The sequence below is a fragment of the Oncorhynchus mykiss genome, chromosome 17, assembly GCF_057628025.1.
Source record: "Oncorhynchus mykiss isolate SJ-2025 chromosome 17, ASM5762802v1, whole genome shotgun sequence".
Classification (NCBI taxonomy): domain Eukaryota; kingdom Metazoa; phylum Chordata; class Actinopteri; order Salmoniformes; family Salmonidae; genus Oncorhynchus; species Oncorhynchus mykiss.
Genome location: NC_143038.1, coordinates 5,948,492 through 6,236,849, shown reverse-complemented (window position 1 = coordinate 6,236,849; position 288,358 = coordinate 5,948,492). Strand labels below are relative to the sequence as shown.

Below are 288,358 nucleotides of genomic sequence, written 5' to 3'. Positions count from 1 at the left end.
TGAGCGTACATGAGGGCGCACACTTCGTTATTTATCTCCGGGAATAAACATACTATTCTCCGTCTTAAATTTGATTGTTTATTTACATATTAGGGTACCTGAAGATTGATTAGAAACGTTCTTTTACTTGTTTGGACGAAGTTTATTGGTAACTTTTGGGATCACTTTGTATGCATTTTAAATGAAGGAAACCGGTGGATTAGTGAATCAAGTGTGCCAACTAAACTGACTTTTTTGGGATATAAAGAAGGACTTTATCGAACAAAACGACCATGTGTTATGTAGCTGGGACACTTGGGATTGCCAACAGAGGAAGATCTTCAAAGGTAAGTGATTTATTTTATCGCTATTTCTGACTTTCATGTTGCCTCTGCTTGTTTGGAAAATGTTTGTAATGCTTTTGTACGCGGGGCACTGTCCTCAGATAATCGCATGGTATGCTTTCGCCGTAAAGCCTTTATGAAATCTGACAAAGCAGCTGGATTAACAAGAAGTGAACATTTTGATACTACCCATCCCGCATGCGTAACGTAGCCTCAAACTAATTAGCATAACGCAGCGGACATAAATCTTCCTAGAAAATGTTCCTATTCATGAAAATCACAAATGAAATATATTGAGACACAGTTTAGCCTTTGTTAATCACACTGTCATCACAGATGTTTTAAATATGCTTTACAGCCAACGCTAGACAAGCATTTGTGTTAGTTTATCATGGCATAATGCTAGGGCTAGGCTCTGCTAGCATCAGGCAACATTTTCACGAAATAAGAAAAGCAATCAAATGAAATAATTTACCTTTAAAGAACTTCGGATGTTTTCACTCAGGAGACTAGTTAGATAGCAAATCTTCCTTTTTTCCAAAAATATTATTTTTGTAGGCGAAATAGCTCCCGTGTGCTCTTCACGTTTGGCTGAGAAATCGACCGGAAAATAGGGTCACTACAACGCCTAACTTTTTTTCCAAATTAGCTCTATAATATCGACAGAAACATGGCAAACTTTGTTTAGAATCAATCCTCAAGGTGTTTTTCACATATCTATTCGATAATATATCCGTCGGGACAATTGGTTTCTCATTAGAAGCGATTGGAATAATGGCTACCTCAGTACTTTACTCAAGATCTTCTGCGGGAGCCATCATGTGACTACTTGTTCAATGTGGTCCCTTACGGCTATTCTTCAACATAACTGCGTAAAAAGACGTCACAATGCTGTAGACACCTTGGGGAATACGTAGAAAACATAAGCTAATTCGTAGCTCATTCACAGCCATATAAGGAGTCATTGGCATGTGGCGGTTTCAAGGAATGCGTCACTTCCTGATTGGATTTTTAACTGGGTTTCGCCTGTAACATCAGTTCTGTTACACTCACAGACAATATCTTTGCAGCTTTGGAAACATCAGAGTGTTTTCTATCCAAAGCTGTCAATTATATGGTCTCTTATGGTCAATCTTCCAATGATATGCCTACAAATACGTCACAATGCTGCAGACACCTTGGGGAAACGACAGAAAGTGTAGGCTCATTCCTGGCGCATTCACAGCCATATAAGGAGACATTGGAACACAGCGCGTTCAAAAGCTGGGGCATTTCCTGTTTGAAATGTCATCTTGGTTTCGCCTGTAGCATCAGTTCTGTGGCACTCACAGATAATATCTTTGCAGTTTTGGAAACGTCAGAGTGTTTTCTTTCCAAAGCTGTCAATTATATGCATAGTCGAGCATCTTTTCGTGACAAAATATCTTGTTTAAAACGGGAACGTTTTTTTATCCAAAAATTAAAAGAGCGCCCCCTATATCGAAGAAGTTAACGTATAGACTTAAAGCTCAGGATTCTGTAAAAGCATACCCCAATGAGGATATATGTTTACTTTTAGCTTCCTGTGCCAACCTTGAAGTGCCATAATTGGTGTCATAGGGGCTGTTTTGAAGGGTTAAAAAGTTAGATCTTTCCAAAACTTCATATGTGCGATTAGGCAACTCTTATGAACTGTAAGTCAGTCATTTCTACCAAAACATTTCCAAGAAAAACTCACACACACACAGCTTGGACGGAGGGACACAGTGTGGTGCATAGAGACAGACAGAGCCTGCAATAGTTACCTTTGTTCGAACTAAAAAGAACTGTCAGACCTAGAGTTCTGAAACTTTAGAAACCTGTTCTGGAGATCAGGTCGATAGTGCGTGGTGAGTTATGTGGCTCTAGAAGGTTCTCGGGCCAAGAAACAGTCTCGTACATTTGCAATGACTTCAATTCATTTTGACCATTACGAAAATGACGACATTTAGAAAAGTCCCAGAGTTGCAAGACTATGTGCATTGAAACCGGCTCGGCCCATAGAGATGGACCCCAACATTTCTGTCCGATAGCTCATTCAAGGACCCCGTAGCAAGGCATGGAAAAAGTGGATTTTCAGCTCCAATTAAGGTCTTGCTCGGGCTCCAAATGACCTATCGAGCTGAAACTTGGGATTCAGGGTCGCCTCAGCTAGGCCTACACATAACGCCAGAACTGGACCCGCAGCTAGAACGTAACTATGTGTTATATGTTTTTATTATGGTTTGAACAGAAGGCGCTGTGAATTTTGGGCAAGCTCTGAAATATGTGATAGTTGGCTTCTAAACGAGTTGGAAAAAGTGGGTGTGGTGTCAGTTTGTATCAGATTGGTGTCAAAATGATATCTAATTGACTGATGGACGGTGACTTGCTGGCTGACTTTTGTACATTCGCAATATGTTTAAACAGTGAGGTACCATCACCAAATGGACATGATGAAATCAACACAACGAGCGTTGGAGAGGAACCACTATCACTGCCCGGCCATCCCGAGTTCATTAGGCCAGTCAATTTTGCATTTCTGCAGGATTTTTGCACATGACAAATTTGTGATGGTAAATGCCCATCGAAACCGAAACATATTGCAAATGCACAGCCGTGCACCTGGTGATTGGAACGGGTTACCAGGACAACATTTAAAAAAAATATATATTTTAAATAGTTTTTAATGCCATTACGGGATAGCAAGGGGTCCACGGTTGGGGAGGGAGCACCCCCCACCCGTGCCCATCCATTCATTTTTTGACGTTTTTCTCCCTCATCATACATGACAAATATACCATCTAGGTTGATTCATGGCTTAACATAGTGCTTAATGACTCCAACCTAAGTGTATGTAAACTTCCGACTTCAACTGTACATTAACAGGGACGCAGGGTAGCCTAGTGGTTAGAGCGTTGGACTAGTAACCGGAAGGTTGCAAGTTCAGGCTGACAAGGTACAAATCTGTCGTTCTGCCCCTGAACAGGCAGTTAACCCACTGTTCCTAGGCCGTCATTGAAAATAAGAATTTGTTCTTAACTGACTTGCCTAGTTAAATAAAGGTTAAAAATATATATATATATATATATATATATATATATATATATATATATATATATATATATATATATATATATATATATATATATATATATATATAAAAATATATATATATATTTTTTAATTAGGCAAAACAAACTGCACCCAGAAACAACAAAATACAGATTGAAATAACCCATCACAAACCTGTTAGACATGCACATAAACTATAAAACAAACAATTCCACACACAGACATGGGGGGAACAGAGGGTTATATACACGTCATGTAATGAGGGAATGTAAACCAGGTGTGTGGGAAAACAAGACAAAACAAATGGAAAATGAAAGGTCGATGGTTAGAAGACCGGTGACGTCGACCGCCGAACACCGCCCGAACAAGGAGAGGAACCAACTTCGGCGGAAGTCGTTACATTAGTTCAGTTCAATTCAGTTCAGTTCATTTAATTTCAGTTCATAATAAATAAAGTTCAGTTTCTTTTAAGGGAAAGAATCTATTTGAACCAGGAAATTCATTTGTTCAGGTTGAGAAGCCACGTGCATGAGATTATTGAAGAAATAAAATGTCTTCAATTATGGTCTATCAAGTACATTTAGTAGACTCATACATTACTGTAGCCTTACAAAGTTGGCCTCTTATTCCACTTTGTGTGTGTGTGCGCACACGGGCGTGTGTGTGCTTGTGTGGGTGCGCGCGCGCGCGCGTGTGTGTGTGTGTGTGTGTGTGTGTTTGCCTATTATCTCTCTGAAAGAGATGTAGGTATTTCAAAAGACCAGCTCACTACATTGATAACCTGCCTGATATATAATGAACTCTCTCTGTGACGTCCCTCACATTAAAGACCACTCACAGAGTCTCACTCTGCATCTTATGCAAATACATATTTAGATGTTCCCCACTGGATGTATGAAGAACAAAGAGAAAAAAATACACCAAGAGAAAATAATTGACATTGATCACACCAAGGCTGGCAGATTTTCATGCAATATTGTTGATATGTAGATATTCACTACCAGCGAAGTGCATTACTGAAAGCATCAACTTAAAAAGCGAGTTGATGGATGAAATAAAGGTTGAAAATCACTTAGGAACGTGGCTTTTATGATAATAACGATCAGCATGAGGCACAATCATGGCGGCCATTTTGGATCCACACTGGCAGGAAGAAGGAACCTTGCCATTAAATTCATAAACACCACTGAGAATGAGAGACTCAACACTCAGCCCATCTCTCTCCCCATAGGGAGCCTAGGCAGGACTAGTATCCACCCAGGGCTCAGGTACACAGACAGACAGACAAAGAAGAGACCACATTAGCCTTGCCTTCATGCCTCAGAGGACACGACCTGCCTTGGGGAACGTAACACCACTACTACGCAGGTGATCCTAGGGGGAATAGTGGTAAAACACAGCTCGGGCAGCACAAGCACAGCAGGGCATTCTGGGAAAAGTAGGGAATAGAAGAGAAAAGGAGTGAAAAGCAATGATGGCAAAACGACAAGTGAGTGAATGCATCTGTGAGGCCAGAGTAGACTCAGTCTCCCGTTCAGCCACACACACACACACACACACACACACACACACACACACACACGCACACACACACCAGCCCCAACTGCTGTGGTTAAGTTAGAGTTAGATCACTTCAGGCTCCATCAGGCCATCCTTGAGGGCTTAATTCATCACCCATACAATCAGGATCTAAAGCCCAATGAAGATAAAGTAGACCAGTACTAGTGTCTGAGAGCTGGAGAAAACATGCTTGAGTAGGCAGTCAATTCCTCTCACCTGGCAATAAGAAAACATCTCAAAATGGATGCCAGTTTCCGTCTTTAAGATCATTTTTCAAGATTTACAGCTAAGGGGCAACGGAGGCCGGGTGGTAGACTGAGATAGACAGTAAAAAAACAAGTTCATGCAGCATGTCATAATTTCAGAAAAGATTATTTAAACTGCTGGATTCGCTTTTTTCCTCCTTCATCCAAATGAAATCAAGCAAAAAGAGGCAGCCACAACAACAAATTAACATGTAAGAATGATAACAGGGTCCAGTGGCTTTACATGGTTGTGGAAATGACTTTTAGTAATTTTGCCTCATTACTCTATTTTTAAACGAAGCCCTCTATCCCATTTTGGGAGATGAAATAATTTCAGTATCATTTCAGTATTCTGAATAAAATTGGGATGGAATGATCTGGCTGCTACATGAAAATGATCTGTGTCATAACAGCCATTCATGTATTAGTAGCCTGAAGTATTAGCCAGAACAAGGACATGTCTTATCATTAACATGACCTACACGTCACATTGTGACCTAAGTTAAAGTACAAGCTGTCTTCACTCACAGAGGATTAGACAGGTTGTATTGCATCACCAATGAATACCCTTTTGTAGACGGACAGACTTTGGTGTCAGAACAGTTACGGACCAAAATCAAATATGACCTAACAATGCTTCCGTTTGAATGTGTAAGCACACTACTACAGACTTATAGCCTGCAAATCCACTTAATTGCACTCTTGACCATCAGATATCGATCATTTAGGCCTATGAAAGCATAGGTACAACAGTGTTATAAGTGCTGTTGATGTTTTGCTAATCAAGTTAAGACTGGATACTTCACTAGATGATTTCATTGCCTCTGATTCCATTAGAGACCATTGTCTCAGGCCCTGTATCCCTACAATAATACACCATGGCAGATGCTGCATTAAGGAAACCGAATGACACTCTCATACAAAGTCCACATTATTCATTGGCATTGAATCGAATAATTCAATTAGGCCTAATCTAAGGCTTTTGTAAAGGAATTGTGAGGTAAAAGTGGAAAGAACTAGCCAGAAATTCAGATGACCATATAGGCTTTCCTTCTCAATTAAATGTCATTACAAGTAAAGCGTTCGAAGAATTTATAGCCCCGACAAAATAAATGTACAACTCTGCCCAGTCAATTAAATTGGATGAATGGTTTCGGGTAGGAAGCGAGGTATACTTGATGTAGTCTATTGCCAAAAATATATATTGCTAAACATAAGACAAGTTAATTATGAACATTTATTGCAGTCGTTTTCATCAAATATAAATACACTGAAACTAATATTGGAATTCACCTGTCAGAGTAGACTAGCCTACGCGCAATGCTGCTATCGGTATGGCATGGACACGGAGTCTGCAGCAAGCAAGCATCTCTTCGTGCGCAATAGCAATGTCAGTCCAACGTAGTCCCGATTGCTTTATTCTGGAGGTGGTGAAACCCAGTATTTGGGGTATGTGCCCTGCTGTGCCCAACTGAACAAATGTACCTGTTACAGTGGACGAAGAACTAGCTAAAACAGGCGAGATTTCTGTGCGTAACACATCAGGATATGATAAGCCTTTACATTGCTTCACGAAACGTAGTGCTTTAGTCATCATATAAAACCACACAAACTTGGTGAATAATCATCACTTACGCTGCTGTTTTGTCCCAAACAGCAAACTACTGCATGGTTGTGTCCCCTGTCAAGGCGAAATTAGTGCTGGTTAGTTTGGGATCATCTCCTCTGCTGGCTGAGGCTTCTCCTCTGGAAGTCCCTCTCCTCTCTTCCGTGTTCCACTTGAATTCGGATCAGCCCAATCTTTTCATCCAGTAACGGACCAGGACTCCTTCTCTCATCCGAGGTCTCTCTTTCCAAATCGTGGCCACCGGTCCTCAGACTCGCTAAACGTCGGAACCTCGGTTCATCCTCGTAAACACCTACATGTTGGGTGTCGCTTAGTACTTCAGTATTTGGTTAGTACTCCAGCCGGACGTGTTCCAGAGCTTTGGCCGCCTGGCTCGGACACAGCTGCGCGCGTACCGGTATCCAGTTGCAATTCCTCCAGGTGTAGCTGGACTGGTGACGGACACAATGCGCAAATTATCTGGGTATGAGCGGAGATCGGAAGCCAGGTATACAGAGTTAAGTGCAAGCAGGGGCGTCAGTTGGCCATGCCAATCTCAGATCAAGACCAACATTGTAAAAGTAATCTACAAAAAGTAATAATTTACTTTCATTTCAATCTCTAATAAAATACCACCCCTGTTTAGGGTTTAATTCCTTCTACTTTGTGCATGACACAAGTCATTTTTCCAACAATTGTTTACAGAGAGATTATTTCACTTAAAACTCACTGTATCACAATTCCAGTGGGTCAGAAGTTAACATACACTAAATTGACTGTGCCTTTAAACAGCATGAAAAATTCCAGAAAATGATGTAATGGCTTTAGAAGCTTCTGATAGGCTAATTAACATAATTTTAGTCAATTGGAGGTGTACCTGTGGATGCATTTCAAGGCCTACCTTCAAACCCAGCGCCTCTTGCTTGACATCATGGGAAAATCAAAATAAACCAGCCAAGACTTCAGAAAAAAAATTGCAGACCTTCACAAGTTCTTGGGAGCAATTTCTAAACGCCTGAAGGTACCACGTTCAACTGTACAAACAATAGTACGCAAGTATAAACACCATGGGACCACGCAGCCGTGATACTGCTCAGGAAGGAGACGAGTTCTGTCTCCTAAAGATGAACGTACTTTGGTGTGAAAAGTGAACATCAATCCCAGAACAACAGCAAAGCACCTTGTGAAGACGCTGGAGGAAACAGGTACAAAAGTATCAATATCCACAGTAAAACGAATCCTGTATCGACATAACCTGAAAGGCCGCTCAGCAAGGAAGAAGCCACTGCTCCAAAACCGCCATAAAAAAAGCCAGACTATGGTTTGCAACTGCACATGGGGACAAATATCGTACTTTTTGGAGAAATGTCCTCTGGTCTGACAAAACACAAATATAGCTGATTGCCCATAATCACCATCGTTATATTTGGAGGAGAAAGGGGGAGGCTTGCAAGCTGAAGAACACCATCCCAACCGTGAAGCAAGGGGGTGGCAGTATCATGTTGTGAGGGTGCTTTGCTGCAGGAGGGACTGGTGTACTTCACTAAATAGATGGCATCATGAGGAGGAAAATTCCGTGGATATATTGAAGCAACATCTCAAGACATCACTCAGGAAGTTGAAGCTTGGTCGCAAATGGGTCTTCCACATGGACAATGACCACAAGCATACTTCCGATGTTGTGGAAATGTGGAAAAATTGCTTAAAGACAACAAAATCAAGGTATTGGAGTGGCCATCAAAAAGCCCTGACCTCAATCCCATAGAAAAGTTGTGGGCAGAACTGAAAAAGAGTGTGCGAGCAAGGAGGCCTACAACCTGAATCAGTTACACCAGCTCTGTCAGGAGGAATGGGCCAAAATTCACCACATTTATTGTGGGAAGGTTGTGGAAGGCTACCGAAACATTAATTGTGGGTATGTAAACTTCTGACCCACTGGGAATGTGATGAAAGAAATAAAAGCTGAAATAAATAATTCTCTCTACTATTATTCTGACATTTCACATTCTTAAAATAAATAACTGACCTAAGACAGGGAATTTTTACTAGGATTAAATGTCAGGAATTGTGAAAACTGAGTTTAAATGTATTTGGCTAAGCTGTACGTAAACTTCCGACTTCGAATTGTAATTACTGGTGCCTTTACAGAAATAAATTAAATCCTTCAAAATACTACACCAGAGAGCATGATTTGGCCACAGAGGATCATTAGGTTTTTAAAAATTAGTTGTGGATTGTTTTATGAGTGCAATTTGAGCAGCATGCCTGACAAATAGCCTACCAAATAGCTGATTGTTAAGTCATAGCTCTCAGTTAATTAAATAGCCCCAGGCCTATTGCAATATTTCAAAATACGATCATAGGAAAAACATAGTTTAGAAAGCAAAGAAAATACAAAGAAATACCTCTAATCTGTCTCTAAACTTAGGGAACAGTAGCCTATTTTATTGGCACCTACACCCATATCCCTGGTGAGTGCCAGCAGGCCATATTCCTGGTAAATGCTTGCAGGCCATATCTCTTTTGAGTGCGCACATAATCACAGTCCTTATCATTAGACCAGTACCACTGGAAAACTTTTTGAATGACAATAATGTCCTCTTCCTGTCTAGATGGTGATCATATAGCACATTTTGTGTCTCCCCTTCTCGAGGACTAGATTAAATGGTTGCTTTCAAGACAAGGTCGCTTTTACTTTTACTGATCTGTTTGTCAGTATCAGCATAGTAGGCTACTAATTTGTATCTTCTGAAAAAATATACAGTTTTTTTTCCCAGTCACACAAAATGTAGTAGAATTGCATGAAATGTATTTCTAAAATGCCACATTTTTCCTGTGCAAAGAAAGGAGAAGATATTGCTCTAATCAGACCCATTGACTTTTCCCACATTTTGTTACGTTACAGCCTTATTCTAAAATGGATGAAATAAAACAAGTTCATTATCAATCTACACACAATACCACATATTGTGTGTAGACTGAATTGTTTTGCAAATGTATAAAAAAAATCAAAAACAGAAATACCTTATTTACATAAGTATTCAGACCCTTTGCTATGAGACTTGAAATTGAGCTCAGGTGCATAATGTTTCCATTGATCATCATTGAGATGTTTCTACAACTTGATTGGAGTCCACCTGTGGTAAATTCAATTGATTGGACGTGATTTGGAAAGGCACACACCTGTCTATCGAAGGTCCAACAGTTAACAGTTCATGTCAGAGCAAAAACCAAGTCATGAGGTCGAAGGAATTGTGTCGAGGCACAGATTTGGGGAAGGGTACAAAAAAATGTCTGCAGTATTGAAGGTCCCCAATAACACAGTGGCCTCCATCATTCTTAAATGGAAGAAGTTTGGAACCACCAAGACTCTTCCTAGCGCTGTCTGACCGGCCAAAGTGAGCAATCGGGGGAGAAGGGCCTTGGTCAGGGAGGTGACCAATAACCCGACGGTCACTCTGACAGAGCTCCAGAGTTCCTCTGTGGAGATGGGAGAACTTTCCAGAAGGACAACCATCTCTGCAGCACTCCATGAATCAGGCCTTTATGGTAGAGTGGCCAGACAAAAGCCACTCCTCAGCAAAAGGCACATGACAGCCCACTTGGAGTTTGCCAAAAGACACCTAAAGGACTTTCAGGCCATGAGAAACAAGATTCTCTGGTCTGATGAAACCAGGATGAACCTTTTTGGCCTGAATGCTAAGCGTCATGCCTGGAGGAAACCTGGCACCATCCCTACGGTGAAGCATGGTGGTGGCAGCATCTTGCTCTGGGGATGTTTTTCAGTGGCAGGGACTGGGAGACTAGTCAGGATCGAGGGAAAGAGGAGCTTGCAGTGACATACCCAAGAAGACTCGAGGCTGTAATTGCTGCCAAAGAGCATTGAATAAAGTATTGAGTAAAGGGTCTGAATACTTATGTAAATGTGATATTTCATTTTTTTTTATATAAATTTGCAAAATAATAAAACAAAAATGTTTTATGCTTTGTCATTGTGGGGTATTGTGTGTAGAATGTTGAGGGGAAAAAAACAATTACATTTTTTTTAGAATAAGGCTGAAACGTAATAAAATATGAAAAAAGTCAAGAGGTTTGAATACTTTCCAATGCACTGTATGTGACTACATGCTCAGGCATTCATTGTTCAGAATGGTCTGTATTGCTAACAGTGATGCAGTTATATTATTAGAGTCAAATATGACTACGCAATCCAGTCATTACATTGGGATTAGTAGCCCATCTTACATTAGCCTGCAAATGAGATGATAGATGCATGCAATCCTTTTTTATCAAGTTACAATTTGGTGGTGAAAAAATAGGTTCCCAAACTTAGAACTCATGCTATGCCTATGGATGTCCAGCCAGGTCACCCATGATACAAGTCAGTGTTAGATGTCTATCCATGTCCGAGGACTTCGGAAAATGATGTAGAAACTGGCCACTACGGGCAATAGTGAACATTGTTACCTTCAAGTTGGTTTCTGTTTCTGGTGCTAAAGGTCTGCCTCTGGTGCTAAAGGTTGCATGTTTGAATCCAGCGATCGAAAGTTGTCTTTATAATTTTTGTTTATGGCCTGTCCCAAACCTTAACCCTTACCTTAACCATTCGGGAGTTAATGCCTTACGTTAAGATATCGGAATTAGTGCATGACCTTAACCCTAACCTTATCCTTAAAAATATTACATTTGATATTTGAGAAACATAGATGAAAGTCTAATTCTGACTTGAGACTGTGAGCACGTTCAGTGGCGGCATTTCAAATTGGTCTTGTGACTTGATAGTGTTTATTATGCATCTATTTCCCATTGCACTGATTGCATGCCCTGTTCCACAAGTAAATTAGTCAATTGATGATAAGGTTGAGTAGTGGTTGTCATTGCACACACTGTTTGTTCCACAGACAAAAGAGCTTCTGGATATCAGTACAGCGATCACTCACCTCAGATTAGATACATTTTTTCTTCAACAAGCAGGACACAGAGAAACATACTTCAAACACCTGAAAAGGCCTACATCCCAGTTATTTGCAAGAGGAAGAGACGCAGGTACAGAGGACACAGAGCGGGGTGCCTCGTGAGGATCCGCAGAAGGCGAGTGGGAAAGCTGCCATTACCGTCAATATTACTCACCAACGTGCAATCATTGGACAATAAATTAGATAAGGTACGATCACGAATATCCTACCAACGGGACATCAAAAACTGTAACATCTTATGTTTCACAGAATCGTGAAGGCATTGAGGAGTACACCACATCAGTCACTGGCTTTATCAATAAGTGCATCTAGGACGTCGTCCCCACAATGACTGTATGTACATACCTCAACCAGAAGCCATGGATTACAGGAAATATTCACACTGAACTAAAGGGCAGACCTGCTGCTTTTAAGGTGCAGGACTCTAACCCGGAAGCTTCTAAGAAATCATGCTATGCCCTCCAACAAACCATCAAACAGGCAAAGCGTCAATACAGGGCTAAGATCGAATCGTACTACACCGGCTCCGATGCTCGTCTTATGTGGCAGGGCTTGCAAACTATTACAGACTACAAAGGGAAGCACAGCCGTGAGCTGCCCAGTGACTCAAGCCTACCAGATGAGCTAAATCACTTCTATGCTCACTTCGATGCAAGCAACACTGAGGCATACATGAGAGCATCAGCTATTCCGGACGACTGTGTGATCACGCTCTCCGTATCCGACGTGAGTAAGACCTTTAAACAGGTCAACATTCACAAGGCTGCAGATTACCAGGAATTGTGCTCCGGGCATGTGCTGACCAACTGGCAGGTGTCTTTACTGACATTTTGAACATGTCCATGATTGAGTCTGTAATAGCAAATGTTTCAGCAGGCCACCATAGTCCCTGTGCCCAAGAACACGAAGGCAAACTGTCTAAATTACTACAGACCCGTAGCACTCACATCCGTAGCCATGAAGTGATTTGAAAGGCTGGTAATGGCTCACATCAACACAAACAGATCCACAGATGACACAATCTCTATTGCACTCCACACTGCCCTTTCTCACCTGGACAAAAGGAACACCTATGTGAGAATGCTATTCATTGTCTACAGCTCAGCGTTCAACACCATAGTTCCATCACAGCTCATCACTAAGCTAAGGATCCTGGACCAAACACCTCCCTCTGCAACTGGATCCTGGGCCCCCAGGTGGTGAGGGTAGGTAGCAACACATCTGCCATGCTGATGCTCAACACTGGAGCCCCACAGGGATGCATGCTCAGTCCCTTCCTGTACTCCCTTTTCACCCATGACTGGCTGCCCAGGCACAACTCCAACACCATCATTAAGTTTGCAGATGACACAACAGTGGTAGGACTGATCACAGACAACGATGAGACAGCCTATAGGGAGGAGGTCAGAGACCTGGCCGGGTAGTGCCAGAATAACAGCCTAACCAAGACTAAGGAGATGATTTTGGACTACTGAAAAATAAGGACTGAGCATGCCCCCATTCGTATTGACGTGGCTGTAGTGGAGCACGTTGCGAGCTTCAAGTTCCTTGGTGTCCACATCATCAACAAACTAGAATCGTCCAAACACAACAAGGCAGTTGTGAAGAGGGCAAGATAAAGCCTATTCCCCCTCAGGAAACTAAAAAGATTTGTGCATGGGTCCTAAGATCCTTAAAAGGATACAACTGCAACACCGAGGTTGCATCACTGCCTGGTACAGCTACTGCTCGGCCTCCAACCACAAGGCACTACAGAGGGTAGTGCGTATGGCCCAGTACATCACTAGGGCTAAGCTGCCCGCCATCCAGGACCTCTATAGAGGAAGGCCATACATATTGTCAAAGACCCCAACCACCCCAGTAATAAACTGTTCTTTCTACTACCGCATAGCAAGCGTTATCGGAGTGCCAAGTCTAGGACCAAAAGACTTCTGAACAGGTAATCAAATGGCTACCCGAACTATTTGCAATGTGTGCTCCCCTCAACGCTGCTGCTACTCTCTGTTTATCAGATATGCAATGTCACTTTAACTATACATTCATGAACATAATACCTCAATTAGCCCGACTAACCGATGCCCTCTCACATTGACTACCCACAATATCTGCATTGTGTCCCGCCACCCACCACCCGCCAACTCCTCTCTTTCTCTAGTGCTACTCTGTTTATCATACAGTGGGGCAAAAAAGTATTTAGTCAGACAGGCCTGTAATTTTCATCATAGGTAAACTTCAACTATGACAGACAAAATTAGATTTTTTTGCAAATGATGGTGGAAAATAAGTATTTGGTCAATATGTACATACTACCTCAATCAGGCCGACTAACCAGTTCCTGTATATAGCCTCTCTACTGTTATTTTTCACGGTCTTTTTTACTGCTGTTTTTATTTCTATATTTATCTAATGTTCACCATTATACCTTTTTTTTTACTTAAAAATTGCACTGTTGGTCAGAGCCTGAATTTCACTGTAAGGTCTACCTACACCTGTTGAATTCAGCGCACGTGACAAATAAACCTAATATTGCGGTGATAATTAATTTACAGGCAGCTATAACGCTGAGGAAGATGAAGACGAACCATATTCATGACATTACCCTGAAGAAGGCACAGTGATGCCGAAACGTTGGAGGTATACCCAATAAATTATTGGTAGATTGTATATACAGTGCCTTGCGAAAGTATTCGGCCCCTTTGAACTTTGCGACCTTTTGCCACATTTCAGGCTTCAAACATAAAGATATAAAACTGTATTTTTTTGTGAAGAATCAACAACAAGTGGGACACACTCATTAAGTGGAATGACATTTATTGGATATTTCAAACTTTTTTAACAAATCAAAAACTGAAAAATTGGGCGTGCAAAATTATTCAGCCCCTTTACTTTCAGTGCAGCAAACTCTCTCCAGAAGTTCAGTGAGGATCTCTGAATGATCCAATGTTGACCTAAATGACTAATGAGGATAAATACAATCCACCTGTGTGTAATCAAGTCTCCATATAAATGCACCTGCACTGTGATAGTCTCAGAGGTCCGTTAAAAGCGCAGAGAGCATCATGAAGAACAAGGAACACACCAGGCAGGTCCGAGATACTGTTGTGAAGAAGTTTAAAGCCGGATTTGGATACAAAAATATTTCCCAAGCTTTAAACATCCCAATGAGCACTGTGCAAGCGATAATATTGAAATGGAAGGAGAATCAGACCACTGCAAATCTACCAAGACCTGGCCGTCCCTCTAAACTTTCAGCTCATACAAGGAGAAGACTGATCAGAGAGGCAGCCAAGAGGCCCATGATCACTCTGGATGAACTGCAGAGATCTACAGCTGAGGTGGGAGACTCTGTCCATAGGACAACAATCAGTCGTATATTGCACAAATCTGGCCTTTATGGAAGAGTGGCAAGAAGAAAGCCATTTCTTAAAGATATCCATAAAAAGTGTCGTTTAAAGTTTGCCACAAGCCACCTGGGAGACACACCAAACATGTGGAAGAAGGTGCTCTGGTCAGATGAAACCAAAATTGAACTTTTTGGCAACAATGCAAAATGTTATGTTTGGCGTAAAAGCAACACTGCTGAACACACCATCCCCACTGTCAAAAATGGTGGTGGCAGCATCATGGTTTGGGCCTGCTTTTCTTCAGCAGGGACAGGGAAGATGGTTAAAATTGATGGGAAGATGGATGGAGCCAAATACAGGACCATTCTGGAAGAAAACCTGATGGAGTCTGCAAAAGACCTGAGACTGGGACGGAGATTTGTCTTCCAACAAGACATTGATCCAAAACATAAAGCAAAATCTACAATGGAATGGTTCAAAAATAAACATATCCAGGTGTTAGAATGGCCAAGTCAAAGTCCAGACCTGAATCCAATCGAGAATCTGTGGAAAGAACTGAAAACTGCTGTTCACAAATGCTCTCCATCCAACCTCACTGAGCTCGAGCTGTTTTGCAAGGAGGAATGGGAAAAAATGTCAGTCTCTCGATGTGCAAAACTGATAGAGACATACCCCAAGCGACTTACAATTCAATACCCTGCTTGTGAATTTTGATCAAAGATTGAGTTGTAACGAGTACATTTAGCATTTAGCGTAGCGCATTTGCATTTCCAGGGGCATACTTGAGACGTCTGCGTCTCAAGTATGGTCAAGAAGTTAACTTCTTCGAGATAGCTCTTTTAATTTTTGGATAAAAAACATTCCCGTTTTAAACAAGATATTTTGTCACGAAAAGATGCTCGACTATGCATGTAATTGACAGCTTTGGAAAGAAAAAACTCTGACGTTTCCAAAACTGCACAAAACTGCCCCAGAACTAATGCTACAGGCGAAACCAAGATGAAGTTTCATACAGGAAATGCCCCAGATTTTGAAGGCGCTGTGTTCCAATGTCTCCTTATATGGCTGTGAATGCGCCAGGAATGAGCCTGCCTTTTCTGTCGTTTCTCCAAGGTGTCTGCAGCATTGTGACGTATTTGTAGGCATATCATTGGAAGATTGACCATAAGAGACTACATTTACCAGGTGTCCGCCCGGTGTCCTGTGTCGAAATTATTGCGGAATCTCTAGGTCCATGCGCGTTCCATTTCTTCAGAAGAGAAAGTCAACTGCCATGAAGGATTTATCATCGATAGATATGTGAAAAACACATTGAGGAATGATTTTAAACATCGTTTGCCATGTTTCTGTCGATATTATGGAGTTAATTTGGAAAAAAGTTTGCGTTTTAATGAATTAATTTTTTATTATTATTTTTTTAATTTATTTTTTTCTTACCCAAACGTGATGAAGAAAACGGAGCGATTTGTCAACACAAATCATCTTTTTGTAAAAACTGAACATTTGCTATCTAACAGAGTCTCCTCATTGAAAACATCTGAAGTTCTTCAAAGGTAAATTATTTTATTTGAATGCTTTTCTGGTTGTTGTGAAAATATTGCATGCTGAATGCCAGGGATAATCCTATGCTAGGCTATCAATACTGTCACATAAATGCTTGTTTAGCTATGGTTGAGAAGCATATTTTGAAAATCTGAGATGACAGTGTTGTTAACAAAAGGCTAAGCTTGAGAGCTAGCATATTGATTTCATTTCATTTGCGATTTTCATGAATAGTTAACGTTGCGTTATGGTAATGAGCTTGAGGCTGTAGTCACGATCCCGGATCCGGGATGGCTGGACGCAAGAAGTTAACCTAACTGCACTGTCCAATTTACAGTAGCTATTACAGTGAAAGAACACCATGCTATTGTTTGAGGAGAGTGCACAGTTATGAACTTGAAAATGTATTAATAAACCAATTAGGCACATTTGAGCAATCTTGACACAAAAGTTTGAACAGAAATGGAATGGTTCATTGGATCAGTCTAAAACTTTGCACATACACTGTTGCCATCTAGTGGCCAAAATATAAATTGGGCCTGGGCTGGAATAATGCACTATTGCCTTTCTCTTGCATTTCAAAACGGATGGTACAAAAAATTAATTTCACATTTCCACAAACTTCAAAGTGTTTCATTTCAAATGGTATCAATAATATGCATATCCTTGCTTCAGGTCCTGAGCTACAGGCAGTTAGATTTGGGTATGTCATTTTAGGTGAAAATTGAAGAAAGGGGCGGATCCTAAATTAACAGTGAATTTGTATTCGATTATGACAACCCCATTGAAGTTACATAGTACAGTCTGGTAGCAGTGAAAGCTTTCAAATAGTATTTGAACCCAGATCTGACAGTCAGGAGATTAGCTAGGCCGAATCCATAAGCTTGAATCAGGACAAACGTCAACAGGGACAGTATCATGTGTTCAGATAATTTCGAGACGCAAAGGGAATCCCAGATCTCTCTCGCTCGCTCTCTCTCGTGTGGTCCTAGTCTAGGGTGTTGTCATTGGCCCAATGCTGCTCCAGACTGTCAGATCTGGGTTCAAATACTATTTGAAAACTTTCAATTACATATATTGTTTATTTTAGCCTACCAGCAGTGCAAGATGGGTGGGATTTACACCTTTGCAATTACTTTAATAGTTCCACTGCAACAGACAAGCTCAATTAAGCCCAGCTATTTGATTTCAAATTGTATTTAAACCCAGGTTTGCTGACTATCTATGAAGAAAATATTTCACTAGAGCCCCTCAGAATGGATGCAATACAGTACAGTATGTTTTCTGACCTATACTTTGATAAGGCTAATACAGATGTGGGATCTTAATTTGATCACCCTGTCACAGGAGAACTTTCCTGTAATGCAGGAAATGTAAAACTTGTAGTTTATTTGAGTTTAGAAATTTAGAAATATGATGCATCAACCCCTACAAAAATGTCCATGAATTATAATCTAAATAATACGATTATATTTCTGCTGCGGAAAACTGGCTCAAATTAAGATCCTACATCTGTACTTTAATATGGGTTTTGCCCATAAACAGACAGCAGGGTAGAAAATCATGTGCTAACCAAACTAGGGCAATCAATTACAAAATGACTCCCATCAAAAGTTCAGAGAACATGTCAAATTCATTCCACACATAGACACACAGCTAAATGTTGACTCAGTAATAGCTTCAACTCAGGGTTTTTCTGTCCCAATTAGATAGCATTTTAATGTGTACATCTACACATTAGTACACACACAACATAGCCTGGAAACATGAAGGGTTGTTTTTGGAAATGCAGATAAAGGCACCCACAGGAAGCACTTGTAATGACTATTCATTATTATGAACAAGGCTGATTAGGGGATGAAAAAAGCTTCTCCCTTTAACACTATTAGTCCTGAGACTCCAGCAAAATCAGGTTTTCATTTATCTGACTTATGTGTAGCCTTACAATGTTAGGGGTTTTACCATTCTTTTCAGGACAAGTACAATACAAAACAATTTCACACAAATGGTAGCATTCATAAGTACTATTGACAAATGTCAATAAAAAAACATGATCAGCCAAAGAATTTCTATGAATGCTGTAAGTACAGAAATTGTTTGCTCAGTATGAAATTAATATCCAACTAGTCAGTGACAACTGTGTAGTGTTTGCAGTTTGTGACAGCAACTATGTGAGGGTGTTTTACATTGTAGTGTATACCAAGAGTTGTCTCTCTCTCTCTCTTTCTCTCTCTCTCTCTCTCTCTCAAGCTATTCTACCGGTGTCTTCTGTGATTACGTATTAGCTATTTGATCTTACTCTGAGAAGCGGTGATAACTTCAAACGTCTCCTTATTTGCATTAGCGAGGCTACGATGACAGTAGCAAGGTGAAATGCTGCCACAGGAGAGGCGACTAACAGGCTATTTGCACATGTCCTTGCACCGTGCAGTCTAGAGTAATTATCTCTCTCACCGGGAGTCAAACTCTGAGCACTATAATGGCAACATTCTTCTACAAATGTGACCATCTTTTAGATATGTATCATTATTCTTCCCTTTTCCCTCATCTGTCTTTAAGGTTATTGATGGTTGATGGTACAGGGTCCATCACAGACATCAGAGACTGAGCTAAATAAAGGCTTTGTACGCCTTTACCACCCGGCACCAAAGCATGTCATTATGACTTCAGCATGTAACCATTAGTTTCAATGTCTTTTGTGTCACAGGCAGCAGTACTGAAAAATATAATAATTTCAGAAAACAATATTGCTAGTTTTCTTTATTTTTATTTAATTATTCAGAGAAAACCCAAGGAGACCATGGTCTCATTCCCAAGGGTGCCTTAGTCACAACAATAAAACAACCAATACAATGTAAAACAAAACCGCAATTAATACAAAACACACCATTTATGAAAAATAGTTACAGTCCTCAGCTACAAGGTCCTCAATTAACACCCTCACATTCAGAATACAGAACCATGTCTAGCATTAACCTGAACATATCGTCCCAGTAGCTGGCACTAGATCATTATAACATACTGTACACCCCAAATATATGAGGACAGAAACTACTATACATGATTGACATCTAATCTAATGAAAGATGTGAATTCGAGGTGTCATCTCTTTTACCAGTGTGGAGAGAAATAATGGACCAAGCGTTTTCTCCCATTGCCAAATTCCAAGTAAGGCAGGTGAAGGGAGATGGAGATACGTTAATTGGCACAGAGGACAGAAGGTCAGAGAGAAGAACGAGGGAGCCTAATTGGCTGAAGTTCCCATGTAGCCTATCACGTCCCAAATCAAACTCGCTTTGGTGGGGAGTCTTTTGTTCTGTGTAAAACCCGGCATCATTACATATACATGTCAAATGAAAGCGCAGGCTAAGATAGGTTATATTATCCACCTCTGTACCACCATTAAAGACTCACTGCCTCATGATCTTTTAGCTGCATGGACTTTCCCTTTGAACATGGAAACTGACCACGAGTGGGATACCGTGTTTCCTCCTTTTGAATGGTACACATTGTAAGACTAAAGGAGGGAAGTAATGAGTGTAGCTAGCTATCCACCTTCCTTGCACTCCCTTTGCCACAAGACAAAAGGGTTTCCTTTAGAAATGTTCAATGGTACACATTTTCTTACACTCTATGAAGTAATTGTTGTAGTTAGAGTTAGTCACCTTTACACATGAATTTGGCAATGGTGTGTACAAAGAGGGTTGGCCAGCTAATCTGCAGTCATTTTGGCTTCCCCATTTATTAAAAGGAAATCCTAATTGGTGTAGCAGTAGACCAAATTGCCTACAGTGCTTTGGATTAGATAATTACTATTAGATAATTACTATCAATAAAAATGCACCATCGTGAGTTTCACTTTGAGCATACATCCCCAAGTAGGGTGAAGTCAATTTGGTGGGCTGCCGGGAAGCAAAGGTTAGAGAAAAGTTATTAATCTTGTTTTGACACCCAGAGAAGAAAATGTCAGAATATTCTATACAAGCGGTCAAAACTCAGACTGAAAGTGGCTAAAGTCAACAGGTCTTGGATTGCACAGCTCGAAAAACGAACGTGCTTCTGTCATATTCCATCATAGAACAGCTTTCTTAAAGATAATTTAAAATCATACCTTAAATTATTTTTAAGCATTATTCAATTAATTTAATGCAAATAATAAAAAAAAAATACCTGTCATCTAACGTATTGTTTTGATCCTTGCCATATGAGCCAAGTTAGAATTCACACCAATTGGGGTGATGTGCAGAGTGTTTGCCTTTCACGCTAGCGACCCAAGTGTATTGTTTTGTTGTCACTGTGAAACGACGTGAACCACGCAATGAAGTCAGCTTTCATGTTTAGTTCATATTTTTTGACTAATTCCCAACCCTACCAACATCTTCATACCATTCAACTCCTTCTAGTTTTATCCCACAGCTGATTCATATCAATAACTGACATCCACAGAAGCCAAGACAATATTGTCTGCACTGACACAGGTCTTTGCATGTTCATTGTATCACATGTATGTGTTTTTCTGTTCCCTCCGTTGCTACCGAGGTGGCCGCTAGCCCTCTCCACGTCTACACAGTCATCAGACAGATGCATTATCGCCCTGTGTCTGGGGTTAACTCAATCTGTATCACATTGGCAGCGCTAACAGATAATCATTAGCCGTGTCATCCAACTCTGTAATTAAAAGGCCTAACTTAATTTTACTATGGAGTTCACACTAGTTGTCATTGAACTAGAGCAGCTATGCACCAATACTCTTAAATAGCTGCATCTCATTCTATTTCCCTTATTAGCTTTTCCTAAGTCAGTCCCTCCAGGATTCCGCGATCGAATAATTCAATGCAAAATCAACAAATCAGCGCATATTATGCGAGAGCTTGCAATTTTGACCAATCCCCACACTTTTAGTGCATAAAAGGATCCAATCAAAAGTTGGTTCGTAATTATGAACAATTACTGCACTGTTATCGTGGAAAATGGCCCAATCCAACCACACGTGAACTACTTATTCACATGCGAAGATGATGGGGGATTGTTGATGGCTGACAGGTAGTACAATGAACAGAAATCAATCTCATTTGCCAACAAAAATAACAGCTAAAGACTGCAAAACAATATCAAAATGTTTTTGGAAACAAGACAAAGTCAACAATCAACAGTCACTTAGAATCAGCAAAGCATATGGGAATGTCAGAACAGTTCACACAGCAGCGGCAGATCACCGTGACTGAAGTGGTAGCAGAGAAGACTGTGGCAAGCGCTGAAAGAATCAAGGTAAGTGGCGTTTTATTCAAACTTTTACTCTGCTAATCTTGGCTTCAGCAGGGTGGTCGGCCCTCTGCTCTCCCCAGTCTGTCTATGGAGAGCACTACTCAAAGCACCGAGTGCAATTTGTTAGCTTTGCTGTTTTAAACTCTCTGTAAAGCTTAATACGGATCACGAAAACACAATCATTCTGGATTTTTTTAGAAATGGTAATATTGTTTTAAAAGTGCATATCAACCCCAATACTCTCTTTTTGTTTGCTGTTATTTATCTCCCGTACGACCCTTTCAGAAAAAATCACAATCTCAAGTATTTTGAAGACAATTTATGCGAAAGGAATATCAGTCCTCAAATTGAAAGCGATTGATCAGCTTTGAATCTATTTGTTTTTTGAGAGACAGAGTGTGAGTGGGAATGGGAGGTGCATCTCATGTTGATAACACGCCCCAAGCCTGATGGAGAGGAGAGGTGAGTGTGTGTGAATGTGTGAGTGGATTAGGACAGAGCTGTTTGTTCAGGAAAATAAACAAAATTGAGTACTTTAGTCGTTTCAATTTTTTTTAAATTATGTATTCTGCTTAAAATCGTCCTAAAACGGAGTACATGTGACTGTTTATTGCTTTATAAGAAATCAATGTCAATTTGTTTTCTCAGAATGTATCGCAGAATTTCAGAAAAGCTGACGCAATATCAAGCATTTTTGGCCGCAGAAATCACCAAAGAATGTTGTGAAATCCTGGAGGGACTGCTACGGTAAGTGGACAGATCTGAGGTAGTGGAAACAGGGGGTAAAAAACATTTTAAATCCACCTTGACACACAATGGACAGTCACTCTTAAAACATGTTGGGGATAGGGGGCAGTATTTTCACTTTGGATGAATTGCGTGCCCATAGTGAACTGCATCCTACTCTGTCCTAGATTGCTAATATATGCATATTATTACTAATACGGGATAGAAAACACTCTGAAGTTTCTAAAACTGTTTGAATTATGTCTGTGAGCATAACAGAACTCATAGGGCAGGCAATCTTCCAAACAGGAAGTGAAATTCTGAATGCGTGTCTAATTTCAAGTCATCGCATATTCACTTCCAAATAAGATATGGATCTGGTAGCACTTCCTACGCCTTCCACTAGATGTCCTCATTCAGTAGAACGTGGAATGGAGCCTCTGGTGTGAACTTTGGCCGAATGGGAGGGGAAATAGTCATTGTCCTGGCAGAATGCAATTTCCTTGTGGGGCATTTGTCTGTGGATGTCACCATCGTTCCATTTGGCTGCAGATGAAAACGTTTGCTCCGGTTGGAATGTTATTGGATATATATGAAAATAACATCCTGAAGATTGATTCTCTACTTAGTTTGAGCAGTTTATTCGACCTGGAATATATCTTTTTTAAGTTTTCGCCCGAGTTCTCCTTGGGCATGTGAGCTGAAAGTGCTAGCAAATGCAGCTAATTGGACACTAGTATTGGACATTATGGAACAAAACAACGATTTATTGTGGAACTAGGACTCCTTGCACTGCATTCTGATGAAAGATCATCAAAGGTAAGGGAATATTTATGATGTAAATTCGTATTTCTGTTGACTCCAACATGGCGGAGAAATATATTTACGTCTGTCTCAGATTATTGCATGGTAGGCTTTTTTCGTAACGTTTAAAAAAAATCTGACACAGCGGTTGCATTAAGAACCAGTGTATCTTTAATTATATGTAGAACATGTATCTTTCGTCAAAGTTTATGATGAGTATTTCTGTTACTGGCGAAGCTCTTTGTAATTCCTCCGGATATTTTGGAGGCATTTCTTTACATGGCGTCAATGTAAACCGAGATTTGTGGATATAAATATGCATATTATCGAACAAAACAGAAATGTATTGTGTAACATGTCATATGAGTGTCATCTGATGAAGATTATCAAAAGGTTAGTCATTCATTTTATCTCTAATTCTGCTCTTTGGCTGGGAAAAATGGCTGTGTTTTTTTTGTTGATTTTGTGGTGTACTAACATAAATATACGTTGTGTTTTCGCTGTAAAACATTTTAAAAAATGGGACATGGTGGGTAGATTAACAATATGTTTATCTTTCATTTGCTGTATTGGACTTGTTAATGTGTGAAAGTTAAATATTCCAAAATAATATTTTTGAAATCCCCGCGCAACCTTTTCAGCTGAATGGGGGGGGGGGGGGGGCTACATAAGTAGCTGTATCTCTCTCGTTTTAGCCATTCCCAAATCACCATATCTGAAAGGAGTGGAATCGTGAAGTAAACATTGAATGTTTTAAATCCTCATTGACCTCAATTGAACAGTCAGGATGAGTTTTCACCAACTTTGATTCACCAGTCTAAACTAAAGTCAGTATAGAAAACAGAAGAGATGATCAAAGGAGATCAGATTTATGTTAATTACTAATACATGAAGACTGCAGTATTTTGGCTACAAGAAATCCAGATTACCTGTTGGAATAATAAACAGACTGGATTAAGTTATTTTTTTATGGGAATTAATGATTGTAACACCCTGTTTCTTTGTTCTCAAAAAAATATGATCAATGCGGCGCCCTGGGGTTTATGCCAAATAGGAATGATAGTGCGTCAGTCAAGCATTTGAGTGAGTGACACTGAGCTGGTAGGGGGTCTTTTTGAACAGAATCCATCACTATGGTTATTCTATTCTCAGAAATTGGTGGCAGATGGCATTCGAAACTTAACACAATTAAAATTACACCATGGATGGTTGTATGGAACAGTTTAACAGTTTCATGTGGAATACAACACAACTTTATTGTCCATATGTTACAGCGAACAACGGAAATCGTCTGCTCCGTTCTCAACCCTCCATCCCCAGTCAGAACACATACAGTTGAGACGAGCACAGTGTCAAGCTGCACTGCCCCTGAATGAGAGCATATTGTGGGGTTAAGCGCCTCTTTCAAGGTTCCCAACAGTAGGGTAATGTCTTGAGGATGTGATCCCAGCAGAACTCCAGTTGCCAGATCAATTCCAGCCTTTTTCCAGCACTCAGCCCGGGAATCGAACCGGCCACCTTTTGACGAAAGGTCACTGGGCTAACTACCTCCCTATTGGTCTGTATATGCAGCCTGATCTTGTAGACTAGACGTAACATAGTAAACCTATATCTCCAGAACGCTCAAATGAGAATAATAGGTTAAATTCGGTATGGTTACATAAAACAGAAGGAGGGTGGTGGGTTAGGGTGTATGGGTAGACATATAATGTAAATGTCTAGTAACCCAAAGGTTGCATGTTCAAATCTCATCACAGACATTTAGTCTAATTAGCAAATTCACAACTACATACTCTATTTTATCTAGTTTTCAACTACTTAGCATGTTTGCTAACCCTTCTCCTAACCCTAACCTTAACCCGAACTCCTAACCCCTAGCCTAACTTAATGTTAGCCACCTAGCCATCTAGCTAACATTTGCAACAGCAAATTGTAATTCATAATATATCATACATATTGTAATTCGTAACATATTATACAAAGTGTATGATGGACATCTACAAATGAATACATACCATACATATCAAACAAAATGGAGAGAGACAGATTTAGATTTACTATGTTACGTCTATCGCTGAGTCCAGGTTAATATATACTGAACTGCCAATCCACACAATTGAATAACTTCAGCAATATCACGACTTGGTATGATTTGATTCTGCAACTGTTATTAATCATTTGTAAACACTTGTATTATACCTATTACAAAGTGTGTATAATGTGACAAGTGTATCCCTGCATTCCTCTGTCAGCCCAAAAAAATACTACTACAGCAGATACATTAATTCTACATAATTCATACCATAAATAATATGACAGCACATGATTCATTGACGGTGATTTATACACTGCCTCTGCAGGACAACAACAGTATGTTAACCAACAAGCCCGACTCGATCAAATCAACAAAAGCATCAACAAGCGTTTTTGTGACTACCTCACAAAGCTCTGGCACATAACGCCACTCCGACTTTGTTCATGTCACAGAGGAAAGAGGAAGGGAGTGGAAAAAATAAATGAAATATTTTGAATCCCATCCTCCTACATTGCTGGTGATGAATGGGAGCGAGGAAGCTAAAGCTGAAGTCATCAATCATAGACTAGACAATTAATACATTTTGTATGAGGTAAGCCAGCAAAGACCTGTTCCACATCAGCAGAAAAAAGGAAAGCTATTCCAAACCCAACCTTATTTTAGCTATCGCAGTAACACTACTCGTCTCCATAGTATTTCACACATTAATAATCACTACATTCTCCCTCATGGATTTTGTAAACATCCATCACTCCCTCCAACCAGGAGTCAACATTGGGTCAGACATCAAGAGAGCAAATTATCAGCCGCCATCATCTTTCCCCAGGCATTATAAATATGGTATTTATCGTGAAGCTGAACCTCCATGGATGGTCCACATCTAATATGTTCTTCATCTGACAGAATGATGAATCTCTCCTTGGACCATTTATGATGAGGTACCAGATGAGGAACTTAAAGATGCAAAAGAAGAGTAAAGACTCATGTTTTATGCATGAGATGACAAAAACGGTGCACCAAATACTGAGCTTTATTTACTGCCACAGAGGTGCTACCCATTTCATTGATGGGATGGCAAGATCGATGGGTGAGTGATTCAAAGATGGGTTTTCAAATGTTAAGATGATATGTCATTCACAATTACCTTCTTCATGTGCTACGTAATGTTGTACAAATATATCTCTTGCAATTAAGAATATGCAAGTTGAACTTTACTACCCACATTAGTGGAGTAAGGCAGATGTGAGGATTGTACAATAGACAGTGACAGATGTAGGTCCTTGCATTGGAATTGTTCTAAAAATGTTATTTCTTTCCAATTGGTCAGAGTACCCAGAACTGACCAATTCTAGATCATTTGCCTTGGACCCGGCAACCACAACAAATGAGAGAGTACATCTGGACAATCCCCTCAATCAAAGTGTACAAGTGGACGTTTTTTCAAAAGTACAGTGGTGGAAAAAGTACCCAATTGCCATACTTGAGTAGACGTATAGATACCTTAATTAAGAAAATTACTCAAGTAAAAGTGAAAGTCACCCAGTAAAATCCTACTTGAGTAAAAGTAAAAAAGTATTTGGTTTTAAATATACTTTAGTATCAAAAGTAAATGTAATTGCTAAAATATACTTAATTAATTAAACTACTACTTTTTTGGACTATCTGTACTTTACTATTTATATTTTTGACGACTTTTACTTTTACTTCACTACATTCCAGAAGAAAATATTTTTTTACTCTATACATTTTCCCTGACACCCAAAAGTACTCGTTACACTTTGATTGCTTAGCAGGAAATGAAAATGGTTGAATTCACGCACTTAAAGAGAAAATCCCTGGTCATCCTTAATGCATCTGATCTGGCAGACTCAACTGAACTGCTTGTAAACCAGATGGCACAATGTTCTTCTTTTTTAAATGTACGGATAGCCACACTCAGACATAATAATTATGGCTATCTGTAAATTTTAAAAACAAGAAGATCATGCCATCTGGTTTTCTTAATAAAAGGAAATTTAAGTGATTTATACTTTTACTTTTGATATTTAAGGAATGGCTTTTTTCTGGCCAGTCTTCTGTAAAGCCCAGCTCTGTGGAGTGTACTGCTTAAAGTGGTCCTATGGACAGATACTCTAATCTCTGCTGTGGAGCTTTGCAGCTCCTTCAGGGTTATCTTGGTCTCTTTGTTGCCTCTCTGATTAATACCTTCCTTGTCTGGTCCATGAGATTTGGTTTGCGGCCCTCTCTTGGCAGGTTTGTTGTGGTGCCATATTCTTTGTATTTTTTAATGATGGATTTAATCGTGCTCCGTGGGATGTTCAAAGTTTCTGATATTTTCTTATAACTCAACCCTGATCTGTACTTCTCCACAACTTTGTCCCTGACCTGTTTGGAGAGCTCCTTGGTCTTCATGGTGCCGTGTGCTTGGTAGTGTCCCTTGCTTAGTGGTGTTGCAGATTCTTGGGCCTTTCAGAACAGGTGTAAATATACTGAGGTCATGTGACACTTAGATTGCACACAGGTGGACTTTATTTAATTAATGATGTGACTTCTGAAGGTAATTGGTTGCACCAGATCTTATGTAGGGCCTTCATAGCAAAGGGGGTGAAGACAAATGCACGCACCACTTTTCAATTTATTTATTTTTTCAATTTTTTGAAACAAGTTATTTTTTTCATTTCACTTCACCAATTTGGACTATTTTGTGTATGTCCATTACATGAAATCCAAATAAAAATCCATTTAAATGACATGTTGTAATGCAACAAAATAGGTAAAATACCAAGGTGGGTGAATACTTATACAAGGCACTGTATATAAAAAAGCTTGTTGTTGTGTGACCTGTATGACTGCTTGTGGTGACTGCTTTTTACTTTGTAACTATGTTACAGCACTGTTTCATTTGCATCATGAGACCAACTATTCCCTTGTAAATAATGCAATTACTCCCGATATTTGCTGTGTAGCTAATAGCCATGCTCTCCAATATGCAGCAAGGGGTTGAGAATCAAAGAGAGAACTTAACAAGGTCATCTCAAGGTAAAGCCATTCTCACAACAACAGCACACCCCAGACTCCCTTTTATGTTGTATTACCACATAATTACCATTCATCATTTGTTAGATTTCACAGACTTGAACAGAAAACAATAGTATCAAGCTATAAGGGGATTTTCATAAGGCCTTTTGTTTTAATTCTTTTTTTCCTTCACCTTGAGCTCTGTGATCAGAGTCCGTGGCCCAACCCAGGGGAAATCATGGATTCAGTGTCTCAGTTTTAAAAATGGTTCTAATGGTTCTAAAGCCACATTAATTACTCTGATTTAATCTTTGTAGACACAAACCGTCCTACTCCTCTTAATCACAATCACATTGCCGTGGAGGTTGTTGCCCTTTACACTTGCATTAACTGAATAGAGACGCATGATGTTGATGTATGGAAAGGCACAGAAAAAAGGAAATCCGCATGAGATGTTATTTACATTGAAACATGAAATGTGGATATGTTTGTAGACCATAACAGCTGGAGGTGGTGGAAGACAATGCGTTATTGTCACCAGGAACGAGCTGTGACTTCTTATAGTCATTTACGTTGTGTCCCAGTTGTCTATTTTAAAGGTTGCATCCTGTCCTTTCTTAGAATCATTGTGGAAATGGGGCTGAATTAGACTATTGTTTCATGCGTGTCAATGGAAATAAACCAAGTCATGTCTAATATTGTAGCATTGTTTTATCTCCAATGATTAATGCGGTTAGGAGCTTTTGACTAGTTACTCAGTGTGAAATGTGTAATGTGTGATCATGTATATCTAAAATGTGGATGGAAAACAATGTCTCAAGTATCAGCCTTGATACTCCACACTCACCAGCTAAAAATGGCCTCGGTATAGCTACCCGATTGCATGAATTACAGAAATAGGTACAATGGCTGTGAGAAGACGCATTGTCTCAGGAGCCAATTTACTATAATTGTGGAGAGTAATTTATCATGTACAGGCTATAGGAAGAGAAGTATTAACACTATGTAGTGTTAATATTATTATTACTGAGAGGTTATAAACTGACCATATTCTCAGATCATGGGCCATTGCGAAATGGTAGCTGTAGGAATCACGGGGAATCATGTATGATTACAGTATGTACTGTTCATGCTCAGCATCAACATCCATAAAGTGAAATGGAGCTCAATAGGATGACCTAAAAGATCTTGTTGGAAACCTCAGTCTAATTACAGGATAGATGCTGCATGACATGTTGCTCTTAGACATCTCACCATGTTTCCTCTTCAAAATAGATTATTTTTGTAACACATCATTTAATTAACTTGTTAGATTTAATGCGATTTTTGAAGTAAATATTAAACATCATTCATTTAGTTAGATTTGCATTTAAAGATAATTCAATTGTTTATTTGCAGTATAAAACAGCTTTGTAAAAGGTATTAAAAAATCTTGAAAGAAAGAGAATAGAAAGGAAGTCTGCTGCCACGACAAAATAACTTATTCTGCCCTCTCACCTGTTTTCCTTTGTCTCTCTTTTACACCCATGGTGGTCAGCACACCATGCTTGTTGTGTTTGTTGACAGCATTGGGCTATGTTCCCTGACCTCACCCTTTCCTCAGTTTCACACCCATGCCCAGAAGGTGTGAACAGGGAAGAGGACTAGGGCAGAGTGGGCCATAGTGTTGAGATGAATCATGGACATGGAGGTTGCAGACTGAGAACAACACACTATGGGTGGGTTTGCTGCCACATATAGGGGGTTACAGCTTGATCCCTTATTAAGTTCATCCTAACAGGAATGAGTCCATACCCCCTGGTCTATCGATCTATATGGATGGGAAGCTGACTTGAATAAACATCTTAGAATTCTGATTTCTGAGTCTGACTTGTACAGTACCTCTAGCTTTGCTGGTATGTCAACTTACCTGGTAAAGTAAGGGTTTAATACCTTTATGGTACTTTGTCACCGGGTAGTTCAGCCTGAGTACCATACGTATGGGATGCCAAGGTCTTATCTGTGAGCGCACACTGTGCTCCACCTCTTATGTCAGAACATCCCTTGTCAACAACCTGATAAATACAGTCATTCATGACATTGTAAACCAAAACACACATTTGGCTGCATCCAAATAATACTCTCTCTGAAATAAACAAGACAAAGCTGGAGTTGAAGGTCATAAATGGTAGAAGTGAAAACCTAATAACACTTTTGTACCAACAAATTTTGTACCACACTTGAACGAAAGCATCAGTTGTTTCTCTATTCAAACGGCTTCCAAGCTGGAAACCAGTGTTCCAGTGACACTGCCAACTGTCACACTCCACAACTGCATTGTCGAAGCCCCACAGGGGGCGGCCATGTCTGGCCCACCTTGTGAAATCACATCCATAGAAATGTGATTACTAGAAGTCAATGTTCTGTGATAGATTGGCCGACAGCCGTATTGAGTGTACCCATGCCAGTAATTATATTTCTATGTTCAGATGTGGTTGAAGCCAAAAAAACTGCACGTTTTCTGTGCCCTTTTCTCTCAGCTAATTATGTTTATCTCTCCAATTTATGCTGGACATACACTAGTGTAAGTTTTGTCATGTCATCATAGTTGTATTAATGTTTTTGTTGTAAATGGTATCCTTTTAGGTATTGTGCAGTTTTTCTCTTCTTCGCAAGGACACAACCCAGAGTCATTGGAGGAGATTGCAGTGTCCCGAACGTCGAGTCATAGTGCATTTTTAAGCGTGCCGTTCAGACTCATTTCTGAACGGCAATCTGGAAATCTGCTGTCTACTCGTTAGAAGTTGATTATTTACTCAATAAACCATTATTCAGTCAGCAGTGCAGAGCAGAGGGCAAGACAAGATTATCAAGATTTGTGAATGTTGCAAAAATATGGAAATAGTGTGGTTTTGATGTTGCACAATGTATACAAAGTTGCTGACAATATGTCTGACAAATTCTTTTAACAAGGAACGGCAAGGGTGTGGCGCAAATTCTTACATCCCCAGTTATCCAGGAGGATACCCCTGTGAATATAGTAAGTAAGTAGGATGCCATTGAATGCTATTCCCTCTTCCCACAAATGTTACAGGTTGCAAACATACATACCAAACATATGTGGTATAGTTCTATCTGACAAACCTCTCAGAGCACCAGTGAGAAGACCCTACCGCTCACTGCAAACATGTTGCCTCTCATTTTCCCTCTCACACATTTAAAATATCCATAGACGTTTTATGTTTATCTTCCCTGCATGGTAATTTAAGTCTCCTGACTCTTTTTGATGTCGGTACTTACCTTTAGAAGGCTCGGTCGCTCGTTCTCCATCTTAATGAATGAAATTTGGGAGGCACACTATTGACAAGATGGAAATTGGAATGCTGACCCAGCAAGCATCAATCACCTCTGAGAATAATTACCAATGTGAGCCCCCATGTCCCCCTTATCAGTCTTTCCTTGATTATATAATGAATTTAAATTAAAATACTTTTTAAACACAGAGAATTATTACTGATGACAGTTTTTCTTTTCTTTTTCTCACAAATGAAGTTTATTGGAGATGTGGTTGAGGGGAAAAATAACTTAATCTTCAAAACAATGTGCTGTGAAGTAGATGGTGATGTGCTTTACAACTTTTAATCTTAGGGATAGACAAGACACTTATATGTACCGACATTTGTTGTTTCTCTAAAAATCTGTGATCATGACACAAGGCGCTGCGTGATTTACAAGTGTCCCGTTGACAGGACGCCTATCCCTAAGAGGTTTGGACGGAGTTATAACACCACGCATCTAAATGACGAAATACCTTCAAAAGATGAAGATATTTATAGGATGAATATATTTATCAAGACATCATGCAGCAGTGGGATATTTTATATTATATATGAAAAGGATTGATACAGTGCCTTCAGAAAGTATTCACAACGCTTGACTTCTTCCAAGTATTGTTGTGTTGCAAAGATTGAATTAACTGTAATTGTTTGTCAATGATCTACACAAAATACTTGAAGTGTCAAAGTGAAAGAAAAATGCTAAAATGTTTAAAAAATAAAGTGAAAAATAAAACACTAATATGTCTTGATTAGATAAGTATTCAACCCCCTGAGCATGTCACACCTTTGGCAGTGATTGCAGCTGATCAACTCTCTTTCTGGGTAAGTGATCAAAGAGTGCTCAACGAGCACTCCACAGCTGAATTGTGAAACATTTGCTTACTATTCTTTTCAACATTTTTCAAGCTCTGTCAAATTGCTTGTTGATCATTGCTTGAAAACCATTTTCAGGTCTTGCCATAGATTGTCAAGAAGATTTAAGTCAAAACTGTAGCTCGGCCGCTCAGGAACATTCACTGTCTTCTTGGTAAGCAACTCCAGTGTATATTTGGCCTTGTGCTTTGGGTTATTGTCCTTCTGAAATGTGAGTTCATCTCCCAGAGTCTGGTAGAAAGCAGACTGAACCAGGTTGTCCTTTGCCTGTGATTAGCTCCATTCCTTTTATTTTTTTATCCTGAAAAACTCACCAGTTAAAAGCATACCCATAACATGATGCACCCACCACTATGCTTGAAAGTATGGAGAGTAGTACTCAGTAATATATTTGAGTGAATTTACCTGAAACATAACACTTAGTATTCTGGAAGAAAAGTAATATTTTTGCAGTATTACTTTAGTGCCTTGTTGCAAAAAGGATTCATGTTTTGGAATATTTTTATTCAGTACAGGCTTCCTTCTTTTCACTCTCTCAATTAGGCTAGTATTGTGGAGTAACTACAATGTTGTTGATCCATCCTCAGTTTTCTCCTACCACAACCATTATACTGTGTCAAAGTCTCCATTGGCCTCATGGTGAAATTCCTGAGCGGTTTCCTTCCTCTCCAGCAACTGAGTTAGGCAGGACACCTGTATTTTTTAGTGACTGGGTGTATTGATAGACCATACAAAGCGTAATGAATAACTTCACCATGCTCAAAGGGATATTCAAGGTCTGCTTTTTTATTTTTTACCCATCTACCTGTCACGGTTTTCTAGGTGTGAAGGAGAGTCAGACCAAAATGCGGCGTGGCTATTGCGATCCATGTTTAATAGGACAAAGTAAACACGATCCAATACAAAAACTACAAAACGTAACGAAAACCGAAACAGCCTAATACTGGTGCACATACACACGACAGAAAAAGGACATAAGGACAATCACCCACCAAAACCCAACACCAAACAGGCTACCTAAATATGGTTCCCAATCAGAGACAATGACGAACACCTGCCTCTGATTGAGAACCATATCAGGCCAAACATAGAACTAGACAAACTAGACATGTAACATAGAATGCCCACCCAGCTCACACCCTGACCAACCAAAACATAGAAACACACAAAGCAAACTATGGTCAGGGTGTGACACTACCAATAGGTGCCCTTCTTTGCGAGGCATTTGAAAACCTCTCCTGTCATAATTGTTGAATCTGTGTTTGAAATTCATTATGGACCTTACATGTGTATATGTGCGGTACAGAGATGAGGTAGTCATTAAAAAATCATGTTAAATACTATTATTCCATGCACATTTTAATGTGACTTGTTAAGCTATTTTGTACTCCTGAACTTGCCATAACAAAGGGGTTGAATACTTATTGACTCAAGACATTTCAGCTTTTCATTAGTAATTAGTAATTCATTTGGAGTTTTGGTGGGGAGGGGAAAACAATTACATTTTGACATTATGGTTGTATTTTGTGTAGGCACATTTGTTTTAGGCTGTAACGCAACCAAATGTGGAAAAAGTCAAGGGGTGTGAATAATTTCTGAATACATTGGTCTAGTAATTCAACAAGATATGATAATATTGAAAACATTTGTTTGATAGTGGTTCAATAAAATCAATACTGACTTCAGGAATTTGATAGAGGTTACTAAACTCTCAAATGTCTACAAATATGTCCAACTGTATGACTCCGCAAATTACGGTGTTCCTTTCACAAGGCTATTGACAGAAATACCTGACAGCTGATAACGATGGCACGATGTAGAAGGGAAAAAACAGTACTTCTCGGCGGAGTTATTATTCATACACAGAAGACAAGCAGAAGCAAATGAGCTGTGAAGAGGGCAGCTGTCCCTGCTGTTGCATGGAGAACTCTGGACTTGGAGGATACAAGAGGTAGTATTAGTACACAGACAAATGCTAATGCTAAACTATTAAATACTTCTCATTGGAGGATTGTGTGTCGAGGTAGGTGAGGGTGAAGTGGCAGTGAGAAGGACTCATTATTTTTTCTCAGATTTGACAGTTGCTGTATCGGAAATAGCTCCTCTCGTCTAGCTAAGAGGGACATTCTAGAGAAATAGAAAATGCCATGGTTTGTGGAGTATCCATTCCAGAGATTCTGATTGAGCCTGACAAAATTTGAGGAGTGAAGATAGATTTGTTTTTATAGCTATTCATATGATTGCAAATAATAGAGGGCCCTACAATACTGTAGTGACTAAACAAACAGTATGGAACAGAGCACCCTCTCATTTGATCCTATATAATGATGTAGTTATTTCAGGCTATACATGTTCAGGCACTTCCACAGAAACTCTGAAAATGGAACTGTGAGACTATGGCCAATGAAATATTAAACTCCTTTCCTATATTTCTGTAAAATATGTAATGCATTCCCAGTGGGTTTGGCGACAAATATGTAGCGAGGACCAGTCAACAACGAGAGCATTCAGGTCGCAGTGGTGAGTGGTATATGGGGCTTTGGTGAAAAAACGGATGGCAATGTGATAGACTGCATCCAATTTGCTGAGTAGAGTGTTGGGGGATATTTTGTAAATGACATCGAAGTCAAGGATCGGTAGGATAGTCAGTTTTACGAGGGTATGTTTGGCAGCATGACTGAAGGAGGCTTTGATGCAAAATAGGAAGCCGATTCTAGATTTAATTTTGGATTGGAGATGCTTAATATGAGTCTGGAAGGAGAGTTTACAGTCTAGCCAGACACCTAGGTATTTGTAGTTGTCCCTATGGTCAGAACCGTCCAGAGTAGTGATGCTAGTCGGGCAGGAGGGTGCGGGCAGCGATCGGTTGAAGAGCATGCATTTAGTTTTACTAGCATTTAAGAGCAGTTGGAGGCCACAGAATGAGTGTTGTATTGCATTGAAGCTCGTTTGGATGTTTGTTAACACAGTGTCCAAAGAAAGGCCAGAGTATACAGAATGGTGTCGTCTGCATAGAGGTGGATCAAAGAATCACCCGCAGAAAGAGCTTCATCATTGATATATACAGAGAAAAGAGTCAGCCCGAGAATTTAACCCTGTAGCACCCCCATAGAGACGGTCCGGACAACAGGCCCTCCGATTTGACATACTGAACTCATTCTGAGAAGTAGTTAGGGAACCAGGCGAGGCAGTCATTAGAATAACCAAGGCTGTTGAGTCTGCCAATAAGTACCCCCAACAGAACCCTGGACAAGCACACCTGATTCCACTTGTCAACTAATCATAAAGCCCTCAATGAGGTGTGTTTATCAAGAGCTACAACAAAACTGTGTACTGTTGGGGGTACTTGAGGATCAGGGTTGGTAAGCACTGCCATACTCAATAGAACTGTTTAATAAGTAAATATCCCAAACCCCAAACCCCAGTGTCAGTGTGGACATTGGGGTTTGCCATTGAAGAAATTGACCATTTACATTACTCATGAATACCTCTGCATTTACTTTCATTCCAGTTATCGCCATTCTGAGGTGAAATATTAAATTAATAAAACCAACCTCCAGGCTTCTGAAAAATAATAATAATCACTGTCTCAAATCAATTGTTTGTCCAAATATTTTAATTTGCCAAATACAGTAGTATTTTATCCAATGAACTCCAAAGTGCCCCTTTAAGTGGCCAGAGTTTTATAGTCCGTTTCCGGTCAATCCCAAGAACAGTTCCATCTGTGAACCCTTTTTTGTAATTAATTCAACCGCCCGGCAAGCTCCCGCGACACATCATTTTGTGACGAGTCAGAGAGGAAATCAAAGTTAATTCACCTTTAAACAGATATTTGAACCTTGTGGGTTAAGCTGTCCTTGCCTTGTCCTGTTGTTTTGTGTCAATTTACTTACAGGCATAAATAAGGGAAGAAGGTTGAAATAACTGTCCACCCTCTCAACACACACATTCATGTGCTTGCGCACACACTATTAAACACAGTTATACCTGCATTAAAGGCAATGTTCCCACTGTTGCGGGGGCTGCATTCACGGTAGACCTAAACGCTGCATATGTCCTTGACATTCTTACGCAGATCTTCCGCGATACTTCAGCAATACGAATTGAATCCAGCCCAATGACTCGCCTTAAGGTATATTTACCAACAAAGTCAAAGCTCGCATATGTTTTTGGAAGCCTGACTCTAGGATTATCCACTGTTTTTAACAGTGGATGGGTCTACAACAGTGGATGGATCTATAATAGTGGATGGTTCTATAACAGTGGATGGTTCTATAACAGTTGATGGTTCTATAATAGTGGATGGTTCTATAACAGTGGATGGGTCTACAACAGTAGATGGTTCTATAATAGTGGATGGTTGTATAACAGGTCTGTAACCTGTCATTATGTTGTATCTCTGTCTCAGGAGTGGAGACAATTTTAGTGGTGGAATATATGTGAAATACATTATAAACCCATCCACCTGTGCCGTTGAAGATAGACAACCAAAGACTCGTCTTAAAGTTTAGTTACCAACAAAGTTGAAGCTTAGCTGTGTCAACAAAAATACATCCAGAGAAAAAATGGAGTATAGTTTTTGTTTTTAAGAACTGGCTATCCCCTTCCCCAAAAGCAATAGATCCATGAAAGTGAGTGGGTATTGTGTGGCACGATACACATTTAGTAAGAAAGGAGCCCTGTTGAATGGGATGAGCCAGTTGGCATAACAATGAGTGTGGCTTTTTCAAGTCTCACTTCCTGAGTCCCTTAGCATTTTAAGTCACCTGTCAAGCACAGTTCACCTGTGTACTTGAGGCGCTGAGTAGAGTCTCTCAACTGAACGTCACTTGGTCTCAAGATGTTGTCATCTTGATGTGGTTTTGATCTTTACGAACAAACAAGCTTTTAAACATATTACTTTTCCATCAACAATGGATGGGGAAAGAGGACTATGATCTCATTTATGAAATGAAAAAAAAGACCAAAGATGCTGGAATTGTAATTCATGTCCCTGATCCCTGATGTTTGATGTGAATGACTTTCGCATAATTTTAAATAAATAAACACTTTTTATTATGACATCTTGAAATCCACAGATAATGTAAAATAATCAACAGGCCAGCAGGCCATGTTTGAAACGTGAATCATTAACAATAGAATAAAAGAATACATTCTGAGTATGTTCAGATGTATATCAAAGGGTATTAAAAGTGTTGCACCCACAGAAGTTGTTTTGTCATTTCAAACCAAAAACAGAGATGTGCAATAAATAAGCATCCGCCTGGCGTTGTACTCAGTCAATGGAAAATGAACGCCAATTCTTCACATTTCACATCTCAGCTGTGAATTGTAACCAACTCCAGATGATTGGGCCAACGTTACATCAATGTTATACAGTACCTTTCCGCTCATGATTTCAGCAATGGCTGGAAGATTCTGAAATCTACTACTTTTTCAAAGCCTGTTTATGTGATTTTTGAGGAAAATCGATTTCCATAAAATACAAACAGTGCAACCTGAGTGGAGTGCAGATGCCGAGCGCTACAGAATAACATGAAAGTATAATCATGAAAGACATCAAGTCCTAACGAAGCATCTGGAATCATCAAATAAGAAGACAACCTGGTCTATTCCTTCCTTCCTTCCCTCCCTCTCTCCCTCCCTGGTGGAATGGATGCTTGTCCTTGATGCTTAGTGCCTTGTCAAAAAACATCAACAAAAAAAACAAGGTGGATGCCGTGGGAGAGTTACCAATAGGGGTAAGGGGGTTGAAAACTCATAAAACTCATACTTTTCTATACGTTTGTCTGAAACGTTTCTTAAATGTTTGAAGTAGGCGATGAGATTGAATACAATAGAAGCTCGACGGGCTAGGTTGACCCTGCGCATTGGAAAGTGACCGTTTAAGACGTACTTTGCATTTCACAGAGTTGTGTGTCAATTGGGGAGATGTGATGGCATTTGTGGCATCACATCAATTATAGACACCAGCACACAGGGGGATCTTTAATTGTCAATCGTCCTTTAAAGAGTATCTTCAGCACTACAGGTTGAATAGAGCCCTTTGAGTGTATGTCTTCAGCAGCACAGGTGGATGGGTTCAGGTGTGGTACCTGACTTAATGAAGCAATTGCTGGGCATGCCACTATTTTGGCTACCATGGCTATGCCCCCAAAGGATGACATTGCCCACATCCACAGGACATACGTGGTCACTGAATTGTTTGAGGTGCACAACACCAATGTAAACCATATGCCGTCTCAGTCACCAGATCTCAGTCTAATTGAACACCTGTGGCAGATTCTGGAGCGGCGGTTGAAATAGAGTTTTCTACCATCAATAAAATACCAAATGACGGAATTTCTTGTGAAAGAATGGTAAAGCATCCCTCCAATACATTTTCAGACACTTGTAGGATCTATGCCAAGGTGCATTGAAGCTGTTCTAGTTCGTGGTGACCCAACGCCCTATTAAGACACTCCATGTTGGTGTTTCCCTTATTTTGGCAGTTACCTGTATTTTCCTCCACTAAAATTGCCTCCACCCCTGAGACTCACAGATACAAAACAGAAACAAAAGCTGAAGTGATATTCATTTGTATTTATGAGCCTCGCTGAATTGGTTATGTGTCTGGCGCCCCAAGAAGGTGCCATGCTAAAACTCAGAGGTGAAACCTGGCGGCATTGTGTAAGAAGATCGATGATCTGAATACACAATAGCTTCAGATACAATAGCTTTAGACACATTCAGTATGGTCCTTTGGTGGCGGCGAAATTGAAAATGAAAGCACAGATGCTGTCTTAGTATGTTCGGGGATCACTCTTCCTCAAATACTTTAAAAAGTGTCACGAAATACCAAACCATTGTGTGTATGTTGTTCAGTGCAGGCGAGGGCTGACAACCCCACTTACATAAGGTATCAGTTATGTTTTCTCTCTAAGGTGAGTCAATTCATATCATCGGGGGAAAGCAATTGAAAACAGGTTATGTTATCTTGTCTCCACAGTCCAATGTTAGAGTGTATTGTGCAGCATTAGTGTGTGCTGGTTCTTTCACACAAATGTACAGGGATTTGTCCTTGAACTAGCAATGAACCAACTATCTAGTTGGCCCAACAATGAAAAGTAGCTATTACATGTTAAATTATAGAGGGTGTAGGGGTTAACTAGACCCTCAGATAGCCACCTCAACCAAACCAGTAAGGCTGCCGGACTCAGTGCGAAGTGCTATCCCAGCACACAATGCCATGTTTGAAGTTTGCGCAATATCATACAAATATTGATTTCGAGACTTGACATGTAACAGATGAAATTCTTCCCAAATGAAATATTAAACGACAGGGGGGGATTTGTTCGTTAGAATTTCATGCTAGTTGTATTATTTAAAAGTGGAACAGGAATTCCATTATTCAAGTCAGGAGTGTGTCCCGAAGTTGATGGGTTTATTGATCCCATTGCCAATCTTTCGAAATCACCCTCAGAGTTTTGTCCACAACACGTGACAACGGAGGGCCCCCGAGAGAGTTGGTTGTCTCTCTCTCACTCTCTCACTCTCTCTCTCTCTCTCTCTCTCTCTTTCTCTCTCTCTCTCTCTCGCTCTCTCTCTCGCTCTCGCTCTCTCTCTCTCAAAGACATACATGACAGAATATTACAAACAAAAGTTTATGCATGTGCCTTGCATACCCTTATCTTTTAATGGTTATTGCTAATCCAAATATCTACAGTATGATCAATATAATGACATTGACAATAAGCTCATTATCTACCTAACGGATTCTCCATATCTACCTTATTTATCTATTTTCTAAATCTCTGCAGTGAAGCTGGACCTTCTGCTCACCCATGCTCCTCCATGACCCTGTTATCATGAGGTCATAGAGTTGCTATCAGGCTTAGCCAATTATATTGGCAGATGATTTTTCATACTAAAGTTGACCTAGATATGGGTACGATGATACATTTTCAGCCTTTGAATTACAGCAAATAGCCTCCGGGTTTGTTGTGCTAACTGATAAAAAAACGCCTGCATATCTGACAGCTCCCTTTTGACGAGAGGTAGATAATGCATAGTTTTTGTATAATCTGCTGAGCGTGTGAAATCATCAATAAGAAAAATGAGTTATTCCCTTGTTTTAAAAAAAAGATTATACAATTAATGTTTCATTACTCATCTTACGTGATTTTGTGAATTTATTTATGCTAAACCCTGAGAGATATTGTTCAAATATTGTGGACAGCAGTACGTCTCCTCAGATTCTTCAGTCCGTAGTAGGACCCTAGAAGGAATACTAAATACAGTATGTTGTTGTTATGGGCTAACACTCATATTACATTTTTCATTAATATAATCCCTAATGTTAAATGTACAAGCTTACTCCCACTTGAAGAGTCAAAAGGTTTCTGAGCTAATTTAAGGGGATTTGATATCAAACCGATTCTCTTATGATAGTCTACAGAGGTTGATGTCTATTCTCTTGAGCTTTTCATCTAGCTAAGTGCCTCTGTTTATGTAATAGGCTTCAGGCAGGCTATGAGGGGTGGTAGATTTAATAAATGGATTATTGTTATTACAATATGCATAAGCCACCCCTGTAATGGCTTCCTGTCCTCTTCCGGTCCCTATGGGATGTAAGACAATGGAAAGCTGTCCTCTAGCCTGCGTGTTGTTAGCAGAGGAAAATAACCCGAAGTAAGAGGCAATAGATGCTTATGGAGGTTGTTTTCCTCTACGTTATGCTCAATGGGAGACACAAGATGATGATATTGCAGATTTCAAGCAAGACCACACCATTGCACATCACATCACTGCAATACCATAGTGGGCCTATATTGATACGTATTTGGATTAATCAAATCAAATCAAAGTTTATTTGTCATGTGCACCGACTACAACAGCTGTAGACCTTACAGCAAAATGCTTACTTACAGGCTCTAACCAATAGTGCAAAAAAAGTATTAGGTGAACAATAGGTAAGTAAAGAAAACACTAGCGAGGTTATATACAGTAGCGAGGCTATAGAAGTAGCGAGGCAACATACAGACACCGGTTAGTCAGGCTGATTGAGGTAATATGTACCTGTAGATATGGATAAAGTGACTATGCATGTATGATGAATAGAGAGTAGCAGTAGCATAAAGAGGTGATGGTGGGTGGTGGGGCACAATGCAGATAGTCCGGTTAGCCAATGTGCGGGAGCACTGGTTGGTCGGGCCAATTGAGGTAGTATGTACATATGTACATGAATGTATAGTGAAAGTGACTGTGCACACATGATAACAGAGAGTAGCAGCAGCGTAAAAGAGGGGTTGGGGGGTGGAGGGGGCTCACAATGCAAATAGTCCGGGTAGCCATTTGATTACCTGTTCAGGAATCTTATGGCTTGGGGGTAAAAACTGTTGAGAAGCCTTTTTGTCCTAGACTTGGCACTCCGGTACCGCTTGCCATGCAGTAGTAGATAGAACAGTCTATGACTGGGGTGGCTGGGATCTTTGACAATTTTTAGGGCTTTCCTCTGAACCCACCTGGTGTAGAGGTCCTGGATGGCAGACAGCTTAGCCCCAGTGATGTACTGGGCCGTACGCACTACCCTCTGTAGTGCCTTGCGTTCAGAGGCCGAGCAATTGTTGTACCAGGCAGTGATGCAAAGAGTCAGGATGCTCTCAGCTGTAGAACCTTTTGAGGATCTCAGGACCCATGCTCAAATCCTTTTAGTTTCTTTAGGGGGAATTGGCTTTGTCGTGCCCTCTTCATGACAGTCTTAGTCTGGTTGGACCATGCTAGTTTGTTGGTGGAAACCAAGGAACTTGAAGCTCTCAACATGCTCCACTACAGCCCTTTCGATGACAATGGGGGCTTACGCGGTCCTCCTTTGCCTGCAGTCCACAATCATCTCCTTAGTCTTGGTTACGTTGAGGGAGAGGTTGTTATTCTGGCACCAGGTATCTGACCTCCCTATAGGCTGTCTCGTCATTGTCGGTGATCAGGCCTACCACTGTTGTGTCGTCTGCAAACTTAATGATGGTTTGGGAACCATGCCTGGTTACGCAGTCGTGGGTGAACAGGGAGTACAGGAAGGGACTGAGCACGCACCCCTGGGGGGCTCCGGTGTTGAGGATCAGCGTGGCAGATGTGTTGTTACCTACCCTCACCACCTGGGGGCGGCCCGTCAGGAAGTACAGGATCCAGTTGTAGAGGGAGGTGTTTAGTCCCAGGATCCTTAGCTTAGTGATGAGCTTTGAGGGTACTATGGCGTTGAACGCTGAGCTGTAGTCAATGAATAGCATTCTCACATAAGTGTTCCTTTTGTCCAGTTGGGGAAGGGCAGTGTGGAGTGCAATAGAGATTGCATCATCTGTGGATCTGTTTGGGCGTTATGCAAATTGGAGTGGGTCTAGGGTTTCTGGGATAATGGTGTTGATGTGAGCCATTACCAGCCTTTCAAAGCACGACATGACTATGGACGTGACTGCTACGGGTCTGTAGTCATTTAGGCAGGTTGCCTTTGTATTCTTGGGCAGAGGGACTATGGGGGTCTGCTTGAAACATGTTGGTATTACAGACTCAATCAGGGACATGTTGAAAATGTCAGTGAAGACACCTGCCAGTTGGTCAGCACATGCCCGAAGCACATCAAATCAAATCAAATTAAATGTATTTATATAGCCCTTCTTACATCAGCTGATATCTCAAAGTGCTGTACAGAAACCCAGCCTAAAACCCCAAACAGCAAGCAATGCAGGTGTAGAAGCACAGTGGCTAGGAAAAACTCCTTAGAAAGGCCAAAACCTGGGACGAAACCTAGAGAGGAACCAGGCTATGAGGGGTGGCCAGTCCTCTTCTGGCTGTGCCGGGTGGAGATTATAACAGAACATGGCCAAGATGTTCAAATGTTCATAAATGACCAGCATGGTCAAATAATAATAATCACAGTAGTTGTCGAGGCTGCAGCAAGTAGCCTCTCTAGAGAGTTGAAAACAGCATGTCTGGGACAGGTAGCACGTCCGGTGAACAGGTCAGGGTTCCATAGCCGTAGGCAGAACAGTTGATACTGGAGCAGCAGCACGGCCAGGTGGACTGGGGACAGCAAGGAGTCATCATGCCAGGTAGTCCTGAGGCATGGTCCTAGGACTCAGGTCCCCTGAGAGAGAGAAAGAGAGAATTAGAGAGTATACTTAAATTCACACAGGACTCTGGATAAGGGGTCAGGAGACACTGTGGCCCCACCGAGGATACCCCCGGACACAGCCAAACAGGCAGGATATAACCCCATCCACTTTGCCAAAGCACAGCCCCCACACCTGTAGAGGGATATCTTCAACCACCAACTTACCATCCTGAGACAAGGCCGAGTATAGCCCACAAAGATCTCCGCCATGGCACAACCCAAGGGGGCACCAACCCAGACAGGACGATCACGTCAGTGACTCAACCCACTCAAGTGACGCACCCCTCCTAGTGACGGCATGGAAGAGCACCAATAAGCCAGTGACTCAGCCCCTGTAATAGGGTTAGTGGCAGAGAGTCCTCGTGGAGAGAGGGCAACCGGCCAGGCAGACACAACATGGGCGGTTCGTTGCTCCAGAGCCTTTCTGTTCACCTTCACACTCCTGGCTACACTCAATCATAGGACCCACTGAGGAGATGAGTCTTTAGTAAAGACTTAAAGGTTGAGACAGAGTCTGCGTCTCTCACATGGGTAGCCAGACCATTCCATAAAAATGGAGCTCCACAGGAGAAAGCCCTGCCTCCAGCTGTTTGCTTAGAAATTCTAGGGACAATAGGAGGCCTGCGTCTTGTGACCGTAGCGTACGTATAGGTATGTACGGCAGGACCAAATCAGAAAGATAGGTAGGAGCAAGCTTATGTAATGCTTTGTAGGTTAGCAGTAAAACCTTGAAATCAGACCTTGCCTTAACAGGAAGCCAGTGTAGGGAGGCTAGCACTGGAGTAATATGATACATTTTTTGGGTTCTAGTCAGGATTCTAGTAGCTGTATTTAGCTGAACTGATGTTCATTTAGTGCTTTATCTGGGTAGCCGGAAAGTAGAGCATTGCAGTAGTCTATCCAAGAAGTAACAAAAGCATGCATACATTTTTCTGCATCATTTTTGGACAGAGAGTTTCAGATTTTTGCAATGTTACGTAGATGGAAAAAGCTGTTCTTGAAACAGTCTTGATATGTTCGTCTAAAGAGAGATCAGGGTCCAGAGTAACGCCGAGGTCCTTCACAGTTTTATTTGAGACAACTGTACAACCATCGAGATTAATTATCAGATTCAACGGAAGATCTCTTTGTTTCTTGGGACCTAGAATAAGCCTCTCTGCTATGTCCGAGTTTAAAAGTAGAAAGTTGGCAGCCATCCACTTCCTTATGTCTGAAACACAGGCTTCTAGCAAGGGCAATTTTGGGGTTTCACCATGTTTCATTGAAATGTACAGCTGTGTGTCATCCGCATAGCAGTGAAAGTTAACATTATGCCGATAGTTTTTTTTATAATTTCTGGGTCAAGGTTTGGCTTTTTCAAGAGAGGCTTTATTACTGCCACTTTTAGTGAAATTGGTACACATCCGCTGGATAGAGAGCCGTTTATTATGTTCAACATAGGAGGGCCAACCACAGGAAGCAGCTCCAGCTCTTTCAGTAGTTTAGTTGGAAAATGGTCCAGTATGCAGCTTGAAGGTTTAGAGGGCTTGAATATTTTCATCATTGTGCCAAGAGATATAGTACTAAAATACTTGAGTGTCTCTCTTGATCCTGGCAGAGTTGAGCAGACTCAGGACAACTGAGCTTTGGAGGAATACACAGATTTAAAGAGGAGTCCGTAATTTGCTTTCTAATGATTATGATCTTTTCCTTAAAGAAGTTCATGAATTTATTACTGCTGAAGTGAAAGCCATTCTCTCTTTCGGAATGCTGCTTTTTAGTTAGCTTTGCGACAGTGTCAAAAATAAATTTCGGATTGTTCTTATTTTCCTCAATCAAGTTGGAAAAATAGGATAATCGAGCAGCAGTGAAGGCTCTTCGATACTGCATAGAACTGTCTTTCCAAACTAGTCGGGCGACTTCCAGTTTGGTGTGGCGCCATTTCCGTTCCAGTTTTCTGGAAGCTTGCTTCAGAGCTTGGGTATTTTCTGTATACCAGGGAGCTAGTTTCTTATGACCAATGTTTTTAGTTTTTAGGGGCGCAACAGTATCTAGGGTATTACGCAAGGTCAAATTGAGTTCCTCAGTTAGGGCGTTAACTGATTTTTGTCCTCTGATGTCCTTGGGTAGGCAGACAGAGTCTGGAAGGGCATCAAGGAATCTTTGGGTTGTCTGAGAATGTATAGCACGACTTTTGATGCCCCTTGGTTGGGGTCTGAGTAGATTATTTGTTGCCATTACAAACGTAATAAAATGGTGGTCCGATAGTCCAGGATTATGAGGAAAAACATTAAGATCCACAACATTTATTCCATGGGACAAAACTAGGTCCAGAGCATGACTGTGACAGTGATTACATCCAGAGACATGTTGGACAAAACCCACTGAGTCGATGATGGCTCCCAAAGCCTTTTGGAGTGGGTCTATGGACTTTTCTATGTGAATATTAGAAGCACCAAAAATTTGAATATTATCTGCTATGACTACAAGGTCCGATAAGAATTCAGGGAACTCAGTGAGGAACGCTGTGTATGGCCCAGGAGGCCTGTAAACAGTAGCTATAAAAAGTAATTGAGTAGGCTGCATAGATTTCATGACTAGAAGCTCAAAAGACGAAAACATTTTTTTTATTTTGTAAATTGAAATTTGCTATCGTAAATGTTAGCAACACCTCCGCCTTTGCGGGATGACGGGGGATATGGTCACTAGTGTATCCAGGTGAGGCCTCATTTAACACAGTAAATTCATCAGGCTTAAGCCATGTTTCAGTCAGACCAATCACATCAAGATTATGATCAGTGATTAGTTCATTGACTATAACTGTCTTTGAAGTGAGGGATCTAAAATTAAGTAGCCCTATTTTGAAATGTGAGGTATCACGATCTATTTCAACAATGGCAGGAATGGAGGAGGTCTTTATCCTAGTGAGATTGCTAAGGCGAACACCGCCATGTTTAGTTTTGCCCAACCTAGGTCGCGGCACAGACACTGTCTCAATTTTTATTTTTTTATTTTTTTATTTTACCTTTATTTAACCAGGCAAGTCAGTTAAGAACACATTCTTATTTTCAATGACGGCCTAGGAACAGTGGGTTAACTGCCTGTTCAGGGGCAGAACGACAGATTTGTACCTTGTCAGCTCGGGGGTTTGAACTTGCAACCTTTCGGTTACTAGTCCAACGCTCTAACCACTAGGCTACCCTGCCGCTCGGGGGATAGCTTAGCTGAGCTGTCCTGTTTGTGGGCGAGTCCCAGAAAGTGGGCCAATTATCTACAAATTCTATCTTTTGGGAGGGGCAGAAAACAGTTTTCAATCAGCGATTGAGTTGCGAGACTCTGCTGTAGAGCTCATCACTCCCCTTAACTGGGAGGGGGCCAGAGACAATTACTCGATCCCGACACGTCTTTCTAGCTGATTTACACGCTGAAGCTATGTTGCGCTTGGTGACCTCTGACTGTTCCATCCTTGGTGCCAACGTGAATAACAATATCTCTATACTCTCTACACTTGCCAGATTTAGCTTTAGCCAGCACCATCTTCAGATTAGCCTTAATAACGTCAGTAGCCCTGCGCCCTGGTAAACAGTGTATGATCGCTGGATGATTTGTTTTAAGTCTGCGGGTAATGCTGCAGGTAATGGAGTCACCAATGATTAGGGTTTTCAATTTGTCAGATCTAATGGTGGGAAGCTTCGGCGCCTCAGACCCCGTAACGGGAGGAGGAGAGACAAGAGAAGGCTCTGCCTCAGACTCCGACTCGCTGCTTAATGGGGAAAACCGGTTGAAAGTTTCTGTCGGCTGAATGAGCGACACTGGTTTAGCATTCCTACAGCATTTCCATCCAGAAGCCATGAGAAAGTTGTCTGGCTGCGGGGCCCGTGCGAGGGAATTTATACTAATATTACTATCTGTACTTACTGGTGGCACAGATGCTGTTTCATCCTTTCCTACACTGAAATTACCCTTGCCTAACGATTGCGTCTGAAGCTGGGCTTGCAGCACAGCTATCCTCGCCGTAAGGCGATTGTTCTCCTGTGTATTATGAGTACAGCGACTGCAATTAGAAGGCATGATCTTAATGTTACTATTTAGCTTCGGCCGTTGGAGGTCCTGACGAACTATGTCCAGATAAAGCGTCCGGAGAGAAAAAGTTGAAAGAATAAAAAGTTAAGTGAGGGAAAAACTAAAAATATCAATGGTAGTTAAAAAGTAAAAACCGTAAAGTTGTCAGGTAGCAAAGTAAGGTTGGCAACAAAATGCACAGCAACACGTAAACAAGTCTGCAAGTTGTGACTGGAAATGAGGGAAATCCACTTCATTGCTGCTTGAGCATGTTGTTGGTAATCATGTCCTTGTAATCCGTCTGGTCCCGCAGCCTTGTGTATGTTGACCTGTTTAAAGGTCTTACTCACATCGGCTACGGAGAGCGTGATCACAGATTCTTCCGAAACAGCTGGTGCTCTCATGCATGCCTCAGTGTTGCTTGCCTCGAAGCGAGCATAGAAGTGATTTAGCTCGTCTGGTAGGCTCGTGTCACTGGGCAGCTCATGGCTGTGCTTCCCTTTGTAGTCTGTAATAGTTTGCAAGCCCTGCCACATAACACGAGTGTCGGAGCCGGTGTAATATGATTCAATCTTAGCCCTGTATTGAAGCTTTGCCTATTTGATGGTTCATCGCAGGGCATAACAGGATTTCTTGTAAGCTTCCGGGTTAGAGTCCTGCTAGGCAGAATACTGCCCCCTTTGGAGGAATTGCGTGCCCATAGTAAACTGAAAAAAAATCTGTCCAAAATTGCTAATATATGCATATAATATTATATAATATAATAATATTATTAATTATTATTGGATAGAAAACACTCTAAAGCTTCTAAAACCGTTGGAATTATGTCTGTAAGTATAGCAGAACTCACAGGGCAGGCATTCTTCCAAACAAGTTTTGGGATCATGAAAGTTGGGGCAACTTTGACGTGATCGCCCCACCCTTCCCAACCAGCTATGGATCTGGAGACACTTTCTATGTCTTCCACTAGATGTCCTCATTCAGTAGAGCGTTTAATCGTTCAAATCCCGCGAGTTTTGGCCCATTGGGAGTGAATTGAGTGCGTATCGCAAGAAAATACCTGTGCGTTAGGGTGCGAATTGGTCCCATCCATTCTTTTGTTCCAGCACTCCGGAGGAGAACTAACAATGACCGGTTGAATTGAAAATTGTTTTGTACGTTTAGAACATCCTAAAGCTTGATTCTGCACTTAGTTTGACCTGTTTAGTCAACATATAATATGTAATTTTGAAGTTTTGATGCGCAACTTTTCGGGACCAGAGGAAATTTTGGGTGCATTTCAGCTGATATTGTTAGCAGATGCTAATACAAAGACACAAGACTTGAAACCAAACGATGTTTTGGGTAAGTATGAACCCTTCCAGTACATTCTGAATGAAGACCATCAAAGGTAAGGGAATATTTATGCTGAAATTGTGTGTTTCTGTTGACTCCAACATAGCGGAGAAATATTGCTTATGTCTAAGCGCCGTCTCAGAATATTGAATAGTGAGCGATTTCTGTAACGTTAAAAAGAAATGTAACAAAGCGATTGCATTAAGAAGCAGTGTATCTTTCTAACTATATGTAGAACATGTATATTTAGTCAAAGTTTATGATGTCTATTTACGTTATCTTGCGGCGCTATCTATATTTTCTGCTGACATTTTTCAGTATTTTCTGAACATGAATTCAATGTAAATGGACATTTATGGATATAAATGGCATATTATTGAAAAAAAAAATGTACTGTGTAACATGTCCTATTACTGTCATCTGCTGAAGATTTTCAAAAGGTTAGTGAATGATTTATTTTTTAATCCTGCTTTTATAATTTTATATTTTCTGGGACAAAATGGCTGCCTCTTGTCTTCGTTTCGGTGGTGGTCTAATATAAATATGTGGTGTGTTTTCGCCGTAAAACATTTACAAAATCTGAAATGCTGGGTAGATGAACAAGGTGTTTATCTTTCATTTGAGGTATTGGACTTGTTAATGTGTGGAGGTTAAATATTTCTAAGAATATTTTTGCGTTCCAAGCGCCACGTTCCAGCTGAACGTGGGAGGGGTCGTTCCCAAAAGGGAACCCTCACCCGTCATCAGGTTAAAAGCGGCAGCTCTGCCCTTTAGTTCAGTGCAAATGTTGCCTGTAATCCATGGCTTCTGGTTGAGGTATGTACGTACAGTCATTGTGGTGACGACGTCCTCAATGCACTTATTGATAAAGCCAGTGACTGATGTGGTGTACTCCTCAATGCCATTGGAAGAATCCCGGAACATGTTCCAGTCTGTGATAGCAAAACAGTCCTGTACTTTAACATCTGCTTCATCTAACCACTTTTTTATAGACCGAGTCACTGGTGCTTCCTGACTTAATTTTTGCTTGTAAGCAGTAGTCAGGAGGATAGTGTTGTGGTCGGATTTACCAAATGGAGGGCGAGGTAGAGCTTTGTATGCATCTTTGTGTGTGTAGTACAGGGGATCTAGAATTTTTTTCTCCCTCTGGTTGCACATTTAACAATTTGATAGATATTTGGTAGAACTGATTTTAGTTTTCCTGCATTAAAGTCTCCGGCCACTAGGAGCACCGCCTCTGGGGTGAGTGGTTTCCTGTTTGCTTATTTCCTTATATTGCTGACTGAGTGCAGTCTTAGTGCCAGCTTCTGTCTGTGGTGGTACGTAAACTACCACAAAAAAGAATAGCTGAAAACTCTCCAGGCAAGTAGTGTGGCCTGCAATTTATCACAATATACTCTACTTCAGGTCAGCAAAATCTAGAGACTTCCTCTGATTTCGTGCACAGGCTGTTGTTTACAAATATGCACAGACCCCCTCCCCTCGTCTTACCGGAGTGTGCTGTTCTATTTTGCCGGTGCAGAGTAAATCCCGCTAGCTGAATATGCATGTCGTCATTCAGCCACTATTGCGTGAAAGATAGGATATTACAGTTTTGATGTCCCGTTGGTAGGATATTCGTGATCGTACCTCGTTCAATAATTGCACGTTGGTGAGTAAAATATAACGGCAGCTTTCCCACTCGCCTTCTGCGGGTCCACCCGAGGCATCCCACTCTGTGACCCCTGTACCTGCGTTTCTTCCTCTTGCATATAAGAGGGATGTTGGCCCTGTCGGGTGCTTGGAGAATGTCCTGTGCGTCTTGCTAGTTGAAGAAAAAAATCTATCTACTCTGAGGTGAGTGATCCCTGTCCTGATATCCAGAAGCTCTTTTTTTGCCGTAAGATACAGTGGCAGAAACGTTATGTATAAAATAAGTTACAAACAACGGAACAAAAATTATAATTGCAAAATTGGTTGGGCGCCGTTAAAACTGCTGCCATTTCTTCTGGCACCACTTTCTCTGATGTCAATGTTTGAGTGATTACACGGAAACGCAAGTAATTTTTTTTGTGGGAGAAATGGAGTAATCATTTATTACAGAAAAACTAGCTGTTGAAAATATAACTATGTTTACTCACAATCATCTATCCTAAGCACCATAAAACACAGTCTCGGGACATGGGCGGTCTTGACAAAATGTACATCTTTATGATCAAACCACCTCTTCACAGGAGTGCCATCCTAACCAATAGCAGTGTTATCCTATGTGTGGGAGGTTTGCACATGCATGGGAGCCCAGCTCACATTAAAACAATGCGTAAATACACTTTAGACTAGAACCAAGCTTCTATTACCCAACCCACAGATCTATCAGCAACCCTCGCCAATCGTTCGAGTATGTGTTTGGGGTTCTAAGGCTGTGTTTACACAGGCAGCCCAATTCTGATCTTTTGTCCACTTATTGGTCTTTTGATCAATCACATCTGATCTTTTTTAGATCTGATCTGATTGGTCAAAAGACCAATTACTGGGAAAAATACCAGATTTGGACTGCCTGTGTAAACACAGACTAGATACCTGTAAGACATTGTGATGGGTCCCAAAGGCCCCACTATTAATCTAACCCTAGGTATAATGAGGCTGCTTTGAAGGCTTTCAAAGGGACAAGGGACAAGGGACAAATGGCTTTGCCATCCAGCGGTAACCATTTCATGTCCAATTCTGTCCATCTGCTAACTACGACAGAAAACTGCGAAAGTGAAATAAACTGTAATCGAAGGAGAGTCTTTATTCGCCATTAAGTGACAGAGTACTTTTATTGTCTGGTGAAGGCCCAATCCCTTGACGGGACGATGGCTTCGCAGATGGCAATGCTGCCATCTTTCTTGACAAGGGTATTTTATCAAGTGCAAATATTCTGCCTCCAATCAATTCTTCACCGCTTCGTCCGCTCTTACCGGCTACAGGCGGGTCGAGGATAATGAAAAAAAAAACGTGGCCTCTTAAATGACGCTCATTGCTGATGTTCGAGTGGTAGCGGGTGTCACATGGCACCGACGCCAAATTAAAAACGATTTACCTGTCAGTGTCAAAAGAATGGCGGTAGAACAGATCAGAAAGGGAGGTGGCATCCCATAACACCGTGAAGTCATCCTGACGCCGTGGTGATAATTGAATCAATGCCTCTTAAGAATACCTCTCACCTGTTTGGGTTCAGGAAGGAGACACTCAGTGACCTCGCTACCATAGAGGAAATTGGAAAAATATTCCAAAGAAATATATATTTTCTAAAATAACAAGACACAGTATAGTATCTATAACAACAACATAGTGTAGTATCGACAAAAACAGGATACAGTATAGTATCTACAATAATGAGATACAGTATAGTATCTACAGTAACAAGATACAGTAGCTTTAACAGTGACTTACTGTAAAACTTGACTGCAGTATCGTAAGATTAACTTGTAATACACAAAACTGCTTTTATAATTTCTGAACAAGTGTCGTTGACAGCAATTCACAAACTATCACATTAATCTAATTGACAATATTTATGCCCGACCTTTGTCTTGCAGCCTTTGCATTTACCATAAGTATTTTACATACACTGTTGTAGCTGCTATTTGTTAATGACATGCCCATCACTAGAGACACACATACATATCCACCTAATAGCTTTAGATAATGCATTTTCCACACAGTAACACCGTGACAGACAGGAATACAGCAGTATATTGTCTAAATGCCTGCAGCAGTGAAAGTAAGTGATGGCTGATTCTGATCTGCAGTGTTGGTGCTAGGGAGAGCAGTGTATACACTTTAGCTCCTGGCTATAGCTTCTGTAGCTGGCTGAAGCAAGTGTAATGTATCAAGGTTTTGTCAGACAGTGTACAGTGATGCGGTTTGCTGGCTCCTTAACGACTTCAGTGCTGATGAACTAGGAGAAACTGGAGTTGTTAGACTTTGAGTTAAGGTTTGTGCTGAAGTTTGGCTTTTTAAACACTTTTTCCACAACACGGTTGACAATGTTTTTTTCAACACTGGTTTTCCCAAAACTGTATTTTTCTCTACACTGTTTTAGCACTGTAACACTTGGACAACTGTAATGAAGAAGGAATGACCTGCAAAACATCATTTTAACATGCATCAATCAATCACATTTATTTGTTAAAGCCCTTTTTACATCAGCTGTTGTCACTATGTGCTTATACAGATAGCCAGCCTAAAACCCCAAAGAGCAAACAATGCAGATGTGGAAGCACAGTGACTATGAAAAACTCCATACAAAGGCAGGAACCTAGAGAGGAACTAGGCTCTAAGGGGTGGCTCCTCCTCTGGCTATGCCGGTTGGAGATTATAAGAGTACATGGCCACAAAGGCTAGATCATTCTTCAAGCTGTTCAAATGTTCATAGATGACCAGCAGGGTCAAATAATATAAACAGTGGTTATAGAGGGTGCAACCGCTCAGCACCTTAGGAGTAAATGTCAGTTGGCTTTTCATAGCCGAACGTTCAGAGGTCGAGACAGCAAGTGCGTGAAAGACAGACAGAGAGAGTGAGAGAAACAGAGGATCGAAACACACATGCACACACACACACTAACACACACAGTAACGTGTGGGATATAGCAATAAGAAAGTCAGTTGATTGTGCAGTGCAGATCACCTCCTATTACCCTTCTCAGAGTTTTAAGAATTCCATGACACAGAGAGAAATGCTTTAATGTAGAAAAATACATTTATTTGAAACAATTTCAAAATGACAGTTTCTTAACAGTAGAAATATTGAAATAAAGATGAAACGGAACAGTACTGATGATGCATGCATTTGTGCAATGAAGAGTATTACAATGGTCTGCCCTTAGAATCATAATGCATGTGGTAAAGAGGTCAATGGAATGTAGACCGTGGGGATTAGCGCACATTCAGCAAATCTGAGCTAACAAAGTAGATAGTCAAACCTGCCATGATTGATATACTGTAACAGGCCCACTAAGTGGTTACTAAAGTGTGATTTGCGTATGTTTGGCTGCATAACATTTAGATGTTTTCCCTTTTCAGGTTTGAAGAAGTGACTGCTAAATGCTAACTCCAGTTCGTATAAGCTGGTAGCATAGCTAGCATACAGAAATTGGTGGTGGTAGTCAGTCGTTTTTAACTGTTATGCATTTGATGGGTCACGATGACATCCATACAAGCATTATACTCCGATTTCAACATAGTGTGAAATACACATACAAACAATAACCTAAATGTAGACAAATTCCACTGACCTCATTAATGCATCTATGTACACTAAGATTTCTTCATTTCCCTTTCCCACAATCTTGTTTCCCTTTCAAATTTCATAGATCATCTTATTCAACATTTGCAGCAAAAAAATAATCAAACCAGCTCAATAGAATTGTATGTAAAGCAACGAACACAAGAGGAAACTATTCAAACGAATGTTGCAGAATAAAATATCTACACCAATAAATAACCACACGAACTGTAACAAAACCCTATTACTTTCCCTACAAACCTGCAGCAGTACCTACAAATATATTTTCAAAACAGGTCTTGCCTCTGAAGGATGTCTGAAGAACAGCACTGTTGAATGATCGAAAACCAAGGCAAAAAATGTCAACGCATGTTTCCCGCTCATAGGGCAAAAGGAGCTTCGAGGCTCATGGGATGAATGGTTGTAATCCACTGCTATAATGGCCTTGCATGTCGAAGGAATGTCTTCTGAAGAAATTCAGGAGAAATAAAAGGAATTATTCATGTGGAGGATCTCTGAGTGACCTTTTTAGCTCAGCTAGTTCAGCTTTGTCTGCCAGTGGAGACATTGCAGGAGTTGCCGTAGGAACTGGAGGTGGCGGAGATGACACAAAGAAAAAACACTTTAAAGTTCCCGCTATCTGTCACTACGTTAACCTTTCTTTTTAATAAGTATTTGAACAAAGCCAGCGTGACATTGAGAACATTAAAATGAGTTGTCAACAACAAACACAACAGGGACAGTCAGATGTGTGAGGATGATGCAATTATCGTACGTACCACAAAACAATGTGTTGCTCTGTTATGTCCTGTCAGGAAGAATGCCTCTGCAGATGGAGTTTGATAAATCATAACAATGTTAGCATGTCGCTACAGCAACAGTTTGCTATGACAACTGCTATAACACTCTTATTAGAATGTAACACCACTCTTGTTACAATGTAACAAGGGACTATAGATAGAGTAGCTCATGCTCTTTCCTTTACTACTGAACACACTTATGTACACGATCATGGGAATCACTTTGCTTGTGCAACATTCTCTAAACATTCCCGCCCTTCTCTCGTCTCACTCTCCTGTGTGTCATCACGTGCTGACTCCAGGCACGGCAGTGTGGGATAGCTCTGTGGGATAGCTCGGCATGGTGAATTCGGTGCTTAATCATCCACCCATCTCCGCTTACTGCCAGACTGGCTACACCTGCTGCCAGGGACCTGTGCGTGACTGGATCTATCTGCTACTCCTGCTAGTGACAGCTTTCAGAGGACTGCATTGCACAGCAGTGGAGTGGAGGGAACTAGGTACTAGATAGCATGCACACTATTGTGTGTACAGTATTTCATTACAGTAGGGAATTCAAGTGGTGGAACTTTATTCAACAGTTGGTTTCTAACTTCTAAATTGAAGCTGATGAAATGTGTTGATAGTGGGATGATTTGATAAGACTCATATGGATGGGATGGTGGTTTAAAATCATTGTCTTGTGTAGTTTTTACTCTAGACACCTCATCAGATGAGTGGAAAGTCATCACAACGTTGTTTTGTTCCCTTCTTGTATGGAAATATTGTTTGAGAGATAATGTTTGAGAGATAATGTTTGAGGAGATTACCATGAAACTCTATGAGAGTTGATATGCTTTACAGAGACAGAACACTCTATGAATAGATTCCAGCAAAGGACATGATCAAATACATCACTGCAAAATACCCCGAAACTACTTGTCCTTGTCACGCTGATGGGCCTTATACAATATACTCATCAGTAATAACAACTGACATGTACAACAATGTGGGATCATCTTGATGTGTCAGACACAAATTATATCCATGGATCATAAATGGTCGATTCCACTTTTCTCGTTACATTCAAAGGGCAAACATTAGAAATAATCCCATAATGTTTATGGCAAGTGTTGTCTGTTACAAAGAGTTTAACTGTTGAGATGCAGGTAAAAATTACCACCAATTGTGTGTTTTATTTCATTTCAAGCAGGGGTGGTGTTGTGTAAACCTGGTTTGATATTTATAAAATTATGCCCATCTTAACAGTTAAACCCTTTGTACAAGACAGATAAATTATATAGCCATAAATTAACTAAATTAATAATATGCAAGTCTTTATATATACTGTATTTAAAAATGGCTGAGCTCTTTTAATTAATAGAAAATAACTATTTACAACACTTGCTTATCTACAACACATACATCTCGTACTTAATAATAACATGCACAAGTCAAGGACCTCATTAAAAACAAAGTTGGACTCATTCTATAAGTAACATCTTTCTTTTTAACAAACTTTTAAGAACTGATAACAGGCCATGACTAGATCTCCTGTGTTCGGCATTGTACTTTTACTACAAGCGTGTGAAAAGTAAATATACATATATTATATACAGAGCGATAACAGATATCTAAAGATAATATGGTACAATTTCAATAATATTCCCTGTTAGATCGGAGACCTAGACCTAATGGCCCATACAGACAAAAACTCTTATACCTCATGAAAACTAAAATGTTAAGAAATGTACATAACTCTCTTCATAGGTTTTGATAAAGGCTTTGAGAAAAGTCAATGAAATAAGACAATTACCGACTGAAAATTAAACCTTTCTTCATAATCCAAATTGTGTTACAGTAGGCCTATGTAGCTTATACTTGTTATTAAAACGTGTCTTATTTAGTGGTGTGAGTTCCAATTTGCCGCATAGATGCTATCAGACAAGACACCCATGCACTTCAGTATAAATGAGGTCCTTAGAAAACTATTAACATTGGGGTTGTGTTTGAGAAATTACAAAAGAAACCAGAAAAGAGTGAACCCTCAAAATGGCAAAACTTTAAGTCTGTACACATTTGTTGCATTCCTTCCCTGGCTTTACACGCTAGTACAGTTAGGAATCTCCCTTGTGCTCTCGCAGGCATTTCCAATTCGCCCTGGGGTAGAGAGAAAAAAACACAACATAAGAACAACACAGGTTAGTCCACTGGTAGTAGAGGCTTTGATGTCTGTGAAACAAATACCTACCTTGACACTGATACTGCCTGTTAATTACTGGGGTTTCATTACGATGTCTTATCAAAAGCTCTTAAGCTGTTGTTTCATGGGGCGGCAGGGTAGCCTAGTGTTGGACTAGTAACCGGAAGGTTGCAAGTTCAAATCCCCGAGCTGACAAGGTACAAATCTGTCGTTCTGCCCCTGAACAGGCAGTTAACCCACTGTTCCTAGGCCGTCATTGAAAATAAGAATTTGTTCTTAACTGACTTGCCTAGTTAAATAAAGATAAAATAAAAAAAAAGGTGTGACATTAGTGGCTGACCCATTGGTTTGTTTGTTTCCTTGTTTTCTTCTGAAGATTCTGAAGATTCTACTCCTCCTTTTTCCTAACAGTTAATTCCATGTGAAGAAACAATGTAGACTTTATAACACAATGTAGTGTATACACTGCAGGTCAAAAGTAAACATTTTATATATGGTTTATACATGGTGTTTTATTCCAATAAAATACATTTGGACAACGTATGTGAAATATTGTTGGAAGTTCATAGTCACCAAATGAGCAATTTGCTATTCAAAAATGATTTATCAGACTATGTATGTATCTTACGTTTAACCCTGGCGTCCATCTCCTTCTCCATGACTTCTTTGGGCGTAGAGAACTCACTGAGGGTGGTCTTAGGCGTGCTGTCACTCTGGCTGACCGAACCGATCATCTCCTGCTCTTTCTCCTGGTTCACCTCCGCGTATATGTTCATCCAGGGGATTTTTCTACAGATTGGTAAATGTAGACAGACAACAGCCATGTTACAATAGGGAATGACTAACTATTCAATGATGGTCCATCCCATTGGCAGCATGTATATTACACTTTTTGTTCAGCGTTGGTATGTTGACAAAACTACACTGCTCAAAAAAATAAAGGGAACACTAAAATAACACATCCTAGATCCGAATGAATGAAATATTATTATTAACTACTTTTTTCTTTACATAGTTGAATGTGCTGACAACAAAATCACACAAAAATTATCAATGGAAATCAAATTTATCAACCCATGGAGGTCTGGATTTGGAGTCACACTCAAAATTAAAGTGGAAAACCACACTACAGGCTGATCCAACTTTGATGTAATGTCCTTAAAACAAGTAAAAATGAGGCTCAGTAGTGTGTTGTCTCCACGTGCCTGTATGACCTCCCTACAACGCCTGGGCATGATCCTGATGAGGTGGAGGATGGTCTCCGAGGGATCTCCTCCCAGACCTGGACTAAAGCATCCGCCAACTCCTGGACAGTCTGTGGTGCAACGTGGCGTTGGTGGATGGAGCGAGACATGTCCCAGATGTGCTCAATTGGATTCAGGTCTGGGGAATGGGCGGGCCAGTCCATAGCATCAATGCCTTCCTCTTGCAGAAACTGCTGACACACTCCAGCCACATGAGGTCTAGCATTGTCTTTCATTAGGAGGAACCCAGGGCCAACCGCACCAGCATATGGTCTCACAAGAGGTCTGAGGATCTCATCTCGGTACCTAATGGCAGTCAGGCTACCTCTGGCGAGCACATGGAGGGCTGTGCGGCCCCCCAAAGAAATGCCACCCCACACCATGACTGACCCACCGCCAAACCGGTCATGCTGGAAGATGTTGCAGGCAGCAGAACGTTCTCCACGGCGTCTCCAAACTGTCACGTCTGTCACATGTGCTCAGTGTGAACCTGCTTTCATCTGTGAAGAGCAGGGCGCCAGTGGCAAATTTGTCAATCTTGGTGTTCTCTGGCAAATGCCAAACGTCCTGCACGGTTTTGGGCTGTGAGCACAACCCCCACCTGTGGACGTCGGGCCCTCATACCACCCTCATGGAGTCTGTTTCTGACCGTTCGAGCAGACACATGCACATTTGTGGCCTGCTGGAGGTCATTTTGCAGGGCTCTGGCAGTGCTCCTCCTGCTTCTCCTTGCACAAAGGCAGAGGTAGCGGTCCTGCTGCTGGGTTGTTGCCCTCATATGGCATGCTCTGGACACTACGCTGACAGACACAGCAAACCTTCTTGCCACAGCTCGCATTGATGTGTCATCCTGGATGAGCTGCACTACCTGAGCCACTTGTGTGGGTTGTAGACTCTGTCTCATGCTACCACTAGAGTGAAAGCACCACCAGCATTCAAAAGTGACCAAAACATCAGTCAGGAAGCATAGGAACTGAGAAGTGGTCTGTGGTCACCACCTGCAGAACCACTCCTTTATTGGGGGTGTCTTGCTAATTGCCTATAATTTCCACCTGTTGTCTATTCCATTTGCACAACAGCATGTGACATTTATTGTCAATCAGTGTTGCTTCCTAAGTAGACCATTTGATTTCACAGAAGTGTGATTGACTTAAATTTACATTGTGTTGTTTAAGTGTTCCCTTAATTTTTTGGAGCAGTGCATATTAATCCCCCTATTATCATGAAGCCACTAGAAATCTAACTAAGAAAATCTTAATCTTTACATCATTAAATCCCCATTTGACATCAATGTAGTGATATAAGACTGTAACCCTGATGCATATACATTTTGCCTAATCTCAGAAAAATATTTCCCCATTTATATTTATGAATAGAAATTTGTTTCATCCACTCGTACTTCAATTTCTTTCCAGTTACAAGTCATTTTGTTACTTAATTGTTTTGCTTTGTCGTGTGTGACATTTTAATAAATCAGTTTTTTCTTTAGATTAATGCGGGAATTTCCATATCCATAATTGATGCGTTTTCAGCAGACTTCTCCATGAGAATCATTTTAATAATTTAGCTACTAATAGCCAAAGTATGGCAACAGCATATTAAGTAATTGAATGATAGTTTTCTTAACATAACATCACTGATTCACACACGTGCCTCATGCATCCAAATCACTCTAAATCTGTTTATCTACAGTATAAAGGAAATTTGAAAAGTTACTTCAAAGAAACGTCATTAGTTAATTGTTGGTTGATGCAGGCCCTAACAATCTGTGCATTATTAATGATGATAGCAGGTTATTCAAGCAGTGCTGCGATACAGTGTTCAAAGATATAATCATAAAGTACTGTACATACGTACCTCTTGAATTTGTAGATGAGAAACACTGCTAAACCAAGGAATACAACTGACAGGAGCATCAGCATGGCTGAACTGCTGTGTCTCGGGCTGGAATCCACCAATGGTGCTGTAACAAAGGGTAGAGGAAGATGAACGTTAAACATAACAAGAACAGACCAACACAATAAAGGCTAATCTGGGAATGCCTCGGAGATTTACTTGCTTCATTGCCAATATTGATCCTATACCGTATAATATTGTATCACTAATAACACCCATGGAGTACAGTTGAGATATATATTTGGCTTCAAAATATTCTGCTACAGTAGGGCTACATACAGTCAATGAATATGCTTTACTTGAATCAATTTGTTGATTCAAATAAATGAATCCGGCTATGTATTATGGGTCGATCCAAGGCAATGATAGTGCATTTTTAATATCTCAAATTTAAAAGGCTGTGATTGCATGTAATTACCTTTTCTCCAACTAAAAGACATTGGCTTTAAACAAGCACAGCAGCATTTATATTCAGATGTAAATGCTAAGTTGTGGTTAAAACAAGCCTTTTACAACTGTCACAAATGAAGTGCAACACAGCAACACTTACTGTGGAATAAACTGGAAGTATGTGGTGCTGATTATACAATTTAACACCTCTCTCTGTGGTATTACACACCCTTGACACACAAACACACACACACACACACACACACACTTTACGGTCCAGCACCCGCAGACCTGCTTGTGTATACCTAGTCCTTTAAGCCACAGACTGCCAGCTCAAGGCTATGTGTTCTCACTGGGATTATGTGGCTAATAGAACCGTCAGAATATGTACTATTAGACCTGTCAAACCTGGCAAATCCTCTCTCCAACCTCCACCTCCACAATCATGTGGACTTTCCTTAAGGGCACTTCCAACTTTAACCCTCAACTCTTCCATGTGGACCCAGTTGCTGTCGTAAGTGTGGTGTTGTATGAGTATATACTGTAGTAGAAGGCTGGACCACTGCTCTGTATCCATTCAATACTCTCAACTGAGAATATTTTTCCATTGTGAAAGAGGATTTGTTGTATTGTTTTTGGGTGGACGCTGGTAAAGCATTTTAATTGCAGCCAAGAGTACACCAAACTGGTGTAATTTTGTTGATTATTTTTAGGCGATTCTGATTTTTGCATGCATTGTGAAACAAACTTATCTTTTTTTGTCATTTTCTCAAGGACTAAATAATCAACAAAATTATACTCAGTGCAACACTCATTTTGTGGTTGGATGGTTGTTCAAGACAGTGAACAGATGTTGGGCGACTTGATGGTAGATATAAAATATCAATTGTCTCAAGGAGTTCCACTTAAAATAAAATCCATTCTCTCTTTCCTCCCATGTCCTCCTCCAATCTTTGTACATCCAAGATTGTGACAAACATATAAGGCATTCTAAATACAGAACAAAAAATGTGTTTGGTTTATGCTATACAAATATGAAGACGTTAGCTCCAGTAAATGACATTGCAATTATGACATCACAAAAAGAAACAAACACAGCAGAAAAACAGGAGAATATGTAGAGAAAATAATGATTTATCATGCAAGGACATACAGTTAATATATTTAATTATCTTGATACTAACTTCTTTCCTTACCCAAAGTTAGCTGCGTGATGTAAACGATTACTCTTGCTCCTGGCTTTAGCTCAAACTCCACCAGATTCTGGTTCAGAGCGCTGGCAAGTATCTCAGAGATCTGTTGAAGGAGATGAAAGAAGCATCATTTAGTCAAACAATTCTCACACTTTTCAGCTCTTTCAATTCACACACAATGCATAATTAAATAACATTTGCTGTTTCGTCATGACACCCACCACATTGGTTCAGTTGTATCAATTGTCGGACTAGGAGTATAAAATTAATGTCTGCATGTGTGTGTCATTTCAGCCATGACAATGCATTTATCCTATTGTGTGAATTGGCGTGAAGGATTGGAAACAATTTGTCATACATGCCATGACAGAATTACAATGACACTCAAAATGTCATTGTCCAATCTAACTATCCCATACCTGCTCTAGCTCCTCCTCGCTTTTTTTCCGGCCCTCTGATTGGTTCTTGTGTGGTAACAGGAAGAGCTCAGCGGCCGTTGGCACACCTGGAAACACTTCAACCAATAGCTGATCCTCTGGAAAGTCTGACACCTGTTGACAATGGACAATACTGTTGCAATATGTTCATACTTGTATGGTATTCTTAGTCTACAGTTAAAAAAAACTGCCCTTAGATCATATACATATTTAACATATTTTGAAATCAAAGGAGAGGGAGGTGACAATGAAAAAGATTTGGGCTTGACCAAGATGTGTTAATAACCAATGCTACAATATGTCACCAAACCAATAGATGACAAGTCAACATTAATACAAGTTTATTTTTTTGGTAACACTTTATTTGACACCTTGCATCATAACACGTTATGACGCGGTTTTAACCATATGTCATAATAGTTGACATAGCATTGTCACTGTTATGACACGTATATTTAGACAAGTTGTGACATACAGTGCTAGTCAAATGTTTGGACACACCTACTCATTCAAGGGTTTTCCATTGTAGAACAGTGGTGAATACATCAAAGCTATGAAATAACACATATGGAATCATGTAGTAACCAAAAAAAGTGTTAAACAAATCAAAATATATTTACATTTTAGATGCTTCAAAGTAGCCACCATTCGCATTGATGACAGCTTTGCACATTTTTGGTATTTTCTCAACCAGCGTCATGAGGTAGTCACATGGAATGCATTTCAATTAACAGGTGTGCCTTGTTTAAAGTTAATTTGTGGAATTTCTTTCCTTCCTAATGCGTTCGAGTCAATACGTTGTGTTGTGCCAAGGGAGGGGTGGTGTACAGAAGATAGCCCTGTCATCAATGCAAAGGGTGGCTACTTTGAAGCATCTAAAATGTAAATATGTTTTTGATTTGTTTAACACTTTTTTGGTCACTACATGATTCCATATGTGCTATTTCATAGTTTGATGTCTTCACTATTATTCTACAATGTAGAAAATAGTACAAATAAAGAAAACCTGTGTCCAAATGTTTGACTGGTATTGTATATTACAATATTTTATGGCTGATTATGACATCTATGTAAGAGTGTTAAAGAGCACACAAAAAAACTACCACACAAGGCAGACCAATCCATTCTACTTGTAAATAGTATGTTATATAACATTTCTTAAATTGTCCATTTTATTAATTGTGCACACATTGATGCCAAACATGTGCCTAGCCCAATGCTCTGTCACTGATGACTGGGATGAAAACAGGAGAAGGACAAAACACCCTCTTTGGAACTTATGACTGGCGGTAAAAGCCTATCTGGCTTATATTATTACCCTTACAACAACAGAAATGTTCCAGATTTTGGAATCAAACTTAGTTTCTTCACAACATTATATATGTATATGTCGCGGTACCACTAGGGGGAGACATTCAAACTGTTAACTGCAGTGCGAGCCTCATACGTTGGAAGAAGAGAAGCAGGAAGGGAAGCCCAGTGGAAACATGGAGAAAGGAAAAAGGAAGCTTCTTGGCAGGGAAAAAATAAAAACAAATAATACAATATAGAGATACAGTGGGGCAAAAAAGTATTTAGTCAGCCACCAATTGTGCAAGTTCTCCCACTTAAAAAGATTAGAGAGGCCTGCAATTTTCATAATCGGTACACTTCAACTATGACAGACAAAATGAGAAAAAATATCCAGAAAATCACATTGTAGGATTTTTAATGAATTTATTTGCAAATTATGGTGGAAAATAAGTATTTGGTCAATAACAAAAGTTTATCTCAATACTTTGTTATATACCCTTTGTTGGCAATGACAGAAGTCAAACGTTTTCTGTAAGTCTTCACAAGGTTTTCACACACTGTGGCTGGTATTTTGGCCCATTCCTCCATGCAGATCCCCTCTAGAGCAGTGATGTTTTGGGGCTGTTGCTGGGCAACACAGACTTTCCAAAGATTTTCTATGGGGTTGAGATCTGGAGACTGGCTAGGCCACTCCAGGACCTTGAAATGCTTCTTATGAAGCCACTCCTTCATTGCCCGGGCGGTGTGTTTAGGATCATTGTCATGCTGAAAGACTCAGCCACGTTTCATCTTCAATGCCCTTGCTGATGGAAGGTTTTCACTCAAAATCTCACGATACATGGCCTCATTCATTCTTTCCTTTACACGGATCAGTCGTCTTGGTCCCTTTGCAGAAAAACAGCCCCAAAGCATGATGTTTCCACCCCCATGCTTCACAGTAGGTATGGTGTTCTTTGGATGCAACCCAGCATTCTTTGTCCTCCAAACACGACGAGTTGAGTTTTTACCAAAAAGTTATATTTTGGTTTCATCTGACCATATGACATTCTCCCAATCTTCTTCTGGATCATCCAAATGCTCTCTAGCAAACTTCAGACGGGCCTGGACATGTACTGGCTTTAAACATGGGGACAAGTCTGGCACTGCAGGATTTGAGTCCCTGGCGGCGTAGTGTGTTACTGATGGTAGGCTTTGTTACTTTGGTCCCAGCTCTCTGCAGGTAATTCACTAGGTCCCCCTGTGTTCTTCTGGGATTGTTGCTCACCGTTCTTGTGATCATTTTGACCCCACGGGGTGTGATCTTGCATGGAGCCCCAGATCCAGGGAGATTATCAGTGGTCTTGTATGTCTTCCATTTCCTAATAATTGCTCCCACAGTTGATTTCTTCAAACCAAGCTGCTTACCTATTGCAGATTCAGTCTTCCCAGCCTGGTGCAGGTCTACAATTTTGTTTCTGGTGTCCTTTGACAGCTCTTTGGTCTTGGCCATAGTGGAGTTTGGAGTGTGACTGTTTGAGGTTGTGGACAGGTGTCTTTTATACAGAGAACAAGTTCAAACAGGTGCCATTAATACAGGTAACGAGTGGAGGACAGAGGAGCCTCTTAAAGAAGAAGTTACAGGTCCGTGAGAGCCAGAAATCTTGCTTGTTTGTAGGTGACCAAATACTTATTTTCCACCATAATTTGCAAATAAATTCATAAAAATTCCTACAATGTTATTTTCTGGATTTTTTCTTCTCATTTTGTCTGTCATAGTTGAAGTGTGCCTATGATGCAAATTACAGGCCTCTCTCATCTTTTTAAGTGGGAGAACTTGCACAATTGGTTGCTGACTAAATACTTTTTTGCCCCACTGTAAATCCTTTGATGTTGTTGTTGTACTGAATTCTTTACAATCATGTATTTTTTCCTCATATAACTTATGGAAAATACCCATTATACATCCTGTGTTACTCTACTTGGACTAAGAAAATGTACTTTGACACTCAAGAAGCATTATGACCATCATAATGATATAAGCCAGATAGGTCTATCATGTACATGCCCTTATGTCAGTCATCAGTCACAAAGAGGGTGTCTTGGCCTACTTCTGAAATCTGCTCCTGCATTCATCCCAGTCCAGAGCAACAGTGCATTGGGTAGGTACATGTCTGACATCAATGTGTGGGCAATTTTAGAAAATGCAATATAACATAAATATACTGTTTACAAGTAGGCTACGGTGTGATAGAATGGTTTGCTTTGTGTGGTGGGTTTTGACACTCTAATGTAGATGTCATAACCAGCCTTAAAATAACACAATGTCACAACAGTTTAAGACAAGTTGTTTTAGCTTTAATGACAAACAATGACTATGACTGTGACATAACATGATATGACCCTAGGTGTTAAATAAAATGTTGAACTTTTTTCAATCCAAATTCAACCTCCATGTTTTTGCAAAAGTGTATTTCTTTCTTGATGAGAAGAGTATGTCTTGCAAAACAACTGTTTTTCCATGACTTCAAAATAGCTACTACTAAATATTTTTCTTCAAAATGTCCTATATCCACTTTAGATTACCAGCTAGGCACAGGGTTCCAACCAGAAATCAGTGTCCATTTAAAAAGCCACTCGTGTTTTTTATGGGTTATCTATTTGGCTACTGGCGGACAATGGAGTGGCGTAGTCGGCGAGTCACATACACTTGATGCACATCAATTATCAAGCCTTAAAATCACTATTTGAGTAGAAAAGTACTCAAGTAGTGGACAATTATAGAGCAAAGGAATGACATGCAATGAGGGGAAAGAGGTATGGAATGGGAGAGGGAACGGGAGATGGAAGGGGACAGGATACAATAGCACCTGTAAAAATCAATACACTCAGCACAAATGTTCTTTTTGCGATCACTCATTACTCTAAAAAGCCTTCGGGCTCTGTGTGCTTAGGTAGCACTGGCATTTTGTGCCCCCAAAACTCATTTTCTGGAGTGAAAAATCTGATCTGGGTTAAGGGAGGAGAGTGGGTGAGTCAGACTGAGTCAGATGAGAGTGTTTTGGAGGGAACTTTGTCCATGCCCAAATTTGGCTGAAAAACCACCTTTTCAAGACTGTATCTTGTTGCTTTAATATTTTAACAGCAAACACTTTTGGATCGGCTTCCTCACAATCTTACTGTATGCAAAGCTAAATAAATAAGATGAAACAGTGGTTTATTACTAATTACTATTGTAAACACACCAAGACGTGGATTCTGCTTCTCATTCGTCATGAACTTGACAATATTGGGTTATACTATTTTCATAACCGCTACCATAGTGCATTATTTCCAACAATGTTGTTATAAATATGTAATGATGATTCACCTATATCTCTGATTTTATTCTGTGAAGTCAAGTACAGTCGTTACGGGGGGTGCCCTCTCTTAGGGAAAAAAAAAGAGGACGTGTTAAACTCTTTCACCACACTGATAGATGCATTAACAGCTGGTGGTGAAACCAGGGGTGGCTTCCGCGAAACATAGAAAATTATATGAATTTGCCGACAGCCACTGTCTGGAACTTGAGAGTGAGCCTTCGGCATCTTCCATGTTCCGCAGGGGGAGGAAAGAAGAAGCCAGAGAAAGCGGAGATGGAATGATTCTGGAAAATAACTTGAAATAGCCTCTTACTGAACTCCCCATTCAAACCTCTATTAGGCATTGGGTTGGAATCAGCTGAGGAGGAACAGTGCATCCCTGCCTGCCTCTCACTATTGTCAACCGTAGAGCTGTACTGTAGTACGGCAATACTGCAGTTTAATAGACTTTAATTGCAATTTTGCTGAACCTTCTCCTTTTCCTCATTGTGGGGAGTTGTTTACCTTGACACAACAGAATGTTTCATTTTGAGGGTGAACTGAACGTGAACCGCGGAAAATTCTAAAATAAAAATGAAGGTAAAAATTCTAATAACACTTTGTATGACGATTTTTGCACAATATCTAGGCTATGAAACCTATGTCAACGCTAGCAGTACATGGACGAATAGGCCTTAATATGATTTTCTTTTAGAGAAAGGGTGAAAGAGATGAAATGAGGATTAAACGGAATATGGAGGAGCACATGACACATGGACTAGTTAGTGTTCATAAACTCAATAGATACCGTATAATGTATGTTGGTCCTAAAAGGTTGTATAACAAAACCTTCTGTATGAAAAGTGGTGCTGTAACCCCCTATTGCTGTAAATCCCTATTGAGGCTAGCAATTAATAGCCCAAGCTAGATATATAACCTTAATTGAGTGTGCCCCTCTGTTTAACACAAATCAATTTGTTGGTGCTATACTATACTGCCATGAACATAGTATGTGGCTCCCAGAATGCCAGGTGCACTTTATCCCTCACAGAGCTTCACCCTGTCCTCCATCACAGTAGCTCCCTCCACTGGCTCTCAGACTAACTCGCCTGAGGCGCCTCTCATGTCAAATCAACTGTGGGAGTTGGTGAAAACACATAGAGACCACAATTCTCACACTAAAGGCCTAAACCAACACACAAAGTGGAAGAAAAACAAACTTAAATATGACATATCAGTGCTAGCTCTCCTCCACAGATACTACGCACATCCAATGTCACGGTAATGCCTAGATCTCCTTCATTCCAGGCTAATTGCCAAAGAATGCATTTCTTTGCTCCAACTTCTGTTAGTGCTAATATAGCTGCCTCGAGGGAGGAAGAAGAAGCCGAGACTCTCGCACCTGTGTGATAACGAATCATAGGACAGCCCGAGGGTGAATGCCAAAGCGTCTGAGAGGATAGGAAGAAACAAGAGAGAGAGAGAAAAATAGAGATGGAAGAAATTCACACTTACTTGGAGCAGAGCCTTCTTAATGACTCTCCCCACATCCTGTCTCCACTCGGGGACGTCAGGGTTGTACTCGTCCAGATTAGGGGAGAAAGATAAAAGCAGAGATTTGAAGAACTCTGTCAGAGAGAGAGAGAGACCCAGGGGAGAAACAGAAACAGACCGTTAGTTCAACTCCTGATCTCGGTGCATTATTCTCAAGGTATCCTGTCCATTCCCCACTGTCCTTCATTCTGGTTGTGTCCCTCTAACTGTCTTCTGACGGGTGGGAAAGCTGACAGAGATGTTGGTGTGTGTGCGTACAGTATGCATGTGCTCATGGTTTGACAAGAGGAGTTGATTGCTTGCACGAGTGATTTCTTAGACAATTGGGGAAATGTCCCCCTTCGCATATCCTGACATATTCAAATGAAAAGTACCCTCAAACATTGCCTGCTAGATGTGCAAATTGGCATTGCATCAAGCAGAATAATTTGATTAGGGTGATCCGAGAGAGAGAGAGAGAGAGAGACAGAGAGAGAGAGAACTGATCCTTACCTTGGACTGCTATTGTCTTAGTGTCTTGCAGTATGGCGTTGGCTGAAGACACTTGGACCGTAACAGTGTTCATTCCCTCGCTGGTGAAGGTGTACGAGATGCTCCCATCTAAGCTGATCACCGGCTAGAAGAAGAAGGCACAAGGACAAAATGGATGATCACACTTTGATCAGGTAATATAATCCCTTCACCTAAAACATTTACCTAAATCCCCGGAACATGAAACAAACCCATTTCAGATGATAACAACTTCTCCTTGAACTTCTCACTAAGAGTAGTTGGAGCTTCTGACTTGAGTAAAACCCTACAAAAACATCCTCCACATAAGACCTAGAACCAATGCAGCTAAGGTAATAACTCATGACAAACTAATGAGATCAGAGACTGCTATCACTGTCGTCTTCCACAATAGAAGAGGTCAATGTATGTAATACCATAGACATCATGTATAACCCATATATACATCAGTGGAGGCTACTGAAGGGAGGACAGCTCATAATAATGGCTGAAGTGGAATGGAACTGGAATGGAAACCATGTCTTTGAAGTGTTCGATGCTGTTCCATTTATTCTGTTCCAGCCATTACAATAAGCCTGTCCTCTGATTTAGTTACAGTTACACCAGCCACCACTGCAGTACATGTACACTATATGGCATTATAGGGTAAGACCCCTTTTGAATAGTGTCAGTTTACCTCTACTAATGTTGTAGAGCAGGTAACCCACATATACTGAATACCATTCACAACACTGGAGTCCCACAGGGCTCAGGTTATAGGCCCTCTTCCCTGTAGACCAAGTGTTTTAAGTCTAGTTTACCTCAGTGCTGTTCCCCAGCCACCAGAAGTAGGTGAGGGTCCTTGAGTGGATGGGCCAGACCACTGCTGTTAGGTTTACTTCCTTGTTCTTGATGGCCACAAATGGAGCCAGCAACTGGACATGTTCCACAGGACCTGATACAAACACAGAGGATGATTCATATTCAGTATTGGATGATTCAGACTCAGTACTGGATAATACAGAGTCAGTATTGGATAATACAGACTCAGTATTGGATGATTCAGACTCCATATATGATTGTAATTACATGGACATTGCAATTGTATTGTCATATTGTACACAATATGAAAATCACTTGCACATCAAAATATTATTTTTAGATCATTTTTTGTTTAAATATGAAAAGCACTGGCACATCCGAAGATCATTTTTTACAGCTGTGTGGGAAAAAAAGAAATAGAAACCTTCTGAAATAAAGAATTAGAGAAAATAAGATCTCCCACACTGCTCTTTCCAGTATCACTTATCATTATCACTGGGGTAGTGTGTGGGATCTTCTTTTCAATAAGACTACTTTAGCTGAAAAGGGAAGGTGAATGAAATCTTCCTCAACAAATGTCATTAACTATCATAATGTTCCATAGTTTTGATGGAATTTAGTTGAAGAACAAGATTTATTCTCGACTTAAAACACGTTGACGTTATCATGTTTTTGACGTGATACCTTGTGAGTAATAGTGTTATCTGACATGCTGAGACCGTAATGGGAGTTGACGTGGGTGTACGTGGCATTATCGTGATCTAAGTGGTGAAGGTTCCTGTAGGAGAGAGATATAACAAGGTATTTTAACAGTAAAACTCCGGCTGACAGTGGTGTGACTTGGCGTTCTGGTGTGTACTGTACGTCTCCGCCTGGGCTTCTGTTAACACTTATCCTCTTTAACTGAGACTAATCTTTATCCTAGCTTTCAAACGTGTATGCAGTGTATGTATGTGTGTGTGTTAGTGTCTGTGTATGTTTGTGTGTGTGTGTGTGTGTGTGATGTGTGTGACAGAGATAGAAAGTGTGCGTATCTTTGTGTCTCCCCCTTTTAAATTTGTGTCTATGCGGATGTGCGTGTGTGTGTGTGTTGTGTGTGTGTGATGTGAGTAATTTAGTCAGGCTCCCTAAACTGTGTCTAGTGTTAAAAATATTCCAATTTGAAATATGTGGTGGCATTGTGATTGGCACATTGCTAAAAGCATTATCTGCACACTCTCTTCCCTGTAAATTCCCTCAAAATGTGCCAAACAGCCTCCCGAGTGGCGCAATGGTCTAAGGTACTGCATCGCAGTGCTTGATGCGTCACTACAGACCCGGATTCGATCCAGACTTTATCACAGCCGGCCGGGTCAGGGAGACCATGAGGTGCCGCACAATTGGCACAGAGTTGTTCGGGTTAGGGGAAGGTTTGGCTGACAAGGATATCCTTGTCCCATCGGGCTCTAGAGACTCCTTGTGGCAGACCGGGTGTCTGCAATCTGACTGCAATCGACAGGTGTTTTGTTTCCTCCGACACATTGGTGCGGTTGGCTTCCAGGTTAAGTGAGAAGTGTGTCAAGAAGCAGTGCGGCTTGGCAGGGTCATATTTCGAAGAACGCATGGCTCACCACCTTCACCTCTCCCGAGTCCGTATGGGAGTTGCAGCGATGAGACAAGACTGTAACTACCAATTCGATATCATGAAATTGGGGAGAAATAAGGGTAAAAGTACAAAATAAAGTATAATAATTTGTACCAAACCAGGAAAAAACACCAGCAGAATCAATGACATCAATCATATCAAAGTACACTCACTAAAAGTGACGTGGCGACCAGAGACAACATTTAAATGGCACCTTCACTAATTGACGAAAGCCTCACTTTTCAAATTAAGAGACAAGGGGGCAATTCAAACACTGCACCTCAAAGAGCTGGATAATTCTTGAAGCCTTTTAGACATAAGCATGTTATATTTGTCACTATTATTTACTTGACATTTGGCTGGCTTGTTCACTACAAGATGAAAATAGAGAGGACATCAAAGTGCTGTACTATGTTGAAAGCATTCTGGTACTTTGCCTTTAACTGGCTCCATTGTACACTGCTGTATATTTAGTAAGGTGGTAATTTACAGAGAAATATGAGGCAGAGATATTCAATTATGATCCTTGAGAACCACGGCACTGTTGTTTTCTATGCTTTCCCTCCAATCAGGGACTGATTCAGACCAGGGTCACCAGGTGAGCGACCACTTTGGCCAATCAATGGCTGACGTCACAGTAACTGACCAATTATCTACCAGGTACAGTACAAACTAAAACCAGAAGTACTTCATTCCTAGATGGCGGGAATTGAATATTCCTGACAAAATGAATGATGAATGTATAGAGGTGACGTACACGTAACATGAAGGTACAACGTGGTAGTATCAAATCCCAGGGTGTTTTCCGCCAAGGCTGAGACACGGAATATCCCAGCCGTCTTGTAAACATGCCTGATCCCCTCTTCGATCCAGCTCAGGTTGGAGTAGGAGACTGCCGTGCCATCCCCGAAATCCAGTTGGATGTTGGTTCTCATTGAGTCACCCTGGAAAACAAGTAATGTCTCAAGTGAGGACGACAGATGAAGAAAGACAGAAAAAATAAATAATAATAATAATATGAAGATATAGTTCATCATTATAAAAAATATATATGTAACAATTCCATTGTATTTCAGAGCCCAGCTAGATGCTTGTGCTTTTGTTTATTCTAGACATAAATACATGTCATTGTTTTGTGGCGGCAGGTAGCCTAGTTGTTAGAGTGTTGGGCCAGTAACCAAAAGTTTGCTGGATCGAATCCCGAGCTGACAAAGTAAAATTATGTCATTCTGGCCCTGAATAAGGCAGTTAAACCACTGTTCCCTGGTAGGCAGTCATTATAAATAAGAATATTTTCTTTACTGACTTGCCTAGTTAAATAAATGTTTTAAAAAATTGGGTTCAATACAATGCCTCAAATCCACAGTACCATTCAGTAAGCATGCATGGGCCCAGGCAGGACATCGTTGTCTGTTTCTGTCAGAAGTCCAACAGATTGTGCTGTGACACCTCTACATCAGTGTGCATCCTGAGTCTGAAATGAGTCCCTGTGGTGAGTGTGTGTGTGATGGAGAGAGAACCACAGGGAGGTCGAAGCAGTGTAGTAATCAAGAGACAGTAGGGTGGCAGGTACACTAGTCAACAGACTGCTGGACTACATTCGCAGTCAGCACAAGCCCAACATTGGGGTTGCATCATATTCTGCCCCACTGTGAGAGCAGTTTGTTTGCCTGTTACCTAAAATGAGGTGTGTGTGTCTCTCTCTACTTATCCACAATCCGTTTTATTTATTTTCAAGCACAGCAGAGTATGAAAACAGGAGAAGGCTTCTCGGGGTATATTTCACGCCATTGTACACTGAAAATGATAAACTATGGATAAGCCAAATAAAGAAAGGCAGAATAGAATGGAAGAAAAGGGATAACAGTGGCAGATATTGTGTGGAACTGTAGTGGCGCTGATGTCATTCAGGATTCTGTTGGTGTCCTCTGTTCACTTTCTCTGGACACTTCTAGTTCTCTATCGAGGTGTCCTGGGATCGCTAGCAAATCTGCATGAGACTGATGCTGGCCTACTGGCTAAATGTCAAGCTTTGTGTCCGTGGCTCCATGTGTGACTCAGAGGGCCTCCAAATCCAAAATGCATAATAGGGTAAGCGTCATGGTCTGGACAGCAGTGCTGGTTGACAATAATGGGTTTTGTTAGTTCAGGTCCAAACACAGCAGGACTGTGTAAAGGAGTCTTGTTCAGGTGAATGTCAACACACAAATGATGGTATAAACGGTGTGAAGTCAGTGCTGTCATGCTGATGGTGTGTCATACCTAGGTTCAAATAGTTTTTTCTTTCTTTCAAATGCTTTGAGCGTTTGATTGAGCCTGTCTGGAGAGCTAGATGGACGGATTTGTTCCTTTGGGACTATTCCATTGGTTCTGGTTGGTGTACACATCACATGCTATAATGTAGCTAATGTTGGGTAAATCTGGATGGTGTAAACATGACATGCTAGAAGGTAGCTAATGTCGGGTAAATATGTTTGGTGTAAACATGACATGCTAATGTTGAGTAAATCTGGACGGTGTACACATCACATACTATAAGGTAGCTAATGTACAGTAAATCTGGTTGGTGTACACATGACATGCTATAAGGTAACTTTGTGATAATGAAACCTTGACGTGTGACACTACAGATCTCATCCCTCTCTCAAAACATCAAACTTTCTTCCACCTCCCTCCTTAATTTTTATTTTTCTGAAGCGCCATGTTTACTACCCAGCAGTACCACAAATTAAATATTTAGGCCCATTTGCTCTCCCCAAGAAATTCTACCATCTTGGGCTTCATGAAAATATATTAAAGTCTGAATTCAACAGGAGCGAAGGATTTTCCTAATGCATAAGACTCTTCACCTCCATTAGTCTCCTGTGATAGTTGTTTTTAATTATTTTGGGACTGACATTTTTATAAAATACATTTCATAAACTTTTTGACCACATGGCATATGTCTCTCTTATCAGAGGAGGACTCTCTTTGTCACGCCCTGACCTTAGAGAGCCGTTTTATTTCTCTATTTGGTTAGGTCAGGGTGTGATGTGGGGTGGGCATTCTATGTTCTATTTTCTATGTTTTGTATTTCTTTGTTTTGGTCGGGTATGGTTCTCAATCAGGGACTGCTGTCTATCGTTGTCTCTGATTTGGAACCATACTTAGGCAGCTCCTTTTCCCACCTGTCTTTGTGGGTAGTTATCTTTGTTAGGGGCTCTAAAGCCCTGTTAAGCTTTACGGTCGTTTCTTTATTTCTTGTTTTGTTGGCGTCATTATATAAAATAAAAAGATATGTACGCTAACAATGCTGCACCTTGGTAATTTCCTAACGACGGCCGTGACACTCTTAATTAAATAAATCAATTATAATTTCCTCAACTTATCACACTGTAATATGACTGCTGGGCCCGGGAGTAACGTTGTGGGAGAGACACTTACTTCTTAGCTGCAGGGCAGGGGGAAAGCACCGCCGCACCGAGCAGAGCACTACCACACTTATTCCACCTGAATTTAATGTGAGGTGGTTGAACAGTGTCTAGGGAGTGAGGGGAGCGAGGCAAGGCCCTGGCCCTAGAAGGAGGCTACTCTGAGTTTATCACTCTATAAAGTGGTCTCCAGGGGTGCATCTCTCTCTAAGATCTTTAGCTCTTACTCTGTCTCTCAGCTCTGGGCTTGGGGTCTGTAGCTGTGTGTGGGTGATGTTGTGTTGCAAGTTACTATTAAACTTTCAGCAGTTGGTGTGTATGGGATAATATAACAGGGAAATCATTGTAGGCATATGTCTGGAGAAACATCCATGTTGAACATATGGGAAACATCCATATTTCACTCAGTAACAGGCCTAGAGTGAGTGAGTTGTGCACCACATGCTAGGACTACTTTTACAACCATGCATAGCAATACAAAACACAGATTTTTCATTTCATGGCTTAAAGTGAAAATCAATGCAACTCATAAGAGTGATGCATACAAAGGCATCCATTTGGGCTCCTACAGGCCCATAAGAATGAAATACAAAAAGGAGGCCATTTTGGCGGTTGGCCCAGTCCTACCTCATCCAGATGCACCAGGAAGGTGACGTTGGTGTGCAGGTCGGCAGTAAGCTTGCCCTCTCTGGTGGAGAGAGAAAGGCCTTTTGGAGCCCTGTTGGGACACATCTGCTTCCTGGGTGTGTACATGTCCTTGACTCCCTTGATGCAGTTGTTGGACACCACTTTTCGGTACCTTAAGAAGATACCATTTGAATGATTTAGTACATGTTTATTATGGTTTACTGAGGTTATGGCTTCATGACACTACTAGTTAACAAGGCTAAGGTATTGGTCATGTTCATCAATGAGGCTTGACAAGAAATTGCAAAAAAATTATTTTTAACCTCAAAGTGATTGCGGAAGTGACCGAGCTAGTAAACAAGACTTGCTATTCTTTGACTAATCTTTAAAATGCTTAGTGATCCCTAATTAAAAGATTAATTTCACACTGACAAAACTTGAACATGCTTACTAACTCCGAGACAAAACTTGACTTTTAACCTTGGGGAAGCGAATGCATGAATGAAGGATGTACCGTTCTCATCAGACCTTAGCCATCCTGAGACGTCCTAATCTGTGTCCTAGGATTCCTGAAAGTGCTTTGTAGCTCTCAGAAGTGCACCATCTCACGCAGTATAGATCTACTGTCTGGTGAATGACTCAGGTCTAAATAGCCAATATCACTATTCACACCAGGAGCCGTGCCAGAGGGTGTGACACCCTGACAGTGTTTCATTACAGTGGGAAGATGGGAAGATGATAAGCATTGGCCAACCTATACAGAGAGATACTGTAGCCACTGTAAGCTTTAATGTGTTTTTGCACCTCTCTTTTGATATGTGAGACACCTATTCAGGCTTTTTAACATGGACCATATTATGACCATCATAATGTTTTACAAAATGAAATGGAAAACATTAAAGACAAATATTTTACCTTCACTGAGCAGAAATATACAGCAGGGTTTCCTTCACTTAGAATAGACAACATAGAAACGCTACAAAATAGTGTCCTTATGTGCAACTCACCCTGTGCTGTTGAGGTAGTTCTGTCCTTGGCTGCAGCTCCTTGATACAACAGCTGGGTTGAACCAGAACGCTGGTAGACAGTTCCCTTCTCTACGCCGTTCATAGCCATAATCACTATAACAAATCACATACAGAATGTGATCAACATCAACACGGTACCTCTACCTACTGTATATCAATCAAATACATTTATAAAGCCCTTTTTACATCAGCTGATGTCATAATGTGCTGTACAGAAACCCATCCTAAAATCCCAAACAGTAAGCAATGCAGGTGCAGAAGCACGTTGGCTAGGAAAAACTGCCTAGAAAGGCTGAAACCTAGGAAGAAACCTAGAGAGGAACCAGGCTATGAGGGTTGGCCAGTTTTTATTTGTTGGAAAGGGCCCGTAAAGTAAGCATTTCACTGTTAGTCTACACCTGCTGTTTACACAGCAAGTGATAAACACAATTTGATTTGATTTTGATCCAAAGGACATACGGTATTATTGTGTTATGTTACAGCTAATTTTTCCTATCCCCTCAGCACGATACATATAATAGATATTTTTTGCATTGCAACCCATAATTATTATATATTGATTGGGCTGCGGTTGACAAAAGCTCCAGATCAGCAGAGGTAGGAAGACTGAGCCCTGGGGGACTCCATGTCAACACAGCCAGCCAGGTCAGGGTTGGCTGACTCCCAACGGCTGATGTTAGCTACCTCCCAATCACAAAGTGATTTACATCGGGCAAAGCAGGTTAGGCAAGTGCCCATTCTAATAATGACGCTGTCATTGATTTATCAAATAATTACCTAGCCAGAACTAATAGGATGCAACAAAGCCTGAGGTCCGTCTAGGACTCCCTATGACCTGTTTTGGCCTCAATGTGATTAGGAACCTCCCCCACTTTATTGACAGGCTGTCAAGTGAAGTTATGGTGTTATGGTTGGTCGGGATAATAGTCATAAGGGACTAAGTGAGTCCAATGAAGGTACAGTGTCCAGTTAAGGACATTAAAGCACCACTGAATCACAGTCTTGGCAATGCAAAGATCAAATTTCTTTCCAGTAAGTCACAGAAAAGTATGGTGTCCAGTTTGGTACATAATAGTTGTGGAGACTCTCAGCGTATTTTGGTTACACATTAATACTAATCTCTCCTCACTTATTTTTAATATAACATATCAAGTGTTATATCTCTGTATCTACCCTGAACAAAATACAAACACAACACATTAAGTGTAGGTCCAATGTTTCATGAGCTGAAATAAAGGATCCCCAGAAATGTCCCATAGGTACAACAATACTATTTCGCTGTTAGTGAGAATTTCTCCTGCCAAGATAATCCATCCACCTGACAAGTGTGGCATATCAAGAAACTGATTAAACAGCATGATAATTACACAGGTGCACCTTGTGATGTAGACAATAAAAGGACACTCTAAAATGTGCAGTTTTGTCACACAACACAATACCACAGATGTCTCAAGTTTTGAGATGTTGTGCAATTGGCATGCTGACTGCAGGAAAGTCCACCAGATCTTTTGTCAGAGAATTTAATATTTGTTGCTCTAGCATAAGCCACCTCCAACGTAGTTTTCAAGTCAGACCTTGACTTTTGTGTACACTTCAAAGTCAATAAAAAGTGTTTTTGTTGTTCACTCTGAACGTTGACGTTTCTTAAAGAGATTGTTTTTTAATTTTTGCATTTCACTGTCCCTGTCACCAGCTAGAGAGAGAGAGAGAGAGAGAGAGAGAGAGAGAGAGAGAGAGAGAGACGCCACATGGTCAGGACGTTTGTGAACTGTATCATATAATAATTGCATTCCCAAAATAATTAAAAACAACTATCCCTGGAGATGAATGGATTCTAATTAAAACTCATACAGTTTTACCTGACACCACTGGCATTTATATACAAATGTATCTTTGCTTTTCTCTTCCCTGCCTTTAGAAGACAAAAAACAACAGCAACCTACAGTCCTATAAACACCCTTCATCTTCTCTACTTTATTATAAACATAGCAAGACGAGCTCAGCCAGAGAGACAGACGTTAGGAGCAAATTATTCCCCAAAATATCTCATAATTGGAGCACTGACACGGAAAATGAACCAAATTAATGGGATCCTGAAATAGTGTAATAAATCCAAAAATGACTTAAATGGGACAACATACACAAAGCATCATACAACATGTCTCTCTCTTTTATGGACAATGAAACCTCTGTTGATCTACTCATGTGTAGATTTGAGATAAAAGTACATGTTTTCATGTCTTCTATTTTACTGCAATTGTGAGTTATTATACTAGTATACTATAATTACCATTCAAAGTCGTGGGCCCGACAGATACACGACTCAGCAGAGAGGACTTTGGCGTAGTCTTTTCCCAGCATGCAATAGTTTCCTGGTCTGCGTTTCATATAGATCTGTTTCTGGCCCATCACACACGGCTCGCCCTGTGAAACACATACAGGATATTAATCCATATAGTGAACGCACATGGGATTACAGTATGTCATTTTCAAATGTCAAATTCACATAGAACAGCAAGTCAAACCATTATTATGTTAACTTATTGAGCTTATTGGAACTACCCAAACACTGTATCTCCCTTGTAAAAACATTGGTACCTGTAGGAAAATGGGTGAGGGTCATGGGGAGGGTCATTTTTTAATATCAGTCAGGGGGAGGGTTTCTTATGTTTTTTTATTTTGGCCAGGGGAGGGTCAGGTAATTTGTAATTGATTAAATGTCAAATTGCTCAAGTTTTGAGAATTAGTTGCTTATTATACTATCTCGATGTGTGCCCAATGATGACCCTCATCCCTGATTCTCTGCTAGGCACGCAATATCAAGTGCCACTACTGTGGTCTCAATAAAATTATCCACAGACTAGACTATACTATATGCTATAAGCCTAGGCTATATGAAGAGTATGCTAGGAGAAGCACAGGGCAAAGTTATATTTCTTAGAAAATGTACTTCCCTCCTGAGTTTTTGAGCTGCTGGGATGGTGTATAAAAAACTAGGTTAGACTGCATTACACACTGCAATGGGTAGGCGTTCCCAATCATGAGCCCGGGCTAGCCCTGCTCTTGCTGATGTAAACACTTTTGTGCTGCCTAACAAATGACTGTGCTGTGTAAGGTGGCACTTCAGGAGGCGAGTCAAAGACTTATTCCATATTTTTTATTTTATTTGTCCAAAAGAGTATATATATGTGCGTGCAGACTAGGTCTACTGATGCCCTGTTCAGTTTGAGAGGGAGAGAATGAAGATGAAAAGGAAGACCCGAGGTGAACTTGCTACTGATAGATTTGATTTTAATAAAAAAAAACATGTTTTGTTGCCCATAATGAAGCTATTTATCAGAGTTTTTGACCTCACAATTAGCCATATTCAAGTAATTTACGTAACTTACATTACTATGAAGTAGCAGCAGTTTAATTTGACTTTAGGCTTCTAACAACAAGAGGGCTTTGTGTTGGAGTCTATTTCTTCTTGTTCAAGAAATAAGAAGTAGGCCTACCTGTTTGACAGATGAAATTATAGTCTACATTCCATAGACTTTGTCAGCCATTTCCTTCAGTCACCATACACTCCTTAAACATCTCAGTGTCAGTGGAGAGCTTGGTATGTTAAGTTAAATCCAGGGCTCGAATTCAGGGGGTATTTGAGGGTATTGTGGCGTTTGTTAATTAAATAAAAAGTCTAAAAGCATAGGCCTACCCCCTTGTTAGCTTGTTACTGTGGAAATAAAAGTGTATGGACCTGATTATATAAATGATATTGTAAGGACACTTTAATCCACAATTCTTTATGCTAGAAACAAGCTGTAAAATGCTGGGGAAAGAAGAGACTGATGCATATGCGATTTCTTTGGTTTGTCTCTATGACATGTAGAGCCTGCTACCTTCTACAACCGTGGAGACAAAAAAATGTACTTTCTTTGGGAAGTAATGTGTGATTCTGTCTATCAATTGACGTTCTACATTCCAACAGGCTAGCAGCAGTCAGCAGCAAGCCAGGCAGCCTAAGAAGGAACAATAATGTATTATTGTTAAATTATTATTATTTCCAGGCTTTAGCCTGCCATTTAGGGGGTGCTATTAAAATTTTGGGATGAATAACGTCCCCGTTTTAAACAAGATATTTTGTCACGAAAAGATGCTTGACTATGCATATAATTGACAGCTTTGGAAGGAAGACACTCTGACGTTTCCAAAACTGCAAAGACATTGTCTGTGAGTGCCACAGAACTGATGTTACAGACGAAACCCAGATATAACCAGGAAGTGCCACATTTTTTGAAACCGCCTCATGCCAATGACTCCTTATATGGCTGTGAATGAGCTACGAATGAGCTTACGTTTTCCATGTATTCCCCAAGGTGTCTATAGCATTGTCTATAGCATTACGCATTTCCATTGAAGAATAGCCGTAAGGGAGCATATTTAGCAAGTGTACACATGGTGTCTCCCGCAGAAAATCTTGCGTAAAATACTGAGGTAGCCATTTTTCCAATCGCTTCTAATGAGAAACCAACTGCTTCGACGGATATATTATTGAATATATTTGTTAAAAACACCTTGAGGATGGATCCTAAACAACGTTTGCCGTGTTTCTGTCGATATTATGGAGTTCATTTTGAAAAAAGTTTGGCGTTGTAATGGTAGCATTTTCCGGTCGATTTCTCAGCCAAGCATCATGAACAACCGGGAGCTATTCCGCCTACAAAAATAATATTTTTGGAAAAAAGGAACATTTTCTATCTAACTGGGAGTCTCCTGAGTGAAAGCATCCGAAGTTCTTCAAAGGTAAATAATTTAATTTGGTTGCTTTTCTTATTTTTGTGAAAATGTTGCCTGCTGCCAGCAGAGCCTAGCATAGCATTATGCCATGATAAACTTACACAAATGCTTGTCTAGCGTTGGCTGTAACGCATATTTTGAAAATCTGAGATGACAGTGTTGTTAACAAAAGGCTAAGCTTGTGTTTGAATATATTTATTTCATTTGCGATTTTCATGAATAGGAAAAGTTACTGGGGGAATTTATGTCCGCTGCGTTGTGCTAATTCGTTTGAGGCTATGATTACGATCCCGGATCCGGGATTGCTTGTCGCAATAAATTAATTGAGAAACATTTGTGACACGCTACAGGCTGGCAGGTGCACAGCATTTTAACAACACATCAACAACAGCACTTCACCAACATGCCTATATAGTACATTTTGATTTAGGCTGTATAAAATGAAATAAAATAAATTATTTTGATTTAAATAGAAACACGAGTTTGACTAGTCTGTGGTTTGAGGATCATGAGGTGAGCTACAGTATGCATGCCTAGTTTGTTAATTTAGCCCAGCAGATGCTCTTATACTCCCATGCCCTAATCACAGTCTACACAAATATATTTTGCAGCAACAATATCTGTCACTCCCTGATCTGTTTAACCTGTCCTTGTGCTTGTCTACACCCCCTCCAAGTGTCGCCCACCTTCCCCAGTTATCCTCTGCGTATTTATACCTGTGTTTTCTGTCTGTCTATCTGTGCAACCAACATTTTGTCTCAGCTCCTGTTATTCCCTAGTCTCTCTTTTTCTCATCCTCCTGGTTTTTGACCCTTGTCTGTCCTGACCCTGTACCCGCCCGCCTGACCACTGCCTGTCTCTGACCCTGAGCCTGCCTGCCGTCCTGTACCTTGGCCTCTACTCTGGATGATCGACCCCTGCCTGCCTTGACCTGTCGTCTGCCTGCCCCTGTTGTTACAATTAACATTACTACTTCACACAGTCTGCACTTGGGTCTTACCAAGATTCCTGATAATATCATGGAATGAAATAGAAAATGATTGTTTCCCAAAATATATATATATTTTTTTGCTGTGTTAAACAACTAACGGCTTTTTCTCAAATGAATTGATGATCATGTACTTCAGTTGTAACTGGTTCTGTTGTGCTCACTTTTTACAGTTGACAGACAACTTTAGCACTGTTGCAGACATAGACTATCCTCTATTTTTAACAATAGCCTGTAGAGAAATCAAAACATCTCTGGTGCTGCAGCATGCGCTCATTCGCTGTCATGCTCTCTTTTACTATTTAAAAAGACCTTAGTCATCTCCAGTCATGTAAAATTATGTAGAATTGCATGAAATGTGTTAATAAAAAGGCTTTTTTGGGGGAAAGCAAATAAGTTGATAGATTCATTCAGTGCTTTTGTTAATTTAATTGATATATTTCCACCACTACTCTTGTCCGCGGTGGTCTTTGAACCCACAACTTTCTAGCATTTTTGCCTTCTAATAAAACGAAGAACGGTTTCTAAAACTGCAATACTCTGTTCTGTCCTATGAGTGATGGTAAATGGTTGTCATGTTCTCTGCTGTCCACTATGTTTTTATTATTATTTGGGGTATAGGGGAGGGCCACGTTTTTTTATTTTTACCATTAAGGGAGGGTCGGGTAAAAATATATTTTACTGAAGGAAGGGCCATCCATTTTCATTTCAGAGAGGTCCGATTTTCTCCAGGTATCGTCATTATAAATAATGTACAGTCCCTAACTACCATGTACATTCATTGTTATTTGTTAACAAGGTCACATATTGATAAGTTGGAGCGACTTCCTGTTTAAGAGCTCTTACCTTGTTGTGAAGGTGCCACGTCTGATAGTCTCCTTCTGTACATTTCCTGTTGAAGATGGACTTGTAGTCTATCTTGATAAGCTGCCACTCAGACCTATGGCTGAAATGTCCAAAAAACCTTGAGAAACCAAAGGATGGATACATAAGTTAATATAACTCGACAAGGGTTGTCAGCGCTACAAGTTTTCTCCAATTACGTTAAGTCTATGAGTAATTACATTTTCCTAGTTAAATATGTAAATCAAATGGGGAAATCAGTCCTAAGCTAACAAACTGACTACCCTTATGAATCAAATATTTTCTCCCATTTAAACGTCTGTTAATAAAGACGAGACATCAGCATTCGTTGAATTAAAATTCCTCCCCATCCCCTCATATCTTCCCTCCAAGAGGAACAGGGTTCCCAAGAGAACGAGAAGGAGACAAATTCATCTCATCCATCTCATCCCCTTCCCTTTCACCAAAAGGAACAGAGTCCCAAAGCAATGGAAGACAGAAAAATTAAATCCCTCCTTTTCTCCATCTCTCTAAGACTTCCTACGGAGGGCAAAAGAATGCCATCCCCCGACTATAGATCATTCATCACTGCGCGTCTTCCCTCGATTACTCTATTGTCCCGACTCACGTCATGATCTGGTTCTCTGTCCCGGCCTCCACCAGCATCCCGTCCACAAACAGAGGCACCAAGGAGAAGCTGTGTCTGGTCCACTGCCGCCCCTCATCAAAACTGATCCTGTAACAGAGTCACAACACAATAACACATTGAATGAATCCCAAATGGCACCCAGGGCCTATAGGGCTCTGGTCTAAAGTACAGAAGCCTACTAGGAAAAAGGGTGTCATTTGTGATGCAACCATTCACATCTCAGACTGGCAGTAACAACAAGGCCCATATTCGTAATTCTGACTTGGAGTGCTGATCTAGGATCAATTTGACCTTTTAGATCATAAGGAATGAGATTATACAGACCGGTGGGATCTGATCCTGGATCAGCATTGCTACTCTGAATACGAGCCCTGATGCTCTCAATTACAGTGTGTCAACTGGATTCATGGAAGATCATTGGAGTGAGTCGTCTCCACAGACAGTCAGCTGCTGAACCTCAGGTTGTATCTAATTGACTACAGTTAACAAACGTTCTGTTGAATAGAAGAAGAATAAAACAACAGAACTGTGTTCGACTATCAAAGCGTGGAGGCATAACAACTTGAAGAGAAAACAACAACGTCATAGGTCTTGAGTTTACTTACGGTCTAGAGTGAAGTGATGTAGAAGAAAAAAACACAACACACAAAACAAACCAGAATACAACTGTTTCATGTTCTAACGACTACAAAACAGGGGCGGAGAGGTATGGGGAGACAAATAAAAATAAACAAAAAGAGATTGGGCAACTTTCATCCTCCAGGCCTGTTCTCTATTGATTCTGACATCTCATCAACATCACTTCAGATGTGAGAACACTGGAGTACTGTGTGTGACAAGGTTGGGAACAACACTCAACAATGCACAGTCTTGCTCTAGGATGCAAGAAGCAGCAGCCCCCTTGTTGCAGCTTCCATCTAAATCTCCGTCAGTCAGCATGCCTTCATCTGGCTATAAACTCAGACAACAGACAAAGCATTTATAGGCATCTATTAGGAGGATACAAGGGTCAGGAAATGTTACACTAGCTGGGAGGAGAGCGAGAGGAGAGAGAGAGAGAGAGAGAGAGAGAGAGAGAGAGAGAGAGAGAGAGAGAGAGAGAGACGCCACATGGTCAGGACGTTTGTGAACTGTATCATATAAGGATTGGTTTGGTTGGAGGGTTGGTTCCTACAGCGCTTGCCTGGGTTCAAATAGCATTTGCCATCTTTCAAATACTTTAGCTGCCCGTTACCTGGCCTAATGGATCCAATGAAATTGGCCCAAAAGTGCAAACCCCATCCGTCTGCCACTCTAGACAATTAAATGTCTCAATTAAATGCTGAAAGAAAACAATACTATTTGAAACCTGGTTTGATATGAGGGCTTCTACTGTGTTCCTTAAATCATCTAGGAGACACAACCAGGAAGGAAGGAATCCTCCACACCTTGGTGCTAAAAGTACCTTCTAAATGTTTTTCTAAAGTGATATAAGAATAGAGATGTGGTTTCAGTTGTGTTGGTCTTAACTGAGGCAAAACGTGGGTGATCCAATTTACAATAGAATGGTCAGTGTTAAAAGTACTAAAAGGGGGACTTGGTGAAGAAAAACACTTTCCCCCAATTGACAATATATTTGTATCTTTATTGCATATGTTTGTGCTTTGCAAGTTGTTCAAACCTTGAATACTGCCTTTAATCATATATAAAGTAACATTAAAAAAAGTTTTCTTGACATCAATAGAAGTACTAACCAGTTTACAGAGATACAAAGACGGAATTAGATATAAACCTACTGTAAATGCCTAGTGGGGACGGTTGGTTGTTTCACAGCGACAAGGGCCCCTCCTTTATCCAGAAACCAGACGTTGTGTTCCTCCTCGAATATCTGAAACAGGACACACAGCCCATTCAATATAATATATGATTTACATACAGTTACCTTGTACACATCTAGCTGAATACTGAGTCTCAAAACACCTCATGATCAAAAGGTAGAGACAGCAGTCCAAAATACTTATTCTCCAAACTACAATATTCAAATATATTATTAGAATGCCTTAGAAGAGAATGCCTTAGCTTTTACCCCCAAATTCAGCTTAAACTCACCTGTCTCCAGTTGTTACCAGCATCAGATGAGATGAACATTCCAACGTTATTGTACGACAGATCAGACCCAATATTCCCTGTGATAAAAAAATGCAACAAAGCATTAGTTAAATATTCAAATGATGCTGAAAATGTGAAGATGGTGTCAATTACAATGAAGAATAGATGCAGAGCAGAGAAGAACAACCATTCATGCTTGGATGGATGTTGCTCAGTTTTTCTTAAGCAATGATGTAACATGTTAATCTCTGAGCATATCTCTCCACTTTGTTGATGCCTTGTGATATCTCCCATCCACTGTTCAGTGTCAGGCGTGAGTTTTGAGCTGCATCGTGTTTGTCAGGGTCACCAAACATAATATGTTGTGTCCTCAGTCTGCACTGGCCCACTTAAATAAACCGGGTGACTTTGTATCACCAAAATGTCAGTAAGGACAACATCAAAAGTGCTATAGTGTGTCTCTGGACAGATTCAGTACAATTATACAGGCTCCCAGTGGTTTAGGGATCTCACAGATCCAGTAAGAGATTAGAGTTTTGTGGTGGGGACAAACTATTGTTTTGGTGACAGAGATGAAGAAAGCAGATTCATGGATGTAGGCCATTTTTGTTGTTTTTGCTAAGATACAATATTTTCCCACACAGTTGAAGATGAGTTGTTTATAGCAGGGCTTGCATATCCCTATCAGTAATGTTAGGGATTGGATAGCCATCATAATATTCTCAATCAAATGCTATTTCAGAACTGACCTGGAAAGGATAGACAGCTATTCTCCTTTTGTACCATTACCTAAATTGAACAGATGTCTCTCTATTCAGCCAAATACATTTTCACATAAGTGGACAATAAGGTCATCTAATCTAATGTTATCTATCAAATGTTCATTCTGTATTCTCTCACCTGTGGCCACTATGATTCCCGGTGCTGAGGCCTTGGTTGATATGCTGCCTGACAGGTAGGGGTTTTCAGACGTCTGCAGTTGGAGATGGAGCGAACAGAAGGGCTGAGAAATGACAGACAGTCCATTATATTTGACGGAGCCATTATACACTGGTCAATCAAATCCCCAGTGTTACATAGAACACTACAGGGTTGATCTTTAAAGGTGCACAAAGCATATGCTTTTTATTTCAAGAGAAGGTCCTTTAGATAAGGAAAAGAAAAGCTGCCATGCGGTCTTTATTAAGCTTTCATCTCAGAAAGCCTGAAGATAGAGCCTAATAGAATCTTTTGAATTCTGAAGTCTTCCAGTGAGTTACATTTACACCAAATTCTAATGACAATGCTAACATAGGCAGTCAACAATACAAAAAACTATATTTGGTTAACAAAACAAAACATGAATCAAACTAAACACAAGTAAGACAATTTCCACAGCCTCACTCTAAAAAAAAACGTACTGCCTCTCCATAGTTCATCTTAATTGTCATTATCAGTCATTAATACAGGGAGGGACTTTACATACAATCATTAAGTCAAAGGAGAGAGGGAGAGAGAGGGAGACGGCTGCATGTGAGCGCTCACATTTGTCAACATGTTTTTTTTTTACAAAAAGATCAATTTGGAATTAGACAAACTTTGATTATTTCTCAGGGACCTATACAGGATGCTACCCTCCACAGCATAACCTTCACTCTAGATTCAAAACTCTAAACCTACAACCTAATTTTGGACAACATTTCCTGGAAGGATTATTACTACCAATGATTCATCTTTCGAAGCTATACAGAGAGTGCCCTGGCAAACAAACAGCAGAGACCATCTGCCCTGGGACTGAGACAGACCAGAAACAACTTCAATGAGCACTGAGGTGTGAAGTGAGAGGTGTCAAAGCCTTTAAGCCCAACAAATGTCAGGAGTCTCACAGGTTACCGCACCTAAATCCAGATGCCTTTGAAGCCCCCTCCCGCTCTTCAGAGATCATCCACTGGTATTTTCTACAAGAAATCTGCCTCCAGAAATGAAGGCTTCTCCCAAGTGGGTGTGACACCTACTCCCACTACCTGCTGCACTGCTGCCTGGATTCTACCTGGCGATCTGTTCACCGTCTGCCCTGGCCTGTCTCCCCTGTCTGGTACAGGTACCCCAACCTCACACGTACTGTTGGGGCAAATGACTCTGAACTTACAATGGCTAGCCCCAAGTTGTTATATTTTTTTCTTGTGCATTTTGCTATTTTTCAATTTGCCTCATGACTCCTGCATGGTTTGTTGACTGTGAACTTTCTTTTTCTTCTTTTTGCCCAACCGTGGGACAGACTATGTTTGTTCCCACACTCGGGACTCTGACTCTCTATTGGTTACACAGACTTTTGGCCTCCCGTCCTCTTCTGACCACCTCTCGCCGGCTTTCTATTCATGTTACCTGATTGAAATTGTTGTACAATATGTTCTTAGAATCAAGGGCATATACACTTGCTAAAAAAATGCAATGAGCAAGCCTTACTACATGACCTGGCCTCTGTAAATTGGAATAGAATCAGCTTGATCGCCTCTGTTGAAGACACTTGGACCTTCATTTTTGATATTTTCAGTGGTATTGTTAACAAACACGCCCCCATAAAGAAAATGAGAATTAAAAACAGGTTCAGCCCATGGTTCGACCGTGATCTTGCAGAGATACTCCACCTCAAGAATTGCATTTGGCGAAAGGCTCGGCACCCGCATACTCAGGCTGACTGGCTCTTGTTCAGGTAAATGAGAAATAAGTGCACTAAGGCTATCTGGAAGGCCAAAGTTAATTATTTTAAGGAGCAGTTCTCTCTCTGTGGGTCTGAACCCAAGAAGTTATCGGAAACAGTTCAGGACCTGCAGAATAAACCCTCCTCCTCACAGCTGCCTTGTCCCTTATTGTTGATGATGTGGTTGTTACTGACAAGAAGCACATGGCTCTTTAATCACCACTTCATTAAGTCAGGATTCCGATTTGACTCAGCCATGCCTCCTTGCCCGTCCAACATTTCCACATCTCCCACCCCAACTAATGTGACTAGCCCCGATACTCCTCCCTCTTTCTCCCCCACCCCACTACAAAGTTTCTCCCTGCAGGCAGTCACTGAGTCCAAGGTGCTAAAGGAGCTCCTTTAAACTTGACCCCAAAAACACATCCGAGTCAGATGGTTTAGACGCTTTCTATTTTTATTGTTCTACCCTATAATCGCCAAGCCCATCTCTGACCTTTTTAACCTGTCTCTCCTCTCGGGGGAGGTTCCCATCGCTTGGAAGGCAGCCAGCCATTATTTAAAGGGGGTGATCAAGCTGATCCTAACTGTTTTATAGTTATTTCTATTTTGCCCTGTTTATCAAAAGTGTTGGAAAAACTTGACAATAATCAACTGACTGGCTTTCTTGATGTCTATAGTATTCTCTCGGGTATGCAATCTGGTTTCCACTCAGGTTATGGATGTGTCACTTGCAACCTTAAAGTTCCTCAATGATGTCACTATTGCCCTTGATTCTAAGCAATGCTGTGCTGCTATTTTTATTGACTTGGACAAAGCTTTTGATACGGTAGACTATTCCATTCTTGTGGGCCGGCTAAGGAGTCATGGTGTCTCTGAAGGTCTTTGGCCTGGTTTGCTAACTACCTCTCTCCAGGAGTGCAGTGTATAAAGTTAGCTGTCTCAGCCACTGCCTGTCACCAAGGGAGCACCCCAATGCTCGATCCTAGGCCCCACGCTCTTCTCAATTTACAATAACAACATGGCTCAGGCAGTAGGATGCTATCACAGCCATTTATATGCAGATGATACAGTCTTATACTCACCTGCCCCCTCACCGGATTTTGTGTGAAACACTCGACAACAAAGCTTTCGTAGTGTCCAACAAGCTTTCTCTAACCTTAATCTTGTTCTGAACACCTCCAAAACTAAGGTCATGTGTTTTTGTTAGAAGGATGCCCCTCTCCCCACAGGTGTGATTACTACCTCTGAGGGTTTAGAGTTTGAGGTAGTCACCTCATACAAGTACTTGAGAGAATATCTCGGCACATATCAAAGCTGCAGGCTAAAGTTAAATCTAGACTTGGTTTCCTCTATCATAATTGCTCCTCTTTCAATCCAGCTGCAAAATAACCCTGATTCATATGACCATCCTACCTTTGCTAGATAGACGGAGACATAATTTATAGATCGGCAGGTAAGGGTGCTCTCATCAGATTTGCCACCAATGCTCCTTATAGAACACATCACTGCACTCTATACTCCTCTGTAAACTGGTCATCTCTGTATACCCGTCACAAGACCTACTGGTTGATGCTTATTTATAAAACCCTCTTAGGCCTTACTCCCCCCATCTGAGATATTTACTGCAGCCCTCATCCTCCACATACAACACCCGTTCCGCCAGTCACATCCTGTTAAAGGTCCCCAAAGCACACATATCCCTGGGTCACTTGTCTCTTCAGTTCACTGCAGCTAGCGACTGGAACGAGCTGCAACAAACACGCAAACTGGACAATTGTATCTCAATCTCTTCATTCAAAGAATCAGTCATGGACACTCTTACTGACAGTTGTCGCTGCTTTGTGTGATGTATTGATGTCTCTACCTTCCTGCCCTTTATGCTGTTGTCTATGCCCAATAATGTTTGTAACAAGTTTTGTGCTGCATCCATGTAGTGCTGCTGCCATGTTGTGTTGCTACCATGTTGTTGTCATGTTGTGTTGCTACCATCCTGTGTTGTCATGTGTTGCTGCCATGCTATATTGTTGTCTTAGGTCTCTCTTTCTGTAGTGTTGTGGTGTCTCTCTTGTCGTGATGTGTGTTTTGTCCTATATATATATTTTTTTTTAAATGTACCCAACCCCCGTCATTGTAAATAAGAATTTGTTCTTAACTGACTTTCCTAGTTAAAAAAAGGTTAAATAAAAAAGAAAGTAATGAAACAAGTCTCAGGGGCGAGCCGACAACAAAAGTCAATTATATCTGTTCACAGAGCCCCCCCGAAAAAAATGTGCTCTTTCATCTTTGCCAATTCATAGTATAACATTGCTGTAAGGACACCAAGGGCAATGGGATTTAACAGGGTAATCAAATAGAATCTGTAATTAAAATATCATATAAATGCACAATCGTATTCAACCTGTAGCCCACTCAGCGCACGGCGTGCAGCCCCCACAATTGCCTCCCTTGGCTTTTAAACAGTACGAACACTTACTGCTAATGTCTCACAGTTATTTTTCTACATAGTCATCCTTTACGTGAGATGAAAGGAGAGTTAGGGCACCTAAAATAATAAGAACTGTAAATGACAAGGAGTGTGTACACAGTTCATCTTGATATCATAGCTTAAATGTGATTATGTAAAGTAATTCCCTTTCAGTTAAGATGAGTAAGCAAACTCCCTTGAGTGTGTGATGTAACACAACTTGAAGGGAACTGAACACATATTCCTGGATTAAAATAAACTGTCATTGGAGATCTATTGGGTATGTTTTTTTTATCTCCTGGACTAGGCTTAATCTGGGTGTAGGAAAGCACATCAAAGAGTTCAGGCAGTCTTAGATCATGTATGATCACCACAACGATGAGCCTTCCCTGTTAGCTTCAGTATAACTCACTAGTATACAGTGGATGTCGTTGCCAGCCAGGTCTGTCGCCGGGGCCTGTAGTAACCGCCAATCACGACCCTTGTTGTAGGTGATGTAGGTCTTCACCTGGTTGTCTAGCCTCCTGTTTGCGATCAGCATGCCTTTGATACCTGCTACCTAGGGAGAAATAGAGAACAAATTCGAAAACAGACACTAAAACTAGCCAAATCCAACCACCAAAACAGATTACATGATTTTCTTAAATGTATTTTTCAAGCATTAAACAGTACCCAAAATGCCCCCTGACAGACATAGCTACGGGAAGTAGGGTGTTGAGGGTGCCGCAACAAACCAGAAAAAAATATATATATACTACTACAAATATATATACTACCCGTCAAAAGATTTAGAACATATACTCATTCAAGGGTTTTTCTTTATTTTTACTATTTTCTACATTGTAGAATAATAGTGACGACATCAAAACTATGAAATAACACATATTGAATCACGTAGTAAGAAAAAAAGTGTTAAACAAATAAAATATATTATTCAAATAGCCACCATTTGCCTTGATGACAGCTTTGCACAATCTTGGTATTCTCTCAACCAGCTTCACCTGGAATTATTTTCCAACAGTCTTGAAGGAGTTCCCACATATGCTGAGCACTTGTTGGCTGCTTTTCCTTAACTCTGCAGTCCGACTCATCCCAAACCATCTCAATTTGGTTGAAGTTGGGGGATTGTGGAAGCCAGGTCATTTGATGCAGCACTCCATCACACTCCTTCTTGGTAAAATAACTCTTACTCAGCCTGGAGGTGTGTTGGGTCACTGTCCTGTTGAAAAACAAATGATAGTCCCACTAAGCCCAAACCAGATAGGATGGTGTATTGCTGCATGCAATACTGTGGTAGCCATGCTGGTTAAGTGAGCATTGAATTCTAAATAAATCACAGTGTCACCAGCGAAGCACCCCCACACCATAACAACCTCATCCTCCATGCTGTATGGTGGGAAATAGATCATCCGTTCACACACACCGCGTCTCACAAAGACACGGCGGTTGGAACCAAAAATCACCAATTTGGACTCCAGGCCAAAGGACAAATTTTCACCAGTTTAATGTCCATTGCTCATTTTACTTGGCCCAAGCAAGTCTTTTCTTCTTATTGGTGTCCTTTAGTAGTGGTTTCTTTGCAGCAATTCAACCATGATGGCCTGATTCACACAGTCTCCTCTGAACAGTTGATGTTGAGATGTGTCTGTTACTTGAACTCTGTGCATTTAATATTAGCATTTATTTCTGCTGCAATTTCTGAGGCTGGTATCTCAAATCAAATTATCTCCTGCATTCCATATGTGCTATTTCATATTTTTGATGTCTTCACTATTATTCTATAATGTAGAAAATAGTAAAAATAAAGAAAAACCCTTGACTGAGTAGATGTTCTAAAACTTTTGACCGGTAGTGTATATATACTGTATATATATATAAAATTAGATTTTTCCACAAAAGTAGTGCACTGAGCCTTTAGTAGTCCTGTATTAGCGGACTGATATAGCTGTCTATAGCGCAGGCAAATTATAATTATATATATTGTTTTTTATTCTCACAAAAGTAGTGCACTGGGCCTTTAATAGTACTGTATTAGCTGGCTGCTATAGCTGTCTGTAGCGCAGGCAAAAATAATCCCCGCAACCCCACAGTCGACAAAAAATTCTCAGCACCCCCAAACCCCAAATATCTTGCCACGGCTATACTGACAGACGTCAGACTGGTCACAAACCAGTCTCCTTTTCCTTGAATTATCTCCCTTTAATTGCGTCCCGATCAACTGCCCACCACTGTTGTGACTGCATTACAACGCTGGACGTTAAAACTGATAAACTGTCACATCCACGAGACACCCACTCACAAAGTGAGAGAGAGCGAGAGAGAGAGAGAGAGAGAAAGTGTCATGGCTCCTTGCCTCCTTAGTCAAACTGTCTTCCTGCGATAACCCATCCAGGATGGAAGTGTGATGGGGGTAAACCTGACGACTGTGCTTTAAATAAGACCCATACTGCAGCCGACAATGAGGGCCCTCAGTTGTATCACCTTACCAGTATAAGTGGCACTAATAGGCGCCACGTTTGACATCGTCATAGAAAAATGTCCACCCGGGATGGACACGGCTAGTGAGGCAGGACGGGGCCCCTCCCTCCCCTGACCAGACTTGTCAATCACAGCGGTAATTATTTATCGTCCCCCACAGTAATATTAAATATAGACTGATGAATGCATGTGGATCCATCTACAAAGACAAAACAAACAACACAACAACTTTCAGCACAGTAGAGACTAGTATGATAAACGACCACTGAGATACCAGACTTCCCCCATTACATGCACTCGGTCTCCCTGCAGAAAGCCTTTTACAATCTCTCAATATGCATCAATGAAGCTTTCCGCAATATATTAGAAATATGGATCCACTGCTGAATCAGGGAATCAGAGGCTCCGAATAGGGGGAAATGGAGGGAGGGGTTAAGAGAGTTGTCAGAGAGCTAATACACACACTCACACAATGCTAGGCTAACAGAAAGGAGCATCATCATCATGACCATTACATTACCTAAATCATCTAGCTAACCTTCCCTCCCTCCAGCCCTCTGTCTCTTCTTCTCTCCCTCCTACTGTACCAGTCACTCATTCAAAAGCTACAGATACAGTGCCTTGCGAAAGTATTCGGCCCCCTTGAACTTTGCGACCTTTTGTCACATTTCAGGCTTCAAACATAAAGATATAAAACTGTATTTTTTTGTGAAGAATCAACAACAAGTGGGACACAATCATAAAGTGGAACGGCATTTATTGGATATTTCAAACTGTTTTAACAAATCAAAAACTGAAAAATTGGGCGTGCAAAATTATTCAGCCCCTTTACTTTCAGTGCAGCAAACTCTCTCCAGAAGTTCAGTGAGGATCTCTGAATGATCCAATGTTGACCTAAATGACTAATGATGATAAATACAATCCACTTGTGTGTAATCAAGTCTCCGTATAAATGCACCTGCACTGTGATAGTCTCAGAGGTCCGTTAAAAGCGCAGAGAGCATCATGAAGAACAAGGAACACACCAGGCAGGTCCGAGATACTGTTGTGAAGAAGTTTAATGCCGGATTTGGATACAAAAAGATTTCCCAAGCTTTAAACATCCCAAGGAGCACTGTGCAAGCGATAATATTGAAATGGAAGGAGTATCAGACCACTGCAAATCTACCAAGACCTGGCCGTCCCTCTAAACGTTCAGCTCATTCAAGGAGAAGACTGATCAGAGATGCAGCCAAGAGGCCCATGATCACTCTGGATGAACTGCAGAGATCTACAGCTGAGGTGGGAGACTCTGTCCATAGGACAACAATCAGTCGTATATTGCACAAATCTGGCCTTTATGGAAGAGTGGCAAGAAGAAAGCCATTTCTTAAAGATATCCATGAAAAGTGTTGTTTAAAGTTTGCCACAAGCCACCTGGGAGACACACCAAACATGTGGAAGAAGGTGCTCTGGTCAGATGAAACCAAAATTTAACTTTTTGGCAACAATGCAAAACGTTATGTTTGGCGTAAAAGCAACACAGCTGAACGCACCATCCCCACTGTCAAACATGGTGGTGGCAGCATCATGGTTTGGGCCTGCTTTTCTTCAGCAGGGCCAGGGAAGATGGTTAAAATTGATGGGAAGATGGATGGAGCCAAATACAGGACCATTCTGGAAGAAAACCTGATGGAGTCTGCAAAAGACCTGAGACTGGGACGGAGATTTGTCTTCCAACAAGACAATGATCCAAAACATAAAGCAAAATCTACAATGGAATGGTTCAATAATAAACATATCCAAGTGTTAGAATGGCCAAGTCAAAGTCCAGACCTGAATCCAATCGAGAATCTGTGGAAAGAACTGAAAACTGCTGTTCACAAATGCTCTCCATCCAACCTCACTGAGCTCGAGCTGTTTTGCAAGGAGGAATGGGAAAAAAATGTCAGTCTCTCGATGTGCAAAACTGATAGAGACATACCCCAAGCGACTTACAGCTGTAATCGCAGCAAAAGGTGGCGCTACAAAGTATTAACTTAAGGGGGCTGAATAATTTTGCACGCCCACTTTTTCAGTTTTTGATTTGTTAAAAAAGTTTGAAATATCCAATAAATGCCGTTCCACTTCATGATTGTGTCCCACTTGTTGTTGATTCTTCACAAAAAAATACAGTTTTATATCTTTATGTTTGAAGCCTGAAATGTGGCAAAAGGTCGCAAAGTTCAAGGGGGCCGAATACTTTCGCAAGGCACTGTATGTATAGCTCTGAGTAAGGTGGGAATCAGGTAGTTCATAATTGGGCTGTTGTTGATTTGTAGGCCTACCACTCTTAGTATTAATTGTGTTAGGCAAGTTAGGATATTCTGTAATATTCAATGTGGAAGTTCATACCTCCGGGAGATGGATTGAATCAAAAAACCTAACACTAAATGGCTGATTAACTCGACTGGGAGTTAGAGAAAAACTTTTTGATTGAGGTTGAAGATTGTCCAGATTGAATCCAACTGACACTCAAGTTACTCCCATCAGTCTAAAGTGGGAAAAATGTTGTTTTATTCAAGTGAATAAAATAATTCATTGGTGAGAGAGAAAGACTGAGAAAGAGAAAGTGAGAGAATACTGACGAAAGGCAATTCATTATTTGACAATCCAAGGAGAACAGTAAAAGCCTGTTACGTTCACTCAGTCTCTCTGTTCCCAGTTGAGCTCAAAGTACTTAGTGAATGAATCCTCACTCAAGTCTTTGAGGCCATTGGCCTTCTGAAGCCCAACACTCCAGGGTTTGTTACAACAATACTTGGGACTCCTACAAAGCACTTTGGTCAGAGTTTTATCTACAGTCTTTTTCAGAGGAACTCAGAGCAAAAGTCTGCCTCTTCAAAAAAAAAAGAATGAAGAGAAACTTTAAAGTGATACATACAGCATAACTTCAGTTTACAATAGTTTGTGACTAGAACATGCATGTATACCCAAAGGGTTAAACTAGTTAAAACAACATCATACAAAACTGGATTGGTGTAACTTTAACCAGTTTTACCCACTGGGTATGACCATTAATTTGAATACTAATTCCGTTTTTGTAAACCATCAACACACATGTTAGAAGGAACAGCAGTAGTAGTAACATTGTTAATGACTGCTGACTCTGAAGATCAGACCCATATCTCACTCCTCTGCCTCCCTCCATCACACCTGCCAGTGTCTGGGTGATAAATCGGGAATTCATCCTGAGAAAGAAGGAGAAAAAGGAGGGGGGACGATCCGCAACGAATCTTAATGACATAGAGACCTACTAACAAGGCTATAACAACCCCCCCCCCCCACACACACACACACACACACACACAAGCACGCTGACGACACCTACCTCATACAGGTCCAGCATCTGGTTGCCCCCCAGGCCACGGGTGGTCTTGACGTTCTCCATGGCCAGGGTGAAGAGGATGCCCCGGGTGTCGGAGAGGTACAGGTTGTATGTGTCGTTCTGGTTCCATTCCTGTACTGCCGCGAACACCTGGTGCTCGTCTGTGCTGACAATGTGGAGGTCCTGGTGACAGCGGATGGGATGGTTGGAGAGGTTCGAGGATTTATAAAGAGATAACTGATCTAATGGGTTGGGGTTGTAACATGCCGCCGAGTACGTGTTGGGTGTCACATGATCAGGTCTGGTGTGCGTATTGAATGTTTAACACTATAGCTGCCAATGTTCTCCACACAACATATAGTGTCTTTTAACAGCTGCAATAGAAGAGTGAGAATACACACTATGAGACTACACATCGTTGTGTAGTAGTGCAACAGATATTTTGAGAGCTAAATCCTTTTGTTGAAGGGAGAAAACAAGGGGGGAAATTGTTAGTTACTTCAAATCAAATTGGATTTGTCCCATTCTATGTATACCACAGGTGTAGACTTTACCGAGAAATGCTTACCTACGAGCCCTTTCCCAACAATGCAGAGTTGAAAAGTAAGAATAAAAAAAGTATTCAATCTGAATAATTGATCTACTGCATGAACTGTGTATCCGGAGGCATGTGTGTATCACTGTAAAAGTGAATGTTGCTTACTTTAGGCAGAGAATATTTTGGCAGTTTGATTTTGAGGAATGGATCCCTCTGGTAGGACACATAGTAGCTGGCCTGTCCTGCTGTAGTAACCTGGAACACATTGAGCCAAGACACTGAGTATTCCCTTTTTGTTCAAGTGTATAATTTGTCCATGCTACAGTACACATCACATGGATTAATTACTTGGATTAATCTAAAACCTTCATAAATGTATCGATCATTACTCATGCTGCAACCCTCACCCAAGTAAAACATGCATGACATTGTTTATGATGTAAAGATATACAGTGGGGCAAAAAAGTATTTAGTCAGCCACCATTGTGCAAGTTCTCCCACTTAAAAAGATGAGAGAGGCCTGTAATTTTCATCATAGGTACACTTCAACTATGACAGACAAAATGAGACAAAAAATCCAGAAAATCACATTGTAGGATTTGTAATTATTTTTTTTGCAAATTATGGTGGAAAATAAGTATTTGGTCACCTACAAATAAGCAAGATTTCTGGCTCTCACAGACCTGTAACTTCTTCTTAAAGAGGCTCCTCTGTCCTCCACTCGTTACCTGTATTAATGGCACCTGTTTGAACTTGTTATCAGTATAAAAGACACCTGTCCACAACCTCAAACAGTCACACTCCAAACTCCACTATGGCCAAGACCAAAGAGCTGTCAAAGGACACCAGAAACACAATTGTAGACCTGCACCAGGCTGGGAAGACTGAATCTGCAATAGGTAAGCAGCTTGGTTTGAAGAAATCAACTGTGGGAGCAATTATTAGGAAATGGAAGACATGCAAGACCACTGATAATCTCCCTCGATCTGGGGCTCCACGTAAGATCTCACCCCGTGCGGTCAAAATTATCACAAATCATGAGCAAAAATCCCAGAACCACACGGGGGGACCTAGTGAATGACCTGCAGAGAGCTGGGACCAAAGTAACAAAGCCTACCATCAGTAACACACTACGCTGCCAGGGACTCAAATCCTGCAGTGCCAGACGTGTCCTCTTGCTTAAGCCAGTACATGTCCAGGCCCGTCTGAAGTTTGCTAGAGAGCATTTGGATGATCCAGAAGAAGATTGGGAGAATGTCATATGGTCAGATGAAACCAAAATATAACTTTTTGGTAAAAACTCAACTCGTCGTGTTTGGAGGACAAAGAATGCTGAGTTGCATCCAAAGAACACCAGACCTACTGTGAAGCATGGGGGTGGAAACATCATGCTTTGGGGCTGTTTTTATGCAAAGGGACCAGGACGACTGATCCGTGTAAAGGAAAGAATGAATGGGGCCATGTATCGTGAGATTTTGAGTGAAAACCTCCTTCCATCAGCAAGGGCATTGAAGATGAAACGGGGCTGGGTCTTTCAGCATGACAATGATCCCAAACACATCGCCCGGGCAACAAAGAAGTGGCTTCGTAAGAAGCATTTAAAAGGTCCTGGAGTGGCCTAACCAGTCTCCAAATCTCAATCCCATAAACATCTTTTGGAGGAAGTTGAAAGTCCGTGTTGCTCAGCAACAGCCCCAAAACATCACTGCTCTAGAGGAGATCTGCATGGAGGAATGGGCCAAAATACCAGCAACAGTGTGTGAAAACCTTGTGAAGACTTACAGAAAATGTTTGACCTCTGTCATTGCCAACAAAGGGTATATAACAAAGTTTTTGTTAATAATAAAGTTTTGAGACAAACTTTTATTATTGACCAAACACTTATTTTCCACCATAATTTGCAAAAAAAATCATTAAAAATCCTACAATGTGATTTTTTTTTCTCATTTTGTCTGTTATGGTTGAAGTGTACCTATGATGAAAATTACAGGCCTCTCTCATCTTTTTAAGTGGGAGAACTTGCACAATTGGTGGCTGACTAAATACTTTTTTGCCCCACTGTATACTTTATTGTCAGAGAGGAACATTGAAGCATAAGGTATTTAAATGCCTATTTACAGTTGTTTCTATTGAGAAAATAACAATAAAATATCTTGGCTAGCATACAGCGGAAACTGCTCCTCTTACATCCTCTCCTGTTGTCGATGCTTTTTGTGGTTTTGGAGGTAGACTTGGGTAAATATCTGGTAAGGACAATCAATAGCCTCATTATTCTCTGTCAAGAGAAATCTTTAACTCTCCCAAGCAATGCTCAGTGGCCTGTCTTAGGAAAGTCATCCTTAATGATACCAGCGCCTTGGCAAGCAAACACTCAAGCTCTTAGCTGCTGTTAGCCTATGCAGTACAAACACCACAACTAGGGAAGAAAGTGCTAGAAACCTGTAATTAGAGCACTGAAATAGCTACTGTAAAATGAACAGTGCAGTTAGATTAACAAGAAATTAAGCTTTCTGACAATATTAGATATGTCTATGTCCTGGGAAATTGTCTTGTTACTTACAACCTCCTGCTAATCGCATTAGCCTACGTTAGCTCAACCTTCTTGTGGAAGGGTTTTTTGTAATTTGTTCCAGTCATTGGCAGCAGAGAACTGGAAGGAAAGGTGGCCAAAGGCCAGTGAGCTGAGATAAGGCAGAGCTTTACCTAGCAAAGACTTATAGATGACCTGGGGTCAGTGGGTTTGATGATGAATATGTAGTGAGGACCAGCCAACAAGAGCATTCAGCTTGCAGTGGTGGGGTAGTATATGAGGCTTTGGTGAAAAAACGGATGGCAATGTGATAGACAGCATCCAATTTTCTGAGTAGAGTGTTGGAGGCTATTTTGTAAATTACTTTGCCGAATTCAAGGATCGGAGGGATAGTCCGTTTTACGAGGGTATATTTGACAGCATGAGTGAAGGACGCTTTGTTGAGAAATAGGAAGCCGATTCTAGATTAAATTTTGGATTGGAGATGCTTAATATGAGTCTAGATGGACAGTTTACAGTCGAGCCAGACACCTATGTTTTTGTAGTTGTCCACATATTCTAAGTCAGAACTGTTCAGAGTAGTGATGCTAGTCGGACGGGAGGGTGCGGGAAGCGATCGGTTGAAGAGCATGCGTTTAGTTTTACTAGCATTTAAGAGCAGTTGGAGGCCAAGGAATGAGTGTTGTTTGGCATTGAAGCTCGTTTGGAGGTTTGTTAACACAGTGTCCAAAGAAGGGCCAGAAGTATACAGAATGGTGTCGTCTACATAGAGGTGGACCAAAGAATCACCAGCAGCAAGAGCTTCATCATTGATATATACAGAGAAAAGAGTCAGCCCGAGAATTAAACCCTGTGGCAACCCATAGAGACGGCCGGAGGTCCGGACAACAGGCCATCCGATTTGACACACTGAACTCTATTTGAGAAGTAGTTAGTGAACCAGGCAAGGCAGTCATTAGAGTAACCAAGGCTGTTGAGTCTGCCGATAAGACTACGGTGATTGACAGAGTCTAAAGCCTTGGCCAGGTCGATGAAGACGGCTGCACAGTACTGTCTTTAATCAAGAATTCATCCACAAAACAAGCTGCTGGCTTTCTGGGTTGGAAATGGGGGAGGTGAAATAGGATCATTATTATATTACAGAATTAATTAGGCCTCTTAGTGTGCTTCTAAGTGCACTTCAATTGGAGGGAGGGAGGGAGGGAGGGAGGGAGGGAGGGAGGGAGGGAGGGAGGGAGGGAGGGAGGGAGGGAGGGAGGGAGGGAGGTGGAGAGAGACAGAGAGAGATGGTTTTGAACTGAAAAAGATATTTGGATGATTGATTTTTCCTTACCCACTTTCATAGAATTCATTCAATTGTGACGCAACGCGAGAAAACGTAGTTTCCCTGAATTGAAGATGCGGTCGGAGGTTTAGGTTGAGTATTTGTGGGTTTAATTAGGGGAACGTATGAGTGTGGTCAAACATAGTTGAGGGATCTCTTAGACCACAGAACTTATTTTTTGGTAGTTCAGTCTTGTCCTATCGCTGCAACTCCTGTACAGACTCAGGAGATGCGAAGGAGATGCGAAGGTCGAGAGCCATGCATCCTCCGAAACATGACCCTGCCAAGCCACACTGCTTCTTGACACACTGCAGCTTAACCCGGAAGCCAGCCACACCACTGTTTCTGGAAACGCCGTAAAACTGGCTGCTTAAGTCAGCGTGCAGGCACCTGGCCCCCCTCCAGGAGTTGCTAGAGCGCGATGGGACAAGGAAATCCGCCTCATGGTTCTCTCGGACACAGCCGGCAGTGACACAGCCCGGGATCGAACCCGTGTCTGTAGTGATGCCTCAAGCACTGCAAGACACCAGAAATCTTAATTTCCATTATTCTGGCAGGATGAAGCCAATCATGTGTAGAACCAGAATTTTACCTGAAAATGTGACTTGACTTTGAAGAGGTCTTGGCCCTGCGTAGGCTGTAACAAGACGCCAGAGTTTTTCAAAGGCATCAGGTTTAGGGCTGGGAGTTCTTCCAGAACTCCTGACATAGAATACTAGAGCCTAGAATTTTCCTGGTCAAGCCCCTTTCTCAAGGGAAAACTCTTGGCTCTAATTGAAATAGTTAGGAACAGGAATTTTCCCTGACCATGTGACCTGACCTGGAAAACCTTCTGGCCCTAACTCATGTTCTAATAGAAATACAACCTTTGGAGTTAAATTTGGATGGAAAAGTTTTTTGTACTTGACTGGATTGGATTGGAAGGATAATTATTCCTACTCCTTCATTGTCTTGGCTGTGTGCTTAAGGTTTTTGTCCTATTGGAGGTGAACCTTCGCCCCCCTTCTGAGGCTCTGGAGCAGGTTTTCCCTCTATCCTGACTAGTCTCCCAATACCTGCCGCTGAGAAACATCCCCACAGAATGATGCTGCCGCCACCATGCTTCACCATAGGGACGCACCAGGTTTCCTCGAGACTTGACGCTTGACATTCAGGCCAAAAAGTTCAATCTTGGTTTCATCAGGCCAGATTTTCTTGTTTCTCATGTTGTGAGAGTCCTTTAGGTGTATTTTGGCTCAACTCAAAGCGGGCTGCCATGTGCCTTTTACTGTGGAGTGGCTTCCGTCTGGCCACTCTAATATAAAGGCCTGGTTGGTGGAGTGCTGTAGAGATGGTTGTCCTTCTGGAAGGTTCTCCCATCTCCACAGAGGAACACGGGGGCTCTGTCAGAGTGACCATCAGGTTCTTGGTCACCTCCCTCACCAAGACCTTTCTCCCCCGATTGCTCAGTTTGGCCGGGCGGCCAGCTCTAAGAAGAGTTTTGTGGTTCCAATCTTCCTCCATTTAAGGATGATGGAGGCCACTGTGTTCTTGGGGACCTTCAATGCTGCAGAATTTTTTTGGTACTTTTCCCCAGACCTGTGCCTCGACACAATCCTGTCTCAGAGCTCTACGGATAACTGACCTCACTGATTGTTTTTTGCTCTGACATGCACTGTCAACTGTGGGACCTTATATAGACAGGTGTGTGCCTTTCCAAATCATGTCCAATCAATTGAATTCACGACAGGTGGAATCCAATCAAGTTGTAGAAACATCTCAATGATGATCAATAAAAACAGGATGCACCTGAGCCGATGTTTTTTTTTATATATATACATTTGCAAATACAACTTAAAACCTGTTTTTGCTTTGTGATTATGGGTGATGGTGTGTAGATTGATGAGGGGAAAAAATGATTTAATACATTTTAGGATAATGCTGTAACGTACCAAAATGTGGAAAAAAAGTAAATGGGTCTGATTGCAAAATTAACAGTAAAAAAAAACTTGGTCCCCATATCTATCCTAATCAAGAACATACTGCAGTTAATACAATGTGTCAACATAACAATTAATCATCAATATTAATATTTATCATACCATTTTCTCAAACCTGCGGATCAACCAGTTGTTGCATGTGGTGCTGTAAAATATGCAAATCCCCTCCCAGTCCTAGCCAAACCAAGTTGTGCGTAACACATAACAAATGCCCATAATATTGAAGGCTAACGATGCTTATCCTATGCAATGCATCATGGTCTACATACAATATGGTACAATATATTATTCTCAGACAGAGCCTTACCTGGATAAACATATAGTCATCTTGGACCACCAGTGAGCTGATGTCGATGTACCCAGGGAAGGGGTAGTTTCTGTTGGCCTCTGAGCATATGAGAGCCTGGCATGTTACATACTGTATACCTGCCAGATGAGGAGATAGAGATTACTGGAGATCTGGATTCATCCAGCTGTGGATTATCGTGGAAAATTACATAATTAGTCATTCTATCCTGTGTTTTACTGCATAAGAATAGTCTCTTTTTTACATGCTAGTGTTTTTCTAACCTGATACAAACTTGTCTTTGTGTGACTTAGTCATAAGACTGGGCGTATAACGTAAGATCCATATGGGTGCGAACACAGCATGTGGCATCCTGTGGGTTTACTATCTACAGGAAGTCACTTGTACAGAAACTTGCAGAGAGGAGCACATTATAGTGTTGGCTGTTGTGAATGCAGTTAGACGGTTGAGCCCTCGGGCTGTCAACCTCGTGCTATCTAAATCTGCACAAACAACTAATTGCCTTTTTACACACTATCTGCTGACTGCCACGTGTACAAAAAAAGGATGTGCCTCTGTATAAAAGCTGGGACCGGACACTGTTCGTTGGGCCTTAACTGAAACAACTGTTGAAGTGCAAGTGCTCCATTGTTGCAGATCTTATAGTAAGGTTGTTTTGAAGAATACAGAGTCTCTCTCCTTTTGGTTAGAATTTCCACCACAGGATCAGGCCACCTACTCTTGGGAATGTGAGGATGCCTGGAAACCGAGGCTATATGGTCTGCATGAATTGAACTCGAGGGAACTTTTGCATGGTTTGTGATTGACATGCAATAGAGGAGACAGCATTACACTTCTGACAATATACTGACTGTGTATGTATATAATTGTAATTTGACCAGTATGTTGTGATTTGCATTCTATAATGGTGAGTGGTTCATACATGCAATACGTGAAGTTGTAGATTTGTCACTATTCAAAATGATCAACTATGATCGTTCTCTGTGTACAGAAAACAAAACTCTCTCTGATTCTGGGGGTCGAACAACAGCAGCAGCAGATAGCTAGAATAAATAATCTCACAATTTCCCCTATGGATGACCTTGGGTGGCGTTGCCGTGGCGAGTTATAGAGCTGACACTCCCAGGGTGAGAAGGATGAGAGGGAAAGGCCATATTAATCAAGTATCATGCACTGCATTTATCAGTGGGGTAAATCCACTGTCTCTCCCCTGGGACACAACGCTCTAAACCCAGGGTGGAATTTATTCCTTGACAGACTCTCACTCTCTTCTATCGTTTGAGGGCTGATAATTGGACTGCAAATGTGGGAGCATTTCTCTGCAGTGTGTGACAGAGAGAGAGAAAGAAAAAGAGAGGTGTGTGTGTGTGTGTGTGTGTGTGTGTGTGTGTGTGTGTGTGTGTGTGTGTGTGTGTGTGTGTGTGTGTGTGTGTGTGTGTGTGTGTGTGTGTGTGTGTGTGTGTGTGTAGTGCTACTCACGTCCATTGGGGGTGTGTGCCTCCATGTGAACCAGATCTGACTCCTTGTCTAGACCCGTTACAGACCTGGATTAAAGAAGAGGAGAGAAGGAAGGAGGAAGAGGATGGAGGGGTAAAGTAAAGGGAAGAAGAGGAGGGAAGACAGAGAGAAGAAGAGGAGAAGAGAAGCAGGGAATAACAGGATGGGAGAAGATTGGGTGAAGTGAAGAGGAAGGAAGAAGAGGAGAGGAGGAGGAGGGAAGAAGAGGAGAGGAGAAGATGAGGTGGGAAGTTAAGGAGGGAAGGAGAGGAGAGGAGGAGGGAAGAAGAGGAGATGGGAAATGAAGGAGGGAATAAGAGGAGAGGAGGAAAGAAGTGGAGAGGAGGAGAAGAGGAAGGAAGAGGGGGAGAGGAGGAGAGGAGGAGGAGAGGAGAGGAGGAGGGAAGAGAAGGAGGGATGAAGAGGAGAGGAGGAGGAAAGAGAAGGAGGGAAAAAGACAATAAACAGAAGATGAGTCTCAGCAGAGGTATTCCACTCCAGATATAGACGTCTCATGTAAGCGTTGTCTCAACATTGATAGCAATAAAATAGCAATAAAATCCCATGTGAGGACGTTCTCCCCAGGGATGTGTGACAAAATGTCACATTACCCTTAGCAACCCGCACAGCAACAACCAGACGCTGTGGGTTTGTTATTTTACCAAAAAGTGGTATCTGTCACAAAAGTGTAAATACACAACAACCTACATATGGTATTTATATTGTCTGGCACTGTACACCGGCAAGGCTGTGCCCCATAATTAAAGTTAGAATCACCGAACTGTATTATATAATTGTATTGGGTATAGTGGACTAACTAGAAAATATTGTTTTTGTTAAGTAGGCAAGTCAGTTTAGAACAAATTCTTATTTACAATGACAGCCTAGGAACTGCCTTGTTCAGAATGACAGATTTTTACCTTGTTCTGTTCGGGGATTCGATCTCGCAACCTTTCAGTTACTGGCCCAAAGTTCAAACCACTAGGCTACCTAGATGATTTATGCAAGTTGCTGTGGGCAAAGCTGTCAGCAGCTCAACATTTACACACGCGCGCACACACACACACACACACACACACATACACAAACACAGCATCCCCTACATCTCTAGGAAGGAAAGCAATGAGGCAAAATAAATTCAGAGCTACATTTGTGATGAGTGTGTACTTCTGCAGAATGAGGAGGGCCGACGTGATTAGATGAGAGGCGACTTATTACACAGTATCTTCCTATTTTATGAATGTACAGCATGTATGGATAACCCCTATTGAAAAAGTAAGGATTGTTAAGATGAACCAGAATGTGACATTTGAGAGGCAGAATGTGAAATGGTGACACTGTGGATGTAGATGTATCACAGTCCAATCATATCAACAGTGGAAATGAGCAGAAAGGTACACAGAATTTCCCGCCAGCAACACTCAGTCATTCAGATATCTGGTTGAAACGTATTATCAATATCCTTCACAGACTCTTGCATTGCAGGAAGCAAACAACATGTTCCACACACTGCTAGTGATGCTCCAATACAGTTTGTGAGGAGAGTCTGAGTAAACAAAGGAAAAGATCAGGACAACAGAGAGGACGAGAGGAAGCGAAAGATGATGAGAAAAAAGAAGACAAGCAAATGACTCACCAGTAGAACCTGTTCACATGCTCATGAACCAGCTGCCATTTTCTCCCAAAGTCCAGGGAGGCATACAACTGTGAAGAAGAACATAAAAAGAGAAAGAAAAGAGAGATAGAGAACATATAAGTCTACTTAAAACAAGACAGAAAGTAAAGTGACAGTGGGCTTGAGTCATGGCAGGATAATGCTAGGGAAGAGCGTACCCAGGGCAATAAAGTGTGACACTCTAGATAGGCTGACATTACCTTAAACTGACATCATCATTATAACTCAGACCATTCATGTTAACATATAGGCTCCCAAATTACATATAGTCCCTATCCTGTTTCCTGTTCCAATTTTAAATTAGCACGAGGTATAGATAAAGCACTTCAAGTCCAATATGTTCGCTGCAAAATAGGTTCAACATTATTGTTTGCTTTTCCTCGAACATCAAAACCTTTGGTGGATTCTTGGTGACCAAATGAAGTGGAGTGCTTATACAGTATATCAAGTTTTGTATCAAACAAATGGAAACCAACGCCTATAGAGGAAGAATACAAATCCAGAATGCTACTGTAAATTAAGAACATACTTGTCTAAAAATAAATATATTGCCCTGTTGACGATCAGGTGTAGTTCTGCAAAAGGCCTAATTTAATTGGTCTAATTATATTTTCCACTTCCTGGGTGCATAATGACAGGGTGCATTTTGTTCCATTACACTAATTGATGCTACTGATGTTGCTTCCTGCTGGCTGTTTCCATTGTTATTTTAGTCCTACAGACAGTCAGTGGCCCCAGTCACCCAAGTCCTAGACTGTTTTCTCTGATATCGCACAGGACCAAAAGGCTCCTGAACAGCTTCTACACCCAAGCCATAAGACTGCTGAACTATGAATCAAATGGCCACCGGACTATTTACATTGACACCCCCCCCTCCATTTGTTTTGTACACTGCTGCTACTCGCTATTTATTTTTTTAGTAACTTCACCCCTACCTACATGTACAAATTCCCTCGACTAACCTGTACCCCCGCACATTGACTCGGTACCGGTACCCACCGTATACAGCCTTGTTATTGTGATTTCATTGTGTTACTTTATCTTATTCTTTTACTTTAGTTTATTTGGTAAATGTTTTCTTAACCAACAGTGCAGTTCAAGAAGGGTTAAGCATTTCACAGCTAGGTCTACACTTGTGACAAATAAAGAGTGATATGATTTGATACCTGTAAACGTACTCACTGGCTGGCTTCAGACAATATAAAAGCTGAAAAAAGGCCTGTATAAGATCTTTGAGCCTTGACTGTGATTCAGACTGCTGGATGCCCACTCTTTGGGGCCGCAACGCACCATACGCATCAGCTATAATGTTTGTACATAATGTTCTGTGTTTTCCTTAATCTACATTAGAATAAATTCTTCTTTAGATGAAGACACAACACATGATGTGCGACGCCCTCATGCACTGTGATGTTTTTGTTCTTGTACATAATCAGATGTTTTCGGTAGTCTGCTTGACATGTTCTCAAAAGCTTGCATTTTTTACCTACCTAGTTTAGGCACAATCATGACTCTCTTTTTCCGTCTCTCCTTTCCTGGTAAACCACATTTTCCACTTTTAAAATTCGGCAGTTGGTGTCAGCATTTTGCATTCTAAAGTACACAGCTGAACAAGTCTCAGAACACAATGACGTACATCCCGCCGTATAGATTTAAATTGAAATCCTCCATCAACATGAATAGATGAGTGGAACCAATAAATGTTATCCTCAATCCTTCAACCACCATTTAGACAAGTTTCCCTGGCAGCTGTTCCTCTCTGTCTCTTGGCTATCGCCGGGCAGGCCTCATCAATGACTCTGGATCCGGCAGGTGTTTTGATTTATTGACGTGAGTGGAAAATTATGAAGCTCACTTTGTGACAGCTCTGAGTTTTAGAATAAAAATGTCATAGGCCTGATGAATGAGTGCAGCTTGAGCTCAGCCAGTGGCATTGTATGTCACTGTCCAGAGTGATAAGAGACTAGCCCGGCCTAACTACCAGCTGCCTGGCTCAGCCAGCCTGCCACCACAGACTGCTATTGGGAGGAACATGGCTCTGCCTGCCTGCCACATGCAGGATCCTAATAAGGTGGAACATGACTTGGGACCACTATTTATTTACTGATGGTTTAACTATAGGATCAGATCTGGTACCAAGCCAGTGATAAATAACAGGATGATCATGATGATGCCAGTTTAGTTACTATTGTGTGTGTGCATAACAATTTGTTTGCATGTAGCAAATATGGATAAGTTGTATCTGGTGTTTGATGATTGTTGGCCTCGAAGTTGAATGTCAGATTTCCGCTCTGATAAAGGCAGAACATTATCATGGAGTTTGTGACTGGAGTCTCTGACAATGTTTTGGGCTTTCCTCTGACATAAGTTGGTGATGCAACCGGTCAGGATGCTCTCGATGGTGCAGCTGTAGAACTGTAGAGCTGTAGATCTGGAGACCCATGCCAAGTCTCCTGAGCTGTAAAATGTATTGTCATGCCCTCTTCACATCTGTCTTGGTGTGTTTGGACCATGATAGTTCGTTGGTGATGTGGACACCTAGGAACTTGAAACTCTCGACCCGCTCCACTACAGCCCCATCGGTGTTAATGGGGGACTGCTCATCCCGCCTTTCTTACAGTCCATGATCAGCTCCTTTGTAATGCTCACACTGAGCGAGAGGTTGTTGTCCTGGCAACCACACTGTCAGGTCGCTGACCTCCTCTCTATAGGCTGTCTCTTCGTTGTCGGTGTGTCATCAGCAAACTTAATGATGGTGTTGGAGCTGTGTTTGGCATGCAGTCGTGGGTGAACAGGGAGTACAGGATGGGACTAAGTACACACCCCTGAGGGGCCCCAGTGTTGAGGATCAGCGTGGCAGACGTGTTGTTGCCTACCCTTAGCACTTGGGGGTGGCCGGTCAAGAAGTCCAGGATCCAGTTGCAGAGGGAGGTGTTTAGTCCTTAGTTTAGTGATGAGCTCCGTGGATACTATGGTGTTGAATGCTGAGCTGTAGTCACATGAACAGCATTCTCACATAGGTGTTCCTTTTGTCCAGGTGGAAAAGGGCCGTGTGGAGTGCGATTGAGATTGCGCCATCTGTGGATCTGTTGGGGCGGTATGCGAATTGGAGTGGGTTTAGGGTATCCAGGAAGATGCTGTTGATGTGTGCTAAGACCAGCTTTTCAAAGCACTTCATGGCTTCTGACATGAGTGCTACGGGGCGGTAATAATTTAGGCAGGTTACCTTCACTTCCTTAGGCACAGGGACTATGGTGGTCTGCTTGAAACATGTAGGTATTACAGACACAGGTCTGGGAGAGGTTGAAATTGTCAGTGACAGTGTAGACACTTTCCAGTTGGTCAGTGCATACTTTGAGTACATGTTGACTTGTTTAAAGGTCTTGCTCACATCGGCTACTGAGAGCATCATCACACATTCAGCCAGAACAGCTGATGCTCTTGTGCATGCTTCAGTGTTGCTTGCCTAGAAGTGAGCATAATAGGCATTTAGCTCGTCTGTTAGGCTTGCGTCACTGGGCGGCTTGTGTCTGGGTTTCCCTTTGTAGTCCGTAATAGTTTTCAAGCCCTGCCGCATCTGACGAGCGTCAGAGCCGGTGTAATAGGATTAAATCTTAATCCTGTATTGACGCTTTGCTTGTTTGATGGTTCATCTGAGGGCATAGCAGGATTTCTTATAATCGTCTGGATTAGTGTCCAGCTCCTTGAAAGTGGTATCTCTAGCCTATCTCTAGCTCGATGCGGATGTTACCTGTATTCCATGGCTTCTGGTTGGGATATGTACGCACGGTCGCTGTGGGGATGACGTCATCGATGCACTTGTTGATGAAGCCAATGACTGAGGTGGTATACTCCACAATGCCATTGGATGAATCCCAGAACATATTCCAGTCTGTGCTAGCAAAACAGTCCTGTAGCGTAGCGTCCGCGTCATCTGACCACTTCCGTATTGAGTCACTGGTACTGCTTTAGTTTTTGCTTGTAAGCAGGAATCAGATTTGCCAAATGGATGGCGGGGGAGAGCTTTGTATGCATCTCTGTATGTGGAGTAAAGGTGGTTGAGAGTTTTTTTTGCCTGCATTAAAGTCCCCATCCACTAGGAGCGCTGCTTCTGGATGAGCATTTTCTTGTTTGCTTATGGCCGTATACAGTTGTTTGAGTGCGGTCTTAGTGCCAGCATTGGTCTGTGGTGGTAAATAGATGGCTACGAATAATATACAGTGGGGCAAAAAAGTATTTAGTCAGCCACCAATTGTGCAAGTTCTCCCACTTAAGAAGATGAGAGAGGCCTGAAATTTTCATCATAGGTACACTTCATCTATGACAGACAAAATTAGAAAAAAAATCCAGAAAATCACATTGTAGATTTTTTTATGAATTTATTTGCAAATTATGGTGGAAAATAAGTATTTGGTCAATAACAAAAGTTAATCTCAATACTTTGTTACATACCCTTTTTTGGCAATGACAGAGGTCAAACGTTTTCTGTAAGTCTTCACAAGGTTTTCACGCACTGTTGCTGGTATTTTGGCCCATTCCTCCATGCAGATCTCCTGCAGGATTTGAGTCCCTGGCGGCGTAGTGTGTTACTGATGGTAGGCTTTGTTACTTTGGTCCCAGCTCTCTGCAGGTCATGCACTAGGTCCCCCTGCGTGGTTCTGGGATTTTTGCTCACCGTTCTTGTGATCATTTTGACCCCATGGGGTGAGATCTTGCGTGGAGCCCCAGATCGAGGGAGATTATCAGTGGTCTTGTATGTCTTCCATTTCCTAATAATTGCTAACACAGTTAATTTCTTCAAACCAAGCTGCTTACCTATTGCAGATTCAGTCTTCCCAGCCTGGTGCAGGTCTACCATTTTGTTTCTGGTGTCCTTTGACAGCTCTTTGGTCTTGGCCATAGTGGAGCTTGGAGTGTGACTGTTTGAGGTTGTGGACAGGTGCCTTTTATACTGATGATAAGTTCAAACAAGTGCCATTAATACAGGTAACGAGTGGAGGACAGAGGAGCCTCTTAAAGAAGAAGTTACAGGTCTGTGAGAGCCAGAAATCTTGCTTGTTTGTAGGTGACCAAATGCTTATTTTCCACCATAATTTGCAAATAAAATCATAAAAAATCCTACAATGTGATTTTCTGGATTTTTTGTCTCATTTTGTCTGTCATAGTTGAAGTGTACCTATGATGAAAATTACAGGCCTCTCTCATCTTTTTAAGTGAGAGAACTTTCACAATTGGTGGCTGACTAAATACTTTTTTGCCCCACTGTAGATGAGAACTCTTTTGGTAGAAAATGTGGTCTACAGCTTATCATAAGGTACTCTACCTCAGGCGAGCAATACCTCGAGACTTCTTTAATATTAGACATAAAGCACCAGCACCTGTTATTGACAAATAGACACACACCCCCACCCTGCATCTTACCAGATGTAGCTTCTCTGTTTTGCCGGTGCATGGAAAATTCCCCCAGCTCTACATTATCCTTGTTGTCGTTCAGCCACGACTTGGTGAAACACAAGATGTTACCGTTTTTAATGTCCCGTTGGTAGGATAATCTTGATCGTAGGTCATCAATTTTATTTTCCAATGATTGCACGTTGGCCAATAGAACAGATGGCAATGCGAGTTTACTCGCTCGCCTACGAATTCTCAGAAGCAGCCCGACTTCCACCCCCTTTTTCTCTGTCTTTTATTCACGCAAATGACAGAGATTTGGGCCTGTTCCTGGGAAAGCAGTATATCCTTCTCGCCAGACTCATAAAAGGAAATATCTTCTTCCAGTACGAGGTGAGTAATCGTTGTTCTGATGTCCAGAAGTTATTTTCGGTCATTGTGTACAAAATAAGTAAAAAAATAAGTTACAAACAATGCAATAAAAATAACAAAATAGCACAGTTGGTTAGGAGTATGTAGAACGTCAGCCATCCTCTCCAGCGCCATCTTAAATCTTATGCCTTTGTCATTAAGGGAAGGAATAAATGGGCTTTGTTTTACCATTGTCCATATGACTGATATCATTTAGATAAAAATATTCAATGTCATATCTGGAGGTGATTTTTTATGAGTGAACATGAGCATATTTCTGTGACTGATACATCAAAAGCTGTAAGTCATATCTCCACAAGGTAAAGTGCATCACCTCTTAGCACAGAGTGTATGACAGTCTATTGGCCAGTTTGACAGTGTCTTGGCAAGTCTGACATTGCCTTGGCCAATATGACATTGTCTTGGCAAGTCTGAAATTGTATTGGCCAGTCTGATAGTGTTTTCACCAGTCTGACAGTGTCTTGGACACAATGACAGTGTCTTGGCCAAAGTGAACCTGTATAAAAGCTGTACTACTGTATACAGTATGTGGTCAATCTTGACAGCCATCCCTTCAATATGGTCTCTTTTAGTAGCTGTTCATAGATACAGTACATTATTTCACCAACACATGCTTTTGAGCACTGTACTATCACTATCATTATAGTAGTGGATATGAGATGATGACTAAGATGAGTGTCATTCTGTCCGTCATGTCTGGATCCTGATTGACAGAGGAAACAGAGTGGCATCATTTGACAACAGTCTGGGTCTTGTGAATGTTTAGCCTACTGTGAGCTCTGGATGAGCCCTGGGCTAAAATGGCAGTCATTTGCAAGGCAGATAGCAGAATGTGTTTGACTTGTGCTTCATATTAGTAACAGGACACTTCATTTACAGTGTGCTACAGGGCAACTCATATTTATTAACTTTATACAGAAGCAGATCAAGTATAGAAGGAACTAAAATGGGATTTCAAGCTAGTAGTATCAGGGATTGTCATGTTGGTGCCATACTTCAGGCTACATAAGTGAGTTGAAGCCTGAACAATACTTTACAATATGTGACTCGTTTCAAGAAACTTGGCATCACTACTTCACAGGAGCACTATTTGAACGTAAACCTTTTTTTTATCAAAATTGTTTTTTTTGGCAGAAATGCCTTCCGGAACATGTTAACTTTCATGTGCAAACTTGTATGCCATCTGTAAATCCGAATAAAATAGTACTTTCATGTGCAAACTTGTATGCCATCTGTAAATCCGAATAAAATAGTACTTTCATGTGCAAACTTGTATGCCATCTGTAAATCCGAATAAAATAGTTAAATTACAAGCCAAGTTGGTTTAGCCATGGAAAAAGTCAGCAACCTTCCCGCTAGCCATGATTAACTGAGATAATGAGTGGGCTGGACATGCAGAGAGATGAGTTTGAATTGGCTTGTCCTGTAGCAGGCTTCTGCCTATAATATGAGCACGCCAGTATGTGTAGGTAATCCTTTCTAATGTGGCTTTTTTGAATGATATCACATAGTAGAACTGCTTAAGTGCTGCACTCCACTTTCTGGAGGACCGAGTTTTAAAATCAGTGGAATTAGACTTTGATAGCTAAGGAAATTGAGAAATTCTTTGATTGCAAATATGCAGACGGAGTCAAAAAGAGAACACAGAAGGCTCCGGATTACATCTTCAAACTAAGGGCAACCATAGCAACAGTGACAAAGAGGGGGAGAAGCGTCAATCCATGTACACAGGTAAGAGAGTGTAGCTAGCTACATTATCAGATATTACACATTTCAAATTTTGTCAGCAAGTCGTTTTCATTTAAAGTTAAAGTGTGCTTTTAGCAAACTAGCTAATGTTAGCTGGCTGACTAGCTATCTAACATTACATGTATGATCTGTGTAGTAATATTATTTCTATCTCAGAGCCATTTGCATTGCTAGTTATAAATGAATGTTAGATAGCTAACATTGAACCTCATTGGTTAGCTACCTGCAGATTCATGCAGGGTAGTAATGTTATGAGTTGGGATTATGGTTAATTGTTTAGCTAGCTAGCTACATGTCCAAACAAAAGACTCCACTATGCAAGTAACCATTTCAATAGAACGTTTATGATGTCACTGCGACAACTGTTGATAGATGTAGCTGGTAAATTCGCTCTGGCTATCTACTCCGATTTCAGAGCACTCTCATCTGTGTGTTCCAGAGCGCAGAATAGCTGACAAATTTATGACCATTCAACACTCGTTGAATATGGCTGGTGTCAGTAAACATTGGCAAAAAAATGTTTATTGTTACAGCAGCACAGTTGCAGTCACCAAAACTCTGGATAACTTAAAAAGTGCCTAACCAGCTTTCCCAGGGCGAGTAAAATGGTCAGAGTGAGCTGTTTGTGTCTGGAAGTAGCTAGCAAGCTAGCCAACGGTAGCCAGTTAGCTTTGGTGATTGACCGCTGTTGTTAGGTCAGAACTCTTGGATCATCCCTACTTTTCAGCCAGAGTGTCCAGTGTGCTCTCCGAGAGCAAAACGCTCTGAATTTACAAACGGACAATCTGACAACACTCTGAGTTTACAACGCTCTGAGTTTACGAACGCCCAGAGCACACTCGCCCAGAGCACACACTTAAATTTAGAAACACACTTGTTGTATAAACCAGCCATTAGTCTTGAAATCTTTCGTTGTTTAGCACACAGCCTCACATGTGAATCCTTAAAGAGATGGTTGGGGCTAAAGCTTAAAAGGGTGTGAACAGTGCTGAATGGGTGTAGACTAAGAAAAGTTCTCCAGTAGGTACAAAAAGATTCAAGGGCCATTTTCTCAAAAGTGAGGTTACAAGTTTAACCTTTCAAAGCAGAATTACTTTCCCAATGTTCCTCTGTAGTCTATGATATACCATGTTCTAGCTCTGAGTCTCTACTTTTAAGCAATGCAAAAAACACAATTTCAAATGTTGCTACATAAGACCGAATCGAGCCGGTTGGTCACATATGCTGCAGGGCAACAATCAACTGTACTTGTTTGATTGACTTCATAGAGTAGTAGATCAATTATAGAAGGATCTAAAATTGGATTTCAAGCCAATAGTATTTGATTGTTACGTTTGATGGTGCCGTACTTTAGGCTACATATTTCAGTTGTTTTTGGGTTTCATTAAACTTTATTTATTAAACTTAAATCTTTTTTTCACTAATGTTCTTGCTCCAGTGGCCAAAGATATGTAGGAAAAACAAGACTGCAGTCACAGAAAGGTTATCTGAGGTTCTTATTATCTATCCTACTGCCTTCTTTCATCTGAACCCTGGAAGCTAGATACCACGACTGACCTCTCTTTCGCCACCAAAACATCCTCATTCATTAACGGTCCAATGCAGCCATTTTATCTCAATGTCACCAGGAAGGCCAAAACTCCATTCCACCACAACGTGCTTAAGTTTCAGGAAGTCTATTGAAACAGCTCTTACATTAAATGGACATTATCATAATTTTCACAATTTCACAGAATTATTCAATAGCGTGGACATACTGTATATATAAAACACAGATAAATCACGTTTTTGACTGGATTGGTCCTTTATCACCCCAATAGCACCCTAATACATAATGGCAGAATCTCCTCCCAACTGAAATAGGACATGTGGAGCTATGGAAATGGTAATGGCGTATTATAGACCCTGTGTCCTGAACAATTACTATAAGTCACTTTTACAACACCTAATTAAGCCTCCTATGAATTCCTTAAGCATTTATGTACAGTACTCTAAATCAAACCGCACTGGTTGACAGTGCCTTGGCTCTGACTAAAGCGGAAGAGGAGGTGATGGGACAATTTTGGGGGGAATTTATGGAGCCAGGAGAATGCAATGTGGCGATGCAGGAGACAATCCTATGGAGGGGAGTATGTGAAAGTGTATGCAAATGAACCATCTGGATTGTTTGAACTGCCTGGATGTTGGGGAATAAGCGGTCTCTGATCCGGAGCACAATCTACTGCATCACTTGTCACCCCTTGTATGTTCTATAGAAATAAGACCGTGTTCAGTCCCTAATAGCACCCTATTCCCTATATAGTGTACTACTTTTTACCAGAGCTCCTTTTGGGATGTATTGGGATGTACTGTATACTATGTCCTTATACTGTACAGTAGAGCTGATACTCTGTAATGAACTCCAGAGAATGATGTAGTTAATTTGACAGTTATGTTTGAAACTGATGAACAATACTGGAAATGGAATTAGACCTGATGATACTGTATGGATGTCCATCATGTTTGTTAGGTGCCATGCTGTCACTGAAGTAAGAATATTGTGGTAGGCTGATGTGTCAAAATCAGTTGCATAATGTTTAAATCCCAGTCTTACAGACTTATAGACCTGTAATACATTTAACAACAACGCATGAATTAACCTAGAAAGTAATAATCTTCAGAGTTTGATGACACATAAAAATGAAACACGCAACAATGGCAACAGCATGTATTCTCATATAGCATACCGTATCACTAAACTTGTAAGCGGAAAATCTAAAGTTGCTAGTAGTATACACTTGCCAAATAAAACAATTATCCCATGAGATGAACTTCAAACTCTAATGGAGCCCACTTTACTATAAACCAATACCAATTCCCTCTCACATTACGGTGACGTATTACCCACCACTGTCCCCTTGGATCTTGATGGGGCAAACATCTGCACTACCGCTGTACAATAACAAATGATAGCAGCGTTAAAATGGCCCTGAACTGCTTTGGTTCAGAATGTCACCAAATGTGTAATCTCTGGTGGGGAGGAATGATGGCTGTTGAGCTCAGTCATCTATTCCGCTCTGTTGGATTCGCTCTGCAAACTCATCAACAACAACCTCCACCTAGAAACCCATCCACCTTTTATTGGTGTAGTTTAGTGGTGTGTAAAGAGATTTTAAAAAGGTCCATGTTGTGTTTGAATAATGTGTGTGGATGTGTAAGTAAGTATATTACTTTTGCATGTCTAGACTGTGAAAAAAAATGTGGTGATTCACAATGCTAATTAATAATACCCAACTAAGTACTTAGGCTCGGTATGTCTGCATTGTTATCCAATTAGGCATAATTGCGCTGTGAAGTGCTATGTGGTAAACGCAGAGAAAATGACACTTAGTTCATTGCTAAAGGCAATATGGGCACTTATTAGTCCATTGTTAAAGGCAAAATGGAGGTCTGCATTGTCATTGTCATGACAGTGTGTTTCAAATTAAAGTCCATTAAAGGTGTCCTGAGAGGACCTGCTGGGTCCAGTGAAACACAAGGAGAGTCGACTTGTTGCAGCTTCAGCTGACAAATGGGCTGAGCACTAAAGATACCTGCCATCTGGAGGGGCATTGAGCTGAGAAATGCACCACAGTGGAGGAGGAGGCGGAGCAGACATTTTGTCTCTGGACCAGCAATACCTTGCAGGGTCTCATCCAGGTCTAAGGGGGGCGGGAGAAGGGAGACACTGCGGTGGTGGTGGAGGCCATTTTGGATTTAGATCAGCACATACTGTTAGTAAATTAATAGACAGGAGTGTGTTTTTATTGTGGAGGAACCATTTTGGGGTCAGACTCCACAGCACCTTGCTGGTCCGGATCATGACAAAGTGGGCCTATGCACTGCGGTGTTGGAGACTGTGGAGGCCATTTTGGCTCAAGATCAACATCACCTTCCAGGATCAATTTATGAGGAGGAGTGAAACTGCTGACATAAGGAAGTCATTTTGTCATACAGTGTGTTCCATTGCAGGGTCTGCACCGCATTATATAATACAACCACAGTTGGATACTAAACTTTTACTACCTGGCTACAGGTCCGGGAACACACAAACAGGGCAGATGCTGTTGCTTCTGCTAACACAACACAAGCTCTTTAATCAGAAAAATTGTTTACTGCTCTCTCTGTATTACAGTACCTATTTATTTACAGTACCTGGTATCTATTTAAGTCTTGTCGATGTCAGAAACGGGAGGTTTTAGAATGAAGAATCAGTATTGAGCAGCAGAAAGGTGTCAGCCGCGGATTACAATGACAAGAGATGATCCTGTAAGTGAAAGCACTCTGGGATTTATAAATTCACTGACTCCTATCAGACAAGGATTGATTTAAACCAGTTTATCTGAAGGAGACTCCAACGACAAGAGCTGAAACCCATCCACAGAAAGGCAATATCCCACTTATTACTATTATTACCACAGAATAGAAGTTTTATGCATTTTTAAACAGTACATTTAATTCAAATGAAGACAGAAAAACCCATTTTTTAAATGTATTTTCTCGCTCTGCATACGTTATTGAGACAGATGTCCCTCGTTGCATTTGGGCTAACGTTAATTAATTACATACATTTGCATCATTAGGGTGGATTAAGTCAAGCAGTGTTTGCTTAAAGAAGGACTGGAGGGACTGTGTGGCACGCTCAACAAGGCAGATTCCTACCATTTCCTGATTTGTTTTTGGTAGCTGCCCCCCTGGGAGAATGGAATGGAGAAAAATGATCCATTCAGCTGTGCCAACAGCCATCATTCATTACATATATTTGTGGCCTGAGTGTTTTGAAAAGCAAAAACAATGGCAAGCAACAAATGTTGGAGAAACCTAATCCACAAGGTTAATGAGGTAGAAAGTGTCAAGAGAACGACCACATATGTTGTTTTGATGATATAACAGCTTAGCGATTAGCAACATTTTACCTCTCCCTGAGCCTTCTCCGTTTACACAACTTAGTTCTGCCACAAAAGTTATGTGCCCATTTTCCTCAACAATCAGAGTGTGATTTTCTCATTTCCCAGCCTGCCTCTCTCTCCAGACTGATTATACCTCCAAATCCTGACAGACTGACGATGGGTTTGTCCAGATGTGGGCCACACCTCTTCAGTATGCTCTCTGTGAAACCAGGAGAAGCCAACAAACTATCCTTCAGAAATGTTCACATGCCCTTGAAGTGTATGGTTTGCTCTGGGCTGAACTCAACTCCGGTTCATGGCTTTATCTGAATAACAAAGAGAGGATGATAGGAGGAGGGGGAAGGGGGATAGGGGTCCATCTATCACTCTACTCAGGATGAGACAAATGGTACAATGTACATTTCAGGCTGTTCCCTCTTTCATTATTTAGCCCCCATTACTTTAATTTGATCCCCATCCAAAATGCACACTGTTGTTTCTTAAAATCACTATTCTTATACTTCCAGGTCACCTTGCTCTCTAAGTCAGTGTACCGTACTATTGAACAACATGTCGTATCCTATTGGGTTTCAGAGGATATTCCCTTCCAGCAATGACCTGCATCACACAAACTGGTACACTACAAAGTAGTTACGTCATTCCAGCTTTAGATACGAACCTATCGTTTAGTAGTCTGCCATACAAAATACTACATAGCAATATCAACATCAAAGTTACTTTGAGCAACAAATACTGTTTAGTTTTTTTCTGACATCATTGCACGCACAATAGTACAGCAGATGATGTACTTTGATTTATTTTTACTGCGATGCTGGATGTTCCTCCCCTCTGTTACTTCAACTAAACAAAAGCAAAAGCAAATGTGCTGGGTGGAACAGTGGCACTTTTTCTCCTTATGGGGAGTTCAGCCTTAAAATAAGCTTGGGACTATATATTTGTATATACAGTATACTGTAGACGTTCTGGTTTATATCTCCATGGTGGCACGATGAACATATTAAAACCCCAACATGCATGTTATGAATGCACATACAGTTGTTAACGTGACAACCGTCCTGCCATGGACCTCCAATGGGATTTCCTAACACATAGGGAATGAACTAACAGCATTATACCACAACCCAAAACGGGCCCTGTCATATTCAGTCACTCGTTACCACTAGTCAACTGGTAGAGTAATTCAGCTTACCACATTATGCCAAAGACAACACAATGGCACAAGGACGTAATTAATGATAATTCTTTCATAAAAAGCTTACGGAATCAATATTGTGCCACTACTCCTCAGGACATATGGTAGATTTTCCCTGAGAGAGGATAGGTGGAGACCGCATAATGATGAGACACTTAGTTTCACTACTGTACCCGATTTATAGGCTCCTGGGAAAGTTACGATAATTAGGGAATATGTGGGGAAGTAGACGGGGGGTACGACTAGAGCTGGGGGGAGGTGGAAGGGAAATTACATCAAGGTTTATTCTGGTGAACGCAGCACTTTTGAACTATAGGTCTTTGATCCTCCCTCTGCACAATTTGTGCAATGGCATTTCGTGCAATGACGACTCTATATAATTTCACACTCCAATTAGTACAATACTAATGTTGTCCTAAAGAGCCAATCTCCGGGCCACAAGAAACAAATAAGTTCTAAGCCTCAAGGGCATCAAAGGTTTCCCATCCAAAACAAAATTGGCACTGAATGTATGTCTAAGTGGAATATATGTGGGAAAGGAATTGCAGCGGAGAGCGAATGAAAATGAAAATGAAAAAGTATTCTCCTGGCATTTAATTGTGTTTGGTTATTAATCTCATGGGAAAGGTAGATAATTACTCCCAGGTGTGTAGGATAACACTACAGGCTAGATATACTGGAATTGACCCTCTGGAAAAGTAATATCAATAATGTAGAGTACACCTTTGCGGGTACAATTTGGCTTGCTGTCCAAATCTACAGTACATGAGGCAGAATCGCCCAGATTTGGTATCTGATTGGAAGTGTTAGCACAAACCAACTCTGCGCTACTGCGACAAAGTATAGTCCAACTCCAGTATAGACCAACTTCAGTGTAGTCCAACTCCAGTATAGACCATCTCCAGTATAGTCCATCTCCACTATAGACCAACTCCAGTAAAGTCCAACTCCAGTATAGACCATCTCCAGTATAGTCCAACTCCACTATAGACCAACTCCACTATAGACCAACTCCAGCATAGACCAACTCCACTATAGTCCAACTCCACTATAGATCATCTCCAGTATAGTCCATCTCCAGTATAGACCATCTCCAGTATAGTCCAACTCCACTATAGACCAACTCCACTATAGACCAACTCCACTATAGACCAACTCCACTATAGACCAACTCCACTATAGACCAACTCCAGCAGAGACCAACTCCAGTATAGACCAACTCCAGTATAGACCAACTACAGTATAGTCCAACTCCAGTATAGTCCAACTCCAGTATAGTCCCTCCAGTATAGACCAACTCCAGTATAGACCAACTCCAGTATAGTCCAACTCCACTGAAAGAGGAAGCTGCTTTGATAATCCCCTATTTCTAACAGATGAGGAAACCAATACTGTTGGCTGGCAGCTTCAAATGACCATAGACACTAATGGTTTCAAAATGACCATCCCTTTCACTATCGCTCTCCCTCAGAGAGAGACTTTATCATACTGATAAACAAGAAAAAAATGCAGAGCAGGTCATGTTAGTGACATATGAAAGTGGAGCCGGCCACAGAATGAGGCTGTTGGAATGTAGTTAGGAGGCGAGGTTCAGCAAAAGGCAGAATCCATCACGTCGACTATTACCTCTTCCCCACAGAAAAATGCTGGAAGGATGGCAGCTCTGGCACTGATACCCAGCTGATCCTATTTGCAGAGGTAAATGTCAGCCGTGTCCCTGGCCAAGATACTGAGATACACACTCTGACTTCTGTCTGTGACGGAGGAGAAGAGGGGGATCAAAAGGCAGGGACAGGGTGAAACTAGAGAGGGAGTGGGAGAAGTGTAATAAAGTGTCAGATTACCGTCAGTGCAAGTTCAGGGAAGGGACATATTTAAAACGTGTTTTCTCCCTCACTGTCACTGTAATATGGGCCAATTTGTGTCATTAAAATTAGGCGATTTTGACCCAGTGTCAAAGAGATCTCAGATAGTTGGGGGTTTGGAGGGTAAACTGAGGGAAAGAAGTGAGAATATTCTGGAGGCCCTGTTTCAAAACAGGTAAACAAACTTGAATTAATCATCTTCTCTCCCACTCCCTGTCACACACACACACCCTTCTACACACACACACCGTATCCCACCCACATGAATTGACAGCAGAATACCAATAAACTGACAGCTCCCCCACATAAAGGTTATGACGATCCTGAAATATCAAAGCCTTCAGGTGAGTGGATAGGAATTCTAAATAAACCCTGTGGACGTGTGGTCTTCACCAAGGGCAAGGAGGGCTACTCATAAGACATAACCCAATACCCAATAACCCAGTATCTGTATGAAGGTAGCCTGCCTTAGTCTTGCAACTGGGGCTTGGAATGCAATACAGAAGCTGCCCATTGTAAAAAGACAAAAGGATGTCATACCCACATACAGTCAGTTCCAAAATATTTGACACCTTTTGAGAAAGATGATCAAAAAATACTATATTCAACAAATAATACAAAATACTGAGCAATGAAAAAAAAAAAGTAGATGATATGGTTTGCATGGCTAATGAGCTAAATGTTCATGTCATCTGACCGTAGCACAGCTTCCAATTCAGGTGCCAATTCTATTTAGCAATCTCTAGGCATTTACATTTGTTGGATAAGATGAAAAGAAGGTATTTGGCCACGTACACAAGTAGGGGGTTTGGTGTCTAAAGAAAGATGCATATGAAGAGAAGAACCCCATACCTGTAAAATATGGTGGTGGATCTTTGACGTTATGGGGATATTTGTCTTCCACTGGTCCTGTGGTCCTTGTTAAGGTCAGCGCATCATGAACTTTACCCAGTATCAGGACATTGTAGCAAAAAACATGTTTGTCTTTGCCTGGAGGCTGAAACTTGGCTGCAAGTGGATCTCTAGTAAGACAGTAATCTCAAGCACACATGAAAATTCATTAATGGTTGGTTATATGGTGGTTACAATCTGTGGTGTGAATTGAAGAGGCAGTCCATCAACTGGGGCTTTAAATTCAATATAAATTGGCCATCAGATGATGAAAAACCAAAAGGATGTCACACCTCCACCATATCACCAAAGGAACACAGGTGTATGGCAAGAAAGGCCGAGCAACGACAAAAAGTTTCTTAAACACGCAACAATCTGTTTCCTTGATGTTGGCACATGGTCTCCTCACTCCTTTCTCTATTTAACAGCACACGTCCATCCATCTGCAATTGTGACAATGTATACATCCTCCAAACAAACACCTCCAGATGTATCCTCAGCAGGAAGACCCCCTCCACAACACCTTCTCCAGATTTATCCAAAGGAGGAAGACCCCCCTCCACAATACCTTCTCCAGCTTTATCCTCACCAGGAATAACCCCCTCCACAACACTTTCTCCACTTTATTCTCAGCAGGAAGACCCCCCTCCACAACACCTTCTCCAGCTTTATCCTCAGCAGGAAGACAACCCTCCACAGCATATTCTCCAGCTTTATCCTCAGCAGGAAGATCCCCCCCCCCCCCCCTCCACAACACCTCCAATTTATCCTGAGCAGGACGAACCCCCCCTCCACAACATCTTCTCCAGCTTGATCCTCAGCAGGAAGACCCCCCCCCCCTCCACAACACCTTCTCCAGCTTTATCCTCAGCAGGAAGACCCCCCCCCCCCCTCCTCCACAACACATTCTCCAAGTTTATCCTCAGCAGGAAGACCCCCCTCCACAACACCTTCTCCAGCTTTATCCTCAGCAGGAAGACCCCCCCCCCCCCCCTCCTCCACAACACTTTCTCCAGCTTCATCCTCAGCAGGACGACCCCTCCCTCCTCAACACCTTCTCCAGCTTTATTCTCAGCAGGAAGACCCCCCTCCACAACACCTTCTCCAGCTACATCCTCAGCAGGACGACCCCCCCTCCACAACACCTTCTACAGATTCATCCTCACCAGGAAGACCCCCCTCCACAACATTTTCTCCGTCTTTATCCTCAGCAGGAAGACCCCCTCCACAGCACATTCTCCAGCATTATCCTCAGCAGGAAGACCCACCTCCACAACACCTTCTCCGTCTTTATCCTCAGCAGGAAGACCCACCTCCACAACACCTTCTCCGTCTTTATCCTCAGCAGGAAGACCACACTGCAAAACACTTTCTCCAGCTTTATCCTCAGCAGGAAGACCCCCTCCTCAACACCTTCTCCAGCTTTATCCTCAGCAGGAAGACCCCCCCTCCACAACATCTTCTCCAGCTTGATCCTCAGCAGGAAGATCCCCCCACTCCACAACACCTTCTCCAGCTTTAACATCACCAGGAATACCCCCCTCCACAACACCTTCTCCAGCTTTATCCTCAGCAGGAAGACCCCCCTCCACAACACTTTCTCCAAGTTTATCCTCAGCAGGAAGACCCCCTCCACAGCACATTCTCCAGCATTATCCTCAGCAGGAAGACCCACCTCCACAACACCTTCTCCGTCTTTATCCTCAGCAGGAAGACCACACTGCAAAACACTTTCTCCAGCTTTATCCTCAGCAGGAAGACCCCCTCCTCAACACCTTCTCCAGCTTTATCCTCAGCAGGAAGACCCCCCCCTCCACAACATCTTAACCAGCTTGATCCTCACCAGGAATACCCCCCTCCACAACACCTTCTCCAGCTTTATCATCAGCAGGAAGATCCCCCCCCCCTCCACAACATCTTCTCCAGCTTGATCCTCAGCAGGAAGACCCCCCCCCCCCCCCCCCCCTCCACAACACCTTCTCCGTCTTTATCCTCAGCAGGAAGACCACACTGCAAAACACTTTCTCCAGCTTTATCCTCACCAGGAATACCCCCCTCCACAACACCTTCTCCAGCTTTATCCTCACCAGGAATACCCCCCTCCACAACAACTTCTCCAGCTTCATCCTCAGCAGGACGACCCCTCCCTCCTCAACACATTCTCCAGCTTTATTCTCAGCAGGAAGACCCCCCTCCACAACACCTTCTCCAGCTTCATCCTCAGCAGGACGACCCCCTCTCCACAACACCTTCTACAGATTCATCCTCACCAGGAAGACCCCCCTCCACAACATTTTCTCCGTCTTTATCCTCAGCAGGAAGACCCCCTCCACAGCACATTCTCCAGCATTATCCTCAGCAGGAAGACCCACCTCCACAACACCTTCTCCGTCTTTATCCTCAGCAGGAAGACCCACCTCCACAACACCTTCTCCGTCTTTATCCTCAGCAGGAAGACCACACTGCAAAACACTTTCTCCAGCTTTATCCTCAGCAGGAAGACCCCCTCCTCAACACCTTCTCCAGCTTTATCCTCAGCAGGAAGACCCCCCCTCCACAACATCTTCTCCAGCTTGATCCTCAGCAGGAAGATCCCCCCACTCCACAACACCTTCTCCAGCTTTAACATCACCAGGAATACCCCCCTCCACAACACCTTCTCCAGCTTTATCCTCAGCAGGAAGACCCCCCTCCACAACACTTTCTCCAAGTTTATCCTCAACAGGAAGACCCCCTCCACAGCACATTCTCCAGCATTATCCTCAGCAGGAAGACCCACCTCCACAACACCTTCTCCGTCTTTATCCTCAGCAGGAAGACCACACTGCAAAACACTTTCTCCAGCTTTATCCTCAGCAGGAAGACCCCCTCCTCAACACCTTCTCCAGCTTTATCCTCAGCAGGAAGATCCCCCCACTCCACAACACCTTCTCCAGCTTTAACATCACCAGGAATACCCCCCTCCACAACACCTTCTCCAGCTTTATCCTCAGCAGGAAGACCCCCCTCCACAACACCTTCTCCAATTTATCCTCAGCAGGACGATCCCCCCCCCCCCCCCCTCCACAACACCTTCTCCAGCTTTATCCTCAGCAGGAAGACCCCCCCCCCTCCACAACACTTTCTCCAAGTTTATCTTCAGCAGGAAGACCCCCCTCCACAGCACATTCTCCTGCATTATCCTAAGCAGGAAGACACCCCTCCACGACACCTTCTCCGGCTTTATTCTCAGCAGGAAGACCACCCCCCCCCCCCTCTCCACAACACCTTCTCCAATTTATCCTCAGCAGGACGACCCCCCCTCCACAACACCTTCTCCAGATTCATCCTCACCAGGAAGACCCCCCTCCACAGCACATACACAAAACAGAAATATTTGAACACCAGAAACATGAATAAGGGTGTCATTAAACACAGGGAACACTTGTATTAAAAGACTGGTGCTAAGGGAGCTAAGGTTGAACTTAAACAGGCTAGATATTGTTAGGCTTCATCCTTTTTTCAGAATCAATGTTTTATGTCTGTCTGTGCTAATGTCATTTTATCTACACTAGCAGCTTTTTCTGAGGTAAATTGTCTGCTCTCACTAACACTTACAACTACATAATGAAACCAAAACCACATATCCCCAGGTGACCACAGTAATTGCAATGGGTACTGAATACTTGAACTCAACGCTCCCACAAAGTTAACATTTTGATGAACAGTACACAATACATTAGCGACCCAAGGCCTTGTCTCGCAGGTCCAACGAGGTGTGTGAGCCGACATGCAAAATGTTAAGAATGGAAAATAACTTAAATCGAGGGGACTTGAGTTTTTTAAAAGGTTAGTCTTCACTTCTCCCTTGAGACTTCCACCACTAGCTTCCTAACCCCCCCAACCCAATACATCTCAGACTATGAATGCATTCAGAAAAAATATAATCTTTGCTTTCTCACTTTGAATCTTACGGCAGGGAGGGTGTGACATGAATAACTGAACTGCACTAAAAAAACTTGGGCCTGACGTTGTCTAGCATAACAGCTCTTGTCAAAAGATTTATAAGACAAGCAGCGCAAAAACTGAAGTCAATTAGGAGACTTGAACAGTTCAAAAGCCCCAGAGGAATAAGAAGAAAAAAGTTCTGTATTATGTTGAGTTCTTTAAGTGCTTTCCACCCTCATACTTTTTTGAGACATGTCACAGACACTCTAATTGTAGCGCCCTCAGTCAGAGAGAGAGAGAGAGTGAGAGAGGAACAGCTACATCAATAGTAATCATGTCTTTACACTGCCCACACATTCTGAGATAAGAGTCAAGAGAGGTCATCCAGAGTTCAAGAACTCTAAATCGAACAGCTTACTCCTGACATTGAGATAGAGAGATAGAGATTGACCTGCATTGAATACAAAAAGACTGAAGACAAATATTAAAGTGATCTGCCAAATCCCGTGACAGAGCTGTTTGAATATTTAAAAAAAGTAAATGTCCACAAAGGTATGTCTTCTGAGAGTGTTTCATGTCCACAAAGCTATTTATTCTGAGAGTGTTCCATGTCCACAAAGCTATTTATTCTGAGAGTGTTCCATGTCCACAAAGCTATTTATTCTGTGAGTGTTCCATGTCCACAAAGCTATTTATTCTGTGAGTGTTCCATGTCCACAAAGCTATTTATTCTGAGAGTGTTCCATGTCCACAAAGCTATATATTCTGAGAGTGTTCCATGTCCACAAAGCTATTTATTCTGAGAGTGTTCCATGTCCACAAAGGTATGTCTTCTGAGAGTGTTTCATGTCCACAAAGCTATTTATTCTGAGAGTGTTCCATGTCCACAAAGCTATATATTCTGAGAGTGTTCCATGTCCACAAAGCTATTTATTCTGAGAGTGTTCCATGTCCACAAAGCTATTTATTCTGAGAGTGTTCCATGTCCACAAAGGTATGTCTTCTGAGAGTGTTTCATGTCCACAAAGCTATATATTCTGAGAGTGTTCCATGTCCACAAAGGTATGTATTTTGAGAGTGTTCCATGTCCACAAAGCTATTTATTCTGAGAGTGTTCCATGTCCACAAAGGTATTTCTTCTGAGAGTGTTCCATGTCCACAAAGGTCCATCCTTTTAATGCAAACAAAATATAAACAACAACTATAGTGTACATTAAACAGCCCTAAAGGTTCTGTTACAAACTAGTGTAGTCCACATTCTAAAACGAAGGCCATCACAGACCAAAAGCTTAGCAAATTACAACCTTTGGATCGGTCCAGGTTTCATTGTTAGAACTGATATTGGGGTCAGTTAGCAACCAAGGTTTCGGTCTTCTCCCTCCTCCACCTCAGCCAGACTCCCCTGTGTGATAGCCATCTTGGTAGCTACGTAAGACTCATTGGCCATAATGGTAGGTCTTCTTCAAGGGGGGTTATATGGGATATGACCTGTGTGTGAATGGGGGGTACAGAGCTCTCCTCAACATGAGACCACTGTGCAGGGAAGGTTACAGATGAGAGCACTGGTGTATAGGACTGCATTGTCACTGTATGTGGTTTGCAGGCCAATTGTGCTGACATCTTCAAATATTAGAATGTTCCATAGTAGTTACAAGTAAAGTTACTGTGTAGTTGTAATCACGTTATAGCACAAACATGTTCGTTGCATCTAACTAAATTGCCATGGTAATTAAATAAGGTAACATCTAATGGATAACAATAATCAAAATTCTAATCAAAACTTCAAGAAGGTAAATAAATCATTAAATCACGGCAGAAGAATATTCAACGAACCAATACTGCATCGTTGGAACAGGGATGGAATTAAGTTAAAACATCAACAGCTTGGAGCTTTATCCGACTGTGTAACACAGTTCAAAATCCAAAGCATACTGTATCAAACAACCAACTGTGGTGAAAAAACGACATGGAGCTCACCTTCTGGTCGTGGCTGTAGGCTAGGGCCCAATCCTCCTGTGTCGGATGGAACAGAAGGCTTAGAATGTAGAAGCTGAGGCGGTATTTCTGATAGCTCGCTCCTTCATCCGAGCTGATGAGCACACTGCTCTCAAACTCTGGGTCTGTCAGCACCATTATCTGGAAGATAGGGAGAGGGGGGTGGGATGGAGAGAGAGAGAGGAGAGGGGTGAGGGTGAGAGAGGAAGATTGAGAGAGAGAGAGAGAGAGAGAGAGAGAGAGAGAGAGAGAGAGAGAGAGAGAGAGAGAGAGAGAGAGAGAGAGAGAGAGAGAGAGAGAGAGAGAGATCAAGGGATTAGCCATGTCAGCACTCTAGGTCTGGTGGTTGGCATGCAACATGCTGTTACTAGCGCTAACACCTTCACTTTGTTTTAAACTTAATTTTACAAATGTGCCTCTCGCGCTCTGTTGCCATGGTTTTTTGGCCTCTTCCAGTGCACTCACAGGTCTGTTCTTTGGTGCACTTTGGCTTCTGGTCACCTCTCTGCAGATATATTCCCTTTAATGAGATAGAGGTGGTTCAGAATGCCCCTGTAGACCTATAAGTCAACCATGAGGGGCCACAACACAACTACAACAATAAGTTGCTATGTTAAAGAATAGGATCATTTTTAAGAATATACTGTTGATCAATAGCCTGTTATGCTATGGTATTCTGTAACACACTTGTGTAGCCAGAGAGAACTCCACAACTTGCCGTTTACCAAGCATGACTACAAGTCAAGGCAATGCAATTTGTTTTGAACAATATCTAAATCTGTGATAAGAAAGAACAAATATTTGTGCAATTAAGAATCATGTCTTAGTGGAATGCTCAATGTTACCACAGAGGGAGGAATTTTATTTCCATGCTAGGAATAATACAGTCTCTACTTTCATTTGGTCATGAATTTCAGTGAATTCAGTGAAAATGTAAATGTTTTGTTGCATATTTGTTAGAAATGAGCCTCATGAGAAAGGAACAACAAATCATAATAGGAACACGAATGTACGGTACACATTAAGTATAATTCTGTAAATAAGAGTACATGCTCATAGTATAAAACCTAAGATTCTGTGAAAGTACACACCATTGACGCAACTTATTCAAGATAAAGCTGTCACGTTGGCATGAATGATTCGGGAGACAGACGCAGGAATGTGTAATAGGATTTCTTTAAGCCCAAACAACACTAAACAAAACACAGGTTTGAAACCCAAACAAAAAGAGCGATGAGTACCTTGATTTAATAACACACGCGCGCAATCATTAACACACGGGACGAGACCCATAATCCTCTGCGCAATCGACAAGGGCACGAAAGCCCAAAACACACAGCACAGGTACTCACACGCACCAATGGACATTGTAACAATAACCAACAAAGACAATGGTGAACAAAGGGAACACTTATACAAGTACTAATCAAATGGGAATAGGGACCAGGTGTGCGTAATGACAGTTCCGGAGGGATCCGTGACAAAAGCCCTTTGTTTGGAAGCCTGTATGATACATAATATGAAATACTGTAGTACATTGTAACACAATCTGACCTTATTGGTGTACTATCTATATCTTGGTATAATATGATTTATTTGTGGGGGGGGGGGGGTAAAGCAGACATTTTCATCACAGTTCATTACTTTCAAAACACAGAAATATCCCTAAAAAGCATTTCCCATATATAGAACCATGGATTTTTTTCTCTCAAAGTAATCCATAGATGTATTGATTAATGAGACATACATAGCTCAAATATACTTTCTCTTTGTGATGTAATGCAATAAGACATTAACCTGACACCTGGCTTTAATGATAATTAACTACTAAACCCGGACAGAAAAGGAGAAGGGAAAAGCGTGACTTGAATAGCGCCACAGCCCAAACTGCTGTGTTTTCTTTCCCTGCAACAGATTTGAATAGGAAAGAACAGCAGCGCATTTGTCACTGACAAAAATAATACCCTCTTTCCCCAGCTTTAACTAGGAATCCTCCCCACCCCTCTTTCCCAAGTTTTAACTAGGAATCTCCCTGGTGGTGATTTAGATAAATTGTTTTTCATTAAAGCAAAAACAATGTTCCTTCAATTTATTGTTGTTTGCCGACCTTCGAATTTTGCCATTCATTGTCCTCACCCAGGGACTGCGAAGGGTCCCGTCTATTTCTCCCAGTGTCTTAGGGTTTTGTCACATGTAATTAAATAGTTTCTAATATCAGGTGTAACCATTTTTCATAATATTGTATTAAGCAACAGCATTTATTATGAGTAGAAATTGTATTTCACCTTGCATTTTTTTTTCTCCTGTCAGAACCTTTCTCTCTGTCTCACCACTTAGAAGGGAAAGTAGAAATGCTAGAAGTCCTTGAAGGGTCTGGGTGGATCAGTGTTTCTTCACCACTGAACAGGGAGACACTGAACATTTCTCAACTCTCCAATAATAATTTAGACGAATCCTTTTCAACCAGGCTTCCTTTATATTTACTGTAATACACTGCATATTAAAACCTATCTCTACTGAGGGCTTGTTGTATAGCTGCACTCAGTATATCCACTATATATATCACTGCTGCATTTTTCGGAAGGTGTAATATTACACTTTATATGTTGAGAGTAAAAGGAATTGGAGAAGTCTGGAAATGTATTAACTGCCAAAGACGATGAATCTTTAACCCGCCTGATTTAATTTCCTGCACAGTAAATATTGTTTGCCATATGACATATTCAAGAATAAACCCTGTTCAAACATAATTTATCTTACAAAATATAGAAAAATGTATTGGACAAATACCATAACCGGACTAAAAGCCTTCTCGTAACCCATCTCTCAGTAGATTTAATGAATTTCCCTTCAGAGATTGTTTATGTGGCTCATATGGATATGGGCATGTCCATCTGTTCCTGAATCAGTTTAACGGGCACTAAGTTCCACAAGGGGAGCTTACGTAACAGCCCACAGCATCGTCAATAACTTTCACATCATCAAATATACCATCGCATCGCCGGGTAATTAAGATTTTGCTCCACATCCACTTGCCAATTGATCACCAATGCGTCTCCCGGGAACAAAGGGGAGTGAGGTTGGTAACAAAGCTTAGATCAATACAGGTTGGAGGGATAACCTCTGCATGTTATCTGCTAATGTTCAGCTAGTTGGTGGGAGTCCAGCAGCCGAGCTAATCATCAAGAGAGGAGAGCGATATCCATTGCTGTGTTGTCTTAGGGGCCTGCTGTTGGACGTTGCTCGAGCCATCTGATGACCACAAACAAGGGGAGGAGAGGATTTTTCACAGCAGATTAATCTTGTCAAACACAGATCAATTGTGGTCTATCTGTGAGTGAGTGCTCTGTAGGAAAGGTTTAAAAAGGCTAAATTCTGGTGAATTGGGACATTAATCTATTTACAACCATAGAAATAGAATGTATATTCATTCTATGTCTATTCATGCTATTTATCTATTTAGAATGCTATTTATCTATTTAGAATGCTACTCTTCATTATTAGAAGTGGTTGTGAGTCAAATTGTGCAGAAGACCTCAAAATAAGGCTGAACATGCATAAGGGCAATTCATGATGGGTGTTTTCTTTACAAGCTTGAAGATAAATGTCAGCACCATCATTCAAATCTATAATCTGCTCTTAGAAAGGTCAAGCCTCTGGATTTGTTCCTTTAGACATCATGTGAGAATATAGTCGGTGACATTAACAGAATCTTGTTGTGAGGAAAACAATCGATTGTCATGCTATATTCATGTGGGAGAAAAAACACCCTTGAGGCATTAAATACACAAATATATTGTCACAATGATTTAAGGGTCATTACTGCCTCATCTCAACAGATATAGAAATAATCCTCTTCGTGTTTTTCATGCTATACCCACATATGTTATGCTTGGCCACTGGAATGGGAAGAAAATGGCCCAGCTTATCCAGTAGAGAGTTAGGCTCATCCATCGATAATGAGATAAGAGATAAGGTGAGGAGCATTGTGGATCGGTGGAAGCCAGAGGTCAATACTGGGCATCTGGACATGATAGGATCTTGTTGCTAGCTTCTACTACAACGTAATTCCCAAACTTGGGTGAAGAAAAACTGAGGATCTTGCAGTTATCACCATGAATGGGAGATGATAAGGCCCTTGGCCGCAAATCTGTTGCCTGTCCACGTATCTTGTGTCTTTGGACTGGTTAACCTATATCCCTGTACCTGGGAAATGTGCTTGATGGGCATACTCTACCTTCAACTAGACTATAGGCTCTATCACTAAGTCCGGCTGGTCAGTGGGAAAATAGTCACAGGGTCAGACCTAGGTATTACTGAGTCCAAGGCTGACACGGGTTAAGTCCATCAGCTCGGTATCCCACAACCTCTCTCTTTCCATGGAGACATTTTCAGGGTCAGCGCTAGTGATCTATGAACGGATTTGACTCTCCTCGGGAGGCCCAGAAAGCCAGCTGGGGCCCTTTTCCCCTCACATTGCCAATAGAGCAAAGTGTATTCATAGATGGTCTGCTAGTGAGGGACCTTAACATGACCCTTATAAAGATTTCAGAGGAGACTGAGACACCTGTGTTATAATGTGGAATAGATGGTCTGCGTCCCAAAGTAAAAAGAAACTTTGCTCAGAGAAGATGCACCTACTTTTTAAAATTAGTTTTGCTTCAGCGTTTATCTACAAACCAACAAGATTATTTCTTGAATACGTTCTGTCTTTCTAACAGGTCTTTCTGGTCTCTGTGTTGTGTCATCGTAAATGTTCTGAGGCTATAACTACAGGATGAGTAAGTGTTGCTTGGTAACAATCTTGAATTGACTTTCTAAGTCCAGACAACCTGCCAGTATAAGGCAATGTAAGCTAAATGTGGTCATTAAACTTTGGTTATTTCACAAACTACAAAAACATTTATATGCTTTGAAAGAAAATATTTATTCAAACCATATTTATTTGGGTCTACCATCTAACCTTAACATATGATTTGATCAGAAAGAACAAACAGCGGCAGCAGAGAATGGACAACGAACAATTCAGTTCCACTGAAAATCACTCTTTTGAAGTTTGTCTTACCTTTCTCTTGTTGGATGGACAGACATACAGGTAACTGAGCACCGTCTTAGATCCCACTTTGTCATTCATTCTCTCATAGGTGGAGCCATAGTCTGTTGATCTGTAAATGAAAGAAATGTGTTTAGACTGAGAGAAATATATATATATATATTTATTTATTTACCTTTATTTAACATGGTAGGCTAGTTGAGAACAAGTTCTCATTTACAACTGTGACCTGGCCAAGATAAAGCAAAGCAGTGTGACACAAACAACAACACAGAGTTACACATGGATAAACAAGCGTACAGTCAATAACACAATAGAAAAAAATAAAGTCTATATACAGTGTGTGCAAATGGCGTGAGGAGGTAAGGCAATAAATAGGCCATAGTAGCAAGTAATTACAATTTAGCAAAATAAAGACAGACAGGCAGTTCAATGTATAGACAGACAGACGTACAGACTTATAGACAGCGGTCATGTTCCAACACCTGCTTGCAACCACAACTACTTCTTAAGGTAGGTTTATGACCTAATTGAATGATCTTGGCTTTGAACCATGTCATGTGAAATAGCCCTGTTATTATACATCTTACAGTACTTGGCTTTCTCAACCTTATTACTACAGGAATCTAGAGTGCTCAAGGGCCTTTGATTCTATAACATGCAACCTAAATATACGACCATGTTGCACAGAGCAAAAACCATTCCTGTGTTATAACACCAGCAAAATGAAAGAGGTTAATCAGTCATTGATAGGTGCTAATAGAAACAAACCATTCACAGATGCCTGGGGGCCTAACACCTTTAGTAATTGATGACTACTTTGAAATGAAATGTGACGAATGCATAAACATGGGGATGTGCCCGGAATCCAGGAGGCTGGAAAAATGTAGCTATAGCTAACAGGCATGTGAACAGATATGGCTCTACCTGTGCAGAGCACATGCCCCTTTGCCCTTTCAGTCTCGAAAGTGCCCTTTTCAGTGGTACTATAATTTTCCCCCCACCCATTTTTTTTGTTGGTTTTATACAAATTTTGTCGTTCTTGTTTTTCAAATTTCAAATGGCACTCTCACATCTGAGCAATCTTTATTGCAGTTGCATGGTAAAAGTTGAACAAGATGAAGGAAAAAGGATACCGCACACTGCTCTTGATAGTATCACTAATCTTTAATAAGCTTACATATCAGCCTTGGGGCCTACGTCAGAGCTTTTCTGAGTAAAAAAAAAAAAAAAAAGCACCCTTATGTAGACCTAGCCCCACCCACATCCGTTCCACGCATCGGAAGGGGTTGAAGGCGAAGGAAAAACAAATAAGTGCTACCAAATATAAAAGTATGCATTTCATACATTTTCAAATAAAGTGTGTAAATAATACGTATTAAACACATGTGTAAAACCACAATGAGGACATAGCAAGCTTTATCATTGGGTACATCGTATGAAAAACATCAGAGTAATCTTAAAGAGTAACATAAGTCATGTTCAAATTCACAACATAACATACATAGGCACTTCATCATTAAGTCCTTTGGGAAATAATGTCTGGAGGGTGAAAATCGCAAAACATTCTCTTTTACTCAACGTATTATTGATATCACCTCCCCTGTCTGATATCTTAACTTTCTCGATGCCACAACATCTAAAAGGTAGAAATATCATGCTTTAGGTCATTAAAATGTACTGCGACTGAATAATCCCTGTAGCTTCTCCTGATTGAACTTTTATGTTCACTAATTCTCTGTTTGAGAGAACGAGAGGCTTTACCTACATAGCAGAACCCACATGGACATTTAATAATGTAAATAAAATGGGTGGTGGAACACATAATAATGTCATTTGTTTGGAACTGTTTTCCTGTATGTGGGTGGCAGAACTATTCACACTTCATCATATTGTTGCACTGTGCGCATCCTCTGCATTTATAGCTGCCATTTGGAAGAGGGCGTAAAAGGGCTTGGCTGATTTTCATTTGGGGCTGGCAGTTGGCATGAACCAATATAGCGCATAAATTGGTGTTTTTTTTAATTCAGCCGGCAAATCTGGGTCGATGATAAAATATGCCAGTGTTTCTTGACCGCATCTCACACTTTTCGCGAGTTCAAAGTATATGTGGTTATAAACATTACGGAGTGTTCTTTAGCTTTAGCAGGTCTTTTTTGGAGCAGTTCTTCTCATGTTTTTACCAATATCAAATGAAGAGCTTCATCCACACATTGTGGCGAATAGCCTCTTCTTAGAAACCTAACGCGCATCTCCGCTGCTTTTGCTAGATAATCCTCTGTGGAGTGGCATATACGGCTCAGTCTGAAAAACTGGCTTCTTGGAAGTCCTCTTTTTAATGGCTCAGGATGGAAGCTGTCCCCATGTAATAAGAGTATTTCTGTCTGTTTATTTTCTATACAGAGTTGTAAACAGGGTTCCATTTGATTTCTCAATCCACATATCGAGGTAATGAACACGTTGAGTGTCACATTCAATAGTGAATTTGAGATTGGGGTCAATGTCATTGAGTAGTGCCGTAAAATCTGACAGCTCTTTTTCCATTCCTTCCCATTTGCAAAAAAAAATGTTGTCAATATATTAATACCACTTCATGACTTTATTCAAAAATGTATTTTCGTTTTCATTATTAAACGTTCTTCAAAAAGACCCACGTAAAGGTTAGCATGGCTCAGAGTGAATGTGGAGCCCATCGATGTTCCATTCGGTTGGAGATAGTATTCATCAAACCTAAAATATTGATATATTTTTTATTTATTTCACCTTTATTTAACCAGGTAAACTAGATGAGAACAAGTTCTCATTTACAACTGTGACCTGGCCAAGATAAAGCAAAGCAGTGCGACACAAACAACAACACAGAGTTACACATGGAATAAACAAGCGTACTGTCATGTATTGTCATGTTGTGTCTTGTTTCTGTCCTTTCCTTTCACCCTGTCTCCCTCTGCTGGTCGTTATTAGGTTACCTTTTCTCCCCCTCTTTCCCCCAGCTGTTCCTTGTCTCCTCCTAACTACCTCGTCACCCCTTTTCCCACCTGTTCCCTTTTTCCCTCTGATTAGTCCTCTATATCTCTCTCTGTTTTTGCTCCTGTCTTTGTCGGGTTCTTGTTTGTGTTATTCATGCCTGAACCAGACTATCGTCATGTTTGCTGCAACCTTGTCCTGTCCTGTCGGAATCTGCCGGTCCATCTGAGCCTACCTATGTTTTGTCATTAAAGAAGCTCTGTTTACGTTAATTCGCTTTTGGGTCCTCATTCACGCACCGTAACAGAAGAATCCGACCAAGAATGGACCCAGCGACTTCGGATCCTCTCCACTCAGCCGTCGAGATCCAGGGAGCGATGCTAGGCAGACACGAGCAGGAATTGTCTGCTGCTCGACATGCCGTTGAGACCCTGGCCACCCAAGTCTCCAACCTCACAGAACAGGTTCACCATCTCCGCCTTGATCCACCGGCCACTTCCAGGGCTTTCGAATCTCCGGAGCCCAGAATCAATAACCCGCCGTGTTACTCTGGGGAGCCCACTGAATGCCGCTCGTTCCTCACCCAGTGTGATATTGTGTTTTCTCTCCAGCCCAACACTTACTCCAGGAGCACTGCTCGTGTCGCCTACGTCATATCTCTCCTTACTGGACGGGCTCGTGAGTGGGGCACGGCAATCTGGGAGGCAAGGGCTGAGTGTACTAACCAGTATCAGGACTTTAAGGAGGAGATGATACGGGTTTTTGATCGATCTGTTTTTGGGGAGGAGGCTTCCAGGGCCCTGTCTTCCCTATGTCAAGGTAATCGATCCATAACAGACTACTCTATTGAGTTTCGCACTCTTGCTGCCTCCAGTGGCTGGAACGAGCCGGCTTTGCTCGCTCGTTTTCTGGAGGGTCTCCGCGCAGAGGTAAAGGATGAGATTCTCTCCCGGGAGGTTCCTTCCAGCGTGGATTCCTTGATTGAACTCGCTATTCGCATTGAGCGACGGGTTGATCTTCGTCACCGAGCTCGTGGAAAGGAGCTCGCGTTCTCCGTTGCCCCCCTCTCCGCATCACTACCATCTTCCTCTGCCGGCTCGGGTGCTGAGCCTATGCAGCTGGGAGGTATCCGCATCTCGACTAAGGAGAGGGAACGGAGAATCACCGACCGCCTCTGTCTCTATTGCGGTTCTGCTGGTCATTTTGTCACTTCATGTCCAGTAAAAGCCAGAGCTCATCAGTAAGCGGAGGGCTACTGGTGAGCGCTACTACTCCTGTCTCTCCTTCAAGATCCTGCACTACCTTGTCGGTCCATCTACGCTGGACCGGTTCGTCAGCTTCCTGCAGGGCCTTAATAGACTCTGGGGCGGAGGGCTGTTTTATGGACGAGACCTGGGCTCGGGAACATGACATTCCTCTCAGACAGTTAAGGGAGTCCACGGCCTTGTTCGCCCTGGATGGTAGTCCTCTCCCCAGGATTCAGCGTGAGACGCTACCTTTAACCCTCACTGTTTCTGGTAATCATAGCGAAACCATTTCTTTTTTAATTTTTCGTTCACCTTTTACACCTGTTGTTTTGGGCCATCCCTGGCTAGTTTGTCATAATCCTTCCATTAATTGGTCTAGTAATTCTATCCTCTCCTGGAACGTCTCTTGTCATGTGAAATGTTTAATGTCTGCTATCCCTCCTGTTTCCTCTGTCTCTTCTTCACAGGAGGAGCCTGGTGATTTGACAGGGGTGCCGGAGGAATATCACGATCTGCGCACGGTGTTCAGTCGGTCCAGGGCCACCTCTCTTCCTCCACACCGGTCGTATGATTGTAGTATTGATCTCCTTCCGGGAACCACTCCCCCCCGGGGTAGACTATACTCTCTGTCGGCTCCCGAACGTAAGGCTCTAGAAGATTATTTGTCTGTAGCTCTTGCCGCCGGTACCATAGTCCCCTCCTCCTCTCCCGCCGGAGCGGGGGTTTTTTTTGTTAAGAAGAAGGACGGGTCCCTGCGCCCTGCATAGATTATCGAGGGCTGAATGACATAACAGTGAAGAATCGTTATCCGCTTCCTCTTATGTCTTCAGCCTTCGAGATCCTGCAGGGAGCCAGGTTTTTCACTAAGTTGGACCTTCGTAACGCTTACCATCTCTTGCGCATCAGGGAGGGGGACGAGTGGAAGACGGCGTTTAACACTCCGTTAGGGCACTTTGAATACCGGGTTCTTCCTTTCGGCCTCGCTAACGCTCCAGCTGTCTTTCAGGCATTAGTCAATGATGTCCTGAGAGACATGCTGAACATCTTTGTTTTCGTTTACCTTGACGATATCCTGATTTTTTCACCGTCACTCCAGATTCATGTTCAGCACGTTCGACGTGTCCTCCAGCGCCTTTTAGAGAATTGTCTTTTTGTGAAGGCTGAGAAGTGCTCTTTTCATGCCTCCTCCGTCACGTTTCTCGGTTCTGTTATTTCCGCTGAAGGCATTAAGATGGATCCCGCTAAGGTCCAAGCTGTCATTGATTGGCCCATTCCTAAGTCACGCGTCGAGCTGCAGCGCTTTCTCGGCTTCGCGAACTTCTATCGTCGTTTCATCCGTAATTTCGGTCAGGTGGCAGCTCCTCTCACAGCCCTTACTTCTGTCAAGACGTGCTTTAAGTGGTCCGTTTCCGCCCAGGGAGCTTTTGATCTCCTCAAGAATCGTTTTACATCCGCACCTATCCTTGTTACACCTGACGTCACTAGACAGTTCGTTGTCGAGGTTGACGCGTCAGAGGTGGGCGTGGGAGCCATTCTTTCTCAGCGCTCCCTCTCTGACGACAAGGTCCACCCTTGCGCGTATTTTTCTCATCGCCTGTCGCCGTCGGAACGTAACTATGATGTGGGAAACCGCGAACTGCTCGCCATCCGCTTAGCCCTAGGCGAATGGCGACAGTGGTTGGAGGGGGCGACCGTTCCTTTTGTCGTTTGGACTGACCATAGGAACCTTGAGTACATCCGTTCTGCCAAACGACTTAATGCGCGTCAGGCGCGCTGGGCGCTGTTTTTCGCTCGTTTCGAGTTCGTGATTTCTTATCGTCCGGGCTCTAAGAACACCAAGCCTGATGCTTTATCTCGTCTCTTCAGTTCTTCAGTAGCCTCCACTGACCCCGAGGGGATTCTCCCTGAGGGGCGTGTTGTCGGGTTGACTGTCTGGGGAATTGAGAGGCAGGTAAAGCAAGCACTCACTCACACTCCGTCGCCGCGCGCTTGTCCTAGGAACCTTCTTTTCGTTCCCGTTCCTACTCGTCTGGCCGTTCTTCAGTGGGCTCACTCTGCCAAGTTAGCCGGCCACCCTGGCGTTCGGGGTACGCTTGCTTCCATTCGCCAGCGTTTTTGGTGGCCCACCCGGGAGCATGACACGCGTCGCTTCGTGGCTGCTTGTTCGGTCTGCGCGCAGACTAAGTCCGGTAACTCCCCTCCTGCCGGCCGTCTCAGGCCGCTTCCCATTCCCTCTCGACCGTGGTCTCACATCGCCTTAGATTTTGTCACCGGACTGCCTTCGTCAGCGGGGAAGACTGTTATTCTTACGGTTGTCGACAGGTTCTCTAAGGCGGCTCATTTTATTCCCCTTGCTAAGCTTCCTTCTGCTAAAGAGACGGCACAAATCATCATTGAGAATGTTTTCAGAATTCATGGCCTTCCGTCAGACGTCGTTTCGGACAGAGGTCCGCAATTCACGTCTCAATTTTGGAGGGAGTTTTGCCGTTTGATTGGGGCTTCCGTCAGTCTCTCCTCCGGCTTTCACCCCCAGTCTAACGGTCAAGCAGAACGGGCCAATCAGACTATTGGTCGCATCTTACGCAGTCTTTCTTTTCGCAACCCTGCGTCTTGGTCAGAACAGCTCCCCTGGGCAGAATACGCCCACAACTCGCTTCCTTCGTCTGCGACCGGGCTATCTCCTTTTCAGAGTAGCCTCGGGTACCAGCCTCCGCTGTTCTCATCTCAGTTCGCCGAGTCCAGCGTCCCCTCCGCTCAGGCTTTTGTCCAACATTGCGAGCGCACCTGGAAGAGGGTCAGGTCTGCACTTTGCCGTTATAGGGCGCAGACTGTGAGAGCTGCTAATAAGCGTAGAACTAAGAGTCCTAGATATTGTCGCGGTCAGAGAGTTTGGCTCTCCACTCAGAACCTTCCCCTTAAGACCGCTTCTCGCAAGTTGACCCCGCTGTTCATTGGGCCGTTCCGAATTTCTCAGATCATTAATCCTGTCGCAGTTCGACTTCTTCTTCCGCGATATCTTCGTCGCGTCCACCCGGTCTTCCATGTCTCCTGTATCAAGCCCGTTCTTCGCGCCCCCGCTCGTCTTCCCCCCCCCCCCCCCCATCCTTGTCGAGGGCGCACCCATCTACAGGGTCCGTAGGATTTTGGACATGCGTCCTCGGGGCCGTGGTCATCAGTACCTAGTAGATTGGGAGGGGTACGGTCCTGAGGAGAGGAGTTGGGTTCCCTCTCGGGACGTGCTGGACCGTGCGCTGATCGAGGATTTCCTCCGTTGCCGCCAGGTTTCCTCCTCGAGTGCGCCAGGAGGCGCTCGGTGAGTGGGGGGGTACTGTCATGTATTGTCATGTTGTGTCTTGTTTCTGTCCTTTCCTTTCACCCTGTCTCCCTCTGCTGGTCGTTATTAGGTTACCTTTTCTCCCCCTCTTTCCCCCAGCTGTTCCTTGTCTCCTCCTAACTACCTCGTCACCCCTTTTCCCACCTGTTCCCTTTTTCCCTCTGATTAGTCCTCTATATCTCTCTCTGTTTTTGCTCCTGTCTTTGTCGGATTCTTGTTTGTGTTATTCATGCCTGAACCAGACTATCGTCATGTTTGCTGCAACCTTGTCCTGTCCTGTCGGAATCTGCCGGTCCATCTGAGCCTACCTATGTTTTGTCATTAAAGAAGCTCTGTTTACGTTAATTCGCTTTTGGGTCCTCATTCACGCACCGTAACACGTACATTCAATAACACAATAGAAAAAAAGAAAGTCTATATACAGTGTGTGCAAATGGCGTGAGGAGGTAGGCAATAAATAGGCCATGGTAGCGAACTAATTACAATTAAGCAGATTAACACTGGAGTGATACATGAGCAGATGATGATGTGCAAGTAGAGATACTGGTGTGCAAAAGAGCAGAAAGTAAATATAAACAGTATGGGGATGAGGTTGGTAGATTGGGTGGGTTATTTACAGATGGAATATGTACAGCTGCAGCGATCGGTTAGCTGATCAGATAGCTGATATTTCAAGTTAGTGAGGGAAAAATAAGTCTCCAGCTTCAGCGATTTTTGCAATTTGTTCCAGTCACTGGCAGCAGAGAACTGGAAGGAAAGGTGGCCAAATGAGGTATTGGCTTTAGGGATGATCAGCGAGATATACCTGCTGGAGCACGTGCTGCGGGTGGGTGTTGTTAACATGACGAGTGAGCTGAGATAAGGTGGAGCTTTACCTAGCATAGACTTATAGATGACCTGGAGCCAGTGGGTCTGGCGACAAATGTGTAGAGTTTTGGAAGCAATTTTTTAGATGACATCGTCGAAGTCGAGGATCAGTAGGATAGTCAGTTGCGAAATAGAAAGCCAATTCTAGATTTGATTTTCGATTGGATGTGTTTAATATGAGTCTGGAAGGAGAGTTTACAGTCTAGCCAGACACCTAGGTATCTGTAGTTGTCCACATATTCTAGGTCAGAACCGTCCAGGGTAGTGATGCTAGTCGGGAGGGCGGGTGCAGGCAGCGAACAGTTGAAAAGCATGCATTTGGTTTTACTAGTGTTTAAGAGCAGTTGGAGGCCATGGAAGGAGTGTTGTGTGGCATTGAAGCTCGTTTGGAGGTTAGTTAACTTCTTATGGCTGGGGGGGCAGTATTGAGTAGCTTGGATGAGTAAGGTGCCCAGAGTGAACTGCCTGCTACTCAGGCCCAGAAGCTAAGATATGCATATTATAAGTATATTTGGATAGAAAACATCCTGAAGTTTCTAAAACTGTTTAAATTATGTCTGTGAGTATAACAGAACTCATACGGCAGGCAAAAACCTGAGAAAATATCCAACCAGGAAGTGGGAAATCTGAGGTTTGTAGGTTTTCAAGTCGTTGCTTTTCCAAGATACAGTGTACATTTGGTCCAATTGCACTTCCTAAGGCTTCCACTAGATGTCAACAGTCTTTAGAATCTTGTTTCAGGCTTCTACTGTAAGGAGGAGTGAATAAGAGCTATTTGAGGGGTCTGGCAGAATGCCATGAGATAAGTCACGCGCACGGCCATGAGAGCGAGCTGCGTTCCCTTTCATTTCTAAAGACAAAGGAATTGCCCGGTTGGAATATTATTGAAGATTTATGATAAAACATCCTAAAGATTGATTCTATACATTGTTTGACATGTTTCTATGAACTGTAATGGAACTGTTTTGACTTTTCGTCAGGACTAAGGGCCTGCGCCTTGTGAATTTGGATTTGTGAACTAAACGCGCCAACAAAAAGGAGGTATTTGGACATAAATTATGGACTTTATCGAACAAAACAAACATTTTTTGTGGAAATGGGATTCCTGGGAGTGCATTCCGATGAAGATTATCAAAGGTAAGTGAATATGTATGATGCTATTTCTGGTATCTGTACGACTTTTTTTGGTGGCTGAGCGCTGTACTCATATACAGTGCCTTGCGAAAGTATTCGGCCCCCTTGAACTTTGCGACCTTTAGCCACATTTCAGGCTTCAAACATAAAGACATAAAACTGTATTTTTTTGTGAAGAATCAACAACAAGTGGGACACAATCATGAAGTGGAACGACATTTATTGGATATTTCAAACTTTTTTAACAAATCAAAAACTGAAAAATTGGGCGTGCAAAATTATTCAGCCCGTTTACTTTCAGTGCAGCAAACTCTCTCGAGAAGTTAAGTGAGAATCTCTGAATGATCCAATGTTGACCTAAATGACTAATGATAAATACAATCCACCTGTGTGTAATCAAGTCTCCATATAAATGCACCTGCACTGTGATAGTCTCAGAGGTCCGTTAAAAGCGCAGAGAGCATCATGAAGAACAAGGAACACACCAGGCAGGTCCGAGATACTGTTGTGAAGAAGCCGGATTTGGATACAAAAATATTTCCCAAGCTTTAAACATCCCAATGAGCACTGTGCAAGCGATAATATTGAAATGGAAGGAGTATCAGACCACTGCAAATCTACCAAGACCTGGCCGTCCCTCTAAACTTTCAGCTCATACAAGGAGAAGACTGATCAGAGATGCAGCCAAGAGGCCCATGATCACTCTGGATGAACTGCAGAGATCTACAGCTGAGGTGGGAGACTCTGTCCATAGGACAACAATCAGTCGTATATTGCACAAATCTGGCCTTTATGGAAGAGTGGCAAGAAGAAAGCCATTTCTTAAAGATATCCATAAAAAGTGTCGTTTAAAGTTTGCCACAAGCCACCTGGGAGACACACCAAACATGTGGAAGAAGGTGCTCTGGTCAGATGAAACCAAAATTGAACTTTTTGGCAACAATGCAAAACGTTATGTTTGGCGTAAAAGCAACACAGCTGAACACAACATCCCCACTGTCAAACATGGTGGTGGCAGCATCATTGTTTGGGCCTGCTTTTCTTCAGCAGGGACAGGGAAGATGGTTAAAATTGATGGGAAGATGGATGGAGCCAAATACAGGACCATTCTGGAAGAAAACCTGATGGAGTCTGCAAAAGACCTGAGACTGGGACGGAGATTTGTCTTCCAACAAGACAATGATCCAAAACATAAAGCAAAATCTACAATGGAATGGTTCAAAAATAAACATATCCAGGTGTTAGAATGGCCAAGTCAAAGTCCAGACCTGAATCCAATCGAGAATCTGTGGAAAGAACTGAAAACTGCTGTTCACAAATGCTCTCCATCCAACCTCACTGCGCTCGAGCTGTTTTGCAAGGATGAATGGGAAAAAATGTCAGTCTCTCGATGTGCAAAACTGATAGAGACATACCCCAAGCGACTTACAGCTGTAATCGCAGCAAAAGGTGGCACTACAAAGTATTAACTTAAGGGGGCTGAATAATTTTGCACGCGCAATTTTTCAGTTTTTGATTTGTTTAAAAAGTTTGAAATATCCAATAAATGTCGTTCCACTTCATGATTGTGTCCCACTTGTTGTTGATTCTTCACAAAAAAATACAGTTTTATATCTTTATGTTTGAAGCCTGAACTGTGGCAAAAGGTCGCAAAGTTCAAGGGGGCCGAATACTTTCGCAAGGCACTGTATACTCACAGACTTCATTCAAACAGTTTTAGAAACTTCAGTGTTTTCTACCCAAATCTACAAATTATATGCATATTCTAGCTTTTAGGTCTGAGTAGCAGGCAGTTTACTCTGGGCACCTTTTTATCCAAGCTACTCAATATTGCCCCCCAGTCCCAAAGAAGTTAACCCTTCCAAACAGCCTCTATGACCTCAATTTAAGGCACTTCTGGTTGTCACAGGAAGCTGAAAGTGAACACATATCCTCATTGGGGTAGGCGGAGCTCCGAAACCCAACCTAACGGATTTGTCTGAACACGCCGCAACTGGATCTGTAACTTTTTGGAAAAAAAACAACACATTTCTTTGACCATCACCAATTGTACATAATGTATAATTTATCTTAACTTCTTAATTAAGGTATAGGGGGCAGCATTTTCACTTTTGGATAAATAGCGTGCCCAATTTCAACTTCCTGCTACTCATGCCAAGAATATAAGATATGCATATAATTAGTATATTTGGATAGAACACACTCTGACGTTTCTAAAACTGTTTGAATCATGTCTGTGAGTATAACAGAACTTATGTAGCAGGCAAACCCAGAGGACTGATATTTTTTTAGGTCTCTATCTGTTCAGTGAGATCTCATTGGGAAACGATATTTCTTAGGCACTTGTTTTCAGTTCCTACCACTTCCACTGGATGTCACCAGTTTTTGGAATTTGGTTGAGGTTATTCCTTTGTGCAATGAAGAAGTACGGCCATCTAGGACCCGGGTGAGACTGTTGAGAGTTGTGCAAGACTTGAAAAGTAGCGTTGGTTTGTTTTCTCTGTATTGAACACAGATAGATCCGTCTTCAATTTGATCGATTCATAACGTTTAAAAATACCTAAAGTTGTATTACAAAAGTAGTTTGAAACGTTTTGGCAAAGTTTACAGGCATCCTTTGAGATATTTTGTAGTGACATGGCGCAAATTGGAAGCTGTTTTTTTCTGGATCAAATGTGCCAAATAAATGGACATTTTGGATATATTTGGACTGAATTAATCGAACAAAAGGACCAATTGTGATGTTTATGGAACATATTGGCGTGCCAACACTCGCTCATAGGTAAGAGGTAAGGCATGGGTAAGGCATGTTTTATATTTTATTTCTGCGTTTTGTGTAGCGCCTGCAGGGTTGAAATATGCTACTCTCTTTGTTTACTGTTGTGCTATCATCAGATATCATAATTATGCTTTCGCCGAAAAGTATTTTTAAAATCGGACATGTTGGCCGGATTCACAACGAGTGTAGCTTTAATATAGTATCTTACATGTGTGATTTAATGAAAGTTTGATTTTTATATCATTTTATTTGAATTTGCCGCGCTGCATTTTCCCTGGCTTTTGGCCAAGTGGGACGCAAGCATCCCTATACATTAAGAAGTTAAATTATGATAGATAAATGGCTGGTTCTTTTTCGCCTGACACAGTAGGTTCATATACTTTGATGTGAAGTGGTCAAATTAGCGCTCTATTTTAGTTTTTGACCTTGAGGCCTCGACGCCATCTTGTTTCTGGGCAAACAGCCCATTAGTCCAAATCTATGCTCACCAAGTTTCATCTTCGAAGTCATTTTCCATCAGGTGGAATTTACTGGGACAGCGGAAAAATGACCAGAATTTGAACATTTTATAAAACTGAAACCGAATGTCCGAGAAACTTTGTTCGATGACTTTCCGGAACATCTGGCCCCGGTGCACGGCCTGCCACCGTCAGCAAATTCTAGTAAGGGACCGTACATTTGCAATATGTAGATTCTCATGGATCATACAGTAAATGCCGAAAAGTGCCCTTCATGTATGAAAGGGTACTCGCACAATGCTTGTTTACTTGGTACGTCCTTTTCTTTTTGTGTATATATAAATATTTCAGAGTGCAGAGCAAAAACCAGTAATTCAAAACTCAAAAGGCACTCGCACATCTGAGCAATCTTTTTTGCAGGTGCATGGTAACAGTTGAACAAGTTGAAGGTTAAAGGAAACCACACACTGCTCTTGATAGTATCATTGATCTTTAAAAAGCTTACGTATCGGCTTCACGGCCTTTGTCAAAGCTTTTGTGAGTTTTTTTAGACTATGAAAAACGTAAACTAAAAATTCAAAGACAACTCAGCAATGACCGTTTCTATAGAAAACTGAGTGTTGATCCCACACAAGTGTTCTAAAGGGAAATATGCTCTAATCTGGAGCAAGCCCTATTAAACCACTTTATCTCAAAACCTGAATATGAACATCTTTGCTGCAAATGTGCCATACGTCCATGCCTGTAAATTTTCCCGAAATTACACAAACCTAAAACACAACAAGGCAATTATCCAGACAGACCAGGGGTTGCAGGAATAGGCTCAATGCTAGAGCCGTTGAAAACTCTGTAAACTATTTTATTAAAACTCATGTGCAAGCATTGCCATCATATGTAAAAGACTCTATAGACTTCATGAACAAGATCTCATTAATAACGGGTTTAACCTCTCTAGGCTAGATGGGACGCAACCGTCCCACCTGACCAACATCCAGTGAATGTGCAGGGCGCCAAATTCAAACTACAGAATTGTAAATATTTAACATTCTTGAAAATACACATGCAATATGGCAAAATAAATCTTAACTTCTTGTTAACCTCTCTGCGCACCGAACCCGTTAGCGGGATTAAATTGGACAACATACGGCGATCGCTACATAAATAGTCATATTAAACATTCATGACAATACAAGTGTCACACATGGGTCGAAAGCCTAGAATCTTGCTAATCCAACTGCATTGTCAGATTTAAAAAAGGATTTACTGTGAAATAATATGATGCGATTATCTGAGAACAAAGCCCCATAAAAAACTATTTCAACCAGCACAGGCGTAACATCACTAATTGCAATAAAATAAATTGTTTACCTTTGACGATCTTCCTCTGTTTTCAATCCCAATGCTCATTGTTACACAATGAATGGTATTTTGTTTGATAAAATAAATTTTTATAGCCAAACACAAAACATTTTGTGAACCGCTTGTGTCGTGAATTCCGTCTCATTCCATTTTTGATGACACATTCGATGTAAATACACAAACTAAACGTGACTTTTTCAGTCATGTTTGGTTTCATTGCAATCAACTGGTTTGTTTGTAACACAACCAAACCTGATAGGTCATTTCGCGGGACATATTGACTGAAAAATCTATTTGAAGACAACAAGTAATGACATCATTGTGCACCAATGATATGACCGCTGTTTCGTTGATTGACTGTACTTTAACCCAATGACCACTGATCGTCTGGAAATCTAGCTGGGTAGATAGCCAAAGAGCTGAGGTAAACGGCAATATGTAATGTTTATGTGTTGGAAGACCAACCCATGTAGTAAACTCCGGCGTAAAGAGGTTCATTCGCCATTGAAGATTCATACCGGAAGGAACCACGCATGTTACGCACAACGTTGTTTTGGTAAAGCGCATCTTCAGCTGTTTATATATCAATCAGTATGGCGACTAAGTCAGGGAAAGCTAAATCTAAGTGTAAATATACAGATGTCACACAGTTTTAGAAGAAATTGATCGGGAAAGTGAGACAGAGATTGTTGGAGGACGATTCATTTAGCGATTCCCAAATGGAGGAATATTTTTTGAACGGAGAGGACATCGTTTTGGACTGGTAAGTTCTTCTCATGCTAATGCCGTTGTTTGAAATTAATAATATAAAATATTATTTGTGAAATGAAATAGCCTATTTGAGGCTGTTGAGGGGAGGGCAGGCCCACAACAATGGCCAAAGTGAAATGGAGACAGTAGATAACGCTGGTCTGTTGTAATATAATAAAGACAGTAGATCTAGCTCGTCTGTCATAATATAATAGAGACAGTAGATCTAGCTGAAATGTCATAATATAAAATAGACAGTAGATCTAGCTGGTCTGTCATAATATAAATGAGACAGTAGATCTAGCAGGTCTATAATAATATACTGTATTCAACCTTATGTTCCCTGTATATATATATTTATGTTTATTATACCTGTTGATACAGGGCACATTTTCTTTACCAGTGACACTGACTCCGAATGGGAGCCCCCAGTGCCATGGTGTCCATCCCCCACTGAAGCTGGTTCATCCAGCTCCTGCCACAAGTGGTGTTCATCTCCCCAAATGTATTTCTGCAGGCATGGATGTGCCTCAGGGCCAAAAGGGCACAGCATGGAGGCGTCTCTGTTTTCTTTGCAAAATTAAGTCCCCATCACCTGCACCACATGCTTGGTGACCCTCTGCTTTACAGCAGAAAGATACTGCTATGGCACCTGGCATCAGCAGCACAATATTGTGTGGAGGACTGAGGGTTTTCCAAATATTGAAAGTGTTATTTTGTAAATGTATATATATTTTTTGCATGTTTTTTCTCCATTTTTGGGGGAGGTGTGTTGGAATACCATTTTGGTATGTTGTATATAGTTATTCCATTCAAAATGTATAACTTCACCAATTTGGCCACTTGTGTGGGACACCTGGGTGACTTCATGATAAATGTCATGTAGCACACTCATTTTGGAAGTTTTCATTCTGAAACTTTGCACAAGCACTGTTGCCCTCTTATGTTTTTCACTGAAATTGTCGATGATACGACAATAAAAATGAAAAAACGTATGGTTTTTTCATTGTATTATCTAAACCAGATCTATTGTGTTATATTTTCCTACATTCAATTCACATTTACACAAACTTCAGAGTGATTTCTTTCAAATGAAACCAAGAATATGCATATCCTTGGTCCTGGGCCTGAGCTACAGGCAGTTAGATTTGGGTTTGTTTTCAGGCGGAAATTGAAAAAAGTAGGGGGGTAATGTAAGAGGTTAATCAAAAAGGCTTTACTGCGAAAGCAAACCATGCAATTATCTGAGGACAGCACCCCATCAAACAAACACAGAGTAGACCTACGTTTATAAAAACAGAGTAGACCTACGTTTATCATCCATATAAAATACAGTTTATTGATCTACTACTGACTCATCTTTTCCACAACAGGCTACCTGATGATTTGATTGATCTAATTTCATATTTCAGAAAGGCCTAGTTTGGGTGCCTATTGATAATAAACATAGTATGCCAAACATTAGGAACACCTTCCGAATATTGAGTTGCATCTCCCTCTTACAACAGCCTTAATTCGTCGGGGCATGAACTCTACAATCTGTCAAAAGCGTTCCACAGGGATGCTGGCCCATGTTGACTCCAATGATTCCCACAGTTTTGTCAAGTTGGCTGGATGTCCTTTGGGGGGTGGACTATTCTTGATACACCTTAGAAACTGATGAGCTTTAAAAACCAAGCTGCGTTGCAGTTTTTGACACAAACCGGTGCGTCTGTGTCCTACTGTACCTATTGAAAAGGCACCTATATTTTATGTCTTGCCCATTTACCATCTGAATAACACACATATACAATCTCAATTGTCTCATGGCTTTAACAATCCTTTTTTAACCTGGCTCCTCCCCTTCATCTACACTGATTGAAGTTGATTTAACAAGTGACATCAATAAGGGATCATATATTTCACCTGGATTCACCTGGTCAATCTATATCATGGAAAAATGAGTTGTTTTTTTACATTTTGTATACTCAGTGTATGACTAAAGATAAACAGCTGTAACATAGCACTGCTTTCAATATTATGGGATGAAGATTTAACATTTTGGCCAATTTATTATGACATTTGTGAGGAAGAACAGGGCAACCCGGCTGGTAACTAGCACTCTGCAAGCGTGCTGCCCTCCAAAGTGATGTCACGGTGCAGACAGAACATGCTTTCCATATGATCCTGCAACCTCCGTTAAAAATAGGCCATATGATTTTGCTTGCTCTGCACTCCAGAGAAGTCCATGATATATCCCAAGTTGATATTGGCTGCTAAGACATGAATGATTTTCACTTTCACAAAATGCATGTGTAAAAGTTCATTTCAGATTATTTCTGTAACCTATCTTGTGTTTTGAAAATGCATCACCGTTTATGGCTATATAGACAGGGTACATGTTTGCCCTTATTGTGTGTGCATGTTCGCATGAGCCTAAGAATAGCTACCATGTCCTTGTGATTACCTAATGATTTGTGTCTGAAGACTGCAAAAAGTCCACACCCACTCAGCATTAACCTGTTGAGTGTAGGGGGCAGTTTGTACGAAAAACATGCCCAAATTAAACTGCATATTTCTCAGGCCCAGAAGCTAGAATATGCATATAATTGTCAGATTAGGATAGAAAACACTCTAAAGTTTCCAAAACTGTCAAAATGAAGTCTGTGAGTATAACAGAACTCATATTGCAGGCGTAAACCTGAGGAAAATCCAACCAGGAAGTGCCTCTTATTTTGAAAGCTCCCTGTTCCAATGCATACCTTCCCTCCATTTAAAGGGATATCACCCATATTCCTTTCCCTATGGCTTCCACATGGTGTGAACAGTCTTTAGACACAGTTTCAGCCTTTTATTCTGAAAAATGAGCAGGAACGATCACATTGCGTCAGTGGATGGCTGGGTGCCAGCAGAGTTTTGCATGCGCCAACAGCTTGGAGCAGACATTTTTTCTCTCTCTACTATTGAAAAAGCTACGGTCCAGTTGAAATATTATTGATTATTTATTGTAAAAACAACCTGAGGATTGATTATAAAAAAACTTTTGAAATGTTTCTACGAACTTTACGTATACTATTCGTGATCGCTCGAGCCTGTGGATTTCTGAACATAACGCGCCAACCAAATGGAGGTATTTTGGATATAAAAATAATCTTTATGGAACAAAGGGAACATTTATTGTGTAACTGGGAGTCTCATGAGTGCAAACATCCAAAGATCATCAAAGGTAAGCGATTAATTTTATTGCTTTTCTGACTTTCGTGACCAATCTACTTTGCTGCTAGCTGTTTGTAATGTTTTGTCTGCTGAGAGAGATGTCCATACATAAACGCTTGGTTTGCTTTAGCTGTAAAGCTTTTTTGAAATCTGACACGCCAGGTGGATTAACAACAAGCTACGCTGTGTTTTGCTTTATTGCACTTGTGATTTCATGAAAATTAAATATTTTTAGTAATTTAATTTGAATTTGGCGCTCTGCAATTCAGCGGAAGTTGACGAAAATGATCCAGCTAACGGGATGGGTGCGCCAAGAAGTTAACCCCCTTCGGATGTGGGGTGCAACTTACAGTATGCGTGTGGAAAGACGAACGGCAACGTATTCTTATTTTATGGCTCTTCAGGGTTTTTTTCTTCTAATTGCGTAGTCGGCTGAGAGTAGTGCAGCTCCGCCAGTAACACAGTTTCGGTTGAAATTACAATAAGATCTTTCTTCATTCCAGTTCATTCCTGAGTGCCGGGGAGAGACGGTCATGATGATTACAAAGTAGAATTACGATAGAGAAAGACACTGCATGAGAGCATGCTGACAGCTTCTACAGGATATTTAAAAATAGTTGTAGAATTGAACGGGTGATTGGAGACGGAAATATTATGTGGAACGGGACTCCGAGCACTGGGAAGCTCCCAAGGGCTACGTTATATTGTTGGAGCCTTCTCATGTCCGCAGCAGGCAGGGACATTACAGACCAGACACAGACTGCTGCCTGCCTGAGTGGCTATAAACTGAAGAGATATATAGCTGTTGTATTGTATGTAGGCTATGCATACATTTTACTTTTCACCTCTTAGTTCTATCCTCAAGTACTAAGGCTCTGGTGTGAGAGTGTCACAGACAGACTACAATCAGACAGAAATGTATTCAATCAAACCTCCAAACCATAACGCATATGCCTCCTACAGTTAATCTGATTTCTGAGGCGCCTTTTTCGTTAATCAAAAACCTAGAATGACTACATATTCATGAGTGTCTGTGGGGAAGGAAGCTGTACTCATAATTAGCATTACATTGCAGTTTTTAAACCTGGCTTCACCATCAAACAATAGGCACTTCTCTTCCTTCCTTATTCAGTCATTTCTTCCTCATCAGCCCCTGTCTACTGAGAAGGTTGTTTATCTGGTGTTTGGTGTTTTGGTGTTTATGTCTAGGTTATGGTCTGAATACAATGTGTTGAGGGACAGTGAGAAAGAGGGAGCCAAAGGCACTGTTGCAAGTGAAGGGAGATTCTGAGAAAAAGACAAAACGTAATTTGCCTTTAGAATTTCAATTCTGAGCGAAACATAGCTGAAGGTTTTTCCGCAGCACAGTAGATAGTTAATAGTCACTCTTGCTGTTGGAGTAGCAAGCAGTTCATGAAATATCACATCACTTCCCAGGCATCTGAAACGAATGTGGTTTTGGCTTGCTGATAGAAGATAGCAGCAGTCTGAAATATTACTTAACTATCAGAGAAGGGATTAGGTACTGCAGTAGTTGCACTGTCTGCTGTTGTTGTGTCTGCCTGCATCGAGGAAGAAACCCTGAGGTAGTGTGGATACGTCCCCGTCAGAGAGAGAGACACAGCTTAATGTGAGCTCATCGATTTTTTATTTCTTTTAAACTAAAGGATAGATTTGGAGTTAGATAAACTTGGATATTTTGGCAGGTACATAGACAGGACGCTACCCTCCACAGCATTGCCTTCGCTCCAGATCAAAACTCCAAATCCAAATCAAATCACATTTTATTTGTCACATAGACATGGTTAGCAGATGTTAATGTGAGTGTAGCGGAATGCTTGTGCTTCTTGTTCCGACCATGCAGTAATATCTAACAAGTAATCTAACCCAACAATTTCACAACAACTAACTTAAACACAAGTGTAAAATAATTAATAAGAATATGTATATAAAAAAATATGAATGAGCGATGGCCGAACGGCATAGGCAAGATGCAGTAGATAGAGTACAGTATATACATATGAGTGGAGTAATGTAAGGTATGTAAACATTATATAAAGTGGCAATGTTTAAAGTGGCTAGTGATACATTTATTACATCAATTTTTCTTTATTAAAGTGGCTAGAGATGAGTCAGTATGTTGGCAGCAGCCACTCAATGTTAGTGATGGCTGTTTAACAGTCTGATGGCCTTAGAAGCTGTTTTTCAGTCCCTTGGTCCCCACTTTGATGCACCTGTACTGACCTCGCCTTCTGGATGATAGCGGGGTGAACACGCAGTTGCTCGGGTGGTTGTTGTCATTGATGATCTTTATGGCCTTCCTGTGACATCGGGTGGTGTAGGTGTCCTGGAGGGCAGGTAGCCCTTGGTGATGCGTTATGCAGACCTCACTACCCTCTGGAGAGACTTACGGTTGTGGGCGGAGCAGGTGCCGTACCAGGCGGTGATACAGCCCGACAGGATGCTCTCGATTGTGTAAAAGTTTGCGAGTGTTTTTGGTGACAAGCCGAATTACATCAGCCTCCTGAGGTTGAAGAGGCGCTGCTGCGCCTTCTTCACCACGCAGTCTGTGTGGGTGGACCATTTCTGTTTGTCGAGGAACTTCTCTACTACTGTCCCGTCAATGTGGAAAGGGGGCTGCTGCCTCTGCTGTTTCCTGAAGTCCAAGATCACCTCCTTTGTTTTGTTGACATTGAGTGTGAGGTTATTTTCCTGATACCACACTCTGAGGGCCCTCACCTCCTCCCTGTAGGCCGTCTCGTCGCTGTTGGTAATCAAGCCTACCACTGTAGTGTCGTTTGAAAACTTGATGATTGATTTGGAGACGTGCATGGTCACGCAGTCATGGGTGAACAGGGAGTACAGGAGAGGTCTGAGAATGCGCCTTTGTGGGGCCCCAGTGTTGAGGATCAGCGGGGTGGAGATGTTGTTACCTACCCTCACCACCTGGGGGTGGCCCGTCAGGAAGTCCAGGATCCAGTTGCACAGGGAGGGGTCAAGACCCAGGGTCTTGAGCTTAATGACGAGTTTGGAGGGTACTATAGTGTTAAATGCTGAGCTGTAGTCGATGAACAGCATTCTTACATAGGTATTCCTCTTGTCCAGATGGGTTAGGGAAGTGTGCAGTTTGATTGCACCGTCTGTGGACCTATTGGAGCAGTAAGCAAATTGGAGTGGGTCTAGGGTTTCAGGTAGGGTGGAGGTGATATGGTCCGTGACTAGTCTCTCAAAGCACTTCATGATGACGGAAGTGAGTGTAATGGGGCGATAGTCATTTAGCTCAGTTACCTTCGCTTTCTTGGGAACAGGAACAATGGTGGCCCTCTTGAAGCATGTGGGAACAGCAGACTGGAATAAGGATTGATTGAATATGTCCGTAAACACACCAGCCAGTTGGTCTGCGCATGCTCTGTGGACGTGGCTGGGGATGCCGTCTGGGCCAGCAGCCTTGCGAGGGTTAACACTTTTAAATGTTTTACTCAGGTAGGCTGCAGTGAAGGAGAGCCCGCTGGTTTTGGTAGTGGGCCGTGTCAGTGGCACTGTGTTGTCCTTAAAACGAGCTAAAGTTGTTTAGTTTGTCTGGGAGCAAGACATCGTGGTCCGCGACAGGGCTGGCTTTCCTTTTGTAGTCTGTGATTGACTGTAGACACTGCCACATACCTCTCATGTCTGAGCCGTTGAATTGCGACTCTACTTTGTCTCTATACTGATGCTTAGCTTGTTTGATTGCCTTGCGGAGTGAATAGCTACACTGTTTGTATTCGGTCATGTTGCCAGTCACCTTGCCCTGATTGAAAGCCGTGGTTCGCGCTTTCAGTTTTGCGCAAATGATGCCATCAATCCACGGTTTCTGGTTGGGGAATTGTTTTATAGACGCTGTGGGCACCGATGCACTTGTTAATAAACTCGCTCATCGAATCAATGTATTGTTAGTGTAATTTAATTATGCCAATGTGCTTTCATCAATTAAAAACCCTTAATCTATTTTATGAGAATTTCTAAGATTCTTGTTTGCATAAAATAGACGCAGACCAGTCTTTCAATAATAGGTAACAGAATTTATTCTAGGAGCGCCCTGACACTTAACCACGAACAACAGTTTATATACAGATCATGACGTCATTTCATTGCTTTAACAGAATCCCCTCCTCTCGACCGGGACAAAGTGAGGTGAAAAGTTCATTCTAACTTACTAACACACTCCCAGATAACTTTTGACCCCTCAACATTATCAATCACCACTGAGCTGACAGTTCTAATTAACAGAACACTTAGGAATGCACTCACTGTCTTATCTAAAAACCCCAGAGCTAAGTTTCTGTAGGGTCAACCATAGGCTCACGACCTTATTTGTTTACACAGTCCCCAACCCATTAGTTTCTTCCTAGCTGGAATGGTGTTCATTAACTTTAATTACTCCTTGTCCGTGTCACACAATCCCTTCTTATGAACTCATATTGTTAATCAGATATAATAAAACACAGTATAAGTTTACTTAGTTACAATTCTATTTAAAATGGGGATATTGTTTATTCATTTATCCATAATAATCCCAACATGTATTCATCAATGTTATTGTCCGACGCTATGCGGAACATATCCCAGTTCACGTGATCAATGCAATCTTGAAGCGTGGAATCCGATTGGTCGGACAAGGGTTGAACCGACCTGAGTACGGGCGATTCCTGTTTGAGTTTATGTCTATAGGCTGGGAGCAACAAAATGGCATTGTGGTCAGATTCTCCGAAAGGAGGGCGGGGGAGGGCTTTATATGCTTTGTGGAAGTTAGAATAACAATGATTAAGGGTTTTGCCTGCGCGGGTTGCGCATTCAATATGCTAATATAATTTAGGGAGCCTTGTTTTCAGACTAGCCTTGTTAAAATCCCCAGCTACAATAAATTCAGCCTCAAGATACTGTATGTGGTTTCCATTTTACATAGAGTCAAATTAAGTTCTTTCAGGGCCGTCGATGTGTCTGATTGGGGCGGGATATGCACGACCTACAACCTAATTTTGACCAAAATTAACCTGAGTGATTACTGCTTCCAAGGTTGTATTTTTCCAAGCTATATGGAGGGTGCTCTAGCCAACAAACAGCAGAGACCTGAGGACACTATTCCAACCTGGAACTGAGCCAGATACAAATTCAATTAGCACTAAGGTGGGAACTAAAAGGCCTTTGGGCCCAAAGTGTCAGGTGTCTTTGAAGCGTCCTCTGAAGCTCACTCCTGCTGTTCAAAGACCATTCACTTTCATTTTCTCAGATCTCGGAGATCACTGCCGCATTGTCTGCATTCGTAATTGGTCTGCGGTCAGACGACCACCCCTCATCACTGTCAAACGCTCCCTTAAACACTTCAGAGAACAGGCCTTTCTAATCGACCTGGCAGGGGTATCCTGGAATGACATTGACCTCATCCCGTCAGTAGAGGATGCCTGGTTATTAATAAATAAATACAGGCAGTTAGGAAAGCTAAGGCAAGCATTTTCAAACAGAAATTTGCATCCTGTAGTACAAACTCAAAAAAGTTCTAGGACACTGTAAAGTCCATGGAGAATAAGATCACCTCCTCCCAGCTGCCCACTGCACTGAGGCTAGGAAACACTGTCATCACGGCTGGCCATGCTGGCCATGCTTTCAACCTGGCTACTCCTACCCCGGTCAACTGCCCGGCACCCTCCACAGCAACCTGTCCAAGCCCCCACCATTTCTCCTTCACCCAAATCCAGATAGCTGATGTTCTGAAAGAGCTGCAAATCTGGACCCCTACAACTCAGCCGGGTTAGATAATCTGGACCCTGTCTTTCAAAAATTATCTGCCAAAATTGTTGCAACCCCTATTACTATCCTGTTCAACCTCTCTTTCGTATCGTCTGAGATTCCCAAAGATTGGAAAGCTGCCGCGGTCATCCCCCTCTTTGAAGGGGGAGACACTCTAGGCCCAAACCGCTACAGACCTATATGTATCCTATCCTGCCTTTCTAAGGTCTTTGAAAGCCAAGTTAACAAACAGATTACCAACCATTTTGAATCCCACCGCACCTTCTCCGCTATGCTATCTGGTTTCAGAGCTGGTCATGGGTGCACCTCAGCCACGCTCAAGGTCCTAAATGATATCATAGCTGCCATTGATAAGAGACATTACTGTGCAGCCGTATTCATCGACCTGGCCAAGGCTTTCGACTCTGTCAGTCACCACATTCTTATCGGCAGACTAAACAGCCTTGGTTTCTTAAATGATTGCCTCGCCTGGTTCACCAACTACTTCTCTGACAGAGATCAGTGTCTCAAATCGGAGGGCCTGTTGTCCGGACCTCTGGCAGTCTCTATGGGGGTGCCACAGGGTTCAATTCTCGGGCCGACTCTTTTCTCTGTATATATCAATGATGTTGCTCTTGCTGTGGGCGATTCCCTCATCCACCTCTACGCAAACGACACCATTCTGTATACTTCTGGCCCTTCCTTGGACACTGTGCTATCTAACCTCCAAACAAGCTTCAATGCCATACAACACTCCTTCCGTGGCCTCCAACTGCTCTTAAACGCTAGTAAAACCAAATGCATGCTTTTCAACCGTTCACTGCCTGCACCCGCACGCCCGACTAGCATCACCACCCTGGATGGTTCCGACCTAGAATATGTGGACATCTATAAGTACCTAGGTGTCTGACTAGACTGTAAACTCTCCTTCCAGACTCATATCAAACATCTCCAATCCAAAATCAAATCTAGAATCGGCTTTCTATTTCGCAACAAAGCCTCCTTCACTCACGCCGCCAAACGTACCCTAGTAAAACTGATTATCCTTCCGATCCTCGACTTCGGCGATGTAATCTACAAAATGGCTTCCAATACTCTACTCAGCAAACTGGATGCAGTTTATCACAGTGCCATCCACTTTGTTACTAAAGCACCTTATACCACCCACCACTGCGACCTGGATGCTCTAGTCGGCTGGCCTCGCTACATATTCATCGCCAGACCCACTGGCTGCAGGTCATCTACAAGTCCATGCTAGGTAAAGCTCCGCCTTATCTCAGTTCACTGGTGACGATGGCAACACCCACCCATAGCATGCGCTACAGCAGGTGTATCTCACTGATCATCCCTAAAGCCAACACCTCATTTGGCCGCCTTTCCTTCCAGTTCTTTGCTGCCTGTGACTGGAACGAATTGCAAAAATCGTTGAAGTTGGAGACTTTTATCTACCTCACCAATTTTAAACATCTGCTATCTGAGCAGCTAACCGATCGCTGCAGCTGTACATAGTCCATCGGTAAATAGCCCACCCAATTTACCTACCTCATCCCCATACTGTTTTTATTTATTTACTTTTTTGCTCTTTTGCACACCAGTATCTCTACCTGCACATGACCATCTGAACATTTATCACTCCAGTGTTAATCTGCAAAATTGTAATTATTCGCCTACCTCCTCATGCCTTTTGCGCACAATATATAGAGACTATTTTTTTTTATCAAAAAAAATAAAACAATTCTGCTGTGTTATTGACTTGTTTATTGTTTACTCCATGTGTAACTCTGTGTTGCTGTCTGTTCACACTGCTATGCTTTATCTTGGCCAGGTCGCAGTTGTAAATGAGAACTATTTCTCAACTAGCCTACCTGGTTAAATAAAGGTGGAAAAGAAAAAAAAGAAAAAAAAAGATTACGGAGACGTAATTTATAGATCGTCAGGTAATGGTACTATCGAGGGGCTAGATGTTCTTTACTATTTGGCCATCAGATTTGCCACCGGTGCTCCTTATAGGACACATCACAGCACTCTATACTCCTCTGTAAACTGATCATCTCTATACCTGTCGCAAGACCCACTGGTTGATGCTTATTTATAAAACCCTCTTAGGCCTCACTCCCTATCTGAGATATCTACTGCAGCCCTCATCCTCCACATACAACACTTGTTCTGCCAGTCACATTCTGTGCAATGTCCCCAAAGCACACACATCCCTGGGTCGCTCCTCTTTTCAGTTTGCTGCATCTAGCGACTGGAACGAGCTGCAACAAACACTCAAACTGGACAGTTTTATGTCAATCTCTTCATTTAAATAATCAGTCATGGACACTCCTAATGACAGTTGTGGCTGCTTTGTTTGATGTATTGTTGTTTCTACCTTCTTGACCTTTGTGCTGTTGACTGTGCCCAATAATGTTTGTACCATGTTTTGTGCTGCTACCATGTTGTGCTGCTACCATGTTGTTGTTATGTTGTGTTGCTACCATGCTGTGTTGTCATGTGTTGCTGCCTTGCCATGTTCTGGTCTTTAGGTCTCTCTTTATCTAGTGTTGTGTTGTCTCTCTTGTTGTGATGTGTGCTTTGTCATATATTTATATGGTATTTTTTGATTTATTATAAACCCAGGCCCCCGTACCCGCAGGAGACATTTTGTCTTTTGGTAGGCCATCATTGTAAATAAGTGTTTGTTCTTAACTGACTAGTCTTGTTAAATAAAAAAATAACAAATATATACACTGCTCAAAAAAATTAAAGGGAACACTAAAATAACACATCCTAGATCTGAATGAAAGAAATATTATTATTAAATACTTTTTTCTTTACATAGTTGAATGTGCTGACAACAAAAATCACACAAAAGGTCTGGATTTGCAGTGGAAAACCACACTACAGGCTGATCCAACTTTGATGTAATGTCCTTTAAACAAGTCAAAATGAGGCTCAGTAGTGTGTGTGGCCTCCACGTGCCTGTATGACCTCCCTACAACGTCTGGGCATGCTCCTGATGAGGTGGCGGATGGTCTCCTGAGGGATCTCCTCTCAGACCTGGACTAAAGCATCCGTCAACTCCTGGACAGTCTGTGGTGCAACGTGGCGTTGGTGGATGGAGCGAGACATGATGTCCCAGATGTGCTCAATTGGATTCAGGTCTGAGGAACGGGCGGGCCAGTCCATAGCATCAATGCCTTCCTCTTGCAGGAACTGCTGACACACTCCAGCCACATGAGGTCTAGCATTGTCTTTCATTAGGAGGAACCCAGGGCCAACCGCACCTGCATATGGTCTCACAAGGGATCTGAGGATCTCATCCCGGTACCTAATGGCAGTCAGGCTACCTCTGGCGAGCACATGGAGGGCTGTGCAGCCCCCCAAAGAAATGCCACCCCACACCATGACTGACCCAAAGCCAAACCGATCATGCTGGAGGATGTTGCAGGCAGCAGAACGTTCTCCACGGCGTCTCCAGACTCTGTCACGTCTGTCACATGTGCTCAGTGTGAACCTGCTTTCATCTGTGAAGAGCACAGGGCGCCAGTGATGAATTTGCCAATCTTGGTGTTCTCTGGCAAATGGCAAACGTCCTGCACAGTGTTGGGCTGTAAGCACAACCCCCACCTGTGGACGTCGGGTCCTCATACCACCCTCATGGAGTCTGTTTCTGACCATTTGAGCAGACACATGCACATTTGTGGCCTGCTGGAGGTCATTTGCAGGGCTCTGACAGTGCTCCTCCTGCTCCTCCTTGCACAAAGGCGAAGGTAGCGGTCCTGCTGCTGGGTTGTTTCCCTCCTACGGCCTCCTCCACATCTCCTGATGTACTGGCCTGTCTCCTGGTAGCGCCTCCATGCTCTGGACACTACGCTGACAGACACAGCAAACCTTCTTTCCACAGCTCGCATTGATGTGCCATCCTGGATGAGCTGCACTACCTGAGCCACTTGTGTGGGTTGTAGACTCCGTCTCATGCTACCACTAGAGTGAAAGCACCGCCAGCATTCAAAAGTGACCAAAACATCAGCCAAGAAGCATAGGAACTGAGAAGTGGTCTGTGGTCACCACCTGCAGAACCACTCCTTTATTGGGGGTGTCTTGCTAATTGCCTATAGTTTCCACCTGTTGTCTATTCCATTTGCAAAACAGCATGTGAAATTTATTGTCTATCAGTGTTGCTTCCTAAGTGGACATTTTGATTTCACAGAAGTGTGACTGACTTGGAGTTCCATTGTGTTGTTTAAGTGTTCCCATTTTTTTGAGCAGTGTATATATTTTCTTTTCATATTAAAGAAGTTAGTTATTCAAGGTAAATAAGAGTGCTTGAAGTAGTTTAATCAACCATTCCAATTGTACACAGTTTGAGGCATGAGAAAACATCTCTCATATCCTAGAGTTAAACTCTGATTTACTTGGAGCTTCAATCTAATAACTTTATTTTCCAAGCAATGAAAGGCAGTTGCTTCAGAATACAATACACCTACAGTGAAAGAGATTAGTATCTAAGTACTAAGTAATATTGTTGTGTTATAGTAAACACCGAGGGGTAATATACAGTAAAAAAGAAAGACAGAGTGATGCCAAATCTTGTTTGAAGATTTATGTAGAGAGTTTTCTTAAACACTAAAGCCATGTACTGCATACCAGAATCCCGGATGTTCAGTGACCAGAAATCGCATTAGGTACTGTTGTGAGCCTTTGCCAGATGGCTGCTTGTAAAGCAGAACAATTAAGTGGTTGGTGTGCAGAGGCACTGTGTGGAGACCAGGCTCTGGTGAGAGAGGAAAAAGTAAAGTGCTTCAAATCCGAGAGTGGAACCAAACTCCCAAACCAAATCATCCCAGTCTGTCATAACACACAAAACAAAAGAGATAACGACTGGGGTGTTCAGGAGCACAACTGACTCAGAGGTCCAATTCCTGTATTGATCCAGCAGGGAAACTAAAGGTTGGTGATCTGTCTTGCACTTCTAGCTGACAGACTGAGGTCTCTCTCGGGCTCTTGCATCTGACTTGGCTGGCAGCTGACCAAACCAAGGAGATAGTAACTGGGTGATAGCATAACTAAGACACCAAACACACTAGCCAGGGAGATTTTATTTTTTTTACATGGTCGGGCTGTTGGTGTCAGATTTGGGATTAACAGAAAATAACAACTTTACCTGACATTGCAACTGTGAGAGAGAGAGAGATGAGAAAAAAACAGGAAAAAAAAGTTCTTAGCTGAAGACCCCGAGGCAAGATCAAGCCTACAGGCTCTAAACATGATCTTTCCTTTAATTGATATGCTTAAACATTATTCTGAATGAAGCCCTGGCGTCCAGTCTTAAAGGGGTCTGAACACGACGTCTGAACCCACTATGAAACATTTCTACAGCTATCGTTTGAAATTCCCGCAGGGGAATGACAGCAGCCATATGGGTCCAAACACCAGATCCAAGACCCCGATGAATCTGGATGGATGGATGCTGAGACCTCTGAACGGCACGTGAAAGGAGAGTTTAGCAACTGAGATTTGGTTGGCAGAGGCAAACCGCAATGAGCATGAATTGGGTTATGCCTTACAATCATTGCTCTGATAGATAGTACTGGAAAGCAGAGAGACTGTGGGACCAGAGATTTTAATAAGAGACAGATGAAGAGAGGTCATATGAAAAGGTCATGCAATAACGGACTAGACGGGAAATAAGTGAATAGTTGAGGGGAAAAAGCTGACTGGAACTATTCAACACCCAAACTGCTCTAACTCTTCATTATCCATCCTCATAGCAGATCACATTGTGAGATGCTGGAATAAAAAGTGTTTTAAATTTAACAAGAATAAAACCATCTCTACCCTCTTGAAAAACAACTTAGAGAAATGCCGTCAACACAGAGAATGTGGTAGAAAATGTCCTATAGAGTTGGGGGCCCAGAAAGAAACAGTAAACTGATAATAAGGCTTATAGTAAAAGGGACTGTGATAACACATTATCTCAGGCTAATCTCCACCCTTAATATACACCATTAACAATCACATCTCTGGGATAAATCACAAGAGCCTCCCATTAGCAAACTGCCGTCATTTTGAGTTCAGAGACAGTAGCTGAGCTGAAAGTTTTATGATGCCTGTGAAAATCCATTCCGCTAGTGTTTGCACACCAAAGAGAAACAGAGAGAGAGAGAAAGGGAGGAGAAAATGAAGAGGGGGGAAAAGAATGAAGAGAATGCATCAGTAGAGGAAGGTGTCGAGAGCAAAGACAGCAAATATAGTTTTTAATAATCTCTGCTGCTCTCAGCATACCTTATCTCAGGAAGGGGACCAGCATTGTACAAGTTGTCAGGGTGTTTATCTGTTGGAACATATACACAACGCAGAAGCAGTCAGACACACACACACACACACACACACACACACACACACACACACACACACACACACACACACACACACACACACACACCTGTCACCCCTAAGGTACATTATCTGCAGCAAAATCTCTCCTCTAATAACAGAATCCATTGAAGCATAATTGAAAATTACTTTTGGAGAATTGCCACATTAAGGGTACAGAAAGATATTTGCAGGTGTAGTAGGAGGGTGGAAACTCAAGCGTGAATGAATAATGGAGGGAAAACATTTACATTTACAGATTGGGTCCAATGGACACTTGGAGTGAGCTTGAGAAATGAGAAACAAGCAACAGAGATAGGAAAATGAAATATGAAACAGTCCACGCCTGAAACAAAACAACAACAGCAGGAACAGGGAAATGTGTCTGATGCACAAACATATTCACTACACCACCTATTTGTCAAGTGTTACTGAGCACAATGCGGAGGAGAAATGCCATAAGACAGGAATGTTTCAATCTCCCAATGTACCTAACCTTAACTTTCATGGAACTGTACGCATTTAACAACCAAGAGTGAGCACAAGATACAGCATTTGTCATAAGTTACTGAACACAGGGGGAAAACTAAGAGACATGAAAGTTTATATCTCAGTATGGACCTAAGTAATTATTTCATGGTACTTTAAGCATGGCCTTCATGGAATGAATGCATGTCACTGCTTTCATTCACAAATGCACTCTTGAAGTGCTTTGAAGAACTATAGCGGAAGAAACGCTGACATTTGGAGGATGTTTTTAAGTGACCTCACATACTGTCTCGTGGATATCTCTGTCACGTTCAACATTCCCCTTTCACTCCTGACTGTGCATCTTCAAGCATCTTAGCTTGATCTCGTGTTCTCCCCTGTTCTCTACATTCCAGAAAGCTCTTTTCCAGAATAAATCTTTAAAAAAAACATATAAAAGTTTGACATTCCCCTTCCAGGCGTGATTATTTTTGCATGAGGTCGAAGAGAGCTTTTTAGGTCACACAGAAACAAATCCACTAGCGAGTCAGTGACATCCGCCTTTTTCCGCTCATCACCAAGCATCAGCACTGACCTGAAACGCATATGGTGTTGACTCATCTTGTGGCCACCTTAGAACCTCTTCTGACCTGACAACACCCTAACACACGTTCTGCCCTTTCCTCACAATGGATCGCAGATGTCGTGTGTGACTTGGTGGAGTCACGCTTGGGTCAGGGCACATCAGCAGACTTTGGGGTATAGTCTGCAGGTGGGACCTTTATTCTGGCTGGGCAGATACGGCACGAGCACAACTGATTCCCATTCATTATTTACAACTAGAGGAAGCTGAGGCCAGTAGATTAAATAACGTTTTTAATTTTCTTATGAAATGTACAGGTAACTGCCAAAATAATTTTAACATTTGAGTAAATAAGGGATACAAAGTCTATTGAAAGCAGGTGCTTCCACACAGGTGCTTCCTCATACTTTTTCTGTGTGCACATTAGCATTAGCGATGATTGTACGGAATCTAGCCAGGCTTTCCAAAACCATTTCATAATGAATGTAGGGCCACAAATGCACTCTTGATTTACTGTGCATTCGGAAAATATTCAGACTCCTTCCCTTTTTCCACATGTTGTTACTATTGTACAGCACACTATATTACTTATACAACTAATGTAAGGGCAGGACATGAGACGGGAGTAAAAACTAACATCGGTATTGATTAATACGTTTTACAGGACAAAACATTTCAAGCATTCCAATGTTACAGGTGCCCTAAAGGGACAAACTATAATATCAATTCACAACAGTTACATTACAGGCCTATTCTAAAATTGAATTTTTTCTCATCAATCTGCACACAATACTCCAAATGACGAAGTGAGAACTAGTTTTTAGACATAGAGTACAGTATATACATATGAGATGAGTAACGTAGGGTATTATACATTATATAAAGTGGCATTGTTTAAAGTGGCTAGTGATACATTGATTACATTCATTTTCAATTATTAAAGTGGCTAGAGATGAGTCAGTATGTTGGCAGCAGCCACTCAATGTTAGTCATGGTTGTTTAACCATCAGTCCCCGCTTTGATGCACCTGTACTGACCTCGCCTTCTGGATGATAGCGGGGTGAACAGGCAGTGGCTCGGGTGGTTGTTGTCCTTGATGATCTTTTTGGCCTTCATGTGAGTTCGGGTGGTGTAGGTGTCCTGGAGGGCAGGTAGTTTGCCCCCAGTGATGCGTTGTGCAGACCTCACTACCCTCTGGAGAGCCTTACGGTTGTGGGCGAAGCAGTTGCCATACCAGGCGGTGACACAGCCCGACAGGATGCTCTCGATTGTGCATCTGTAAAACTTGTGTACTATTGTTTGTACAGATGAACGTGGTACCTTCAGGCATTTGGAAATTTCTCCCAAGGATGAACCAGACTTTTGGAGGTCTACAATTTTTTTTCTGAGGTCTTGTCTGATTTATTTGGATTTTCCCATGATGTCAAGCAAAGAGGCACTGAATTTGAAGGTAGGCCTTGAAATACATCCACAGGTACACCTCCAATTGATTCAAATTATGTCAATTAGCCTATTTTTTATTTTTTTTTAACCTTTATTTAACCAGGCAAGTCAGTTAAGAACAAATTCTTATTTTCAATGACGGCCTAGGAACAGTGGGTTAACTGCCTGTTCAGTGGCAGAACGACCTTGTCAGCTCGGGGGTTTGAACTTGCAACCTTCTGGTTCCTTGTCCAACTCTCTAACCACTAGGCTACCCTGCCGCTTCCTATCAGAAGCTTCTAAAGCTATGACATCATTTTCTGGAATTTGCCAAGCTGTTTATAGGCACAGTCAACTTAGTGTATGTCAACCTCTGACCCCCTGGAATTGTGATACAGTGAATTATAAGTGAAATAATCTGTCTGTAAACAATTGTTGGAAAAATTACTTGTGTCATGCACAAAGTGGATGTCCTAACCGACTTGCCAAAGCTATAGTTGTTTAACAAGAAATGTGTGTAGTGGTTGAAAAACGAGTATAATGACTCCAACCTAGGTGTATGTGAATTTCCGAATTCAACTGTTTAAGGTCCCACAGTTGACAGTGCATGTCAGAGCAAAAAACAAGCTATGGAATCAAAGGAATTGTCCATAGAGCTCAGAGTCAAGATTGTGTTGAGACACAGATCTGGGAAAGGGTACCAAAAAATGTCTACAGCATTGAAGGTCCCCAAGAACACATTCTTAAATGAAAGAAGTTTGGAACCACCAAGACTCTTCCAAATGCTGGCTGCCCGGCCAAACTGAGCAATCGGGAGGGAACGGGCCTTGGTCAGGGAGGTGACCACGAACCCCATGGTCACTCTTATAGAGCTCCAGAGTTCCTCTGTGGAGATGGGAGAACCTTCTAGAAGGACAACCATCTCTGCAGCACTCTTAGGCCTGAATGCCAAGTGTCACTTCTGCAGGAAACCTGGCACCATTCCTACGGTGAAGCATGGTGGTGGTAGCATCATGCTATGGGGATGTTTTTCAGCAGCAGGGACAGGGAGACTAGTCAAGATCATGGGAAAGATGAACGGAGCAAAGTACAGACAGATCCTTGATGAAAACCTGCTCCAGAGCGCTCAGACTGGAGCGAAGATTCACCTTCCAACAGGGCAATGACCTTAAGCACACAGCCAAGACAACACAGGAGTGGCTTCGAGACAAGTCTCTGAATGAACCCGGACTTGAACCCGATCTCTGTCGAAACCTGAAAATAGCTGTGCGGCTACGCTTCCCATCCAACCTGACAGAGCTTGAGTGGATCTGCAGAGAATAAGTTAGAAACTCCCCAAATACACATTTTCCCTCGCTGTTGGGTATAAATCACATTGCGGAATAAATGGCACACGTGCATTTGTTTAACTGCAACCAGGGTTGTTTTTTTGGCCTGGGATCTGGGGTTGAATAAGAAAGATTTGATAGAGTACTATCAAACATATTCGCTGCCATACATCCTGCTGCGTTCCCCTCAAAGGGTATGTGTTTAGTTGTTTCCAGAAACTCTCCAAAGAGACGTAGAAAAAAGGAGAACTCTGAGAGTGTGGAAGTAAGGAAGCCATATTCCACCTTTTACATCCTTTGTCTGTTTCCTCCTTCTCCCTCTCTATAAGTAGTTTCAGAGCCAATATTATGGGAAGAAAAAGAGGCATGAGGAGATGGGCTGAGTTGATCTGGAGGAAGTAAAGAAAAAATAAGGAAAAAGGGTAAACAACTTCCCAAAACTTCAGGAAGAGAAGGGTGAAGAAGTAAGGTCGTGGCTCATCTGTTTCATTGAAATGGATAATGTTGTTTTCCAGGCCAGGTTCACAGGAATCAGATAAGTCCAGCTGGCATTGAAGGCAGTTCTTCTTGTTCTCTTTTGCAACATCCCTGTCACCTTCTCTCAGTCCACAGAATATTCTCAGAACTCTGTCACAGAGTTCGCAAAAGTCCATCCATAATCTAAATGGATTTAAGCCATTGGCATCCATGACAGCTCTGTGGTTTCACTGTGGTAGGGGCAATTGGTAGGCAAACTAAAAACAACACATGCACTTAGGGCTACCTCACCAGCTAGCAACCATAGGCAACCAATCAGGACCCCTCACAACGGTTGTCAGAAAGAAGCCTTTTTTTGTAGTATTTATGTCATTTATGTCAGAAAACCAGTGGTGTACTCAAGACTTCTAAGGCCACACACAGCATGACTTCTAGGCCAGATAGACTAACAATACATTGCATCATCATGTCTGAGGCAACATGTACGGTACCGTCTGCATGCACTGGCCAGTGCGCAATTTGTACTAGTACACACTGGCCTGTACATCGAATGATAAAGTCCACATTTCCAATTTAGATTCATGACCAGTCCAGTGAGGTAGAAACCCCAAAACAAACCAAGTATCACAACAACGAGGTAGAGGGTCGTAGAAATCGAATGACAACTTCTGTGCCGCACGAAAAAAGAACAATCAATTAAGAATTCTCGCTCAAGAGGATGAATCATTTTTCCTTTATTACTGACACGAGGCGGCTTGATGAGATTTTAACTTGATAACCATAAACAAAACGGAGAGCTGCGGCTTTAAAAGGGAGCTGCTCGAGTCGCATTTGTATTGAAAACCCGTAATATAAGCCTGCTGGCGGTTAGAGCTGGTGATGAAATCCAACCATTTACTGTTGTGACAGAATGTAAATTAGAGTGTGCTTCAGGATATGAGGGGAAAACCCAAGAGTATGTAATTAAAAAGGTACGAATTTAAATATTGAGAGAAAGGAGCTATATAAATGACCTCTTCTCTAATAGAATGACCCCAGGAAATGGGAGGGGAGAAGGACGTGCCCGTTGAAATTACTAGAAACCCTATTTGGAGAGCAAAACTAAGAGAGTGTTTTTCATATCACTTTCACTGTAAAACGGAAGATGTAGATATTGTATGTCAATGTATCCTTTCAAATCGTTACAATGCCATGGACTAAAGCATATCTGTTGACGCAAAGGACTATGTTGGAAAATCCTATGTTTTGAGCCAAGTCCAGGATGATATCTGCTTATGAATATGCAATATACTGCATGGGCCTTGACTTGAGGATAACACAGGGTGATAAACACAGATATTCTACAATATTTGAGAATCGATCTGGAAACCTATACTGTCAGACGTTTATATGACTATCAAAATCAGATCTCAGTCATAGCAATTTTCTGAGACTCCAATAAAGTTCTATAGCACCTCTGTGGTTTTGAGGTAAAGTCCAAGTCCAATTGTAATATGTCAGAGACATCAGGTAGGTCCCCTTCTCTCCGAGACACAGGCCTCATTATAGGCACTGACCCGTGAAATATCAGCCAGCCTGTGAGTGAGTGAGCTCAGCAAAAATATGTAATTTGAAGAATGTGACTCCTCCCCCCTGCCTGACCCCATAGTGGCACATTTGGAATGGGGGATGGGGGGAAGGAGGGTTTAAATGGGAACGGAGAGATGGAAGGGATGTCCCAGATCAACCTTTCTCTTTCTGTCTTTCTATTTCTTGTCTTTCTCTCTGTCTCTTCTGTCTCGCTCGTCTCTCGCTCGTCTCTCACTCGTCTCTCACTCGTCTCTCTCTCGTCTCTCTCTCTCTCTGTCCCTATTCTGCTGAGTGACTGCAGAGGAATCCCCTCCACTCTTACTCACTGGATGTTACCTTCAGAAGACCTGCATGTCTAGTCAGCCAGAGCTTTGCTCAGAGTATATACCCTTCACCATGGCACTGATGCATTCTGAGTTCCTCGTACAGTAGCCACCTTTTTCTCAGTCGACATAGCAGCCTGTCTGATAGCAGCCTATCCAGTCATTTTAAAGGTTTTCTTTCTTTCTAGGACCATTTAAGGAGAGTATTGACACCCACTAATTCACAGCAGGAGAGTGTAACAATGTGTTGAACTTTGAACTATGATACATTTCAGTTGGGAAAGTATACAGTTCATAGAAAAGTGTGACATGAGAACATTACTACTACAAGAGAGACTCATCAATGCAAATGCCCAGAAAATAAACTGTGTGTGTAAGGGCCGACACCGGACAGGAGAAGCAGGTATGGGGAGTCAGACATTTTTTGGGGAACAGACAAGGAAACAAGACAGGAACAGCGTTGGAACATGGGTAACATGGACATGAGACAATTAATGCAGCAGCCGGGAACTGACAAATATAGTGAAGTTAATAAACAGGTGATTGAGTGAGTCCAGGTGAGTCCAATATCACTGATGCACGTGACGAGGGAAGGTGGGTGTGGGTAAATGGTGGCAGGAGAGCCTAATGCAGGGCAGCCTGGCACCCTCGAGCGCCAGGGGGGAAGAGCGGGAGCGGGCATGACAGTACCCCCCCCCCCCAATAGGGGCGCCACCCGGCATCCCACCTGGGCGAGCCGGCCGAGACATGGGCGCTGGGCAAGCCGGCCTGGGTTAAACTCCCCACGAACCGGCAGGGATGTGGGAGTCTGGCGAGCCGGCTGAGGCATAGGAGCCTGACGATCTGCATGAGGCATGAATGCCCGTCGATCCCGCTGCGGCGTGGAAGCCCAATGATCCGGCGGAGGCATGACGTGGGATGGGAACCTGCCGAGCCAACCAAGGCAAGGAAACCTCTAGAGCCAGCTAGGACGTGGAAGCCCGACGAGCTGGCTTAGGCAACCCCGGTTCCATCGGCAGCGGAATCCAAGCCCGGCGTCACCAACAAAATAAGAACTCATGGGCCGGCTGGGCGAACAAGACCTGACGATCCGGCTGAGGCCCGACGTGGGATGGGCGCCTTCTGAGCCAAATGTGGCACGGAAACCTCTCGAGCCAGCTAGGGCGTGGAAGCCCGACGAGCTGGCTAGGCAGCCCCGGTTCCATTGGCGGCGACCCAGGACTGACGTCACCACCAACCGGAATGCCACTACTCCCCGATGCTTTGTGTGATGGCTGCTGAATTCTGTAAAGAATGACGCTGGAGAATGGAAGCAGGTACTGGGAGTTTTATTCGGGAACAGACATGGAAACAAGACAGGAACAGCGTCGGAACACGGTAACACGGACATGAGACAATTAATGCAGCAGCTGGGAACAGAGCTGGGGAACTGACAAATATAGGGAAGGTAATAAACTGGTGACTGAGTGAGTCCAGGTGAGTCAAATATCGCTGATGCAAGTGACGAGGGAAGGCAGATGTGCGTAAACGGTGGCAGGAGTTCGTAATGCAGGGCAGGGGAAGAGCGGGAGCGACAGTATGTTGTATTACACTTAATTTCACAGTAACACAATTAGTCTAACCTAACAATACCACATCACGCCTCTCACAACATTAAATAATTACCAGACTCGATATCCATTGCATTCGAGATCCACTTGCACAGTGCAATCCCATTTCAGATCATTATAATATTGCATAATGTCACTTTTATCAACACTAATTCACGTCACTTATCATAATATGACTTCACCATACAGCACATCATTAAGACCACAATCAAGCGTCTAATAAGGGGATAGAGAGGGAAGAGGAGCGGGGAGTATGCTTGCATTATCAGACGGAGGGAGAAATTGCACTCGAGGCAAGGATGAGGCCAATTAGATGAAAATAATTAAGCTCAAACGCATCATGATCATTTGGTGTGAAAATGTGTGTTAATGAACTGGAGAGACTGAAAGACTAAAACGAGCAGAGATGACATTACAAAGAAGATACGTAGATTAAGAATATACATTGATACATTGTTACATTGAGAATGTTGTGTTATGTTAGCTAAGTGTTGTGTGTTTCGCAACCTCTCTACAAGATACTGTCTTGTTGAGTTGAAGTTAAGTCAAGAATGTTGTGTGAGAATAATTCAAGTTTCCGAAAAGATATGTTGATTTGAGCAGTCAAAAGCTAAGAGTTACGTTTCCGTCTAGCTATTGTATATTGAATGTGTTGTGTTTCACAGCCTCTATATGTACGATATGCTGGTCCTGTTGAGTTGTATTGGGGTCAGGGATATGATGTGTGAAGTTGGATACATGCAGACAGGCTCATCTCTACGAGGTTTCAGCATCTGGCATCCATGCATCTGTAGTCCGTAATTTTACCTCACATTGCTCTGCTGCAGTAGCACAGCTGAAGACATCAAACTGCTGTGTTTCTATACCTGTCTACCTATTTACTAAGACTGAATAATTATTGAGCAATAAACTGCTCAACCGCCAAGGGATGATACTCAGAATACTTAGATGAAGAGAGGAGGCAGATCTGAATAACTTGTTGCAAGAGATCAAATATAATTTAGGGTACACGGTAAACAGTCTGGCTTCATTTCGCTCATATCCTTAATCCCCAAGCATCCAATTGAGATATGGGACCGCTCCTTTGAATATTATTCACAGGAATTACTGATATTCTTCTGTTGTTTAAGGTCAGGGCGTTCATTAAAATTGACAGGCTGACTTTGAGATACTTGAAGGCGTTGGTGGGTGTCTTGACCTTTATTGAAAAGTCAGCATCTGTCCTGCCATGTACACAGACTAACGGTCTCTCCAGCCCCAAAATCTTCTTAGCAGAGCTGTGATCTCAATTAACAAGTAATATTATGGACAGAGAGGAACAGAGCAAATCAAATGCAGAGACTGCAAAGTTTATGGCTGCGATAATTTTTTATTCTTGAGTATGAACTATCACGTTCTGGATGTTTCTGACTAGTATTTAGATTGATCTCTCTCTAACTTTCTGTTTGTACTCGTTCTCTCCCTAAATCCCTCACCCTTTCTCGGTCCCACCAGGTCTCATTTGAACAAATTTGAATATGATCTTTTGCGCCCTTGTTTCATTGATACAGAATCCCAGCACTGTGGCAATGGTCACAGTGATGTATAAGAAACCTAGCCAAGCAGGACAGGTCCCATACAACGGACGGGTTACTACTCTAACTGCCTTCTCACAGTGGAGGGATATGACTTGGCTGAGTGAATGCCAGGGCACATCTCAGAGGCTTTGGGATGTCAATGTTCTAACACACAGGACTATTTTCTCGTCTCTAGGGTATGTGGGACGCTAGCGTCCCACCTAGCCAACATCCAGTGAGATTGCAGAGTGCCAAATTCAAATACAGAAATATACATTATAAAAAAAGCATATGCGAAAGCATACCTTACAATTATTTGAGAACATAGCCCAGCAGACACATCATTACAAACAGTAACCAGCCAAGTAGAAGAGTTACACAAGTCAGAAATAGAGATAAAATGAATCACTTACCTTTGATGATCTTCATATGTTTGCACTCAGAAGACATTCATTTATTCAATAAATGTTCCTTTTGTTCGATAAAGTCTCTCTTTATATCCGAAAACCTCTGTTTAGTTCAAGCGTTTTCTTCAGTAATCCACAGGCTCAAACACAGTCACAACAGGCAGACAAAAAAAATCTAAATTGTTCATAGAAACATGTCAAATGTTTACATTCAGTCCTCAGGTTGTTATTAGCCTAAATAATCGATAATATTTCAACCGGACAATAACGTTGTCAATATAAAAGGTAAACAAGAAAGGCATTCTCTCTGGTCGTGCACATGAAAAAGCTCTGACACGGCAGGGTCCACTCATTCAGACTGCTCTTACTCCCTAATTTTTCAGAATACAAGCCTGAAACAATTTCTAAAGACTGTTGACATATTGTGGAAGGCATAGGAACTTCAATTTGAGTCCTAAGTCAATGGATACTGTAATGGCATTGAATAGAAAACTACAACAACAACAAAATCCTACTTCCTGAAAGGTTTTCGCCTGCTAAATCAGTTATGTTATACTCACAGATATTATTTTAACAATTTTGGAAACTTTAGAGTGTTTTCTATCCAAATCCAACTCCTACATTTTGGGCCTGAGTAGAAGGCAATTTAATTTGGGCATGCTTCTTCCAAAATTCCAAATGCTGCCCCCTACCCTAGAGAAGTTAATGACTACACCTGTCTTCAATTACTTTACATGCTGACAAAACACCTAGCTTATTTAGCCTTTTTCCTGCCCTTTAACTCATTTTGAAGTGCTTCACTGTTGGATGATGTATTTTGTTAGATTTTGAAATATCTATTTTCTAAGACAATTCATTTTGGATTATTTTTGGAGACTGACTCGGAGAAGCAGACATTTCACTGCTCTGTAACTAATTAAAAGGAGCTTTGAGATTGAACAATGTCGTAGGTTAGATACTGGATATCTATTTTGTAAGATTTTGTTTGAATTATTTCCAGAACTTTTTGTCACTTTGATTTCCCAGCAACTGACTCATAGCTTGACATGCAACAGTACTGGACCATTTAAAGGACATTGCTAATCTTCGCAGATATTCAAAGAGTAAACCAGCTTGCTTTCTCCAGCCTCAAGGAAAAACCAGACACACCAGTTGTCATTGTCAGACTTATTTTAGTCAGAATTTCTCTGCAAACCTCAGACATGAACGGTGGATTTGTTTTGTGCTCTGAAGAGAGGTATTAACCTTGGAATCCCATAGCTACATACAGATAAAGTCAGGGTAATCCGTTACATTACCAGCAAAAAAATAGATGATTACTTTGAGGATTACTTTGAAATTCTGAAAGGATGTTTGTGATATCAAATCTTTGACACTTCTCTGTTTTCTCAATGACATTCAAATCAGCATTGATAAATAGGCGCAATATTCAGTTTGTTCCACCTGAGAAAGTCTGACTACAAGTCAGAGACCACTATGATGACACACCAAATGTGTTTGATGGATCGCGGGAAAAGAGGAGGAATAGGCTTTTGTATGCTACTATCTACGCTATGTCTTCCAATGGTGAGGCTGCTGTTGGCATCCAAAGATTATCCAACTTCAGTAAATGTTTAGATGTAAGGATGACAGCAATGGTGTTGTTTATTGGGAAAGGGGGATACCTCGTCAGCTGTCCAATTGAATGTATTCAACTGAAATGTGTCTTCCACATTTAACCCAACCCCTCTGAATCAGAGAGGTGCGGGGGGCTGCCATAATCGACATCCAAGTCTTCGGCACCTGGGGAACAGTGGGTTAACTGCCTTGCTCAAAACGACAGATTTTTACCTTGTCAGCACGGTGATTCGATCCAGTCGCCAACGCCCAGACTCGGCCCAACGCTCTAACCACAATGGCAACTGTACCTGCCAAATCACACTGCTGCTCTCTCATGTAGCTATTTGCGCTTTACGGATTGTAGTTGCTGTGGACGGCTGTTCACAAATCAAAATGTGTATTTGAACGCAATAACTGTCACACCCTGATCTGTTTCACCTCTCTTTGTGATTGTCTCAACCCCCTCCAGGTGTCGCCCATCTTCCCCTTTATCCCTGGTGTATTTATACCTGTGTTCTCTGTTTGTCTGTTGCCAGTTCATCTTGTTTGTTAAGTCAACCAGCGGTTTTGTCTCAGCTCCTGCTTTTTCCTTTTCTTGCCCTCCTGGTATTTTTCTCTCCCCCCCATCTCTGGTTTACTGACCCCTGCCTGCCTTGACCTGTCTATTGCCTGCCCCCATTGGATTCTTATACCATTGTTTAATGATTGAATTCAAGAAGTTTAAGCTGCCTATCAATCATTGTTTTTGAAACCAGTGGACAGCAAGTGAGAAATGTGCTCTTGCAACAGCTGCATAGTGCAGATCCAAGCCTATGTGTAACGAATGTCTTTGGGTGAAAGAGAGGAGGACCAAGATGCAGCGTGATGATAATCCATATTTAATAGGAAACTTAAACAATGAACAAAAACAAAAAACTGACAAAAGGAACGAAGCCGAAACAGTCCCGTAACGTCAACACTAAACACTGGAACAGGAACAATCACCCACAAAAGACCCAAAGAATATGGCTGCCTAAATATGGTTCCCAATCAGAGACAACGATAGACAGCTGCCTCTAATTGAGAACCAATCCAGGCAACCATAGACTTACAAAACACCTAGAATTAGAAAACATACCCATAAACATTCAAAACGCCTAGACAAGTCAAACACATACATCATCCATGTCACACCCTGACCTAACCAAAATAACAAAGAATACTAAGGTCAGGGTGTGACACTATGGAATAAAAGTGGGCATTTTATTGCTCAATCTCATTCACGATGATAAAACAAATCCATAGGACTAATGGACACATGCTCAAAATTGCACACTTTTGGTAGAATTAAAGGGGCAATCTGTAGATCCTACATCTATTTTTGGACTTATAAATAATTTATAAGTCCTAAAATGGATGTAGCAACTACAGATTGTGTGACAGTTATCCATTGATTATTGAACAATATAACTTAAATGCCTCATGAGCTTAGTTCAACTGTCACAGTCCCTGAGAACCCAAAATACAGTTGAAGTCGGAAATGTACACACACTTAAGTTGGTGTAATTAAAACTAATTTTTCAACCACTCCACACATTTCTTATTAACAATTTATAGTTTTGGCAAGTCGGTTAGGACATCAACTTTGTGCTGGATACATTATTCATTTTTCCAACAATTGTTTACAGACAGATTATTTTACTTACTGTATCACAATTTCAGTTGGTCAGAAGTTGACGGTGCCTTTAATCAGCTTGGAAAATTCCAGAAAATTATGTCATGGCTTTCGAAGCTTCTGATAGGCTAATTGACATCATTTGAGTCAATTGGAGGTGTACCTGAGGATGTATTTCAAGGCAAACCTTCAAACTCTGTGCCTCTTTGCTTGACATCATGGGAAAATCAAAATAAATCAGCCAAGACCTCAGAAAAAAATTGTAGATCTCCACAAGTCTGGTTCATCCTTGGGAGCAATTTCCAAACTCCTGAAGGTACCACGTTCATCTGTACAAATGATAGTACGCAAGTTTAAACCCTATGGGACCACGCAGCGATCATTCCGCTCAGAAAGGAGAAGTGTTCTGTCTCCTAGAGATGAACGTACTTTGGTGCAAAAAGTACAAATCAATCCCAGAACAACAGCAAAGGACCTTGTGAAGATGCTGTAGGAAGGTACAAAATTATCTATTTCCACAGTAAAACAAATCATATATCGATATAACCTGAAAGTCTGCTCAACAAGGAAGAAGCCACTGCTCCAAAACCACCCTAAAAAAAAGCCAGACTATGGTAAGCAACTGCACATGGTCTGATGAAACAAAAATAGAACTGAGCCTCGTTAAGTTTGGAGAAAAAGGGGGAGGCTTGCAAGCCGAAGAACACCATCCCACCGTGAAGCACGGGGGTGGTAGCATCATGTTGTTGGGGGGCTTTGCTGCAGGAGGGACTGGTGCACTTCACAAAATAGATGTCATCATGAGGGAGGAAAATGATGGGGATGTATTGAAGGTACAGCTCAAGACATCAGTGTTCAGTTCACATGTGAATTGAAAGCTTGGTTGCAAATGGGTCTTCCAAATGGATAATCCCAAAATGGCTTAAGGACAACAAACTCAAGGTATTGGAGTGGCCATCACAAGCCCTGACCTCAATCATATAGAACATTTGTGGGCAGAACTGAAAAAAACGTGTGCGAGCAAGGAGGCCTACAAACCTGACTCAGTTACTCTGGCTCTGTCATGAGGAATGGGCCAAAATTCAGCCACATTATTGTGGGAAGCTTATGGAAGGCTATCAGAAACATTTGACCCAAGTTAAACAATTTAAAGGCAATGCTACCAAATACTAATTGAGTGTATGTAAACGTCTGAACCACTGGGAATGTCATGAAAGAAATAAAATCTGAAAGAAATCATTCTCTCTACTATTATTCTGACATTTCACATTCTTAAAGTAAAGTGGTGATCCTAACTGACCTAAGACAGGGAATTTTTTACTACGATTAAGTTTCAGGAATTGTGAAAAACTGATTTTAAATGTGTTTGGCTAAGGTGTATTTAACTTCCGACTTCAACTGTATAGGAAAAACAATTTTCATTTAGAAGCCTAACATCACATTTCATCTTCTCACAAATAGTTTCATATTTAATCATATAATTTCCACAACATTCAGTTGTAAATCTGATGACTGGGAAATATACACATTCAGAGATGTTGTTATACCATTATATCAGCGTTATATCAGCCTGACTCACTCAACAGGAGAGTGATCTACACACGTCACAGTCTAACTATCTGGGTCCCACAAACACACGCAGGAGCCGCGTCACTATAATCTCACAATAATCATTTCACTTTCATTGTATTGACACACCAAATTTCCTGAAAGGAAATGCTCATGCTCACATGCTCTTACTGTGTCACTATTACAGTCTACCAAAAGCAAAACAACAAGAAAAAATGGCAGCTAAAGTAATGAACGAAGAAAACCTGTCCGGTACTAAAAATGTCTTGATGGTGGTTATGCTCATAGCTTCCCATTGACTCAAAGGGGACTTGTGTACCTCTCCTTTAGTTAGTGCATTTTTAATGCACTTTGTGTTGTTACTCTGTGTTGTTTTATGCTAGTCTCCCTGGGAAGGTGTAAGGGGGACAGAGGTACATCCAAGGTACATCACGTTAAACATGGAGTCAGTTTACACAAGAGTAGAGACCAGTCGTCATTCACCTGGGGCACCCTGCCCAATGCTCAGCAGGGCAATGCTGCTTTGCATGCAGCAGTCTTGTACAAAGCAGTGAGGAAGATGGAAAGAGAAAAGTGGTAGGGAGAGAGAAAGATGGAGAGAGAGTAGAAAAGAGAAAGAAAATGGAGAGAGACTGCACTATTGTTCCTATGATGAATCTGAATATGTGTCAGGGGAGGGAGCGACAGAGAGGGAGACAGAGAGGGAGAGCTGAAGGAAGTCTACTGTCTTACCTCCACAAGGTGCTCTCTGTAACACTCCCCAGGTGAAAGTCATAAAGTTTGGTCAGAATCAGGATCACCTGGAAACAAAACAGACATAACATGTGTTATAAGTATGTAATAAGCCATGAAATGACTCAAACCTATTAGATAATAAACTGAAATGTGTAAGAATACCACAGGTTATTCTCTCAAAAGACAAGACAGACTGGGCAAATGCATTCTATGTTCTCTTAGAAGAACACTAACCTACGTATTCCACAAAAAACAATCAAAAGCAGCATAAACACCAATAACCGGTGTTTGTCGATACATTGGCATGTTATGAATGTCCCTTTGGCTCCGTCCCCAATACAACACTTATCAAGGGGCACTATGCCAGCCTGTATGTCCACTTTGAACCCTCTCTCTCTTGTTCCCTCAGTGCTGCCAGGCTTGGCCCCTTACAAGCATGATCCTGCAGTCAGTCCCTTTGTTCCCATAGCTTTGGTCTTTGATAACACACTGAAAAAGGTGATGGGTGAATCACAGACCAAGATGGCCACCCATATTCTAGAGACCCAGTTGTCAGATTTGATATCAAAACACAGGACCAGAGAACTCAGTGTATTTTTTGACTCGGTGAAGCCTGAAGTGACATCTATCAATGAATCCAAAATCCCCAACGCCTCCATAGGCTGTCCTGTAGGAAATGTTAAACTTGTAGTGTATTTAATGTTCAAAAAGGCTTATGAAGTTTGCAATTCCCACTTTGAAATGTCAAATTGGAATTACCCCCAGCCTATTAGAAGGCAAATTGTTAAAAGGTTTTTACCATTCTGCTTAAACCTATCCAGTTATCTTAGATCTACAGGAGATTCTAGTGGGTAGAAAGGGCCAAGGGATTGATTTGGAATTCAGCGTATGCTCCTCTGAGTGGTAGGCTACTGATGCGGCCTGGGCACACATGGCGTCTGTGGAGGAGACAAAGAAAGAGTAATACTGGGAAGACAACACTGTCTTTATATAAATGCCACAACAGCCAGATTTTCACAGCGTTATTAACGATTTACATTACCACCTCCGGGTTGCGTCGTTAATTCCGAGGTTGATGCTGGAATTTGTTAAATACAAGAACATGGAACAGAATGAATCAAACCTTCATTATTTACCCTTTGTCATGACACAGATGACTTGAAAGTGCGCACAGGGAAGGGTTTTTACATAATAAATGTTATTTTTACAGCAGTCACGTTGTTATATTACGCTACAAACTAACTAGAATCTGGCTTTTTATTTATTTGCATACTTGTCACTTCTTAGTGTCCCCCTCTTTGCACCAAGCGTATGTTACCTAAAAGTGAATAGACAAGCCTGACTTGAGTCACTTCGCTGTAAGGTGATTTGCTAGCTCTCTCTCTTTGTCTTGCCTGACTACATTTAGAGATATGCATCAGGAATATGGAACTCAGGAGGGATAAATTAATAAAGCCAACACCAGTTGTTAGACTTGACCTCCGTGGTTCATGTGTACAGGCTCCAGGATTAGCCTCACTAGCCTGGCTGGCCCTTAAGAGTCCCAAGGACTGGCCTGGACCTCCCTGGGGAGCCACTGAGGGCTCTCTCTGAGGGATGGTGCCACCACCCCGGGGCCCCACTCCTCCTCCTTAGAATGTGAGCAGATGGTTTGGGCCAAGCACGATTGCACTGCCAGAGAGGGCAATGTAGAGAGAGAAGAAGAAAATTGGATTCATGCCAAACTTGTAAAATGCAAAGCAAAACTGAGTTTTTCTTGGAGTGCTGGTAGTTTGTGTGTCTGTGCTCTTGCATGCTCTTGCTTAAGAGAGTGTATGTGTGTGTGGAGGATCCTGCAGGGGTCTGATGTTGTCAGACAAGCTTGCTCTCCTCTGCCAGGGGGTGGCACCACACAGACAGGGAGCAGTCCCCCTCCATGACAGGATGAATTGACAATTCACATCGAATAACTGGGGCACCACCTGAAATCCCAGAGAATACTTTTGTCCTGTCAGCTTGTATCATCGTCATGAAAATCTTAATCATGTCTCTGAAAATGCCTTGGTCGCCCAAAAACAAAAGAAATACAAACGGTGAAAGCATTAAATGAGGGGCGGTTGCAAAGAATACTGAACTTTCAGCAAGTCCTTGTAACATATTGTCAAGTTTGTTTATATAATGCTGATCTTTGTTGGTCCTGTAAAGTCGACTGACAATGGATTCAATGCAATACGGATGACACAAACTGTAAACAACTAAGTTTCACTAGGTGGACATTTTTCAAGAACATTCTCCCCCCTTGAAAACCCCAATTGACCTGCAATGCATGGAAGAATATGTCAGCTTGTTGCCCCGCAATTAACCAACTGTGGCGAAAACATATTATTAGCGTAACTAAATGTCCCATGTCCACAAAGACCCAATTTAAAGTGGCAAACGTAATTTTGAATGCTGATTTTGCTCTGTGGCACGCTAATGATAGGTCACTAATGACTTTGAGAAAACAGTTCATCTCTCCTCCAAGCCAGTCAGTAGTTTAATTGTATTAGCCTCGCGAATTGCTGGTATCTATTGCCGGGGTCAATGCTATGTGGCCGGTAACAAGGACACTAAATTAAACATGCTTTTCAGTAGTGAATACTGAATGAATATCTAGTCCCTCAGGAGTGTTGAATCAGTGTGGCGTGCTGGAAACGCCTGGATAATAAAAAGAACACTTCAGAATGTCTGTGTCATTGTGGATAACTGGCGCAGCATTGCGACCACAGTGTTGCATCATGGTTGCAATAACCATATAGTAGTGGCGTTATGGAACATGGCACATGTCAAAGAATAAGCAATAAAACATAAATGTACTGTGGGGAGCCTACAGTATTTGACCATTTGCTGATTAAGACTTGAAAAGTAGCGTTGGTTTGTTGTCTTCCTGTTTTGAACACAGATAGAACCCGTCTTCATTTTGATCGATTATTAACGTTTAAAATTATCTAAAGTTGTATTACAAAAGTAGTTTGAAATGTTTTGGCAAAGTTTACAGGCACATTTTGGGACCTTTTTTTCTGGATCAAACGCGCCAAATAAATTGACATTTTGGATGTATATGGACAGAATTAATCGAACAAAAGGACCAATTGTGATGTTTACGGGACATATTGGAGTGCCAACAAAAGAAGCTCGTCGAAGGTAAGGCATGTTTTATATTTTATTTCTGCATTTTGTGTAGCGCCTGCAGGGTTGAAATATGCTACTCTCTTTGTTTACTGTTGTGCTATCATCAGATAATAGCTTCTTATGCTTTCGCCGAAAAGCGTTTTTAAAATCTGACATGTTGGCTGGATTCACAACGAGTGTAGCTTTAATTTAGTATCTTACATGTGTGATTTAATGAAAGTTAGATTTTTATATAATTTTATTTGAATTTGCCGCGCTGCATTTTCCCTGGCTTTTTGGCCAAGTGGGACGCAAGCGTCCCCTATCCTAGAGAGGTTAATGAGACCGTTGCCTGTTTACACAACGATTCTTCTCATTCAAAGACGTCTGTATCTATTCCATTTGATTGCACGCTTAGAATTTAGCTGCAGTGCCTTCAGAAAGTTTTCATAGCCTCTGACTAATTCCACATTTTTGTTTTGTTACAGCCAAAAAAATGCATTGAATATATGTTTTCTTAGCCATCTACACACAATACCCCATAATGACAAAGTGATGTCACGTCTACTCCCGCTCCTCCCCTCCGGCGTTCGACATCACCGCGATAGTAACCACTGGCATCTATCATTACGCACACCTGCACTCCATCATGAGGCACACTTGGACTCCCTTACCTCACTACCTTAGGTTATTGCCCCAGTCAGTATTGTTTATGTGTTTATGTGTAGACGCTACTGCTGTATTGTCTCGTTTGTTGTTTTATTAAACGTACCATCTGCACCTAATTCTAGACTATCAGCGTCTTTGTTACAGAATACTGACAAAAAACGATGGGAACAGCAGGAAAACAGTATCAGTCAACGAGCAGGGATACCTTCTTCCTCAACACCACGACCAGCTGGCACAAGTGGGAATGGCTATGGAAGAGGTTATTTGCAGTGTGCAACGTGTCAAACATACCCAGGAGGCATTGCCATCAACTAGCGAAGGATAATCTACAACCAGTCAGCTGCGAGGCCAGCACAACAGCCCATTCAGCAACCTGCTCAGGTCAGCGATTCTCGTTTGTCCCTCTAAGATAAATATGATGGCACCCCGTCTAAATCCCATGGCTTCCTACTTCAGTGCTCCCTCTACTTTGCGCACCAGATGGGAGCCCCCACAACCGAGATGTACAAGGTTGCCACTTTTATTTCTCTGCTGACTGGGAGGGCGTTGGAATGGGCCACGGCCATCTGGGAGAGAGGAAAGGAGGAGCTGGATTCATACGAGGGGTTCATGGCTTTGTTCAAATGTATCTTCAATCAACCAAAGGAGGGCAGATACGGAGGTGAGCATCTACTCCAATTACGGCAGGGGTACCCGGCGGCTGACGAGTACTTGCTCACCTTCCGGACAGTAAAAGCAGCCAGCAGATGGAATGAGCCGGCGCTTCGTAAGCTATTCAGAAGAGGTCTGTGTGAGGAGGTCCAGACGGAACTGGCCTGTCGAGACGACAACCTCTGCTTGGACACACCTCTTCTTGGACCTCTCGATGGCCATCCATCTGGATAACCTACTTTGGGAGAGTCGGTACGATCATGACGTTGCCCTCTTTGGGTAAAGCAAGCCTATCCCCCTCTCCCTGCCTCCCCCTGCCTCCCCCTTTCCTCCTTCAATTAGGCTGCTGTGGGCAGAGAGAGGTCGTCAATTCCTGAGGAGAAGACCCTGCCACAGTATAAGAGAGAGTGAATTTTCATAGAGAACAAAGGAATTTCTTCCACCTCACAGAACTTGAGGTCCGAACAAGTTTCATGTTCCGGAGAAAGTATAAAAGATCGGTGAATCCAGCTACGAACTGGTCCGTTTGTTACAACTTGGGGAAGCTTATGAGAGACGGTGTGGCCACGTTACCATAACGCTGTTTATATAATAGCCTCAGATATGAGGTTTACATCTAATTGTTGTATAAGATGAATGAGTGAGTATGATACTGTTTACACAATTTTACAATGTGATTTTGGACTGTTTATTAATGAATGAAACACCAATTCCCTTTTTGAGTTTAACTGAATCAGAGGACTGCCCCTGAGCCCAGTTAGGGTCAGGCATCCTGGGACAGACCCTTTTCTGCAATTCCAAATAAAACCCAACTTTGAGAAATTATCATCAGACCATGTTTCTCTCAATCACGGGAGTACAAAGGTAGACCATTTCTGAATATTTTAACCATACCACGTGGTTAAACTCTTAGACCATCGATACCGACAGAATAAGAACAAGTCTTTGATATTAATACAAGTCTGCAGCTAGGAATTTGGTATCATTGAACGCGAAGAACGACAGACGCCAAATCATCCATTCTATAACGAATGAATCAATGTCACTCTGAACAATCCACAACAGAGAGAGACGGACAATTCTACCAAAGAAACAACTTTTCACCAGCGATCAAGACGACACACTATATATTGATTGCAATTGTTCCCGAATGAGTGAGCGTTCATGTGCAAAGGATTAGCATTTCAATTGTTATAATTATCAACTCTGTGGTGTCTTCTCAGCTGACCCCCACTCCCCGTCTTGTCCACCAAACCGCGATGCCGGCTTAGCCCACTAGGGCACATTCCCTTATCATTTCTTGTAACTATATTGACTTTGTTTGTTTGTTTATGCATTTTTGTGAATTACTGAGTTAGTTAATAAATAAATGATTTAAGACAATTGATGTATGGATGACTCATAGTGGAGACTGGGTTCGTGCCGATAACCAACAATTTACGATGTTTGGAATGAGACTAACGCGAGGTAAAGTAAATAATTCATTAATCAGAAGACTATGGATCAGATATGAAAATATCTGAAAGGTTATATTAGGAAATTATAACCTTGTAATCTGAATATTTTCCTTGGTGCCCCGACTTCCTAGTTAATTACAGTTATATGATTAATCAGTTTGATCGCATAATACTAATTACAGATCTTTGATAAAACTAAGTCTTCAATTTAATGATAAATAAAGTAAAGACACGACAGTACTCTCATCGCTTCTCTCCTTCCCTCAGTGAACACTGGACCAGAGCCTGAACCTATGGAGGTAGGGGTCACACACATACCCGCGGCGGAGCGATGTAGACGGAGATAGATGGGGAAATTGTGGTCAAAGAGGGCACCAGCTCCAGTGGTGTCAATTACTTTCCAACCTGGGATCCATGAGAGTAGAGGGACGGTCACATGATCTTCCACCTGCTGGGGCAGGAGGGAGAATTCCGTCTTCATCACTTTCTGCTAACTCTTTTTGGTGTCCATCACACTAGTTGACTGTCCCTAATGTACTGTGTCCACAGTGTTAGTGGATTCCGGTGCCAAGGGGAACTTTATTGACCAGACCCTTGCCTCCTCTCTTAACATCATCTCATACCACTCTCCTCTCCTTTCCTGGTTCAAGCCCTTGATAATCAGCCACTAGGATCCGGAACCATCACACACCTCACCCAGCCACTCACCCTCACTGTGGAGTAGATTCATTAGGAGAACATCACCTTCTTCATCACCAGTGCACAAGATCATCCTCAGGATCCCTTGGATTCAATGCCATAACACCACCATCTCATGGTCGAGGATGAGAATCACAGACTGGTCACCCGAATGCCGGAGGACCTGCTTCCCCATCCCCTGTGGTTCCACATCGGTTGAGAGTCCTGTGGTTGCTCTTCAGCCCAACATCCTGGAGGTATATCAGGACCTGCAGGAGGTATTTTCCAAGACCCGCGCCACCTGTCTTCCGCCTCATCGCCCCTAGGACTGTGCCATCAACCTGTTTGCAGGTTCTGCACCCCCGCGCAGACGCATCTACCCTCTGTCGGTGGCTGAGACTCAGGCCATGGAGGAGTACATCCAAGAGGCGCGCTAACAAGGTTTTATCCGCACGTTCGTGGTTTCTTCTTTGTGGCCAAGAAAGATGGAGGTTGCGTCCATGTATTGATTACAGAGGACTCAATGAAATCACCACTAAGTACCATTAACCTCTCCCGTTTGTGCCGGCAGCCATCGAACAACTCCGCAGGGCACAGTTATTTACCAAACTGGACCTGCAGAGTGCATACAATCTGATCCATATCCGGGAGGGGGAAGAATGGAAGACGGCTTTTAGCACGATGTCTGGTCACTACGATTACTTGGTGATGCCATTTGGCTTAGCCAATGCTTAGCCAGTGTTACAGGCTTTCATTATGGAGGTGTTCAGTGAAATGCTCGGATGCTAGGTGGTCGTGTATATCGATGGCATGCTGGTCTACTCGGCTACCCTGGAAGATCACATCGCTAACGTTCAAGCAGTCCTGGAATGCCTCCTGGCTAACCACCTGTTCGTCAAGGCTGCCAATTTCATCAGAAGGCTGTCTCCATCCTAAGCTACCAAATTAGCCCAAAGGGAGTGAGAATGGATGTCAAGAAGGTAGATGTGGTCAGGTCATGGCCATTCCTAACCACCATAAGGGGGTTACAACAGTTTTTGGTGTTTGCCAACTTTTACCGCCGTTTCATCAGGAACTTCAGCTCCGTCGCAGCTCCTCTCACCTCTCTCCTCAAGGGTGGTCCCTGTAGGTTGGTGTGGAGTCTAGCAGCCGACGAGGCCTTCCGTCTACTTAAGGGACGTTTCACCTCCAGATCTCACTATATCCTTTGGGGTGAATGTGGACGCTTCAGAGGTGGGCGTGGGGGCAGTTCTGTCTCAACCATAGGGTAGTCCACAGAAATTGTATCCGTATACATATTACTAGAATAAATTGTCCCCTGCAGAGAGAAATTATGGCATCGGTGATTGAGAGCTCCTGGCGGCGAAGTTGGCATTAGAGGAGTGGAGACACTGGCTGGAGGGCGACAAGGACTCATTCGTCATCCTCAATGACCATCGGAACCTGGAGTACCTACGGACAGCAAGGAGGCTGAAGCTGCGCCAAGCAAGGTGGGCCCTCTTCTTCACAAGATTTGACTTCATGCTGACCTATCGCCAAGGTTCAAAGAACACCAAGGTCGATGCCCTGTCCAGTCTCTACAATTCGCGAGAGTGTCCAGAATGTACCTATAATCCCATCCTCACGAGTCAGAGCCCCTGTGACCTGGGTCATAGATGTAGACATCCGCCAGGCTCTGAAGAGGGAGCCTACAACCAATCACTTTCCTCCTGAGTGCATCTACATTCCCACAGGGATAAGGGATTGGCTGCTGGCCTGGGCACACACAGCTGTCGTCGTTGGACATCTAGGTATTTATCACACTACCCAATCTATCTCTGAAAAATACTGGTGGCCCACCTTGGCGCAGGGTGTCAGGCAGGTGGTCATGGTGACCGAACAGAGACAGATAAATAGGGTCTGACATTTCTGGAAACAATTTTTTTATTTTTTTAGGGGACTGCCAGCTGACATTAACATCCAAACCTATGTGGGCTAGATGGAAACTAGACTCTAAAGCAACAACCCTGTGTGGATTAAAAACCCTGTGTGGGTGAGAGACCCTGTGTGGACTCAAAAGCGCTATACAAATATTAGAGAATGCATTAGAGAATGCATTATAATGAATAGTATAAGATAGTAAGGCGCACCTGTGAAGTTACTGCTGTTTTAAGGTTATGATATCCTGTACCATGGGTTAGTTTGTAAGATGTAAATGTGTTTTCTCAGGACCTAGAAATTTGAAAATATTTCTGCACGTTATAAAAAATATTGTGGAAAACAACTAATTAGTTAAGTATGTTTAGGGAACAGTGCTGTATGAATGTGAATGAGAGTTGTGTGAGTGTGGAAAAAGGCTTAATCTGGAGTTTGGATAATAAGATAAAGAAATGTGTATAATAAGCAGATTTCAATTTGGATAATAGGTTTCGATATGTAGTGGTATCTTGGGGTTCCGTCCATCACTGCCAATCATAGAATATCACGGGGTGGTATTGAGACTGGGATGTTATTTTAGAACAATAGCCGGCAAGTCTATAATTTCTGGAAGTCTAAGGAATTGTTGAGGATAGGTGTAGAGTATTATTCCCATAGGGCAGTGTCTGGGAAAACAAACATTTTTGGGTTCCGCTGGGAGTGTATGCATCAAGAGTTGTTGGAAACGCACATGGAGTGGTTAATTAATGTGAGCACCTAAGATTTCCTACGTTATATATTGAACCTGTGAAGATGAATGAATGAGAAAAAAACACATGTGTTGTCGTGTCTTTGGCATCATTAAACTGAAGATTCATCTCAATCAAAAGTTATCTTTCATTATTATTACGTAATTAAACTACTTAAACATGCAACTGTAATTAACTAGGAAGCCGGGGCACCAAGGAAAATATTCAGATTGCAAAGTTATAATTTTCCTAATATAACTTTCAGATATTTTAATATCTGATCACTTCATCTTCTGATTAATGAATTATTCTTTACCTCACATTAGTCTCATTCCAAACCTCGTAAACTGTTGGTTATCTGCACGAACTGTCTTCACTATGAGTCATCCATACATCAATTGTCTTAAAATCATTTATTTACTAAGTAATCACAGAAATGCATAACAAACAGTAGATATGGTTACAAAGAAATGGTAGGGGAATGTGCCCTAGTTGGCTAAACCGGCATGGCGGCACATGAACGCTCACTCATTTGGGAATAATTGCAATCAATATATATATATTTACGTTCAGTGTGTCATAGGGATCTCTGTTGAAAAGTTTGTTTCTGTTGGAGAGTTTGTCCGCCCTCTCTCTCTCTCAGCCGTGGTTAGAATGGATAGTTCAGAGTAACATTCGCTAATGTCATTATAGAATAGTTGTTTCGGCGGTTGTCGGTCTTCGCTTTCAATGATACAGAATTCCTAGCTGCAGACTAGTAATTACTATCAAAGACTTGTTCTTATTCTGTCGGTATCGATAGTCTAAGAGTTTAACCATGTGGGATGGTTAAAAGATTCAGCAATCTACTCAAACCGTATTTCCCTCTGATAGAGGTACTGGTCTGGTCTCAAACCTTAGCCCTCTTGTTATAGAGGTAAGCTGGTCTGAAGTGGGAAAACCCAGGTGTGGTTTTTATTCGGAACATAGAAAAGGTCTGTCCCATGACGTCGGTTCCTGCCTGTGCTCAGGGGGCGTCCTCTGAATTATTTAAATATCTTGAAACTAGGGGGCACTATTTTCATTTTTGGAAAAATAACGTTCCCAAAGTGAACGGGCTATTTTTCAGGACCAGATAATAGAATATGCATATAAATCTTAGGATAGAAAACACTCTAAAGTTTCCAAAACTGTACAAATATTGTCTGTGAGTATAACAGAACTGATATTGCAGGCGAAAGCCTGAGAAAAATCCAATCAGGAAGTGACTCTTATTTAGAAACCTCTGCGTTCCTATGCGTCCCTATTGAGCAGTAAAAGGGATATCAACCAGATTCCTTTTTCTATGGCTTCCCTAATGTGTCTAGTGTCACAAGACATAGTTTCGGGCTTTTATTTTTGAAAAATGAGCGTGAGCGACAACATTGTGTCAGTGGTCAGCTGGTGGCTCTCAGAGTGATATGTGCGTAATAGACAAATGCGGCCATTGTTTCTCTCGCTCCTAGTAAGAAGCCAACTGACCCGGTTGATACATTATCGAATAGATATTTGAAAAACACCTTGAGGATTGATTATAAAAAACGTTTGCCATGTTTCTGTAAATATTATGGATCTAATTTGTCGTGACCGCAATTTCCGGTCGATTTCTCAGCCAAACGTGAAGAACAAACGGGGCTATTTCGGCTACAAAAATAATCTTTATGGAAAAAAAGAACATTTGCTATCTAACTGGGAGTCTCGTGAGTGAAAACAACCGAAGCTCATCAAAGGTAAACTATTTAATTTGATTGCTTTTCTGATTTTCGTGACCAAGTTGCCAGCTGCGAGCTAGGCATAATGCTATGCTAGGCTATCGATAAACTTACACAAATGCTTGTCTTGCTTTGGTTGTAAAGCATCATTTCAAAATCTGAGATGACAGGGGGATTAACCAAAGGCTAAGCTGTGTTTCAATATATTTCACTTGTGATTTCATGAATATGAATATTTTCTAGTAATATATTTTGTCCGTTGCGTTATGCTAATTAGTGTCAGTTGATGACAATTCTCACGGATCCGGGATGGGTACCTTAGTTAAGGAGAAGTATATCTCTAATTCCATGTAAAACACTTGTATTTTCATCAACATTTATTATGAGTATTTCTGTAAATTGATGTGTTCTCTGTAAAATCACTGCATGTTTTAGAACTACTGAACGTAACGCGCCAATGTAAAATGATATACACTGCTCAAAAAAATAAAGGGAACACTAAAATAACACATCACAGATCTGAATGAATTAAATATTCTTATTAAATACTTTTTTCTTTACATAGTTGAATGTGCTGACAACTAAATCACACAAAAATTATCAATGGAAATCAAATTTATCAACCCTGGATTTGGAGTCACACTCAAAATTAAAGTGGAAAACCACACTACAGGCTGATCCAACTTTGATGTAATGTCCTTAAAACAAGTCAAAATGAGGCTCAGTAGTGTGTGTGGCCTCCACGTGCCTGTATGACCTCCCTACAACGCCTGGGCATGCTCCTGATGAGGTGGCGGATGGTCTCCTGAGGGATCTCCTCCCAGACCTAGAGTAAAGCATCTGCCAACTCCTGGACAGTCTGTGGTGCAATGTGGCGTTGGTGGATGGAGCGAGACATGATGTCCCAGATGTGCTCAATTGGATTCAGGTCTGGGGAACGGGCGGGCCAGTCCATAGCATCAATGCCTTCCTCTTGCAGGAACTGCTGACACACTCCAGCCATATGAGGTCTAGCATTGTCTTGCATTAGGAGGAACCTAGGGACAACCGCACCAGCATATGGTCTCAGGATCTCATCTCGGTACCTAATGGCAGTCAGGCTACCTCTGGCGAGCACATGGAGGGCTGTGCGGCCCCCCAAAGAAATGCCACCCCACACCATGACTGACCCACCGCCAAACCGGTCATGCTGGACGATGTTGCAGGCAGCAGAACGTTCTCCATGGCATCTTCAGACTGTCACGTCTGTCACATGTGCTTAGTGTGAACCTGCTTTCATCTGTGGAGAGCACAGGGCGCCAGTGGCGAATTTGCCAATCTTGGTGTTCTCTGGCAAATGCCAAATGGCCTGCACGGTGTTGGGCTGTAAGCACAACCCCCATCTGTGGCCGTCGGGCCCTCATACCACCCTCATGGAGTCTGTTTCTGACCATTTGAGCAGACACATGCACATTTGTGGCCTGCTGGAGGTCATTTTACAGGGCTCTGGCAGTGCTACTCCTGCTCCTCCTTGCACAAAGGCAGAGGTAGCGGTCCTGCTGCTGGGTTGTTTCCCTCCTACGGCCTCCTCCACGTCTCCTGATGTACTGGCCTGTCTCCTGGTAGCGCCTGGCTGTGTTTTTCTGTGACTTGGTGGTGACCTAACATAATCGTTTGTGGTGCTTTTGCTGTAAAGCCTTTTTGAAATCAGACACTGTGGCTGGATTAATGAGAATTGTATCTTCAAAATGGTGTAAAATACTTGTATGCTTGAGGAATTTTAATTATGAGATTTTTGTTTTGAATTTGGCGCCCTGCACTGTCACTGGCTGTTGGCGAGGTGGGACGCTACCATCCCACATATCCCAGAGAGGTTTTAACTGACTTACCTAGTGAAATTCTTTATTTCAGAACTGACGGAAGTCCACTATAGTATGTGCTGTATGTTAAGGGAGACGTAGGAGACCATGTCTCAAACAACTTTTTAATAGATGCCTGGGATCAAATATCACTGATTCCTTATGCTAAAGGAATGTACACGTTCTCTTCCAGGAGAATGGGGGTTGTCATTTTCTCTCTCTTTGAAATTATCTTTGAAATGTTTCCTGTCGCTACAGTCTTGGGAGAGCAGTGAGTGAAATTCTGCAGTGTAGTTAGTATAAAGGTATCCGGATTAGGCCGTAAACGACCAAATTAAATAAGGCCTGGCCATTTTTGCTTGTTTTTGCCATATGATTTACCACACTCACACACACCGGCACGCACACACAGCGTACTGGTTATGAATATGGTTAGTGCCGAGGTATTTTAAAGGGGCACACACACACATGGAATTTTCAGATGTTTTTATTTTTTGAGTTTTAATTGAACACATTAATTATATTGATAAAACATGTACTGAAGAAACTTACTGTGAACCTGAAAATTGACTGTTTTTACATAATGCATCTAGTATAGAAAGTAACTCTTATTTGAAGGGTTTGAATGACCTCTGTCTGTCAGCGATTGGGTGCAGAGTGAAAGTGGAGTCAGGCGCAGGACACAGGTATAGAGTAATCCAACTGAGTTTTAGTCAAATAATAAAGCAAAATTCCAAAATGGAACATACAACAAAACTCTAACACGAACACAACCACTAACGACATAAACAATCACGGACAGAACAGAAATGTGTGTCAGATGGTAAAATAGGGAATGTAATGAGGGAATGTAAAACAGGTGTGTATGTAATCAGACAAAACAAAACGAAACAGAAAAATGGATCGGTAGTGACTAGAAAGCCGGTGACGTTGACCGCTGAACACCACCCGAACAAGGAGAAGGGCCGACTTCGGTGGAAGTCGTGACACTGTCCTGACTTTTTAGTGTGGTTTGAACTACCTCACTGGAAAGCCGAGAGACATTGGATGATGAATTTAAGGTAATTTGTAATGATGATAATTATGGAGAAAGTTATAATGAATAGTTATTTGTGTAATTCAGACCACGAGATGGATAGTCCTGTCTCTAGTCTATTTTTCTAATCCTTGAATCAAGTTATGGGTACATTTTTTTATCTTTATGCAGTTATGGGTAGTGATTCTAATTCGATTTTGTTATTTTAAATTGTTTTGTTTTATTTCTTAGACAGTATTGTTGTTGTTTTTTACACATTAGTCACAATGGTGAGTCGTGTTAAAATGGGGAATTGCCAGTCTTTGGAGGTTTTTTGGATTGAAGTTTACACACCTTGAGCTATATGTAGGGATGTATTGAGTGGTATATGAAGGAGTGTATTGTTGCATTGTCTGTTCTGTTTTGTTTCGATAAATCTCACCAGATTGGATCTGCTGGATGATCAGGATAATTTCCTGACCCTATGACTCTGCGATGAAGTTGACAGTGTGATAAAGGGAGTATAAGCTAATTGGAGAGAAAAAAATTCAACAGAATGTGATGTTTTTCTTTTGGACATTTGTTTTAGAAATGTGTATTAAGAATATTGGTCCGAAGTAATAATTTGTCATATAGTGAATGCTTGTCTGGTTTTCCTGAATCAGAGATGCACTGAACTGAATTGTTGTTCTGATCTGTCCTTTCTCAAGGTTATGGTGGAGATGGTATCTAGATGCATGTAAAATATAATTTGACCAAACGGTGTGGACCTCAAACACCCTCTAACCGGCTGAAGAAATGGCATTCAATACGTCCCTGTCCTGCACCACCTGTATCGAGAGACTTGAGTCTGAGTCAGCAACCGCTGTACAGCATCCAGTTGAAGTTATCAACCGCCTTTTCTCTCATGCCTTTTCTCTCAGGAGTGCAACAGAAGTCCATGTGGAGTTAGCATGGAGAGAGATCCTTTCCAAAACTTCTCTCATATTGCTGGTATACTGGTTGGAAAATGGACAAGACATAGTAGGAGTTGTGGTGGGGTTCAGGTGAGACATTGAAGTTGGGACATTATCATGGGCCATCCACTTGGAACTGTGAATCTATCCGAAGAAGAAAATGAAGAAATGCCAGAAGATTTGATTGCCGGGAAAGGGAGGGGGTTGGTCAACTGTTCTGTAATTGATTTAGTCTGAAATTATTATTTCTGCAAAATGTGTAGTGATTTAGGCTAAGAATGCATTGAGATACTGATCTGTAATTATAACCCTGATGAATATATTGTACGGTAATATAAATGTATATTCTGTCAGTATTGATGTGGATTAAGTTTAGGGTTTTAATTTTGGGTGATAGTGTCACGTTCTGACCTTCCTTTATTATGTCTTTGTTTTAGATTGGTCAGGGTGTGAGTTGGGGTGGGTAGTCTATGTTCCTTTTTCTATGTTGTGGTTTTGTGTTTGGCCTGGTATGGTTCTCAATCAGAGGCAGGTGTCGTTCGTTGTCTCTGATTGAGAATCATACTTAGGTAGCCTTTTCCCACCTGTGTTTTGTGGGTGATTATTTCCTGTTTAGTGTTTTTTCATTCACCTTACGGGACTGTTCGTTTGTCGCTTATTGTTTTGTTCAGTGTTCAGTTATTTTAGTAAAAATATGAACACTTACCACGCTGCGCTTTGGTCCTCCTCTCCTTCCACTGAAGACAACCGTTACAGATAGAACCAATGTGAATCACTGAGCAATGTCATTCATAAATGTCGGTAGGATAATTAATTGGATTTTAATTATGATTTGGAAGCTGAATGATTTTTAAAACTGCCTGATTAATTTGAGTACATTTTAGTGTGTTAATCTGAGCAATTCATGTATTATGGATTGATTGTTTTGATTGTTGTTATGCTAATTGTGACATATGTAAGGAAGTTGTTGTGTACTGAAAATGTTGACCAATGACTATTCTCAGCATGCCTTGGTGAATGGAGAGGTGAACTCTGGTCCTGAGAGTGAAACTGAGCCTAATCTATTTGATTTATATTCATTGCCAAATTGTAATTTATGACAATAATAATAATACTCAGGCACTATAGCAGGTTTATGCTAATAGAACTTGGAGTCCATGCCTTATACATGGTGGAATCATGATGCTTGTCCTGGGTCATGTCCATTTAAGCACTAAACAGAATAAATGTTTGTTGAGAGAATTCTCAAAATGGGAGAATGTGGTAGCAGAATTACAAGATTATGTTATGGGTATGCACCAAGTTGTTTTATTTAATAGCGTAAGGCTCTTAGGACTCTCTCTCTCATTTTCTGAGTTAACTGAGAGGAGTCTTTTGAAGTTTGGGCTGGCAACTGATTAAGTGATGGCTTGGTGATAAAAAACCTACAGCTGGCATTCTATAGATCAGATGTGGTGGGTGTCACCGAGATAGAGATGGCCTGGAGAAACAGAACAAATGCCTTATTATTCCTAATTACCCTGGCATCTGGGAGACAACATCAGAGGCAGATGACCACATGATGAACACAAAGTGGCATATGGTGCCCCCAATCTATATGGGGGGGGGGGGGGGGGGGGGGGGGGTTGAACCAACTATGACTGAGCAATCTTGGTATCAAGTACAGTTGAAGTTGGAAGTGAACATACACTTAGGTTGGAGTCATTAAAACTTTTTCAACCACTCCACACACTCTAAGTTCTTGTTACCAAACTATAGTTTTGGCAAGGCGGTTATGAAATCTACTTCGTGCATGACACAAGTCATTTTTCCAACAATTGTTTACAGACATTATTTCACTTACAGTGCCTTGCGAAAGTATTCGGCCCCCTTGAACTTTGCGACCTTTTGCCACATTTCAGGCTTCAAACATAAAGATATAAAACTATTTTTTTGTGAAGAATCAACAACAAGTGGGACACAATCATGAAGTGGAATGACATTTATTGGATATTTCAAACTTTTTTAACAAATCAAAAACTGAAAAATTGGGCGTGCAAAATTATTCAGCCCCCTTAAGTTAATACTTTGTAGCGCCACCTTTTGCTGCGATTACAGCTGTAAGTCGCTTGGGGTATGCCTCTATCAGTTTTGCACATCGAGAGACTGAAGTTTTTTCCCATTCCTCCTTGCAAAACAGCTCGAGCTCAGTGAGGTTGGATGGAGAGCATTTGTGAACAGCAGTTTTCAGTTCTTTCCACAGATTCTCGATTGGATTCAGGTCTGGACTGGACAAGTTCAAACAGGTGCCATTAATACAGGTAACAGGACAGAGGACAGAGGAGCCTCTTAAAGAAGAAGTTACAGGTCTGTGAGAGCCAGAAATCTTGCTTCTTTGTAGGTGACCAAATACTTATTTTCCACCATAATTTGCAAATAAATTCATTAAAGATCCTACAATGTGATTTTCTGGATTTTTTTTTCTCATTTTGCCTGTCATAGTTGAAGTGTACCTATGATGCAAATTACAGGCCTCTCTCATCTTTTTAAGTGGGAGAACTTGCACAATTGGTGGCTGACTAAATACTTTTTTGCCCCACTCTGTGTATATATATATATATATATATATATATACAGTGTCAGATATATATTTATATATATTTTCCATGTCAGATCATATTTTCCATTTTGTTATTCAAATGGAATGGAGTAGAACAGCAAACACACACATGGCCACTGCGCCTGCTACTCCTCTCCATTTCCATATGTCTTCAGGCGGAAATGTCTGATATATATATTGTATATATATGAATTAATGATAACAAGAATATGCATATCCTTGCCTCTGGGGCTGAGTTACAGGCAGTTAGATTAGGGTATGTCTTCAGGTGGAAATTGAGAACAAAGGGATGCAGCCATAAGGACAACAAAGTCAAGATATTGGAGTGGCTATCACAAAGCCCTGACCTCAATCCCATAGAAAATGTGTGGGCAGAAATGAAAAAACGTGTGCGAGCAAGGAGGCCTACAAACCTGACTCAATTACACCAGCTCTGTCAGGAGGAATAGGCCAAAATTCACCCAACTTATTGTGAGAAGCTTGTGGAAGGCTACCGAAACGTTTGACCCAAGTTAAACAATTTAAAGACATGCTACCAAATACTAATTGAGTGTATGTACACTTCTGAACTACTGGGTATCTGATGAAAGAAATAAAAGCTCAAATAAATCATTCTCTCTACCATTATTCTGACATTTCACATTCTTAAAATAAAGTGGTGATCCTAACTGACCTAAGACAGGGCATTTTTACTAGGATTACATGTCAGGAATTGTTAAAAACTGTAAATGTTAAATGTATTTGGCTATAGTGTATGTCAACTTCCTGACTTCAACTGTATATAAGGAACACTTGGTCTGTAAAGGGTAGGCTCTCAGCCCAACTCAACGGTTTCATTACTGTAATAATCGATATTGAAAAAGTCTCTCTCACTTGAATAGAATATTCCACCTCAAGATCTATTCAGTTACTTATTTACCCTGAAAAGCTCCCTAAGGCCTTAGCGGTTACAAGCATACCCATAACATGATGCAAACATAACACTTTGTATTCAGGAAAAAATATGAATTGCTTTGCCACATTTTTGGGAGTATTACTTTATTACCTTGTTGTAAACAGGATGCATGTTTTGGACAGGTTTAGTACAGGTTTGTTTCTTTTCACTCTGTCAATTATGTTAGTATTGTGAAGTAATTACAATGTTGTTGATCCGTCCTCAGTTTTCTCCTTTCACAGCCATTAAACCCTGTAACTGTTTTAAAGTCACAATTAACATCACGGTGAAATCCCTGAGTGGTTTCCTTCCTCTCTGGCAACTGAGTTAGGAAGGACGCCTGTGTCTATCACTCCACAGCCCTCACTCCCTCTTTGCTCCTCCTCTCCACTCTCCCCCTCTCTCTGCCCCTCCTCTCTCTCTCTCCGTGTCCTCTCTCTGTCTCTCTCTCTCCACGCCATCTCTCTCTCTCTCTCTCTTCCTCTCTCCTCTCTCTCTCTCCCTACAGCAGAAGGGAGTTGAGTTAGTTATACACTGCCAAGGAGGAGGCCTAATTAAAATCAATGTATATTTACTGAATGCTCGTTAAACCGGAAAGGTGGTACTTATCTGTTTGGATTTTGAATGAAATACCTTCCATGAAATGCAGTGAGAGAGTTCTCACCTATCATAGCTATTGGTTTTTAAAACGTGATCGATTGATCACACCACTGTAATAGGCTATCACACAAATTCACCTGAAACATACACAACACAGTCAATATTCATTTTCATTTAACTAAAAAAGAGAAATTGCTGCTTTTCGTACATTTGGAAGATGTTACTTTTCACACCAACAGAAATGCACAGGTTTCCATATCTTCCCATTATGTGGCACATTCCTATACAGCATTCTCCTATCTTATCTGAATGCTTTATGTGATGGCATTCCACTTCATAATCACCTGCCAGAAAAACTTTCCCATTTCAACTTCAAAGTCCAGCAATAGAAGAGTGCTACCATAACAACTTAAATGTTGCTGCATTGTCCCTGTACATTCACAGGGACTTCCCGGCGCCATTTTGGATGGATATTTTCTGGAAACCAAAGAGTAACATTTAACCATGCACAGCTAGTGTTAGGACAGATACAACTCTCTACCAGACCATGACGTTTGGTGAGACTGGGTCACAGCTGCTGTTGCTCACAACAAAAGTCACCATGACCAGTGTGTACCCTATCGTCCAAACTGGAGACATGCTTTTATGATTTGGTGGTCTGACATGTCGGACCAAAGCATGATGATTTGTGCTGGATTGTCAGGATAGGTTTTCATAAATTATGTTCTATCCAATATGGCTCTTCATTAATCACCATCTCATCTGACACAGACATAGATCAAATACTAGGTATAACAACAGGTATAACAACATAACAAACATATGAGTTCACTATACAGCACCAAAAAAAATCAGAGTCAGACTAATACAACCCTAATCCCTGGCAAACATGAACTCTGGAAAAGTGAATTTAATTCTAATTTAAAGTGTCATCAAAAGTGTTCTCTCAATGCTCCATATACCTGCACTATATGTTTGACATTTCCAGTGAGGGCACAAGCTGCAGAGTATCCTTCTCTTACATTACATTACAGTTGCCCTTTTTCCCTTCCCATGGAGCAACTGTCTCTCAGGCTGGCGCTAGCCCAAGGAGAAAGTCAAGCGAATCAAACGCTATCTGGCTGCCCAGGAGAATCCTTGGCGGGGGTTTGAGCGTGCACACTGAGGAAGAAGGATAAAAGCACATGCAAGGCCTGGCGGACCCAGACACTCTCCCTCTCTCTGACTCCATATTATCTCCAGTCTTGAGTGGTGAGATATCTCCTTCCTTCTTCTCTCCCTTCAACTTTGAACCGTGAACCTCTGGCCAGAGACTTCAATGTCTCTCACAGTACTGTACATTATTATTGGACAACTACTAAAAGAGTAAAGGACTAAAATATGAGAAAGTAAAGGAGTAGGGGACAGTGAAAATGCAGGATGATGTGATGTGAGACCAGGTTTGGAGATATACTGGGGCTTTGGTATGGTCTAATACACAGTGTTCATCAGGGTAGAAGACATAAGTAGACTAGTGTCTAAGAACAAGGCCATAAGTGGAGAGTACACTACAATAGAAGTAGCAAGACAAGTGAATGGTCTAAACATCTTCTCTGACCGAACACCTCCTCTACCCGCTGCAATAAATCCCAAACACTTGCCCTTTCCATTTAATTTAACCACTGACATATCATTTGTGGTGACTGAGACATATTCTACTTTATTCATCCAGTGAGGGACAGGAATTAGTTGGGAGTCTTTTCTCATCTTCTCCTCTTTTTCACAGCTCTGGTATGTTTCTCTTTTTTCCCCCTGTCAGAAGAGGAGAGGGAAAGAAGAATGGAGGGAGTCTTTCTTCACCACAGGCATACCAATGTGTGTCATTGTGAATCTTCCTCAGAGGTGACACGATGAGGCGACAGCACCTGATTAACTCTGAGCGGCATCTCATAATATCTTCCTGTCAGTCACCTTCCTGGTGCAGGAGACTGATGTGTCCAATATGGAGGACGAGGTGTTAAAAAATGAAGATAACCCTTTTCAAAATGGAGTGCTACAGATAGTGTGCCGAGTCATAACATCTGTCAGGTACAATTAAAAATGCAATATGTTGTCCTTTTAGTGGCCTGCGTTGAGATATGCTTTCTCCCTCAGCAGTTGACACTGGGGGAATGGTCGCTGTCATCCATCAACCAAGTGATCCATTGGCTCAATGAGATACGGCCCACCAATAACGCAGCTCGACTTGGCGGGGGCCACCAGCCAGCATTGGTTGGTTTGTGTTACCGTGCCAATCCTCTCCCACCATCCCGCCAGCCACGACGCCATCCATTACTGCTATTTGCGACTGTTTATGATTGATCAGCCATTTTGGAGAATCGCTTGGCAGTTGTTGCTCCCTGCACTTTTTACGATTTATGTTTTTCCAGAGTAAACGAGGAGTGATGTCAGCGATTCACAGAGCCAGAAGTGATGAAAACTGTGTGTTAAATACACTTACTGTAACATAGTCTGTCTGTCTGTCACAGATTAATTTCCATTATCTTCCGCTGTTGAGAGACATGGTCCTGAAGGCGACTCAGTCAGTTAATTAAATGCCAGAAAATGAATATCTAACTCCATATTTACAATTCAAAAGATCCCTTTTGGTTAAAATAGACCTGGGAATTATTAAATAAATTATTTGAATTTTGGCGTGTTGAGAATAAGAAAACGAAAAAGTGTTTTTTAATTGTTAGGAGATTTAATTATATTAGTCATCGAATGTATTGTTCAATTAGAGTGCTGTTTTGTCTTCTTAAAAACACAACTAGGCCAGAACCAACAAAAATATCAAACTGAATATTATTACGGTGTCCTTATTAGGTCAGCATACTGTAGATTAGTGATAATTTGATGTTAGGTAATATATACATACAGTTGATGTAAAATGGAAAACATGGTGACTGTCATGCAGGAAGTCACTTCAGCTGTCATGATTGAACATGGGCCCTGAAGGTCTATCCATTTGCTAATTCAAGTCTGGCATGGGTCATTTATATACAGTCGGCATCACCCTGTCTCAGGCAGCCCTAAGAAATATAACTGCCATCCGTTGCATAGTATGATTAATTCAGAAATCCATGGTCATGCAGCGACCTCACAGGGCACATCCGATGAGTCACCCCAGAAAAGCGGACTGGGCCTGGGATACGCTCGCAGGGTTGTAGGGCAATCACTATGGAGATTCACAGAAAGAGCTATGGTGATTTGGTCAGATTTGAGGTCAGTTATACCTACAGTGCAGTGGGGACAGCCAGTAAAGACCAAATAGTTAGCCCCTAGAGCTCAAGGCTAGACAATCTGCTCTTGAGTCATGCGGATGACCAAGGTTCAATATATGATCCATCACAACAGCATCAAAATAAAAGTAGGGTTAGCTGAACTGTATACTGTATATGCATACGCCATTGAGCTATGGAGATAGGGTTTACCCAAACTGTAGGCCTATGAGCACTAAAGGTCATTTGAACGTTTTAAAAAATGTATTTCCTTGATACAGAAGGTTGCTTGAATTGTCTAGCAAAGTGTTGGTAATTTGATCCTCAGGTATCTTTACAGTACTTTAACTGAACAGTCATCTAGTGAAGTTGCATTGCTTCTGTGTTAGAGAGACTCTTAATTTATTAACCAATTAGAAGTCTAAAGGGTCACAACCTTGGAGGGGAAAAGAAAAAACCCAAATGGACCCATGTTCTAATTTTGATCATCAGACATTTTACTTAGCAATTAAATTGAGCATGATAAAAGACAATGTGAGAGCTCTGCTCCTTTCTTCTCCCTCTCTTTATCTGAGATTTCGGCAGTGGAGAGGAGAGGAACATGGGTTTATTAACAAGATTGGGCTCCGAAGGATCTGACAACGTGTATATGTTAAGTAGCTTTTCTTTATTCTCAATAGAGCACTTAAAAACGAAAACGTGACTATTTCAGAAGTTAGGTAATAATTAAAAGCTTGGACATTTTCTACTTTGCTGACGAGAACAATTGGCGCTAAAATAAGGTAAATGCTAATTTGAGAAAGTATGGTTTACTAGTGTTGAATGTGTTCTAAAACATGAAAAATCAGTCATCTTTATTTTTATTCCAAGCTTTATATGTACTTTGAAAAATACATGTCATTTTCTATAATCATCTTGCCAAATTTTTTGAAATATTTTTCAAAGTACTCATAAAGCTTTGAATAAAAATAAAAGAAGACTGTGATTTTTCGTGTTTTAGAACAATTCATATACAGTACCTGTAATATAAATGTAAATGTAAATAACATGCCTGCGACAACTAACCGGCCCAATTCACAATTCTACAAGCTGGTATTATCTCCATTGACACATCAAAATACCTAAATATCAGGCCTCCTGTTATTGCGAGGCTCTAATCAACTTTATAGCTCTAAGTTTGGACTAGAAAATAAAGGATGTCCTATTGAGGGAGGCAAATTAAGACTACTAAGTCTCACCAGTGGCTGTGATTCAGTCCACATGGGCCTGTGTGTTGTGCTACTTGGTTTTCAGCATGCTACAGAGATAAGGCCACTGGGTTTGGGTGATCATTACATTAGGGAGCACATTTATTATCTTTGTCAGACGCACTCCAGACACAGTCAATGCTTTCCATGAATCCCTATTTTCTTAAATGGATAATTTAGGAGTTTGGCACTAGCATGCTAGCTAGCATTGGCTGGCGAAACTACCTCTAACTTCCTTCATACTGGACACAAAGACAGAAAAATGGTATCCACCAGTTCATCTGACTCTGGAGGGGTAGATAAAGGGCCTCGTTGCTAAAATCCCAAAGGATCCCTTTAATCGGATGAAGATGGCGGGGGTTATGCACCATTCGCAACAAGCTTTGTTAATACAATGGATGCACTCCACGAAGTGTGATTTTGATGTTGTACCTAGAGAAGGAGAGAAAGTGATATATTGAGAGAGAAAAAACATCCATTTGGAATAGACCAACATCAGGGATATCCCACAAATGCCAAGAAGATGCATAACTGTTAAATGAGCAGCCATTTTTATTCATGACAACAGCGAGAACACAACAACAACAACACAACTAACGCTTGGCATTGCCTTGTTCATAACCCAAGAAGTCTAGTATTATACAGTTTATTAATGCCCTTTGTTTCTTTTTCAATAATTTGTTAGAAACAGCAAATAATCTAACTTGTCTTGCTGTACCTACAGTTCAGTATCTGACTATTTCTGGACCTCTGACTACCTCTCCTCCTGCTCTTCTACTAAGGTACATTGACTATAAATAGAAGAAACTCAGGCAAACATGCAGGTTAATAAAGCTGTCAAAGCATCACAATCACATTGAAGAATGACAGCTATGGCAACACGTCTATGTATCCATTAAGGGTAACGCATCATTTCAAGGAAAGGCCTCATTATCAGGCAAGGAATACATGGGGGTTGAACGCTTTTGGCGGACGCACACGAGTGTGGGAATAGTGTTGACATGCCTTCAGACAGCTTTCAGTTCAGGTGTAAGTTAGCCGCGCAGAGGCTCAAAGCCAGCTCAATTAGGACATTGCTGTACTTCTCACTCATCAAGATCAACACCTTCTTCAGTGACTTTGTTCCCAGGGCTCTCTCTCTCTCTCTCTCTCTCTCTCTCTCTCTCTCTCTATCTCTCTCTCTCTCTCTCTCTCAACCAATCAGACGTTTTGCAGACTGCAGTGAATTAGAACTGGCACCTTGCAGTCAGAGTGTTAAGGGTTACAGTCTAAATTGAGAGTGGGTGGGTGCTCTTCTGTGGGGTACAGGTAGCTGGTAGCCTTGTGATGTGTTGGATACGCTGTTAATAACGAGATTTCATTCATTCAGTGTCACCTGCTGCAATGTTAAGAAATACAATGTTGGCATTTTGTATTGTACTTTGATTATCTTGTCAAATTCAGAAATTTCAGACAACTCCCTGGTTGAAAAGACAGAAAAATACCTTATTAGTGTGTGCGTCATACTTTACTCTCAGGAATTGCCTACATCATTAGGATCTCATATTTGTCATCTATTGAACAACTAAAACCAAACAGGTTAACCTGACAACAATCGTATTAATAACAGGAGATGGTGCTGAAAGTGCAGTGCATCACTGGAGTTTAAAAGGCTCTGCAGTCACGTACACAAATTGGCATTGTCACCTCGTCCTAATTATACAATGATCATCATCATTTAAAAGGTGACCCGTTGTCTTGGCACAATCTGCTTTAGTGGATTCCTGTTTGTTTTCTTTCCCATCTCTTCTGCTCCAGCCTTTGGCTCTGGAAGGTGAATGTGGTTCTTGCTACTGCAGATATTTTCAGATGGGCAAATGCAAATAACGGTTCAGTTCCCTGGTCTGAAAGGGAAAGGGGGATACCTAGTCAGTTGTCCAACTGAATGTATTCAACTGAAATGTGTCTTCCACATTTAACCCGACCCCTCTGCCATAATCGACATCCACGTCTTCAGCTCCGGGGGAACAGTGGGTTAACCGCCTTGCTCAGAACGACAGATTTTGACCTTGTCAGCTCGGGGATTCGATCCAGCCACCTTCCGGGTTACAGGCACGACGCTCTAACCAGGTTGGTTCTGTCTGACTGAAGATTCAGATCTAAATAACTATATAACTCTAAATCCATTGCAGTCTTAAGCCAATATCATCTACACTTTAGAGAAGATTTGTTGAAATAGCATACATGGAAGAAAAGAGATGTTTAAATACATTTGAGAAATATTTATTTTTGTAAGACTATAAATGGTGCCTTTTTAAAATGCATTTTACATGTACCTCACTGTGTTTGACGAAGGAGATGCAATATCCCTGTCTGTTGTTTCGACCGGAATGCCGTAAGTCAAAATAATGAATGTACATTGAGGGAATCAATTAAACAGAAGCACTGGAGCGTGGAGGAAACGAACTGCAAGTAGCACAACACTCAGAATGGCAGATATGTATTCTCATTTAACCATAAACTGAAACACCCTAGCAATACCCACCAAAATCAGTGTTGGACTTAAGACGTTTCCAATTATTCAATGTTGGAGTGCAGAGTAGAATCTTGGTAGATTATACAGTATATTGGAGTGAGGAAGCGTTGGCTTTTGCTATCATTGCTTCTTCATACTTTGGTCAAATTCAGCAAAATAATAAAAATGCCCCTCCTATGACTACATTTCTGAGACTAAAAACCTGCAACCAGTCAAATATTAACTTTATATAATCCTATAACGCTTGGGAAGGCAGCCGCTTGCAAGGCTACCTCATCCTTATTCCAAAGCCATGAAACCAGCCAGTGAAACCAGGCAGAGTTTAAAATAATAAGACCATAAAACCTTTATTTGTTTCCTATATGGTACATTAAGGCAGGGCACCAACCATCTCCCCAGTTGGCTTTCAAAACACAGTGCATCCATGCACTTCAGAATATTATTCCAGAAACTACTTTGAGCAGAGGCAGCAGAGGCACATCTTAACAAACATTCTAGACTAATCTGGTAAAGACCTCGAAACCTCATAAACTATGGGGGTCAATTAAAGATGGACCCCGGTCTTTACTTTGAGAAGTGGGCAAATATCCTGATTCCATTGTTCCACTGGTTATTTTTAGACAAATCAGGATCTCACAAATGTTAGCAACTTTAGAATTTCAGAAGGGGGGGATAAAATTTTTAGATTTGTCAATAACTTGCAAAGAGAGAAGGTGAAGGTCGTACCATGTATGGAATCGAGCATCTGACCAAGCATATTTAATCGAGCATCTGACCAATTACAAAAGGTTCTGGCGCTGGAAGAAATGGCAGCAGTTTTACGGGCGCCCAACCAATTGTGCTATTATGTGGGGGTTTTTCGCGTTATTTGTAACTTATTTTGTACTTAACCTCTCTGCGCATCGCTACATAAATAGTCACATTAAACATTCATGAAAATACAAGTGTCTCACTTGTTTCGAAAGCCTAGAATCTTGTTAATCCAACTGCGTTGTCAGATTTAAAAAAGGATTTACTGTGAAAGAATACGATGCGATTCTCTGAGGATAGAGACCCATAAAAAACAACTATTTAAACCAGCACAGGCGCAAAAATCTTCCATCTGTTTGCAATCCCAATGCTCATTGTCACACAATGAATGGTCTTTTGTTTGATAAAATCAATTTTTATAGCTTAACACGAAACATTTTGTGAACCGCTTGTGTCGTGAATTCCGTCTCATTCCATTTTCGACGACATATTCAATGTAAATACACACACTAAACGTGACTTTTCCAGTCATGTTGGGTTTCATTGCAATCAACAGGTTTGTTTGTAACACAACCAAACTTAATGGGTCATTTCTCGGGACGTATTGACTGAAAGAAACCGATTTGAAGACAACAAGTAATGGCATCATTGTGCACCAATGATATGACCGCTGTTTCGTTGAATGACTGTATTTTAACCCAATGACCACTGATCGTCTTGAAATCTAGCTGGGTAGATAGCCAATGAGCTGAGGTAAACGGCAATATGTGATGTTTATGTGTTGGAAGACCAACCCATGTAGTAAACTCGGGCGTAAAGAGGGTCATTCGCCATTGAAGTTTTATACCAGAAGGAGCAAAGCATGTTACACACAGCGTTATTTTGGTAAAGCGCATCTTCAGCTGTTTATATATCAATCAGTATGGCAACTAAGTCAGGGAAAGCTAAATCTAAGTCTAGATATACAGATGTACACACAATTTTAGAAGAAATTGATCGGGAAAATGAGACAGAGATTGTTGGAGGACGATTCATTTAGCGATTCCCAAATAGAGGAACATTTTTGGAACGGAGAGGACATCGTTTTGGACTGGTCAGTTCTTCTAATTCTAATGCCGTTGTTTGAAATTAATAATATAAAATATTATTTGTGTTTTTTTTATTTATTTTAGTAGCAATATATAAAAATGTAATGAAATGTGAGATGCGTGTGTCTGCCGCCCCAACCCATCCCCACATGAAATAGCCTATTTGAGGCTGTTGAGGGGAGGGCAGGCCCACAACAATGGCCAAAGTGAAATGGAGACAGTAGATACAGCTCGTCTGTTGTAACATAATAAAGAAAGTAGATCTAGCTGGTCTGTCATAATATAAATGAGACAGTAGATCTACCAGGTCTATAATAATATATTAAACCTTATGTTCCCTGTACTCTATATATATCTGTTTATTATACCTGTTGATACAGGGCTCATATGTGAAACTATTCTAACTGAACATTTTCATTCACAGTGACACTGACTCTGAATGGGAGCCCCCAGTGCCAGTGTGTCCACCCCTCACTGAAGCTGGTTCATCCAGCTCCTACCACAAGTCGTGTTCATCTGCCCAAATGTATTTCTGCAGGCATGGATGTGCCTCAGGGCCAAAAGGCATCGCTGTGTTCTTTGCAAAATTAAGTCCCCATCACCTGCACCACATGCTTGTTGACCCTTTGCTTTACAGCAGAAAGTGACTGCTATGGCACCTGGCATCAGCAGCACAATATTGTGTAGAGGACTGAGGGTCTTCCAAATTTTGAAAGTGTTCTTTTGTAAATGTATTTTTTTTCATGTTTTTTCTCCATTTTTGTGGGGGTGTGTTAGAATACCATTTTGGTATTTTGTATATAGTTATTCCATTCAAAATGTATAACTTCACCAATTTGGCCACTTGGGTACATTTGGGCTACTTGTGTGGGACACCTGGGTGACTTCATGATAAATGTCATGTATCATTCTGAAACTTTGCAGTACTGTTGCCCTCTTATGCTTTTCACTGAAATTGTCCCCATCATCCTATCTGAATGTTTTTTTTGTCTTGTTCATTTTAAAGATGATGATACAACAATAAAAATGAAAAAACGTTTTTTTCATTGTATTATCTAAACCAGATCTATTGGTTTATATTCTCCTACATTCAATTCACATTTACACAAACTTCAGAGTGTTTTCTTTCAAATGAAATCGAGAATATGCATATCCTTGATTCTGAGCCTGAGCTACAGGCAGTTAGATTTGGGTATGTCTTCAGGCAGAAATTGAAAAAAGTAGAGGGGTAGCTGCAAGAAGTTAATGTTTCTGCAACCGTACCTTACGGCAAAAAATAGCTTTTGGATAACAGGCCAGCGATTACTCACCTCGGACTAGACAAAGATTTTTTCTTCAACAAGCAGGACGCACAGGACATTCTCCGAACAACCCGACAAGGCCAACATCCCAGTTATTTGCAAGAGGAAGAGACGCAGGTACAGAGGACACAGAGTGGCGTGCCTCGTAAGGATCCGCAGAAGGCGAGTGAGAAAGCTGCCGTTACCATCAATATTACTCACCAACGTGCATCAATGGACAATAAATTAGACGAGGTACGATCACAAATATCCTACCAATGGGACATCAAAAACTGTAATATCTTATGTTTCAAGGAATCGTGGCTGAATGATGCCATGGATATTCAGCTAGCGGGATATACGCTGCACCGGCAAGATAGAACAGCACACTCTGGTAAGACGAGGTGTGGCGGTCTGTGCCTATTTGAAAACATCAGCTGCTGGTGCACGAAATCTAAGGAAGTCTCTAGATTCTGCTCGCCTGAAGTTGAGTATTTGTGATAAAATGCAGACCATACGATTTGCCTAGAGAGTTTTCAGCTATACTTTTCGTGGCTGTTTATTTACCAACAAAGACAGATGCTGGCACTAAGACCGCACTCAGTCAGCTATATAAAGAAATAAGCAAACAGGAAACTGCTCACCCAGAGGCGGCGCTCCTAGTGGCCGGAGACTTTAATGCAGGGAAGCTTAAATCAGTTCTACTTCATTTCTATCAACATGTTAAATGTTTAACCAGAGGGGAAAAAAATTCTAGATCACCTGTACTAGACACACAGAGATGCGTACAAAGCTCTCCTTCGCCCTCCATTTGGTAAATCTGCCCAATATTATATCCTCCTGATTGCTGCTTACAAGCAAAAATTAAAGCAGGAAGCAACAGCACGAGACTCAGTCTATAAAAAAGTGGTCAGATGAAGCAGATGCTAAACTACAGGACTGTTTTGCTATCACAGACTGAAACATGTTCCTGGATTCTTCCGATGGCATTGAGGAGTACACCACATCAGTCACTGGCTTTATCAATAAATGCATCGAGGACGTCATCCCCACAATGACTGTACCTAAATTCCACAACCAGAAGCCATGGAGGCAACATTTCCACTGAGCTAAAAGGTAGAGCTGCCACTTTCAAGGTGTGGGATTCTAACTAGGAAGTTTACAAGAAATCTAGCTATGCCCTGTGACGAACCATCAAACAGGCAAAGCAGCAATACAAGGCAAAGATTGAATCGTACTATTCCGGCTCCGATGCTCGTCTTATGTGGCAGAGCTTGCAAACTATTACAGACTACAAAGGGAAGCACAGCCGCGGGCCGCACAGTGACACAAGCCTACCAGACGAGCTAAATCACTTCTATGCTCGCTTCGAGGCCAGCAACACTGAGGCATGCATGAGAGCATCAGCTGTTCTGGACGACTGTGTAATCATGCTCTTCATAGCCAACGTGAGTAAGACCTTTAAACAGATCAACATTCACAAGGCTGCGGGGTCAGACAGATTACCAGGACGTGTGATAAGGGCATGTGCTGACCAACTGGCAGGTGTCTTCACTGACATTTTCAACATGTCCCTGATTGAGTCTCTAATCCCAACATGTTTTAAGCAGACCACCATTGTCCCTGTGCCCAAGAACACAAAGGCAACCTGGCTAAATGACTACAGACCCATAGCACTCACGTCCGTAGCCATGAAGTGCTTTGAAAGGCTGGTAATGGCTCACATCAACACCATTATCCCAGGAACCATAGACCCACTCCAATTTGCATACAGATACACAGATGATGCAGTCTCTATTGCACACTACACTGCCCTTTCCCACCTGGACAAAAATAACACCTACGTGATAATGATATTAATTGACTACAGCTCAGCATTCAACACCACATTACCCTCAAAGCTCATCACTAAGCTAAGGATCCTGGGACCAAACAGCTCCCTCCTCAACTAGATCCTGGACTTCCTGACGCGCCGCCCCCAGGGGGTGAGGGTAGTATCAACACATCTGCCACGCTGATACTCAACACTGGAGCCCCTCAAGGCTGCTTGCACAGTCCCCCCAGGAACTCCCTGTTCACCCACGACTGCATGACCAGGTACGACTCCAACACCATCATTAAGTTTGCAGGTGACACAACAGTGGTAGGCCTGATCACCGACAACGACGAGACAGCCTATAGGGAAGAGGTCAGAGACCTGGCCAGGTGGTGCCAGAATAACAACCTATCCCTCAACGTAACCAAGACTAAGAAGATTGTGAACTACAGGAGAAGGAGGACCGAGCACGCCCCCATTCTCATCGATGGGGCTGAAGTGGAGCAAGTTAAGAGATTCAAGTTCCTTGGTGTCCACATCAACAACAAACTAGAATGGTCCAAACACACCAAGACAGTAGTGAAGAGGGCACGACAATCTGACTATCTGCGTTGTGTCTCGCCACCCACCACCCGTAAACCCCACCATATATACATGTACACACTACCTCAATCAGCTCGACTAACCGGTACCTGCATATAGCCTCGCTACTGTTATAGCCTCGCTACTGTATATAGCCTCACTACTGTATATAGCCTCGCTACTGTTATAGCCTCACTACTGTTATAGCCTCACTACTGTATATAGCCTCGCTACTGTTATAGCCTCACTACTGTATATAGCCTCGCTACTGTTATAGCCTCACTACTGTTATAGCCTCACTACTGTATATAGCCTTGCTACTGTTATAGCCTCACTACTGTATATAGCCTCGCTACTGTTATAGCTTCACTACTGTTATAGCCTCACTACTGAATATAGCCTCGCTACTGTATATAGCCTCACCACTGTATACAGCCTCACTACTGTATATAGCCTCACTACTGTATATAGCCTAGCTACTGTTATTTTTCACTGTCTTTTTACTGTTGTTTTTATTTCTGTTATTTCTGTTTATCACTGTTGGTTACAGCCTGTAAGTAAGCATTTCACTGTAAGGTCTACAACTGTTGTAATAGGCGCACATGACAAATACACGTTGATTTGATTTGATTACCTAAACCCAAACCATGACCCATCAACAGTATCCTTATGTGCTTTGTATGATATAGCTCGTCTGCACATCTCTTCACCAAAGGTTATCTGGTCAATTAAAAAGTTAAAATCTCTTTCTGAGGTTTCGTGATTAACACAGAGGCGTGAGCCTTTTATCTGAAATGTGAAAGATAAGGTGACCAAGAAGTGCTTGTCAAGGGTTCTTCTGGCGACCTTGGCCTTTTAGAAGACTGATAACACACACCAACCCCCTGTCACCCTTTCAACCTCAGCCTGCCATGTGAAGAATACCGTAGGCTCATCACATTACCTCTGTATTAAGCCAGATCACATGGAAGAGGTGGACACAACTCACACACTCCGAGTTTCCCATTGACACATGTATGCAAGTGTACATTGACATTAGCAGTATTCTCTCACACAATCATCTCTCTCTCTCTCTACCACCACAACAACACACACACACATGTAATACACCACACTCTCCAGATCAATTTTCCTGAATGGATCTAACTGACTCATGGTGTTGGCAAATATGGTGACCAACCGGCTGCCACTTCGTCACAAAAAATGACCCACTTTGTCAAACCTAATGTCCACCGATTGCCATCACAGACACCACCCCGCTCATCGCCATGGGTGACCATCCATACTGTTTCGGGCTACAAATGAGGGACAGATGTCTCTTAACACAGCTGCATCTCGATGTGTTTGCTTAGTCAGTGTATCTTTACAAATGACCCCTAAGGAGCAGTTTGGGAAAGAGGAGATGATTTGCAGTCTATAAAATGATTCACAGTCGATAAAATCCAGATTGATTCCTGATTCTGTTTTCGGTTTTGAAAACAATCGGTAACCTCATTGAGGTTGTTTTTTCCCATCCCTAATAGAAGCGGAGATTATTTTTTTGTAGGCAATTTGCCTTGAGTGAGTTTGTGAAACAAAGGCCCAGACATAAAATTTCTTCTTGGGTATTTCCATATGTCCCCCATAGCTCCCCTATCCATCACATTTCACTGTGGGCTAGAAAGATGTCCAGGGCTAACGGACACTCACAGTCCAGCAGTCAGTCAAATTGAATGTAATTCCATCATTCCTCAGCAGTCAAGCCGGGCACACAGAAGGTGTGTGTGTGTGTGTTGGTGCTTGCATGCAGTGCTGTTGTGTGTGTATGTGTGTGTGTGTGTGTGTGTGTGTGTGTGTGTGTGTGTGTGTGCGTGTGTGCCTGCGTTAATTTGTGTGTGTGTGAGTCTGTATGTGGGAGCTAGTGAGTGTGTGTGTCATCGTATCACGCATGTGTGTTTGTGTGACCTGCATTTGTGTGTGTGTGTGTGTCTGTGTCTGTGCATGTGTGCGTATGTGCCTGCGTTCATTTGTGTGTGTGTGAGTCTGTATGTGGGAGCTAGTGTGTGTGTATCATCGTATCACGCATGTGTGACCTGCATTTGTGTGTGTGTGTGTGTGTATGTGTGTGTGTGTGTGTGTGTGTGTGTGAGAGAGAGTGTGAGAGAGAGCGAGAGAGAGATAGAGTCAAAGAGGCACAGCCATGTTGATACAACATGTCAAGATTAATTAGAGGATCTTGCTCTGGCTCTTGTATTAAGACGTGATGTCATGTGATGTTAACTCAACAAGGAGCCCCTCCACAGTAAACTGTTGACTCACTACTGCATAATGACATGCGTTTACTCAACCTAATCCCATTTGCCCTTTAAAGAAATTGCTGTATGAACAAAATAGCAAACAGGCCTCTTATGTTGCCTTGACACTTAAAGTTAACAGTATAAAATGTCTGCTTAACACGACAACTAAACAACGTATTAGAGTACGGTGTAAAATGTCTGCCTATATGGCAAATACATACCTTATAAGCCACAAGAGAGACCTTTTAAACCGCTTTATTGACGCTCAGTAAGGAACTCCTTTGTGGATTGAGGTTCATCTGCACCGCTCTTTATCCCACGGTGAGGGACACTTCTCTGTGGCTGTGCCAAATCTACTGCATGATGTCATCTCAGATAAGGAGTCTAAAGAGAATAGAGCATCGCTGTGGGGACACTGGCCTGGTAGACTGGACCCTGGTGTGTGTACGTGTGTGTGTGTGTGCAACAAGCTGTTCTCACCATCCCCAGTAGAGATATACTAGGCCTAGACTTTTCCATTTGGAGAGTGAGAAGTCAAGTTTTCCAGCATAAATGTGAATGTTCATGACACAGCAATTCTATGATGGCTCTGTATAGAGAGAGGGAATTGCCATGTGTTCACAGCGACGTGGATAGTATTTTACAGAGCAAACCACAGCAGACGCTGCATTTTTTTGTGGTCAGGAAAAATTCATGGCCCTGAATCATGGTACAGTATATACAGTGCATTCGGAAAGTATTCAGACCCATTGGCTCTTTCCACACTGTGTTATGGTACAGCCTTATTCTAATATTGATGAAATTGTTTTTTCCCTCATCAATCTACACACAATACCCCATAATGACAAAGCAATAACTGGTTTTTAGACATTTTTGCAAATGTAATAAATAAAAACGGATATCACATTACATAAGTATTCAGACCATTTACTTAGTTCTTTGTTGACCCCATCATAGCACTGAGACTGCACTTGTGAAGGTGGTAAATTACCTTTTAATGGCATCAGACCGAGGCTCTGCATCTGTCCTCGTGCTCCTAGACCTTATTGCTGCTTTTGATACCATCGATCACCACATTCTTTTGAGATTGGAAACCCAAATTGGTCTACACGGACAAGTTTTGTCCTGGTTTAGATCTTATCTGTCGGAAAGATATCAGTTTGTCTCTGTGAATGATTTGTCCTCTGACAAATCAACTGTTAATGTCGGTGTTCCTCAAGGTTCCGTTTTAGGACCACTATTGTTTTCACTATATATTTTACCTCTTGGGGATGTCATTCGAAAACATAATGTTAACTTTCACTGCTATGCGGATGACACACAGCTGCACATTTCAATGAAACATGGTGAAGCCCCAAAATTGCCCTCGCTAGAAGCATGTGTTTCAGACATAAGGAAGTGGATGGCTGCCAACTTTCTACTTTTAAACTCGGACAAAACAGAGATGCTTGTTCTAGGTCCCAAGAAACAAAGAGATCTTCTGTTGAATCTGACAATTAATCTTAATGGTTGTACAGTCATCTCAAATAAAACTGTGAAATACCTCGGCGTTACTCTGGACCCTGATCTCTCTTTTGAAGAACATATCGAGACCGTTTCAAGGACAGCTTTTTTCCATCTACTTAACATTGCAAAAATCCAAAAATTTCTGTCCAAAAATGATGCAAAAAAATTAATCCATGCTTTTGTCACTTCTAGGTTAGACTACTGCAATGCTCTACTTTCCGGCTACCCGGATAAAGCACTAAATAAACTTCAGTTAGTGCTAAATACTGCTGCTAGAATCCTGACTAGAACCAAAAAAAATTATCATATTACTCCAGTGCTAGCCTCCCTACACTGGCTTCCTGTTAAGGCAAGGGCTGATATCAAGGTTTTACTGCTAACCTACAAAGCATTACTGCTAACCTACAAAGCATTACATGGGCTTGCTCCTACCTATCTCTCTGATTTGGTCCTGCCGTACATACCTACACGTACACGCACAAGACGCAGGCCTCCTAATTGTCCCTAGAATTTCTAAGAAAACAGCTGGAGGCAGGGCTTTCTCCTATAGAGCTCCATTTTTATGGAACAGTCTGCCTACCCATGTCAGAGACGCAAACTCGGTCTCAACCTTTAAGTCTTTACTGAAGACTAATCTCTTCAGTGGGTCATATGATTGAGTGAAGTCTGGCCCAGGAGTGGGAAGGTGAACGGAAAGGCTCTGGAGCAACGAACCGCCCTTGCTGTCTCTGCCTGGCCGGTTCCCCTCTTTCCACTGGGATTCTCTGCCTCTAACCCTATTACAGGGGCTGAGTCACTGGCTTACTGGGGCTCTTTCATACCGTCCCTGGGAGGGGTGCGTCACCTGAGTGGGTTGAGTCACTGATGTGATCTTCCTGTCTGGGTTGGCGCCCCCCCTTGGGTTGTGCCGTGGCGGAGATATTTGTGTGCTATACTCAGCCTTGTCTCAGGATGGTAAGTTGGTGGTTGAAGATATCCCTCTAGTCAAGTCAAAATCAAATCAAATTTTATTTGTCACATACACATGGTTAGCAGATGTTAATGCGAGTGTAGCGAAATGCTTGTGCTTCTAGTTCCGACAATGCAGTAATAACCAACAAGTAATCTAGCTAACAATTCCAAAACTACTGTCTTGTACACAGTGTAAGGGGATAAAGAATATGTACATAAGGATATATGAATGAGTGATGGTACAGAGCAGCATAGGCAAGATACAGTAGATGGTATCGAGTACAGTATATACATATGAGATGAGTATGTAAACAAAGTGGCATTGTTAAAGTGGCTAGTGATACATGTATTACATAAGGATACAGTCGATGATATAGAGTACAGTATATACGTATGCATATGAGATGAATAATGTAGGGTAAGTAACATTATATAAGGTAGCATTGTTTAAAGTGGCTAGTGATATATTTACATCATTTCCCATCAATTCCCATTATTAAGAGTGGAGTTGAGTCAGTGTCAGTGTGTTGGCAGCAGCCACTCAATGTTAGTGGTGGCTGTTTAACAGTCTGATGGCCTTGAGATAGAAGCTGTTTTTCAGTCTCTCGATCCCAGCTTTGATGCACCTGTACTGACCTCGCCTTCTGGATGATAGCGGGGTGAACAGGCAGTGGCTCGGGTGGTTGATGTCCTTGATGATCTTTATGGCCTTCCTGTGACATCGGGTGGTGTAGGTGTCCTGGAGGGCAGGTAGTTTGCCCCCGGTGATGCGTTGTGCAGACCTCACTACCCTCTGGAGAGCCTCACGGTTGAGGGCAGAGCAGTTGCCGTACCAGGCAGTGATACAGCCCGCCAGGATGCTCTCGATTGTGCATCTGTAGAAGTTTGTGAGTGCTTTTGGTGACAAGCCGAATTTCTTCAGCCTCCTGAGGTTGAAGAGGCGCTGCTGCGCCTTCTTCACAATGCTGTCTGTGTGAGTGGACCAATTCAGTTTGTCTGTGATGTGTATGCCGAGGAACTTAAAACTTGCTACCCTCTCCACTACTGTTCCATCGATGTGGATAGGGGGGTGTTCCCTCTGCTGTTTCCTGAAGTCCACAATCATCTCCTTAGTTTTGTTGATGTTGAGTGTGAGGTTATTTTTCCTGACACCACACTCCGAGGGCCCTCACCTCCTCCCTGTAGGTCGTCTCGTCGTTGTTGGTAATCAAGCCTACCACTGTTGTGTCGTCCGCAAACTTGATGATTGAGTTGGAGGCGTGCGTGGCCACGCAGTCGTGGGTGAACAGGGAGTACAGGAGAGGGCTCAGAACGCACCCTTGTGGGGCCCCAGTGTTGAGGATCAGTGGGGAGGAGATGTTGTTGCCTACCCTCACCACCTGGGGGCGGCCCGTCAGGAAGTCCAGTACCCAGTTGCACAGGGCGGGGTCGAGACCCAGGGTCTCGAGCTTGATGACGAGCTTGGAGGGTACTATGGTGTTGAATGCCGAGCTGTAGTCAATGAACAGCATTCTCACATAGGTATTCCTCTTGTCCAGATGGGTTAGGGCAGTGTGCAGTGTGGTTGAGATTGCATCGTCTGTGGACCTATTTGGGCGGTAAGCAAATTGGAGTGGGTCTAGGGTGTCAGGTAGGGTGGAGGTGATATGGTCCTTGACTAGTCTCTCAAAGCACTTTATGATGACGGAAGTGAGTGCTACGGGGCGGTTGTCGTTTAGCTCAGTGGTGTGGAGGCTGTGCTTTGGCAAAGTGGGTGGGGTTGTATCCTTCCTGGTTGGCCCAGTCCAGGGGTGTCCTCGGATGGGGCCACAGTGTCTCCTGACCCCTCCTGTCTCAGCCTCCAGTATTTATGCTGCAGTAGTTTATGTGTCGGGGGGCTAGGGTCAGTTTGTTATATCTGGAGTACTTCTCCTGTCCTATTCGGTGTCCTGTGTGAATTTAAGTGTGCTCTCTCTAATTCTCTCTTTCTCTCTTTCTTTCTCTCTCTCGGAGGACCTGAGCCCTAGGACCATGCCTCAGGACTAACTGAAATGATGACTCCTTGCTGTCCCCAGTTCACCTGAGTGGACTGAGTGTATAGATTTGATATTAAAATAACCAACGGTGGTAAGGGTGCTGCTGCTCCAGTTTCAACTGTTCTGCCTTATTATTATTGGACCATGCTGGTTATTTATGAACATTTGAACATCTTGGGCATGTTCTGTTATAATCTCCACCCGGCACAGCCAGAAGAGGACTGGCCACCCCACATAGCCTGGTTCCTCTCTAGGTTTCTTCCTAGGTTTTGGCCTTTCTAGGTAGTTTTTCCTAGCCACTGTGCTTCTACACCTGCATTGCTTGCTGTTTGGGGTTTTAGGCTGGGTTTATGTACAGCACTTTGAGATATCAGCTGATGTACGAAGGACTATATTGGGTTTGGCTGGGCCACTCAAGGACATTCAGAGACTTTTCCCGAAGCTACTCCTGTGTTGTCTTGGCTGCGTGCTTAGGGTTTTTGTCCTTCACCCCAGTCTAATGTCCTGAGCACTCTGGAGCATATTTTCATCAAGGATCTCTCTGTACTTTTCTCCGTTCATCGTTCCCTTGATCCTGACTAGTCACCCAGTCTCTTCCGCTGAAAAACATCCCCAGAGCAATATGCTGCCACCACCATGCTTGACCGTAGGGATGGCACGCACTGTCAACTGTGGGACCTTATATAAACAGGTGTGTGCCTTTTCAAAATATGTCCAGTTAAATGAATTTGCCACAGGTGCACTCCAATCATGTTGTAGAAGCATGTCAAGGATGATCAATGGAAACAGGATGCACCTGACCTCAATTTCGAGTCTCTTATCAAAGGGTCTGAATACTTGCGTAAATAAATAAAATAAAATGTTATTTGTCACATGGCCAAATACAACAGTGAAATGTTTACTTACAAGACCTTAACCAACAATGTAGTTTCAAGAAAATACACCCCCGCCTAAAGAAAAATAGTAGTAGATAAGAATAACAAATAATTAAAGAGGAGCAGGAAATAACACTAGAGGGGCTATTTACAGGGGGTACCGGTACAGAGTCAATATGTGGGGGCACCAGTGTCGAGGTAATTGAGGTAATATGTACATGTAGGTAGAGTTATTAAATTGACTATGCATAGATAATAACAGAGAGTAGCATCAGCGTTCCGGGGGGAGGCATTGCAAATAATCTGGGTAGCCATTTGATTAGCTGTTCAGGAGTCTTATGGGTTGGGGGTAGAAATCTATTTAGGAGCGTTTTGTTCCCCCAGGATGCCCCAGAATGCTCTCGATGGTGCATATATAAAACCGTTTGAGGATCTGAGGACCCATGCCAAATCTTTTCAGTCTCCTGAGGGGGAATAGGTTTTGTCGTGCCTTCTTCACGACTGTCTTGGTGTGTTTGGACCATGTTAGTTCGTTGGTGATGTTGACACCAAGGAACTTGATAAGGTATTTCTGTTTTTTATTTGTAACACATAAAAACCTGTGTTCGCTTTGTCATTATGGGGTTTTGTGTAGATTGATGAGATGTGTTTATTTAATCAATTTTAGAATAAGGCTGTAATGTAACAAAATGTGAAAAAAGTCAAGGGGTTTGAATACTTTCGGAATGCACTGTAGATATCAGCTGTTATTAGTTTTAACTCAATGGAATCGCTACATTGTGACAAGGGGCGAATAGCCTCCGCTAGCCAAGTGACTGACAGTGATTGGCACCATATGGAAATCCCTATCCTGGCAATTCCCAGCAGTACAATTGCCAGACGTCCTTATTCCCACCATCCCTTTTCCTCCACCATCCCTCTCTCTCCACCATCCCACCTCCCTTTCAATGGCGTGGTAAAACTCAAAGCTACATGCCATTTCAAGGCTTTTTAGATTGTGTGTGTGTCTGAGTCTGTGTGTGTGTTTGTGTTTGTGTTTGTGTGTGTGTGTGTTTGTGTGTGTGTGCGAGCGAGTGTTTGGTTTATGGCTTCTCAGATTGGGATGGATTTGAATGAGGCCCATTGTTTTCCCACACGGTGGTTTGCGACGGTCCCCTCCTCATGAAGATTGCCTTGTTAACCCACTCAGTGAGTGAGTACAGGATTGCACTTTATTTAATGTATGGTGGCAGCTCTCCAACATTATTCTTTTTACATTACGGTGAGCTGTGAGCTCTGCCACCATAGCCACCAACCAATCTCTTTCTATTATGGCTTCCCTCCTCCCTGCCTCGTGCCGAGTCTCATCCCCATCATTACACTGTGATACACTTCTGATGACGATTATCCTTTCAGAGTCGAGTGAGAGTCATTTTCTGTCACCGTGGATTTGAGAAGCCTGATAAATACAAATGTTGACAAAATTAGACAGTATAACATGCTCCAAATGAATGGAGTGATGAGGAGAGAGTTTTTTTTGTCATTCCTCTTTACAATGTAATGTGGCCGTTCGCATGACGTTCCTAGATGATCAAGATATGTTCTCCCATGAGTTTTGAGGGTACACACTGTCCATTTCTATTGTAGCCTTTGATCATTACTTTAAAAACATCATACAGGATACACAGTCCACATTATCCATAGAGGAAAGAAAATGGTCCTGTGTAATGTATGGGAAACATAGCTAGGCTACACATGTAGCCTACACATGAATTAGACGATTTAGACAATTTCACATTTGAATTGTTTCAGCTGCTTTAGATTCAGAATGGTGCTGTGCTGACAAAATTGAATTCCTCATCGTTACTACCCTGTTTATTATGCAAAGGCACAATTCAAAGACAGGACAATGAATGTAGATTAAATTGGAAATATTTGAACAACTAATTACCTCCAGATGACTTTCCGGTAAAGAAAACGTCAAGCTCCTGCAGTATCACCGCCAGGTAATGGACAAAACAGTGTCTCCCCCAACACCACAATGATTTAACTCACAACCAAATGAATGAACATGGTTTTAGAGACAAGTGACAAATGATTGATATTTCAGATGGTTGTATTTGAAATAGTTAGGATGGAAAATAATTGTACACAGAAGAAGTGTTGTAGCCGAGCAATCAGGGACGGAACAGATGTTTGTTGAAATGTGACATGTGTAAAGTTCACAGGAGTTTTTCCTTCGAAAACTTTTAGAAGTGCTAGTACTGCATCTAAACACTTATACCTACGTGAGGTACAACAATCATTAAGTCCCTCTGAGGGCATAGGCAGAGCTGGTGATTTATTCCTACTCATGTTTTATTAATACAGATGTGTGTCTGAGGGGGAAACGTTGCCTTTTCTCACATCCACACTTCCCTTTGAAGATATCAATCATTCTAACTCACTCTCTAATGACACCTCATCAAGCCTGACGAACTACACGTTTCTACCAGCTTCTAGGCTGAACTTTAGTCTGAAAGTGAAATTCAGATCAGAAACTGCTAATGGAAAGTGAAAGGCAGAACAGTAATAGTGTTGACTGATATCCAACATGGCGCTAAAAATAATATCTGATTGGCAGTCTTATTAAACTTGAATGGCAATCGTGTTGTTTTGTGAGGTCTTAACACAGTCTTAAGAGAATAGACTGAATGTTTTATATAGTCTTTTTAACAATGAGTCCCAATCATGTTGTTTTCAGAGTTATAAAGGTTCTCAAATCCCTACCAGAGAGGGGATGGATGACCTTATGTTCATCCAAGTGTTGTTATCACTTGAAGACAGCTACTAATCACAGAACATGGATTTATAATGGCTATGTGCAGGTAACAAAACTATTTCAGAAACAAACTATCTCTGTAATTTTGATTCCAACTCCACCTCCATTCTTAGATTCTCAGTCCCAACAAATTTACATAACCCCCATCTGCTCAGGCAATTTAAATTCCTCTGAGACTTCACAATACAGAGACTAGCAGAACTCCATGGTATCAGAACCATCCTGGTCATTTATTTTATTTTGAACTCCCTGCTTGCCCCGAAACCACCAGCACAGCACAAAAGGGGTATTCAGACAAATCCAATTTGGCAACCTTCCATTGGTCGGGTTCACTCTGCTGGACCAGCGGCTAGGAAAACAGACCCCTGACCAAGGCCGCAAACCTTGACCACTCCACAGTGGGCGGTTGATGGGGAGAGTGCCGGACTATACGAGGAATGAGGTTGTGAACCCACCCTCAAGTACTAAATGGATCATTCCAACTGTTCTTCAGCTAAAACAGCGCCGCGAGCAAAGAGAGTCAGAGTGGATACCATTAACAACATAACAAGCTCCAGTACCTCTCGGTAAAACAAATGAAATCATGAAGACGTGTTTTTTATACACCTTATGTTCACTCGTGTTAGGTGTGTGCCATATGGTTTCCCCAACAAAATAATTATTCTTATCCTCCTCCATCTCCCCTTTTCTCTCTCTCTCTCTCTCTCTTCCCCCTGTACTTTTGGCCTTTGATAATAAAAGAGGAGAAACACTTGGCGAGCCACCTGGAAGACGACTGGTCTCTTTATTAAATCCAAAGTTAAAGGGCAACTCCATCACTTTCAACGTCATTTTCAAAATATTCTTTGCATGTGTTTGTCACGTTATGAATAATTAAAACCCCTTAACGACTATCAATGAATGATTACTCCAAATACTAAATAAAGTCTGAGTGTATAGATTTGATATTAAAATAACCAACGGTGGTGAGGGAGTGTTAGTTACTCAAGAGCCGGCAGCTAAATCACCTTCAGTCATTAGTCCTTGACATCTAAATTGCCACGGATCCTTCCGGAACTTTCATTACGCACACCTGTCCCCTGTTTCCACTGACTAGTACTTGTATAAGTGTGCCCTCTGGTTTCCATTGGGCTGTCGATTATTGTTACAATATCCGTTGGTCAGTGTGAGTACCTGTGCTGTGTATTTTGGCTATCGTGCCATTGTGGTTTAAGCAGGTGATTACAGGTCTCATATCAATCATTGTGCGCGAGTGTTATTTATTCGAGGTACTCCTCGCTCTTTTGTTTTGGGTTTCTACCCTGTGTTTTGTTTAGTGTTTGTTAGGTCTTCGTCCCTGTGCCTTAGACGGCACAACGTAATTTGGGTCAATAAAAAACCCTATTATGCAATTCCTGCACCTGTCTCCCGAACCCTTTATACCAACGTGACATAATAGTACGAGCCATTGAGATATTTGGAAACCACTTAGTCTGTATCCTCATCTGACTACATACGTCACAGACAATCACCGTTTCACAAAGAAACCATCTGGGACTCTCCTCTATCATCATACATTCTTAACCAGGCTCCATCAATGATTAGCCAAGATACAGTATTCTGACATTGTTTTTTAGTTTTTTTATTGTTTGTTTTTATTTACTTCCACAAAGCAGAATCTGTTGTACTGTAGATGCCCGGTTGGATTCCAATTACAAAGTGTAATGATGTGTAATGTAATTATTTGAATAATTAGGGTTGCGTAACCACAGATGTGGTGATGAGGGTTGAGTTTGTTTAGTTATTTAAATGTCCATTACATTATAACAGCACTCAACACTTCCACCTATTATAACTAAGGGTGTATTATGCAGTATGACGGATAGATTATTCTCTTTTTTGATGTGGATCAGAGATTTATGTCAATGGCATTACCCATAAGCCCATACTATCCACAAAACATCCATTCAATATATCATGATTGGCTAATTTAAATGTCACTGGCTTTCTAATCTGGAAACACAGCTAAAAAAGCTACACTGAAAAACACATTGTGTACATTCAACCAGACGGGTAAATAGATGAAAGGCAATGAAAAAGAACACCTTAAGAGACCTTTCTGAGACACTTGCTACTGTTTAGCCTCAAAGTAGAAGAAACAAAGAAAAACCCAGACAGAATCAAAACAGTTTTGTTCAAATACTTTTGTGTTAAAGTCAAATGAAGGACACAATCCCTCTCATGTACCTCATTAGTAGGATGTGGTGTCACGTTCTGACCTTTGTTTCCTTTGTTTTGTATTTAGTTAGTATGGTCAGGGCGTGAGTTGAGGTGGGCAGTCTGTGTGTTTTTCTATGTTGGGGTTTTGAGTTCAGCCTAGTATGGTTCTCAATCAGAGGCAGGTGTCGTTAGTTATCATAAACACCCACCAACCAAGGACCAAGCAGCGTGGAATCAGGCAGCAGCAGCAGGAGGCAGCGATACCTGGAGAACTGGACTTGGGAGGAGATTCTGGACGGCAAAGGACCCTGGGAACAGCCAGGGGAATATCGCTGCCCCAAAGCAGAGCTGGAGGCAGCGAAGCAGAGAGGCGCCAGTATGAGGAGGCAGCAAGGCAGCACGGCTGGAAGCCCGAGAGGCAGCCCCAAAAATGTCTTGCCGCACTGGCCTGGCTACGGGGAGCATTCAACCAGGTAAGGTTGGGCAGGCTCGTTGTTCAAGAGCTCCAGTGCGCCTGCACGGTCCGGTCTACCCAGTGCCACCTCCACGCACCAGCCCTCCGGTGGCAGCCTCCTGCACCAGGCTGTCTCTCTGTCTTCTGCTTACAGGTGTTCGCGCCTGTCCAGCGCTGCCAGAGCCTTCCTCCTGCCCAGCGCTGCCAGAGTCTCCCGTCTGTCCTGAGCTGTCAGAGTCTCCTGTCTGTCTTGAGCCGCCAGAGTCTCCCGTCTGTCCTGAGCCGCCAGAGTCTCCCGCTTGTCCGGCGCTGCCAGAGTCTCCCGCCTGTCCGGCGCTGCCGGAGTCTCCCGCCTGTCCGGCGCTGCCGGAGTCTCCCGCCTGTCCGGCGCTGCCGGAGTCTCCCACCTGTCCGGCGCTGCCGGAGTCTCCCGCCTGTCTGTCGCTGCCGGAGTCTTCCGCCTGTCCGCCGCTGCCGGAGTCTCCCACCTGCCCGGCGCTACCGGAGTCTCCCGTTCATTCGGGACCCATTTCTAGGGTCCCCAGTCTGAGGTCGGGGGCGAGGGTCGCCGCTCGTAAGAGGCCACGGAGGTGGACACTGAGGTGGAGAAAAACTGTGATGAAGTGGGGTCCACGTCACGCACAAGAGCTGCCACCGCGGACAGACGCTCACCAAGACCCTCCCCTATAGGTTCAGGTTTTGCGGCCGGAGTCCGCACCTTTGGGGGGGGGGGGGGGGGGGGGGCTACTGTCACGTTCTGACCTTTATTTCCTTTGTTTTGTCTTTATTTAGTATGGGGTGGGCAGTCTGTGTGTTTTTCTATGTTCTAGTTCAGCCTAGTATGGTTCTCAATCAGAGGCAGGTGTCGTTAGTTGTCTCTGATTGGGAATCATACTTAGGCAGCCTGGGTTTCACTTTTGGTTTGTGGGTGTTTGTTTTCCGTGTGTGTGTTTGTTGCCACACGGTACTGTTTCGGTTTTCGTTCATCCGATCCGGTCCTCCGATCCTTCTCGCTACTCCTCCTCAGAAGAGGAGGAAGAATGCAGGTACATGTGGACCGTTCTTAACATGACTTAGCTAGACCCATCAGCTGGGAATTACCTGCTTTTCAAGTGTACGAGACAGAGACAGAAAGACAGGAGCGTCTTAAGTGTGACTGAGTCTGCGACACTTCCAAGTCAGCTGACATCAATAGGAATTGGTTGCATCACAATGAGTGCGATCGCAACCTGAGACAACCTTGCTGGTTTTTGTAGAATTCAGAAGGCAACAAAAGTGTGATGAAGGCTGCAGGTATTTCAATTAGATTGAAGAGTTTTAGAGTAACGTCTAGGTTCTGTTGCCACTAAAACACATTCAACACTGTGATTAACATCTACACAGTGACTGACTTTCACAGAATAAAACGTATTTTAGGTTTGATTTTCATTCCTTTTCACCTGATCTGATATCTCCCAGGAATTAATTAGCTCTACTCTGGGTGAGTGTCCCTTGTTCGTCAGTGTATAATTGTGACTTGTCACTCAAGCTAACACCTGTCCCACAGGAGGTTTAAGGGATATGTTCCGCTCTGTCATTTAGTCATTTGCGTTGATCATTTTCTCATCTCAATGTGGACGTTGATGGTGATATCATACCTCAGAGCACCGTCTTTGAACTTTGAACCTCCCACGGAGCACGAATAAATCCATTGTTAAAATTTAATTAATATTTTAAGAATATTGCACCACAACAAACATGCCAAGAGAGGGCCGCCCACCAAAACTCACGGACCAGGCATGGAGGTCATTAATCAGAGAGGCAACAAAAAAACAAAGATAACCCTGATATAATGGAGATTGGATTATCTGTCTATAGGACCACTTTAAGCCGTACACTGCATAGAGCTGGGCTTTACAGAAGAGTGGCCAGAAAAAGCCATTGATTAAATAATAAAAATTATCGAACATGTGGGAGACTCCCCAAACATATGAAAGAAGGTACTCTGCTCAGATGAAACTAAAAATGAGCTTTTTGGCCATCATGGAAAACGCTATGTCTGGAGCAAACCCAACATCTCTCATCACCCCGAGAACCACATCCCACATTGAAGCATGGTGGTGGCAGCATCATGCTGTGGGGATGTTTTTCCATCGGCAGGGACTGGGAAACTGGTCAGAATTGAAGGAATGTTGGATGGTGCAAAATACAGGGAAATTGTTGAGGGAAACCTGTTTCAATCTTCCAGAGATTTGAGACTGGGATGGAGGTTGACCTTCCAGCAGGACAATGACCCTAATCACACTGCTAAAGCAACACTCAAGTGGTTTAAGGGGAAAAATTGAAATGTCTTGGAATAGCCTAGTCAAAGCCTCGACCTCAATCCAATTGAGAATCTATGGAACGGCTTAAAGATAGCTGTACACCAGCAGGAACCCATCCAACTTGAAGGAGCTGGAGCAGTTTTGCCTTGAAGAATGGTCAGAAATCCCAGTGGCTAGATGTGCCAAGCTTATCGAGACATACCCTAAGAGACTTGCAGTTGTAATTGCTGCAAAGATGGCTCTACAAAGTATTGATTTTGGGGGATTGAAAAGTTATGCACGCTCAAGTTTTCTGTTTTTTTGTTTAATTTCTTGTTTGTTTCACAATAAAACATATTTTGCGTCCTCAAAGTGGTAGGCATGTTGTGTAAATCAAATGATACAAACCCCAAAAAGGTATATTTTAATTCTAGGTTGTAAGGCAACAAAATAGGAAAAATGCCAAGGGGTCAATACTTTCCCCAACCACTGTTTATGAGTTAAATGTGACAGAAAGAGATAGGAAATTAGTACAGTTTCAGGGCTACAACAGGGACCCAATTCATATGGCTCACCCTGGGTGACTTGATCTCACATTTAACCACAGCAAAATTAAAAGTAGCTTGAATGTTAGCATGACAATATGAACTCACTGTGTGAACATGCAGAGTAAACAAGAAATGACTGACAGGGCTCATTTACAAATGCTCCTTAATTTCTTCACACATTCAGTGCATGTATATTACAGCAGCAAATCCCCACACGAAGAGTCCGGAACTGTGGCAAAATAGGTCCTACTGACGACTGTGTGTGAAACACTAATATAATTTATGTTTTCATCCCTTTGTTGCTGCTGTTGTTGTTGTTGTGGATGAACTTACAGGCAGTGTCATGAAATCTCAGTGATTTAATTGCCATTCATCACTTTACTACTGGGGGGAAATATCCAAGAGTGAGATTGACTCCTATGTCTTTGAACATATAATGGGTACCTAAAAAATTACTATTTTTGTTTTTTGCTCTCAACATCCAACTGTGGTGCAGATCTCTGAACCCGCCAGTTAGCTATATGCAGGCCTGCTCTCCTCTCCACTCTTCCAATGGCATTCACTTCCTATGGCCTCCTGTAGAGTATTGCTCTGTTCATTAACCTCAGTACACTGGCGTACCCCAGAGCTCTGTTCTCAGCCCTCTGTCTTTTCTCACTCGACGCCCACTCTCTGGGCCATCTCCCTGCCTTTCCCAGTTGCCTCCTATCACTCTTATGCAGATGATACTTGTGTACTTCTTCACATTTTTTTATTTCTCCACTCTATCATGCTGGTCACAGACTCCTCTCCTCCTGTTCATCTCTGCCAACCACCTGAGGGTGTCCTCCACCTCCTTGCTGTCCTCTCTCACATTAAAACACATTTACATCCTCTCTGAGTAGGTAATCCCTTCCCCTTTACTCCTTTGACAATTTCAAAGAGTGAATATTGTGTTAATGCATTAAATATCACAAAATAATATCTCCATCCAGAGTTGAAAATGACCTTAAACGCACTCTATATTTCTCCAGTGCTACGCACATCAATACACATTCTTAGAAGTCTCTTTACAAGCTCAGACACATTTGATGTTCTTGAGACGCATCTTGACAACACACAATATATGTTTATTTTAATGATCAGAAGCTTCAGAGAAGGATAAACTTAATTCATTAAATTTAGACTTTGGAGACAACATCGAGACAACATCAAGGGCGGAGTTAGCTAGCATGTCTATGGACTAACACAGCCTTACACCCCCAGAACAATTCCACAATCCAATCTGATAGTCGGAGAGTAATTCTCTCAGAGAGAGATATGAAACCACCCCACTTCCATACACCAACTTTCTGTCACTGGCGGCTTCATGCACATCCGCAAACCATGCCAGGAACATGGGGAGAAAGGCTTTGGAAGTGCCGTGCCTCTGGCAAACTGGGAGCCATGGCATATCAACACGCATTCCCCTGAAAGGTAATTTATTGGAGTTGGGAACAGATGGTGTGAGCCGTTTACTAATGTGTTGGAACTGGGAATGTCAATGCATTCCTTTCTCCCTGACATATAGGAAAAAGTGGAATCGTCGGAGACATAATGAACTCTCGGTACACAGAAGTACACTTTTTCATGTCATTCTCAATATTTCATAAGTTGAGAGTTGTGGTTATTTTAAATAATCAGAGTTATTCAGTAAAGAGCCTCAAGCAAGCCACTGTAATGCTGTTTATTCATATATTGAGCATATTAGCAAAGTTATTTAGTTGAGAATTTTGAAGACAACAGATCCCTCTCTACATATACAGTTGAAGTCGGAAGTTTACATACACCTTAGCCACATTCAATTAAACTAAGTTTTTCACAATTCCTGACATTCAATCCTAGTAACAATTCCCTGTCTTAGGTCAGTTAGGATCACCACTTTATTTTAAGAATGTGAAATGTCAGAATAATAGTAGAGAGAATTGTTTATTTGAGCTTTTATTTCTTTCATCAAATTCTCATTGTATTTAGTATTTGGTAGCATTGCCTTTAAATAATTTAACTTGGGTCAAACATTTCGGGTAGCCTTCCACAAGCTTCCCACAATAAGTTGTGGTGAATTTTGGCCCATTCCCCCAGACAGAGCTGGTGTAACTGAGTCAGGTTTGTAGGCCTCCTTGCTCGCGCATGCTTTTTCAGTTCTGCCCACAAATGTTCTAAGGATTGAGGACAGGACTTTGTGATGGCCACTCCAACAACTTTGGAAGTATGCTTTGGGTCATAATCCATTTGGAAGACCCATTTGCAACCAAGCTTTAACTTCCTGACTGATGTCTTGAAATGTTGCTTCAATACATCCACATAATTTTCCTCCCTCATGATGCCACCTATTTAGTGAAGTGCACCAGTCCCTCCTGCAGCAAAGCATCCCCACAACCTGATGCTGCCACCCTGTCCTTCATGGTTGGGATGGTGTTCTTTGGCTTGCAAGCCTCCCACTTTTTCCTTCAAACATAATGATGGTCATTATGGCCAAACAGTTCTATTTTTGTTTCATCAGACCAGAAGACATTTCTCCAAAAGTACGATCTTTGTCCCCACGTGCAGTTGCAAACCATAGTCTGGCTTTTTAATGGCAGTTTTGGAGCAGTTGCTTCTTCCTTGCTGAGTGGCCTTTCAGGATATGGCGAGATAGGACTTTCCTCCAGCATCTTCACAAGGTCCTTTGCTGTTGTTCTGGGATTGATTTGCACTTTTTGCACCAAAGTACATTCATCTCTAGGAGACAGAACGCGTCTCCTTCCTGAGTGGTATGACGGCTGCGTTGTCCCATGGTGTTTATACTTGTGTACTATTGTTAGTACAGATGAACGTGGTACCGTCAGGCGTTTGCAAATTGTTCCCAAGGATTAACCAGACTTTTGGAGGTCTACAATTCTTTTCTGAGGTATTGGCTGATTTCTTTTGATTTTCCCATGATGTCAAGTAAAGAGGCACTGGGTTTGAAGGTAGGCCTTGAAATACATCCACAGGTACACCTCCAATTGACTCAAATGATGTCAAATAGCCTATCAGAAGCTTCAAAAGCCATGACATAATTTTCTGGAAATTTCCAAGCTGTCTAACCTCGCGCAACGGTCAGATAATCTTACTGGAAAATATTCATATTCATGAAATCACAAGTGAAATATAGCGAAACACAGCTTAGCCTTTTGTTAATCACCCTGTCGTCTCAGATTTTGAAATTATGCTTTACAGCGAAAACAATACAAGCGTTTGTGTAAGTTTATCGATATACCAACAAAACATTATGTACACCTAGCGGCAGGTAACTTGGTCACGAAAATCAGAAAAGCAATCAAATTAATCTTTTACCTTTGATGAGCTTTGGATGTTTTCACTCACGAGACTCCCAGTTACACAGCAAATGTTCCTTTTCTTCCATAAAGATATTTTTTATATCCAAATACCTCCGTTAGTTTGATGCGTTATGCCTAGGAATCCACCGGAAATAGCGATCATGACAACACAGACAAAAATTCCAAATTATATCCATAATATCGACAGAAACATGGCAAACGTTTTTTATAATCAAGCCTCAAGGTGTTTCAAATATCTATTCGATAATATATAAACCAGGACAGTTTGCTTTTTACTAGGACCGGGAGGATAAATAGCTACCTCTCTGTTTAGCGCAAAAATCACACTGAGAGCTAACAACTGACCACTTACGCAATGTGGACGTTTACGCTCATTCTTCAAAATAAAGGCCTGAAACTACGTCTAAAGGCTGTAGACATCTTAGGGAAGCCACAGAAAAATAAATCTGGTTGATATCCCTTTCAATGTGCAATAGGGATGCATAGAAAGACAGGGGTTTCAAAATTAGTTACTTCCTGATTGGATTCTTCTCAGGATTTTGCCTGCAATATCAGTTATGTTATACTCACAGACAATAGTTTTACAGTTTTGGAAACTTTAGAGTGTTTTCTATCCTAAGCTGTCAATTATATGCATATTCTAGCATCTGGTCCTGAGAAATAGGCAGTTTATTTTGGGAACGTTATTTTTCCAAAAAATAAAAATAGTGCCCCCTAGCTTCAAGAGGTTAAAGGCACCGTCAACTTAGTGTATGTTAACTTCTGACCCACTAGAATTGTGATACAGTGAATTATAAAAGTGAAATAATCTGTCTGTAAACAATTTTTGGAAAAATTACTTGTGTCATGCACAAAGTAGATGTCCTAACCGACTTGCAAAAACTATAGTTTGTTAACAAGACATTTGTGGAATGGTTGAAAAAATAGTTTTAATGACTCCAACCTAAGTGTATGTAAACTTCCGACTTCAACTGTAGATATTAACTGTTTAGCTTTATGTCTCTCATGAGTCGTGATAATTTCACATCAACATTTCATGTTACAACTGCTGAGACCCAAGACTCTCTCTCTCAGTGTGTAAGAGCACTATCCTTTGTGGTTGTACAAAGGAGATGAGAGGGCTCAAAATGTATTGTGAATTAAAATCCATGGGGGTCATATGGTGAAGGCATTCAATGGCTGATTATTTTAGCATCTTAATAATCTGTAATGTACTGTTTTTAACAGCAAAACAATAACCAATTTCAACAAGTTAATTGTTTCCTTCAGTTCCTTCTCCATCCAACAGAGTAAGACAATGTTACATCACATTTTTATAATGTCAAAACACTTTAATTTACTTTCTTGCCACAAGTATCCATCTTGAACACCAGCCCACTCTCTCCCTCTATATCTTCTCCTATCAGACTAGTGGTTAAAGTGTTGGACTAGTAACCGGAAGGTTGCAAGTTCAAATCCCCAAGCTGACAAGGTACAAATCTGTCCTTCTGTCCCTGAACAGGCAGATTATCCCACTGTTCCTAGGCCTTCATTAAAAATAAGAATTTGTTCTTAACTGATTTGCCTAGTAAAATATCATCATTGATCATTGCGTTTTAGTCGGTGTTCTCACACTTTTAGAGTAGCCAATTTGGTCTTCTCCCTGCATCCTCAAAATACTTATTTTGCTTTTCACACCTCTGTTTCCTGCTCCCACTCTCAGGATCCCCCCGGCCAGTTGAAAGCCGGCAGACGGGCTGCATTCCCTCCGAAACCGAGAGATGCAGGAGATCCAAACAAGTTCCTTTAGTTCTGATTGCCATCTCTCCAGATCCCCTCATCATCCCTCCTTCATCACACATCTCAACACCTCAACACCATAGCACTTAAATCCACACATTTTCTCCCAACTCGTACACAATCTGAACCATGAATACCCGTCGGAGGCGCAATCCAATTTGTTCTCTTCTCTCATCTCCCCAACCGTCTCCTCCCTCCCCTTTTCCCTTCATCCCCGCTAACCACCACCTCCTCCACTTCCGTTTCCCCTCTCCCCACTTGTTTTTCACTTTCTGATGATGATTCCTCCTCCATCTTTCACTGCAGCAATGACTATTATTCACATTCTTTGGCTCCAGAAATTATCGTTCCTGCACCACTTTGAGAAATGTTTCAACTGACTCTTGCCTGTCAGCACTTTAACCCTTGGCCCTCCACGTGTGTTTCGGCATTTATTGTTCCCCCATGTTTCACCACTCATAGTTGGTATTGTGAACTGAAACTATGAAAAAGAAACTGCCTATTCAGGTCTACATACGGTATTAACTTGACAACTGGCTGATCTGCCACGGATGATTTAGGGAAAACTAGATTTGTTCAACAGATTTGAAGTAGGCCTGATTTGAAAGTTGTCTAAATGACTTGTTGACAATATTTGTCCTTTAGATCAAGTTTGTCAGGATGACAGGATGACATGAGAACCCTTACCATGTGAGTACAAGCCTCCTGTGGATATCTTAAAATGTATTGTTTTTCACAAACACGAGTGATGCAGGGGACTTTCTTCCCATGCCTCATTACAGTGCATTGTTGGATTTTATTTATTTGTGAAGGAGAACAGATGGCATCAGAAGTGATGTGTTTACAACTAAATGGCCCATGAACATTGTGTCCTGACCACTTAGGACCACATTTCTAAAAGAGAAAAATCTTCACTCTCTGTTAATGTTTTTCCCTTCAAAACCTCCTGTGGGGACTTATTCTAGGTTTGAGGAGAGAAGTAATAGGCTTAGGATGGTAATGTCAACCTTCTCTCACTAATTTAGTTGATGATTAGATAAGTCATGTCCTTATTGGTTCCAGGGTTATATTCTAGCTGGACGTCATGTTTTCGATAATCTATATCATTTGGCATCTTGTCTTTTGACTCCGTGGGGAAACATATTAAAATGAACATGTGGACAAATGGCTGTGAGGAGACGAATGTCACTGCAATTCTCTCATTTACTAACGGTGTTCATCAACCGCTTGTCAGCAAGGGGTTTCATAACGCACTCCTCCAGCTCATTGTGACACACTCTGACATTATCAATGAGTGATGAGGGAATGTTGAACATTGCTAATTCTCAGTTTGTAATTGCTTAAAAGAAACACGGACGGTCGACACATGAGATACATAGTAATGAGATAATACTGCTAGATGTTTAAAGGAAAGACGGAAGCCGTCTCCACGATGGTGAGCCTTGTGTGCTTAAAAACCTCCATCATTAATTAACATAACCCTAGTTTTAAGAATTTATGCATTTACGCCTGCAATGTTTGCTGACTGCTTTACTTATACAACATTGAAGCACCCATTAAAGCTCAATTAATGTGTGTGTTTAATAAATTTACATGGTTGGAAAACATTAGCAATTAGCATTGCATGGCAATGAACACCGGAGCATGATTTGTCTCTCATGACGTACTCTTCTGAGATCCCGGAGTACATTAATGCTGCTGAATATTATTCCAAAATAAAAGTTCTGCTTCAAACCTACTAATCAAGAGCTGTGTTGTGTTCATTTGATTCATTGTTTTGAATTTGAATTTGCATAATGTTGCACAGAGGGTTGTAAGGGGTGGAGAAGATGACAGTACAATGGTGTAAACTGTCTGAGACCTTACGTTTTCTCGTGCCTCGATCCTCTCTTTGTCACACATAGTGTTTAATGATGGAATATAATGACTGTGATTCAGGGGCATTTTTACTTTGCAAGCATTAAAGAGAGACAACGCGATTACATGGCAAGTGACACCTGCGTAAAATGTACAGTTAACCATTGGACGTAAAAATGTTTTGCAAAATATCTTTCACAATATAAAGAATGGAATCAGATGGTATATTAAACACTTGGATACTAGACATTTTTTGTCACTGCACATTGACACATGGTGACATGATCACTGCTATGCTTTTTAGGGGGAAGAGGGGCAAGGGGGAGTATAATTTGAAATGTTACGAAACATTCTCTATGACTGTCTGTGAAAAACATGGACCAATGACACAGGACAGCATCATCATAGTTGGTCCTCCTTGATACTGTAATCTGTGAGGCACTTTCTACCCTTCTTGGCAATTAACTGAGACAGACAGACAGACAGACAGACAGACAGACAGACAGACAGACAGACAGACAGACAGACAGACAGACAGACAGACAGACAGACAGACAGAGAAAGAGAGACGTCTGACAGACAGACAGACAGACAGAGAAAGAGAGACGTCTGACAACAAACTGACAACAGGGACTGAACTGTACCGCCAGACTTTCTCTCTCTCTCTGTACAGCTTCCCTTCCACCGTCAAATCAAATAAATTGGGTATCAACTGGGCTCCAATCCCAAAGGTTCAGGCGTTCATAGCTACTTCGGCAGATTGTCCAGTGAAATGACTCCTGAAAAACAGATTAAGTGAGCATACCTACTCATCTGGTTTCCAAACTTTCGATAGTAGTTGAAGGGTAATAACGTAGTAGTTAGTGACAGAAGGACATAGCTACATGACTTCTAAGAGGGCAGATGCTTCCCCACTAACACTGACATTTGAGGAAATGCACCAGACAAACTTTATCTTTTACACTTGATACTGTACGTCAGCATTGAGTCTGGTGTAATTGGTATATTTCTAGAGGTTAAAATCACATCATAACCCTGACAGATTAATGTACTCACCTGGAGACAGAGAAGACGGAGAGCCATTACATCCTGTCATTAATACAGTGCAGGTATTTAAGACATCCTCAGACCTCTGTGCTCTCTCAGGGGAGGCCACGGTTCAATATCCACCTCATCAATTTTTATTTCAAGGCCAGTTGGAAATTTTTCTCCAGTGAAAGGAATATAATAAACTGTTAAGAATACAGTGTATCTAATTCTACATGATATAATAATAATAATAATAATAATACTAATAATAATAATTTGGGTGTTTATATTCGTCCTATTTCACACATGTACTGTATTAATACACATGTGAATTGGAAATGTGTTTTTTGCATATCCCACTTTCCCTGAGGAACCCTCGGAGACTGGGGTCATGGCCGGGTTTTATTAGTTCTGCATGATACTAGCTAACGAATATGAGGTGCTATAGGAAGGACAGTATTTTGTCCAACATTGCTGAACCGCAACATATAAGTGCAAGGAACTCATAGAAAGCATCATTTTCAAGATCATCATCCTTGAACAACATGATGTTGTCAATATGACCACCACTTCCATTGTTTTATTTCATGTCAACTTCACACCCACTCCATTAGGCCTACATCATATTAGACAGAGGGCTTGACGATGGGTACAAACTGAATCGGTACTGGGGACTGAACAGTATTCGGGTTGAACTGCATTTGGACTATTTTAGGAAGAGGGAGGAAACTAGATTTCTAACTCTTTATTTAATGAGTCCCTCGTCAGTGGTTATCTAATGATGAAGTGCCTGTCTCTTTCTCTTAGTTTTAAAATATTTAGATTAACCATTTAGATTTTACCATTCACCTCACACAGCTCTAAACTAGGATTATCCTCAGGCCTACAGAGGGGGAGGAGATGAAACATGAAAGTCCAGGATAATCACAACTACTTCGTACTGAGTTGAATGGGAGCAGAGAGGGCCGGTCTGACGGAAACAGAGAGTGAGAGATATAGAGAGATGGAGATATGTTTCTCTCTAGATTAGAGACCTGCAGCCCAGGCCAGACCTGCAGCCTAGTTGAGTCATATCTTCTAGTCGTCTAGTCGTACTTTTAATGAGCCGAGTTGTCGTAATTCTAAAGAACCCGGCCTGTGCCAAACAATCAAAGGGGAGAGTGTTCAGTCAAAACTGCATGGGAGCTTATGTCTGTATGATCCTTTTAACCACCTAGTATTAGGAGAAGAGAAGTAGGAGGAGGAGGACAGATAGAGAGGGAAACAAAGAAGATTAGGAGGAGAAAACACAAAGAATGAAAGAAAGGATGACCTATGTGCAAGCACGCAGGGGGGGAAATGATATGTTCTTCTTCTATCCTCTGTCTCTGTTGAGTTCTTCAATTGTAGCCCCTCAAGAGCAGTCTGAAAATACTCTCCCCTGTCAATGTCTAGTGCTACAGCCATCGCAATGCATAAATTAAACAGAAAATGGCAGATATTCTGTAATATGCGCAACTCAAAAGAACAGGGGGTTAAACAACTCCCTCCCACCCCTCCACCACTCTGAATAAAAAAGCTAGAAACTGATGGGGGAAAAATACAAACTTTTCAAGCCTGGGCAAAAGTAACCATCAACCACCTTATATAACCATCAAGTCCTTGATGTAGCCATTTGCCTTAGAACATGGTGCAAAATGAAAGCCTGATCCAACACAGCTCATGTACCACTTGCTGTTGGCTTAATGAGGAGGATTGCGCAAGAGTTTAGACAAGAGAAGGGGTTTATAAGGTTGCAGCTTTCTCTGTGTCATACTAGATGTACTAGATGTGTTGGAATCAAACAAACTTTGCCACAGTGAAGACATTTACAACCTACTTTAGTGCAGTATCAGAAACATCAAGACTATAATGTCGTCATCAAAGGATTCCATACAGATGTAGGATCTTAATTTGACCAATATTCTGTCACAGCAAACCAATCCTGCATAAACAGGATTTGAACGTTTAGTCCACAATGTTGCTTGATCGGTGGTTAGCTATAATCTGGCCAAAAGAATGCTGCATGAAAAGTACTGTTAATATAAGTATGTGTTAGTGTGGATTTTCAATTAGTTTATGTAAATCACAAACTCAAAATTCTCAGCAACAACAAAGTGGTCACATTAAGATACTATATCTGTATGCAGTATTTTGAATTATGGTATGATGTTACTGTTGCCTACATATGCTTGGACATCTGATTCTGCTTTTGTGTACCAATTAAAAGCTTTTAAAAATAAAAATTAAATACAGTACTTCTAAATACTGTGTTTAATTGCACATTATTTTTGGTGATTATTCCATTTGAATTAAATGATCAAGCTAATCAGTTGGGGAGTCATTGGTATGCCATTGTTAGTCCTCTGTGTGCACTTGCACTGCCAAGCATAATGGGAAAATTAAATGTCCACTGAGGTGACTTACTGAGTAATCCAACTGTTGGCTTGCCTCTGAATCTAAGCAGAGCTGGTCCTTGTCGGTCCCTGGATTGGAGACCAGATGCTGCTGGATTTGGTGTTGGAAGGCCAGTAGGAGGCACTCTTTCCTCTGGTCTCAGGAGATCCCTGTGCCCCAGGGCAGTGATTGGTGACATTGCCCTGTGTAAGGTGCCATCTTCGGATGGGACCATAAATGGGTGTTCAGACTCTCTAATGTCACTATAGATATTATAAGAGTAGGTGTGTTAACCCCGGTGTACTGGCTAAATTCCCAATCATTCCCTCATTCCATCAAGGCCACCTAATCATCCCCAGCTTCCAATTGGCTCATTCATCCCCCTCCTCTCCCCTGTAACTATTCCCCAGGTCGTTGCTGTAAATACAAATGTGTTCTCAGTCAAAGGTCTATGTCAAAAATGACTCCCTATATGACTCCCTACACTGCTTTCAGATTGCTTTGGGCCATGGTGAAAAGTAGTGCACCATATAGTGAATAGGGGACAATTTCAGAAGCACAAATGGCAATCAAGGTCAACAACAACAAATAAAATCAAACGATCTTGCCACTGAGCCCGAGTTCGCTCATAAACACAGTGTGATTTCTCTTGAAAAAAGCAGATAACTTGCCAAGACGGTTTCCGATTCCAGCAAATTTCCTTAGAATCGTATTATACATGTATGGCATTTTGTGTCTGTAAGCACAGGAATCATTTATATGACATTAACACAGCTGGCCAGCCCTATCAGAAGAGATATTCCTCAAGTGTGGAGATACTTTAGTCAATAAGTGCAAATCGCAGTGGGAGGGGGGGGGGGGAGTCAATCCAGGCTGTATCAAAACCAGCCAAGATTGGGAGTCCCATAGAGCTAGGCACAATTGGCACAGCGTCGACCTGGTTTGGCCGGTGTAGGCCTTCATTGGTTAAAATAATTAGTTCTTAATTAACTGACTTGCCTAGTTAAATAAAGGTAAAAAAAAATGTAAAAAAATAAATGACTAACAATTTGACCCCTCAAGAACACACTAACAACCACAATGTCACAGTAACAGTCTAACTTTGGCATCTGTATATTATAGGTCTCATTTGTCAACTTGAATGTAGCCTACATGCATCCCATTGGATGCCAACATACAGCGATAAACATTGTTATTTCCAAGCCTGAAAGAAAGTGGTGTTTCTTCAAAGTATCCCCGGCTACTAGGAGCCGGGGATACTTTGAAGAAACACCACTTTCTTGCATATAGGCTACATTAATGCAGGGAAATGTAAATCAGTTTTACCAAATTTCTATCAGCATGTTAAATGTGCAGCTAGAGGGAAAATAACTCTGGACCACCTATACTCCACACACAGAGATGCAAACAAGCTCTCCCTTGCCCTCCATTTGGCAAATCTGACCATAATTCCATCCTCCTGATTCCTGCTTACAAGCAAAAACTAGCAGGAAGCACCAGTAGATCAATAAAAAGTGGTTAGATGACGCACATGCTAAGCTACAGGACTGTTTTGCTAGCATAGACTGGAATATGTTCCAGGATTCCTCCAATGGCATTGAGGAGTACACCATATCTTCATCAATAAGTGCATCGATGGCATCGTCACCACAGTGACCGTACGTACATATCCCAACCAGAAGCCATGTACTACAGGCAGCATACGCACTGAGCTAAAGGCTACAGCTGTCGCTTTCAAGGAGCGGGACTCTAACTTATAAGAAGCTTATAAGAAGCTTATAAGAAATCTCGCTATGCCCTCCGACGAACCATCAGGCAAAGCGGCAATACAGGACTAAGATCGAGTCATACTACACCGGCTCTGACGCTCGTCGGATGTGGCAGGGCCTTCAAACCATTACAGACTACAAAGGGAAGCACAGCCGAGAGCTGCCCAGTGACACGAGCCTACCGGATGAGCTAAACTACTTCTATGCAAGCTTCGGAGCAAATAACACTGAAACATGCATGAGAGCACCAGCTGTAACAGAAGACTGTGTGATCAAGCTCTCCACAGCCGATGTGAGTAAGACATTTAAACAGGTCAACATTCACAAGGCCGCAGGGCCAGACGGATTACCAGGACATGTACTGCGAGCATGCGCTGACCAACTAGCAAGTGTCTTCACTGACATTTTTAACCTCTCCCTTTCCGAGTCTGTAATACCAACATGTTTTAAGCAGACCACCATAGTGCCTGTGCTCAAGAACACTAAGGTAACTTGCCTAAATGACTACCGACCTGTAGCACTCATGTCTGTAGCCATGAAGTGCTTTGAAAGGCTGGTCACGGCTCACATCAACACCATCAACCCAGAAACCCTAGACCCACTCCAGTTGGCATACCGCACAGATGATTCACAGATGATGCTGTCTCTATTGCACTCCACACTGCCCTTTCCCACCTGGACAAAAGGAACACCTATATTTTTTATTTAAATGTTCTTAATTTGACCTTTATTTAACTAGGCAAGTCAGTTAAGAATAAATTCTTATTTTCAATGACGGCCTAGGAACAGTGGGTTAACCTTTTTGGGATAGGGGGCAGCATTTTCACTTTTGGATGAATAGCGTGCCCAGAGTGAACTGCCTCCTACTCTGTCCCAGATGCTAGTATATGCATATTATTAGTAGTATTGGATAGAAAACACTCTGAAGTTTCTAAAACTGTTTGAATGATGTATGTGAGTATAACAGAACTCATATGGCAGGCGGAAATCTGAGAAAAATCCAACCAGGAAGTGGGACATCTGAAGTTTGTAGTTTTTCAAAGCTTGGCCTACCAAATAAACATTGAGATATGGATAAAGTTTCACTACCTACAGCTTCCACTAGATGTCAACCGTCTTCAGAAACTAGAATGAGGATTCTACTATAAAGGAGGGGCTCATGAGACCGCTTTGAGTCAGTGGTCTGGCAGAGTGCGCGCTCCCGACAGAGTTATCTCTTGTTCCAGTGCTTTTTCTGAAGACAAAGGAATTCTCCAGTTGGAACATTATTGATGTGTTATGTTAAAAACATCCTAAAGATTGATTCCATACATCGTTTGACATGTTTCTAAAGGACTGTAACTGAACTTTTCGAGTTTTTGTCTGGACGAAATGCTCGCGCCTCATGAAGATGGATTACTGGGCTGAACACGCTAACAACAAGTGGCTATTTGGACATAAATGATGGACTTTATGGAACAAATCAGTCATTTATTGTCGAACTGGGATTCCTGGGAGTGCCTTCTGATGAAGATCATCAAAGGTAAGTGAATATATATGGTGTTGTTTCTAACTTTGTTGACTCCAAAATGGCGGATATTCCTCTGGCTGTTTTGGGTTCTCAGTGCCGTTCTCAGATTATGCTTTTTCCGTAAAATCTGACACAGCGGTTGCATTAAGGAGAAGACTATCTTTAATTCTGTGAATAACACCTATATCTTTTATCAATGTTAATTATGAGCATTTCTGCAAAATCACAGGATGTTTTGGAATCAAAACATTACTGCATGTTAGGCGCCAATGTAAACTGAGATTTTTGGATAAAAATATGCACAATATTGAACAAAGCATACATGTATTGTGTAACATGATGTTCTATGAGTGTCATCTGATGAAGATCATCAAAGGTTAGTTAATAATTTGATCTATATTTCTGCTTTTTATGACTCCGATCTTTGTCTGGAAAAATTGCTGTTTTTTCAACGTGGCTATGACCTAACATAATCATATGTTGTGCTTTCGCTGTAAAGCATTTTTGAAACCGGACACGATGGGTAGATTAACAAGATGTTCATCTTTCATTTGCTGTATTGGACTTGTTAAAACCTCTTATGGATAGGGTAGAGGCTAGCGTCTCAACTGGCCAATTGCCAGGGGAAATGCAGAGCGCCAGATTCAAATAAAATACTATAAAATTCAATCTTTCATTAAAACACACATGTAAGATACTAAATTAAAGCTACACTCGTTGTGAATCCAGCTAACAAGTCAGATTTTAAAAAGCTTTTCCGCGAAAGCATAAGAAGCTATTATCTGATAGCCTGGAACATCTGCACTAGGAGTAAACAAAGGAGCTAGCATAGCATGCGCTACACAAAACGCTGAAATAAAATATAAAACATGCATTACCTTTGACGAGCTTCTTTTGTTGGCACTCCAATATGTCCCATAAACATCACAATTGCTCCTTTTGTTTGATTAATTCCGTCCATATATATAGAAAATGTCCATTTATAAAGCTCGTTTGATCCAGAAAAAAACAGCTTACAAAAACGCAACGTCACTACAAAATATTTCAAAAGTTGCCTATAAACTTTGCCAAAATATTTCAAACTACTTTTGTAATACAACGTTAGGTATATTTAAACGTTAATAACCGATCAAATTGTAGACGGGGCAATCTGTATTCAATACAGGAACAAAAAGAAACCAGCACTGCTTTTCAAGTCTTGCGCAACTCACAAAATTGTCCCCAGTTCCGAGTTGGCCTACTTGTTCATAGCACAAAGGAACAACCTCAACCATATTCCAAAGACTGGCAACATCATGTGGAAACGGTATGAAATGAAAATAGGTTCCTATTAAATATCCAATGGCAAAGACAATATAGTGAACAGAGAGGGGGGAAAAATAAAAAATCTGAACAGTTAGTCCTCGGGGTTTTGCCTGCTACATAAGTTTTGTTATACTCACAGACATGATTCAAACAGTTTTAGAAACTTCAGAGCGTTTTCTATCCAAATATATGAATTATATGCATATCTTACTGTATATTCTTGGCATGAGTAGCAGGAAGTTGAAATTGGGCATGCTATTCATCCAAAAGTGAAACTTCTGCCCCCCTAGCTTTTAATATGAGGTTGAGGTATGAGGTCTTAATGTGTGAAAGTTACATATTTCTAAAAAATATTTCTTAATTTCACGCACTGCCTTTTCAGCGGAATGTTGTCAAGGGGTTCCACTAGTGGAACGCCTGCGCTAGAAAGGTTAACTGCCTGTTCAGGGCCAGAAAGACATATTTGTGCCTTGTCAGCTCGGGGATTTGAACTTGCACTTGTACAACTCGTCCAACGCTCTAACGCTCTAACCACTAGACTACCCTACCTCCCCAGGCTACAGTTCAGCGTTCAATACCATAGTGCCCTCAAAGCTCATCAATAAGCTAAGGACCATGGGACTTAACACCTCCTTCTGGATCCGGAACTTCTTGACGGGCCGCCCCGAGGTGTTAAGTGTAGGTAACAACTGATCCTCCACTCTGATCCTCAACCCAGGGGCCCCTCAGGGGTGCGTTCTCAGCCCCCTCCTGTATCCCTGTTCACTCATGACTGCACAGCCAGGCACAACTCCAACACCATCATTCAATTTGTGAATGAGACAACAGTGGTAGGCTTGATCACCGACAACTACGAGACAGACTATAGGCAGGAGGTCAGAGACCTGGCCGTGTGGTGCCAGGACAACAACCTCTCCCTCAACGTGATCAAGACAAATGAGAAAAAGAGGACCGAGCACGCCCCCATTCTCATCGATAGGGAAGCAGTCGAGCAGGTTGAGTGCTTCAAGTTCCTTGGGGTCCACATCACCAACAAACTAACACGGTCCAAGCACACCATGACAGTCGTGAAGAGGGCACGACAAAACCTTTTCCCCCTAAGGAGACTGAAAAGATTTGGCATGGGTCCTCAGATCCTCAAATTGTTCTACAGCTGCTGGTTGCATCACTGCCTGGTATGGCAACTGCTCAGCCTCTGACCGCAAGGCACTACAGAGAGTAGTGCGAATGACCCAGTACATCACTGGGGCCAAGCTTCCTGCCATCCAGGACCTCTATCCCAGGCGGTGTCAGAGGAAGGCCCTAAAAATTGTCAAAGACTCCAACCACCCTAGTCATAGACTGTTCTCTCTGCTACCACACGGCAAGCGGCACCAGAGCACCAACTCTAGGTCCAAGAGGCTTCAAAACAGCTTCTACCCCCAAGCCATAAGACTCCTGAACATGTAGTCAAATGGCTACCCAGACTATTTGCATTGCCACCCGCCTAGCTACACCACTGCCACTCTCTGTTGTCATGTATGCATGGTCACTTTAATTAGCTCTACCTACATGTACAGACTACAGTGCCTTGCGAAAGTATTCGGCCGCCTTGAACTTTGCGACCTTTTGCCACATTTCAAGCTTCAAACATAAATATATAAAACTGTATTTTTGTGAAGAATCAACAACAAGTGGGACACAATCATGAAGTGGAATGACATTTATTGGATATTTCAAACTTTTTTAACAAATCAAAAACTGAAAAATTGGGTGTGCAAAATTATTCAGCCCCTTTACTTTCAGTGCAGCAAACTCTCTCCAGAAGTTCAGTGAGGATCTCTGAATGATCCAATGTTGACCTAAATGACTAATGATGATAAATACAATCCACCTGTGTGTAATCAAGTCTCCGTATAAATGCACCTGCACTGTGATAGTCTCAGAGGTCCGTTAAAAGCGCAGAGAGCATCATGAAGAACAAGGAACACACCAGGCAGGTCCGAGATACTGTTGTGAAGAAGTTTAAAGCCGGATTTGGATACAAAAAGATTTCCCAAGCTTTAAACATCCCAAGGAGCACTGTGCAAGCGATAATATTGAAATGGAGGGAGTATCAGACCACTGCAAATCTACCAAGACCTGGCCGTCCCTCTAAACTTTCAGCTCAAACAAGGAGAAGACTGATCAGAGATGCAGCCAAGAGGCCCATGATCATTCTGGATGAACTGCATAGATCTACAGCTGAGGTGGGAGACTCTGTCCATAGGACAACAATCAGTCGTATATTGCACAAATCTGGCCTTTATGGAAGATATCCATAAAAAGTGTCGTTTAAAGTTTGCCACAAGCCACCTGGGAGACACACCAAACATGTGGAAGAAGGTGCTCTGGTCAGATGAAACAAAAATTGAACTTTTTGGCAACAATGCAAAACGTTATGTTTGGCGTAAAAGCAACACAGCTGAACACACCATCCCCACTGTCAAACATGGTGGTGGCAGCATCATGGTTTGGGCCTGCTTTTCTTCAGCAGGGACAGGGAAGATGGTTAAAATTGATGGGAAGATGGATGGAGCCAAATACAGGACCATTCTGGAAGAAAACCTGATGGAGTCTGCAAAAGACCTGAGACTGGGACGGAGATTTGTCTTCCAACAAGACAATGATCCAAAACATAAAGCAAAATCTACAATGTAATGGTTCAAAAATAAACATATCCAGGTGTTAGAATGGCCAGACCCAGAATGGCCAGACCCTTAGTCAAAGTCCAGACCTGAATCCAATCGAGAATCTGTGGAAAGAACTGAAAACTGCTGTTCACAAATGCTCTCCATCCAACCTCACTGAGCTCGAGCTGTTTTGCAAGGAGGAATGGGAAAAAATGTCAGTCTCTCGATGTGCAAAACTGATAGAGACATACCCCAAGCGACTTACAGCTGTAATCGCAGCAAAAGGTGGCGCTACAAAGTATTAACTTAAGGGGGCTGAATAATTTTGCACGTCCAATTTTTCAGTTTTTGATTTGTTAAAAAAGTTTGAAATATCCAATAAATGTCGTTCCACTTCATGATTGTGTCCCACTTGTTGTTGATTCTTCACAAAAAAATACAGTTTTATATCTTTATGTTTGAAGCCTGAAATGTGGCAAAAGGTCGCAAAGTTCAAGGGGGCCGAATACTTTCGCAAGGCACTGTATCTATTCGATGATAAATCACTCGTGGCAGTTTGGTTTCTCCTCTGTTCAAAATTGAAAAATGCACGCACCTGGAGATGACGCAATAGTTTCGACGGAGGACATTCAATTCACATTTACACACACTTCAGAGTGTTTTCTTTCAAATGAAATCAAGAATCTGCATATCCTTGGTTCTGAGCCTGAGCTACAGTCAGTTAGATTTGGGTATGTCTTCAGGCGGAAATTGAAAAAAGTAGGGGGGTACCTATAAGAGGTTAATAGAAAATGCCTCAAGTAAAAGTCACCCAGTACTACTTGAGTAAAAGTCTTCAAGTATTTGGTTATAAATATATTTAGGTATAAAAAGTAAATTATATTTCTAAATTATACATTAGAATCAATTGTAAAAGTATAAATCATTTAAAATTCCCTAAATTAACATAACCTGACGGCACAATTTTTTAATGTTTTTAATAATCCAATACCCCAAAAAACTACACCATGTTCTAAGTACTTTAAATAATTTTTAATTAAGTACTGTACTTTACACCACTGAGTATGAGTACTGATCTAGGATCAGTTTAAATCACAATGATTAAGGGGGAAGCTGATCCAAGATCAGCATTGTGCTGAGTCGCTTTATGAACGTGTGACCTGGGTTAGACTACAGTACATCATACTTATAGTGTTATGGTCTGCTTTAGCTGTAGATAGTGGGCACCAACTAAACTTAGAGCACTTTGTGATGACACCAATGTCAGACTGATGACAGCAATGTCAGACTGATGACAACAATATCAGACTGATGGCAACAATGGCTGACCGATGACAACAATGGCTGATCGATGACAACAATGGCAGACTTTGGCAGAGTTAGACCTTTCTATGTATATCTCTGTACATTTCCCCATGTTGTCACTACGTTTTCCATCTCTAAAGCATCTCCACCATCAATACCCTATACAGTATCTACCATCAATACCCCATATAGTACAGTATATACCATCAATACCCCATACAGAATCCACTATCAATATACCACACAGTATCCACCATCAATACCCCATACAGTATCTACAATCAATACCCCAGACACTAACACTTCATAACAGCATAATAAACAACCATTTCAACAGGTAAAAATACCTAGATGAATACACCAAGTAAACAATTGTTTGATAAATATTTTGAGGAAAAGATTCAAACATTCCAGAGATGAGCCAATGTGCCAATGAGTCTACACACACACACACACACCCTCTCCCTCAGACCTCCATTCCTTCCTCAAATTCCTCCCATATGATAAGAGAGAGGGTGGCAGCGGTGGTGCGATGTGAGAGGAAACACTCTCTTCTCTGCAGGCTGCCTGCTACAATAAATGAAAAGATCACATTATATATTTATATACATTTATATTATATATTTAGTTCCAAGTCATGAGGATTCTGCACCCAAGGGCAGACATCCCCCTGTTGTTGCTAGCGTGTTCTCCTGGGAGCATTCATTTTGTTTGGTATACATAACAAAAGGAAAAAAATGTAAAGCTACCCAACCAGACTTTTTTTCCTCAAAGCCTGCATGCAGTTTGTATTGCTTGGGGTTTGTATCTGTAAACATGGGGAATGAACTCTTGAGGAAAGTTGTTTATAGGTTTAATTAAATGACAGGATAAGAAAGGAAAAGCTAAAGGCAAAAGCATTATTCTAGGTATTAAGAGGTTGTTATTGTTGGTTATGCAAAGGAACAATGGTTTAATGTTAAAAAGCATTTTGGTATGTAATTTTGCTTCACATGCTGTTATGTTGTGCCGAGCAAGAGTATTGACAGTAGACATTGTTTAGGAAGCATGGTACTTGTAAAACAAATACATATATATATATACACAGTCCCTGTAGCAGACCAGGGGTTTGGTCAAAATGTTTACACAGATGACACACGGACAGAGTAGGATTAGCTCGGTTTCAAGGGTGTTAATTTGAATAACAAACCAAAAGAAAAGATAGGTCTCCCCCATGAGACCCTCTTATGGATACTGTCTTCTGTGCTCCGGGTCTTGCTGCATCCTGTGGGGGACAAAAACTGAACTCCCTCCTTTTACCTCTGGAACCGTCCCCAACTCTACGGGATTAACCTTTCTTCACCCAGCCCCTCCTCCGTGTGCTTCCCTTCTGGCAGCTTTATGGGACCCGTTCAGCTGGTGAGCAATCAGCCCTTGATTACTCACCAACCACAATCAGCCCCAATTAGTCCTGGCCGGAGAGTCCGTTGAGACCTGACACAACCAGCAGAGGGAGCCATCGCCTCGTGATGTATACTCCGTCTGTTACCAGGCCTCGACAAGTCTCCCCCTGGTGGCTGACCTGCTGTACGCCACACATACCCCCGCCTTAGCTCTGTCGGGGAGGGGACTGTCATCAGTGCAATGTATGTCTCCCTTCTCGATAGGGCATCCGCATTTCCATGTTTCGCCCCTGACCTGTGCACAACAGAAAAAGAGAAGCGTTGAAGGGACAAGAACCACCTGGTGACCCGATCGTTTGTGTCCCTTCCCCTGTCCACCCAGACCAGTGGGTACCTAACGAATTAATACTTGAGAGTGTCTAGCGCCCACTTCACCGCTAGACACTCTTTCTCAACAGTAGAGTACTTTTTCTCTCTGGGTATCAGCTTTCGGCTTATGTACATGATCGGGGGCTTCTCCCCATTGTGTATCTGGGACAGAACCGCCCCTAGTCCGGTGTCACATGCATCCATCTGGACCAACATCGGCACCTGGAAATCGGGTGTTACGAGAATCGGATGGGAGCACAGCGCTTCCTTCAGGCGCCTGAACGCCGCTTTGGTCTCGTCCATCCATTTCACTGTTTTCGGGAGGCGGGCCCTGGTTAGATCGGTGAGGGGGGAAGCTATATCCGCAAAGTTGGGGATAAACCGGCTAGAGTATCCTGCCAGTCCCAGGAAGGACTTGACCTGTATCTTGGTGCATGGAATGGGCCAGTCAAGTACCGCATGAACCTTCCTCTCCTGGGACTTGACGTTCCCCCATCCGATCAAATACCCCAGGTACTCCACCTCCTCGAACCCTAGTTTGCATTTCTTGGGGTTCACTGTCAACCCGGGTTGTCTGAGTGCGTCCAACACGGCCTGGAAGCGCATCAGGTGCTCTTCCCAACCTTGGCTGTGGATGATGATATCATCCAAATATGCCACTGCGTATTGCTGGTGGGATCGAAGTACTTTGTCAATCAGGCACTAGAATGTGGGCGGGGCTCCGTGGAGACCGAACGCGAGCACCTGGTACTGATATAATCCAACTTATGTCGAAAATGCTGTCTTCTCCCAGAAGGAGGCTGCCAACGGTACCTGCCAATATCCTTTGGTCAAGTCAAGGGTGCTGATGTACTGGGCCTTTCCCAATCGGTCGATTGAAATGTGGTAGGCGTCGAACAAGCTGATGTCTTTCACCCCGGAAATCATTACAGAAGCGCAGGTTTGGGCACCAACACGATGGGGCTGCACCATGCACTGTTGGACTCTTCAACGACCCCCATCCTCAGCATAGCCTCCACTTCCTGCTTCACGGCCTTCCTTCGGGCCTCAGGAATCTAATATGGCCTCTTTTGTACCATTTCCCTGGCCCGGGTACGGATGTGGTGTTCAATGAGGGTCGTGCAGCCCGGCTTCTCGGAGAACACCACCATGTTCTGATCGATGAGCTCCCTGAGCACTTGCTTCTGGTTCGGGTCGATGTCCTCATTGCTCGCGACCACCACTGGTACCATTGGTGTCCTGTGTTCCGACCATAACACGGCCAAGGCTGTCCTCTCATGCCACTTCTCCAACAGGTTCACGTGGTAAATCTTTTGGGGTTTCCGCCTCCCGGGCTGCCTCCCGGGCTGCTGTACGGGGTAATTGACAGGTCCCAGCTTCTCTATCACCTCGTATGTCCTGTGCCATGTTGCCAGGAACTTACTTTTGGCCGTGGGGATTAAGACCAACATCCTGTCTCCCACCTGGAATTCTCAGGGCTGGGTTCCCCAATTGTAGACCTGGGCTTGGGCACGTTGAGCCTTCTCCATATGTTCCTTTACCACTGGCCACATGGCTGTCATCCGCTCCATCATCATCTCCATATGCTCTTCCACACTGCTTAAGGGGGTCGGCTGGGCTTCCCACACCTCCTTGGCAAGGTTCAGTAGGCCGCGTGGTCTCCTCCCGTGAAGGAGTTCGAAAGGGGAAAAACCAGTGGAGGCCTGGGGTACTTCTCGGATTGAGAATATTAGGTGGGGTAGAAGCTGGTCCCAGTTCTTCCCGTCCTTCTCAATGACCTTCCACAGCATTTCTTTGAGCGTTGTATTGAACCGTTCAACAAGCCCATCCATCGGCGGGTGAAAGACGGAGGACCGAATCTGCTTGATCTGCAGGAGAGTACACAAATCTTTCATTAGGTGGGACATAAACTCACTCTGGTCTGACAGGATCTCGTTTGGGATGCCCACCCGGCTGAAGAGGTGGAACTCCATGTTTCAGCGCAAACTAGCTCAAACCAGAATAGAAAGAGGACAAGTACATTAGAGTGTCTAGATTGAGAAACAGACACCTCACAAGTCTACAACTGGCAACTTCATTAAATAGTACCCGCAAAACACCAGTACTTTGGGATGCTGGCCTTCTAGGCAGAGTTCCTCTGTCCAGTGTATGTGTTCTTAATCTTTTATTTTTATTGGCCAATCTGAGATATGGCCTCTTCTTTGCAACTCTGCCTAGAAGGCCTGTTCTGTGAATTTTGGCAATTTCTCACATGGAATAGCCTTCATTTCTCAGAACAAGAATAGACTGACGAGATTCAGAAGAAAGTGCTTTGTTTCTGGCCATTTTGAGCCTGTAATCGAACCCACAAATGCTGATGTTCCAGATACTCAACTAGTCTAAAGACGGACAGTTTTATTGCTTCTTTAATTAGTACAACAGCTTTCAGCTGTGCTAACATAATTGCAAAATAGTTTTCTAATGATCAATTAACCTTTTAAAATGGTAAACTTAGATTAGCTAACACAACATGCCATTGGAACACAGGAGTAGTGGTTGCTGATGATGGGCCTCTGTACGCCTGTGTAGATATTCCAGCTACAATAGCCATTTAAAACATTAACCTTGTCTACACTGAATTTCTGATCAATATGATGTTATTTTAATGGACAAAAAAATTGCTTTTCTTTCAAAATCAAGGACATTTCTAAGTGATCCCAAACTTTTGAACGGTAGTATATACATATTGTGTGTGTGTGTGTTAAACAAAAAAGTACTAGATGGTCTTTACAATGCTTGTTGGCACATCATTTATGTGGCATTGGGCATGTCCATTCAGATGCCCTTGCCCAATACCCATATGCATTCACATCATACAGCATAAGCTTTGCCCTACTGTTGATATTGACAATTTGAAGATCATAGGACTTTAACGTAGGCTTTTCATGTCACAGCATCAACCAATTCAAACTGCCAAATAAAACGCATGAATCAGCCCACTGATTCAGAAAGAGATGAACTAGTCAGACTGTGACTGCATCCCCAATGGCACCCTATTCCATAGTGAACTACTTTTGACCGGAAATAACCCTTATGGAATATGTGGGTATCATGCAGTACTCTATAACCGAAATACAACATCAAGATCATCAAGATACCACATAGACATCTGAATCTAACGTAGAGTAATACCACAGTGGTTCAAATGACACAAATATGCAACGTCTGTGTGGCTTAAACTGCATTAGTGTCAGCCAGGTGTTTTGAACAAATGCCAGAATTTCTTTCCATGTACCATTACCATGGTGTACTATCTAGATCAATGTTGTCCCATTCTGGCCATGGGGACACACATACTATTATTCCAGACCTGCACTACCACCTGATTCAACTTTACATGGGTTGGATGATTAATGATTAGATGTTATTGCAATCAGGTGTGTTAGTGCTCGGCTGGAGCAAAGCACTGCACATACTGTGGGTCCCCAGGACCAGGATTACAAAACACTGATCAGATAGAGTGAAACCCTTACAGAATGTAAGATCTACTGTAATATCATCCTTTATCCAAGATGTTATATGTGGACCAGTACAGTTTACAACAGAAGTGAAAAGCCACATTGCCAACATTGTAACTGTACAGCAGGCAGCAGCAGCAGGTACATGAAAGGAGATGAGAGGAGTTTGATTGTGCGTCAGAGTTCTCTTTGACCACTGGAAGACCTTTAGCTAGCTATCCGAGGGGGGTAGAGGAACTACCAGCTACAACCTCCCTCGCTACTTCCCACAGGACACTCCTACTCCCTCCCTCTCTCTCTCTCCTTCCTTCATAAGTACAGTTTAAGAAGTTCTGAGTACCAACAGTCTTGTACTGCTATGGCATCAAGGAGGGAACATCACTGAATCGAGTATATTGCCGTAATGCCAGTTTTTCCCTAAATTGGCTGGATAACATGAAAATGTAGCATCATACTGTTAGCTATGGCCCGAAACATAAGAATCTAGGCCTATCCTCAGATTTGTATATTCATGTATCTTGCTAGAGTCAGTTGTAGGCAGTAGAAACAAGCATGACATTTGTGGTACACTATAACCGAAATACAACATCAATATCATCAAGATACCACATAGACATACTACAGCCAGGGGTGTATTGGCCATCTTGCAATTCTGGCAAATGCCAGATGGGCTGGACCATTTTGTAGGTGGGTGGGCTTGTGGAAATTGACACACACAAAAACAAATCATATTAAAAAAAAAAGTCATATAAAAAACAAAAATGTGACATGGCATCAGCAAAGAGACCTGCTGCGACTCTGTCATCAGTTAGATAGACAAGATCATGTATTTTAAAACTGAAAGGGTGCCTAAAAACGTACAGTAGAAAGAGCACATTCTACATTGTCACCTCACTCACTGTGAGTTGGTAGCGCACATTGTGACGTAGGCTGATGTGGATAAAATGCCTGGGACAAATTCCCTTGACTACAGCACATCATTATATAGCTCAAGCAGGAATTGCTGCATGATTAAAAAACGTGGTGACATTTAAGGCACCGGTATCCCCAATATATCAATCACTGACCTTGATCGAAAAATTGTGAAGTTTAACTCCAAAATAATTAACCTGCACTAATTAACTGCAAGGTACCTTTATGCAAAAGCTGGAGTTTTATTGAATTTGAAGACGTATCAAATATACCAGCGAAAACCTGAAGGTCCTTGTTAATTACAAAGCCAGATTAATATCCTTTGTTTGGCCTCCTTTTCTTTCCCCACTTAGAAAAAGAGAGGAAGAGCGGAAAGAGAGAGTGAGGGGAAATAAATAGAGAAAGAAAGAGGGTGGAAAAGTGAGGGAAAGAGAGAAAGTTAAAAAGACATAAAGCAGAAGAGAACAAGAGAAAGAGAGTGGAGAAGAAGAGGGAGAACAGAAGAGAATGGGGAGGGATGATCAGAGGAGCTTAGCGGAGGAGAGAGGTTTACTCTGTACGACGGTGGTTAATTACCAGGACAGTTCAAAACAATCTTCCCTCTCTCCCGCAGTGATCATGCCCCGGCCCAGTATCCTACGCCACTACAGCCTCCCGGGGCGGAGACAGACTGTACACCGCATCCTGTTACTGTTTATTATCTATCCTGTTGCCTAGTCACTTTATCCCCACCTATATGTACATATCTACTATACCTCAATTACCTTGTACCCCTGCACATCAACCCGTGTACTGTATATAACCAAGTTATCATTACTCATTGTGTATTTAGTCCTCTGTTATTATTTCTCTATTATTTCGACATAGAAAAATGATCTGCATTGTCGGCAAAGGATCTGTTAGTAAGTAATTACATTGTTAGTCTACACCTGTTGTTTACGAAGCATGTGACAAATACAATTTCATTTGATTTGATCCCCCAATGGCTGCATTTAGACAAGCAGTCCAATTCTTATAATTTTTTTATGTCAGATCAGCTCTGAAAAAGATCTGATGTGAAAAGATCTGACATGATTGGTCAAATGACCAATTAGTGGGAAAGAAAATCAGAATTGGGCTGCCTGTGTAAACGCAGCCATTGGAGAGCATTTCTAATGTGACCTGACTTTCTCTCTCTCTCCTCATACTCTGTCCCCCTCTCTTTCTCTCGGAGTCCAGAAATCCAGTTTTGTCACACATGTTTACAACATGGGAACTGATGAAATAGAGAAAAGGATCCACACTCTTAGAAGAAACCCAGTGGGCAAAACTATGGAATACTGGTTGAACGAACGTAATAATGACGGTTGTAATGACGTAATCTCAACCAGTTTTGCCTGCTGGGAAGGGTGAACAGAAATAAAGCAGTTGATTCCATTTTAGACATGAAGATGTGTATTCCATACAGGAAACTTCATTGGAACTTAAGTTTTAGGACCCATGGCCCATGCATTGTGGGGGAAGACTGCTTAGCCACCTCCATCTTGGCTCCCTAATGTAGCATTCATCTCTCATCCCAATAGTGGATTTATGATGACATAGCTGCCAGAGGCCTGAAGAGAAATGACCAGAGATTAATGACTCGTTGAACTGGGGGAGGCTCCCAACATAGACTTTGTGATGCATGCAATGTTTGTTCCGCATGTATGGATGTTGTTAGACATGAACCGAAACAAGAACCTGAGGCACAGGTTTGTCCAACAGGTCTCTCAACCTCTCTCTTTCTCTCTCTGGCCCTATTTTCCCACATATTGCATATTTCACAATATGGCCCAAATTCGTAAGTTGAATTACCTATATTACAATTGCTTCAAGGCTATTGATAATATCGGATGGCGTTGTCGTTGACTGTGCGGTAAAGCAAGCCACACTTTAGGACAGGCAAACACAAAGCAGTGATTGGCCAGCAGAAGCCTCAGGCAAGGTGCTAAATACATTGGCTTTTAGTGGCTACTGTAGTACTTCATTTGGAGTTATATACCTCCTTGTTTTGAAAGCTAATTTACCCACGATCCTGGGAGAAAATGGCCGCCGGTCTGTCACATTAAAAAAACGTAAATTTGGCCCAAGAGGTATGCCATTTTTCCGATGAGGTTGAAAAGTCACGTTTCCTCGTGTGTAGCCAGTGGCTTTCTGGTGAAGGAGGAAGGAGGGAGGAGGATATATATCACAGTTTATCATTAATGTGGATATAGACAGACATCGTACTCAAAGTTCATTCCAAGAAAGACACTCTTGATGTCTAACTCAGAAACTGAAGAACACTTGGAGGACAGAAGGAAGGAGAGAGGAAAATGAATAGGAGTAGAGGAAGGAGAGAAAGAAACGAATAGGAGCAAAGAAAATCAGCGAAAATTATAGAAGAAGTGAAGAAAAGGATAAAAGGAGAGAGAAAAACAGGAAAAATATGGAATCCCTCAGACGAGTTGCTTCATTTGATGGAAGGACACTTGGAGGAGAGAGGAAGGAAAGGGAGGCAAAATTAGATAGAATTCAATAATTGCTTAAGTTCCTCGTCCTCTTGGAGACTTGGATCCATCTGGAGACTTGGAGAGTACAGCCAATTCACACAGATTCTCTCCTTCAATTTAGGAACCATATGCTGCTGCTTAACCTTTCTGGATTTCTGTCATATGGCAGACTACTGTGTTATACTGGCAAGCATTTGTGAAAGAGTTAGAAGACTGTGCATGACGAATGTTAATTGTAATGTTTACTTCCAAGAAGAGATCATTGACTTAATTCAGCATGAAAGGAATGGATTCAGGAGTATCATATTGGTCCCTTGTGTCACATACAGACTCCTGTATTATTTGACACCTATGCAAATAGCTATCTAATAAACATGCAATGAACAAATTATCCAAGAACCGTGAACATTGTACAGCATGTGAACTATTCAAATGTAGTAAATCCAAATAGCTTCACTGCCTGCAACTCCCTATCCACCCTCAACAATCTGGTGTAAAGACAGTCAGTTTGATAAAACAGTCTGTTGAGGATTAAAACCACAGGAAAAACACTGAAATGAGAGAAAGAAGGGAGTGAATGACTTCAGACCAGAAGCTGTTCAAAGCTATGTTGATCTACAGCCACACACACACACACACACACACACACACACACACACACACACACACACACACAAAAAACACCCACGGCCAAACACGCATGCACGCACGCACGCAGACACACACACACTGAGCTACGGCCACACACACACAAGTACACACTAAGTTATGGCCACACACACACACACACCACCACCACCCCTCCAACCCATTTGAATGACCATGATTACAGGAGTTACAGTTTTTTTTTTTTACAATCACTTTGGCACTAATTTTGGAACCTGATTGCATTTTTCAAAACTCTAGACACAAAACTCACAACCAATGATCAAAATGAAAATGTCTCAAAGCACTAGACACAAAACTCACAACCAATGATCAAAATGCACATTTTTCAAAACACTAGACACAAAACTCACAACCAATGATCAAAATGCTAATTTTTCTAAACTCAACACTTTTTCCAATTGCTTGGATACAATACACATACAGCTAAGATCCTTAGTTCATTGAATTAAAATCACCTGTTCAAAATGACACAACTTAACATCAAGGTATTACCATTTCAAAATGCAATTCACACATTACATCTGAGATGACTGTCTATTCATTTCATTACAATGATCTAAATATCAATTGATTCAACTGCTCAAAATGATAAGTAACTGTTGCATTACTCTTAATGCATAGTTTTATGGAAACTGACAAACAATATTCCATGTTTAGATCATGAAAGTTTCAGGATAATGAGATCCATTGCCAGCAATTACCGTGGAACATGAACCAATTGGACTACATTATCTATGGATGTAATATTTCATCATCATTCTTTATCAGACACTGTTTCTATGGTCCCATGTACCACTTTTCCAGACCATGTTTTCAGATTTGACATTACTGTACACTCACCGGCTACTTTATTAGGTACACCTATCTAGTACTGGGTAGGACCCCCTTTTGCCTCCACAACAGCCTGAATTATTCACAGTGTTGTTCGTTAAGAGATGCCCATCTGCACACCACTGTTTAAAACAGCTGTTATTTGAGCATGTGTGGCCTTTCTGTTAGCTTGAATGAGTCTGGACATTCTCCTCTGACCTCTCTCATTAACAAGGTGTTTTTGCCCACAGAACTGGCGCTCACTGAATGTGTTTTGTTTATCGCACCATTCTTTGTAAACTCTAGAGACTGTATTGCGTAAAAATCCCAGGAAGGCAGCTGTTTCTGAGATGCTGGAATCACCATGTGTGGCATCAACAATCATACCACAGTCAAATTATCTTAGATTACGCATCTTGCCCGTTCTAATGTTAGGTCGAACAAAAACTAAAGCTCTCTACTCTATATACTCTATATATTGAGTTGCAGGCAGCCACATGATTCACTGTTCGAATGTAACCTTCCTTGATGGGCTAAATCAGGTCTGTAGAGTTGATGGCATGACCTATGTCATTGTGTGGGATAATGTCAGGTTCCACCATGCTCAAATGGTGCAAGCATGGTTTCAGGCCCATCCACAATTTACCACCTAGTGCTTACCCCGTACTCTCCTTTCCGAAAAACCGGATTGAGGAATTTTTCTCCATATGGAGGTGGAAGGTATATGATAGGCGCTCTCACGAACAAGCCACCCTTCTCCAGGCCATGGATGACACATGCAATGACATCACGGCAGACCAGTGTCAGGCCTGGATTCGCCATGCCCAAAGATTCTTCCCAAGATGTTTGGCTAATGAAAACATCCATTGTGATGTGGATGAGAACCTATGGCCAAATCCACAAGACAGGGTTGAGGGAAATATAGAAGTACAGTGATCAATCCTTTGTTCTGCTTTTTACAGTAAGCCAGGTGAGGAACACTGCAGTTGATATTTTACTGTAGTTTTTTTCTTTTTTTGAAGCTAATTATTTTTGCTCTGATTCAAAGAAACCTATGAGTGATTTTATTGTATTTCATCAATAAATGTCATATTTTGTTCACTGATTCCACTGTGTCTGCAACATTCTCTTTACTAGTCCTTTTACAGTGATGTATTTACGTGTAGTACCATAATGAAACATGTATAACATATTTTGTACGACAATATTTAATGATTGAACGAACAATTACACAGTGACACTATCGGTATCTTGTGTTTTGGTGATCTAAATTAACGTTCCTATGGTATTTCATGATAAATTAGTTATTTGAACCAATGATTCTGCAAGTGCAAGGTTACTTTAAAGATATGAAGGCACAATGCAATATTTTGAACATTGGACAGCCTGTGTTACAAGTGATGACCGTTTTGAGTTCTGAAATTAGTGCCAAAGTGATTGCTATGGTGGTGTCTTCATTTGTTAACTTTGCTGTTGGTAGCATTTTAATACTCTCCTCCGCTCGTTCTGCCAACACAGTAATCACAGGTTCTGGACAATATGTGGCTTACTGTACTGTGTACCGGAACCACAGTGTAATCCTCTCTGTGAAAGTAAACTCCATGTGACAGAAGTTTTCAGAGACTGAGAGAGTGTAGAGAGTGTAGTGGCAGTGCTACAGGGAAACAGACAGTAGACATGGAAGAGGAATGTGGGTTCATTTTATAGATAGTGAATCCATACTGTATGTAGGATTGTACAGTGGGATCCTATTTTACAGATAGTGAATCCATTCTGTATGTAGGATTGTACAGTGGGATCCTCTTTTACAGATACTGAATCCATACTGTATGTATAATTGTACAGTGGGATCCTCTTTTACAGATAGTGAATCCATTCTGTATGTAGGATTGTACAGTGGGATCCTCTTTTACAGATAGTGAATCCATTCTGTATTTAGGATTGTACAGTGGGATCCCTCCCCTGGGTTGTGCCGTGGCGGAGATCTTTGTGGGCTATACTCGGCCTTGTCTCAGGATGGTAAGTTGGTTTGCTTTGCTTTGGCAAAGTGGGTGAGGTTATATCCTGCCTGTTTGGCCCTGTCCGGGGGTATCATCAGATGGGGCCACAGTGTCTCCTGACCCCTCCTGTCTCAGCCTCCAGTATTTATGCTGCAGTAGTTACATGTCGGGGGCTAGGGTCAGTCTGTTATATCTGGAGTACTTTTCCTGTCTTATCCGGTGACCTGTTTGAATTTAAGTATGCTCTCTCTAATTCTCTCTATCTCTCTTTCTTTCTCTCTCTCGGAGGACCTGAGCCCTAGGACCATGCCTCAGGACTACCTGGCATGATTACTCCTTGCTGTCCCCAGTCCACCTGGCTGTGCTGCTGCTCCAGTATCAACTGTTCTGCCTACGGCTATGGAACCCTGACCTGTTCACCAGACGTGCTACCTGTCCCAGACCTGCTGTTTTCAACTCTCTAGAGACAGCAGGAGCGGTAGAGATACGCTTAATGATCGGCTATGAAAAGCCAACTGACATTTACTCCTGAGGTGCTGACTTGCTGCACCCTGGACAACTACTGTGATTATTATTATTTGTTGGCCATGTTCTGTTATAATCTCCACCCGGCACAGCCAGAAGAGGACTGTCCCCCCCAGTATTGCTGTTAATTCCGTTCACCAGCACCAGAGGTCTACGTCATCGTCCTTCTAGGCGTCACTGAACAGGATCATTACCACCAACCCCGGACTGTCTTGTCTCATTACTCACCCCTGGTTCCCATTAGTATGTGTATATATTTTCCCTCTTTTTCCCATTGTTCTTGTCGGTTATTGTTGCCATGTCTGTTGGTCTTGTGAGCACCTGTACTGTTGTATCGGCCATGCTACGTGTTATTGTGCACTTGTTTTACAGGTCTCATCCCGTGTATTATTTAGAGGTTTACACCTCGCTCTTTTTCTTGGGTGGAGTAAATAAAACCCCCTATTACGTATTCCTGTGCCTGTCTCCAATCATTAGACAAAGTGACACTGTACGTGGGAATGTATAGTGGAATCCTCTTTTAAAGATGGGGACTCAATAGGGTTCAGAACCAAAGCACGACACTAGATATGGAGTTGTGAATTGAATTCCTGCACACTCTGTAGGCTACACATGTTTTTACAGACACACATGATTGATCAGATAGACAACACATGGGTTTGACGTTTGAGAAATAGAGATGATTGAGACAGATACTGTAGTGACAGAGATTCTACATCTAGATTCAACCCGCAAGGTTCTTCCTTAGTTCTCTCTACTTCCCAATCAGTCACTTTTAAGCACTTAATATCTAATTGTAGATTATGGCTGAGGCATTGTGGAGTGCGTGCGTTTCTGCGTGTGTGTGTGTGGGCGTGTGCGTGTGCGTGTGTGCGTGTGTCTGTATCTCTGTATGTGTGTGTATATGTGTGTGTGTCTGTGCGTGCATATGTGTGTCTGTGTCTCTGTATGTGTGTGTGTAGTCAAAGTGCCCCACACAGCCCTCCTCAGGAACACCAGTAGTTTTTTGATTCAAAGACTTCCCTCTTGATAAGCATTTGATCAAAAATAAGATAGTTCTCTCTTTGACTGTTTTTTTCAATTTTTTGTGATCAAATTTAAGCATCGGATGCTCTGTGAGCTCTATGAGAGGGGGCTGTTGTTGGTTTGAAATATTTTGTTTTTCTGTTTTTCTGTTAAACTGTCTTGACTATAAATGTTTGCTAGTTAGACTTCTGTATCGACCGTGTTCAGCTTTACGTCTTTGTAGCAATAAAACACACGAGAATACATTTCTATGAAGTCCTACAGCAGGCCTACAACAGCATCATAACACCTTGGACGGGCACGCTAATTGTATAATTGTGTAACCTCAGATTATAGATGAAGACATTCATAAAAAATAAAATAACTGTCCTAACCACTTTAACAAATAAGAAAGTTACAGAGGGTCAAAGATCATGCCCCCAAGACATGCTAACCTCTCACCATTACAATACGGGGAGGTTAACATGTCTCTCTTTGATCTTTGACCCTATGTAACTTTCTCACTTATCATTATTCACGCTTCATTCAGGATTATCCGTAATCATGGTCGCATCCACAAGTGTTTAGAAACTAACTCTATTCTTATTTACAATCAAATTAAATCCAAAATGGCACAATGCATTATTTACGATTCATTTCTATTGGGCACAAGATAATCTGCAACACAACCAAAATTAACTGCAATTGCATCCAACAAGATTGTAGAGTCACAAACTGGATGTAGTCATTTTGTGCCAGGAATATAGGACCAAATATTAAACTCTTGACTACTTTATTTATAAGAATCTTTAGGGGTTTCAAAAATGTTTACCCGTTACCTTTATGAGAAAAACGTAATTATTAGTTAAACAAAATCTCTTTCTCTGAGCATTTGTATTTTGTATAAAATAAAATAATTTAAATATATTTTAATAATATAATAGTTTTTAGCATACGATATAGCTCAGTATTTATAATAGCCAGCCTTTAGTATTAGACACACTCCTGAGGTGTTCTACACTGTGGTGCTCCCAACCCCTCTCGACATGTCAGTGAATGGTTTGACCCGGCCCTGTCTGACATCACAGCAGCTCTTTGGTGCCCATCACTCTTAGCTTGGGGACGGGGGTAACTGTCGTTGCCGGGCCTCCAGACTAACGCAGCGGTCTAAGGCACTGCATCGCAGTGTTGCGGCGTCACTACAGCTTAGGGTTCGTGACCAGGAGTCTCATAGGGCGGCGCACAATTGGTCCATTGTGTCCAGGTATGGAGAGGGTTTGGTCAGGGGGCTTTACTTGGCTCCTCGTGTTCTAGGAACTCCTTGTGGAGGCCCGGGTGCCTGCATGCTGACCTCGGTCGTCAGTTGAACCGTGTTTCCTCCGACAAATTGGTGTGGCGAGTTAAACAAGCGCGTGTTAAGAAGCAGCTTCGGAGGATGCATTACTCAACCTTCGCCTCTCCCGAGCCTGTTGGGGAGTCGCAGCGATGAGACAAGACCACAAATGGATCGCAATTGTATATCACGAAACGGGGACAGAAAAAGGGGTAAAATTACAACAACAAACATTTTTTCAATAAAAATGTTGTTGACAACTTCGGACACGCTCAAGTTGCAGCAATGGCGGCTCATACATTTCATGAATATTGCAGCTGGCATGGCGATGACATAAAATATTATATTAATTTACTCTCAGGAAGGAAGACATTTGAATGCCTTTCCTGTTGACTAATAAGAAAAGGTAGAGATATAAGGTAAATATGCAAATATGAATATATTTTGATGTATTGCCATCCGCTTTAACCTCTGTCTTCTGCTAGGTTGATCTTGAGTCGTTTCAGTAGCAGAATCTTTTTTTTTTGTTTCAATCACAGCTGCTTTGACTGATCTGTATTCTACAGGGTGTATGTCAAATCTCAGGCAGTGTTAATATTAAGTGTAGCTTGACTTTTGCATGTATGTATAGCACATGTAGTACATTTACATTACATACGGGTTAAGTCAAGCATAGACACACTATAGCCATGCTGTCATACTAACAAATGTCTGCAGTGTGTGCAATCACACAAAGCCTGCTGTGTTCGTATAATCAAATCAAATCAAATGTTTTTATAAAGCCCTTTTTACATCAGCACGTGTCACAAAGTGCTTATACAGAAACCCAGCCTAAAACCCCAAACAGCAAGTCATGCGGGTGTGGAATCATGGTGGCTAGGAAAAACTCCCTAGAAAGGCAAGACACCTAAAGTGGAACCAGGCACTGAGGGGTGGCCAGTCCTCTTCTGGCTGTGCTGGGTGGCCATTATAAGATTACATGGCCATTAAGGTCAGATTTTTCATAAATGACCTGCAGGGTCAAATAATAATCACAATGTTTGTAGAGGGTGCAACAGGTCAGCACCTCAAGAGTAAATGTCAGTTGGCTTTTCATAGCCGAGCATTCAGAGGTCGAGATAGCAGGTGCGGTAGAGAGAGAGAGAGCCTGCTGTGTTCCTATAATCGCACGGCAATACAGATTCAAAAACAAACCAAATCCATTCAAACTGCACTTGCTGAAACACTGCTTACAATATGAATGAAAAATATAGAGAGGGACAGTGGCCTGTTCACCAGTTAGATTACATTATCTTTCATAGCCAGCCTGCTCTACAAATGCTTCCTTATCTGCCAAGCCATGTATCACTAAATTCAATTAGGCCCACATAAACATTTTCATGTGTGGCAACTGAGCTGTGAACGGGAATGGTATCGAACAACCTCGGCCTCAGCCTGAGACAGGAGAGAGAGAGTAAGAGAAATCTATTTAAATAGAGACTGAGGCCGAGACTGACACAGGAGAGAGAAAGAGAAAGCTATTTAAACAGAGACTGAGGCCGAGACTGAAACGGTGGTGGTAGAGACTATTTTTAATTTAAGTAGGCAAGTCAGACTAGGGATATTACAGTTTTTTTCAATTGCTAACATGCTGTAATGGCGTCCTGTCTGTAGCTGGTGTTGAGAGTCAGGCGCAAGACAGCAGAAATGAGTAATCAACGTACTTTACTCAAAATACAAAAATACAAGGAAAATATACGAGCCCAAAATAGCAGACCGATATACAAAGAACAATCACTCACAAAAAGAAACATCGGGAACATTGTTAAATAATAAACAAGTAATTAGTTGAGTGAAGCCAGGTGTGTAAGACAAAGACAAAACAAATGGAAAATGAAAAGTGGATCGGCGGTGGCTAGAAGGCCGATGACGTAGACCGCCGAACGCCGCCCGAACAAGGAGAGGGACCGACTTGGCGGAAGTCGTGACACATGCATTGGTCAAAACTGAAGTCACATTGTCAAACCCTTCACACAGTCAGCAAACCAGAAGTGTATGTGGACCAAACTGTGAATCATTTTTTCATTGCTTTCACACAAAATGCATTCAATGACCACATTCTCTGAAATCCATGAACTCTTTTCTCATTCATACTCTACCACCTGCAAAACGATATATTTGCAGCACGTTTTCAAATGCTAACACACTGTTTCCAAAACTGTTAAAAACACATTCAAAACAGAATGATGGCAAATGTGGTGCATTTCTGCAGTAACCAGATTGAAACAAATAACACAACTCAGCAGATTATTTAATCATTCCAAACACAGCTGATTGAATTTCAACTGAAAGCCTACCCAAGTGTCCTTAGTCTAGATGCCAACCAGACACAAGTGGATGGCTTCGGAATGATTTAGTTTGGAAACATGGATCAAGGAAGACAGGTTGGTGAGGAAAGAAGAGTGGCAGGGTTGGATTAGACATTCCAGACGATACTTTCCAAGATGCATCACCAGAGAAGACGTGATGTTGATGAGAACGTGAGGCCAAATGCAGGAGAGAGGAAGAACTAGAACCCTCACAGTATTGTACAGTATGAGTGATTATACTATACATGTTGATGAGAACTAGAACCTTCACAGTGCTGTACAGTATGAGTGATTATACTACACATGTTGATGAGAACTAGAACCTTCACAGTGCTGTACAGTATGAGTGATTATACTACACATGTTGATGAGAATTCTCACAGTACAGTATGAGTGATTATACTATACATGTTGATGATAACTAGAACCTTCACAGTACTGTACAGTATGAGTGATTATACTATACATGTTGATGAGAACTCTCACAGTACAGTACAGTATGAGTGATTATACTATACATGTTGATGAGAACTAGAACCTCCACAGTGCTGTACAGTATGAGTGATTATACTATACATGTTGATGAGAACTAGAACCTTCACAGTACTGTACAGTATGAGTGATTATACTATACATGTTGATGAGAACTAGAACCCTCACAGTGCTGTACAGTATGAGTGATTATACTATACATGTTGATGAGGACTAGAACCTTCACAGTACTGTACAGTATGAGTTATTATACGATACATCTTAATGAGAACTAGAACCTTCACAGTACTGTACAGTATGAGTGATTATACAATACATGTTGATGAGAACTAGAACCCTCACAGTGCTGTACAGTATGAGTGATTATACTATACATGTTGATGAGAACTAGAACCTTCACAGTACTGTACAGTATGAGTTATTATACGATACATCTTAATGAGAACTAGAACCTTCACAGTACTGTACAGTATGAGTGATTATACTATACATGTTGATGAGAACTAGAACCCTCACAGTGCTGTACAGTATGAGTGATTATACTACACATGTTGATTATGTTTTTTGTTGTAATTGCTATTGCAGCCCTGGAATTTCAGGATTTTTTCTTTTGTTTCAACTTTGTATTTTTCACAAGTAAATTACTATACGCAAAGATATAAAAAAAATAATGGCTATTGAAGCAAACTGCTGCATTTCTGATTCCTTCTTGTTACATATACTTTAGTACAGTCAATAAAGTGAAAATGTGTTATTCTTATTCTATAATGAAATACTGATATATGAATAGTTCATCATTGATTGTACGCTCCCTGTTGTTAGTGTTTTTTACGTTAGTGTGTTATGAGAGACATTGCATGCTTTCTGAGTGAGAATTGTTGCAAGTGTAATAGTCAAACAAGCTTATTTTGAGACAAGTATGCAGTGTTTTGGTGGTTTGAGTGAGTTTTGGAGGTGAGATTAATAACTGTTTAGCCAAGATGCATGTTGGTAATGCAGACTGTGTGAAGTGTGTGTCTCTTTCTCTGTCTCTGTCTCTGTGTGTGTCTCTGTCTCTGTCTGTCTCTGTCTCTGTCTCTGCATGTCTCTGTCTCTGTGTGTCTCTGTCTCTGTGTGTGTCTCTGTCTCTGTATGTATCTGTCTCTGTGTGTCTCTGTGTGTGTGTCTCTGTCTCTGTGTGTGTCTCTCTGTGTGTCTGTGTGTCTGTGTGTGTGTCTCTGTGTGTGTGTGTGTGTCTGTCTCTGTGTGCCTCTGTCTGTGTGTGTCTCTGCCTCTGTCTCTGTGTGTCTCTGTCTCTGTGTGTGTCTCTGTCTCTGTATGTATCTGTCTCTGTGTGTCTCTGTGTGTGTGTCTCTGTCTCTGTGTGTGTCTCTCTGTGTGTCTGTGTGTCTGTGTGTGTGTCTCTGTGTGTGTGTGTGTGTGTGTCTGTCTCTGTGTGTCTCTGTCTGTGTGTGTCTCTGCCTCTGTCTCTGTGTGTCTCTGTCTCTGTGTGTGTCTCTGTCTCTGTATGTATCTGTCTCTGTGTGTCTCTGTGTGTGTGTCTCTGTCTCTGTGTGTGTCTCTCTGTGTGTCTGTGTCTCTGTCTCTGTGTGTGTGTGTCTGTGTGTGTGTCTCTGTGTGTGTGTGTGTGTCTGTCTCTGTGTGTCTCTGTCTGTGTGTGTCTGTCTCTGTGTGTCTCTGTCTCAGTGTGTCTCTGTCTCAGTGTGTCTCTGTGTGTCTCTGTCTCTGTGTGTGTCTCTGTGTGTGTGTGTGTGTGTGTGTCTCTGTGTGAGTGTGTCTGTGTGTGTGCGTGTCTGTGTGTGTCTGTGTGTGTGTGTGTTTGTGTGCGTGTGTCTGTGTGTGTGTCTCTCTCTCTCTCTCTGTTTGTCTCTCTCTCTCCTCCCAACCTCTTTCCTCACCCTCTCTCTCCCTGTCTCAGACCAATCCAGCTCCATCTACTCATCCTGTCAGTTGACCCATGTTAGTATTAATCTTCCCCATACTGAACACACCCTCTAGTGATGGACACAGGCAGTTGCTGAGGAAGAGCCAACAGGCACTGTGAATGTGGCCATCCACAACAGACTCAAAGAGACTGCCCTCACTAGCTAGAATGTATGTGATATTGCAAATGTTCCCACTGCTAAGTAGGAAACATAGTGTATTGAGAGGATGGTTGATACTGTAGGTCTTAGGATATAGGTCTATATTGAATAAAAACATGCATGAACTCTCTCTTTTTCGCTGTCCCTCTATCTGTCTCATTCACAAATACACCCCACACACCAATTGAGAAACCATCCTGATTGGACACTTCTCTTATGTGCAAAGTATCTTTAGAAAGAAACCCCCATGTGTACATTTAACCATTAGAAAATATAACAATGCATGGTTTGTCAATAGGGCTCTGCTCCTTCAGGGTAGCTCACTGCCAGAGCCAAGCGTCAACTGAAGATGGTAATATAACTACAGTCAGTGAGCAAGATTTGCTATATCAAATCCCATGATGGAAGAAACAGGACTCCTACAGGTGTTGCCTGGGGTGGTGGGATATCAGAAACACCGAGCACAGAGTGTACAAGCTAGTTACAGCCGCAAGAGACACAAGCGCATGAGAGCGGGTGACATCCGGCATCGAGGAAGCACGTGTAGAACTGGTCAACTAAATAGGCCGCATGTAATTAGAGTGTGAATCCAATTGGTGCAATATCAGCTGAATTTCACACACACCCCCAAACACACGCACACACATACTTTTCAGAAAATTTTCAGACGCCTTGACTTGTTCAACATGTTGTTACGTCACAGCCTTATTCTGAAATTGATTAAATGTTTTCTCACATCAATCTACACACAATACCCCATAATGACAAAGCAAAAACAGGTTTAGACATTTTTGCATATGTATTTAAGTTTAAAAAAGTGTTTTAAAACAACTGAATACCACATTTACATACGTTTTCTGAACCTTTACTCAGTACTTTGTTGACGCACCTTTGGCAGAGATTACAGCCTTGAGTCTTCTTGGGAATGACACCACAAGCTTGGCACACCTTTATTTGGGGAGTTCCTACCATTCTGCTCTACAGATACTCTCAAGCTCTGTCAGGTTGGATGGGGAGCGTCGCTGCTCAGCTATTTTCAAGTCTCTCCAGAGATGTTTGATTGGGTTCAAGTCCGGGCTCAAGTCTTGGCCACTCAAGGACATTCAGAGACTTGTCTCGAAGCCACTCCTGCATTTTCTTGGCTTAGGGTCATTGTCCTGTTGGAAGGTGAACCTTCGCCCCAGTCTGAGGTCCTGAGCGCTCTGGAGCAGGTTATTTACTTTGCTCTGTTTACTTTTCCCTCAATCCTGACTAGTCTCCCTGTCCCTGCTGCTGAAAAACATCCCCACAGCATGATGCTGCTATGACCATATTCACGGTAGGGATGGTGCCTGGATTCCTCCAGATGTGATGTTTGGAATTCAGGCCAAAGAGTTCAATCTTGGTTTCATCAGACCAGATAATCTTGTTTCTCATGGTATACGAGTCCTTTAGATGCCTTTTAGCAAACTTCAAGCGTGCTGTCAAGTGCCTTTTACTGAGGTGTGGCTTCAGTTTGGCCAGTCTACCATAAAGGCCTGATTGGTGGTGTGCAGCAGAGATGTTTGTCCTTCTGGAAGGTTCTCCCAGCTCCAACTCTGGGGCTTTGTCAGGGTTCTTGGTCACCTCCATGAGTAAGGCCCTTCTCCTCCGATTGCCCAGTTTGTCTGGGCGGCCAGCTTTTAGAAGCATCTTGGTGGTTCCAAACTTCTTCCATTTAAGAACGATGGATGAAGAATGACTCCGGTATGCTGGCCTTCTAGGCAGACTTCCTCTGTCCAGTGTCTGTGTTCTTTTGCCCATCTTAATCTATAATTTTTATTGGCCAGTCTCAGATATGGTTTATCTTTGCAACTCTGGCTAGAAGGCCAGCATCCCGGAGTCGCCTCTGCACTGTTGACGTTGAGACTGGTGTTTTGCAGGTACTATTTAATGAAGCTGCCTGTTGAAGACTTGTGATGCGTCTGTTTCTCAAACTAGACACTCTGATTTACTTGTCCTCTTGCTCAGTTGTGCACCGGGGCCTCCCACTCCTCGTACTATTCTGGTTTGAGACAGTTTGTGCTGTTCTGTGAAGGGATTAGTACACAGCGTTGTACGAGATCTTCAGTTTCTTGGTCATTTCTCACATAGAATTGCCTTCATTTCTCAGACAAGAATAGACTGACGAGTTTCATAAGAAATGTCTTTGTTTCTGACCATTTTGAGCCTGTAATCAAACCCACAAATGCCGATGCTCCAGATACTCAACTAGTCTAAAGGAGGCCAGTTGTATTGCTTTTTTAATCAGTACAACAGTTTTCAGCAGTGTTAACATAATTGCAAGAGGGTTTTCTAATGATCAATTATCCTTTCAAAATGATAAACTTGGATTAGCTAACACAATGTGCCATTGGAGTGATGGTTGCTGATAATGGGCCTCTGTACGCCTACGTAGATATTCCATATTTCCAGCTATAGCTGTAGCTATAGTCATTTACAACATTAACAATGTCTAGACTGTATTTCTGATCAATTTGATCTTATTTTAATGGACAAAAAAATGATTTTCTTTCAAATGTTTCATATGTTCATATGTTTTATATAATCGACTTACTTTCACTGTTAAACAGAGTGCAAGGGAATCCCTGAACACACTAGGAACTTAGCTGTCGTCTCACATTTGGAGACCTAATGAGTTTATGTACAGTGAGGTCCAAAAGTATTTGGACAGTGAAAATGTTTTTGTTGTTTTGGCTCTGCACTACATCACTTTGGATTTTAAGTGAAACAATGTTACACAGACACAAAGGCATTCATACACATATTATTTTTAAGTATGTTACCCATGTTGTTTGAGGCTTACAATAGCATTAGCCTCGATCTCTAACAGGCAACTGTAGCTGTTGGTAGGCGCGACTGTAACTGATAGCTAGCTATACCCAAGTGGGGAAGAGGAACGTAGAGGCTTTGGTGGCAGACAGCAGATGTTGTGTGGCTTTTATTTGTACTGCCCTGAAGTGGTAGCTACAGACAATACCTGCAGACTTCAGTATTTCCTTATTTACTGTTATACAGGTATCAAGAGTATCATTGTTGGGACACGGGATAACAATGAAATAAAGCAGACTTCTTGCCCTATTGTTCCTCCTGCGTATTAAAACCATTCCATAGGGAGGGTGATAAAATAGATATAGTAGAGACATAAAGAGAGGGAAACAATAAAAGCTATGGCAAGAAGAGAGAGAGATGCATTTATTTATTTGATAGTTTGCAGGATGAAATCTCTTGAGATGCCCCATTTAGTTTTCAAGAGCACCCCCCCCTCCCCCCCAAAAAACAGTTGAGAGAGAGAGAGAGAACCATAGCCAGGATGTGTTGATGTGCTGTGTTCAGCTCTATGGGCCACGCTGCAGAAAATTGCTGTGTTGTCGACATAGCAGCCAGAAGAGCAAAAAGCAGTGAGTAAGCTGAAACACCTGAAATGTGTCGGGGTAAGTATTTATTTTAGTTACACGCTTGTTACCATTCATCACTCAACATTACTGCAGGTGTTCAGCTCAACTCTGTCTGAACTCAGGCTTTATAATACAGTAACAGCAAGAGAGAAAGAGAGAGCGAGAGAGAGAAAGAGAGTCTGTAAGTAACGATTTTTACATACTTTAATTAACAGGGGGAGATGTGTGTGTTTGTTTGTTTTTCTGTGTGTTTTTTTCACCATTATTTAACCAGGTAGGCTAGTTGAGAACATGTTCTCATTTACAACTGGCCAAGATAAAGCACAGCAGTTCGACACATACAAGACCACAGAGTTACACATGGAATAAACAAACATGCGGTCAATAATACAGTAGAAAAAAAGAAAAGTCTAGAACAGTGAATGCAAATTAAGTAATATAATGGAGGTAAGGCAATAAATAGGTCATGTTGGCGAAGTAACTACAATATAGCAATTAAACACTGGAATGGTAGATGTGTAGACGATGAATGTGCAAGTAGAGATACTGGCGTGCTAATGTTCCTAACTTCCCTGAAAAGTTGCAAATCACAGGGGCTATTTGATGCTAATGCAGAACACCACAGGATGTTTTTGCGCTGGTCAAGGGCATTCAGGTCTGGAGATAACCAAGGGCTATATCTGTTCCTGGTTCTATTTTTTTTGAAAGGGGCATGCTTGTTTAAGATGGTGAGGAAAGCACTTTTAAAGAATGACCAAACATCCTCTACTGACGGGATGAGGGCAATATCCTTCCAGGATACCCAGGTCAGATTGATTAGAAAGGCCTACTCGCTGAAGTGTTTTAGGGAGCGTTTGATAGTGATGAGGGGTGGTCGTTTGACCACAGAGCCGTTACGGATGCAGGCAATGAGGCAGTGATCGCTGAGATCTTGGTTGAAAACATCAGAGATCTATTTGGAGGGCAAGTTGGTTAGGATGATATCTATGAGGGTGCTCGTGTTTACGGATTTGGGATTGTACCTGGTGGGTTCATTGATAATTTGTGAGAGATTGTGGGCATCAAGCTTAGATTGTAGGATGGCCGAGGTGTTAAGCATGTCCCAGTTTAGGTCACCTAGCAGCACAAGCTCTGAAGATAGATGGGGGCAATCAGTTCACATATGGTGTCCAGGACACAGCTGGGGGCAGAGGTTGGTCTGTGGATTTGTAAAAGTAGAAGCTTGAATTGTTTGGGTACAGACCTGGATAGTAAGACAGAACTCTGCAGGCTATCTCTGCTGTAGATTGCAACACCACCCCCTTTGGCAGTTCTATCCTGTCGGAAAATGTTATAGTTAGGGATGGAAATTTCAGGGTCTTTGGTGGTCTTCCTGAGACAGGATTCAGACACGGTTAGGACATCCGGGTTGGCAGTGTGTGCTAGGGCAGTGAATAAAACAAACTTAGGGAGGAGGCTTCTAATGTTAACATGCATGAAACCAAGGCTTTTACGGTTACAGGAGTCAACAAATGATAGCATCCTGGGGAATGCGAGTATAGCTGTAACGTTCGTTGTTAAGGGTAGACCAAGGCGCAGCGTGATTTGAGTTCATCATATTTTATTGAAATGTGAACCAGCAAAAAAACAATAAATCGAACAAAATGCTTCGTCATGCAAAAATACATGCAACCAAACAAAGACAAGATCCCACAACTGAAGGTGGGAAAAAGGGCTACCTAAGTATGATCCCCAATCAGAGACAACTATAGACAGCTGCCTCTGATTGGGAACCATACTCGGCCAACAACGAAAAAGAAAACATAGATATACCAAAACTAGAGTACCCACCCTAGTCACACCCTGACCTAACCAAAATATAGAGAATAAACAGGGATCTCTAAGGTCAGGGCGTGACAGTAGCTAGGTACTGCAGGGCCTGGATTAACCTCCACATCACCAGAGGAACAGAGGAGGAGTAGGATAAGGGTATGGCTAAAGGATAAAGGCTAAAATAACTGGTCATCTAGTACATTCAGAAAAGAGAGTAAAGGGAGCAGATTTCTGGGCAAGGTAGAATAGATTCAAGGCATAATGTACAGACAAAGGTATGGTAGGATATGAATACAGTGAGGGTAAACCTGTACATAGAGTGACGATGAAAGAGATATTGTCTCTAGAAATATAATTTAACCAGGTGATGTCACCGCATGTGTGCTAGGTGGAACTAAAGTGTTAAATAAGGCGTATTGAGCAGGGCTAGAGGCTCTACAGTGAAATAAGGCAATAATTACTAACCAAAACAGCAATGGACAAGGCATATTGACGTTAGCGAGAGGCATGCGTAGCAGAGTGATCATAGGAGTCCAGTGAGTGACTTCAGGCAGCAAGCGGCCCGGGGCTAGCAAGCTAACAGAAGGGCCCTGGAGGGACGTCGCTACAGAAAAAGTATTTTGTGGCCCCCTCGTGCTATTACGTCAGCAGACGGACCAGCAGGGCTCCGTGTGGTAAACCAGGCCAATTGGCAAAATAGGTATAGTGGCCAAATAATTTGTCCGGTGGGCCTCTTCAGCTAACAGTCTGAAGTGCTCTGGACAGCTAGCGAGCCGCGGCTGGCATGCTAGCAGATGGGCACTCAGGGGACGACGAGAAGGCAGAGCCAGTTGGGAAAACCCCATCGGGCGAATCACGTCGGTGGAACCGTTGTGATGGGTCGGCGGGGGTTCAGGCCAGTTGGCAAAATAGGTATTGTGGCTGATGGACCTCTTTGGCTAGCCGGGAGATGGGCCTAGCAAGGGTAGCTCCAGGTTAATTGGTTCTTGCTTCGGGACAGTGACGTTAGCCAGGAGTGGCCACTCGAATAGCAGTTAGCTAGCTGCGATGATCCAGGTGAACAAAAAAAGAAAGTTCAGAGCTTGCGATAGGAATCCGGAGATATGGAGAAAAATAAGTCCGATTTGCTCTGGTTTGAGTCACGCTGTGCAGACTGGCGAGAGTTGACTGATGACCGCTAGCAGTGGCTAGCTGACTACTAGCTAGTGTGTGTGTGTGTGTGTGTGTGTGTGTGTGTGTGTGTGTGTGTGTGTGTGTGTGTGTGTGTGTGTGTGTGTGTGTGTGTGTGTGTGTGTGTGTGTGTGTGTGTGTGTGTGTGTGTGTGTGCCAACCTCTCATTCAGCAATTTACCACCAAACTTGTTAAGCAACGCTTTAGCTGTATAATCAACTAACAGTATATCACATTCCCTCATTAAAACAAAGTTGCATCATCATTTCCCACTAATGGCCTCACATCGCAATAGCAACAGTGGTGGTAGCTATTCATAATCTGGGGACTGAGGAAACTTCAAGGCACACACCCAGACATACCAGGATATCTGGCAATTTCCTCATCTCTTTATTGACGCCTGCAAGAATGAGTCCCAAGTGACACCATATCCCCTATATAGTGCACTACTTTTGACCAGAGCTATATGGGCACTACACAGGGAATTGGGTGCCATGTGGGACCCAGCCATACGCAGCCAATAACCCGATACATAAGGAAAGCAGTAACAACCCCTGAGTGTTTAAGTAAACTGTCTGGAGGTAGAAATAGGCTGTTGTTCAATGGAGCAGACAGATGCTAGCCTACATACTGTATCAAAGTGCTTAAGAAGCAATTAACCTTGCCTAAGGGCATTGCTCACATAAGGCCTTCATAAGATTCACATTGACAACGCCTGTCTAGCGGTGAAGTGTTTTCATGACTAGGCCCTGGAGCGTTTCCTGACTTGATTAAACTGTGGGCCCTATTTATTATAGGCTATCACAAGGGCCCAGAGTATTTCCTGGTTGGGTCACGCGGTCAGGGATGAACTTAAGGCCCTTTTCATGTATACAAGGCCGAGAGTTTTACCTCAGGCCCAAAGTATAGGCTATCACAAGGGCCCAAAGTATCTCCTGATTGGGATACCCAGTCAGGGATAACTCCAGGCCCTTTTCATTCATAACAATCATACATTGTGTAAAAACATTGTGTAAAAACAAACCTAGTTAGCTCATTTTCTGATGCCCCTCCCACTCAGCAAAACTCCTCTAAAGAGAAAGAAGGCAAATGAATAATGCATTGATATCTATGAACACTCACTCTCTCTGTTTTACTGAGCACAGTTGTATTATTAGGTTTCAAACCAAGCTCGTCTTTACTTTTCTTAAAGCGTTATTACAAATTAAAATGTGTGAATGCATAGAGGGGGTGAATATCATTAGAGGCTACTTTCATGAGGATAGTCAAGCTCAAAGATGAAGAGAGAGAGAGAGCAAGAGAGTGAGAGAGAGAGAGAGTGAGAGAGAGAGAGAGAGCGAGAGAGAGAGAGGAATAGTCTTCCTTTAGCAAATACAATGGAGAGATAGGAGTTTAAAGTTACGTACTGTTGCTTCCCCAGACTGACTCCGTTAGCAAATCGCCCATCATCAAGCCACATATATTTCCCTCCACTAAATGAAAGATGCTAACACAATATGTTTGGTAATGGCCGATGTTTAAACAGGTTATTATCATTAAAATCTAAATGGGAATAAAAAGGGAAGGAGAAGGGGACAGTAAAGTTAATGTGGCGTGGCCCCGGTTTACTGCCATTCGCAGTCTTTTTCATTGATAAACCGCTAGATCATTTTAATTAGACAGTGTGTTAATTGAGTGTGGGTCCTGGGGTATAATACAGTATGTCATCATTAGTCTGCATCAACGGCAACCCTTCACAACCGTGACACCATTCAGAAAGAGAGGGAGAGAGTGACAGAAAGAGGAAGGGGGAGGGAAAGAGTATTTGCGTGTGTGGGAGAGACAGAGAGCGAGTGAGTGTGAGGGAGAGCGGTAGGTGATCTCCCCCCTCAACATCCTCTCTGACATCATTACTTAGTCATTGCGTTCTGCCTAATGTGCTAATGTTCAGGAAATGCCAAGAGAGATCAACGTTACGTTTGCCTAAAAAAACGGTGGTAAAGGTCAAGACTCTATGCCCAGGAGGAGCATGCTGCATATACCACCTACTTCAATCTACCTACTACACTGCACCACGCAGTCCAACCACTACCATGCAAAACTGGTCTGAGATCAGCTGCTAGAGAGCCAGAGACAATGTACTTTATCCTGAGATACCTCCCATGGAAAAAGAGGTTTAATAATAGAATGAAGATGAAACCAAATCACATTAGACACTATTTTATATTAATGTTATTAACACCTACACACACACTCACAAACTCACACACACACACACAGACATGCGGCTCGGTGCTCTGTCGACACCCGTGTACAGCAGAAAGGGATCAACGGCCAAGCGTATGACTACACTCAAGTCAAACAGTCATAACGTATCCTTCCACCAAGGCCTACTCTATTTCCGCTGCCGTGGTGATGGTACAGGAAACACAATGAGACCATTAGCTTGGTGATTGACTGCTTTCAGAACCTTTCATCCAATGGGTAGCTCCGAGCCATGCAGGAGACATGAGTCTCAAGGCTTTTAGTGACTTCAGTGGTTTTAGATGTTGCTCTGTTACAACAGCAGGTGCTTTGTAATGTGATTGTAATTGACCCTGAATGTGTTGTAATGCAGGCATACTGGGTAAATGTGTGGCTATCACACATTCACGTAACTGCAGTTACGTGAAACTACCTTCATCGGTAGGTCTTGGAGAGCAGTTTTCACAAGGAGTTTCATGACCTGGCCCGACCAGGGAAAGTTCACCAAGGTAAAACGAGAACCCTAGTTATTATTCCATTGCCTTTCACATGTTTCTCTCAATCCAGTCCATTAACTAAATAATAAATGACAAGCATGTAGTCAATCTTGATAAAGCAACTAAACAAGGTGCTAAACCCGAACACATAGCTCGGCGCTAGCCTGAAAAGGTTGGGCCAAGTTAGCTCAAGTCAAGATTTATCCTCCGTCTAGTCGTGGCGGCACATGGCGTCTTGCCACCAAGCTTCACTACTTCCACTGCGGAGAGGAAACAAGGGCTGGGAAAACACATTTGTAAACACAAATTAAACGAAGAGGGGATGGAGGTATGAAAAGAGGAAGAGTCCCTTTGGAAGAGGGCATTATTTATGACACCTCATCCTATGCTCCTCTCTTCCCTTCTTCCTCCAGAGCAGTTAGTTCCTCCATAGCGGTAGGTAGCAAAATAGTGGCACTTTACAAGCCATTAGCATCACTAAACGGAAGGGAAGCCATCCAAGGGGTGAGACGAGACACAGACAGGGCTAGGAACAAGCCCCCTGTGTACATCCTAAATCATGTTCCAGGCCACTGCATGGATGCCAGAGCTGTGTTCAGCTATGCCAACCAACTACGCCACCCTCTCCTCACTGGTTGGTGGGTGCAGTAAGGGGGTTGGCGAACAACGATATTCTTCCAGATGAGCGGATGTTGTTGAATAAGGAAGTTCAGTTCAGTTCAGTTCAATTAAATTCATTTCAGTAAAATTAATTTCAGTTGAGTTCAGTTAATTTCAGTTTAGTTCAGTTTATTTCAGTTCAATTAATTTCAGTTTAGTTCAGTTTATTTCGAGGGGAAGAATCCATGTGTACCAGCATATTCCTTTGTTCAGGTTGAGGAGTCAGGTGCTTGAGTCTACTAAATGTACTGCAAATATTGAAGAAATTAAATGTCTCGAATTATGGGCTGTACAATATGCCTACAGTATGGTTACTAATTGTGTATGAAAGACTTCCACTTGTACAGTACATTACTGTAGCCTTACAAAATGGGTCTCTTATACAATTTAGTGTGTGTGTGTGTGTGTGCCAGGCCAGGTTCTCAGGAATCAGATAAGTCCGGCTGGCATTGAGGCTGTCTTCTTGTTCTCTCTTGACACATTGTGTGTGTGTGTGTGTGTGTGTGTGTGTGTGTGTGTGTGTGTGTGTGTGTGTGTGTGTGTGTGTGTGTGTGTGTGTGTGTGTGTGTGTGTGTGTGTGTGTGTGTGTGTGTGTGTGTGTGTGTGTGTTTTGCCTATTAGCTCTCTGAAAAAGATGTTGGCATCTCAAAAGATCAGCTCACTACGTTGATAACCTGCCAGATGTATAATGAACTCTTCTTCCATTAAAGACCACTCACAGAGTCTCACTCTGCATCTTATGCAAATGCATATTTAGATTTCCCCCACTGGATGTATGAAGAACAAAAAGAAAACCATGTATTGCATCATGAAGAAAAAACATCAAGATAAAAAAATGGCCATAGATCCTGCCAAGGCTGGCAGATTTTCCTGCACTATTGACGTATATGTAGATATTTACTACCAGCGAAGTGCATTACTGGAAGCATCGACATCAAAAGCGAGTGGATGGATGAAATACATTATCATGGTTGAAAATCACTTATGAAAGTGGCTTTTATGATAGTAATGATCAGCACGAAGCACAATAATGGCGGCCATTTTGTATCCACATTGGCAAGAAGAAGGAACCCTGCCATTATATTCATAAACACCACTGAGACTGAGAAACTCGACACTCTGCCCATCACTCTCCCCATAGGGAGTCTAGGCTAGGCTAATATCCACCCAGGGCTCAGACAGACAGACAGACAGACAGACAGACAGACAGACAGAGAAGAGACCACATTAGCCTTGTCTACACGCCTCAGAGGGTACAACCTGCCTTGGGGAACGTAACACCACTTCTACCCATGTCATCCTAGAGGAGTAGTGGCACAGGGCACAACACGGCTCAGGCAGCACAAGCATAGCATTCTGGGTAGAAGTTTTTTTTTTTTATAAAAAAAAAAATTTAAAAAGAAAGAAGGAAAGGGAGTGTGGTGGCACAACGACATGTGAGTGAATGCATGGGTGAGGCCAGAGTAGACTCGTTCAGCCACCCACCACCCCTGCCACACACACACACACACCAACCCCAACTGCTGTGGTTAAGTTAGAGTTAGATCACTTCAGGCTCCATCAGGCCATCCTTGAGGGCTTAATTCATCACCCATACAATCAGGAGCTAAAGCCCAATGAAGATAAAGTAGTCCAGCACTAGTGTCTGAGAGCTGGAGAACACATGCTTGAGTAGGCAGTCAATCCCCCTCATGTGGCAAGAAGAGAATATTTCAAAATGGATACCTGTTTCCGTCTTCAAGATAATTATTACAGATTTACAGCTAGGGGGAAACAGAGGCATGGAGTTGGGCTGGCTGAGGTAGACAATACACCCAGAAAACCTGTCTCACACACACAGAGCCAAGCGCATACACACATAGTCCGAAAAAACACACTCACACACACACATACACAAACGTCCCCAAACCGCCGCAGCCATCACTGCGAGTTAAAAAACAAGTTCATGCAGCGTGTCATAATAACTTCAGACAGAGGACTGAAACTGAGGGATTCATTTTTTTCTCATCCAAATGAATTCAAGCAAAAAAGAGGCAGCCACAACAACAAAAGAAACATGTAAGAATGATAAAAAAGAGCCCAGTGGCTTTCTCTGCTCTGAGTCTGCATGGTTGTGGAAATTGCTTTTATTCATTTCACCATATTATTCTGTTTCAAATGAAGGCCTCTAAGCCCTTTTAGGGGGGATGAAATCATGTCAGTATTCCAGCCGTTTCAAAATAAAATTGGGATGGAATGATGTGGCTGCTACAGAAAGATGATTCATCTGTGTCATAACAGCCATTCATGTATTAGTAGCCTGAGGTATTAGCCAGAACAAGGACATGTATTATCATTAACATGACCTACACATTCCATTGTGACCTCTCCATTGTGACCTCCCTAGTTAAAGTACAAGCTGTCTTCACTCACAGAGGATGAGACAGGTTGTAGTGCATCACCAATGAATACCCTTATGTAGACGGACAGACTTTGGTGGCAGAGCAATTTATATAGATCAAAATCAGACATGACCTACCAGTTCTCCTCTGTGCAGTTGTAAAGCTGCTATTACAGGCTCATAGCCTGCCAATCAATGAAATTGTATTATTGACCGTCACCATAGGTATTGATCACATAGGCCAAGGCATATTAAGAACAGTGTTCTAAGTGCTGTGAATGTTTGCTAGGGATTGTTTTTTGAATTCATTGCCCTTGATTCCATGAGAGACCATTGTCTCAGACTCTGTATCCCTACAATAATACACAATTGCAGAAGCTGCTTTTAAGAGGCATAATGATAGTCTCTCGTACATTGTACGCCACCCTTTGGAGTGTCTGTGTAAGTACAGGTAACAAGTGCACCGATTACTAATTTAGGGAGTGAGGCATTATTCTGAATATAATTTACTCTGGCATGATGATAGTTGGCAGACTAATTTATTTTAAAAAATCCATATAAATGGTAAATATGCATATAAGGTCCACATAATTCATAGGTATAGAATATAGTTGTTAAACTAGGCCTATTAAATCTATGGCTATTGTAAAGGAATTGTGAACATAGAAGCAACAGGAACAAGCCAGAAATTCAGAGGACCACATAGGCTTGCTTTCATTCGATGCGAAATTTCGTTATTACAAGTAAAGAATTCAAACAATTTATATCCCCGTAAAAAATATTTACAAATCTGCCCAATCAATTACCCTATATTGCATGAAAAATCCAAAGCGACGTATACAAGACCTGAAACAAAACATATTGCAAAATACAGCACACGTTAACGATTATAATTTATTTCAGTCGTATTCATTACATATAAATAAACTAAAACTAGTGGAATTCACCTGTCAGAGTAACCTATATGCGCAAGTATAGTGAGTGTTTTCCAACCGCTATGTGAAGCAATGCTGCTATCGGTATGGCACGGGCACGGAGTCTGCTGCAATCAAGCATATCTCCGTGTGCAATAGCCAATACCAGTCCAACCGGGCCCCTAATGCTTCTGGAGGTGCTGAAACCTATGTGGGATATAGTGCCCTGCTGTGCGCAACTGAACCAATGCACCTGTTACAGTGGCCAAACAACTCGCTAAAGCAAGCGAATATTTCTGTGCGCAGCACAGTTTGGATATAATAGGCCTTTACAGTCATTGACGAAACGTAGTGCTTCATCATATAACATTGTTAATTTTGTGAAATACAAATACACATGACAAATGGTGAATAATCATCACTTACGCTGCTGTTTTGCCCCGACCAGTAAACCACTGCGTGGTTATGCGCTGAGTCCCCGGTCAAGGCGAAAGTAGTGCTGCTTAGTTTGGGATCATCTCCTCTGGAAGTCCCTCGACCCTCGTCCCTGTTCCACTTGAATTCGGATCGGCCCAGTCTGTGTCCGTCCAGTAACGGACCAGGACTCCTTCTCTCATCCGATGCCTCTCCTTCTAAACCGGGGCCACCGGTCATAAGGCTCTCCCTAAACTCGGGGGGTTCGGGACCGCTTCGCTTCGCTCTCCGTAACGCAAAATCCTCAGCACCATCCTTGACCTTACCCAAATCATCCACCCCAATATTATATTCACCACGGTACCTTTCTTCGTTTTCACTAGACCCGGTTAAATCTTCCAGAGCGACTTTTGGGGTAACTCCATCGTCAGTGGATCTCGGCTCATCCACGAGAACACCTGCCTGTTGGGTGTCGCTTGGTACTCCAGTATTTTGGTCAGTAACTCCGAGTAGCTGGTACTCCAGTCGGACCTGTTCCAAAGCTTTGGCCGCATGCCTCGTACCATCAGCCGCGTGCGTACCGGTATCCAGCTGTAATTCCTTCAGGTGTAGCTGGACCGGCGACTGGCACAATGCGCAAGTTATCTCCGCCTTGGCATTTAGCTGGGTATGAGCGGAGATCAGAAACCAGGTACACAGAGTTAAGTGCAAGCCTGGGCAGAAGCCAAGCCAAGTATCCATTGCTGGTATAGTTAGAGATTTGGGTCCAACGCACGGAACGGCAAAACCTTTTCCAACCGAGGACCAACTCCCCCCGAAGTCGGTGAGAATTTCGTGGTATTTAGAAAAGCGCCCTTCGCCTAAACTGTTCTCGTTCAAGGAGCTGGTCGCGGGAGCCACCACATAGGAGAGGAGCTGTATCGAATCCGAGCTGCCGAATGTGCGCCCGGATGAGAGGAATACTGTGAGAGAACGCGAACGCAAGAGAGAGACGAGAGCGAGAGCTGAGAACGGGAGAGAGAGAGAGATGCGCCGTGGCTTTCACACTGGTTGTGAAAGCCCACTAATAATCGAATATGATATGACCGATAAAGACCTATTCAACTTAGCTTTCAGCAGAGAGATAATCTTTGACGATGTTCATATCAAAGTCAAATCAATGGTGTCATTGTATAACGATGCATGATGTGATTATGGACCAGGATTTCCAACACATTATATTCTTCACAGTGCTTCAGAACTAATTATTTACCCGAATCAAAGTAATCGGTTTTTAATGTACTCCTGTCCAAAGGAAACTGTATTTCCTGATATGCATCTAAATCACTTGTAGCGGGTGCTCTGACACCTAAGACTCTTGCCAATTAGACGTTCCATTATGCCAGACATAAAGGTTAATATGCACACAGAGGGAATTATTAGCGCAATAAAGCAATGGTATTTTTAAAAGATCAGCAGCCGAAGAAAAATAATGTTTGTGCAATCAGAACATTAAATAAATTGTGCAGTTATTGACGTGTTATTATTTGAGAAAAGGTGTTAAAGTAACTGTCCAGTGTTTCCAGATTTCCATGAAATTTGACCTACTACAATATCAATTACAATATGACTGAAATAGTTTTCCTTCCATTTCTTTTAATGACCTATGTTTCTTTGTTGGAATGGTGTTGGCATACAACAAAAGCAGAACTGTGTGGCGTATACTGGTCATGAAAAAAATTCATGTGAATAGATCACTGATTGGCCAGCTCGTCCGCTGATCCAGACATCATCCTCTGTCAGGAAATAGAAAGCATATTTTAAACTGTCTGTCTGAGATAGCAGTTTGAGGTGTGGCTTGTTATAGGTCTATGTTGTAGACCTGTGCGCAATGCTTGCATCGCTGCATGCCCAAGAATGAAACAATCTTATCATCAGTTTCATTTATGTCTCATTTGTCTCATGACAGCCAACATGAAACAGACGCGACTAGATTTGAACGAGCCGCTCGGCAGCTGAGTCGAGTCTGATGGCATATAGCTGGCGGCTGAGTCGAGTCTGACGGCAGAGTGCTGTACTGGGCTGGGGCATTCAAATGGAGCTCTAGTGTGCGTGCAGAGAAGGCCCAGGGTTGAATCAATAGGATGAATTGGGCGGATTTGGCAGGGAGTTACGCTATTCCCAGTGGGAAAACACAACTAGCGCCAAGAGGAGAGAGTCTGGTGGAGAGGGAGGGATAAAGGGAGCGGGAGGAGGAGGATAGGGAGGGATGGATGGATGGATGTTTGAGATTTGAAAAAAGACACCAGGTGTTTATCAACCCAAGTCTTAAGAAGCAGCCAAAAGGTGAAAAATTATAACACATTGAACATTTCAAAAATTGAATGCAGCCTACCAATTTATTTTAGAAACAAGCCTACATCACAGAAAACCCTAAGACAGAAATATGCAGAATGTCCTTCATATCTATAATAATTTAGCAGTGGATGGGAGAATAAGACAGTATCCACAGGTTCTATGACCTCCAATGGCATCTGTTATAGCTATAAAAACTTGAATATATTGTGGTATCGTTGTGGTCAAGATGGCTAAAACCACTGCCCCTCCAAAGGGCTCCAAGCCCTATAGAAAATAACCAAAGTTGTGCCTCAGATGACACCTTATTAGCATAGGGTTCTTGTCAAACGTTCACTCTTAGAAATATTGATGACTCGAGGAACCCTGGAGATCCTCAAGGAACCATTACAACTCAATGATTCATATTTGCACCTTCAGTTAGTTCAGGGCTTCTTGGGGGAACATTTAATGGTTCAATGTAGCAATGGGTTCCTGGAGGAACCCTAGAGTGGAGGTGTGGCTTAGTAGGGGCATGGCTTTAAGATCAACTCTATACTGTATATACAAAGTATGTGGACACCCCTTCAAATTAGTGGATTTGGCTAATTAAGCCACACCCATTGCTGATACAGTAGGTGTATGAAATCGAGCACAAAGCAATACAATCTCCATAGACAAACATCGGCAGTAGAATTGCCTTACTGACGAGCTCAGTGATTTTCAACGTGCCACCGTCATAGGATGCCATCTTTTCAACAAGTCGCATCATCAAATTTCTGCACTGCTAGAGCTGCTCCAGTCAACTGTAAGTGCAGTTATTGTGAAGTTGAAATGTCTAGGAACAACACATGGCTCAGCTTCATGAAATGGGTTTCCATGGCCGAGCAGCCGCACGCACACAAGCCTACAATCACAATGCGCAACGCCAAGCGTCGGCTGGAGTGGTGAGAAGCTCTTAGCCATTGGACTCTTGAGCTGTGGAAATGCGTTCTCTGGAGTGATAAATCATGCTCTACCATCTGGCAGTCTGACGGACAAACCTGGGTTTGCTGGATGTCAGGAGAACGCTACAGTGCCTTGCAAAAGTTTTCAAGCCCCTTTGGCATTTTTCCTATTTTCTTGCATTACAACCTGAAATGTATTTTTATTTGGATTTCCTGTAATGGACAGTCCAAAATGGTGAAGTGAAATGAAGAAAAAAAAACGTGTTTCAAAAAATTCAAAAAACAGAAAAGTGGTGTGTGCATATGTATTCACCCCCATTGCTATGAAGCCCCTAAATAAGATCTGTTGCAACAAATTACCTTCAGAAGTCACATCATAAATAAAATAAAGTCCACCTGTGTGCAATCTAAGTGTCACATGATCTGTCACATGATCTCAGTATATATATAGATTCTCCCAAGATGGCATAGCAGTTCAGACGTATTTTTGTCCTCGTCCTGTCGTGTCCCGTATATATATATATTTAATTTTCCAAAAACTCATCTTCAGAACACTCTCCTGCAATCCGTTTCACCAATTTATATTTATATAAAAAAGTATTATTTACCTCAGATCTGTGATCCTCCGAGAGGCTAGCCAGAAATTAGCCAGAAGCTAGCCGGGAGCTAGCCAGAAGCTGGTCCAGAAGCTACTCTGAAGCTGGTTCAGGGGCTAGTTCAGAAGCTAGTTAGCTTATTTACTGGCTAATCGTTGGTACTCAGCTGACCACGGTTTGTGGTCATCGGCTGTCCTTTGGCTCGAGAATCTATCGCCAGTTTTGTACGGCGCGGTGCAGCGCAGCGCGGCTCGGAGCGGAACATATCGGACCAATTTTTCTCTCCATGTCCCTGGATTTCGGCCGCTGGCTCTGCCTGGATCTCGCAGCTAGCTAGCTGCTATCCGTGTGACTATCGGCTTTCGTCGATTCCGGAGCTAACATCAATTGTTCCGGAGCTAGCCAGCTGAAGAGTTCCATCAATCACTCCTGGGCTGCAGTCACCTATCCAGACCCGTTTTGCTGCCTACGCGGAGCCCCACCGGGCCTTCACGGCTAGACTGCCGACGTTGTCTACCCGAGGGAACTGTCCGGCTGGCTCCTCCGGCGCAACGTTGCCTGGGCGCTCATCTGCGGCCTGCTAGCCGTTGGCTATCTTATCGGCTGCTATCTGAATAGACAATCGGACAATTTTTATTTTATTTTTATTTATTGATTTATTTTTCTTCTTGGGCCTCTATAACTATATCTATTGTTTTTATTTTTGTTGTTGTTGTGTGATTTGGATTCATCCCCTCTACCACACGGAAACCCACTAATCTACTGAAGGAACGCAAGAGTTGGCTAATAACAGACCTCCATCTTATGCTAGCTTGCTCCTATGCTAGCTTGCTACCGATTTAGCTGTCTAAATCGCCGTGACCCCCAACCAACCTCTCCACTCACTGGACCCTTCTGATCACTCGACTGAGCATGCCTCTCCTTCATGTCAATATGCCTTGTCCATTGCTGTTCTGGTTAGTGTTTATTGGCTTATTTCACTGTAGAGCCTCTAGTCCTGCTCATTATACCAACCTATTAGTTCCACCACCCACACATGCAATGACATCTCCTGGTTTCAATTATGTTTCTAGAGACAATATCTCTCTTCATCACTCAATACCTAGGTTTACCTCCACTGTATTCACATCCTACCTTACCTTTGTCTGTACATTATACCTTGATGCTATTTTATCGCCCCCAGAAACCTTACTCTCTGTTCCAGACGTTCTAAACGACCAATTCTTATTGCTTTTAGCCGCACCCTTATTCTACTACTACTCTGTTCATCTGGCGATGTAGAGGTGAATCCAGGCCCTGCAGTGCCTAGCTCCACTCCTATTCCCCAGGCGCTCTCTTTTGACGACTTCTGTAACAGTAATAGCCTTGGTTTCATGCATGTTAACATTAGAAGCCTCCTCCCTAAGTTTGTTCTATTCACTGCTTTAGCACACTCTGCCAACCCGGATGTTCTAGCTGTGTCTGAATCCTGGCTTAGGAAGACCACCAAAATGTCAGACATTTTAATTCCAAACTACAACATTTTCAGACAAGATAGAACTGCCAAACTGCCAAAGATAGCCTGCAGAGTTCTGTCCTACTACCCAGGTCTGTACCCAAACAATTTGAACTTCTACTTTTAAAAATCCACCTCTCTAAAAACAAGTCTCTCACTGTTGCCGCCTGCTATAGACCACCCTCTGCCCCCAGCTGTGCTCTGGACACCATATGTGTATGCCCCCCATCTATCTTCAGAGCTTGTGCTGCTAGGCGACCTAAATTGGAACATGCTTAACACCCCAGCCATCCTACAATCCAAACTTGATGCCCTCAACCTCACACAAATGATCAATGAACCTACCAGGTACCTCCCCAAAGCCTTAAACACGGGCACCCTCATAGATATCATCCTAACCAACTTGCCCTCTAAATACACCTCTGCTGTTTTCAACCAAGATCTCAGCGATCACTGCCTCATTGCCTGCATCCGTAATGGGTCAGCGGTCAAACGACCTCCACTCATCACTGTAAAACGCTCCCTGAAACACTTCAGCGAGCAGGCCTTTCTAATCGACCTGGCCGGGGTATCCTGGAAGGATATTGATCTCATCCCGTCAGTAGAGGATGCCTGGATATTTTTTATAAATGCCTTCCTAACCATCTTAAATAAACATGCCCCATTCAAGAAATGTAGAACCAGGAATAGATATAGCCCTTGGTTCTCCCCAGACCTGACTGCCCTTAACCAACAAAAAAACATCCTATGGCGTTCTGCATTAGCATCGAACAGCCCCCGTGATATGCAGCTGTTCAGGGAAGCTAGAAACCATTATACACAGGCAGTTAGAAAAGCCAAGGCTAGCTTTTTCAAGCAGAAAGTTGCTTCCTGCAACACTAACTCAAAAAAGTTCTGGGACACTGTAAAGTCCATGGAGAATAAGAACCCCTCCTCCCAGCTGCCCACTGCACTGAAGATAGGAAACACTGTCACCACTGATAAATCCACCATAATTGAGAATTTCAATAAGCATTTTTCTACGGCTGGCCATGCTTTCCACCTGGCTACTCCTACCCCGGTCAACAGCACTGCACCCACCACAACAACTCGCCCAAGCCTTCCCCATTTCTCCTTCTCCCAAATCTGCTCAGCTGATGTTCTGAATGAGCTGCAAAATCTGGACCCCTACAAATCAGCCGGGCTAGACAATCTGGACCCTTTCTTTCTAAAATTATCTGCCAAAATTGTTGCCACCCCTATTACTAGCCTGTTCAACCTCTCTTTCGTGTCGTCTGAGATTCCCAAAGATTGGAAAGCAGCTGCGGTCATCCCCCTCTTCAAAGGGGGTGACACTCTTGACCCAAACTGCTACAGACCTATATCTATCCTACCATGCCTTTCTAAGGTCTTCGAAAGCCAAGTCAACAAACAGATTACCGACCATTTCGAATCTCACCATACCTTCTCTGCTATGCAATCTGGTTTCAGAGCTGGTCATGGGTGCACCTCAGCCACGCTCAAGGTCCTAAATGATATCATAGCTGCCATTGATAAGAGACATTACTGTGCAGCCGTATTCATCGACCTGGCCAAGGCTTTCGACTCTGTCAGTCACCACATTCTTATCGGCAGACTAAACAGCCTTGGTTTCTCAAATGATTGCCTCGCCTGGTTCACCAACTACTTCTCTGATAGAGTTCAGTGTGTCAAATCGGAGGGTCTGCTGTCCGGACCTCTGGCAGTCTCTATGGGGGTGCCACAGGGTTCAATTCTTGGACCGACTCTCTTCTCTGTATACATCAATGAGGTCGCTCTTGCTGCTGGTGAGTCTCTGATCCACCTCTATGCAGACGACACCATTCTGTGTACTTCTGGCCCTTCTTTGGATACTGTGTTAACAACCCTCCAGGCAAGCTTCAATGCCATACAACACTCCTTCCGTGGCCTCCAATTGCTCTTAAATACAAGTAAAACTAAATGCATGCTCTTCAACCGATCGCTACCTGTACCTACCCGCCTGTCCAACATTACTACTCTGGACGGCTCCGACTTAGAATATGTGGACAACTACAAATACTTAGGTGTCTGGTTAGACTGTAAACTCTCCTTCCAGACCCATATCAAACATCTCCAATCCAAAGTTAAATCTAGAATTGGCTTCCTATTTCGCAACAAAGCATCCTTCACTCATGCTGCCAAACATACCCTTGTAAAACTGACCATCCTACCAATCCTCGACTTTGGCGATGTCATTTACAAAATAGCCTCCAATACCCTACTCAACAAATTGGATGCAGTCTATCACAGTGCAATCCGTTTTGTCACCAAAGCCCCATATACTACCCACCATTGCGACCTGTACGCTCTCGTTGGCTGGCCCTCGCTTCATACTCTTCGCCAAACCCACTGGCTCCATGTCATCTACAAGACCCTGCTAGGTAAAGTCCCCCCTTATCTCAGCTCGCTGGTCACCATTACATCTCCCACCTGTAGCACACGCTCCAGCAGGTATATCTCTCTAGTCACCCCCAAAACCAAATTTTTCTTTGGCCGCCTCTCCTTCCAGTTCTCTGCTGCCAATGACTGGAACGAACTACAAAAATCTCTGAAACTGGAAACACTTATCTCCCTCACTAGCTTTAAGCACCAACTGTCAGAGCAGCTCACAGATTACTGCACCTGTACATAGCCCACCTATAATTTAGCCCAAACAACTACCTCTTTCGCTACTGTATTTTATTTATTTATTTATTTTGCTCCTTTGCACCCCCATTATTTGTATTTCTACTTTGCACATTCTCCCATTGCAAATCTACCATTCCAGTGTTTTACTTGCTATATTGTATCTACTTTGCCACCATGGCCTTTTTGCCTTTACCTCCCTTATCTCACCTCATTTGCTCACATCGTATATAGACTTGTTTATACTGTATTATTGACTGTATGTTTGTTTTACTCCATGTGTAACTCTGTGTCGTTGTATGTGTCGAACTGCTTTGCTTTATCTTGGCCAGGTCGCAATTGTAAATGAGAACTTGTTCTCAACTTGCCTACCTGGTTAAATAAAGGTGAAATAAAAAAATAAAAAAATATACACGTGCTCTGAAAGGCCCCAGAGTCTGCAACACCACTAAGCAAGGGGCACCACCAAGGAAGCAACACCATGAAGACCAAGTGTCACGCCCTGGCCTTAGTATTCTGTGTTTTCTTTTATGTTGGTTAGGCCAGGGTGTGACATGGGTCGTTTATGTGTCTTGTTTTGTCTAGGGGTTTTGTAGTCTATGGGGTTGTGTTCAGTTGAGTGTTCTAGGTAAGTCTATGGTTGCCTGGAGTGGTTATCAATCAGAGGCAGGTGTTTATCGTTGTCTCTGATTGGGAACCATATTTAGGCAGCCATATTATTTAGGTATCTGGTGGGTGGTTGTTTCCTGT

The 288,358-nt window shown here is 42.0% G+C and overlaps 1 protein-coding gene and 1 long non-coding RNA gene across 2 annotated transcripts; one reads left to right on the top strand and one right to left on the bottom strand.

Annotated features, from left to right (window-relative positions):
• Positions 1–24,125: 24,125 nt before the first annotated feature.
• LOC149975694 (uncharacterized) lies at positions 24,126–27,156 on the top strand. Its single transcript, XR_016488131.1, has 2 exons — positions 24,126–26,585; positions 26,826–27,156. It is a non-coding gene; the product is annotated as an uncharacterized LOC149975694 (long non-coding RNA).
• A 26,775-nt stretch (positions 27,157–53,931) lies between these two features.
• LOC110493539 (VPS10 domain-containing receptor SorCS3) lies at positions 53,932–280,650 on the bottom strand. The gene is made up of 27 exons (XM_021567877.3): positions 279,606–280,650; positions 179,884–179,951; positions 134,386–134,485; positions 129,303–129,461; positions 106,912–106,979; positions 105,258–105,322; positions 103,779–103,897; positions 97,804–97,893; positions 97,104–97,283; positions 91,689–91,835; positions 87,030–87,132; positions 86,130–86,206; positions 85,817–85,908; positions 84,021–84,128; positions 83,396–83,513; positions 79,073–79,206; positions 76,762–76,875; positions 75,755–75,926; positions 72,475–72,661; positions 70,093–70,226; positions 69,275–69,398; positions 68,744–68,856; positions 62,601–62,732; positions 62,185–62,284; positions 60,560–60,665; positions 58,087–58,247; positions 53,932–57,415 (listed from the first exon to the last, which is right to left on the bottom strand). The coding sequence occupies exons 1-27, from the start codon at positions 280,332–280,334 to the stop codon at positions 57,357–57,359; spliced, it is 3,759 nt and encodes a 1,252-aa protein (XP_021423552.3). The 5' UTR covers positions 280,335–280,650; the 3' UTR covers positions 53,932–57,356.
• Positions 280,651–288,358: the final 7,708 nt, after the last annotated feature.

Bases quoted from the DNA above. Each gene is read 5' to 3' on its own strand.
- LOC110493539 (XM_021567877.3), bottom strand. From the start codon at position 280,334: ATGGATACTTGGCTTGGCTTCTGCCCAGGCTTGCACTTAACTCTGTGT. The intron at 85,909-86,129 runs GTGAGTTTAAGC...GTCCTGTTTCAG, and splicing joins CTGGTAACAACTGGAGACAG to ATATTCGAGGAGGAACACAA. The intron at 68,857-69,274 runs GTAAGGATCAGT...TCTCTCTGACAG, and splicing joins TAAGACAATAGCAGTCCAAG to AGTTCTTCAAATCTCTGCTT.